A 279,502-nucleotide genomic window follows, 5' to 3' on the forward strand; every position below is an offset into this window, starting at 1 on the left:
GGACTCCGCCCGCTATATTATGAGACATAATATGGCACAGTGGTTCCTGCACGGGGTGCTGGCAGTGGTAACGCCGACACCCATCCCCTCCCAGACAACCACCTCGCCTAGACAGGTAAGTGGAGCGACCAAAAGGGTGTGTGTGGAAGGTGCATATGTGTGGTGTGTGGGTGTATGTGTGCGAGCATGTGTGTATGTGTGTTGGAATGCTTGTGCGTGTGTGTGTGCATGTATGCATATGCAGAGGGGATTGTGTGCATGTATGTGTATGCGGAGAGGGGAGTATGAGGGGAGTGTGAATGAATGTGTGCACGGAGGGGGAGTGCGTGGTTGTATGCCTATGCAGAGGGGGGATTGCGTGAATGAATGCATGTGTGGAGGGGGAGTGTGTGCATGTATGCATATGCACAGGGGGGAATGTGTGCATGCATGCATGTGCTGAGGGGGGAGTGTGTGAATAAATGTGTGCATGTAGGGGGAGTGTGTGCATGTATGCATATGCCGAGGGGGAGAGTGTGAATTAATGCATGTGTGGAGGGGTGGAGGTGTGAATGAATGCGGAGAAGAGTGTGTATGCGTGCGGCCGGGTGGGGGTGTTTGTATGTATCCTTGCAGTCAGGTGGGGTGCTTGTATGGATGTGTGTGGTTGGGTGGGGGGGTGTTTGCAAGTGTGTGGAGGGGTTGGGTGGTGTCTGCACGTGTCTGGACGTGTGGGGGGTGAGTGCCAGTGAACGGAATGGGGATTCCTGTCGTCGGGTGCATTACCGCAAAGGTTTTTGTGGCGGTTTGCTGCCTCTTAATATGGCCGGCGGTCTTAGGCCTGCCGTCGGGCCAGAGGAGCACACCGCCGGCCACGGCGGTCGAACCGGACCGGCGGGACTGGCGGCGTTGTGGCAGTCTGTCTTCGGCCAAACCACACAACTTGTAATGCAGTGGTCTTTACCGCCGGGTCTGCAGCAGTTAAATCGCCATCTCATCGCCAGTGTGAGATCCAAATACTGAAGTTCCATTAAACGGAAGATTCAAGATGAGGTGCTGTGCCTCCTGCTTCAACACTGTGAGGCGAAGCCCTGAGGACCTCCTTGCACAGATGCCATGTGCGTAGCCATGAGCCGCCAAATCTGCTCCATCTGCAGCAGCACTAATCACTTGGTTGGATACTAAACTGCCCTCCTGCAGGATCTCCTGAAAATCTTGCCTATCATCCCTAGGCAATTTATCAACTAACCTGTTCAGAGGTTCCCACAAAGAGCGGTTGTACCTTCCCAAAAACGCAGAAGCACTGGAGACCTTCATGTATGCTGCTGAAGTGCCACCCATTTTCCTGCCCAATGAATCAAAATGTTTACTCTCCTTATCTGGAGGGACCGTAGATGATGACGCCATGGAACGAGTTTTATGGGCAGCAGCCAAAATCTCAGAGTTCGGAGGTGGATCGACTCTAGGGAACAAAGGATCCTGGTCTGGAGCTTTATATTTCTTTAGTATTCGAGCTGGGGCTGGGCGAAGGATAATCGGAATGAGAAATGTATCCATAGCCAGTTGTAACAGACCAGGAACCAGAGGCAATAATTGCCTCCCCTTGAGGAGGCACGCTGATGTAGGGTCTCAGATATCACGGACGATGACGTAGTCAGCTCTGGAATATCTTTGTTCAGTTTTTGGGCCCCTCTGACCAAAACCTCGTTGAAGGAAGTAATATCGTCAATTGGCGACACTTGCTAGAGGGGAGTTAGTCAAGGTAGGTGAGTATTCTCTAATGGAAGACTCCGATGCCGTAGACCATGACTTAGATCTGTGCTGCCTTTGCCGTGATCTAGAGGATCTAGATCTAGATCTTCTCCTGGATCGTGACCTACTACTTGTGGATGCCCTTGACTGACTGCGCTGATGTCTAGCAGTGGGTTGGTCAGCAGCAGGTCTTGCGCTTTCAGAGAGTGTTGTTGGCGAGGGCGTACGGGGCAAAGAAGCCTGAAGGTGAGTAGAGTCTCAAGTATTGAGGATCTGGAAAAGCCGGTGTTTTATTCAGGCTTTCTAAACACCTTAGAGACAGGGTTATGGGTGATATATGTGCTGCTGATGAAGCTCTAAAAGCCCTTGAAGAGTCACTCTGAACCGTGACTACCGGGTCTTGGTGGAGAAGGCCAGTCTCAGGATTCGTAGGTGACTTTTGATGGGGGCTGGTATGCAGAGAAACCCTTTGCGAGATAGATGTTACAGGAGAAGGTTGTCTCGACGTTGATTATGGTTGTGTTGCCGCCGACTTGGATCCATAGGTTCCTGCCATCGAGCGAGACCTTCCTGCCTTCTCAGATCTCGACGTCGACGGCGATTGATTCGATGACGAGCGGTGGTTTGCAGCATGAGTATGCCTTGACGTTGAATGTCTTGACATCAAGCGGTGTGCAGACGGAGACGAGTGCCTCAACGTCGCATGATGAGGGGACCTCGACCTAGCTCTTGAAGTTGGCTTCGACGATGGATGTTCCAACGTCGTCGGATGACGAATATCCTTTGACGGCATGTGAGTACTGATGTACCTGCTCTACGTCAATCGGTGTACAACCGTCGACGGAGAAGTACCCCGATGAGGACGTATTTGACGTATTTTCTTTCTACGTCGCTTGAGTCGCCGTCGACAGCGGTGTGTTTTTCGACACCTGGTGATGCGACAATGGAAAGGATGGCGTCGACGGTGAACAGACAGGAACCTTCCTACCTGGCGACGTCGAGCTGGCTTGCCATTGTGTAGAAGAGTCTTTAGAAATCTTCTCCCTCTCATGCAGACCATGTAGTCGAATCCTTTCTCTGTCCTTGAGAGTTCTTTTGGACAGATTCTGGCAATGTCTGCAGGTGTCAGGACAGTGACTCTGAGGCATACAGACTATATACACATAGTGTGGGTCTGACTGGGCCTTCTTCTTCCCACAAGAAGGACATTTCACTAACAGTTAAGGCATATTTGTGAGAAAAAACTTGTCTCTCCACTCAGGAAATATGAAGGATCGTCAAGTAAATCAGAGAAAAACACAGCCTAGGTAATTTTTCTTGCTAAACAACCAGAAAAATGAGAGCTCAGTGCTCCAGGATCGTCACAAAGAAGCTGGAAAAAAGAACTGACCTAACTGTGAACCAGCTGTCAACTCACTCTCACCCCTGAGGCATGGTGCAATACAGGAGGTGCTCAGGGTCTTAAAGGCACAGTACCAAATTTCTGGTTCTGCTGTGTTAACCTGCATGCATCCTATTGGCTAATAATTCTTCCTTATTTCCAATGTAGTTTTTTTCTATTTTAAAATAGAGTGCTTACATTTTCTATGTCTTCTATTTTGACAGCAGGAAATTTTTACCTTTATTTGAAGTTTTCAATGTATGTTTAAAAAAACAAACTCCAAGAAATATAACATTTTTAGCCTGCTTCTCTAAATAGGCTGCATTGGCTGTTGCACATGTATATATGGTGTTTGTTTTGAAATTCTCTATGTAAATGTTATTTTTTCATAGATATTTCATACAAATACATGTGTATTTTGTATGTGCTCCGGGATCCCCGCACATGGGTGGGAATATTCAGTGTTTATGACTATTGATTAGGATCCCCTGGAAGAGAACCATGTTCATCCAGGACAATGAAAATCAGCTTTAGGGATCCAGACATTATTACAGTTGAGCCACGTGGGGTAGGGGTGCATGTCCATCACCATGGGAGGAACTCTTCTGTCCCAACAAGAGCTTAATATTCTTGAGGAGGAGTTATGTACGAATGAATAAAATAAATATTCCATAACTTCATGATGTCTGTGTCACCAAATAACGCCAAGTTGCATGTCTTTTATTAATTGTGCAAACTTTATTTACTCTGGTATATCATTCTTTAAAGCCTCAGGGACAGATTGAAGTACCCAACCAATATGTAGTTCAGTGGAAACTGCACTAGTTTCTGGCAGTCTCTTGGTAACAACATGCATTATGAATGAATTATCAATGTTTGGACCATAGGCTGCACAGGTAATGTGTCTCATCTTTTTGAAATATATATAAATGATTATCCATCAATCTTTTCTCATCCACCTTACTTATACTTACACCTAAGGGCCTGGCTACAGTCCACCATGACAACAGAGATGTAGTCTGCTAGCCTGGCAAACGACTAAGGGCCTGATTAAGAGTTTGGCGCAGGGGGTACCCCATCACTAACATGATGGCTATCCCTACAACTGTATTATGATTGCATAATAGCCTATGGAGATTGTAATATGGTGGACGGGATATCCATCACGTTTGTGACGGAGTAACCCATCCACTAAACTCTAAATCAGGCCCCAAATGTCATACCTGGAGATCTATGCTAGGCAGCCAGAAATCTTGGTGCCATCTGCAAGGCCTCTGTCGTGTGGCCTCAGCTGAAAGCATTGCATTGTTGTGGAGTAGGTGGCACGTCTAATATGTCTGCTCAGTAAAGTTTTTTTTCTCAAATCTGGAATTTGTTTTTGGAAAACAAAATAGAAATGCTCGTAACACACTGGTTTTTATTTCATCACAGCATGGTAATTTCTTAACTTTCCTGAGGAGGAAAAAAGTATATTGGATTGTCCATTGAAGATATGCATAGGCTGAGCTAGCGTAGGTTCTGCTGTTAAAAACATGGCACCATCCCCAACTCTAAGTAGAATGGGTAAACTGTGTGACAGGAGGACAGGGGATCCACTGTTTTTGACAGAGTACTCTTTGGGCTAACTTCTAAAGGAGGGCCTAAATGTTTAACAAAGCAAAGTGAACTTCTAATGTTCCTACTACTTTGGGCTAAAACATTTTTGAACCAACCAGAAGCACCTTTGTAAAAAAAAACAAAAATCTCTTTTGGACACAGGGCCTGGGCAGGTCCAATTGTGAATTCAGAGAATGGGGGGAGGAAAGCCTGGTCTACAGTAAGGGCAATGAAAATACTGGAGTGGGGAGGCCTGGAAATCTTGTTTTTTACTTTCCTTTATTTTTGTTCAGATTTACTGACTGTGTTGTGGTGACTTATTGTTTGGGGCCTGTTGCACTAGTCTCATTTTTCATCAGCTTGCCAAATTCTCACTTTAGATCTACTGGGGAGTCTGTGGACTTCATGCCAAATTTTGGGCATTTTTGTGCAGTCCTTTGTCTCATCTGCATGTATATTTTTGTGCAGTCCTTTGTCTCATCTGCATGTATTTTTTGCTGTGGGGAATAGGTGACAGTCATTTTCGGTTTGTCTTCCTTGTTTCCTTCTCTGATAAGCCATTTGCTTGTCTGCCATTTTTGTGAAACCAGTTTATGTGAGTATGTGTGTGTCTGTGTGCATGCATACCACACATTGGGCATATATTTGTGCAATCATTACACTGCTGGATGTATTTGCTGTAGTGATTGAGGATCTCTCGTTTATGCCTCCATCTTTCTTGCTGAACCATTTGCCTATTTACCATTTTCTGAAAGCGGCACGTTAGTCTGTTAGGCAGCCATTATATCATTGTTCTCTATACATTCTTCTGCCTCTTCACGTGCTATGAAACCAGTAGTGTGTGTGTGTGTGTGTGTGTTGTGTGTTGTGTGTGTGTTTGTTTGTATGGGCATGTAGAACCCATGCTATGAGGACGGGATTAATTCTCATAGCATGAGTAAATCCTGACAGGCATAGTGTATTTAGGTACTTTTGAGCAAGTGTATCAAAAAATCCATAGTGCAGTTATATCTGCCTTGGTCCACTTTAGAACCTACCTCAGTATTAAAGTGGTGTGTTTGTGCGTGTGTGAGGTAGCGATATTTTATTTGTCCTCCATCTTCCTTACCACTTTCAATGATGCTCTCATAAGGCCCTAGAAGACCGCATATTATTGGTCATTTCACAGTATTTTTCTGAACGTACTGCTATTGTGTTTGGGCCGACTGGGCCATTGTTATTGTTTTCAATGAATTTAATCACTTTTGCCAGTGCCCTTAATGCTCTCATATGGGCCCTTGATAGAACCAAATATTATTGGTTTCTTTAAAACATTTTTGTCAATATGTGAGCAATTATGTTCGGGCCTGATTGGCCATGGTTATTATTTGTAATCAATTTAATTGAGTTTGCTAGCTTTTCTATTGCTTTCGGCCCAGGACAGATCTCAGATATTATTGCTCTGTCTGAATCTTCTACAACAATATTTGGGCTGGTGGTCATGGGTATTATTGTAAATTATTTTATTTTTACGAGTCCCACTTATGGACTGATATGGGGCCCTCGGAATCTGGCAGGACCCTAAAGATTATTTTGCTCATTTAAAAAAAAAAATGGGGATCATTTTTCTTTTTTGGTTTTCAATGCTCGGTAGCTCCCTGTGTGTCGTCTGTTGTTGTCATGACCTCTAATGGGGTGCCCACTTTTCCCCCAGGTGCATAGCTCCCAAGCCTTGAGAGGATACTTTTAAGAGTAACAAAGATTATCTCGGAAAAGGAAGCAAGTGTGCAGTGTATGGGCAAGGAGGTAGTGGCTGGCTAAACATATTCCTGTTGACTGCTAACATTGCAGGGCTAAATTGCCAGTAACCCAGATGATTTAGACCTTGGTGGTCTCACACAACAGTTGAGTCCTGAAGCCTTGGATGAACACTGAATTCTCGATTACCATCTTGAGGCTAGCTGTATCAAAATCAAGCAGTTTTTTCAGTTGCTTTGCAATGTAATCAAGAAGCGGGGTTCAGCCGCAACACTTTTTTTCAGAGTCCACATGTTCACATGTATGTTTCACACTTACCTGGATTCCTGAAGTCTAACCTGCTTCTTTCTGGAACATTCAGAAAATGGTCTATAATTCAAGGTCACACCAAGAGTGAAAAAGGACGAGTCAAAATGTTAATGCACTTGATGTGCATGTGCATATGACAGGCCAATTTAATACCTTACCACTAAAGCACTAATTAGACCTGAGCGAAATTGAAACCATGCAGTATAATTTGGAAATTTCGTGTTACACTTCTTAAGCGAAACTCTCAAAAGTATGCCTCTTCGCTTAATTATGCCCCATTTGTTGAAACAGTTTACCTCAAATGATGGGGAGCTACAGAACGTGAGTGGCCGTTTGCAGTGCTTTTTATTATTTGCACTATAAATTAGCACTACATGTGGCCTGTAGCAAAAATTGACGGAAGGAAGCGTTTTGAGCTAATTTATACTGTGAAATAATGGAGTAGCATTTGGTGTAATTCGATTTATTTTTGTCAAACTTTTACGTGATTTCATGCACCCGTAGCTCTTAATACAAATTACTTCTGGCTCGTATGGTTTAGTAAGAGCTATTCACTAGGCTCAGCTATTATAAATAATGAAGACTGTTTGAGCATTTTTTATATTAATACATTATGGACTTTTTATGAACAACTTGTGTCCAGACAATCTACTTTTTAGAGTACACATTGTATTATTTTTATGTGTTACTTTGTCCTGTATTGTAATCACTACAATGGCCAGGTAGTCTGCCTTCTTATTTATTACTGCCTGCACAAAACTGAGTTGAACAATGGAGAGTGACAAATACTTCCTTCCCTCATAGTGATTTGTGAGACTATGGACTTTTTAGTTCCATATTAACAAGATGGTAGTCAAGAAGAAGACGGCACCTAAGAAAGTGACTTCTGCCAAGACCCTGACCACTAAGAAATCTGAAACAGGTGAAAAGAGCTCAAGCATTGCCCAACTTGGCAACAAACCTATTTTCTTATTTTCCAATGTGTTTGTACCTACTGCACCCTCCTTTTGGTAGGAAGATATAAAAAGCATTTCTAGATCCATGATACCACCACCAAAACAAAAAAACTTGTTCTCAGTGCTGCAGTGATGATAGGCATGGCTGGTACTAGTACTGAATAATAGCTGTAGTCATCCTAGCAAACAGGCAAACTGAAATTTTCCAGCAAAACCAACCAACACTGAGCATGAAAACTGCAACATAAAAGATCAGAACAGCTCACAGCATGCAGGAAAGTAATCATGGCATGCCTTTCTAGGAATTGCAGTACTACAGCAAAAATAGCTAGTGCAAGAATCTATTAGATATCAGACTCCTGAGGTGGAGAAGAGTAGGAGGTTAGTCTTGCTACAGAGCAGAAAATTGTGCTTGCAACAAAGCAGTCTGCTGTGCTTAATTGTTTATCATCATCCTCATCTCCTTTACTTTAAAGAAAGAAAGAAATAAAGCAGGTACCCCCATCTTCTACAAATCCACTTCTGATGTAATTGTCATAGAGTGGACTAATGAGCTTTGCCATTGAAGGCAAGACAAAGGAAAGTTCCAGAAAGCACTGTTTGGAAGTGAGGACAGATGCAACTGCCATTGTTCCTGCTGAGAGTGGCACTAAAGATTTGTAAATCACCTCTTCATGATAACCCTATACAACAGTCACCTGCTTCCATCTTTTGGGAAAAAAACAGAACCCAGCAGCATCCCTCATTGTAATCCTAGTCTACCCTAAGGGATCTGAGACCAGCACCTCTGTGAGTCCTATTAGGCTCATTGATGAACAAAATGCATGCTGCTTTATTTGTGACACACCAGTGTGCCATGAGAAGCTGGTCAGATATCTTGATACCTTTGGCTCATTTGAGAAACAAATATGTAGTCAACTTGGAACAGCGCTTCTAAAAGCTGGGTGTTGCTGATGCAGCTTCAGAAGGAAAGAACTGATAGTGATAAAGAATATGTTGTTATCAGGACTTCAGATCCTGCCACTCTTTGGAAACAGAAAACTGTTTCTTGCACGAGAAAAAAGGGCATATCACAGTCACCACAAAGTGTCCCAAGCATCCTTCCTTTATGGAAGTCACTTCAGGTGGGACTGAAAAATTAAAGAGCTCTCTCATGTGGTCTATACATGAGTTATTCAATTCTATTTTACTTCTGTGTTAAAAATAATTGATGTATTAAGGTCCGATTTATTTTATACTAACCACCTGAACAATAAACACAGCAGAAGAATTGAGAATCAGGACTAAAGAGAGGTAAGGCCACACAGCGAGTTACTCTTAAAAAAAAAGCAGAACAGGAGTTAGTGTCACAGAATCAGAACATAGGACTTAAAGAAATTGCTGGGAGAGGGCCAAATATATTGTTGAAATGGTTATTGACTGCAGTGAAAAAACATTCTCAAACGTGCTGGGGTACATTCTCTTTGGTTATCAATTTAGGCAAGGCACCCATTTCATCTGGGAAGCTACCATAAGAAAATATAAAGGAACTGCCATCTTGAATTGGGATCAAAATACGTTTCTGTTAATTCCCATCATGGAACAAAAACGTGTTTTGTAGAAGACACCATCACTGGGTCCAGGTAAATGATTTTGTGGGCTTCTTTGCCCAACCAGCATGATTCTCTGCATCCTGTTTCCAACTAGCATGCATCTTGAGCAGCTTAGAGGGCATTGTGGAAAATAAGAATTATAGATGGACAGACTTATCTAGAAAATAGAGGAATGAGGAAAGGAACTTAGACAGTCAGGCTCCCGACCTGGGCTGCAGGCCACACAGACACCAATACAGCCTCAGGAAAGTGCCAGCCACATGACAGATGAACCCTGTGGTACAGTGATTAGTCAGTGCCTGTCTACAGGGGCACCTCACGTGGATTAGCAATAGGCTGTTACAAGTGCTACAAGTGCTTTTCATGGCATACATCAGCATGTACCAATTTCAGTGTTCTACATGGAGAAAGCACACACAGCTGTCAACAACCTGGAAATACTCAACACCGACACTAATGAGTGGCTTGAACCTAGTGGCCCCAGTATCAGATTCTTTGCCGTTGACAATGGCGGTAACATTTTCATAGTGATGGCAGATGGTAGATACTTCAGAGGGCTCTGTCCAACCCACTACATCAATCTAATTTTGTTAGAATTCATCAGAAAGGAAGTAGATATTGATAACCATGGCCAACTGTTGCAGTATTTTCATACATTTTACCCTTTGTTTACAGTCTGAAAGAGCAGGAGGGGCCAATCAGCATGCTAATAAAGTAATTGTAAAAGCCCTCATATAGTAGGTTCTGACCTAGCGAATGCCATCTTTCACATTTTGCAATGCTTGTTTAAGCAGTAGAAATCTATAAGTGACTCTGCAATACCAAGATGTGGTGATGCAAAGTTGATCGTCTCCACTGCCAAAGCCAGGTGTTGGAGGTTGGCACAAAGTGGCTAATAGATTGTCTGCTCAAAATGTTTTGATTATTTTAGATTTTAACATGGAACATCAGTAGGGAAGATTGTAGTATGAGCCAAGCCCATACCCCTTTATTGTACTTGTCTGCAGGCAGGGTTGCCTAAGGTGGACAGAGGATTTAACAATGATGATGAAGTTACTAGTTAGGTCAAACTCTTACTTGTTTCTCTGAAGACAAATACCAGTTTTATAAGACGTAATGTCCTCCAAAGAAGATGTCAGTGCCACTGTATTGAGTGCACAGCAGAAACATGGACTATCGAATGTCATTACCTATTCGGGCTTCGATGCCTCTATGTATAGATTTATGGAATTTGGATCACCAAGAACGTGTCTGAACTTGGAGAAGGAAGACTGCAATATCTAGAGCAGTCTCAAGAGCTAACACCACTGGTAAGTTCTAAGTTCTAAGTTACACTCTGGTTAAAATAAAAAACATGAATATCACTAACATAGTCTGCATTGTTTTAGTAGTCGCAGGACTTACACAAATCACACAGATTAAGGAAAATCAAGAGAAGCAAGTCTCATTTACAATAAGAATAGCGAAGATGTTACAGTTATACTTTGAGGACAAAACAAGATTTCGAGCAGCTTATGAGGCATTGATTTATTGGTGTAGGAGAATATAACAGTAGGTAGAACCTCAGAAGGTTCTCATTAAAATGTCAAGTCTTGCAGCCAGTGTACACATTGAGCATGTTTCAGTGTGGTTGCGCCAATTGTCCCTTTCAGTCTCTTTCTTCAAAATATGGAGAGATGCACAGTGATTATAATGTAAAAGAATGTAATTCCTATAAAATACAAGGGTCCACGAGACACGATAGAAGATAAGGAGATTTCTTCATGTATCAGGAGCAATTTTACAGAAGCAGCCACTGCACATGTGTTATTTACTTATTCATTTTATCAGTTGGTAAGGTGAGCTGGCTTATAGCAAGTAACCACTTGCAGCACTGGATCTATCAGAGACCAATAAGCTTCTCAGGTGGGGTCAAAGCTACAGAGGTTCTTTTGGTGTGATTAAGATGAAATGTGATATCTTTTTGGTGGACTAATAACATAATCAAACAGACTACTTCATATAAACAGAACTCAGTGAGTTACACAGTGGATTACATATATATAAAATGCATTTAATCGATGTGCAAGGCAGAGACAGATGGTAAAGGGCTGTGATTTTGATATAGGATGAAAGAAAACAATAATTCACCTAGAGGGTACACCACAGACTCTGCAGTAAACAAAAATCTCTGCGTTTTCCAGAGAGGTAGGATTCCACATGTGGCATCTAACCCTATCCTTGGAATCCAATGCTCATCGATCATTGAAGATTGAGCCTTGGACCACAGTAATGCTTTAGTGTGTTGCTACCATGGAAAAAGAAAAGCTCTCTGGATTTGGAAATTAAATTTGGATTCATTATTTTTGGATTATCTCTCATTCAGGGCACATGCAAGTACTCGTCTGGGAGTGGTACTTGATTGGCCTTACGTTAACTGCATGTCAGCAATTGCTCCCCAGTCTTTTACCTCCTTAGTCCTTCTGAGACCACCTTGACTGTCAAATCTGTGTTCACATTCAGTAGATCTTTTTCCAATAAAACTCCATGGGACTATGTACTCTTTGGTTCAGCCCTACTTTATTATAAATAATTGTGAGCTGGGTTACTGTGTTTCAGTATTCAGCAAGGTATGATAGTATCTTTATGTCACCCCTCAGGGAGGAATCTCCGAACTCTGAGTTCGGAGAGTACACCCCGAGGGCTGAAGTAAACATATGACTTGCATATTACCTTTCTGATTACTGAAAAGTCGTAAAGTCTAAACTTAGACCAAAAGTCAAACTTTACCTTTGTGAACCGGGCCTTGAGTGTCTACCCACACACAACCTCCCTAAATAAACCTTAGACTCCTCTTCATAGCTACCTGCTGGGAGAGTAGCTAAACAGATGCATTTGGTCCTCAGTTTTGAGCGCAATAATGTGGTACATCCCAAGGGATGTTTACACTAGGACTCCTGAAAAAGTTCTCATATGTTTTTTTTTGTTTAAGGCTACCATTGGGCCTTGTGATACTGTTGATATATGGGGGTCAATGCTGGAAGTTCCAAGAGATTTGTTCTGCTTTCTTTGTGGTTGTAGAAAAGAAATCTAATAATGTCTCAATAATAAAAAAAAATGAACAAAATGACATGACTTAACACTTGGTCCAGCAGCCACCTCCTTTCACCTGCTGATGTTGCTGTGGTGTCTCAGAAAAAAACCCACTGGTTACTAGTACCAACAAAGCACACAAATATGTAAGAAAACTATTAATAACTAAACAAACCTGCTAGTTCATTACCACTTATATGGCCAATCTCCCTTATGACATATTCTGTACTTTGGTCTAAGAATAGTTGTATCTTTGTCCTACAAATACGTATTTCTCTCCGATCCGTCATAATTTCTGATCACTATCACACAATGAGTGTTTGGAAGTAATACAACTAGATCCTTCCTTCACAACGATGAAGACATTTTCCTGGCTACTATGCCTGAGTAATATTTAACAGCACACGGTACCTGACACATATTCTTGCAGGTCGAAGTCCCGCAGTGGATTAAAGGGTGCAAGGAATTGTTTTCCCGGCTGTCACCAGGACTGCCGTTTCCTTGTTCCCTGAGTTGCAGGCAGCAAGGAAATCATTTGCCAAAATTAGCCTGTAAACAGCAGCTCACTCCTTGTCCATTGTGCCTAATGCTGTAATCCTGGAATGGTAAAGTAGTATGCCGTATTGGATGGATTAGGTGGTCCCTGCGCAGGGGAATCTGGATGTGCAACTGCTATGCTGCATTTTTGTGGTCCTGAGATGCAATCTCTGTTGAGATTTTTTTAACCTTTGCCTGCTCCACAACTGGCAAGGTTTTGTAAAAAAAAAAAAAACATATGTGAAAGTGTGAAGAGTGTAGCTGCGCAAATTTTATGGCAGAACCACGCTCTAAAAGAAACAGGTGATTATTTCAAGATCAAGAAAGAAACATCAATTCTGAACTCACATTCCTGCCAGCAGCATCTTACGTGTTGCCACCATCAGTGCTTAATTTGTATAAAAATGAGTTCCAGGTCCCTCCCCAGGAGGCCACTGCAGTTTGCACCACAGATTGCCCCTGCCAGCACTGCCAATGATAGTACCAACACAACTACTAACCATCACACTCCTACAAGTGAGTAATTCAGACTATTCCAAGCCCCCAAAGCTATAAGAAGGGCTTGGGTCGCAGGTAATAGTCATTTAAATGCATATTGAATTAATAACAAATGCTGCTATGCTCACTCTACATTAGACAGACTCTGCCACCAGGTGGCAGACTGTCAAAAGTGCCATGTTGACAATTAAATGCTGGTGCGGAGCATCGGGAGCCACAGGCTCAAATTAAGCACCATCTTCCTCATTTGCCACGGTGCCTGAAAACAGAGAAGGAAAAAGACCACTGACTAGTGGTACCAACAGTGAAAAGCAAGCATTTTAATTCAATAACCATAATCCTTTTCCCTATTGTTTTTCTACAAATAGTTCTTTGGCGAACAGATATTCTTCTTCTTCCCCAACCCTTTTCCCACGCCTACTAAAGGTACAAGCAAAGTCATAAAATTGTAATATTCCTGAAGTTGGAGCACATGTGCAGGGGCCAAAGAGATCCATTTCACAGTGAACAAGGCCCACTCACCAACCTTGGGATCCTCTAACGTTCTGCCCACCTCATCAGCCATTGTGCATGCTACAAATAATAACATTTAAAACAAAAACAATACCTTATCCTGCTGCCTCTCTGTTTGTCCTAGTAAACAGCACCACTCCCCTGTCACTTTCCCTATCACTGTCCTAGTAAGCAGTACCTCTCCCAGCCCACATATTGAAAAAGTATACCTAGCATCCTGCCACCATCACTGACCTCACTTCCCCTTCGATCATTCTTTTTTTTAAGTTCCCTTATCTGACATAGTGTAGAGTGATCCTAACACCTTCCCTCACAGGTTTATGGGCCAGCCTTCCTGACTGCCAACACTCTCAATTAGCCAGCAGATACACAGACTCAATGCTGGCAGCAGCACTTACAGAGACTGTACAGGTATATGCTCGCCAGCCAGCCACTCTCATTCCATTGCCTCCCCCAGGTCTGTGGAGAGGGAACGAGAACAGAGGGGCCCGAGCATCATCAGCCTTCCCATTGTTTTGCTTGGGTCTTTGAAGAGGTAGAGAAAGACTCAGGAAGCATGTGCTTTCCTTTTGCTCTAATATGACAGATTAACAGCGAATAAGAGGGTTTATATTTGGTACCTACCTCACCACCATTTCCACATCTTTGTCCATAGATGGCCACCAATAATGAGCTCTCACATATCTCTTCATCATAGTTGAGCCTAAGTGGCCTTCATGTGCATAGTTAACCAACATAGAATGAATGATATCTGGGGAGACACACTTATCATTCTTTATCACCACACCAATAGATAGTTCTTCACATATTTTGGAGTAAGGTTGAATCTCAGTACTTAAACTCCTTTCCTTAGGGTATCCTTAACAATATACTCCTTAACTCTTCCCAGCACAACATCATTGCTCTCTGCTGTTTTGCACACTGTTTCAGTGCAAACTTTGTCTCATCAAGGCCCATGACGGTATAAAACAATCTTCCTTATCCTCTTCCAACTCACTTGCTTCCTGTTCACAAATAGGTAACCTAGACAAAAAGTCTGCCATGATATTTCCCTTTCCTGTGATATATTTCAATTGGAAATTATATTGTAACAATTTCGTGGTGAGATGTGCAATGCGTGGCGTGGTGTAATTGACCTTGTCCGCACTCAAAATGTACACCAGAGGCTTATGATCTGTTTGTATGACATATTTCCTGCCCCATACATAACTCCTGAATTTGTCACTCGGCCAGTAACAAGCTAGCAACTCCTTTGCAATTACTGAGTAATTCAGCTCAGGTTCACATAGTACTCTTGAAGCATAACTGATGACATTCTCATCCTCTCTGGAACCTTGAGTCAGAACTGCACCCAACCCACACTTACTAGCATTCACCGTGATGATGCACATTTTCCCAGGGTCATATGGACTTACTGTTCTAGCACTGATCAATTCCTGTTTAACACTGTCAAATGTGTTTTGACACTCACTATCCCAGACAAAGGGAACCTGTTTTTTTAGCATATTTGACAGAACTTTCATCTTGGTGGCATAATCTGGAATGGTCTAGTATAATATTCGCACATCCCAATAAACAAGCGTAATTCCTCCTTGTTTCTGGGATTAGGAGAGTCTATCACAGCCTTAACCAATCCTGGCCTAGATGCTATTCCTTTGGTTCACACACAATGTCCCAAAAACGCAATTTATTTTTTCCAAAATTCACATTTCTCCTTTTTAACAATCCATCTGAAAAATATAGAAAATAAATCTAATAATCTTGTTGTGGTCTTCTAGACACTTAGCATATGTCAAAACATTGTCTTGAAATGCTAAAACACCCTTAACATTTTCCAACAACTTGTGCATTATGGGCTGAAAAACCGACGCAGCAGATGCCAAGCCAAATGGCATCCTACAAAATTGGAAAGCCTACGTCCCGCAAGGTGGAGTGTGGCTCTGCCTCCATGGAGTCACCCAGGTGAGGGAATGGGAACTGCCACACCCCAGGTGCAGCATCACTGGGCACTATCCCCCTCCAGAACCAGTGGAGAAAAACATCCACTAACACAGTCCTTGGCAGAATGAAGCAATCTGAGCACCAATACCCCTCCAGAACCAGTGGAGAAAAACATCCACTAACACAGTCCTTGGCAGGATGAAGCACTTTGGGCACAAAGCCCCCTCGAGAACCAGTGGAGAAAAGCATCCACTAACACAGTCCTTGGCAAGATGAAGCAATCTGGGCACAAAGCCCCCTCCAGAACCAGTGGAACATGTCACCAACTTGAGAGACTGTGGCTTTGCACTCCCCAGGACCAAACAGTGGGCAAACCACCCACTTGAGACACTGTGGCTTTGCACTCCCAGGACCAAGCAGTGGGCAAACCACCCACTTGAGAGACTGTGGCTTTTCACTCCCCAGGACCAGGCATGGAGCCCCATCGAGGAGCAGTGGCGTTGTCCCATCATCCGGCTGAGGTGCGCCCCTCCCCTCCCCCTGAGGTGCCTGTTTCTTTATCGACCTGATGCCCCTGCGGTGTTCTCTCCATTTCGAGGCAGGTGTCATGTGTGGGATTCGCCCATGCTGTTTGGGACAACTGGTCCACGGACATTTCATGGGACAGTGTACGGACTTGTGTACTTGCTGTAAATATTTTTATATACTGATTATTTACTGTTCTCTTGGGCTATCTGTTTGAATATTACACTAGTTAAACTCATTTAGTTTGGTCCTTCCGTTCTTCCAGGGGGTGATGGGGTGTATCTGTGATGTGATTGGATATGTGTGTGTATGTTGTTGTGGGTAGGGTTGTTGCGTGTGTGTGTCACTCTCTTTTCCCTCCTCCCCTCCCCTATGTGCTAAGTGCAGTACTCACCATGTTCGTCGCTGCCGCCCTTCGTACTCCTGGCAGATGAGAAGATACACCAAACCATGGCGTCCTGGTTCCTCGTATGGTGTCGAGAGGTGAGTAGTTTCCCTTCCAAAGACTGTTTCCACTGTGCTTTTGCTGGCGTTGGTACTGCCCCGGAAAAGCTGGCGGATTGGTGCCTTGTAATAGTGTGGGAGGTACATTGTGTTCGGCCTGTCTGCTGGAGGTTACCGCTGTGGTGTTTGTTTCTACCGCCATGGCGTCGGTGTGTTAAAGTGGCTGTCTGTGTTGGCGGTTTCCGCCATGGTCGTAATTCCTTTTGTTTTTACTGCCGGCCTGTTAGCTGTCTCTGATAATGGAGTCCAGTTTGTCAATCGCAAAAAGGAAGATTACCTGAAGGAATCTGGTGTGAAGCATCTGAAAAGCTTACTCTACCATCCTCAAACCAATGGTAGTAGAAAGGATGAATAGAGTGGTAGTGGAATGTATTAAATGGATAATAGGTATGATGTGGGAGAGGCAGAGAAGTCTATGCTGTGGTTTTATCGTACAACTCCACATTATCCCCGTTTGAACTTCTCAGGGGAAGATATTCCACCTCTAAACTATATTCTGTTTGGTTAACCAAAGCAGTAGAGGGTAAGGTCACATATAAGGTGGACCAGAGAAAAATGTTGGGAGGAGTAAAGGAAGCACAGAATAAAACGAAAAACAGGTACTATAAAAAAAAACCTACCAGAGTTTAAATTTTTCAACCTGGGGGTGTTGGACGCATTAAATGTCAAATATTTGTTAAAAAGGGGATGCCAGTTATGGTCAACCGGATCGACGCAGCTCCTGTTACTTCATCCTATCAGCGCAGGAAATCCATGCACCCTCCCCGGGGCATCTGAAAACCCCGCAACCCGAAGAGGATCCTCGACCGAGCGCCTGAAATCGACACACAGCCGTCCTTGCATGGAAACTAAATGACGCATCGCGGTGTGTAGCCCGAGAAATCGACACACTTCCCTTTGTTTCCACACTTCTCCTCCTCTGCAGTCCTTTGCGGAGATTTTTCACGCAAACCAGTTACTTTGTGCTTGAAAGAGACTTTGTTTGCTTTTAAAAGACTTAAGACACTTTATATCTCTTTTCAGTTATATCTCAACATTTACTTATTGCATCTTTGAACATTTTGACCTGCATCTTATTAGATAAATATTATATATTTTTCTAAACACTGTGGCCCTCATTCTGACCTTGGCGGGAGGCGGAGGCCGCCCGCCAAAGTCCCGCCGTCAGGTTACCGTTCCGCGGTCGAAAGACCGCAGCGGTAATTCTGACTTTCCCGCTGGGCTGGCGGGCGGTCTCCTTCAGACCGCCAGCCAGCCCAGCGGGAAAGAGGCTTCCACGATGAAGCCGGCTCGGAATCGAGCCGGCGGAGTGGAAGCTGTGCGACGGGTGCAGTTGCACCCGTCGCGTATTTCACTGTCTGCGCAGCAGACAGTGAAATACATGTAGGGGCCCTCTTACGGGGGCCCCTGCAATGCCCATGCCAGTGGCATGGGCACTGCAGGGGCCCCCAGGGGCCCCGCGACCCCCCCTACCGCCATCCGGATCTCGGCGGTCCGACCGCCGGGATCTGGATGGCGGTAGGGGGGGTCAGAATCCCCGCGGCGGTGCAGCAAGCTGCGCCGCCGCGGAGGATTCAATGGGGCCGCGGTACACTGGCGGGACCCCGCCAGTGGTGCCGGTCCGACCGCGGCTTTACCGCCGCGGTCGGAATCCCCATTGAAGCACCGCCGGCTTGTCGGCGGTGCTCCCGCGGTCCTCCGCCCTGGCGGTCAAAGACCGCCAGGGTCAGAATGAGGGCCTGTGTGTGTGGTGTATTTTTTTGGTGGTGCTCTATGGTGTTATTGTATGATTTATTGCACAAATACTTTACACATTGTCTTCTAATTTAAGCCTGACTGCTCAGTGCCAAGCTACCAGAGGGTGGGCACAGGAAAATTTGGATTGTGTGTGACTTACCCTGAGTAGAGTGAGGGTCCTTGCTTGGACAGGGGGTAACCTGACTGCCAACCAAAGACCCCATTTCTAAACACTATCTATCTAACTTCTCTTGTGGTGGGTGGGACGTAGCAAACAAGATCACTATACCGTATTACAAGTACATAGCTCTGTTAACAGTGGGGCTAAACAATCAATCCTCTTGCTTACAATTTAGTGACTTTCCAACAAACCGTGCTGTTTTATTTCAAGTTTCCTTCTGAACGAAACCTGAAAGTTCACTCATTACCATCTTCAAAGCACCAAAATGGCAATATTGTGTTGGCAAGCAAATCTTGGCCAAACCTGGTTTAGGTCACATGGCCCCCAGCAATGCAGAAATAACTATTTTGAGTTGGGAAAACAGGCAGGTGTCTCATGAAGCTCTCCAAAACGTGCCTGGAAATGATATCCTTGCTAGGAAAAGACAACACCCGCAAAAGACAACAGGTATATTTTTCTGTATTACACATACCCTTTCCCGAGAGGGACCACTGCCATAATATCAATCAACACAATATTGAAATATAGAAATATCAGAAAACAAATATTGTTAGCAAACATTTTGCCTTCCTATACATAACTAATAAAACCAGAATTATCAAGAAACAAATATTGTTGTAAAAAATATAGATTTATTCTTTTATCAAAAACAAATATAGGAAACAAAAATATAGTTACTTTCAAATAAACATATGATTTGTCAAAAATATCTCCTCACCCAATATCAACTCGAATAATAGTGCCAAAATAATTACATTATCATTAATATACATTAAATAACTACTTTTTACATTAAACAAATTATTAGAATAAACATTAAACAGTATATACCCACATTTGAATGAAACATTATTACATCACCAACATAATTATAATTCACCTCAATAAAATATATAACTAAGTACATACCAATACAAGGAAATGAATATTTATATGAACTACAAACATTTATACAAGGATTTAAATATTAACATACATGTCTATGTATCTGCATATATATATATAGATATATGTAAAATAATATTCAAAGTTATCAAACTACGTATTAAACATTATAAATGAAATCTAAATTAGCAATTAACGTAGAAAGAAGTAACTGCAAAAAAAATTCAAACTAAACTAACCAATAAAATCAAACTATAAATAATTTAACCAATAAAATCGCACAAGTAATTAAATCAACAATATAAAAGGCACACAAATTTCCCCAACTTAATACTGCAACAAAGACAAAAGCTGCAAGACAAGGAAGAAATCTACACATCTGGCCAAATACCTTGCAAAATAAGTAAAATGTATATTTAAACTGAAACTTGTAATTAAAATTACAACTGTAAAGAAGCAGACAATTAACAAAACACTCTCCAACTTCTATCTCGTGACATGCATGTACTGAAACCAATGCTACAATTTTGAAAAGTTCTAACCTGCCGAAAAACAACACCAATGACAAAACAGAAAAAATACCTAAAAAGTAAGTATATGTAAATTCATAAAAAACAGAAATCCACCCCAAAACTGATTAAAATAATACATAATAACCACAACCTTTAAAGCTTACCAACAAATAAGCAAATAAAAAGAAACTGACATTCTTTTTTTCTTCCAACAGAAAAGAAAAAAACCTACTCCTCATAACAACATTCCCAATGGAAAAGCTGTATAAAAGTGGGGAACATCTAAGAATTGGGGGGAATTCAAAGTCTTTGCTTTTCAAGAAACCTGGTCCATCACTTATCACCCTATCATTGGTTTCCTTCAGCATAGCAAGTTTGCCTCTAAAGAGCATAAAGATGGCAAACCCAAAAGAGGCCTCTCACTATAAATTTTAACAAAACTTCAGGTTTTGATTGAATCCACACACATGCATGATAACTGTCTTCAAGGAGTTAAATTGCTAATCTGGTGGCTGAATCGCTCGCTTCTATTAATCAACACTTTCATCAATCCATGTTTGAAGGAAAAAAGGTCAAAACTGAATCATCTTATATCAACTATATGTGGTTTGGGTAAGGATCATCTTTTAACGGACTGCATCATAACAGGCAACTTGAATGTGAACCTTTTCAAGATAATTATGAGGAAGCCCCAGAGCTGGCCCTCAACAGTGCATGGAAGTTAAACCTAAGGGGAGTTCATGAAACCTGCTGTGGGAACTGGTGGTCATGCAGCTCAACAACTTGGGCTTCAAAATCCTAAAAGGAAGGATTCTGCAGGACGTCCTACCCAACTGGACAAGATCAGGAGAAAAAAACACAGTCCTGCCTCAAATACACCAGATGCAATGTGGAAATGGTCAACTTAGTGATAAGTCAAGGTATAGTGCCCCATTCTGAGAGTGATCATTGCCCCCAGCTTATAAGAATAAACACTAGTTTGGCACATCATGCTCTGGCCTGTGTCATCAGCAAAGGAGCCTTCACAGAAAAAAATAGGTAACGTAAATGGAGGTACAACTCTGATGGCAAAATCATGGTTGAATGCATAAAAGCCATCAGTGGGGCTATCACTGAATATTCAACTCCAATCGCTGAATGGACCGATTTTACTACACTGCTGCACACAAAGTTTTCACACACAAGAACAGTTAATTTACAGCCACTGATCCACTCAAAACTAGTCCCTTCCACCGCTTTAATGGTAAGTTTGAAGAAAGCCTTGAACATCACTCTTCGAGCAGCTCACAAAAATCTAGGCACTAAAGAGTTTGTGATTGAACTCAAGCTAGAGCAAAAATGCCTTAAGAAAGTTGTATGGACTCAGAAGTCCAGACGCATTGACCAGGTCTCGACGATAATCCTGTATGAGAGTAAGAAGACAACTCAAACAACTTTTGGGCCTTGATAAACCAGCAGGTGAATAGACCAGGTAGAGCTGGCAGCGCCAACATCTCTGAATAGGAATGGTCATCCTTTCTTTCCAGACACTTCATGCCCAGTGACTCAGCAGAAAGGCCAGATTACTACACCATCCAGCAAGGGAGTGAACTCTGTTCTACTATTACTATGGAGGCCCTTGGTCCTGCTAGTTATCTGGGCTTTGAAGGTTTCACTCCCTTCATAAAAGATGTGCCCCCCTTGAAGCGGCAGCTAAACTGGACCCTGGCAAAGGCCAGATCAGATGGGGCCCCTGGGCTGAAGGCCTCCCTCAGGCACTCTTTAAGCAGGATGACCCCTTCTGGGCCTGTAAACTTACACCATTATTTGACTATTGCCTAAGGTGGTCTACAATCCTGGACCCCTGGTGTGGTGCTATTATTCAACCTGTATTTAAAGATGACTCTGAATCCACCCCAGTAATTATAGACCGATAGCACTCCTGGACAATGAAGCAAACATTTTTGCCAGCTATCTCCTGGAAGACTTACAACAAAGAGCATAGTCAAGGGGCCTTATTCCAAAGAACTAAACAGGGTTTGTTGAAAAATCTGGAACCTTGATAATCTTGCTGGCTATATCCATATTACTTGAAAGGGTGATAACATTGTGGACCTCGCTGCACTGCTGCTTTCTGGATTTCAGGGCAGCATTTGATTGTGTCCCAAGAAGGGCCTTGTGGTCAAAGTTTGTAAACTGGGAATTCCATCCAGTCTCCTCAAGGCAATTATACAATTACACACTGATACCTGGATTTGTGTAATATGGGGCGACAGAACCTGTGTGTCCAGGAAAATGGCGTCCTTGTGGGAGTTAAGCAGGGGTGTTTGTTGGCCATCTTGCATTTTAACTTGTACATCTCTGAGTTGCCCAGCACTCTTGATAACTTTAGTAATCTGCTTTATGTGGATGACTTAGGGCCTGATTATGACTTTGGTGGTCGGGGAATGCCACCAAGCCGGCGGCATCCCGATCGCCGCATAACAACATCCTTGCGGGCTGGCAGTGTAGTCAAGGTGGCAGTATTCTTTAACTCTAGGAGAGAGCCTAAAGCCAATGCCGGCTACACTTCGTGAGCCTCCAGCAAGTTGGATGCAGTGTTTTCAAGCACCATGTTGTGCATGGCAAACACTGCGTGCACCAACATTGCAGTTTTGGGGGGAACAACATGGGCTTATTCACCCTGAGCCCATTTTTGTGGCCCATTACCTGCCTTTCCACCAACCATTTCCTGGTGGTGTCCCCACCATGAAAAGTTCAGCAGAGAGGCAGAACATAATACACACGGTGGTGCTAATGCCGGCACCATCACCATTGACCACTGCTTTCCCTATGACCATCACTGCGATAGGTCTAATGTCGGTGGTGATCTTGTGGCAGTCCGGGAGCACAGATCATAAACGGGCAGTCAGACTGCTGAGGAGGCAGCAATCAGATTGCCAAAGATGGTACAGCGGTCCCAAGACAGCCAAAGTCATAATCAGCCCCAAAGTTCTGTTTAGATATACGAGGGTCAGTTTGCAGTGCTTGTTAAATGTGTTGCACTCAGTCTCCAGTTTCAACCACCTAGAAATTAATCTAAGGAAGACTAAAATTATAACACTGGACAGGTAAATCAACAAGACAGGCTGCTGGTACCTCTTGGCCAAGAAAATCTTGAAGGAACAGTCATATAAAGACCTCAGTGTCATAACTGATGCAAGGTGTTCCAAAGCCCGACACATGGAGGCCCTGGCCCTCCTGTCATCTTTTAAAAAATCGTCAAGCTCACTGGGGGGAGTGAACCTTGACCCACTTCTGAAGGTGATGAGGGCAAAGATCATCCCATTCCTGGCTCATGGCAGTGAAATCTTGCTGGGGAGGGATGGCAAACTTTTAAATAAGTTTGTCACCAAGATTTATAAGGCTGCTTTCTGACTTCTGAGATCTTTATCAGCCACTGCAAGGACAGAGGCATTTTCTAAATCTTTGCCACAAACTCCGGCTTGCCAGGCGAGGAAGTTTAGAGGCTCTACTGTGGGATGAAATTGAATCATGCAACATCAGGATCCCTACTCCTCTCACTTCAAGGCTTGTTGTAGTCTCCTGAATGCAGGAGAGCCCTGGGCTTCACATGTGAGTCAAAATGCCTTTAACATAAGCATTAAAAAGCTAGTGTGCTGCCTCTTGCATCAGGCTGACATGGCTACCCTAGCAAAGTGTAGGCATGCATGACTGTTATCAATTCTTATCAGATGCGGCACCCTCAACCTTATCTGGTTTGCACATATTCAAAATGCGAAAAACTAGAGTTCATGGCCCTGAAGCTCAGGGAGTGGGTGTTTATAAAACATCTAGCCAGGTGGTGTCAGCCCTTGGGATCAAAAATGTGCAGGGGCAGCGGCATGTATGACGCATCCCTCCAGCATGTTTGCTGCAGCTGACCCGCCTTGCTAGAGGAACGGAAAGGACTCTTAAGGCAGGAATAGAACAAATTAGGCACGCACATGTACAAGCAGGCAGCAATCATCAATACTCTCAACCCTTACAATATCACTTTGAACAATTTGCTGGTCAAGTTTGTGGTCCTAGTTGCTCAGAAGTTAAGCCTGGGGGTTACAACAGCGATTAATTTATGCACTTTAATGGTCCCCCCACCAGTTTTACAGCACACTAAGGTCAATTCTTTAAGCATTTGGCTCTAGTCTAAGGGACTGCCCTGACCGCTCCTTGTTTCATTGATGTCTCTTTGTTTTTTGGGTTGTGTGTCGGAACAACGCAGGCATTTATGATGCCTGCCTGAAGAACGTGGCCCAAACCACAAATGCGTCCCTAAAACGCATTTCTTTACCACGCAAAACATTACAACGACTTGCCTTGGGGAAAGCACTGGAGTTTGGAATGGTATAATTTACTATTCCAACTTCAGTGTGCGCCACAGTAGGGAAAGTTTTTGACATAAAGTCCAGGATCAGTCCAAAAACACTTTCCCTAAGGACAGTCGTTGTAATGACTTGCGTTGTTAAGGAATGCATTGTAAAGACATATTCGTGGTTCGGGCCTCGCTTTAAAGGCATAGCGTGGATTGAGCCACGTTGTTAAGGCTGTTTCCCGTTTTTTGGTTTCAAGCAGAGCTTGATTATGAGATCTTTGCTTTCTGTATTGGAGGGACAAAGTGTGAATGCACCCCAAGCCCTATGTAATTATTGAATATGCATTGAGCCTATTTATGTGCCAGTTCTCAAAGAGAGTAATTGATTATGCTGCTTTACTGATGTTTGGGATGCTACGATTTCAGGTAACTTGCTAGGTTAGGCCCTAGCCCCACCAGGGGACATAAAGCATAGCTCCTCTTGATAAAAGTCTGCTGTTATTTTATATTTTACACTCTGCACTTTGCTGTTATCTGCTATCAGAATAGCTGGCAGTACCAGCAGATCACCAGATGCAAAATTAAGCCAGGTGTATGTTCCAGGTGTTAACATTAGGACATCGCACCTAACTTGTGTTAACAAAAATGAGTCACACCTGTATATATTGCACCCTGGACTTTTATTAACTGCTGCAGCAGTTTCCTGCACCAGCAGTATTGACAAATGCAGAATGTTTGAAATACACCTATCCTTTATTTTAGACTGCTCATATTACCATTGGTTTTAATGGTACATTTTTTATGTAACAACACTTTCCAAGCCATCTGATTTGGAATTTTATTAATGGTTATGTTCTTATTGAATGTAATGGTTTTAAAAAAAAAGTATTAAGCTGACTTTCTATATAGTGTACTAAGATGAAGTACACTGTGCATAGTCTAGTGGATCCCCAGAGGTTTGCAGAGGGAGAAATGGATAGGTTTAGTGCTCTTTTTGTGGTAGTGTGGGCAAGTAGTTAGGCTTAACAAGGAGTTGTGTTAAGCATTTGTTGTTCTCACAGAGGCCATAAATGAGAGACTTTCAAAGAATAAATCCTAGACCAATTTAGAAAAATAACAGTTGCTTTTACATCTGCTTTAAACCAAAGAACGTCGTTATTAGGTAAGCAGTTTTTATATATTTTTTTTTTCCTGTTTCAAAACTCGACACAGTGCAATTTTCAGAGTCTTCAATGTTAACATATGAGAGGAAAACAAGGAGGCAGTTTCACAGGTAAGTACACAACTTACAAATCCCAGTCTCAGTGTTTTAGACTAGCACTGGGCAAGGTTAATGTTGGTACCAAGAGTGCACCCACAGCAGCATGGGGGCGGCTTGGTGCAGAGGTCAAAGTCAGAGTCAGTGCACAATGTTAATCAATGGAGACTGCCCGGGTGAAGACGTGCTGCTCCCAGGGAAGTACAAGCGGTGTTAGAGGTTGGTCTCCGGGGGTTGAGGCGAGCACCGGGGAGGGTCACAAGGCAGCACCAAACTTACAGCCTCAGCTGCACAGGGGCAGCTGGGTGCAGAGTGCTAACACAGCTCTGGGTGCCCAATGCTATCCAATGGAGACGGGGCATCTGCTGAAGCGTTGAGTAATGGGAGGTCAGGGGTCGATCTGCTGGTGTTGAGGTAAGTACAATGGGGGCCACAGGGCAGCACCAAATTACACCCTCAGCGGCACAGGGGCAACCGGGTGCAGAGTGCCAACACAGCATCAGATGCACAATGTTATTCAAAGGAGGAGATCAAATTCAGAAACAGGCTGTAGGCTCTGGCCAGGAGACCTGGTATGGTCAACCCACAGCTGGCCAGGTACATATATGCCAGGGGTCTTAGGGACACTGATGGTCCAGCTCCCCAAGTACCAGGGGCTCTGGGTTCAAAGGTGTCTTTTGGCGTTGGAAACAGCTTACCGGGCAGGTTGCGGTCATAGGGAGTCCTTGGATTTAGGCTGCAGGTGTAACAGTGGAGTCTGACAGGGGTCACCCTATTGTGGACTCTTGCTCAGAAGCACTGAGGAACCTTCGCTGGACAGGTGGGCCACTTGGACTCGAGCCGGGGGTGTCAGGTGCAGAGGTGGTTCCAGGCATTGGTTTCGCAGTTCCTCAGGCAGACTTCTTGTTCTTTAGAGATGGTTTCTTTTGGACAGGTCAGCTGTCCACTGAAGTTCTTGGTCTTTATTGAAGGCAGGCAGTCCTCCCAAGGCTTTGGAGGTTGCTGGGCTGCAGAAGAAAATATCTTTGTGCACAGATTCTTTGAAGGCTGCAGACAGGCCGGTAGGACTGAGGCCAAGTCAGTTGGTTTCTTCAGTCTTCTTTGCTTGGCAACTTGTGTTGTCCGGCTCTTCTTAGGTTGAGAGGAATCTGATTCTAGGGGTTAGGGGTACCATCTAAATAGTGAATGTAGTGGTGTTACAGGGAGTGCCAGGTGGTGGCCAATGGGATACTCATCTTTTGGGTGACTATAGCCTTTCTATGACCACTCCTTTGGGAAGTAGTATAGCCCTAACCCTATTGGTATAATGCATTCCAGCAAGATAGAGGAATTAATAAGTGGTGTCCACTTCAGCTTGTCCATCCTAGGGGTGGGATTGGAATGATGTGGGTGACCTCATAATTTACTTAATTTTCCCACCAGTCCTGCTGCCAAAAGTATGGTCAGGATCTGGAGGTTGGTCTGCTCTACTATTTGGAGAGGCCTGGGTTGTATTTCAAGGTGGTAAGGCCTTTAAAGCTCCCAGATTCAGTGAAGGGTTATTAACACAAGATGTTTGATACCAAACATCCCGATTGCCAGTGAAGTCATCATTTAGCTAGGGAACTCATAATGACCAGTGCCCAGCACATGTACTTAAAGTGGCTTCATTGCTCACTTACTATGTCTGAGAATCAACAAGGACATAGCAGGGGCATATCTACTCATGCAGGTATGCCCTCACGGGTAATATAATGCACCCTAATTTTAGGACTGGAAGGCCTGCTAGAGGTGTGACTTACATATATTGCGTGCAGTGTAAACAGAACAGAGCACACAGGCTGTGTAATGTGTCGTGTTTTCATTTTAGTTCTGCACCCAGACACACTGCCTGCGAAAGCAGCATTGTGTGAACTTAGTGAGAGGGTCCCTGAGGGTGGTGCAATTCGTGCTGCATCCCTCAGGGGTCTTCCTTTAGTACTCTATGCACTAAGTACCAGGGATCCCATTTACTAGGGACTTACAGTGGTATCTAAAGGTTTGCCAATTGGGTAAAACGACAGTGCATTTTTGGGGAAAGAGATCTGTCACTGGGGACATGTATATCAGGGACCCAGTGCACTTTCAGTGGGGGATTGACCATCTCAAAAGAGGCACTTTCCTACAAAAAAAAAAAAAACAATAAACATTATTATTATTACATATAAGTACAAATAATAAAAGAGGTTGCAGAACTTTATATATAAATAACAAACGTATTAACATTTTAAAATTGTAATTACCTCTACTATTATACTACTTTCCGATAAAATGACAGAAATAGCACATACATAACACCCTAGAAAGGAAAGCAATTGCTAAGCCACATGGGCTACACCTACAACGAAGAAATTACATCGATGGAAACCGTGAGTTGGTAATGTACCAAAAATTACATATGCTACGAGAGGGCCACTACAAAAGATGATGTTGTAATTAATCTAAGGGAACACAACCACCCTCCTCAAATCATAATGTTATAGAAATAGAAGTAAGGGAGGTAATACAGGGTATAAAAGAGGCAAGCACTAGCTCCCAGGAGCCCACAACCCAAATCTTAAAAGATATAGGGCCATATTTACAAGGACCTTTGCGCTGCTGGAATGTCACTTTTAGTGACGGTCCGGCAGCGCACACTGCAGGGCCATATTTGCATAGTTATGTAAAGCCACTCTGCATGGCTTTTCATGGCCTTGTAAATATGGACTGAGTCAACACAGCGCAAGGCACTGCGTTGACTCACCCTGCGACAGGGAGGCATTCCAAGGATGTTGTGGTGCGTCTTCCCATACAAAACCCATGTATTTTGACAGTTTCCCAGATTTACAAGGGTTTATAAACCTAAGAATGCATCAAAAGCCTACACCTCCCAGGGGAGGCATAAGGGAGGCAGAACGAGGAGAAATACCTTTATTTCTCCTTGTTTTTTGCTTTTTTCTACGGTGCTGTATTCTGTAGCACACGTAGAAAGAGGAAACACCTTTTGCAATTGTTTTTGTGCAAGAAAGTCTTCCTTTCTCCACAAAAACAATCATCCCTGCACCAAAGACACCCTTGCACCGCTGTGCAAGGGTGTCTGCCCTGCAGCATGGCAGCCAATTGTGTTGCAGCACAGGGGAAAAGGACAGTAATGCACAGTAGCTTTTCAATACAGCACATTCCTGCCCTTTTTGTTTCATGCTGGTCAGTGTAGCAAGACGGATTGCAGTGCTGCTGTCTGCCAAAAGCTTGTACATATGCCCCATACTCCCTAAAGTCCCCAAACAAATCACAGGCCAACTACCAGGTATAACCACTTTAAAGCTTTTGATTGCACAAGCTAAAAAGCCATTTTCTGCCCCCAGATGATAGCAAGATGTAGAAATATCTGAACAGTTAAAAAGTACTCACTAATCCTTCCTGTATATGACAACCTAACCAATGATAGACAAATCCAAATATTTTTTATAGTAGATAACTGAACCATTGACATACCTGGATGATGAATGGCACCTTCAAAATGTGTCCCAAACCATTCACTCAAATATGCACCCTCCACGGTGTATATCAAAACACACATATTCCTTTTATACATACCCTCCTACCAACTACACAAAGTAGCACTTGCTACAAACTTAATCCATATTAAGCATACAACAAAAATATTTACAGACTCTGAACAAGCCATGATTCAAGCCATTTAAAAATGTTTGTCCCAGACAGCCATGAAAGACTGTTATTAGCATGTCAGTCAAAGCATATGGAGTCACCTCCAACAATCTGCCCTAAGTGTAAAATATACTACAAGCAGTCATGTTGTCTTCAAAATTAAAAATGATAGCACTAGCCTAAGTCCCTGTCACTGAGGTAACTAACCATTGCAATGTACTAATAGAAAGCCCTTTCTACCAACACAATGAGCACAAACCAAGCCCCTTAATGGATTATTTTGAAGATATTTGGGTTGGCAACCTACATCACTCTGGACATAGACACCAACCTACATTTCAACTGGTGGAATGTCTATGACAGCACCTTGCCAGAGGAAGTGAAAACAAACAATGCAGTGGATCGATGGCAATCCATTTAGGCAGAATGCAACCTATACTCTATACGTTTATAGAAGTATTACAAAATAGTGAAGCTTCCAACAACTACAAAAGGAGCAATCTGTAACCCAAATGACACCTAAACGTAACAAACTAAAAGAATGCACAACATGCTATAATTGAAAGTCGAACTCTTCATTAACTGAGTTTGGCAATCAGACCATCAGAACTCCATTTTGGTGGTCCCAAAAAGACCTCTGCACTGGCGGTCCCCAGACCGCCTTATTAAGATTTATACAGGCAGAACCACTGTCCACCAAGAAAAAAAGGCAGACTGCCAACAGTGCAGTGGCTTCAATCTAGGTGGCAAAACCTCCAGTGCTGCCAGCGCCACGGCCACCCACAAGCCTATAACAAACACACAGTTGCCATGGCAGTCTCCTCGTGGTGGTCAGCCAATAGCAGTCGACCACCATGGTCCCCATCCAGCAAAGTAACAGACAAGTACACATTGAATGAATTAAAAAACAACACAGCTGACACACATTGGCCAAGAGGACACACCTGCAAAGGGCACTATAAAAAACACCCCGCCACAGACTTCAATCCTTTGCATTTTCACTGCAGCACAGCAATACAGACAACACATCATTTTTTTTTTTACATAAGGCAGCCCTTCTTTTCAGCATCCCATTTTGTACCTTTCACACACATTGTCTATTTTTTCCTCATAGCCGCTTGTCTTTTGGAGTTAGTCACTGTCACCCCCTATAATTTTCAGTCATGTCACGGTCCAAACACCAACAATTTTCAGAGGATGAGTTGAGAGACATGGTCGATGAAATCATTAGAGTAGAGGCACAATTGTTTGGAGTCCAAGTCCAGCACACTCCTCTCAGTAGGAAAATGGAAATGTAGGACAGGTTAGCCAATAGAGTGAATGCTGTAGGCACCACCCTGCGCACAAAGGAGGACATTAGGAAGAGGTGGAATAACCCCAGGGGATAGGTCCATTCCCTGTTCTCCAGCCACCAGCTGGAGGCCAAGAAGATTGGTGGTGGCCCTTCCAGTACCCCATTAAGACTCTTTTCCTTGGAGGAGAAGGTATTGGCCATCCAGCATCCTGGGGGCTTGACAGGAATACCTGGGTGGAGTCTGGTAAGTTACAAGACAAAACTGTCACAAAAGTGCCATGTCATGCATTCACACAACTCAGCTTTTGCCACTGTCTTGTTCATGTACCTCACCAACATGCAATACCCAGAGTATCTGAGATTTAACACTGTCAGTGTGTATAACTGGATCCAACATCACAGCTACCAAGGCCTATCACATGCTATATTTCCAAATGGTGCCTGTACATATCACAATACCAAAGACACATTCCAGGATTCAAGGTGTGTCCCAAAATATGAATGTATGCTCAAACCTAAATGCAGCCTGCATACAAATATGTACCAAACATTTGTCGAGTGTTGGGGAGTAGAGAGAGTGACCTGACTGCAACTCCCAGGAGGCCCTGTTTCAGTAAATCCAAACACCAGCCCAGTGTCCACTTGTTCCAATACATCTGTTAGTGAACTCCCACATGAGGTGTACTCACCTGGGAGGATAGCATTTGTATAGTGTATATAGAAGAGGGAGTGATCACACTGCAACTCCCATGAGGCCCTGTGTCTGTAACTCCAAACACCAGCCCAATGGTCACTTGTCCAAATACCTCTGTTTGTGAACTCTCAATTGAAGTGTACTCATTTGTATAGTGTGCATAGTGGAAGGAGTGATCTGACCGCAACACGCTGGAGGCCCTATTTCAGCAACACCAAACACCAGCCCAGTGTTCACTTGTCAAAATACTCCTGTGTCTTGACTCTCACTTACCTGGGAGGATGCCATTTGTATAGTGTGTGTGGTAGAGGGTGTGACTGGACTGCAACTATCAGGAGGCACTGTGTCAGTCACTCCAAATACCAGCCCAGTGTTCACGTCCAAGTACCCCCTGTTTGTGAACTCTCAAATAAAGCGCACTCACCTGGGAGGATACCATTTGTATAGTATATGTAGTAGAGAGTGATCAGACTGCAACTCCCAGGAGACCCTGTTTCAGTAACTCCAAACACCATCCCAGTGTTCACTTGTCCAAATAGCCTTGTACCTTAACTCTCAACAGAAGTGTACTCACTTGGGAGGATACCATTTGTATAGTGTGTGTAGTAGAAAGATTGATTTGACTAAAACTCCCAGGAGCACCTGTTTCAGTAACTCCAAACACCGGCCCAGTGTTCACTTATGCAAATACCCTTGTTTGCTAACTCTCACTTGAAGTTTACTCACCTGGGATTGACCAAGATACAGATCAAGCTCAACTCAGATATGAGTCTGTCAACCTAGCTCCATCTTGACCTGTTAACCCAAGATGAAACTATTGAGGACAGGAATGACATCTTACCCTGTGTGTACAACAAGTATTCCTAAGGCCTCAAGCTGCACCACCAGATTGGTATTGGCAGCAAACACATTAACACAGCACTATGCACATGATGCCTCTGGTCACATTCACTAGAAAGTTCGGGGTTTGCCTTCATCCCACTCAGCTAGGCCTCCAAATAGTCGAAACTATATGTTGCTTCTTCACTGTGTTGGCTACACTAGTGGTAAGATGTAATTTTCAGGCCACCGTCCAAAGTGCAGCTGATCTGCACATCTCATCAACTGCTTGAGTTAATTGGTTTGGCATGCTTCACACATGTCATGTCAAATCACCAAATACCATGGTTACTAGGCACAATTGGATTAGCTACAATATAACTTTGTTCAAGGTCTCTGTTTACTGTAACACCAAAACTTTGGAAGTAGATGTCACAATTCAACCAGTAACAATATACTTTTTTCATCAACAGATGGATCTGCCGCTGGGCACACGGAGGCCACAAAACAGATTACCACTACCCCCCTGGATGAAGCCCTCAGTGACGCAAACACTCCTGGACATGTGGACGTGGAGGGAGGTTCTCGTCCACCTGGCAACCTGGTCAGATGGCAAGAGTGAGTCTCACTTTGCACACAATGTCACCTCCCAGCCCTGTTGCTTCTACATCACAAGAAACTATTTGCCCCCAACCTTTGTACCTAGCACAGTTTTCAACACCTTGTGCCCCCCCCAGTCCTGGATCCTGAATTGCAGCTCAACACTTCGGACACTGAGGCTTCAGGACCCAGTCGGAGAGGGGACCCTGTGCCAAGGATATGGGCTCGTGGGGGTAGAATGCTAAGGAGGGGTGTTGTGGGCCAGTGGGCTGAGGCCACTGGGCTGCCCTAGGCCAGGACACCATCAGCCACATCTTGGAGGTCTATCAGGAGTCCCATGCGTGATGGCCAGGTGTTGACCAAACTCCAGGAAATCAAGCAGCTACAGAGAGATATGTGTGAACAGATGTAGGCCCACAATTCCGACATGGCCTCCCTAACAGGGGTGCTAAGGGACAAATACACAGTCCTGAGTAGGGCTTTTCAAAAACAATCTTCCCCTTCCTTTGGCTCATCAACACCAGGCACATCAACATCAGTGCCAGCTACTGGGAGGCCCCCCCAGAGGAAGAACCCACCCCAGACACCCCTGCCTCTGTAGCAGCAGAACCCTCTATGCCGCCACAACAAGTGGGGACATCCAACAAAGAGTCCAGGAGCTGCAGATGGCAGAGCTGCAGTCCAGCCCGAATTGCCAGGTCAGGTCCTCCGTGGACCAGAAACTAGCATCCTTGGACCGGTTTCGGGGTATCACACCTCTTCAGCCAGGCTAGCTTCAATCTGGTGGCATAGTGAGCACGGGACCCACGTCTGGGCATACCCTTCCCATTTGGGTCAACAACTGCAAAAAGAACAGTTGATGGATCGAATGTAGACTAAATCAAACATTCAGTCACAGATCTGGATTTAATCCATCAGTTTTTTTGCTCACTATGCCATTCCAGTTTGGACAAAGCAATATGCAAATCAGTCTTGACCCTGTTCCCCATGGGAACAGTCCAGCCCGACCTACCAGGTCAGGTCCTTCCTGGACCAGAAGAAAGTATCCTGGGACCAGTTTCGGGGTATGACTCCTTTTCAGCCAAGCTAGCTTGAATATGGTGGCATAGTGAGCACATGACCCAGGTCTGGGAATACCCTTCCCACTTGGGGCGACAAATGCAAAAAGAACAGTTGATGGATGGAATGTGGACCAAATCAATCATTCACTCCTAGTCACAGATCTGAATTTAATCCATCATTTTTTGTACTCACCATGCCATTCCAGTTTGGACCCAGCCATATATAAATCAGTCTTGACTCTGTTCCCCCATGGGAACAGTCCAGCCCGAACTGCCAGGTCAGGTCCTCCCTGGACCAGAAACAAGGATCATGGGACCGTTTTCGGGGTATCACCCCTCTTCAGCCAGGCTAGCTTGAATCTGGTGGCATAGTGAGCACGTGACCCACGTCTGGGCATACCCTTCCCACTTGGGGCGACAAATGCAAAAAGAACAGTTGATCGACAGAATGTAGACCAAATCAAACATTCACCCCAAGTCACATATCTGTGTTTAATCCATCAGTTTTTTTACTCACCATGCTCACTATGTTAAGTTCAGCCACATTGTGTTGAGTGAGGTGTTTGGGTCCTCGATGATATGATGTATTTAACTAGGCAAAGAGACATTACTGCCATCCAATGACATCTCTTTCCTCATGATTGTTGTAAATGTCAGACAACATTTATGTGCATGTCAGCATGAGCTGTGTATCCGTGATGTATGAGTCATTTGAGAATCTTGTAAGCAATGTGTATAGTGCCTCAGTTATTCCAAACCACATATAACCTTGCTAAACTGTTGTGTGGAAGGCATATCCTGACTTACTCTGCCCTTCAGGTTGCCAAACACTACATGCCAAGTTGCTGATGGCCACATGATCTACTGTCATGCATGGATGTAATGGGAATCAAGTGTCAAGTAGGTTCTGTCTGCTCAGCCTGTAGATACCAGGGTCTGTCAAAGGTATCTCCCAGTATGAGACCTAGTCTCGGCTGTGGGAGAGTCACTGTGGCTAAGCAACTGTGGCACTATACCACTCCCTATACCTGAGCAGATCCTGGCATGTGGTCAATATGATGTTCTAGTGGCAAAACCTGCCATGAATGCCTCATTCCTTTGACTAGATTAGGAATGGATACAGAGGTAAATAATTTATCGAGATCCATATGTTCATTTTACATCATTGTCAATGTGTGTCTAAACTCATGACAGGGCCCTTACTCCCACAACTCTGTTGTCACCTTTACACAGGTCATATTTGTCCTGTACAGGCATATTACATAAATGACAGTCCCACAGTGTAGACAGTATGTTGATTCCTGGGAAGCCATGATATGTGACTCAGAACCTTGGTCACACAGCAGAAACTACAATGCATGCCTTTGCATGTTGGATGCCATCTCTGTAGGATGGACATATATGTCCAAAGGAGTGTTCTGTGGTACAGGTACAGGTCTGTATTTGTTATTCCACATGTCCACACATGGACAAGGAAGAGACTTTCTGTACCCACCAGGCCAGCCCCTTGATTGTTACTCATGTGTAATGATGAAGTTTGTACTATGGCAGTTGCCTCTAGGGTCTGTATGCAGTGAGTCATTCTCACAGACTGTGAATATATTGGTCCATTCAGGCCTAAGGAGTTTAGTCTTCAGAAGCCACATAGGTGTGTAGTGTTTCATTGTGGCTCACATCACAGTACAGGTTAATACAGCAAGGGCTTCCTGATGTCAGCAAATTTGCCCAGTCATTGTAGGCCATGAGCAGGGTACTGGGTCCATTTGCAGATGCAAATACATATGTCTGTAGTCATATCCCTATACTTATTGGCTTGTGTGTTTCACACTTGTGGAGTGTGAACAAATTGAAAAGTTCTAGCTTGGTGTTTCTGACATGTATATCACTCAACCATTTGTGACAAACCCTGTGATTGTAATCGCTTGAATTGAATTTTACATCCATGCATGTCAGCGCCCATCAAAAAAAGGAGCTCTGGAGAGCAATCGCCACGGTCCCTGGGTGTCCAAAGCCAGGAGAGTACCCACTGTCGCAAGAGATGTGAGGGCCTGAGATGCTGGGCCCGGAAGATCGCTGATGTCCAGCTGGGGGTATCCTCCCAGCATGGGGGGGGGTGCCCGTCAGACCATGACCCCCTACTGGCTGGCTATCTTGCAGTGGCCTATCCAGACCTTGTTGAGCATTGGCGGACAGCACGGCAGCAACAAAGGGGTTAAGTACAAGGCATATTCCTGCCTGTCACATTGCCAAGTGAATGTGTTAGGTTCTCACTGCTCCCCCTGACCAAAATGGAAACAATAATGTGGCTTCCAATTGGGCAACATGCTGAGGGCCTTCAACAAGTACTTGCAAAACTCTGGGCCTCTCCAATACCCAAGGGACTGATGGTATCTACTGATGCATTCAGAGTATGTCATTGTAAGGGGTGCCAGACATTAGTGGGTGATTTCTCTGGGGATTGCTGATTCATTGTGTTGTGGAGTTTAGAGGCATATCTCCCTGACATATTGTACATGTCTACAGTGTCTACTTATATCTCAAATGTGTGGCCTATCTGAGCAACATTAGTACTACCTCCATGACTCTACTGGGACAAATATCACTTGGTGAAGTGTGCATTGTGGAACAGCTTTCAGTGTGACATGAGTATTTCCATGTTGCCTTTTCCAGGCTATTATACTTTTGTCAGCAACATTGCATGCTGTGAGAGCATCCTTTGATATTGTTAGTTCATTTTGTATGCGACAAATAGATGTGTGTCTGACCTTGTGTGGTGTCTCTGGGAATGGACTTGGCATTGGCCTACTATTGTAGGTTACTGAGGTTTGCTCCAAGGGACAAGCATTGAAGGTGATGAGGTCTCCTACTTGTTCAATGGTTACTGTGATTACACAACTTCAACCATGCAATTTTAGTTGCCTGAGATCCTGATTTTCCTGTTGGCAACTGTTGACAGTTAGTTGGCATGCATGCATCTGGTATGGTACATGCATGTGCCACTTAGGTGGAGTTTGTTGCTGGGGCCTACTTGACATCAAGGTAATGTTTGCTAATCACAACTGTGTGTGATCAGGAACATGTGATGACCCTATTTGTCTTTGTATTTGCAGCATCACCACAGGGAAGCAAAGGAGAACGGGCACAGCCGAGTGGGGAAGTATCTGGCCATGGGACCTTGGGTCAAGACACCACTGACACAGAGGAACCCAGTGGCCTGGAGGGTGAATAGAGTGCCACAGGGGAGATTGGATCTACATCCTTATCATCATCAGATTCTTCCTACAGTGGCCATTCCCTAGTAGTGGTGGACACATTGAGACGTACTTCTATAACATCTTTGTCCGCCACCCCCAGTTCTATCACCACCCTCCCTGTTGCTCCCCACCCAGTTGCCCGTGCTCGCTCACCCAAGAGGGTAGGTGTCGCCTTTGCCGCAGACATCTCTGACCAAGCCCCTGTTACCCCTGCTGCCCTCAGTGAGGAGGCTATTGATCTCTTGAGGAGTATCTCTGTGGGTCAGATAGCCATTGTGAATGCCACCCATGGGTTGTCCAGCCAACTGCAGCAGACAGATGCATTCCTAAAAGGCATTCATAATGTAATGTCTGGCCTACAGAGATCTTTTCAGGCTCTAGGCTCCACACTATTGGCTGCCAGTCCCCCCCACCTTCCGTCCCCTCTCCACCTCCCTCTTTCCAATACAAATCCCTAATGCACACAGGCCGATCTGAACACACACAAGAAAAGAACACATAAACAGACACCACAAAACACACCAGCATGCAAGCACTCAACAGACACCCACACACACATCAGTCACCACATCCCCAGAAACCCCCTCCACCCTCACTGTACCACACACAACATCAAGCATACCCAAAGCACTACTGCAATAGTCAGTGACACACCTACCATAGCGGCAGACACCATCCCAACAGACACACAGACATCCACCTCATCTACCACAGCTCAGGCATTACCCCAACAGACACACACATACACCACTACAAGCATACCCGCAGACACCAACCCAATAGACACACACACATCCACCCCTCCCACCTCACCCAGCACTTCCACCTCCCAGCCCCCCATGACATGCAAACACCCACACTTAGACAACACTCAAAAGAAGCATACCTCATACACACACACACCCAAGACATCCGAAACGACACAGCAGACAACCACCCCTTCTGATGACTATCTCTTTGTTTCTAAGTCAGATTTTTTTGTTTGAGCTTGCCTTTACCCCTGTTCTCTCCACCCCATCCCAAACCCTATAGGCCCCCACCCACCTCCTAACCCATCCTTTCCACCTCAAGGTCCTCCCCTGTCACACCTGCTTCCCTGCAAGTACTCATACCACCCAAGAAGAAATCTACCCCTCCCAAAAACAAACCCTCTCAACCTAAATCCCATCCCCCAAGGATGATCCCTTAGGTGAATGCCTACCCACTTGATGCCCCTTTCTGTAGAGATTCTCTGGCAATAAAGGAGTCAAGTGAGAGCACAATCATTTTCCTGGACAAAACCATATGGACTGGCCAATGGTCTTGGACTTTTCTAGTATGTTTACAAATATGCACAGTTTTTTTCTTTGGCTATACATTTGTACTGCAATTCCTTTTCTACCCTTATGTTGTTCCTGAGAAACTTGTGTGGTCTGCCTACAGTTGTGTGTGTTTCAGCCTGCTTGCTGGTCCTTTTGCTATTGTTTGCAAAATCTGTCTTTGTGTGCAGTGCTGGTGTCCCCCAAGACAATGGTATATGTTGACTGTATGGATATGTGGATATAAATTCAATTGTGGTGTCATAGCATTGTGTTCTGTTTGGTATGGTAATTATTTCATTTTGGGCTGTCAAATGTGAGCATGTATGGTGTTAGACTTGTCCCCCTGATTCGAATTACAGATTCATCTAATATGTGGTAGCTTAAGTTTTGTTTGTGCAATTATTCTACCTTTGGTTGCATTTGACTGTGCATGTACCATTTAGCTGAGTGTACCTTGCAGCTACTTCATGTAGGTGAATGGTCCATGCAGATGCTGTTGTATTTGGTTTCTTGACTTGCACTTCCACATTCTGGAGATAGGCATGTCTCCTGACTCTAGTATTGTTTGTCCCTGAGATACAAATAGGGCCAGTTCCTGGGCAAATGTTGTTTAGGGGCATGTTCAAAGTGATATATGTGTCATCCTTCCATGAGTGCTTCTATGCCCCATCCCTATTGTGCAGATATTGTTTGCATAATGAGCTTTGGATATGGTAGGTGATGTGTATGTTCATACCTGGGATGTTTAATGGGAGTGGTGTTTGTGTTCCATGTCACATCCATACTTAAATCTGTTGAATTGGACAACAGTCCGTGGCATGTGTGCAATGGGAGGGTGTCAGTTGTATTTGTGGATGTCATTTTGCTGTGTTGTTGGTGTGTTGTTGTGTGTTTTAGCGTAGTGTTGCAGTGCAGTGTGAGTGACCTGTCAAAAAGGTTGTTTACTGACTGTGAATGTGTCATTCTTTGTGAATGACTGTGTACACAATGACAAGTGTAGTTGATGCCCATAGCGTGACCCCCATATCAAGTAGATGACACCATGACGATCTGTTGTTGAGTGTAATGACATAGGTAGGTGTGTGTACTGACGGTCAGTTGCATCTACGGCACAGTAGATTTTGTGTACCTCCAATGAGCAGCAGCAGGACATGTGTGATGGGCTCCATGGCGGCACAGGACCTGTAACCCTGTCGGCAGGTGAGTTTCTCCCTTTATACTGTCCATTTCCTCCTGCTGGGACATGATGGTTGGACCACCACAGTCATATTGGCTGTGTGCAACCAGATAATGTGTCTGGCGGAAACACAGGCTCCACAGGCTGTTTGTGCGGCCTTGTCACAGCAGCAGTCTGCGCTGCCTGGCGGTGCTAGAAGGACCATGGGGGCCTTTGCTCCATAGGCCTCCATGGCTCCGAATACAGTGGTCCGACCGCCAAGCTGATGGTGGTTGGACTACCACTGCAACCATCATGGTGCACAGACTGCCAAACATGCAATGAGGCCCTTATTAATGTTATTTTCACAATGGAATTCAATTCTGTGACTATTTCAAGTATAATAAAGGGACCTTCAGTTGTTGCCATTATGGACAAAGCATTTTTGCAGGTCCTGGCTAATTCCAGATCTCCAACAGCAAAATTGAAAGATTCAACATTTTATGACTACGGGAGGAATGACATTGAATTTGTACCCACAGATATCAATCCAACACTTTTGGTGGGAAGGATATTGATATCTGTTAGAAATGGTGTCTTTGGTTGGGAGTCAGAGTACCCCCGTTCAAGCAAGGACCCACACTCTACTCAGGGTAAGTCACACACAATCCAAATGATCCTGTGCCCACCCTCTGGCAGCTTGGTACTGAGCAGTCAGGCTTAACTTAGAAGGCAATCTGTAAAGTATTTGTGCAATAAATCATGCATTAACACAGTAGAACACCAAAAAAATACACCACACAGTGTTTAGAAAAATATATAACATTTATCTGGTAAAATGCAGGTCAAACAGGAATAAGATGCAAGAAGTATATTTTGAAATATCACTGTAAAAAATGATATAAAGTGCCTTTAGTCTCCTAAAAGCAACAAATGTCTCTTGCAAGCACAAAGTACCTGGTTTCTGTTCAAAATCTCCGCAAGGAACCGCATAGGAGGAGATGCATGGAAAACAGGGAGGTGTGCGTCGATTTCTCTGGCCACACACAGCGATGTGTTGTTTATTTTTCACGCAGGGAAGGCTTTGCATCAATTTCCAGAGCTCAGTCTTGGATCCTCTTCAGGTTGTGGGGTTTTCAGACGCTCTGGGGACAATGCATTGAAATCCGGCACTGACAGGACGAAGTCACAGGGGCTACGTCAATCCGGTGAGCGCTGTGTGAAAATTTCGACCGCATGGCAGCCGCTGCATCGATTCCTCTCATGAAGTCAGGCTGCGTCATTCCAGCTTGGCTGTGCGTCGATCCAGTGAGCCGTGCGTCTACTTTACGGTCACTATGCTGGTGCTGCCTCGATCTTCTCCGTGCGAAGTCGGGCTGCACCGTTACAGTTCGGCGTGCAGTTAATTTTTCACCGCGATGGAGGCTGTGCGTTGTTTCCGGCAAGGGGTGCACCAGGAGTTCTTCCTGCAGGAATGAAGTAGTTTTGATCCTGAGAGCAGCAAGGCAGCAGGGCAACAGCAAGGCAGAAGTCCTTCTCAGAAAGCAGTCAGGTGAGTCCTTTTTGGCCAGCCAGGCAGTGCTTCTTGGCAGGTTGCAGGTTGCAGGTTCTGGTTCAGGTTCTTCTCCAAGAAGTGTCTGAGTTGGTAGGGGCAGAGGCCCTGTTTAAATACCCAAATGTGCCTTTGAAGTGGGGAGACTTCAAAGAGTGGCTTAGAAGTGCACAAGGTCCCCTTTCAGTTCCATCTCACCACAAAACTGGGCACCACATTTGTGGGTATACAAACCTTCTTTTCCCCAGCAGGTCCTGCATGTATGCTGCCACCATTACTGCTGGACTCAGACTGTCTTGCCTTGATGTCTAGCTCCTTGAGACTCAGTTCATGAGCTAACAAATGTTTCTTCTCAGCCAAGGGTCTCTCAGCTGCAGCCTCAGCTCTCTTAGCTCCGGCCTGTTTGGCTTCTCTCTCTGCCCTCCTCTCTTCCTGTTGAGCTTCAATTTTTAACCTTGCCATTTGTAATTGGAATTCTCTCTCCTTTCCTCTGCAGGCAGGCCCTGGTCAGAGACACTGCTCCCTGGTTTGGCAGGGGGCAGAATCACAGTGGTAACATCCTCCACTAATCACAAAAAATCCTCTGAAGGTCCCTCCTCTTGCTCCTCATCCTCAACATCCTCCTCTGAATGGGCTTCTGCCCAGGCCCTCAGCTTCATTTGGTACTCCTCCTTCCTGGAGGCACCCTGAATGGGTACTCCCAATCCTTTGCAGAACCCTTTCAGCTGCTTGACAGTGTGGGGGTGATTCTAATTCTGGCGGGCGGCGGAGGCCGCCCGCCAGAATTCCGCCCCCATAATACCGCTCCGCGGTCAGAAGACCGCGGAGGGTATTATGAGTTTTTCCCTGGGCTGGCGGGCGGTCTCCAAAAGACCGCCCGCCAGCCCAGGGAAAAACTCCCTTCCCACGAGGATGCCGGCTCGTAATCGAGCCGGCGGAGTGGGAAGGTGCGACGGGTGCAGTAGCACCCGTCGCGTATTTCAGTGTCTGCAAGGCAGACACTGAAATACCTTGCGGGGCCCTCTTACGGGGGCCCCTGCCGTGCCCATGCCATTGGCATGGGCACGGCAGGGGCCCCCAGGGGCCCCGCAGCACCCCCTACCGCCATCCTGTTCCTGGCGGGCGAACCGCCAGGAACAGGATGGCGGTAGGGGGTGTCAGAATCCCCCATGGCGGCGCAGCAAGCTGCGCCGCCATGGGGGATTCTAAGGGCAGCGGTAAACCGGCGGGAGACCGCCGGTTTACCCTTTCTGACCGCGGCCAAAGCGCCGCGGTCAGAATGCCCTGCGGGGCACCGCCGGCCTGTCGACGGTGCTCCCGCCGACCCTCGCCCCGGCGGTCGAAGACCGCCGGGGTTAGAATCAGGGCCTGTATGTCTCCAGCTAGGTAAAAATCTTGGGCTCCTGCTTGAGACCCAGCCAGAGACATGTTGAACGAGGATATTAACTTAAAATGTCAGGTAGAAAACGAAATTGCAGAAAAAGATAAAAAATCAAGTTGACCTTCAACTGTGGGTAGGTACTGAACACTTAGCTACTGTATGTCACTGCACAAATACAAGTCCTATTCTCAATGTTAGAAATGGGGTCTTTGGTTGGCAGTCAAGTTACCCCCTGTTCAAGCAGGACCCTGACTCTAGTCAGGGTAAGTCACACACAATCCAAATTATCCTGTGCCCACCATCCACGAGGGAATGAAATCCATCGCCGAATGGATGAGAAGCAGCCGCCTGAAACTGAATTTGGACAAGACAGAGGTCCTCATCCTCAGACCCACCCCCTACACCTGGGATGACTCCTGGTGGCCTACCTCACTAGGAACCCCACCAACACCGACCAACCACGCACGCAACCTGGGCTTCGTCCTCGACTCCTCCCTCACCATGTCTAAACAGGTCAACGCAGTTTCCTCCTCCTGCTACAACACACTCTGCATGCTCCGTAGGCTCTACAAGTGGATCCAGACAGAAAGAAGAAGAACGGTGACACAGGCCCTCGTCAGCAGCAGGCTAGACTACAGCAACGCACTCTACACAGTCATCCCAGCAAAACACCTATGACGCCTCCAACGCATCCAAAACACCTCCGCCCGGCTGATCCTCGACGTACCCCGCTGCAGCCACATCTCCCACCACCTGAGAAACCTTCACTGGCTCCCCATGGACAAGAGGGTCACTTTCAAGCTTCTTACCCACGCTCACAAAGCACTCCACGACACCGGACCAGCCTACCTGAACAACAGACTCAGCTTCTACACCCCCACCCGTCAGCTCCGCTCCGCAAACCTCGCCCTCGCCGTCGTTCCCCGCATCCAACGAAAGACCTCCGGCGGCAGATCCTTCTCATATCTCGCTGCCAAGACCTAGAACACCCTCCCTACCAACCTGCGACAGACCCAAGACCTACTCACCTTCATAAGACTCCTCAAGTCCTGGCTCTTTGATCAGTAACAGCAGCTTCCTCCCCCCCAGTGCCTTGAAACCCTCACGGGTACGTAGAGCGCTTTATAAATTCAATAATTGATTGATTGATTGATTGATTGGTAGCTTGGCACTGAGCAGTCAGGCTTAACTTAGGCAATGTGTAAAGTATTTGTGCAATAAATCATGCAATAACAAAGTAGAACACCACAAACACACCACAGTGTTTAGAAAAATATACAACATTTATCTGGTAAAATTCAGGTCAACACGATTAAGATGCAATAAGTATATTTTGAAATATCACTGTAAACAAATGATATAAAGTGTCTTTAGTATCTTAAAAGCAACAAATGTCTCTTGCAAGCACAAAGTACTTGGATTACATTCAAAATCTCTGCAAGGAACTGCAGAGGAGGAGATGTGTGGAAAACAGCAAGGTGTGCATCAATTTCTCAGGCCGCACACAGTGATGCGTCATTTATTTTTCACGCAGGGAAGGCTTTGTGTTGATTTCTGGTGCTCGGTCTTGGATCCTCTTCGGGTTGTGGTGTTTTCAGACGCTCTAGGGAGGATGCGTTGAAATCTGGTGCTGACAGGACGAAGTCACAGGGGCTGCGTTGATCCTGTGGGCGTTGTGTGGAAATTTCTACCTCACAGCAGGCGCTGCGTCGATTCCTCTCTGGAACTTGCGCTGCGTCGTTCCAGCTAGGTTGTGCGTTGATCCAGTGGGCCATGCGTCGAATTTCTGTTCGCTACACTGGCGCTGCATCGATCTTCTCCTTGTGAAGTCGGGCTGCTTCATTCGAGTTTGGCATGTGGTGAATTTTTCACCACAATGCAGGCTATGCGTAGTTTCTGGCAGGCTGTGCATCGATTTTCGCCACACCGGAAGTTCTTCTTGCAGGAATGAAGTATTTTTGGTACTGAGACTTCAGGGAATAGGAGGCAAGCTCTATCCAAGACCTTGGAGATCACTTCTCAGCACAGCCAGAAAGCAGCAAGGCAGCAGGGAAACAGCAAGGCAGCAGTCCTTCTCAGAAAGCAGTCTGGTGAGTCCTTTGGGACTCCAGACAGTTTTTCTTGGCAGGTTGCAGGTTCTGGTTCCAGTTCTTCTCGAAGAGGTGTTTGAGTTGGTAGGGGCAGAGGCCCTGATTAAATACCCAAATGTGCCTTTGAAGTGGGGGAGACTTCAAAGAGTGGCTTAGTAGTGCACAAGGTCACCTTTCAGTTCCATCCCGTCTGCCAGAGTCCCAGTAGGGGGTGTGGCAGTCCTTTGTGTGAGGACAGGCTACTGTCCTTTGACATGTAAGTGTCAGGCCCTCCCAGCCCAGGAAGACCCATTCAATATGCAGATGTATGCAAGTGAGGCTGAGCATCCTGTGTTTGGGGTTTTTCTGAGTGAATGCACAATGGAGCTGTCAACTGAACCTAGCCAGACATGGATTGTAAGGCACAGAAGGATTTAAGTGCAGAGAAATGCTCACTTTCTAAAAGTGGCATTTCTAAAATAGTAATATGAAATCCAACTTCACCAGTCAGCAGGATTTTGTATTATGATTCTGGCCATACTAAATATGACCCCCCTATTTCTTTTAGATCAGCAGCTACCACTCAAACAGTATATGAGGGTGGCCCTAATGTTACCCTATGAAAGGAGTAGGCCTCACAGCAGTGCAAAACTAATTTAGTGGTTTTACACTACCAGGACATGTAAAGTACACAGGTATATATCATGCCTTTTGTCTACACAGCTTCCTGCCCTATGGGTTACCTAGGGCCTATTTTAGGGGTGACTTATATGTAGAAAAAGGGGAGTTTTAGGTTTGGTAAGTACTTTATAAATTGCAAGTCAAAATCGGCAGTGAAACTGCACACACAAGCCTTGCAATGGCAGGCCTGAGACATGGTAAGGGGCTCCTTGAGGGGGTGGCACATGCAGTGCGGCAGGCCCACTAGTAGCATTTAATCTACAGGCCCTGGACACATATAGTACACCTTACTAGGGACTTAAAAGTAAATGAAATAAGCCAATTGGGTATGATCCAATGTCATCATGTTCAAGGGAGAGAGCATATGCACTTTAGCACTGGTTAACAGTGGTAAAGTGTGCAGAGTCCTAAAACCAGCAAAAAGAGTGTCCAAAACGTGGAGGGAGGGAGGCAGGCAAAAAGTTAGGGGTGTCCACCCTAAGGCTGTCAGGTCTAATAGGGCATTTTCTTGCTTAACCATTTTGTGCCTCTGCCTCGCTGTGGAATACACGTCTGGGTCCGATTGACAGTTGGGCTGTTTGTGAATTCACTCTAGACAGTCACACAAAGGGAGCTGACGTGTGTCCTGCATATCCTCTTGGATCTTCCTGGGATAGAGCTGTGGGAGGAGCTGACACGTGCACCTGAATAGGGATGTGTCTGTCATCACACAATACAGTCTACAACCCCCTAGAGTGTGGCGGGGTCAGGATAGGTAGAGGCAGGACCTCGAAATACGAGACTTTTCTTTGAAGTTTGCCTACTTCGGAGGCAGAAATCAGCATGAGTATTTGACTGCTGACCCCCGCAACTTCAGAACACTTCTGGATCAAGAGGAGGCTCTGTCAAGGAGAAGAGCTGAAGAGCTGTGAAGAGGAGTACTGCACCTTTGCTGTGTGTGTTTTGCTGTGTTAGCCTGTGGTTGCTGTTTCTGCTTTGGAGAGGACAAAGACATGATTTTGCTGTCTATCCTGCTGGTGAAGTTTGTGGGAGGCTGGCTCTCTATATAATGTACGAAAATGTTGTGCACTGTGCAGAGACTCCAAACAACCCCACCTTTGTTTACAGAGGTAAAACCTAGACCACCTAATGCTCTAATTTTTAAGTTAGCTTGGTCTAGCAGTTAGGCCAATCTTGGAGAAGTGCAAAGCATTCATTGTATTCACACACTCAAATGAATAACTTGAAACCAATTTACAGAAATAGTATTTTATAAATGTTTTAAGACCAAGATCATCAAAATTGGGTAAAAAATTTTACGTTATGATTTTTCAAAGATTTTTGTCTGGTTTGTCGGTAATTACTCACTATAGGATTCAACGGAAGAAAACTTTAAAATGCATTTAAAATCAGGCAATGCATTTGCCAGTGTCTCCTTTTGTTTTTAGGTTGAGGTCATCAAAAGGTCCCGTAGACCAGCCAGGAAAGTTTGAGTAGTCCCTGGTTTTGGCAGGAGCACCTACTGAACAGTTCTTGGAGCTGGTGCTGGACCACTGCGGGGGACCACTTGGAAAAGCAATGCAAAGGTAAACTACAAGGTGAGTGTGTTGGGTTTCCCTGGAGTGTAGAGGTCACAAGGGATGGGGGACCCTTAGAGCACAGCTGGCTTTTCAGGTGCAGGACCCAGGGCGGTTGGCTGCAGAGCAGTTAGGTGAGCCAAGAGCTGTGTACAAAGGAGCCCTTGGAAGCAGGAGGCAGGTCAATTTGAGGGTGGAATACAGTTTAGTAGGGCCACTCTGGGGGATGCTTCTTACATGTCGTGAAGTCCCTTGACTGGGGCTTGCTCCTGGTCTTTTGGGAGTCCAGAGTGGACTTTCATTCTGGGTGTCTGATGTTGGGGGTCCAGTACCCCTGGCTATTGCATGGTTCAGAAAGTGGAGGTTGCAGCACCACCAAACCTGGCACACCTGCAGGATTTCTCCTCTGGGTCTGTCGGGTGAAATTTGGTCTAGCTGCTTTGTCTGGTTCCTTGGTCAATGCCCAATCAGTGAATTGGACTTCACTGGTCTTTTGCTTCTTTGTTGCAGGGAGTGATGCCTGCATTCTGGAGGGAGATCTTCAATGATTTTCAGAACAGCGGAGGTCCTCTGGGGTTTTGTAGAGTCTATCAAATGTCAAAACAACCCCTCAGTGACGATTGTTGAGTCCTGGGTGCAGCAGGCAGAGTTTGGTGCCTTTTTCTTTGTGCAGCAGGAATGCTGTTCTCGAGACGTGGGTCTTCTTTGTTGCAGGCCTTCTTGTGTCCTTGGTATCTGACCTGCACGTCTTGGTGTACCCACTAAATACTGCATTAAGTGGGAGTTTAGGGGAGTACCTCATAGGGACCGATCGGTCATCTACCATAGAGTGGCTACACCCACTATGTGAACACTCCCTGTGTGTAGAGGTCACTTACCTATCCCTGATTGGCTATCTTTCTACCATGCAAGATGGAGAAAAATGAAATGGATGGGTCACCTCACATGCAACACCTTAGGGGTGGTGCAAGCTGGGGGTGGCATCTCCTCCTGTCCTTTGTGCATTTTACCGCCATTGCTCCCACCAAAAGTGGGGGGTTTGCAATGAGGCAGCCATCTGCTGCTAGCAGCAGGGCTAGGGTTCAAATTTCAGGGGCGGCAAGCCCTTTGAAGCACGCAGTCAGGGCTGTGCACATTCCTGGGGGAGGAGGTGCAACACCTCTGCCCCATAAGGGCTTTGGTTTCTGAACCCAGAGAGCAAAGGCTATCAGCCCAGGGTTCCAGAATCTTTTCTGGTGGTGGCAAGCTGGTTGTGACCAGCCACCAACTATGCCAAAGATAGTTAGCTTTTGCGGGGGTCACCTCTAAACAGTGCCGACTTCAGCGCTGGTGGTGCCCTGAGTGACAGTGTTTTTTGGCACCACTCTCACATTACCACCTCCTCGGATTCACTCACTACCACCCAGCAAATGTGTCCCTCATCTCTACATAGCTCCCCTTTCAGATGTGTTCATTTGTTTTAAAGTGCTTGTAAAATATGGCTTTACTAATCCACTCAGCTATCCTTATAAAATGTAGTTCTGGCTACATTAACCCTCTACGCTACTTTATGGTGAAAGCTGCTGCTAGACAAAACTCCTATCCCTCTCCCTAGCAGGTAATCACAAGAGGTATCTTGACATTTTATCTGTTCCCTAAAGGCTGGATGCAGAAGCAACTTTTCAGCTGGTGCTTTTAAATCTCAAGTTTCGTAAGTCATTGCTTAACACAGTTACCCCGAGGTCAGCACCACCCAGTCCAGGTCAGCACACAGTGCAGCCCCACCACCCGCACCACCCTAAAGCTGGCCCTACCTCTAAGGTGCCCTGGTGTACATTTTGCAATAAATCCAATACTAGTCCCAGTTGGACTTATTGACCTGTGTTGTTTGATAGCAAACAACCCAGGGTTCAGAGTGGCCATCATGTAGCTGTGAAACTCAGACTGACCAGTGCCCACCTTATGCATGTAAAGAGGCTGCTCTGTTCACTTACTATGGCCCAGGTTTGGCAAGGACACAGTAGGGGCATATTGCTCATGCACATAGTAGTAGTACCATTTAGTGTTTAGTTACTTAAAACCATAACAAAGGTTATACCCACCCATGCAGTATAATGCAACCTGCCTTAGGACTGAAAGGCCTACCAGAGGGGTAACTTACCTATATGGCTTGCAGTGTGTAGTGGACAGGGCACACAGGCTGTGTGTCATGTCAGTTTTGCTTTTCAGGATTGCACCAGGACACACAGCCTGCAATGGCAGACCAGTGGTCTGCCCTGCACTGCCCATGCCCTGCCCAGCACCGTCGTAATGTGCACTATCTGCTGTGGAGACAGTGCACATTATGAGAGTGCTGGTGCCCGCTACGGGGAGCAGCACTGCCGCTGGCTCGATTATAAGCCAGCGACAATGCTGCTGCCACATTCCTTCTGGAAAAACCTTGGTTTTCTCCCCTAAGCCCAGCGAGCAAGTTATAATGGGGCTGGTGGGGAGGTCGCCAGAAAGGTGGCAACCTCCCCTTCGGAAGTTTAGCGGACTGGCATTCACATCCGCTGAAATCTTAATCAGCCCCTTGGGCCCAATAATAGTTTGACAGAGGGGAAAGTCTGTTTGTCAAACTCCCGACAGGGTGGCCCCCTTTGTGGCGACTACCCCACCAGACCTATTAGGTGTTTTCTGCTAGACTGGCAGGCGGAAGCCTCACTTTCCACCCGCCAGCCTAGTGGGAAACAGAGCAGACACTGCACATTGCGCTGCGCAGGGGGGCCTGTGCAATGCCCATGCCAAGTGAATGGGCAATGCAGGGATCTACCTGTGCCCCACTGCACCTGTTCGCTGCCAGCCTTTTCATGGAGGTGAACCCATCAAGAAAAGGCTTGCAGAGAACAAGGTTGTAATGTAGCATGCAGCGCTGCGCTGGCAGATTATGATATCCACCTGCCGTCGACCCATCAGGATCTTCGTTCCTGGTGGAGATGGTGGAACCCGGGAGGTCGTAATGTGGTGGTCGGACCAACAGAGCAGTGGTGGTCCTGAGTGCCACTGTGGGGCTGGCTGTCTTAAGACCACCAGCCTCGTAATGAGGCCCTTAGTCTGTGAAAATTAAAATCTTTGTTGTGTATGTTGAATGTTTGTTGTTTTGGTATTGTTTTACTTAGATAAACATTTGATATTTTTCTAAACCGGTCCGGTGTCCATTTGTAGTGTTTTCACTGTGTTACTGTGTGTGTGGTACAAATACCTAACACATTGCCTCTGAGATAAGCCTGACTGCTCATGCCAAGCCACCAAGGGGGTAAGCAAGGGTTACCTTAGTGCTCCCTTACCCTGATTAGAGTGATGGTCCCTACTTGGAGAGGGTGTTAGCTGACTTCCAACTAGAAACCCAATTTCTAACAAATGCCACATCCATACATATTTGTGATGAATGTGATGACAGTCCATGGCATGTGTGCAATATCAGCGTGTGAGTTGTATTTGTAGAAGTGGTATTTCTGTGTTGTTGGTGTTGTGTGACACATTGTTGTGTCCACTTAACTGTCTCTGTGCCTGAGATATATAGATGTGTGTGTTTTGTGCAGTGTGAACGACCTGCCCAAAAGGTGCATTTGGTGACTGTGAATGTGTCCTTCTTTTTGTATGATTTCAACCCAGGACACAATGAAATTTGTACTTGGTGTGCTTAGCATGACCCCCCCATAGAATGTGGCTGATGGTGCAACGATCTGTTGTTGAGAGTAATGGCAAAAGAAGGTGTGTCTACTTATGGTCAGTTGCATCCATGGCAGCTTGGATTTTGTTCACCTTCAATAATCAGCATCAGCGGCAGGACGTGTGATGGGCTCCATGTTGGCACAGGACATGTAAGGCTGTCTGCAGATTAGTGTCTCCCTTCATACTCCCCATTTCTTCTGGCTGAGATGTGGTGGTTGGACCATCACAATCAAATTGGTGATGTGCAACCTCATAATGTGTCCTCCAGAAACACAGGCTCTGCCAGCCTGTTTGTGCAGCCTCGTGACCGTGGCGATCTGTGCTTCCTGGTGGTGCCAGTGGAACCACAGAAGTCTTTGCTCCATAGGCATGCATGACTCGTAATACAGCAGTCCAACCACCAACACCGTCATGGCGGTCCAATTTACTAATGTTCTAAACTTTGAGACATATCATAAAAGATTCACACTTCAAAAATGAAAATCATAAAAGATAAAAAAACATATATAACTAATTTTGAAAGAAAATACATTTTTTTTTAAATTACCAATAAAAGCATTAATCAATTGTAGCATATATTCTCAACAATTGAACTTATTCCAAACATAAATGCATTACAAATGTCATTAGTAAAAGTATGTTTACTACATTTTCATAAACCTAAAACTTATAAATATAACACAAAATATTAGTTTATACATTGTAAATAATACAAATTAATTCTATAATTTAGGCATTTCATTTTTTTTTTAAATAAATGAAAATGTAAAATGTTTTTAAAATTCCAACATGTATTATGTCATTATAATTTTCAACTTTTAAAAAAAAGTTCCTAAACCTTTTTTTTAACTTGCTATTTAAAAACCTATTAAATATAATAATTCATAAAAATAAATGCACAGATATATTAGACTGTTAAATTAAATTTTGATACACTATACAGTTTACCAAATGCTCTATAGTTTAAATAATTATTTGAATATTTACAATAAATTATTTTTTACATTTAATATGATTTATGTATACATTTAAAATAATTATAAACTATTATTAAGAAAATTAATAATGTAACAAAAAATAGTTTATATTTTGTAATATTAATTTGCATGCCCATAAAATAATTAGCATAAAAATATTAACTTTTTTAAAAATTCTGCACTGTTTTCCCCTAGAAAACCAACGTCGCACTACTGAAAGAATTATATATACATTATTTTTACCCATTAATACAACCAGAAATACAAATTTTAAAAATTCCATAATTAATAAATTATTTTACTAAACATACAATTACAAAATAATACTTACGAACAATATTGTATTTAAGATATTCTAAATAGATTTTTACACCAATATTAAAAACAACATTTAAAATGCAATTCTTATCTTTGATATTCCTTTTGATTATATTTTTGACACCCCAATATTATTGACACAATAGTTTTGTATTACAAGATTTTTTATTCAATATTTGTCCACTCACCCCTCAGTCTGTACACACACAATGGGATGGAATCAAAATTATATTTTTACTACTTTAAGTGGTACTGCAGTGGTACTACTTACTTATCATACGCAATCTACTTCTGAAGCTTGCGAGTGTAAATCTCCATCACCAGCTCTCCTATCTTTTCTATGGGCAAATCCTCACACAATTATATTTACTACTTTGTAGAAAATGTGGCAGGAACCAGGGGAGGTGGCTTGATAAAGGGAAATACTTGCTACTAAATGGAAGAGTCAAAAAGAATTTTGGAAAGGCTAAGGAGTAATTTAGGGCCACATGTACAAAGCATTTTTCTAGTCACAAAAAACTAGAAAAATGCTTTTTGGGATGCTCAAAGCCCAATTGTGATGTGGTAACTTGCTACTGAATAGCAATTTGGGTTTTGCGATTCATTATTAGGAAGGGGCGTGTTTAGTGCGTCCCTTCCTAATACCGAATCTGAATGGGATGTATGATTGTTTTGTGACCGTGAATGCAGTCACAAAACAATCGCAGTTAGCACCAATTTCAAACTGGTGTTAACCAATTCACAAGGGGAAGGGGTGCCTTCGGGACCCCTTCCCCTTTGTGAATGCAATGAAAACATTTTTAAGAGCAGGCAGTGGTCCCGCGGACCACTGCCTACTCTTAAAAAATGAAACTGAAATATTTATTTTTTTTCTTTTGAAACGCATCCCATTTTCCTTTAAGGAAAATGGGCAGCGTTTAAAAAAAAAGATTGCTTCATTTAAAAGCAATCACAGACATGGTGGTCTGCTGACCCCAGCAAGCCACCATCCCTCTGGTTTTTGCAATTCCCAGTGGGTTGCAAATTGCGACCTACCACATTAATATTGCTGAGGTAGGTCTATTTGCAACACATCAGGAGTCGCAAATGGTACTCAATGAAGTTTCTTACATTTGGAATTGCGATTTCATAATTACGATTTGCATCGCAATTCCAAATGTTCGTACATGTGGCCCTTAGCGATGGACAGAAACTCACCCAAAAAGAGTAAGCCGTTACTATTCACAAACTGCACTTCTAAAGTGACTAAACCCAAAAAGGACCCTAATGTGTAGTAAGTATACTCCAGCGAACAGATTGAGTAAGTCCATCACCACAATTGGTCAACCACTAATATTGCAACACACAACCATTGAAAATAATGGAACCAAGGATTTACAATAGAACCCCAGACAAAATAATGTTAAAATAAATTTAGTTATTTCGGCTTTTAAAAAATACATATAAATGTAATTTAAGGTTTAGAATAGTATATATAAATGAAAAAATAAATGCTACTTGGCTCTATGTGTATAATTTCATTATAGCCACCTCATGCCCACCTCATTACCCTTCCCCTGCTGGGGTCGAATAGGAGATGTGATTGAGGACAACACTACGGTCAGACATATAAACACATATATCAACATTAAACTATATTTTTGTATATTTGTAAATGTCAAAATAAAGTACTTACTTTAACATTTAATGTAACATTATTCGCTGTGGGGATTCTGTTTTAATTCCCGGCCTTTATTATTTTCTATCAGAGGGTGTTTCAGTAACAATGGTAAGACGTTAGAAGCTGTAAGTCAAAAGCTGCTGTCGATTCGTGTGGTCCCAATGCAAAACGTGCATAAATATACTACAGAAAGGTATGAGATCTTTTCAAAAGTAAAAAGGTAGTTGAAATCGGTGGCTCCAAAGTCACAGACAAACCTTTACCCAGGGCCCCACCAGCATGGAGTTTCACCTCTATATATTGCAAAAGAGGAGTCAACGCTACCACATAATCAAAATCACATCCATAAAGTGTGCTGACGAAATAATGTGTTATAGTTGACCTCAATTGTACAGTAATTACTAAACAGGACACAGAGTAAAGTTTATTTTTATAACAAAATTCACAGTAGACCGGAATAATTCCTGTTTTAAATATTGTATGAACTATGCACTCTCACATTGACCTCTGAGGTTTACATTTTCACTGTTGGTATTGCGCATCACAAATTTATGAACTATATAAACATTGTGAAAAATATTAAATCTAATTTATGCACAGGCTTATCCGGATTCTGTCACAAAAATTCGCAATATATGCAGATACATGTAATGGTTTAGAGTTATTTATATATGTAGATGTCTCCGACAAATTATTTGACATTTCTAATTAAGGCTATGTAACGCTAAAAGTTAAAGTTAAGAACAAATGAAATAAAACAACAGTCGCAAAGGTATATTGTCAATTCAAAAGTTACTAGTAAGTTGTGAAGACAATTTCAATACCGTTGATTAAGGCTTTGTTTTTCCGACTTTGACACTAATACAGAGCTGGTGGTGCCGGTTTGAAATATATATATCTATATTAATGAACACGTTTTCCTTTGATCGTTTCTGCAGAGAATCACAGTGCCACTAAGAGCCATAAAAATGAGAGCTCAGTGAAAGAATTCCATCTCGTGGGGTTTTCCAGCCAACAGGATGTACAGCTTGCCCTTTTTGGAGTCCTCTTGGTTACATATACCGTCACAGTTGCTGGAAATATGGTGATACTGGTGCTGGTGTGGGTGGATGCTAGCCTCCACAAACCTATGTATTTCTTTATCGCAAACCTGTCATCTTTGGAGATCTGCTACACATCAGTGATAGTCCCCAAGACACTGGAAAATCTTGTTAGCCAAAGTAAGGTCATCACTTTTTTCAGCTGCTTGGTCCAGCTGTATTTTTTTGGTGCATTTGGTGGAAGTGAATCTTTGCTGCTGGCTGTGATGGCCTATGATAGGTTTCTCGCCATCTGCAAGCCACTTCACTATAGCAGAGAAATGAGTAACAGATCGAGCTGTGGCCTAGCCGTTACCTCCTGGGTGGGAGGCTTTCTTTCTTCTTTGGTGCCCAACTTGATAATCTCAAGACTCCCCTTCTGTGGACCTACGCGGATCAATCATTTCTTCTGTGATGTGTTTCCTCTGCTAAAACTTTCTTGTGGGAATACTTATGCCAGTGAGATTTCAATTTTTCTCTTCTCGTTGGTGGTTGGATTAGGCTCCTTTCTGTTGATCCTGGTATCCTACGCACAAATCATTCGTACTATTTTGTGTATCCCCTCAAGGATAGGTCGGCAAAAAGCTTTTTCTACCTGTTTCTCACACATCACAGTTGTTGGAATTTACTATGGAACAGTTACCACCATGTACGTTGCAGGCCCCAGAGCTAATAGCTCTGAAGATCTAAGTAAAGTGTTAGCCTTGCAGTACACGGTATTAACACCATTACTCAACCCAGTAATTTATACCTTGAGAAATAAGGAAGTGAAAGATGCATTACACAAAGTAATCTGCAGAAAACATGGTGTGGCAACTGTTCCTACTACAACTGCATGGCATTGATGTCCAACTTAGGGCCTGATTTAGATACTCAGGACGTGTTGCTCTGTCACAACCGTGATGGATATCCCATCCTCCGAAATCTAAATCCCATAGGATATAATGGTATTTATATTTCAGAGGACGGGATACTGGTCAACTTTGCAACGGAGTAACTCAACCATCAATGTCTAAATCAGGCCCTAAGTTACTCTTCTCTTGTAGCTTAGAGCCATATTACAAGTAATCAGATACAAACCCTTGCTGTCCTTGCTGTAAAGAACTTTAGGGATGTAGAGGAAACTAAGGAGGGGAGCAGGGTGAGAGTACAAACAAGTACAAACAAGAACTAAGAGGCTCATGTCTATCACAGCTCATCTGATATTCTGATAACCCATCACACATAAATAGGAGTCCATCGCTTAATTTAGAGGATTACAGATGGAGTGCAATCTATCAGGATGGTGGAGGACATTGACTCCACCACCCAGACAGATTTATAATGATCTCTGCACCTTGACAGAAACCACAGTCATGGTGGTTCTTGTAAAGGTACAAAATATTTGGTGGTCGAAAGATTCCTAGATTGTTTTGACAAACATTCACCAAAGTTTTTGTTTTTCAAAAACAACCTATCACAGTGTGTATTATTGAAAAACGAAATAACCAATTAACCTCAATCTGGGGAGTTTTTCCCTATGTTTGGGGGTCATTATTTGTTCCTTTTTTTACCCAACTGTGAGGGACAGAAAAAAAATAAGTTATCAAACCCGGCACCTAAATCAGGCATATTAGAAATGGAGTCTCTAGTTGGCAATGGTGTGCACCCCTCCCAAGAAGGAACCCTCACTCTAGTCAGGGTAAGGGAGTCACACAGCTAGGATAACCCCTGCTCAGCCCCTTGGTAGTTTGGCTCAAGCAGTTAGGCTTATCTCAGAGGCAATATGTGTAGTATTTGTATACACACAAACAGTAACACAGTGAACACATCAGAAAAGTACTCCACACCAGTTTAGAAAATTAGCCAATATTTATCTGAGTAAAACAAGACCAAAACGACAAAAATCCAACATACACAAATAAAGATATGAACATCCAAAGATGACCTCCTAGTATAGCCATTACAAACGCAATAGATCCAACTTGGGCTATCATAGCGTATTGACGGAGTCACTTCCCACAGTCCGACGCCACTCGCGAGGTAGTGCAGGCCTGTCATGGAGTTGCTCAGACCAGGGGTAAAGTACCTCAGAAAATGATGAGGAAACAAAGACAATGCACGGAGTTGGGGAGGTGAGACATTGCTGGGCTGGTGCCGCATTGGTTCCTTACTGCTACCGGGGAGGTGAGGCATCAGTTCCTTACTCCTAGGCCGGGGAGCTGAGGGGCTGGTTCCTTATGGTTGCAGGGGAGGTGATGCTGCATCAGTGGCGAGGTGTTGGTTCCTTACAACAAGGTGTGGTCGATGAAACCAGCAGGTCAAGATGCAAGGAGTCGACTTAGCAGTATAGTGATCACACCACGGGTCCACAGGTGCTGAAGTGGAGTCCAAGTTGGGTGTTACAGTCATCGGTGACACAGCACTTGGGACTCAAGCTGTGGCAGGACTTCAGAGGTGCTGCCACAGTGCTAGGCCTGTGTTGCAGGTCGTTGTTGTTGCACTCAGCAAAGACCACAGCTCCGGTGCAGACAGCAGCACGGAGCCGGAGAGCAGCACTGGTTCCAAAGTTGATGTGCTTAGTTTCTTCTTGGTTGCACTAGAGCTCAATTCCAAGGGCCCAGGAATTGGATTTGGCACCACTTGGCAAGTCAGGACTCTAAGCAAAAGAGCCCAGGTGCTAGCAGGTAAAGTCTTTTATGTCCCTGAGACTTCTTAACAGGAGGCAAGTTCAGTCCAAACCCATGGAGAACCTTTGGAAGCAGGATGTAGTAAGCAAAGTCCAGTTCTTTCACTTCCAGGACAGAAGCAACAAGCAGCAGGCCAGCACAACAAAGCAACAGGCAGAGTGGCAGCCCCTCTTACAGCATCCAGCTCTTCTTCCTGGCAGAATGTCCTCAGTCCAGAAGTGTTCTAACTGTGGTTTCAGAGGTCCTGTACATATGCCCATTTCTGTCTTTGAATTAGGCAAACTTCAAAATGAAGACTTTGTAGTGCACAAAACCCTGCCTTTTTCTGCCCTGGCCCCAGACACACTCAGCGAGGCTGGCACTGCTTTAAATGAGGACAGGTACAGCCCTATTCAGGTGCAAGTGTCTGCTCCTTTCACCACTCTAGCTCAGGAAGACCCATTAACCTGGTGATGGGCCATCAGGATATGATATGCACACCTCACCTCTCTTTGTGTGACTGTCTAGAGTGAATGCAGAAACAGCCCAACTGTCATCTTGACCCAGACGTGTATTCCACAGACTGTCAGAGGCACAGAATGGTTATGCAAAAAAATGCCCAATTTATAAAAGTGGCATATTCAAACTTACAGTTCAAAAACTCTCTTCACCAAAAGATATATTTTAAAATTGTGAGTTCAAAGACCTTAAACTCCATATTTCTATCTGCTCTCAATTGGAAATTACACTTAAAATATATTTCATGGAAATCCCCATGTTACCTTAGGGAAGGATAGTCCTCGCAATAGTGAAAAACAAATGCAGCAGTATTTCATTATCAGGACTCTGAGAGAACAGAGCTGATTGCAGAGGCCCCCCTAACTTTTTGCCCACATTTTCCACTTTTTGCTGGTGTTTTCCTGACTCTAATGGTGCTCTGAGTACAGCTAACCAGTCCCAGGGCCCGTGCTCTGTGTAAAATCAGTATGCAAATTAGGCTAATTATAATTGGCTAAGTCAACCTACCTATAAGTCCCTAGTATATGGTAGGGAATGGAGGTTTAGGGACCCTAGCTTAGGTAGTGCCCCCATAGGTGCACTGCTGAGGTGCCCAGTGTCATTTTAAAGGCAGGCTTGCCTTGATGGCTGCTTTTAAATTAAAGTTACATGCAAATTCGACTTTGGAATTAAAAGTAGTTCCAAAGTCTTAAACTACTTTATTTTAACATATAAGTCACCCCTAAGGCCCCTAGGGCTGGGTGCCATGTAACTATAAGCAGGGACCTTATAAACATAGTTTTATAAGCCCTGGTGAGGTAAAACAGCCACATTTGTTTTTCCCTCATTGTAGTGAATGGCCTCCATAGGCTAGAATGGGGAGACTTTATTTTAATTTTAAAACTCCCCTGAAATAACAGATACCAGAAGTTTGGCATCAAATTAATTGTTATAATAAATCCCACAACTTCTAGTTGTGGGATTTAATATAACTTGTTCAGTTAAAGAGTTTTAAACTTTACCTGAAAAGCTGCCAACTTGAGCCTTGCAGTGTTTTTGCTGCTGTGCTCTGATTGGCCAGCCTCTGGCAGCCTGGCCAGGCTGCCTTGATGAGGTGTGAAGTGGCCTGGCTCCACACAGAGATGTGCCTGGGGGAGGAGATCTCCCCTCAGCAGATGGTGAAGCAGAAAGGGGGAGGGCTGACAAACTGGTCTTCAAAGGCAGAGAAGGACATTTGGAGCAACCCAGCAACACCCTCACATCCTGCAAACCCAGACAATTAGGTGCCCCCTTGATTAGATGAGAAGAGGGCAGGAGAGGGGTGTGTTTAGAATTTTTAGCCACACCAGTGGGTGGGTTCAGCCAGATGTAATCTCCAAAAATCACTTTCAGCCATGATGGATTTTTGAGGAATGCTGCTCCCTGGGATTGATTTTTGCCACACTTCCCAGGAAGTGATCATCACAGGGGGAAGGACCCTGCACCTGATTGGAGAACCAGGACCCCCCTGTTTTTCACCCAGGAGCAGGGATAAAACTGGCAGACATTCACCCACACCTCAGATCCCTATCAGATTCCAACAAGGAAGAACTGCAGGAGAAGAAGTACTGCCCTGGTGGACCCCAGACCTGCACCTGGACACTGCACTCTGGAGGACTGCACCAGCTGCACACTTGGGCTTCACCACTAAAAGGACTTTACCTGTCTTCTTCTGCTTCAAGAAGGGACTCCCTGTTTGCTACAGGTACAAAGGAGCTGCCCAGAGTCCCCTGCATCAAGTCCTGCAAGCAGTGCCCAGCTGACCAGCGTCCAGTGGCCATTTGAGGATTCTGACCAGGTGCATTCTGGGAATTGTAGTCCCAACTCCTAAGGTGCAACTCAGAGCTTCTGGAACCTTGGATCAAGTTGTGGACACTTCAAGGACACGAAAAGGACCTCTGGAAGAAGATCCAGAAGTTTGGAGACGTTTGGAGCAACTCCATAAGTTGAAGAGGTGCATTGTGGGAGTTGTAGTCTCAGGCTCCAAGAGGCCCACCAGAGCCTCTGAACCCTTGGCTTCTGAAAGTAAGTGTGACAGTGTTACCTCGTGGGTGGTCTGAACTCTGGACTTTGTTCCTTTCAAGTGTGACTTTTTTTTATTAACCCTTTGAGCGTTCGTTGCTTCTATGCGCTAGAAAGCATTAATTCTTTAAAAATGCGTATCGCCGGTTCCCCTTATCCGATTTTATTTGTTTTGGTGTCATCTTAAAGATAACAATATAACCTATTTTTATAAATTGATTTTGGATTTTTAAACTGTTTCCTGTGTTTTATTTAATTACTGTTTTGTGATATTTGAATGCTTTACGCTTTGTCTCTTAAGTTAAGCCTTGTCGCTCGTTGCCAAGCTACCAAGGGTTGAGCTAGGGTTAATTTACTGAGACCTGACTGGACCTAAGTGGAGGTTAGTGGCCTATTGCTAAGTGTAGGTACCTACCTGCCCTTACCAATAACCCATTTTCCAACAAGGACATATACATGTCCAACCTTTTAAACACACTGCACCCTGCCTATCGAGCTGCCTTCGGCCTACTGTAGGTGTGGCTTACATGTAAAGAAAGGGAAGGTCTGAGCTTGGCAGGTGCGTGCATTTGCCAGGTTGAAATGGCAGTTTAAAACTGCACAAACAGACACTGCAGTGGCAGGTCTAAGACATGTTTACTGGGCTACTCATGTGGGTGAATCAATCAGTGCTTTGGGCCCACTAAGTAGCATTTGATTTACAGGCCTTGGGCACACATATTGCACTTTGCTAGGGACTTACTAGTACATCAAATATGCCAATCATGAATAAACCAATCACCAATACAATATACACAGGGAGCACATGCACTTTAACACTGGTTAGCAGTGATAAACTGCCCAGGGTCCTAAGACCAGCAACAACTAAATGCGGCACGTAGACAGAAACAGAAGGTCAGAAGCAAAAAAGGCAGGAAATTACGCAATCTAATGCGGGGAGAACAGGAGCTCCTCTCACAGAAAACTGGTGGCCTTTGTGACACTACATAGATGTTACAGACCATCAGTTGGGTGAACAGAGTCCTCCATCACATTTGTGATGGAGTACTCTGTCCACCAAACACTAAATCTACTTCATAATATTTCATTTTGATAAAGCCACTAGTTCTAAAAAATATTAGAGCTTTGGTGGATTAAGAGGTACTGGATTAACCCATTTATGAATACGTGAAGTACAAAGCAAAGTGACTATGCTACAGGTTCGCACCTCCTATATGTAGAAATAGTAAATTGGGAAAAACAATGTCCATCCGTCACAGATAGTACTGCCGAGGGTGCCAAACTGGTATAGCACCCAACCACTTTGTTTACAGTTGTGTCGATTGAAAAATCAAACAACACGTAAGAGTTCAATATTGTTTTACCAAGGCACACCACAATAGCTCTTAAAGTCCATTCCTTAGTACGCTGTATCAATCAAAGTTCAAAAAACACATATGTATATGGTGGAAGTTTTATTCATCCAATGCACCATGAATCCAATGAAACAACAGCCGACAGGTGTTTCGTCAACTAGAGTTTCTCACGGCTGTAAGTTGGACATACAAAAAGAGGAATACAATCAAAAATCTGTATGATAAACAGGGAATCTAGTTATCGTAAGGATCCAAAACAAGACCTGTGTACATATACTCTTATTATAGGACCACAATGTGACTGTGGGGGAAAAGCAAAAGAGGGGGTCCTAAGTCTCTCCAAGTCATGCAGGTAAAGATATCATACAAGGGTGGACCAAACTAAATGTGTCAGGTATACTCCCAGTGGTGTGTTATATGACTATTGGAAGCCACTGGCCAATAAATTAATAAAGACATAGATACAGGAACAATCAGTGAAACATTTCCCAAGTGGATGAGCCCAGAAACCATCTCTCACTGAGCAGCCACCAGAAGGTGATGTGAAACATGCAGTGGAATATGCAATTTATATACGCCTGGAGTGAGGCCCTCATAGAAGAGGCGAAACAAGGTAAAAAGGAGTAATAAATGAAATTGATAACATAGCACAAGTATGAGTACAGTCTAATGTCCCAGAAATTATGCGAGGTTCCCAGCACCGAGAAAGAGCGAAAATAATGGATTTGTGGTTGCCAAAACCTGAAATATCATGTAATACAGCTGGTGGACATGGCCATTATAAGTCTGGATAGAGAAAAGTAACCACAATCAAAAAGAAGGCAGGTGTATATATATGGGTATAATAACATCCCTTACTCTCATGAAAACCAGGAAAGATAGTATGGTAAGCTACATAAGGTGTAAGTATACTGCAGTATGTGAATCCAGAATAAAAAGTAGTTATAAAAAAGGCCAGGGCACCCGTCAACAATTATTGAAAACAAAAATATCAGAAATAAGAAAAGGTGCCATATGGGTACAATACATGGTATACACGTGGCACAACCCTGCGTCTACAAGAGACTAATCGAATACGTACATAATGCTGGATTAGGTGGAGGAACACTAAAGAAATGGAATGAATGTGTACACGAACAGTGATTCAAAAATTCCAGAGAGGTACCATGGCCTAGGGTGACAGGTTTCCTATGGGACAGGAGGGCAACCAATGGTATCGTGAATATCGTGGATATCGACAACATAAAGGGGAGGTCTGAAAATAAAGTGATTGCACAATATAGCCATGAATGGATAGAAACTCAGAGTAAAGTTCTGTTGGAACAGCGGGATAGACACATAAAAAATGTCTTACCGTATTGAGTCGTCCCACGTTATGAAAGCAAGTAAGAAAACGGTTCATACGGGTGCCGCTATTTTGGCCTATATTAAGCAAACATCATGGTGGTAGAAAAGGACTGTAGTCAGCGGAAAATGTATGAGATAGAGGGTAAAGGCACCATATTAGAGTGTATCATAAAACATGCAAGATTACAGAAAAGTGTTCAGTATTTGCAAAATAAGCAGGAGTAAAACCACTGCAACATATATAACTACGAAATGCAAAGAAAGCGATGCCATGTTGGACAGGAAATTTGCCAGAAGGAGAAAATAGACTACATACATGGTAAATAATCCACTTTAAGATCCCCAACAATAGGAAGCACAATATGGACAACAGATATGACATATAATACAGTTGATTAATTGCATACTGAGAATAAATTGCGTTAGCCTAAAAGGTGAAACAGAAAATCCCATCTACATTTTATGGGAAATATTTTATGTCACAGAGAGAGTATAAAGGTAACATGATCATAACCATAATTACGATGAGCATACATCCTGAAACACGTCAAAAGAAAAATAGAGGCAAATTGTGAAGAGCATTACTGCGGTAATACTGTTTCTAAAAATAACATCAGATCCATCCATAACGAGTCATCTGTCATGAAAAAGTAAAAGCAAAAGGCTAGTATATGAACATAGTGCATCAATTGTTGTACACCGTACATGGCAAAATGGCACAATAATGCAAAAGCTCGAGAAGGAAGTAAAAGAGTAATGAAGCATATACATGGCCACTGAAAACAGTATGGAAGCTTCATAAGAAGACATGTAGATATTTCTCTATATTAAGTCCCTCCTCAACCGCTCTGAGGTTAACAATCTGCTTACTCTCCATGCGTCTTAACATTAGGGTCTTGTCTCCGCCTCGTGGACAGGCACCCAGTGTATCAATGCCATGAGCGGTGATCCCCAGAACTACTTTGTCTATGTGGAGTTATAGGGGGTTGAAAAGGGAAAATCTGTATTGCTATGCCTAATAGCCCTGATATGCTATTAGAATTAGACGCAATTGCTGTCAAGACGAGGTATTCACAATTGAACTACAAAGAATGGAACAGCACCTCCTAACACTGGGCTGTCCTAAGAACCTCTCAAAAGATAGAAACAGGAGAATCAGAAAGACAATCCGGCAAGATCTTCTCACTGCCCCCATCAAAGGCTAACGCAAGGAACATAACAACTTGTCCTTTATCATCTGTAGGAGGCTGGACTGGCTTGTAGTGAGTACCAAGGGGTACTTACACCTTGCACCAGGCCCAGGTATCCCTTATTAGTGTATAGGGGTGTCTAGCAGCTTAGGCTGATAGATAATGGTAGCTTCGCAGAGCAGCTTAGGCTGAACTAGGAGACGAGTGAAGCTCCTACAGTACCACTAGTGTCACTTGCACAATATCATAAGAAAACACAACACACAGATATACTAAAAATAAAGGTACTTTATTTTTATGACAATATGCCAAAGTATCTCAGTGAGTACCCTCAGTATGAGGATAGCAAATATACACAAGATATATGTACACAATACCAAAAATATGCAGTATAGCAATAGAAAACAGTGCAAACAATGTATAGTTGCAATGGGGACACATAGGGATAGGGGCAACACAAACCATATACTCCAAAAGTGGAATGCGAACCACGAATGGACCCCAAACCTATGTGACCTTGTAGAGGGTCGCTGGGACTGTAAGAAAACAGTGATGGTTAGAAAAATAGCCCACCCCAAGACCCTGAAAAGTGAGTGCAAAGTGCACTAAAGTTCCCCAAAGAGCACAGAAGTCGTGATAGGGGAATTCTGCAGGAAAGACCAAAACCAGCAATGCAACAACAATAGATTTCCAGACGAGGGTACCTGTGCAACAAGGGGACCAAGTCCAAAAGTCACGATCAAGTCGAGAGTGGGCAGATGCCCAGGAAATGCCAGCTGTGGGTGCAAAGAAGCTGCTACTGGACAGTAGAAGCTGAGGATTCTGCAAGAACGACAAGGGCTAGAAACTTCCCCTTTGGAGGATGGATGTCCCACGCCGTGGAGAGTTGTACAGATGTATGTTCCTGCGGAAAGACCGCAAACAAGCCTTGCTAGATGCAAAGATTGCGGTTAGGGTTTTTGGATGCTGCTGTGGCTGAGGAGGGACCAGGATGTCACCAATTGCGTGAGGGGACAGAGTAGGCATCCAGCAAGACGAGAAGCCCTCTCAGAAGCAGGCAGCACCCGCAGAAGTGCCAGAACAGGCACTACAAAGTGGAGTGAAACAGTGCTCACCCGAAGTTGCACAAGAGAGTCCCACGCCACCGGAGGACAACTCAAGAGGTCGTGCAATGCAGGTTAGAGTGCCGTGGACCCAGGCTTGGCTGTGCACAAAGGAAATCCTGGAAAAGTGCACAGGAGCCAGAGTAGCTGCAAAACACGCGGTTCCCAGCAATGCAGTCTGGCGTGGGGAGGCAAGGACTTACCTCCACCAAACTTGGACTGAAGAGTCACTGGACTGTGGGAGTCACTTGGACAGAGTTGCTGAGTTCAAGGGACCTCGCTCGTCATGCTAAGAGGAGACCCAGAGGACCGGTGATGCAGTTCTTTGGTGCCTGCGGTTGCAGGGGGACGATTCCGTCGACCCACGGGAGATTTCTTCGGAGCTTCTAGTGCAGAGAGGAGGCAGATTACCCCCACAGCATGCACCACCAGGAAAACAGTCGAGAAGGCGGCAGGATCAGCATTACAGTGTCGCAGTAGTCGTCTTTGCTACTTTGTTGCAGTTTTGCAGGCTTCCAGCGCGGTCAGCAGTCGATTCCTTGGCAGAAGATGAAGAGAGAGATGCAGAGGAACTTGGATGAGCTCTTGCATTCGTTATCTAAGGAATTCCCCAAAGCAGAGACCCTAAATAGCCAGAAAAGAGGGTTTGGCTACTTAGGAGAGAATATAGGCTAGCAACACCTGAAGGAGCCTATCAGAAGGAGTCTCTGACATCACCTGCTGGCCCTGGCCACTCAGAGCAGTCCAGTGTGCCAGCAGCACCTCTGTTTCCAAGATGGCAGAGGTCTGGAGCACACTGGAGGAGCTCTGGGCACCTCCCAGGGGAGGTGCAGGTCAGGGGAGTGGTCACTCCCCTTTCCTTTGTCCAGTTTCGCGCCAGAGCAGGGCTGAGGGGTCCCTGAACCGGTGTAGACTGGCTTATGCTGAAATGGGCACCATCTGTGCCCATGAAAGCATTTCCAGAGGCTGGGGAGGCTACTCCTCCCCTGCCTTAACACCTTTTTCCAAAGGGAGAGGGTGTAACACCCTCTCTCTGAGGAAGTCCTTTGTTCTGCCTTCCTGGGCCAAGCCTGGCTGGACCCCAGGAGGGCAGAAACCTGTCTGGCAGCAGCAGCAGCTGCAGTGAAACCCCTGAAAAGGCAGTTTGGCAGTACCCGGGTCTGTGCTGGAGACCCGTGGGATCATGGGATTGTGCCAACAATGCAGGATGGCATTGAGGGGGCAATTCCATGATCAGAGACATGTTACATGGCCATATTCGGAGTTACCAATGTGAAGCTACACATAGGTAGTGACCTATGTGTAGTGCACGCGTGTAATGGTGTCCCCGCACTCACAAAGTCCGGGGAATTTGCCCTGAACAATGTGGGAGCACCAGGGTGCCCACACACTAAGTAACTTTGCACCTAACCTTTACCAAGCAAAGGTTAGACATATAGGTGACTTATAAATTACTTAAGTGCAGTGGTAAATGGCTGTGAAATAACGTGGACGTTATTTCACTTAGGCTGCAGTGGCAGGCCTGTGTAAGAATTGTCAGAGCTCCCTATGGGTGGCAAAAGAAATGCTGCAGCCCATAGGGATCTCCTGGAAACCCAATACCCTGGGTACCTCAGTACCATATACTAGGGAATTATAAGGGTGTTCGAGTATGCCAATGTAAATTGGTGAAATTGGTCACTAGCCTGTTAGTGACAATTTGGAAAGAAATGAGAGAGCATAACCACTGAGGTTCTGGATAGCAGAGCCTCAGTGAGACAGTTAGTCATAACACAGGTAACACATACAGGGCACACTTATGAGCACTGGGGCCCTGGCTGGCAGGGTCCCAGTGACACATACAACTAAAACAACATATATACAGTGAAATATGGGGGTAACATGCCAGGCACGATGGCACTTTCCTACATCATCCCCAAGAGTACCCTCAGCCCTCAGATCTATAAGATTTTTCAACAAAATTGGTCCTATCTACTAGCTGATAATACCAAAATTGGCCCTATCTACTAGCTGATAATGCCTTTATAAAAGGGATTACCAATAGACCAAGTATCACACATAGCAGGGGGCGCACATTACGCAGCCGGCTACGCCACAGTTTTATGCCCTCTGCAACGAATGAAACATGGCTACCCAAACCACCCAGTGGCTTCCAGAAATGTGGGCATTGCAACATTTGTTGTTACATCAAGGCTAAAATAGCTACTTTCAGTATAACACTAAGACATCCTACAGGATCTCTAAGTTTATGAATTGCCATACCAGATATGTAGTATATTGTTTAATATGTGTTTGTGAATGTATGTATGTGGGTAGCACCATCAGGCCTTTCAAAAAGAGAATTTAAGAGCATATCAGTGCTATTAGACATAACAATACAGATTATCCCTTCGGAACCCACTATAACTCCCAACTTGGACAAAGAGAAGTTCTGGGCAACACCGCTCATGGCATTGATACACTGGGTGCCTGTCCACGAGGCAGAGACAGGACCCTAATGTTAAGACACATGGAGAGTAAGTGGATTGTTAAACTCAGATCGGTTGAGGAGGGGCTTAATAGAGAGAAAGATTTACATGTCTGTAGTCATGTATATGCTTCATTCCTCTTTTACTTCCTTCTCAAGCTTTTTCATTATTGTGCCATTTTGCCATGTACGGTGTACAACAATTGATGCACTATGTTCACATACTAGCCTCTTGCTTTTACTTTTTCATGACAGATGACTCGTTATGGATGGATCTGATGTTATTTTTAGCAACAGTATTACCGCAGTAATGCTCTTAACAACTTGCTTCTATTTTTCTTTTGACGTGTTTCAGGATGTTTGTTCATCATAATTATGGTTATGGTCATGTTACCTTTATACTCTCTCTGTGCCATAACATATTTCCCATAAAAAGTACATGGGATTTTCTGTTTCACCTTTTAGGCTAATGCAATTTATTCTCAGTATGCAATTAATCAATTTTATTATATGTCATATCTGTTGTCCATATTATGCTTCTGATTGTTGTTGACCCTACACTATATAATTTTCAGTGTATGTAGTCTATTTTCTCCTTCTGACAAATTTCCTGTACAACTTGGTATCACGTTCTTTGCATTTCGTAGTTTTATATGTTCAATGGGTTTTACACCTGCTTATTTTGCAAATACTGAACACTTTTCTGTAATGTTGCATGTTTTATGATACACTCCAATATGGTGCCTTTACCCTCTATCTCATAAGTTTTCCGCTGCCTCCAGTCATCTTTTTACCACCATGAGATTTGCTTAATATAGGCCAAAATGGCGGCACCTGTACAAGCCGTTTTCTTACTTGCTTTCATTAAGCGGGATGACACAATACGGTAAGACTTTTTTATGTGTCTATCCCGCTGTTCCAACTGAACTTTACTCTGGGTCTCTATACATTCACGACTATATTGAGCAATCACATTATTGCCTCCCCCTTATGTTGTTGACATCCACAATATCCACTATGCCATCCCGTCCCGTAGGAAACCTGTCACCCTCGGCCATAGTATATCTCGGGAACTTTCGAATCACTGTTCACGTACGCATTGATTACGTTTCTCAAGTGTTCCTCAATCTCGTCCAGCATTGTTTACGTATTCGATTAGTCTCTTGTAGACGCAGGGTTGTGCCACGTGTATGCCATGTATTGTACCCATACAGCAGCATTTCTTATTTCTGATATTTTCATTTTCAGTAATTGTTAACAGGCGCCCTGGCCTTTTTTATAACTACTTTTTATTCTGGATTCACATACTGCAGTATACTTACACCTTATGTAGTTTACCATACTATCTTTCCTTGTTTTCATGACAGTAAGGGATGTATTATTCCCATATATCTTCACCTGCCTTCTTTTTGATTGTGGTTACTTTTCTCTATTCAGACTTATCATGGCCGTGTCCACCAGCTGTATTACATGATATTTCAGGTTTTGGCAACCACAAATCCATTATTTGAGCACTTTCTCGATGCGGGGAACCTTGCATCATTTCTGGGACATTAGACTATACTCATACTTGTGGTATGTCGTGAGTTTTATTTATTACTCCTTTTTACCTTGTTTCGCCTCTTCTAAGAGGGCCTCACTCCAGGTGTATATAAATTGCATGTTGCATCGCATGTTTCACATCACCTTCTGGTGGCAGCTCAGTGAGAGATGGTTTCTGGGCTCAGCCTCTAGGGACATATTTCACTTATTGATCTATGTCTTTATTAATTTATTGGTCAGCGGCTTCCATTTGTGAATACTGTCTAGTGATTACCCACCATTGAAATACTTTCTCTTTTCCTATAGGGTTTCAATTTCTGTTCCCTGACAAGTTATCGCTCTGACCACATAAGGGCAGTGCAATAGGAGGCTAGACATGTATCAGATGGAGCAAGAAAGTGCTCTTGAAGGAACCATTTTGAATTTTAATTATGTAGCATAGTCGAGTTTTTTATAACAAAAAACAATCAAGGCATTCCATTTGCAGGGAGATAATGTCTAAAAAAGTCCTTGCAAGTAATATCGGTAGGCGATCGGTAATCTTTCCCAGCAATGGTGGAAAATGATAAGGCTTGCTCTCCAGTCCTGGCTCCTTGCATTTCATTTAACTACATCAAATGTTGCTGATATTGGGTTGTTGGTTCAATAGGGGTTGACACATGTTCAAGCAACAGCCACAATCCCTGTCAGGGTGAGAAACAAAAATCACTAGGTTAACCTGTGCTTAACCCTCTGGTAGCTTTGCTTATCTTAGTATTAATACAGCACAGAAACAGTAATAATGTGAAAACACAACACAGGAAAAATCCCACACCAATTTATGAAAATAGCATAAGTTTTTATAAATTATTTGACACCAAAATGACAAAAATCCAATAAGTAGAACCAGTTATGATTTTTTAAATCTTAAGGTAAAAACTAGCACCTAAACTATAAACGCACCAACTGCAGACATCTAGTTGCGTGAGACCGGGTCAAAGTAAAGAAATATGTCAGACTGCAGTACAGCGTGAGACAGATACAGAAAATGGAACGGGCCCCGTCAGCGCTTGTCTTCCGACTTACAACAAATTTTGAAGAAAGTGTTTAGCTGGGCAAGGGTGCAGGTGTTGTCCGGGGAGTGAGCATCATCGGTGGGAAGCCACTGGATGAATTCACTGAAGATTTGTAAGCTTAGACTTATGCTGTAATTATGAGTCTGGTGGTTTGACCGTCATATTATGACCCTGGCTGGCGGACCCATCAGGGGACTGGCGTCCCCACCAGGAATATAGTTCCTGACGTGGTGACGCCGGTTGAAGTTGTAACCAGTCAGGGAGACACTGGACTCAGTGCTGCATGGCTGATTACAACCTCACTTTCCGCCAGCCTTTTCATGGATGGGACCCTGCCATGAAAAGGCTTGTGGAAAACCAGTGCCAGGAGCCCCCGTGGCCAGCATCCTCGGAATGCGCATTGTCTGCTTTGCAGACAGTGGGCATTCTGAGGTTGCTGGTGTGCTAGGATGCTGTTGTCGGCTCCCTTAAATGAACCAAGGCTAATGTCCTAGGACTGTTCCCATCGGTCAGCCCGGCAGGAACACGAATTACATTGTAATATGCTCAGGAAGGATGCCACCAATTTGATGGTGGGGTCCTCCCCATGGCTTTGGTGGTCCACTTATAGGGCCGCTAAAGTCATAACGAGGCCCTTAGTTACTTTTTTCAAGTTGAAAATTACCATCAGGATGAAGCTTGAGGCTGTAGTCGAGGAGAGTTCCATGAGGCCGGATACCCCTTTTTCCAAAGGGCAGCTGAAGAGCATTTGATGCCACAGAGTAGAACAGAAAGGGAGATCGCACAAAGCCACCCTGACCTGCGATGTACCTTGGGCAGATAGTCGAACAGTTCGGTCCCAGTCTTCTCTTGGTGCTAAGAGCAGTATTAGTATTAGCCAAAAAAGTAAGTACCAAGTTTTTGATTTGGGCTATCTGAGCACCTTTAACATCACAACCAAGGGGTCAGAACTGGAGAGTCAATCAATAATAACTTTATTTTGGCTAAAAGCCATAAAAGTGAGCAATAAAGCACCATATCATAGTTCTACAGTGAATCAATTATAAAAGGAAATAAACGAGAAGTGCCATGTTATACATTAAGAAGCTCTGAATAAGGTATAAAATCACATAAATGTTCAAACAGTACAGAACAAACATTGATCTTAAAATCTTAAAATCCTAGAGTATTAAATATTAGGATATAAAAATATAGTTGGCCATTATATCTTAACTCCAATCAATTATCAGCTGCTGTATTAAATAAATCAAATCTAAAGTCAATTTGTTAAAGTACACAATTATAACAATTCTCTGGTTCTTATAGCCCATGCACTTTGCAGCTATCTCGCAACTGAAAAAACTATCTTGTCAGTTGTATCAGCTGTCAGAACGCATAATGATATGTTACATTCCCTTATCTCCATTGACCTGCATAACGGGACAATCCACTTCTTCCTAGGGGCCAGATATCTAGGACAAAAAAACATAAAGGGGGTCATTACAACCCTGGCGGATGGTGTTAAAGCGGCGGTAAGACCACCAATAGGCTGGCCGTCTTTTTTTTAGTATTATGACCATGGCGGTTACCGCCATGGTCATCCGCCGCTTCCCCGATCCGCCCGCCAGGGCTGAGACGACCGCTGGGCTGGAGACCTGGGTCTCCAGCCCGGCGGTCGTGACAATACCGCCGCCGGTATTGTGACCCGGCTTACCGCCGTGGATTTCCAGCAGTAGGAACCGCCATGAAATCCATTGCGGTAAGCACTATCAGTGCCAGGGAATTCCTTCCCTGGCACTGATAGGGGTATCCCCCACCCCCACCCAACTCCCTCCCCTACACCCCCCACCACCCCTGCCACCCCCCAAAGGTGGCAGGGCACCCCTCCCCACCCTGACCCCCGACATTACCTTACACATACATACCCGACACGCACGCAGGCACCACCAACACACATACATGCACACACACCGGCATACATGCCAACATCCACACACACACTCAGACACGTACACCCACATTCACACATTCACGTACACATCCATACAGACAGACACGCACACATTTCCAAAACACGCAACACCCCCGCACGCATACACGCACTCACACACCCCCTCTACATACACAGACGCACACCCCCATGCACCTACACAACACACAACCACCCCCCCAACGGTCGATCGACTTACCTGTTCCGTCGATCCTCCAGGAGGGGACGGGAGCCATGGGGGCAGCTCCGCTAACACCACACCGCCAACAGAACACCGCTGCGCTGAATCACAGGACGTGATTAGCTCGGCGGTGTTCTGTTGGCGTGGCGGTGGAGGTGGAGCAACCTCCACTTCCCCGCCGCCCGCAAGTATGGCTGTTGGCGGCTCTCCATCGGAAAAACGACGGAGGGCACCCAACGGTCATAATACGTTGAGCGGCAAACCGCCACTACTGGCGGTCTTCAGCACGGCGGTCCCTCTGCGGTCTTCTTAAAAGACCGCCGAGGTTGTAATGACCCCTAAAGTGTGCGAGTGACTCTGGTATCTCTTGACAATAATGACAAAAAGTAAGGTTATAGTCCTCCACTCTCCTCTCTCGCTGTAAATGTCTTGAGCGGAAGGATCCCTAACCTGAACTTAATAAAAAGGGTTTTGGTGTAGGGAGGATTTACATTGTCCATATAGACCTCAAATTTGGGGCTACATTTATGGTCCAAAAACTGTAGGGTCCGGCTACCTTGGTTTTTAGACCAAATTTGCACCAGAATGTTCTCCCAATAGCACCTATTTATGCGCTCTTTTACTTCCTTAGTCAAGTTATGAGGATCTCTCCACACCTCCTCCATTTTAAGGAGTTTACACATGTCTCTAATGTGTCTGAACCAGGGGATTTTTAATGCACTGTCACCCACAAGAAACTCATCTATTGCTATATGAAAGGTGGACAGATACTCAGAAGTCCAGAGATGGACCCAGTACATGAGTGGTCTTAGAGCAATTTTATTATGGATCTCATTTAAGGCTAGATCAAATCTAAGAAGTGTGAGGGGGGTACTCATCAGCAGCCGCAAAAAATTATGTAGAAAACGGTTTTCTACCGTCGTCAAACACCTTGAATTAGTGTGCCCCCAAAGCTCAGCACCATAAGTTGAAGCTGCCACTGCTGCTGCTTTATAGACAGTAATGGCGGGTGAGATCTCCCCTTCCGAAATATTAGCAATTTCCCTCCCTATCACTGTTGACCTCTGTCTAAGAACTGACAAACTCTTCCCAATCTGCGCCGACCACTGTTGATCATCACTTAGCCTAAGCCCCAGATAATCGAATTGACTGACTCTCTCTACCGGATGGCCTGCTATGGTCATTTTCCCCCTGAACAATTTATGTGGATTAAAAGCCATGAACTTTGATTTGGTTGGATTTATTTCAAGTCCTCTACTGGAGCAAAAATTATAGAAAGCATCCAGTTCATTTTGTAGGCCCATTGGCGTTCTCGAAATTAATAAAGTATCATCGGTGAACATTAAAATGGGGACAGAGGCTCCAGCTAACTTTGGGGCATCATGGTTGCAATGTAACAGCTGTTCCGCCGCACCATTGATGAAGAGATTAAACAATGTTGGGGCCAGAACACACCCCTGCCTGACCCCCCTATTGACAGGCATAGCTTCTGAGCGTAAGTCCCCTCATGTAAGTACTTAATCAGTCTTAATAATTCTCCGTCAAGTTGGTAACTCTCCAAAACATTCTACAATAAATCCCGTGGTGCGATGTCAAAGGCAGCTTTTAGATCAATAAAAGCTACATACAAGTGGCTCTTATTAAGTGACAGGTATTTCCAACCTAGAAGATTGAACCTGAACGCCTGATCTCTTGTGCTCATTCCTTTCCTAAATCCTGCCTGGAAGTCGGAAAGGATGTGAGAATCCTCTATACATGCCTGTAATCTATTCAGTACCTGCTTGCAGAATATTCTTTAGCTGACATCAATTAGGCTTATTGGCCTATAGTTAGTAGGTTCTTCCCTTGGCCCTTTCTTGTAGATAGGGACTATAATTGCTCCTTGCCACGTGGGGGGAAGTCCTCCACCCCTCAGTATCTCATTGCTGAGCGCATTTAAATATAGGGACCAAGTTGTCGGTTGTGACAGATATAGATCGCCTGGGATACCATCTAACCCAGGGGCCTTCCCTTTACGTACTGATTGGAGAGCCAAAGTTGTTTCTTTTAGAGAAAAAAGATCCAGGGCAAATTTAGGTAGTATAGCTGTCCCAACAGTTGATATATTGGCAATAAAAGGCCCATTAGATTTTAATAGAGGGGCAGTAATGCTACTAATTTGAGGTTCTCTATATACATTTTTAAAATGTGACACACAAATTTCTGTCTGGGTTACGGGATAATTCTCCACGACTTGGGAGCTGCCTTTGCCTGATACTAGTTTCCAAAATAGTTTAAGATCCTTCTCATGGAGTGCATCTACCAGCCCATTCCAATATTTGTTTTCCTACTCTTTTTTAGCATTTTTTAGTACTGCTTTGTACGCAGCCCTGGATTCTCTTATCTCTTGACAGTTCCCTGCCTTCAGTGCTCCCAATAACTGTGTTTTGGCCTGACAACAGGAGTTAGAAAACCACCTCAATGTTCTAGCCCCAATCTCTGTCTGCCTCCTTACTACCTGGAAGTGTGATTTTAACCGATTGGTCAAAATACTATTCAAATTAATAAGATCCACTGATGCAAAATCAGTGTACTTCAAGGGTAAAAGCGTTGTTGTGACTATTCTATAAATTAATAACTGAAAATTTACATCATCTTCCAACCGTTCCCATTTCACATTTTTGTAATCGTTCGTCATAGCTAGGGCATTGCCTTTGACCCACTTTGTCAGTGTGTTACAACTAAATAGAATAGTAGAAAAGGAGGTACTCAGAGCTTGGTGGTCACTATCATTACGAGGGAGAACAACCATATCAATAAGAGATTTCCAGAGGACGTCGTCTACTAAAACGTAATCTAAACGACTTGAACATGGACCTCTCCTGTATATAGGCGACGCCGGGATGTCTGACTATGTATTCCCATTTAATATTCTTAACTCCTTTGTTTTTATTAGATCTTCTAATGGATCTAGTGCTCCCCCTGCTTTCTTAGTTGTAACTCGGACCGGCCCAGATCTGTCCCATGGATCTGCAAACTGGATTCCTCTTTGCTGATTGTCATCTCTGCAATTCAGTTGCATATTAAAATCTCCTGCAGCGATTAAACCCTGTCCCCCCAGTAAACAGTTCAGGAGGTCTATTAGCATACTTATCAGAGCGGTCTGAGACCTTTGGGTGCCAGGTCTAACATATATGTTTGCAATTACTATACGAACGGGCCCCCTTAAACTGCTGAGTTCGACCTCGACAGCTAATATATCCCTTGTAGGGGTTGTTAGCTCCTTCACCTTTGGGAACAAATCATGTTTTAGCCAGATTATCAAACCCCCTGATGCCCTGCCAGATGGTGATGGAAGCGCGATCTTCTGAAAGGTCCAATAGCCTACTCTATTAATCGCAGATGAGGCCCATGTCTCCTGCAATAAGATAATATGGAGTTGATCTATAAGACTGCACCAATCAGGGTTAGCTATTTTCTGAAGCAGACCTGCCACAGTCCAAGATAGAAGCTTGATCAGTAAGTCAGATCCATCCCCCATGTCTTGCTGCTTCTCTCTGTTCTCATTTAAGTGAGGCATTACTCCACAGTCCGTCTCCTCTGGTAGGTCACTACAATGTGCTCTTGGCTCCACCCCCAGGGTGCACAATATCTAGTTGCTTGGCATAAAGGGGTCCAAAACCATTTTACTGGGTATGCCATCGCTCCCAACCTTCGCTATGGGGGCTTCACGTGAATCTATGGTTGAAGTTGGGCTCCTCTTATGATACCTTCTTGGAATACATGTGTTCAGGGGCGTTGGAATATTATATCTCTCTTTAAAAAACAGATTTGCCAATGATTGAGGGATTTTTTGGGCAAGTGACACTTGGGATGAAGTGCTGGATCTCAATCTTAGATCAAGTGCCAGAAGGCCCTTTATTAGGCTCTGGCTGCTCAATTTCAGCCCTATGAGGTCTGTTGCTGAGCATTCTCTTGAATGTCTCTGGACAGTGACTATGTCATCCCTTATAATAGAACTGCACTTCTTTACCCCCCTTATCCAATGGATTACTTTGTTCTTAAGGGAATCCCCTTGCTCTTTTTGGCCATAGCTTAGCTTGGGGACGTTTGTCATGTATGTGTCATAATGACTATGCTTGATCAGGCTTAGTGGGGCACTTCCCGGAGGGCCTATAAAACTTTTATCTAAAAATTCATTTCTATGCACCTTGCAATTAGCCCCTTTATTCCGGTTTATATCGCATTTGTTAGAGGCGACCACAGCAGGAAGTACGCTTTTTTCCCCATGAAAGTTCTGTGTTGCCACTTCAGCCCTCTTTCCCCTCTGTGTTCCTGTCGTAAATGTTTCAGCTTGTTGGGTTTGCCTAGCTAAAGAGTTAGGATCAGGTTTAAATGAAGATTTCCTTATGCTCCCAATTACGGCAGATATGTCGTCCAGCTTCTCGTGTATCATATGGCTAAAGGATGTAAGGTACTCTCTGAGGCTCAGAATTTCAGCTCTTATTTGTACTAGCTGTGTCTCAACAGGGTGTTCCCTCTGAGTAGCTGAAAGTATTAGTGGCTCCTCTGTCTCCCTTGACACACTCCTCTCTGAATCAGAGGGCGCCAAGGAGGCAAGAGGTAAAAAACGGTTGTCGCAATTTATAAGGGGGAACGCACTACCCTGCTGGCTAGGCAGGCTCAGTTTAGGGCTCTCTATTAAATTAGTTGAAGCTTCTAGCATAATAAATCCTAAAGTATATCCTTGTGATGTAGGTAACGGCAGTTCTCTATTCACAGGGGCGAAGAAGGATTTTATATCATTAGTAGTGGCATTAATCCCTTTCTGAGGGGGCTTTGAGGGCTTCGTAACTAACAAACTTTCTACTTCCTCTATAAGATCAACAATTTGGGTCAGTGTGCAGTTTTTGGCGGCATGTCGAGATACTTTCTTTGCCACTCCCTGCCCAGTGGGGTTACCACTGGCTTTCTTTTTCCCCATCCTGATAAGTTATTGAAATTCCTCAGGTTGGTTGGCGTAAAGAAAGAAAGAAAAAGAAGAGAAGTGTAAGCACCTCAGCAAGTATGTGGAGATTTAAACCTGTCCCAGTAACAATAGCTAAATGCTGCTATTTTAATTTTACTTTGCATAGGCTAAAAGTTAGGCTCAGTCGTGGGGCAGCAGAAAAAGAAGAGGAAAACATCAAGAAAGTACCTCCTGGCGGCCACGTGCCTGTGTGCTACCAAATCCAGAAGTCTTTGGAGGAATGTCGGGGGGGCCAAGCCCTGCCTCTTCCTGGCAATGACGGACAAGGACAGGCCCTGGAGAGTCATAACTTGGGGGTTCATATCTCACTCATGCTGGGTCCTGGTGGGTTTAAGATGGTTGAAGCCTTATTCTGTTGCTGTGGCCCTGATCAGGAGGCCAACCAACTAGCTCCCGGAGTCACTATGATAGTCCAGGCTTCAAGTGATAAAACAGAGTTCAAACAGCAGGGCAGGCCTCTGAGGGTTCAAGGCAGTCTCCAGACAGCCAAGCAGTCCTTCCATTTGCAGCGAAGCTGTCATCTGAAGTACACAGCAGCAGGCAGACCTCTGAAAGTCATTCTGTAGGTCCAGAAAGTGAATTGAAGAGTGGGTGCCTTGTTTGAAGTAGGATGTGTTTCTAGAGAATTTTCATTTAATTGCTCAAGGTTTGCTCACTTCCTTGCCTTGGATCCAAGCTGACTGCATGAACAATACAGAGGTAAGAAGATTTTTGTGAGGGCAGAGCGCCGATCCTGCCAGTTGATGGCCCATCCAGGCACAGCAAGTCACTCCCATTCAATTCAATTCAATTCAGTTTTATTTCAGCAAAAATACCATAAAAGCATATTAATAAAGATTCTTACATTTCAAAACGCTTGAAAAAATCTGTGAAATTCAGATGCATCTTAGTAAAACTCAGATAGAAAGCTCGCCTGAAGCCATGTGATACAAATATGCAAGATGTCAATAGTATAAATAGACTAAAAAATACACGATACACATCACCATAAAAATATTAATACATAGCTATCAATACAAATCTTTGTGTAAAGAGCAATAAGGACCTATCGATTCACACGATGGATATAATACTTTGTGTCCTTCACCCATTTGCACAAATAAGATTCCCATTCTATTTTCTCACTGTTGATTACAAATGATCACATCTAGCAGATATGTTCTCTTGTTCGCTTGAACTGTATGTGTGCAAAAATAATATCCATGATCAAAAAATAAAATTTATACTTTGTACTTAAGCATTTGCCTTTGACATACCAGATTGCCTCTAAAAACATATCACAGTCACACACAGGCTTGTTTTGCAGATTCTAAAAGCCGAGTGGCGATCCCTGGTACCCAGTGATTTGCATAATGGTCTAATCCAGCAAGCCCTTTGTTTTTTGTGCGCCTGGCAAAAAAATAAAACATGTGCAATACTCTTTCTGGTTATACATCCCATTGGACAGAGATCAATTGGGTTTTCTATTTGTTCCCATCTTGAAGTAAAACCCGCAGAGGTAGTGATCCAAGTCTAAATCTGATATGAAGTGCATAGGCTAAAGGTGAAGTTATTATAACTAAATAGTGCTCAAACTCGTAATGTGACTTGGTTAATAGGAAACTGTCTGTCAGGCTGGAAGACAGGACTAATGCCAACTTATCTGCTTGCTGTTAGACCTGACAGCCTTAGGGTGGTCATCCCTAACGTTTTGCCTGCCTCCCTCCACTTTTTAGATACTGTTTTGCTGGTTTTTAGACTCTGCACACTTTACCACTGCTAACCAGTGCTAAAGTGCATATGCTCTCTCCATTTAAACATGGTGACATTGGATCATACCTAACTGGATTAATTAATTTACTTATAAGTCCCTAGTAAAGTGCACTATAGGAGCCCAGGACCTGTAGATTAAAAGCTACAAGTGGTCTTGCAGCACTGGTTGTGCCATCCACTGAAATAGTGTCATGACCACACAAACTTGCCAAGTCAAATCAAAGAAGTGCATGAGAAAAGCAAAGAGATATCCTCAGTGGAGACAGCAAAGCCCAAACTGGAAGAAGGTTTGCAGAGTAATGAAGATGGCTGCTGTGAGTCCTGAAGGTTAGTTACAGTTCTAGTCTTGCAATCGGTTGGTTGCTAGGTTACGAGCTCTCCAGCTGGAAGCCTTGCACTTCAACTGAGGTCTGACAGGAATCAGTTGTGTGGAGAGAGAGCGCGCCTCAGAACAGAAACTCCTGTGAGGTAAAATTACATTTGAAGATTATATTACAGACAACAGATAAATATTGTCAAGGTTTATTCGAAGAGTTTGATAGTAAACCGTTCCCGTGGGAGTCGGCAAGGCTACAGAGTTAATGTATGAATTAACCTTATGTTTACAAGGTTCTTGTTTAAGATATTAAAGTCAAAGAAAAAACGAACTTTAAAAGAGCAAGTATTTACAAATGTCAAGGTGATAAACGAAGGCCAAGTTTAAAGGAGAAAAGAACTGTTAACAAATAAGCATTTACAAATTCAATGGTAATAAACCAAAATAGAGTTTAAAAGAGAAACGAACTTAAATAAACAAGTATTTACAACTACAAGTTATCGACAGATGTCGAAGTAAGGAAGGAGAAACTAACTGTAATAAACAAGCATTTACAAATACAAGTTATCAACAAATGTCGAAGTAAGAAAGGAGAAACAAACTTTAATAAACAAGCATTTACAAATACAAGTATTGACAGAAGTCACAATAAGACAGGAGAAATTAAATAACATCAGCTGATTTGAAGAACGCATTATCACCAACTATATCTATATATATATAGCAACATAAAACCAATCTCTAACAAAGGTTGAGAAGTTCTTCCAGAATCAGTAATAAGCATTTTTTTAAGAAGAGCTATCATTTAGAGAGAGAAGCAAGGCTACAGAGAACTCAGGGTGAGTGAAGAAATAATAGAATTAAAGAGAATTAAGTGTTGAGAGTAGAAAGTGAAAAACTGATGTTGTATGTCCCTAGTAATTGCGACTGTGACTCTTGCAGGTGCTGTATCCAATCTTAGATGTGAAGAGGCAGACTGAGTACTGGCGTTCATCATCTCTGTGGCAGTCTCTCTACCATCCCATTCCCCTTTACCCCTCCGGGGTACTCAGCACGAAGGATTAATATTTGTTGTGAGTAGCTCGGGTCGGGACTGAGGAGTTATCTTCTGCTTCTGAGGAAATCGAATTGAAGTATCCTGACAAATAGCTCCTTAACACTGTCTCAGGCCTGCCATTGGAAGCCTGTGTGTGGAGTTTCACTGCCAATTCGACTTGCCATTTAAAAGTACTTGCCAAGCTTAAAACTCCCCCTTTTCTACCTATACGTCACCCCTAAGGTATGCCCTAGGTAACCCATAGGGCAGGGTGCTGTGTAGGCAAAAGGCAGGACATGTACCTATGTAGTTTACATGTCCTGCTAGTGTAAAACTCCTAAATTTGTTTTTTCACTGCTGTGAGGCCTGCTCCCTTCATAGGCTAACATTGTGGCTACCCTCATATATTGTTTGAGTGGTAGCTGCTGATCTAAAAGGAGTAGGAAGGTCATATATAGTATGGCCAGAATGGTGATACAAAATCCTGCTGACTGGTGAAGTTGGATTTAATATTACTATTTTAGAAATGTCACTTTTAGAAAGTGAGCAGTTCTCTGCACTTAAATCCTTCTGTGCCTTACAATCCACATCTGGCTGGGTTTAGTTTACAGCTCCCTTGTGCATTCACTCAGACACACCCAAAACACAGGATGCTCAGCCTCACTTGCATACATCTGCATATTGAATAGGTCTTTCTGGGCTGGGAGGATGAAGGGCCTGACACTTGCATGTCAAAGGACAGTAGCCGGCCCTCACACAAAGGACTGCCACACCCCTTACTGGGACCCTGGCATGGAACTGAAAGGGGACCTTGTGCACTTCTAAGCCACTCTTTGAAGTCTCCCCCACTTCAAAGGCACATCTGGGTATTTAAACAGGGCCTCTGCCCCTACCAACTCAGACACTTCCAGGAGAAGAACCTGAACCAGAACCTGCAACCTGCCAAGAAGCACTGCCTGGCTGCCCAAAAAGGACTCATCTGATTGCTTTCTGAGAAGGACTGCTGCCTTGCTGTTGCCCTGCTGCCTTGCTGCTCTATGGCTGTGTTGAGAAGTGCTCTCCAAAAATTCACCACATGCCAAACCGGAACGACGCAGCCCGACTTCGCAACGAGAAGATCGATGCAGCGCCAGCGTAGCAACGAGAAATTTGACGCACGGCCCACGTGATCGACGTACAGCCGAGCCAGAATGATGCAGCACGACTTCCAGAGGGGGATCGACGCAGCGCCTGCTGTGCAGTAGAAATTTCCACACAGTGCCCACCGGATCGACACAGCCCCTGTGACTTTGTACTGTATGCACTGGAAATCCACGCAATGTCCCTGGGGCGTCCAAAAACCCCACAACCCGAAGAGGTTTCACAACTGTGTGCCGGAAATCGACGCACAGCCGTCCCTGAGTAAAAACTAAATGACGCATTGCCCAAGAAATCAACGCACACCCCCTTTGTTTCCATGCATCTCCTCCTCTGTGGTTCTTTGCAGAGATTTTGAAAGCAAACCAGGTACTTTGTGCTCGAAAGAGACATATATTGCTTTTTAAAGACTAAAGACACTTTATATAACTTTTACAGTGATATCTCAACATATACTTATTGCATTTTAATCGTTTTGACCTGCATCTCATCAGATAAATATTATATATTTTTCTAAACACTGTGTGGTGTGTTTTTGTGGTGCTATACTGTGTTATTGCATGATTTATTGCCCAAATACTTTACACATTGCCTTCTAAGTTAATTCCTGACTGCTCAGTGCCAAGGTACCAGAGGGTGGGCACAGGATAATTTGGATTGTGTATGATTTACCCTGACTAGAGTGAGGGTCCTTGCTTGGACAGGGGGTAACCTGACTGCCAACCTAAGACCCCATTTCTAACACTTGCCAACTCATCCAATAAACATCCTTCAGAGTCTGACTAGCATTCTTTGGAAGATGGGTAAGGTCAGACCAGTACTGGCCTAAGCCAAGTTTGTAAAAGGCTTTTTTCACATATTTACACCATGGGATTTTCTCTATTTGGGGGGCTGCTAGCACCACTCTAAGCAAAGCTCTGGTCTAAAGTATCTATGGACCACAGTCTAATCCAGTATTGGAGTGGCCTTAGGGCAGCTATCTTTGCTATGGAGCATAATTTTAAGTCCATTCGAATGGACAATGTGGGAGAGCTCGAAGGGACTTTTAACAATACTTTTAAATACAGATGTTCTGCTCTCTCTAGATCTTGCAAATTGCTATACCCTCATAGCTCTGCACCATATATGGCTCCTCCTATGACTTGGCTTTTGTATATTTCCATTGCTGGCGTGATGGAGTATCTAGATGATCTAACAGCGAATCTCAATATGCCACCTGCTTTTTGTTTCAACAATATGATTAACTTTAGCAGGTGAGCTGGCCATTTATGTGAATCCTCCATCCGGATTCCTAAATAGTCAAAATATGTTACTCTTTCTAGAATTTTTCCATGAAGCATTATCGTTTTCCTCATTCTATGATTTGTGTCCCCACCACCATATATTTAGTCTTGGTGGCATTCATTTGGAGACCGTGGTCCCTACAAAACCCCCAGTATTTCTCGAGGAGCCTGGCTAATCCTGAAGCAGTTTGTGAGAGCAGTAAGGCATCGTCCGCAAATAAGAGACATGGGCCCTCATTATGACATTGGCGGTAAGTACCGCTTACTGCCATGCTGACTGCTGCCAACATACCGCTGCTTCATCGGATTACCACTACCCTTATTATGACACACACATAGCAATCTGTCACTATACAGCCACACACACAAGTCCGCCAGCCCAAAGGTGGGTGATAAACTGGAGGTAGCAAAACCCACACCGTTACGCCAACAGAACTATGCCCAAAACATTATGACCCACGAATCACAGCAGCGGACATTCAATGGCGGTAAACCATTGGCGCTACATACCGCTGCGCTCAAAATACACACACATACAAAACAACACTACATTGGACAATTCAAAAAACACACCTGACACCCATACACACACCACGCCCACACACCCACACCACTATAAAACACACACCCACATTACCCACAACCCATTATGACTACAAACAAGTGCCACAAGAGAGATAGCAAGACCACAGACAAGACCACAGCCACACACCACCATCACCTATACACCATCCACGCACCTTACATCACACACCACAACACATCACCCCACACACCCTCACCCACACCACTCACACTACACCCATGGCACCACGACACCCCAGGTTCTCAGAGGAGGCGCTAAGGGTCATGGTGGAGGAAATTATCTGGGTAGAGCCACTGCCATTCGGATCACAGGTGCAGCAGGCATCCATTGCTAGAAAGATGGAGCTATGGCGGAGAATCGTGGACAAGGTCAATGCCGTGGGACAGCACCCCAGAACAAGGGATGACATCAGGAAGAGGTGGAACGACCTACGGGGGAAGGTGTGTTCCGTGGCAGCAAGGCACCAAATAGCTGTACAGAGGACTGGGATGGATCCCCACCTCCTCCCCCACAAGTGACAACATGGAAGGAGCAAGTCTTGGCAATCATGCATCCTGAGGGCCTGGCAAGAGTAGGAGGAGGACTGGACTCTGGTAAGTCAAATCTCTATTACTATCACCCCCCTACCTGCATGCCATCCAATACCCCCACCCTTACCCTCAATCCCATCACTCTACCACCTCCCACACACCGCACCATCACAACCCACCCCTCCCAATACCAAGCCCTGCATGCTCTACCAATGCATGGACCCCCATCACAGACCTGCATGAACACCCATCACTAAAGCATGCACACTAGAGGGAAACAGCAAGGCTACCAAATAACTACTCACACAAGGCAAAGCTGGCAGGGCAATAACAACCATAGAGGGCAATACACCCATGCACAAGATGTGACACGCAGAAACAATAACACTGCATTTAAATCCACACAGGTCCCCTAGCCGTCACTGGAGAGGAGATTCTAGCAACATCCAGCATCCCCCACCCCAGAAGAGGCCCACAGTGATCACAGCAGCTCTGGACGCCTGGATCAGGATGACCAACCTGGCCCACCAGGGATCTCCAGACAGGCACAGTCCCATACCACCACGGAGCCTCCCCCCTCAGGAAACACCACCACAGCACCCACCCAGCAGGCCCATACCTCTGTCCCCAGGATACGTCAAACAGCAGTGTGTCCACCACTACAGGGACACCAGGCCACCCCACAAACACAGGACGATCAGGGACCTGGAGTCAGTGGCAGTGGGCACACGGTTCAGGGGACAGAGGCACAGGACAACAGGGAAACTGGGAGGACTGCTGTGCGAAAGGGGGAGGACAGGCCCAGGGAACCGACTCTCTAGGAGGCACTCACCAAGATACTAGGAGCATACCACCATTCACAGGAGACGTTAGGCCAGATACTGGACAAAATGCAGGAGAACCAGCAGCTGCAGGAGGGACAGTACTGGGGGATATGGGAGAACTTGAAGTCCATTAACATCACCCTGGTCTCCATTGCTGGGGTGGTGGCAGACATGGCCAACAGTATGAGGGAGGCAGTGGCACACCACCAGGCCCCTACCTCTAGCCAAACCGATGAAACTATTGCCAAGACCCCGCCAGAAAATAAGACTCTCCTGATTGTCACCCTTGTGTCCCACCCTGTCGCTCTGTCCACCTTGAACTGCCAGTGCTCCACTTCCTATGCCACCTTGGATAATGCACCTGTGATCCACATAGACTGGACTCTGCCCTGGGATTCCTCACAGGGGTCAGTAGCCATAAGATGTTGGGAAAACCAGAGTCACCTACAAATATCAAGGGACAACTGTTAGACACACACTAACCCTTAGGACCCTTAGGGCCCACACCATATCCATACATCAACATCCACTGGGTGGGAACCATGGCTCACCTATTGGCCACACCCAGTGCCTCTGGAGTTGAGACATCACATATGGGATGCTGCTATTCCTCAGGATAAAGGCATCATGCACAGACCCAGGATACTTTGCATTGACATGGGAGATGTACTGGTCCGCGAGGCACACTATCTGCACATTCATTGAGTGAACACTCTTTCGATTTCTGAACACCTGTTCATTTCTCTGGGAGGGGACAAATGCAATATGTGCACCATCAATATGGGATATGTCCAATTGCATAGAAATCAGCTTTCACTGAGGCCAAATCCTCCACCTGGGGGAAAACGAGGTAGCTGCGCATGTGTCAGGGCAGACAACACACTGGTCAGCACTATTGAGAACACTGGCTGTGACATTCCTGCTGCCAAGCTCACTGTCACTTGGAAGGAGCCAGTTGCCAGGAAATGGAGCACAGATAGGACTTGCAGAAGAGGGTGGATCCTGGTGGGGTGACAGATAGCAGATATCAGGTCAGGCTCCAATTGGGCACACAGCTCTGTGATTGTGGCCCTGTCCTGTCTATAGGTCAGGATAATGTGCCTGTCCTCCATTGTTGCCAAGTCCACCAGGGGCCTGTACACGGGGGATGTCTCCATCTCCTACTCATCCGCATCGGTTGCAATCTAGGGAGCAAAACAGAGAGCAGCTGGTCAGTATCCCATATTTCCAAACACTTGCATGTTGTGACTGTAACAGTATATTGTTGGATAGCCCCAAATGGTGCTTATGTGTATTGTGATGCAGTTAGGTTCCATGGCCTGCCTGCCACTGAAATGGCATCAGCCTGTCCTGTTAGGAGGGACATGTGGAAGTGAGGTAATTCCACAGACGTTGTGCGCCGTTACAGGAGGTGGTCGAGAACTGCTGTGCAACTCCTCATTGGTTACCATTGGCCCCTATGGGTTACAGTGGCCAATGGTGATGTATGCCAGCATTGACGGTATGCACTGCCGTGGACATGCCCGCCATTTTCTATCTGTTCACTCACTTGCTACCTGACTTTCAACAGGAGAGGACCTACACTGCATGTGCTGCTGTGACCTGTGTCTGGAACCGACCATGGCTCGTGTCACTGTGGAAAGTGCCCCGGCCTTCATCGCGGCAGAGTTGGAGAGACTGGTGGATGGGGTCCGACCCCAGTACCGAGAGCTGTATGGGCCTCCAGACCAACAGGTGAGTACATTGTGAGCAAGATGCATGGGGCATGAATGCATGGAGTTTTGTGTGTGAAGGCCTCATGTGGGGGGGTTGGTGGATGGGCTCTAGGCAGCGTGATGCATGTATTCTGGGCCATGTCTGTGCATAAGGGGATGGGAGGGATATGGTGGGCCATGAGTGTAAGAGGCAGGACGGTCTAACTAATACCTTTTCCTGTGTGTATTTTCCTGCAGGTCAGCGCCCATCAGACAAAAGGTATATGGCGTGCCATTGCCAAGGGCGTGCGGACCCTGAGGGTCTACGGCAGGCGGAGCACCCAGTGTTAGAAATGGTGGGAGGACCTGAGACACTGGGTATGGAAAATCGCAGAGGCACAGCTGGGGATGGCCTCCCAACAAGAAAGGGGTGTCCGTCGAACCCTGACCCTGTGATAGGTTGCATACTGGCGGTGGCCTATCCGGACCTGGATGGGCGCTTGGGGGCATCACAGCAGCCACTAGGGGGTGAGTACAGTGCCCCATTATATTACTTGAGCGTGGTAGGGTGGCATCTGGGTGGGAAAGTGGGCCTGTGGCTGCCCCTAGGCCAGGCAGGTCATTGCAGGGTAAATCCCATGTTGGAGCGGGGCCTGATGTAAACTTCCTCCAACTAAGCTAGTAGGCATCCACTACTGGGCAGGGGTCTGGGATCTCAGGTATACTGCCATTGGCATTAGGTGTCCCTGTCCATGGGCTGGTGACTAGCATTGTGACTGTTAGTGCATTGCCTAGTGCTAAGGGCTGTTCCCTGTGTGTGTGTGTCGTGTACGCCAACAGTGGTGTTGTTGCCGCCACTGACCAAGTGTATCCTTTGTCTCTCCCCCCCTTTTTGTTTTGTCACCCTGTCATTATGTGCATTAGCATCATCTGGTAGAGGAGCTGAGGCACCGGCGATAGGAGAGCTGCATCCCATAGGGCCCAGGAGGCTGAAACCACCGACGGTGAGGGCACCACTGGGATGGAGGATGAGGGGACAGTTCGGAGAGTGATATCTCCTCCGATAGAAGCTCCCTGGTAGTGGCGGACACCTCTGTGTCCGCCCCAACTACAGGTACAGCCGCCACCTCCCCTACCAGCACAGCCCTCCCAGCAGCCCCTCAGCGTGTTTCCTGTGCCCGCTCACCCAGGAGGGTAGGCATCTCCTTCGCCCCAGGCACCTCAGGCCCTGCCCCAGTTAGCCCTGCTGCCCTGAGTGAGGAGGCTATTGACCTCCTGCGATCCATCTCTGTTGGGTAGTCAACCATTGTGAATGCCATCCAGGGGCTGGCAGCCCATTTGCAACAGACAAATGCATTCCTGGAGGGCATTCACTCTGGCATGGTTGCCCAACAGAGATCAATCCAGGCTCTGGCCTCCTCCCTGATGGCAGCCATTGTCCCTGTTTCTAGTCTCCTCCCTCCAACTTCCTCTACCCAATCCCATTCCCCTCAACCCCAACCTATCCCAAGCACACAGGCAGACCAGCATGCACACAGGACAACACACAGGAGTGGTTTGGGCAAACACAAGCACCACACATCATCCCACAGGCACTCACACAAACACCCTCCAGATGCAGACATACCAACATCCACTGCCTCCACTGTGTCCCCCTCCTCCTCGTCCACCTCCCTCCCAGTAGCGTCTACACTCACACCTGCCTGCACTAAATCCTCATCCACTACCACCATCACGCCTATCACTACACGGCCCTCACTGGCAGTCACCACCCCTACATCCATGCACACGTCCCCTGTGTCCTCTCCCACTGTGTCTGTGCCCCCTCCTCCCAAAGTACACAAACACAAGCACTCAACCTCACAACAGCATCCAGCCCATGCACCTGCACCCAAAATCAGCAGACAGACACCTCCTACAACCACTTCCTCTTCCTCCACTCCCAAACCTTCACTCTCTTCCCATCCCAATGTCCCTAAGAAGCTTTTCCTCTCCACCGTTAACCTCTTCCCTACCACTCACCTACCTCGTCCTTCACGTCATGCCAGGGTAGTCAGAACCCAGGAGAGCACCTCAGCCACCCAGCCCACGGCCACAGTAGTGTCGACACTTACTCCAGGTGGGAGAGCATCCCGGGCACCAGGGAGCCACACTGAAAGGGGAAGAAGGGGAAGAACAAGGAGGCACCACCAGCTGCATCTAGAAAGGCCAAGGAGGCACCACCAGCTGCGTCTAGGAAGTGCAAGGAGGCACCCCCAGCTGCTACAGGGAAGGGCAAGGAGGCACCCCCAGCTCCTACAGGGAAGGGCAAGGGGCAATCCCGAGCTGCAAGACAGGAAGGGCAAGGGGCCTGCACCAGCAGGCAGGAAGAACAGGAGGCCGGGTGCTGGGACTCATTCGGAGCCCCCACCACCAACCATAGTGATTCACCCGTCCGAGGCTGCAAGGGAAGGGCTAAAGCTTTCCCCACCACTGGCAGCACCGCCGCCACCAGCACTGCCACCAGCAGCAGCAGACCCAATGGGCAGCCATCCGTGGATGCAGGGAAAGAGCTGGAGCCTCCTCGCACCACTGCCAGCACCGCCACCAGCACCGCCGGCAGCAGCAGCAGCCCCAGTGGGCAGCCATCCGAGGCTGCAGGGGAAGGGCTGAAGCCTCCCCCCACCACTGCCAGCACCACGAGCAGCAGCAACCCCAGTGGGCAGCTGTCCAAGGCTGCAAGAGAAGGGCTGGAGCCTCCCCCCACCACTGCCAGCACCGCCACCAGCACCGCAGCCAGCAGCAGCAGCCCCAGTGGGCAGACGTCCGAAGCTGCAGGGGAAGAGCTGGAGCCTCCCCCCACCACTGCCAGTATCAACACCTGCACCGCCACTGCCACCACTGAGCAGCCGTCACTGCCGGCGGGCAGTATGTAGTCCTGCATCCATCAGCTGCTGTGCAGCCTGGGCCCTGCACATCCTGTGGGTCTGACACCCAGGTGAAGGACTGTGACCTTGCACTCCCCAAGATCTGCATCACAGGGCACAATGCCTCCGGAACCAGTGGAAGAAGCCATCTACTAGAGAGACTGTGGCCTAGCACTCCCCAGGACCAAGCCATGGGAAAACCACCCACTTGAGAGACTGTGGCCTTGCACTCCCCAGGATCAAGCAGTGGGCAAACCACCCACTAGAGAGACTGTGGCCTGGCACTCCCCAGGACCAAGCAGTGGGCATGTAGCCCGATCCAGGACCAGTTGCGTTGTACCATCTTCTGGCTGAGATGCCCCCCCATTCCCCATCCCCCTGAGGTGCCTGTGTACTTTTGACCTGATGCCTCTGCAGTGTTCTCTCTGTGTTGTTGCAGGAGTGAGGTGGGGCCTTGGCCTATGTGATGTGGCCCTGTGGTCCACGGACATTGAGGACTGGGCAGTGTCCCTACCTTTGTAAATATGTATATACTTCTGGATTTTGATGCACTTATTCATAGTATTTTGTCGTATTACACTCACTTTCTTCAAATCATTTTGTCCTTGCATTATTCCTGAGGGGTACGGGGTGACTATGTAATATTGCTGTATCTGGTTGTGTGTATGGTGTTGGGGGTGGGGGTGCTCCGTGTTGCATGTGTGTGTCACTCTTTTTTTCCTCCCCCCTCCCTTGTGTGCTAGGCGGAAGTACTCACCGTGGTCGTCTTCGCCGGCGTTGATGTTCATAGTGCAGCAGAAGTTAGACGAGCATGGGGAATATATGCAGCTCGGGCTCCATGGCGTCGTGGTTGTTCCCTGAGTCTCCACAGGTGAGTCTTTTGACTTCTGGGATCTGTTTCTGTCAGGCTTTTGATGCCATTGGTACTGCCCCGGAAAAGGTGGCGGATAGGCCGGTCATAATAGTGTGGGTGGTACATTGTCTTCCGCCTAGCTGTTGGCGTTTACCGTCGTGGTGCCTGTTGATTCCACCGTGCCGGTCGGTGTGTTAAAGTGGCTGTCTGTCTGAGCAGTTTCCACCGTGGTCATAATTCCATTTTTGTTACCACCGGCTTATTGTCGGTATTACCGCCACTTTATCACCGACCGCCAGGATTGTAATGAAGGGTCAAGTAAATAGGATATACAAGCATTTATAAAGAGTAAAAAAAGTGTGAGGGCCAATATGCCGCCCTGTCTCACACCTTTCTGTAATAGGACTTTCTTTGTGAGTTCGGCATGTGTTCCCCACTTTATTCTAGCAAAGCTTCCAGAGTATAAATCTTGAATCAATTTTGGCAAGGGCCCCGGAACTCCGACCATACCCATGATTTCCCATAGTTTATCTCGGGGGACCAGGTCGAAAGCAGTCTTAAGGTCCACAAAGAGTCTCCCTGCCTCCAAATCAACAATTTTCTATTTTGTAGTTAGAAAACAAAAAATCTGGTCTATTGTACTTGTTTTCTGCCTAAATCCTGCCTGCAAATGGCTTAAGGCATTGTTGTTTTTAATCCAGTCCCTCAGCCTACACAGGACCTGGTAGGAAAAAATCTTCAGTAGGTTGTCAAGGAGGCTTATGGGTCTATAATTACCTGGGATTGACCTATCCCCTTTCTTATGGATTGGGACGACTATCCTGCCTCTCCATGTTTGGGGAAGTTAGCACCCTTCCAAAATTGCATTGGACATACTGTTGATATAAGGACCCCAAAATTTAAGATCGGATTTAAACACATCAGGAGATATTCCGTCTAGACCTGGTGCCTTTCCTGGTCTTTGTACTAAAATTGCTCTCTCTATGTCCCTTAGGGTAAATGGTATAAGCGCACCTGTGTCCAAAATATCTATCTCTATTGTGCTCCCATTGCCTGCAGAAAGAGCTATTTCCTGTCTGTAAAGTTCTGAAAAGTATTGCATCCAGTTTTCGGCAGAGATATGACATTCAGATCTAAGATTTCCATTGCGCTCTCTAGTAGCAATCAGAGACCAAGATCGTTTGGAATTACTGTCTTTTGCTGCTTGTAACAGATCTTGCCAGGTCGCCTCCTCCTAATTGGACTTACAGATCTTTATTGTGTGGGCATACTTGCGTCTTGCTAAAATTATTTTCTCTGTTATTTGTCCTTACTGCTTCCAAGAGTCTACTCTTGGCCTGCCTGCACTCTTTGTTGAACCACCTACAGTTACTCCCTGTACACTGTTTATTCCCCTTAAAAGCTCTGAAGAATAAATCCCTCATAGAGGAAAAGAACACTGAATGTTCAGCCACGAACTGGGTAGGTGAACATATAGACGGTGCAACCACAGTTAAATACTTAAGGATTAGATCATGCATTTTGGCCAGTGACCCATTGGAATTTGCGAACGTCTCCCATTTTATGGAGCGTTTGTTATTTGCCACAATAATAGGGAGCATGCCCTCACATTCACGCTGAATATTAGCTTTAGTCGAGAACCACCTCTTGCACTGTACTAGAATGGGTGAGTGGTCACTGCTGCGTTGTTCTCCCACCTTAAGATCTTTAAATTCTTCCAGATCCTAACGTCAATAAACACAAAATCAATAGGGCTATTATAACTCCCTCTAAGAATAGTCGGTTTGGCTTGCATGTCAGAGGGAAAGCGCCCGTTCCCAGAGCGAAGACCATGCATTACCATAAAATCAATAACCTGTAAAGGCCTAGTACTGAGTTTAGGCTGATTTTCTGTCGATAAAAAAGGGGGAATTCCCCAAATGGAGTCATCTATTTGAATTAGTTCAGAAAAAAGGGAGTTGGGCTTCATAGGTACATTCAACCCTCCAACTAAAAGGACATAGTGAGAAGGATGAAATTCTGAGACCAGTGCACTCATCGTACTTATGGTGGTAGTAGTTTGGCTCGGTGGGCCTGGTCTGTTATATACGTTGACACACAGAAGCCTGGGGCCTTGGTTTAGCTTGATTGAAATTGCCAGTACATCACATGAATAAACGTATATTTCCTTTGTTTCACCCACATGAAGAATATTTATCCATGTAATAAGGCCTCCCACTGCCCGCCCAAACACAGATGGTCTCGCCCTCTTACAATATGAAATAAACCCCTGCCTATGGATATTCGAAGTAGACCAAGTTTCCTGAAAAAAACAGACATTGAAGGTGTCAATAAACTGCCCCCACCCAGCATCGATGATCTACTTAAGAATGTCAGCTACATTCCATGAAATTAATGCAGTGTCAAAAGGGCCTGGCCCCATGGATTTACCCATTGTGAGCCCATAAATAGGTATTATACTTAACTGCTTGTCAATGTCTGCCATGTTTACAGTCTCTGCTTGGTCTATGCTTCTAGATGTTATCAGTTCCAATATTGGTTGGGGTCCAATCTCAGGGAATGGATGGATAGTCGAGGGGGCATGGGGTGGGCACAGTCAAATAATGTCAGAGAGATTGTCAAGTTGCAATGAGGACTGAGTCCCAGAAAAGCAAATCAAGCGAATTGGAACATTCACCGAGAGTCGTGGATGGCTCCTTCGCAGATACCACTACAGGCGAATGACCCATAGGGTCCAACACGTTGTTCAGAGCAAGAAGACCCCCCAAGCCACCTGAGCATCGCGCCGGGCGGGAAGGACTAAAAACGATATTTGAGCCATTCCTAAAAGAATTCTGTAACTCCAGAGATGACAACCCTTCCACTAATTTTGGGGAAGGCAAGTGTTATTTCTTTAGTGTCCCAGCACCCTGGCTTTTGTGTATAATGCTTAACAGAGATGATGTCAGTATATGTTATAGAACCGTACTGCCTAACATACCTAATCCAATAACTTTATTCTTTAATGACAAGCTACTTTTGTGTATAGTAGAGGGTATTGGCGGTACTTTGCACATATAAATTTGATGGCCCTTGTCATAGATTTAGGGGGGAGGTGGCACTAGAGACAATTTGCGTGATCTACTCGCTCAGGGCAAGGCGCTGGAATATATCTCTTCTGAACACTGGATTCATAGTTTGACGCAGTAGCCAAGGGTGATCTAATTTTAACATCCGGCTTTAGATGGCTTTCAATTGTTGTGGCCCTCTGCTTTTCATAAATGGGCAGCACAGGGGCTGGACGGTCTTTTTGAGTGCCTTGTTCTCTCTTGACCCTTTCTGGCTGTCGTAGGAGACTAAGCACCTCCTTCATCACTTGTCTAAGTTCATTAATTTCTTCTCTTAAGCTTAAGATATCATTGCCCATTTCTTCCTGATGGGGCACTCGAATGGGCTGATGGCTTGATGTTTCCACGCCTTGTTCCAGCTTGTCAATGCCCAGTAGATCATGGAGGGCCCCCAAGGGTAAAAAACGATTTGTGCAAGGAATGTCATAGATGGTTGGGCTGCGTGAAGAACCAATTGACATTCCCGGTTTCAATATTGGAATTATCACATTCCCCCAGGGTCGGCACCACAATCGCAGTTGTTACTTTAGAACCAAATTCTCCCTTTTTCTTTGACTTAAGTTTAAAAAAGAAGAGAGTGGGACACTTTTTTGCCTCTCCTATGCGTGCTGGTCTTTCCCCTTTAACATAGTCTCGACTTCTTCAATTAATGTATCAATCTGGTTGGCAACACAGTTTTGGTGACTGCGAGAAGTTGTGGGAAGTTTGGGAACATTAGTTAAAGCTGTGCCCCTTGCAGGGCTCCCTTTAGCCTTGTGCTTACCCATACCTCAGTTTAGTGATGAAAGTCAAAGAAGATCCTAATAGGCTGAGGCAATCTGAGGATCAATATCCTGTTCTTACCTTGAGTCAAGATGGGTGGCCAGTCCGGCATCCTTCGGTCTCTGATGGGTGCGGACGGGCCTGCCCTTAGCCTGGGCATCGCATTGTGGGGCAGCCTGGACGCTATAAGTGCTGCTGGTCCTGACTCCGCCCCCCTCGCATAAGTAGCATCCTGGGATAGGAAGTCCCCAACAGAATGATGATGTTCCGCGTTGCAGGGCGGCCTGGTGTGCTACAAGCGCTGCTGGTCCTGGCTCCGCCTCCCTCACAAGAGCAGCCTCCTGCAACAGGAAGTCCCCAACAGAATGATGATGTCCCACCTTCAAATCAAACATAAACCAACTTCTTCTTTGAGCAGTGGGTATCACCAAATGGAAGCACAGCAAAACACCCTCCTTTACTACATGGTTCAGAGGGTGGGGGAGGCGGGGGTTACAGTAATTCCTAGTGTCCGGAGAAGGGCGAGAGGTGGCCCAAGGCTTGCGGGATAGGGTCCTGTGCTGGTGTAAACTGTGGGATCTGGCACTGGTGTGGGGCGCTCCTGGAATGGGTGTAAACACTGGTGGGTGCTGCGCTGGGTGTAAACACTGCCAGGTCCTGGACTGGTGTGTGGATGGTGAGGGCTTCTCTCCTTTGACCTCAAGATGGCTCTCAGTCTCCAGACTATGCGGATGTGTGAGTCCGGGTCATGAGCACACATGGGCTGACAGTAACCCGGCCCACCGCTGGGTAGTGTTAGAGCAGGGTGCAGGCAGCTCGTCTCTGCTGGGGCTCCCCTGCTGCCTGTCACATACCAGGCCTGAAGGTGGCACTGGGAGCACTGCTGGTGCCAAGACCAAGGCAGCGCCTGGCAGGAGGCTCTGGGCAGGCTAGCGGTGACCTTCTGCTGGTGTCTGCTGAGCCCCACTTACCGGAGCCAAACTGCTTACCGCCTTGTATCCTGCTGCAGTATTAATGGTGTGGACTGCAGCTCAGGGAAGGGAGCGGCACTGAGGAGGGGTAGGCTGGGACCCGGGGTTGATGTGAAGGGTGCAGCTCCGCACTCTCCCAGGCCTCCTCTTTCCGCTGCCGCTAGTAGTGTGGGTTCTCCTTCAGCCTCCTCCAGCCTCCCCTAGTCACTAAATTGTGTGGCTGTCTGGGAGGAATAAACAAAGTCCAACTGCCAACTACACCCTGTCATGTTACCTAGGACAAACTGCCAGCATCAAATAGCTGGGCAGAAAAATGACAACTTTCTAAAGGTGGCATTTTTAAAACTGTAACTTAAAATCCAATTTACCATTAAAGAGGATTTTAATTGCAATTTCTCAGACACCAAACACAAAGGGGCTGATTATGAGTTTGACGGACGGGTAGGCCAGTCGTCAAACTCCTGATAGGGTGGCCACCGCCTTCATGGCAACCACCCTGCCGGACCTATTAGGAGTTTTCTACTAGGCCGGTAGGCAGAAACCAAGGTTTCCTTAAGGCAGACAGTGAACATTGGTACGGTGCCTGGCAGGGAAACCCCTGCACTGCTCATGCCAAGTGCATGGGCAGTGCAGGAGGCCCCTTGTGGCCCCCCTGCACCTGATTTCCATCAGAATTTTCATGGTGGGGAAACCACCATGAAAAGACTGGGGGAGAACGAGGTCGTAATCCGCAGGGCAGAGCTGCATGCAGCGCTGCCCTGGCAGATCACCATCTCTGCCACTGTCAGTCCGTCAGGATCACCGATCCCAGCGGAGATGGTGGAACCCTGGCGGTCTGAGCGTCAGGGTCCTAATGTGGCGGTCAGACCGCCACAGTAGCGGAGGTCCTGACCACCACCACGGGCTGGCGGTCTCAAGTCTCGTAATCAGGCCCAAAATGTTTACCTGTTACCTGTTCCCAATGAAAAGTTTGCACTTACTAAATGTAATAGGGCACCCCAATGTTATCTTATAAGAGAGGTAGGCCTCACATTAGTGAATAACAACCTTAAGATATATAAAACTTGTACATGTCCAACCTTTTAATTACAATGCACCCTCCCCTATGGGCCACCTAGGGCCTACCTTAGGGGCGACTTGTATGCAATAAAAAGGTAGTTTAAGTTTTGGGAAGGAGATTATATTGGTAAGTCAACTTTTCATTTTAAAACTGCATTCAGGTATGTTTTAAGGGGCTACTTAAGCGGGTGACACAATAAGTGACACAAGTGCTGCAGGCCCACTAGTACCAGTTAATCTACAAGTCCTGGGTACATGGTACATCACTCAACAAAGGTCTTATAAGTAATTTAAATATGTCAAGAAGGTGCAAGCCAATCTTACCATGTTTTAGGCAGTAACCACCTAAGCGCTGACAGGACTAATAAACAAATTCTATGACAAGCATTTGCAATGCAATGAATCTTGTGTTTGCTCTAGTTAGAGCTATTGGTGTTGTAAATTCCTAACTGGACTTTCCTTGCCACATAAATTGAAAATGAAAAGTAATTCAGTTGACATAAGCAAGCCGTTTCAAAACGTAATGGCCGCCACGAGCGTGAAGGAGAAATATAAAAGGAAAAAGAAGTTCGCTCATAGTCAAACCTATCGGCAACTGTGCAATTATCCATGTAACAGGGTCGATGGCCAAGGCGGTAACAAAACTGCCCCAAGAAGGGACAAATGTAAACTATTTACCAATATTAACAAAGGATTTTTGAAAGGCAAGCCCAGAAATGAGTGATAGTGATGGGCGTGCGGTGGGCATGGTTAAAAGCCCACAGATAGATTTCAACAGGCCAGAGCGCTTGCACGCTCGATCTAAAAATGTGCTACTGTGTCCTCACTTTCGGGGGAGCCAATAGCGCTAGGGCTGGAATTTCAATACAAAAATCTATATGTGATTTTTTTAAACACAGTTTTGCCTAATTTGTTTTTTTTCGCTATCACAAATTTCAGAAAGTGTGTATGACGGTTGTTATTTGCTTTTCAAGGGCACTAATCGATGGAATAAAGGTCTAACAATAAATCAAAAAGCCAAACATGCTCCATACAATAGTTTGTTTGGTTAAGATTAATAATATAGGGCCTGATTACAACTTTGAAGGAGGTGTTAATCCGTCCCAAAAGGGACGGTAAAGTGACGGATATACCACCAGCCGTATTACTAGTCCATTATATCCTATGGAACTCGTAATACGGCTGGTGGTATATCCGTCACATTTGGGATGGATTAACACCTCCTCCAAAGTTGTAATCAGTCCCATAGTCTCCTTGCATTCTGGTTTGGAAAGTTAGCAGTCAAGTATCCAAGATTTGTAGCACTGATGATGAACTACCAAGAATGCTGCTCTAAAAATCGTAGTGACCCCTGCATGTCAGAGTAATGACTTCATAAGTAGCTGTGATTCATTTGAATCTCAAGTGCTGGTTACATTCAGTTAATAGCGCAAAATATTTTTGTTAGTGGAACTATCTTGGTGTTTTCCTAACGAAAAGAGAACATTTGGGATACAGAAAGGAAGAATACACAACTAACAATGGTTGCAGTTGAGGAAAATTACTGCCAAGCAAGAACTATCATTTTGTATATAAGCATTAGCCTGGTAGTTAGGCAGATATATGATGTTTATTTTAATTAGGAATATTTTAACAAAGCATAAACATACAGATTGTGTGTAAATGTGAAACGCTGCAGAGTTTTCTCTGTTTGGTATGTGCGCCTCTACACTGTGGGCAAATACATGGTACATATGTCCACAGGCTACAGCGGTTTGCCCCCGAGCATACAATTTGGACAAATGGAAAAACTATTGCTTGAAAACTTGCATTCTGGCTTGGTAGGCTGACACTATATAAGTAGACCTCTTAGCCTTTCTTATTTGTAAAATCACTTGTCCATTTCCAGAATATATTTCAAGCATGTCTCCACAATCTGAGAGTGATCGGCCTGGTCAGCTACCACAAAAACACTCAGATAACACCACTGTATTCTTAACTGTGAAAGGTAATGTTGTGCATGTTCTAAAAAGCAAAGGTGGTCATTACAACCCTGGCGGTCGGTGTTAAAGCGGCGGTAAAAACGCCAACAGGCCGGCGGTAAACAATTTGGAATTATGACCGTGGCGGAAACCGCCAACAGAGACAGCCACTGTAACACTCCGACCGCCACGGTGGTACAGACAAACAGCGCGGCGGTCACTGCCAACAGACAGGTGGAGGACAATGTACCGCCCACAGTATCACAACCTACCAATCCGCCACCTTTTCCGTGGCGGATTCACCACAGATAAAAACATGGCGGAAACAGACATTTCAAAGGGAAAATGCTCACCTCTACACACTCCACGAGGAACGACGACACCATGGAGCCGGAACTCCCTATTCTGCCAGCGATAGTCTTCCTGCTCCTATATGAAGATCAACAACGCCGGCGGCGAAGACCACGGTGAGTACTGCACCTACGACATAGGGGAGGGGGAGGGAAAAACACAGGGACACACACAACCAACATCCCAACCCCCACCGACCCTCACCCACTACAACACACACACCAATGCATATCCAAACATTACAGTGACAACCCCCAACCCCCCCGGAAGAATGCAAAGACAAAAGGAAATGAGTTCAACCATAGTAATATATCAAAATACAGTAACCAAATATATGCATATATATATATATATATATATATATATATATATATATACACATTAAACAAAATATACACCACGATTAGTAGTGCAGGTAATGCACCATTCATTTTCCGTGGACCACTGGGCCCAAAATGCATGGGCGAGGCCCACACTAGATACCTGATCAAAACGGAGAGAACACTGCAGGGGCATCAGATAGAAATACAACAGGCACCTCAGGGGGAAGGGAAGGGGGGGCACCTCAGCCGTATGAGTGCACCACGCTAGATCCACTAGGGGGCTCCATGCCCATTGATGTATCTGGGGAGTGCAAAGCCACAGTCTCTCAAGTCTCTACAGTGGGTGGTTTGCCCACTGTACCATCCTGGGGAGTGTAAAGTCACAGTCTTTCAAGTTTCTACAGTGGGTGGTTTGCCCACTGTACCAACCTGGGGAGTGCAACGCCACAGTCTCTCAACTCACTACAGTGGGTGGGTTGCCCACTGTACCATCCTGGGGAGTGCAAAGCCACAGTCTCTCAAGTCTCTACAGTGGGTGGTTTGCCTACTGTACCACCCTGGGGAGTGCAAAGCCACAGTCTCTCAAGTCTCTACAGTGGGTGGTTTGCCCACTGTTCAATCCTGGGGAGTGCAAAGCCACAGTCTCTCAAGTCTCTACAGTGGGTGGTTTGCCCACTGTACCATCCTGGGGAGTGCAAAGCCACAGTCTCTCAAGTGGATGCATGTCTCCACTGGTTCTGGACGGGGACTGGTGCCCAGAGTGCTTCATCCTGTGCAGGACAGATGGAGTGGATGCATGTCTCCACTGGTTCTGGAGGAGGACTGGTGCCCAGAGTGCTTCATCCTGTGCAGCACAGATGGAGTGGATGCATGTCTCCACTGGTTCTGGATGGGGACTGGTGCCCAGAGTGCAGCACTCACCCGTGACGGTCCCAGTTGCGTCACTGCCCCTGCCGCTAATGGGCTAGCGGTGCTCGCCTTGGCGGTCTTTGCCCTGTTCGGCGGTGCTTGAGTTGGCAGTTTCTGACCTGTTCAGCTGTGCTTGCCCTATTCAGCAGTGCTTGCCATGGCGGTCTTTGCCCTGTTCAGCGGTGCTTGAGTTGGCAGTTACTGACCTGTTCAGCAGTGCTTGCCATGGTGGTCTTTGCCCCGTTCAGCGGTGCTTGAGTTGGCAGTTACTGACCTGTTCAGCGGTGCTTGCCCTGTTCAGCAGTGCTTGCCATGGTGGCCTTTGCCCTGTTCAGCGGTGCTTCAGTTGGCAGTTTCTGACCTGTTCAGCGGTGCTTGCCATGGCGGTCTTTGCCCTGTTCAGTGGTGCTGGAGTTGGCAGTTTCTGACCTGTTCAGCGGTGCTTGCCATGTTCAGCAGTGCTTGCCATGGCGGTCTTTGCCTTGTTCAGTGGTCCCTGGCCTGTTCAGCGGTGCTTGCCATGGCGGTCTTTGCCTTGTTCAGCGGTCTCTGGCCTGTTCAGCGGTGCTTGCCAAGGCGGTCCTTCATTGCCCAGCAGGCCTGTGGCTGGCGGTCCTTCATGGGTCAGCTGGACTGTGGCTTGCGGGGCCCTCCTGGCCAGTGACTCTGGGGCTGGCGGTGGCCTCCTGGCCAGTGACGTTGGGGCTGGCCTCCTGGGCAGTGACGATGGGGCTGGCCTCCTGGGCAGTGACGATGGGGCTGGCCTCCTGGGCAGTGACGATTGGGCTGGCCTCCTGGGCAGTGACTCTGGCAGTGACCTCCTGGCCAGTGACGATTGGGCTGGCCTCCTGGGCAGTGACTCTGGCGGTGGCCTCCTGGCCAGTGACGATTGGGCTGGCCTCCTGGGCAGTGACTCTGGCGGTGGCCTCCTGGCCAGTGACGATTGGGCTGGCCTCCTGGGCAGTGACTCTGGCGGTGGCGTCCTGGCCAGTGACGATTGGGCTGGTGGTGACCTCCTGGGCAGCGGGGATGATGGCGGTCTTCTCCGCCGTGCTGCTCCTCCCAGACTTTGGAGATTTCTTCTGCCCCTTCCCCACCTTGGGAGGAGTCACAGCTGAGTCGACACTACCCCCGGGACCCTTGTGAGCGGCTTTGCTGGCTGGAGTCTTCCCCCTCTCCCGCCGGGCACTGTCCAACTTCTGGTGCTTCACACGGGGGGACTGGCTGTGCTGTGGCTCCGTGCCACACTGGCTGGCCTGGTGGCCGGTGCACTCCACGTACCTGTAACAGACACCACCGGTCCAGGCGATTTTTTGGCTGAGGTGCTAGTACGGGACCAATGAGTTGGAGGGGGGAGGGGTGGTGGGAAAGAGGTCAAGGTTGGCCAGGAAAAGTTTCTTAGGAACACTGGGATGGGTAGCTGGAGGGGGTTTGGGAGTGGAGGAAGAGGTAGTGGTTGTAGGAGATATACGTTTGGTGACTTTGGGTGAAGGTGCATGGGCTGGAGGCTGTCGTGAGGTGGATGGCTGTTGGGTGGGTGTGTGCCTGCGTTTGTGTATCTTCGGAGGGGGCGTCACAGACACACTGGGAGAGGATACAGGGGACATGGAAATGGGAGTGGGGGTGGTGACTGCACATGAGCGGGGTGTGGTGGTGGGTGTGCTGGTGCGGGACGTAGTGGCTGTAGTGGTAGTGCATGCAGGTGAGAGTGTAGACGAGACTGGGAGGGAGGAGGGAGACGACGAGGAGGGGGACACAGCGGAGGCAGTGGCTGTTGATGTGTCTGTATGTGTATGATGCTTGCGTGAGTGCCTGTGGGATGTATGGTGCCTATGTTTGCCTGAGCTTCCCTTGTGTGGTGAGGTGTGTGCAGGCTGGTCTGATGGTGTGCTTGGGATAGGCTGGGGTACAGGGGACTGGGTCTGGGTGGAGGAAGTTGGAGGGGGGAGGCTAGAGACAGGGACAATGGCTGCCATCAGTGCTGAGGGCAGACTTTGCAGGGTTCGATGAAGGGCAGCCTGACCAGAATGAATGCCCTCCAGGAATGCATTTGTGTGTTGCAATTCCATTTCTAAACCCTGGATGGCATTCAAAACGGTAGACTGCCCAACAGGGACCTGAGGAGGTCAATGGCCTCCTCACTGAGGGCAACAGAGGTGACAGGGGCAGGGGCTGAGGTGCCTGGGGCGAAGGGGATGCCCACCCTCCTGGGTGAGCGGGCACGGGCGAAGGCTGAGGGGCTGCTGGGAGGGCGGTGTTGGTAGGGGGGGTGGTGGCTGTACCTGTAGAAGTGGGGGTCACAGATTTTGCCGCCACCACAAAGGAGCTCCCATTGGAGGACGAGTCCGTGTCGCTGGTTGCTGGTCCTGTGACCGCCGTGTTGCTCCCCTCGCCCTCCATCCCGCTGGTGTATTCTGAGTCCGTGGTGTGGCCCTCCATGGCCATGTGGGATGCAGCTTCCTCGTACTCCGGTGCCACTGTACCTCCGCCTGATGATGCTAATGCACACAAGAACAGGGAAACCACAAAAGGGGGGGGCGACAGAAGAAAGACAGGTTGAGTGCATGACTTCCAGCTACCATTGGAGGACAACACAGACACAGCAGCCCCCTGCACTATGTCTTGCTACAGATGCAATTCCTGGGATATGTCCTACATGGCTATGGTCGACATCTGCACACATAGATGACACAGGGGCATGTATACCTGTACTTGGCACTCTACAGAGGTTGGGGTGGGGTGCCACATGGCATGCATTACGGAGGGGCCTAGCCTATGGAACTCGCCCTGGCCTAGGGAAACCCACAGCCCTCCTCCCCCACCCAGACACCTTCACTGCGCGCAAAGTCCGCTGAATGATGTTGTACTCACCCTCTTGTGTCTGCTGTGATGCCCTCAAGCGCCCATCCAACTCAGGGTAGGCCACCGCCAGGATCCGGAACATCAGGGGGGTCATGGTTCGATGGGCACCCCTCCCACGTTGGGAGGCCATCCCCAGCTAAGCCTCCGCCGTCTTCTTGCTCCAGCGGCGAATGTCCTCCCATCTTTTCCGGCAGTGGGTGCTCGGTCTGTGGTGGACCCCCAGGGTCCGGACGTCCTTGGCGATGGCACGCCAAATACCCTTCTGGTGGGCGCTGACCTACATGACATGTACAGGGGGAAGAATAGAAGTCATTACCAACTGCACCGTCGAAGTGAGTGGCCCACATCCCTACCCTTGCCATGTGGCACATGCATTCACAGTCCTTTATGCATGCAGAACTGTGCCCCCTTCATTCTTACAACCAGCCCTCTCCACACAGGCATAGCCCATACAACGTGCTCCCTGTGTACTTACCTGTTGGTCTGGAGGACCGTAGAGTAGCGTGTACTGGGAGAGGACCCCGTCCACGAGCTTCTCCAACTCCTCTGCAGTGAAGGCAGGGGCCCTTTCCCCAGACGCACAAGCCATTGTCTCTTCCAGACCGAGGTCACAGCAGCACTTGCAATGTAGGTCCTCTCCTGTCGAAGATCAGGTATCGAGTGATTGAACAGATAGAAAATGGCGGTCACGTCCACAGCAGTCACGTCCACGGCGGTGCGCACCATCACCTCCAGCGTACATCGTCATTGGCTCCTGGGACCCATAGGGTCCAATGTTAACCAATGCAGCATTGCCAGCGCAGTTACCTCACATCCCATTGTCCCACTTTAGAGGTCAGGCAGCCACCATTTCAGGGGCCCACATGGCCTAATTATAAACTGCGTCACACAGACCTAGGCCTTGTCGCGCAACACAAATACAGGCCTGATTTTGTGTATGAATGGTGTTCTGTGTAGACTGTGGGTACATACCTCTGAGTTGTTTGACTCTGTGGTCGCTGTTGTCATTCCTAGGCACCGTCCGCTGGGACATGTGAGGAGATGGTGGAATCCTCCGGTGTACCGACCACTGGTGGACCTGTCGACAATGGAGGAAAGACATTTGATCATCACCTACAGGTTTGACCGTGCCACAAACCAGGAACTGTGTGCCCAGTTGGAGCCAGACCTGATGTCAGCAATCTGCCATCCCACAGGTATCCCCCCTCAAGTGCAGGTGCTATCAGTGCTCCATTTCCTTGCAAGTGGGTCATTTCAAACAACAGTGGCCATTGCATCAGGGATGTCCCAGCCTATGTTTTCCAACGTGTTGTCCAGAGTGTTGTCTGCCCTGCTGAAACACATGCGGAGCTACATCGTTTTCCCTCAGGTGGAGGATTTGCCTACAGTTAAAGGTGACTTCTATGCCCTTGGACATATCCCCAACATCATAGGTGCCATTGATGGGACCCATGTAGCTCTGGTCCCCCCCCACAGGAGTGAACAGGTGTACAGGAACCGGAAGAGTTATCATTCGATGAATGTACAGATGGCATGTTTGGCAGACCAGTACATCTCCCAGGTAAATGCTATGTTCCCTGGCTCTGTGCATGATGCCTACATCCTGCGGAATAGCAGCATCCCTTATGTGATGGGTCAACTCCAGAGGCACCGGGTGTGGCTATTAGGGGACTCTGGTTACCCCAACCTCTCATGGCTACTGACCCCAGTGAGGAATCCCAGGACCAGGGCAGAGGAACGCTACAATGAGGCCCATGGGCGGACTAGGAGGGTGATCGAACGCACCTTCGGCCTCCTGAAGGCCAGGTTCAGGTGCCTCCATATGACGGGTGGTTCCCTGTTCTACTCACCAAGGAAGGTGTGCCAGATCATTGTGGCCTGCTGTATGCTTCACAACTTGGCTTTGCGACAACAGGTACCTTTTCTGCAGGAGGATGGTCCAGATGAGGGTGTTGTGGCAGCTGTGGAGCCTGTGGACAGTGATGAGGAGGAAGCAGAGGAAGAAGACATTGACAACAGGGACTCAGTTATCCAGCAATATTTCCAGTGACACACAGGTGAGAACACATTCCTACCTACTACAAGTACTTTAACACTTCTACCTCTAGCCTGTCTGTTGATTTCAACCAGTATATGGTAACTGAGTTGTACATTTCCCTTACGGTTTCACAGGTGTGGTTTCCAACGTGTGTCATCTGCTTAGATTCCTCATGGACTTGAGATGTGTGACATAGGTATGTTCACATTACATTTGAAAATGCATTTTGTCACTGTCATTGCTAATACACAAATTCAAAATCACAGACTGACTCCAGATTGTTTTGTGCTTCAATGGTGTTTATTGAAGTGCTCAATATTGGAAGGGGTTGTAAAATGGTGAAGGGTGATAGTCGAGGAATGTCCATGGCAGAGTCCAGTCTATTAGTCTCACAGGTGCATTGCCCATATAGGCATAGGAAGTGGAGCTGGGGCAATTCCAATATGGACAGGGTTACAAAGTGGGACAGTAGGATGACAATCAGGGTGGTCTCATTTCTTGCGGGGGTCTTGGCATTGTGCTCTGTCTTGTTCCTGGATCTCAGGGACCGTTTGCAGGGTGGTTCTCGTCTGCAGGGGGTGGGGTGCTGGTGTGGTGGTCCTGTGGCGGGGCGTCCTTTCCACTAGCGCCGGCAGAGGTGGTGGGCAGTTCATCGTCCATACTAGTGTCAGGGGCCCCTTGGAGTGCCACAGTGTCCCTCCTGGTGTTAAGTATCTCCTTCAGCACCCCTACGATGGTGCCCAGGGTGGAGCTGATGGTTCTGAGTTCCTCACTGAACCCCAAATACTGTTCCTCCTGCAGCCGCTGGGTCTCCTGAAACTTGGCCAGTACCGTTGCCATCGTCTCCTGGGATTGGTGGTATGCTCCCATGATGGAGGAGAGGGCCTCGCGGAGAGTGGGTTCCCTTGGCCTGTCCGCCCTCTGTCGCACAGCAGCCCTCCCAGTTCCCCTGTGTTCCTGGGCCTCCGTCCCCTGGACCGTGTGCCCACTACCACTGCCCCCAGGTCCCTGTTGTTGTTGGGGTGGTGGGTTATCCTGGGTTCCCTGTAGTGGTGGACACACAGCTGATTGACGTGTCCTGTGGACGGAGGTATGGGCCCGCTGGGTGGGTGCTGTGCTGGTGTTACCAGAGGGTGGAAGGTCTGTGGTGGCCTGTGACTGGGTGTGGGGAACTGACTGTCCCGGGGCCCACGATGGTCCTGGCTGGTCATCTGGATCTAGTTGGACAGAGCTGCTGACATCACTGTGGGCCTCTTCTGTGGGTGGGGTGGAGATGTCTGGACCCTCCTGTCTGGTGACGTTGGGTAGTGGTCCTGCAGGGGTGTAAAAGCATGATTATTGCATCTGTGTGTGTCATGTTGGGCAATGGGTGGGTGAGCGTGTACCCCAGTGCTAGCATTCCTGTGTGGGGGCTTGTGTGATGATGGTTGAAGGGGGTGTTATGGGTATGTGCAGTGGGCATGCTTTAGTGATGGGTGTCAATGCTTTGTTGTGTTATGCAGGGCTTGGTGTTGGGATGGGTGGTTTGTGTTATTAGTACATTTGTGAGGAGTTGGAGTGATAGGGGAGGGGGCGAGGGTGGGGGTCTGTGATAGCATGCAGGTAGGGTGGGGGATATGATAGTTAAGATTTGACTTACCAGAGTCCATTCCTCCACCGACTCCTGCGAGGCCCTCAGGATGCAGAATAGTCAAGACCTGCTCCTCTCATGTTGTTAGTTGTGGGGGAGGAGGTGGGGGTCTGCCACACAACACAGGGGAACTGGGAGGGCTTCTGTGCGACAGGGGGCGGACAGGCCAAGGGAACCCACTCTCCACGAGGCCCTCTCCTCCATCATGGGAGCATACCACCACTCCCAGGAGACAATGGCTACGGTCCTGGCCAAGTTATAGGAGACCCAGCGCCTGCAGGACAAACAGTATTTGGGCTTCAGGGAGGAGCTCAGAACCATCAGCTCCGCCCTGGGCACCATCGTAGGGGTGCTGAAGGACATACAAAAGACCATGAGGGATGCCGTGGCACTCCAAGGGGCCCCTGACACTAGCCTGGACGATGAACTGCCCACCACCTCCACCGGTGCTAGTGGACGGGACAACCCGCCACAGGACCACCACACCAGCACCCCACCCCCTGCAGACGGAGAAACACCCCGCAGGCGGTCCCTGAGATCCAGGAACAGGACAGAGCAAGATGGCAAGACCCCCGCCAGGAAATGAGACCACCCTGATTGTCATCCCACTGTCCCACTTTGTTACCCTGTCCAGATTGGAACTGCCCCAGCTCCACTTCCTATGCCCATATGGGCAGTGCACCTGTGAGACTAATAGACTGGACTCTGCCATGGACATTCCTCCACCATCACCCATCACCATTTTGCCACCCCCTCTAATAATTAGCACTTCAATAAACACCCTTGAACCACAAAACAATCTGGAGTCAGTCTGTGATTTTGAAAATGTGTATTAGCTATGACAGTGAGAAAATCCATTCTCAATAGTAATGTCAACATACCTATGTCACACATCACAAGTCCATGAAGGATGCAAGCAGATGACACACGTTGGTAACCACACCGGTGAAACCGTAATGGAAATGTACAACTCAGTTACCAAATACTGCTTCAAATTGACAGACAGGATAGAGGTAGAAGTGTGAAAGTGAATGTAATAGTAAAAAAATAATTCTCACCTGTGTGTCACTGGAAATATTGCTGTATGACTGACTCGCTGTTGTCTATGTCTTCTTCCTCAGCTTCCTCCTCATCACTGTCCACAGGCTCCACAGCTGCCACAACACCGTCATCTGGACCATCCTCCTGCAGAAAAGGCACCTGGCGTCGCAAAGCAAGATTGTGGAGCATCGAGCAGGCGATGATGATCTGGCACACCTTCCTTGGTGAGGAGAATAGGGAACCACCTGTCATATGGAGGCACCTGAACCTGGCCTTCAGGAGGCCGAAGGTGCGTTAGATCACCCTCCTAGTCCACCCATGGGCCTCATTGTAGCGTTCCTCTGCCCTGGTCCTGGGATTCCTCACTGGGGTCAATAGCCATGACAGGTTGGGGTAACCAGAGTCCCCTAATAGCCACACCCGGTGCCTCTGGAGTTGACCCATCACATACAGGATGCTGCTATCCCACAGGATGTAGGCATCATGCAGAGAGCCAGGGAACATAGCATTTATCTGGGAGATGTACTGGTCTGTCAAACATACCATCTGTACATTCATCGAATGATAACTCTTCCGGTTCCTGTACACCTGTTCACTCCTGCGGGGGGGACCAGAGCTACATGGGTGCCATCAATAGCACCTATGATGTTGGGGATATGTCCCAGGGCATAGAAGTCAGCCTTTAACTGTAGGCAAATCCTCCACCTGAGGGAACACGATGTAGCTCCGCATGTGTTTCAGCAGGGCAGACAACACTCTGGACAACACGTTGGAAAACATAGGCTGGGACATCCCTGATGCCATGGCCACTGTTGTTTGAAATGACCCACTTGCAAGGAAATGGAGCACTGATAGCACCTGCACTTCAGGGGGGATTCCTGTGGGATGGCGGATTGGTGAGATCAGGTCTGGCTCCAACTGGGTACACAGTTCCTGGATTGTGGCACGGTCAAACCTGTAGGTGATAATCAAATGTCGCTCCTCCATTGTTAACAGGTCCACCAGCGGTCAGTACACCGGAGGATTCCGTTATCTCCTCAAATGTCCCAACTGACTGTGCCTAAGAAGGCCAACAGCGACCACAGAGTCAACAAATTCTCGGATATTTACCCACAGCTACACAGAACACGACACCAAATACAAAACTCTTCCTGTATGTGTGTTGATTTTAGGCCTAGATATGTGTGACGCAGTAGTAAATGAAGCCATGTGGGCCCCTGAAATGGCAGCTGCCTGACCTCTAAACAGGGACAATGGGATGTGAGGTAACTGCGCTAGCGTTATACACCGTCGCGGTAGGCGGTCGTAGACCGCGGAGCAATGCTGCATTGGTTAACATTGGACCCTGTGGGTCCCAGGAGCCAATGATGAAGTGCGCCAGCGGTGATGATACGCACCACCGCGGACATCACCGCCGCGGATGTGACCGCCATTTTCTATCTGTTTAATCACTCGATACCTGATCTTCGACAGGAGAGGGCCTACACTGCAAGTGCTGCTGTGACCTCGGTCTGGAAGAGACAATGGCTGCTGCGTCTGGGGAAAGGGCCCCTGCCTTCACTGTTCAGGAGTTGGAGAAGCTCGTGGATGGGGTCCTCCCCCAGTACCCGCTACTCTACGGTCCTCCAGACCAACAGGTAAGTACACAGGGAGCACGTTGTATGGGCTATGCTGGGTGGAGAGGGATGGATGTCAGTAGGAAGGGGGCAGAGTTCTGCGACCATGAAGGACTGTGAATGCATGTGCCACATGGCAAGGGTAGGGATGGGGGCCACTCAGTTCGACGGTGCAGTTGGTAATGACTTCTCTTCTTCCCCTGTACATGTCATGTAGGTCAGCGCCCACCAGAAGAAGGGTATTTGGCGTGCCATCGCCAAAGACGTCCGGACCCTGGGGGTCCACCAGAGACGGGGCACCCACTGCCGTAAAAGATGGGAGGACATTCGCCGCTGGAGCAAGAAGACGGCGGAGGCTCAGCTGGGGATGGCCTCCCAACGTGGGAGGGGTGCCCGTCGCACCATGACCCCCCTGATGTTCCGGATCCTGGTGGTGGCCTACCCTGAGTTGGATGGGCGCTTGAGGGCATCACAGAAGACACAAGGGGGTGAGTACACACTCATTCTGCGGACTTTGCGCGCAGCGGAGGGATCTGAGTGGGGGAGGAGGACTGTGGGTTTCCCTAGGCCAGGGCGAGTTACGTAGGCTAGGCCCCTTCGTAAGGCATGGCCTGTGCCCCCCCCACCCCACCTCTGTAGAGTGCCAAGTACATGTATACATGCCCCTGTGTCATCTATGTGGAAAGATGACACTCATAGCCATGTAGGCCATATCCCAGGAATTTGCATCTGTAGAGGCCAAGAGCACGGCGTAGTGCAGGGGACTGCTGTGTCTGTATTGTCCGCCAACGGTAGCGGTAAGCCATGCACTCAACCTGTCTTTCTTCTGTCATCCCCCCCCTTGTTGTGCTCTCCCTGTCCTTTTGTGCATCAGCATCATCAGGCGGAGGTACAGTGGCACCGGAGCACAAGGGAGCTGCATCCCCCATGGCCATGGAGGGCCACACCACAGACTCTGAATACACCAGTGGGACGGAGGGCGAGGGGAGCTTCACGTCAGTCACCGGATCAGCAAACATCGACACGGACTCGTCCGCCGATGGGAGCTCCCTTGTGGTGGTGGCACCATCTGTGCCCCCCACTTCTACAGGTACAGCCACCACCCCCCCTACCAGCACCGCCCTCCCAGAAGCCCCTCAGCCTTCGCTCCGTGCCCGCTCACCCAGGAGGGTGGGCATCACCTTCGCCCCAGGCACCTCAGCCCCTGCCCCTTTCACCCCAGCTGCCCTCAGTGAGGAGGCCATTGACCTCCTCAGGTCACTCACTGTTGGGCAGTCTACAATTGTGAATGCCATCCAGGGTGTAGAAAGGGAGTTGCAACACACTAATGCATTCCTGGAGGGCATTCATTCTGGTCAGGCTGCACATCATCGAACCCTGCAATCTCTGGCCTCAGCACTGATGGCAGCCATTGTCCCTGTGTCTAGCCTCCCCCCTCCAACTTCCTCCACCCAGACCCAACCCCCTGTACCCCAGCCTATCCCAACCACACCATCAGACAAGAATGCACACACCTCAACACACTAAAGTAGCTCAGGCAAACATAGGCACCACACATCCCACAGGCACTCAAACAAGCTTCACCCACATACAGACACAGCAACATCCACTGCCTCCACTGTGTCCCCCTCCTCGTCGTCTCCCTCCTCCCTCCCAGTGTCGTCTACACTCTCACCTGCATGCACTACATCTACAGGCACTAGGACTCGCACAAGAACACCCAGCACCACACCCCGCTCACCTGCACTCACCACCCCCACTACCATTTACACGTCCCCTGTGTCCACTCCCAGTGTGTCTGTGATGCCCCCTCCCAAAGTACACTGAGGGACCGTCATGCCACACACCGCTGCACAGGTCAGAGACAGCAAAGGCAAGCACCGTTGAACAGGGCAAAGACCGCCATGGCAAAGCACCGCTGAACAGGTCATAGTCAGCAAAGGCAAGCACCACTGAACAGGGCAAAGACCGCCATGGTGAAGACCGCTGCACAGGGCAAAGACCGCCATGGCAAAGCACCACTGAACAGGTCAGAGACAGCAAAGGCAAGCACCGCTGAACAGGGTAAAGACCGCCATGGCAAAGCACCACTGAACAGGTCAGAGACAGCAAAGGCAAGCACAGCTGAACAGGGCAAAGACTGCCATGGTGAAAACCGCTGAACAGGGCAAAGACCGCCAATTCAAGCATCGTTAGCCCGTGTGCAGCTGGGACAGTGACGGAACTGGGAACGTCACGGGGAGCGTGATGCACTCTGGGCACCATTCCCCCTCCAGAACCAGGGGAGACCTGCATCCACTCCTTCTGTCATGCACAGGATGAAGCACTCTGGGCACCAGTCCCCCTCCAGAACCAGTGGAGACTGTTATCCACTTGAGAGACTGTGTCTTTGCACTCCCCAGGATGGTACAGTGGGCAAACCACCCACCTGAGAGACTTGAGAGACTGTGGCTTTGCACTCCCCAGGAAGGTACAGTGGGCAAACCACCCACTTGAGAGACTTGAGAGACTGTGGCTTTGCACTCCCCAGGATGGTACAGTGGGCAAACCACCCACTTGAGGGACTTGAGAGACTTTGGCTTTGCACTCCCCAGGATGGTACAGTGGGCAAACCACCCACTTGAGAGACTTGAGAGACTGTGGCTTTGCACTCACCAGGATGGTACAGTGGGCAAACCACCCACTGTAGAGACTTGAGTGACTGTGGCTTTGCACTCCCCAGGATGGTACAGTGGGCAAACCACCCACTTGAGAGACTGTGGCTTTGCACTCCCCAGGATGGTACAGTGGGCAAACCACCCACTTGAGAGACTTGAGAGACTGTGGCTTTGCACTCCCCAGAATAAAGCAGTGGGCAAACCACCCACTTGAGAGACTTGAGAGACTGTGGCTTTGCACTCCCCAGGATGGTACAGTGGGCAAACCACCCACTTGAGAGACTTGAGAGACTGTTGCTTTGCACTCCCCAGGATAAAGCAGTGGGCAAACCACCCACTTGAGAGACTTGTCAGACTGTGGCTTTGCACTCCCCAGGATGGTACAGTGGGCAAACCACCCACTGTAGAGACTTGAGAGACTGTGGCTTTGCACTCCCCAGGATAAAGCAGTGGGCAAACCACCCACTTGAGAGACTTGTGAGACTGTGGCTTTGCACTCCCCAGGATGGTACAGTGGGCAAACCACCCACTGTAGAGACTTGAGAGACTGTGGCTTTGCACTCCCCAGGATAAAGCAGTGGGCAAACCACCCATTTGAGAGACTTGAAAGACTGTGGCTTTGCACTCCCCAGGATACATCAATGGGCATGGAGCCCCGTCGTGGATCTGGTGTGGTGCTCTAATCTGGCTGAGGTGCCCCCCCTTCCCTTACCCCTGAGGTGCCTGTTGTATTTCTATCTGATGCCCCTGCAGTGTTCTCTCCGTTTGTGGACAGGTATCTAGTGTGGCCTCGCCCATGCATTGTGGGCCCAGTGGTCCACGGACATTGATATGTGCATACCTGCAGTACTAATCGTGATGTATGATTTTTAGAATGTTTATATATATCTGTATATATTTGGTTACTGTATTTTGATACATTACAAAGTTTGAACTGATTTCCTTTTGTCTTTGCATTCTTCCGGGGGGGTTGTGGGTTGTAACTGTGCTGTTTGGAAATTCATTGGTGTGTGTGTTGTAGTGGGTGAGGGTCGGGGTCGGGGTGGGGGTGTTGCGTGTGTGTGTCCCTCCCCCCCCCCATGTCGTAGGTGCAGTACTCACCGTTGTCTTCGGCGCCTATGTTGCTGGTGTTCGTAGAGGAGCAGGAACACAAGCGCAGGGAGTATTTGTAGTTTCGGCTCCATGGTGGCCTCCTTCCTCGTGGAGTGTGTTGAGCTGAGCGTTTTCCCATTGTAAGAGCTGTTTCCGCCGTGTTTTTATCCACGGTGAATCCGCCCCGAAAAGGTGGCGGATTGGCGGGTTGTGATACTGTGGGCAGTACATTGTCTTCCGCCTGTCTGTTGGCGGTGACCGCCGCGCTGCTTGTCTGTACCGCCGTGGCGGTCGGAGTGTTAAAGTGGCTGTCTATGTTGGCAATTTCCGCCACGGTCATATTTCCCTTTTTTTTGTCCGCCGTCCTGTTTGCGGTATTACCGCAGCTTTAACACCGTCCGCCAGGGTTGTAATGACTACCTGTGTCCCTTTTTAAAAAGCAGCTATATTCTTCTATAATTAACTTTTTGGATTAGTATCATAATAACCTAATCAGAAAGACTTAAATTCCCTAGAGTACCCGCGAGTGTTCTATTAAAAATGTCCAGGGCCAAATGGCCGAATGTATATCTGCCCTCTTCATCTGACATTCCTTCACATAAACGAGGGCAGAGGTTTTTTTTCTAGCTTGCTCTGCTCCAAAGCTATTTATGAGGCCAACAGGGTCTGCACCTCCATGGGGGTGGAGGAGCATCGTCCCCCTCCCCCGCCAGCAGTGACAGCTACAAAACATTTACCAAACAACGACAATAAACTTTGTTTATTATCGTTGTTTGGTAAAAGGGGCATCAGTGATGTTCTTGCAAAATAAAACAAAATGTATAAATCAGTCCTAAGAGTAAGTTTCTGGCTCGTCTACAAATCTTGCACAATACAACATATTATGCCCGCTGTAGGAACGCAAGTTGCACCATGTGGCACACTGTAGCATCCTGATCATGTTTGTTTTTAATTTCCCTGTGATTTCCCCCTGTGGATGTGTGAGCCCAGTAAAGGTGGGACACATTTTGTGTTGCTCCACAGAAGAACACAGAGATCTGCGTTTCGCACACTCAAACTGATTCTGAATGCTGAATGCTGGCCCATTAGAAGGAGGTTGGAGAGTGACGGAGCGAAACGGTTCATGGTGGTTTGTCGTTAATGCAGGGGTCAGCGCCTTTCTACCTGTAACTTTGGGAGCTGTGCAAGTAAAAAGACGTGTCATAAAACATGAACAGCACAAACTCTTCATCACTCAAGCCTAACCATGTAATCTAACCTCCTAAACTCCCTCTAAACATTGCCTAGTAAAAATCCTCTGCAAGGTTGCTGTGCGCCAAATATAATTCTTAGACATTTCCAAACCACACTCTGTACTTGTGCATCTCCCTGATTTCAATCATTCAGTCAGTATGGACTATGCTCTTCATGTTAAGTTGCAGGCAATGTCCTTATTTCTGCCTGAAGACTAGATAATCCAACCAAAACTGCCCTGAGCTTTGCTTGCACACTACGGTATGTGGAATATGTAGCGGAACGTGTGAATGTAATGCGTTCTGCTGTTAAATATGGCATGCCAGCGAGCTGCTAACACCAGAACACTCCAGCTTCTGTCACATCCAATATCTTCTTTTATACAGGCTTTGCATTTGCCTTTTACAAGAGTGAGATGTTGAAACTGTGGTTGTTGAAAGAAAGCAAGCTTCCAATTTCTCTTCATATAATTCTTGCTTCTTCCATCAGGTAATGATAGTGATAATTAAAGGATGAGGTGGGTGAAAGCCTTCATACCCACTTCACCCGGCCTGTCAGGGTACAGGAGCAAAGCAACAGACTACAGGCAGACACTGGCTTCACCCTACCTCCTTTTTAAATGTGTGAGGAATTTCATAGAAAACGGTGGTCTTGAAGAATATATATTAAAAAAATATGTGCTTACGACCAACCAGCTCAAAGTCCAAGCAGTAACCTGAAAATTCCTATTGCTGCCAGAACAAGAGCCCACTGGTCTGTTCCAGAATGCGAGGATTCACTCAAAGGAAAAGACTGTAAGTAAAGCTCTACATAAAACACAGTTTGAAAACATGAGGGCGAACACAGTTTAAAACCCAATACAAAACACCTTTCCCTTTAAGGCAAACAAAATTAAACGAATCCCAAACAAATAAAGGTATGTTATTATTACATAAAATAATCATTGAATTTACTTGATGCTTTAATCACGCGAGAACTGACTTTCTTCTGACCAGTACAAGGTGTCACAGATTCTCTGTCAGAAGAGGATACTGACACTTGCTCAGGAACATATGGGTCCTGGAAAATGTCCTCAGCTGAGTGGTTATGAACAACAACACCTGGATCTGGCCAAGCTAAAAATCAGTCTTACAACATGCATTTTCCTTCCCCTTAATCACTTCAATTTGCTGTTGAAAAATCTTAACCAGACTTCTCTTATTCCATCACCTCTTTCCCTGAAGAAGGACGGCACCTTTAGAGACTCGTAAGTCACGAACTGATAACGTTAGCTTTGATTCACCTTTGCTGACCTTACAAGACTTTTTTATGTAATCTTTTTATTTAAATTCTGCTCAGTACACCAACTTAACATCATCATGTACCAATATGTCGACACAGTCAAAAGAGAAAACCATACACCTTTCCTCATCTTATTCCAATATTGTCTTACAATGATTGACAGAAATACTGACCATCCCTAGGCGTCAACCCCACCTCCCCCACCCCTACTCTCCTTTTATGGACATTATCCAAGAGTTCCAAATCATTTCATATTTTTGTAAACATCCTCAGCTTTTATAAATTACTTGCTCCACTCTTTGGCACCAATCCATGTCTCTCTTCCACTTCTGTATCCCAGGGGGCTAATTTATTCCCCACGACCTTGCTATGTTTCGCTTTGCCACCCCCACTGCCAACTTTAACCATGCCTTCTTATGTCTGGGCCACCCCTCCTCCCCTGTTACGTGTAGGATGAGCCAGCGGGCTTCCAGGAGAACAGTGTTCCCAGTGACCCTAGTCATTATGTTCGTCACCTTTCACTTGTATTCCTCAATTGTGGGACAGGCCTACAAGATGTGAAAAAAGTACCCTACCCCTCCGCAGTCTCTATCACAACTAGGGGAATCACAGCACCCCAGTCGATATAGTAGTGTACCGGAGTAATACGCCCTGTACAATATCCGGAGTTGTATTAATCAGAACCGTACTCTTATTGCAGTCTCTCTTGGGCTCTGGGTTGCCTCTGCCCAGTCATCCTCCCCGAGCGGGCCCACATCACCCTTCCAGGCTTCCTTCAGCATGCAGAGAGTCTGGGGAGTTGTTCATGATATTTTTGTATATCAGTAAAATAGCTTTGTCCAGCATGGGATCTAACAATAAGCAATCTTCCAGTGGGGATGATTCTGGGAGTGCGTCCCCATCCATCATATGGCAACACAAGTATTCCGACTATCTCATATCTTATTCAGTGTGCAGGTCCTTAAAGAAAATAAACTTCCCCACTTTCCAAATGTCTCTGTGGTGTTCAATTCCCAACAGGCTCCATTTGCGGTATCCCTTCAAATGCCCACCTGTCCCAGAGTGGGGTCATATCTGTACACCTATGCTCCCAACCCAGGAATCTGGTGGCTTCTCTCCATATCCTCACCACTGATTGTGTATGCCTCGGGAGGCAATTCTCCCAATTCCTGACATAAAGGATTGAGGGGTATCCCCTGCTGCCCATAGCTTCCCTGTCGACTCAGTATGCAGGTTCCTCAGTATCTGCTAAAACCCACTCATTAATTATGGCCAGTTGCGCTGCCCAGTATTATAGCTGCACATTAGGGACTCCCAACCTATCCTAGAACACCCCTCTCTGGAGCTTAGTAAGTTCAATGCAGGAGCTGCCTCCATTCCCGGGGAGCCACCCCAACTCACCATTGATCTTACGGAAGTAGTCTGTCCACACCCGATACAGGGTATTCTGCAAAACATTTAAGAGCTGGGGGAGCGTCTTCATTTTAAAGAGCAGCCGTCAGCGAACCAAAGACACAGGGTGGGTTCTCCAATGGTCCACATCCCCGTGCAACCGCTCCAACTATGGAGTCAGGTTTTTCACCAAGAATGATTCTGTACTAGGTATTATATAAATACACAAATATCAGAAACAATCCCTCACCACTGGAGCCTCGCATCTGGGTGGGAGGGTAGACTTTCTCCTTGCTAGGGTGAAAATAAGAGATTTGTCCCAGTTGATGTGATATCCAGAGTAGCTCTTGAATACCTGAAAAACATGAAGTATCTTATGTACTGTTTTTTGGGGGTGGGTCCCATATATTAGTATGTTGTCCATAGATAGAGAGATGCTCTCTTTCCAGCCTCCGTTCCCTGAGATTTCCCATATAAGGGGATCCTTCCTCACCCATGTTGCCAATGGCTCTAATGCCAATGCAAAAATCATTGGGGACAGAGGGTAGTCTTCTCCGGTGCCCTTGTGGAGAGAGAATGGCCGGGACAGTGCTCCATTTACCTTTGCCTTTACCAGGTTATCCTGATATAGTAGCCTCACTGAGGCACAGAATCGTTGACCAAAGCCCAGCTTGTCGAGGACTGCAAATAAGTTTGGCCACTCGATAATGTTGAATGCCTTCTATGTATCCAACAAGAGTAGCATCGCATAGCAGTCATAAGGTGGCCTGGCCATGTGCATGACTCCAAAGATTCAACGGAGATTCAGTCTTGTGCCCCTGTGTGGCATAAACCCAGATTGGTCTGGGTGGATCACCGTAGTGTAATCTATTGGCCAGAATCTTTGCTAGTACCTTGACTTCCGCATTGAGGAGTGAGATCTGTCTGTATGATCTACATTCAGCCGGGGGCTTGCCCTGCTTAGGGATTACAATGACAGTAGCCATTCTTTGGTCCACTGGAAGGCGGCCTTCTTGTTTAGCAGTTTGAAACATTGCTAACGTGTTTAGCAGCTTTGGTGGATACACAATTTTACAGCTCCACAGGGAGGCCAGTGGGCCCGGTGCATTTCCGGGCTTGAGCTCCCTGATAACTCTCCCAACCTCATCCACTGTCAAGTCCTAATATAGAGCCACCCTATCCTCTTTGAACAAAGAAGGGGGAGTGAAGTCTCCATGAAGCTCAGTGCATTCTTCTGTCTGATAGGTGGTTGTAGTTGTGAAGGTGTCTTTGTATAATCTTGCAATGGACTCGTCTATGGCCTCCCCTGTAACCTGCATCTCCCCTGTTGCGTCTCTTATTTCAACTACCCAGTTCCTGCCTCTATCCCGCTTCTCCAGCCGGGCCAAATGTTTGCCGACTTTGTCGCCAGTGTCATAGAACCTGAACCGCTAGAGCGTGAGTCCTGGCAGCAACCCCAGGTCTTTGAGCTCCCGCTGCCAGAGTCAGAGCTTATGAGTTAGGGCGGGATCGGCTTCTCATCCCGGTAACCTGCATCTCCCCTGTTGCATCTCGTATCTCAACTACCCAGTTCTTGTCTCTATCCCACTTCTCCAGCAGGACCAAAAGTTTGCCAGCTTTGTCGCCAGTGTCATAGAACCTGAACCGCTGGAGCGTGAATCATGGCAGCAACCCCAGGTCATTGAGCACCCGCTGCCAGAGTGGGAGCTTATGAGTTAGGGCGGGATCAGCTTCTCACCACGGATAATTCTGCCTCTACCTTTTGAATATCCTTCTCCAGAGGCCTGCATTACATGAGTCTTTCTTTGTGTGCACTGCCTATCAGCGTCTGGGCGTGACCCATCAGAGCTCTCTTGGAGGCTTCCCACAATGTGGTGGCCAATCCACTATGCCTTTGTTTTCCTGGAAATATTGTTCTGTGCACTCTTGGAGCTTGTGTTGTATTCTCCTATCCTTTAGTAGCCACAGGCTTATCCTGGGGGGCAGGGTCCAGGACCTAGTCCTTACAAGAATTTTTAATCATTAACCAACCACCAGTACAAAAAGTTTTATCTTGTGAAATGTTTGTTGTATCAAAATAATCCTTCCTCAGAGTATGTTGTAAAGCTACAGTGGATGCTATTTCATCATTACCCATTCCATGTTCATTACTGCCACCTTTGTTATCCAAGCACACAGGAAATAAATTAATATGAACCTTACATCCATGATTAAAGGAAAAGGGTGATTCCCCGATAGTACGTTGAGATATTGTATTGTATCCCCATATCTGGAACTTCAGAAATTTATGAACATTATGTCCTGATGCTAAAGTTGTTTGAATCCTTTCCTTGACTATCCTATTTGGTCTCTCTCCTCTAAACCACTAGAAGACGATGAATAGAGAGCAGTTTTCAAATGTTGACTTCATGTTATTTAAAAAATGAGCAAATGTGATCTACCAGGAAATGAGTACCATTGTCAGTGACATTGTGTTTCTGTGTACCTTTCATGATAAACACACTCTCTAGAAATGTGATAGAACCAGTACTAGATGGATCAACAAAAGATCAATATTTCCATTTTGAATGATAATCAACAAACAAAATAAAATACCTAGTGCTGCTTGGCAAGACAGAATAGGAGCCAGAAAAATCTAATGCTGCCTTGTCCCAGGCAGTGTCAGGATGAGGAACAGGATGCAATGACGATTCACTAGTTTTCTGATGTTTGCCTAAAAGAAGACATTCAAAACACTTATTGACGGGGGACCAATAAAATTGCTTCAGAATTTACATGTTTTGGTAATTCCAAAATGACCTTGATGCAGCAATAAATTCAGACCATTTCTCAGACTACTTTCAAGAGGTAAAAAGATGACACTTCTCATGATCATGTTCTTGACAATAGACAATTCCTCTGAAATTTGAAGAAACATTTTAAAATCACCTGACAAGTATCTACTTTCAGGCGAACCATTCATATTAAACTGTCTCACTTTCTGCAACTTTTTCTCAGACAGATACCTATCAATCAATCGATAAATCAATCAATCACAACATTTGTAGAGCGCACTACGTACCCGTTAGGGTTTCAAGGCGCTGAAGGGGGGGGATGCTGCTACTGGTCGAAGAGCCAGGTCTTAAGAAGTCTCCTGAAGGTGAGAAGGTCCTGGGTCTGTCGCAGGGAGGTCGGGAGTGTGTTCCAGGTCTTGGCGGCAAGGTAGGAGAAGGATCGGCCACCGGAGGTCTTGTGCTGGATGCGGGGGACGATGGCGAGGGCGAAGTTGGCAGAGCGGAGTTGGCGGGTGGGGGCGTAGAAGTTGAGTCTGTTGTTCAGGTAGGCTGGTCCGGCGTTGTGGAGTGCCTTGTGAGCGTGGGTGAGGAGCTTGAAGGTGATCCTCTTGTCCACGGGGAGCCAGTGGAGGTCTCTCAGGTGGTGGGAGATGTGGCAGCGGTGGGGTACGTCGAGGACCAGCCGGGCGGAGGCGTTTTGGATGCGTTGGAGGCGTCAGATGTCTTTTGCTGGGATGCCTGTGTAGAGTGCGTTGCCGTAGTCTAGTCTGCTGCTGACGAGGGCCTGGGTCACCGTTCTTCTGGTTTCCGTCGGGATCCATTTGTAGATTCTACAGAGCATGCGGAGGGTGTTGTAGCAGGAGGAGGCAACTGCGTTGACCTGCTTGGACATGGTGAGGGCGGAGTCGAGGATGAAACCCAGGTTGCGTGCGTGGTTGGCTGGCATTGGCGGGGCTCCCAGCGAGGTGGGCCACCAGGAGTCGTCCCAGGCGGAGGGGGTGCGTCCGAGGATGAGGACCTCCGTCTTGTCAGAGTTCAGCTTCAGGCGGCTGTATCTCATCCACTCGGCGATGGACTTCATTCCCTCGTGGAGGTTGGCTTTGGCGATGTGTGGGTCTTTGGTGAGGGAGAGGATGAGCTGGGTGTCGTCGGCGTAAGAGAGAATGTTGAGGTTGTGCTGACGGGCCAGTTGTGCGAGGGGGGCAATGTAGATGTTGAACAGCGTAGGGCTCAGTGAGGAGCCTTGGGGTACGCCGCAAATGATGTTGGTGGCTTCGGAGCGGAAGGGTGGGAGGCAGACTCTCTGGGTTCTGCCGCAGAGGAATGAGGAGATCCAGTTGAGGGCTTTTTCTTGTATTCCGGCTTCATGGAGGCGTGTTAGCAGGGTGCGATGGCAGACCGTGTCGAAGGCTGCGGATAGGTGCAGGAGGATGAGGGCTGATGTTTCGCCGTTGTCCATTTGCTGTCTGATGTCGTCTGTGGCGGCGAAAAGTGCAGTCTCGGTGCTGTGGTTGCGTCTGAAACCGGACTGGGAGGAGTCCAGGATGGAGTTGTCCTCGAGGTGGTGGGTAAGCTGAGCGTTGACGATCTTCTCGATGACCGTCGCCGGGAAGGGGAGCAGGGAGATCGGTCTGCAGTTTTTGAGGTCGTTGGGGTCTGCCTTGGGCTTCTTAAGGAGGGCGTGGATTTCGGCGTGCTTCCAGCTTTCCGGGAAAGTTGCGGTTTCTAAGGATAAGTTGATGACCTTTCGAAGTTGGGGGGCGATGGTAGAGTCAGCTTTGTTGTAAACGTGGTGGGGGCATGGGTCTGAAGGGGATCCTGAGTGAATGGAGTTCATGATCTTGCGTGTTTCAGTGTTGTCTACGTAGGTCCAGGCGGTCAAGCGGTTGGTGCAGGTGGAGTTTTTTGGGGTGGGGTCTGCCGGAGGCGTGGTGTTGAGGCTGTTGTGGATGTCGGCGATCTTCTGATAGAAAAAGGTGGACAGGGCGTCGCAGAGTCTCTTTCTGATACCATACCAACACATTCACTAACCTTATCCAATACTCCTTCCATACATTCAGTGTCATCCAACATATCATCATTATCACAATATTCTAGTGACATGTGTGCCAAACAATCAGCGTGGAAGTTCTTCCCGCAAGGAAGATGTTTAACTCGGAAAATGTACTCTGAAGTTATGACACCAATCTAACCTATCTCGCAGACATGTTGCTAGTACAGCCTCCACTATGACTGTGAACCAATGGTTTGAGATCGGTGTATAGCTCAAATTCACTACCTCAAATGTACATTCTGAATTTTTTCCCTGTCCATATGCATGGTAATGCACTATTATCCATGGTGCTGTAGAGCTTCTCAGAGTGCTCCAATGTCCTGAAGGCAAACGGTACCGTCCACACTTTCCTAGCTACCAGTTGACTGAGTACATCCCCGAGCCCAGTAAACTAGCAGTCTCAGAGATCAAGCACCTGTTCCTAGTCCTAAAAACTTTAAGGCTGGTGCATCTTTAATTAACTTTTTGACTCTTCCAAAGGCTTTGTCCAAAATGCTTGACACAAAACTTCACCCCTTTTCAACAGATTTCTCAATGGTTGAACAACTTGAGCGTAGCCTTGAACGAAAAAAGCATAATACTAAGCAAAACCTAGAAATGATCGAAGGGCATCTCTATCCTTGGGAGGAGCAGCATCCCTAATAGCCTTGATTAGACAAAACCTGGGTTTAATGCCTGTGGAAGAAATTGTGTGCCCTAAGTGTTCCTATTCTTGCACACCAAACTTACACTTACTACTTCTGATGGGCATTTCTGTTTTCAACAACACATTCAAGACTTTACTTAAAATAACATTATGTGACTCAAGACTCTGCAAAAATAAGTACATCATTTTGAAAGGCTTGTACACCTTACATATCCCTAAATAAATTGTCTTTAACTTCTGGAATACACAAGCTGCCGAGGATATACCAAAAGTCAACCGGAGATGTTTATACACACCAAACAGTCATAAAAGTCATGACTTCTTGTGACTCTGGTGTGAGTGGAACTGGTGATATGCCAAACAAAGCTCAATTATGGAAAATAAATTCTCCTTCCTCCCCAGGTTAGCTAACAGCTCATGTATCTCAGGAAGGCGATGACAATCAATGAAAATGTTTCATTAAAAGTGTGTAAATTGGCATACAATCTTTTCTCTCTCAATCTTTTCCTTGCCCCAACTATGGGAGAAACCCATTCACGTAATTTAGTGGGTTTAATAATACGGTCAGAACATAACCCTCTTAAAACCTGTTTAATTTCTTCTTTAATACTGAGCGGCACTGGACTAACTTTGTGAACCACAGGTGGTGCTTGTGGTTTGAGTTTGATACAATGCTCAAAGCCTTTGACGAATCCCACTTGTTCATGAAACACATCAGCAAATTCATGTGGAATACTGTCAAGTATGGAACCACGATTAACATTCTCAACCCAGGATATGAGCAACTCACCAAAAACTAAAGGATTCTCAGCACCTGGTTTAAGATATACCCCATTTTTGCCAAGTCCTGCCAACCAGTAATGTTTTTACCCTTCACAGTGTTATACATTTTAGTGGTTGTGGTTCTTCCTAAACACTCAATACTCGACATAAATTGACCAAGCATATCAATATCCTTCCCAAAAAAAAGCTTTGGATTGATATCTGTGGGTACGCATTCCGTTGCAGTGGACCGCAGCGCGATCTGAGTGTTTGGCTCGGGGCGTGCCGCGGTTCCTGGCGGCCAGGTGTGCCGTACCACGCCCCTTCTGTTCTCTATTTCCTTACACGAGGACCCAAAGTGGGCATGGGGCCTCGGTGAGTTTTGGCCGAGGCACGCCCTCGATATTTGCCATGAGCACCCTCCCCGCAACCCCTCACTTACCTACTGCAGCGTGTTCCTTTCTTATTTTTTCCCTTCTTTCTCCTTTTCCTCTTTTCCTTATTTTTATACTCAGCAGCCATGTTCTTCTTTCTCCCAGCATGCCTTTCTTTTTCCTGCATGCCTTAGGACCCTTTCCCAAAATGGCATCTTTTCTCTATGTTCTCCTATGATTTTTTCCCAATCCAATGTGGTGCCTTTCTTCTTCCTGTTGGTCGTTTCCTGTTTTAGGGTATATAAGGTGTGTGATTCTTGTTCTCCTTGCGCTGCAACACTTCCTTTTGTGGTGATCTTCGCTCCTGGTGTTTTTTCTCCAGTTTTTTCCCTCACTTGTTCCAGTTTCTTCCAGTATTGTTTTCTTGTTGAAAGACTTACCTTTTTGCTTCTTTTTTGTTCCAGGGAGTTCCTGCTATAGAGGTTTTTGCCTTTGCGTTTTTTTCCTCTGGGACTCCTCCTGGAGGGCACGGACTGCCTTTTGGCATTCCTTCGTCAGCAGCACCGTGGCTACCAGAAAGGGTCACTGTTTGACCTGGCCCTTTTTGCAGGGTCATCCCCAATCTTTTTGCCTCCTTCCTCCTATTTTTCCTGGCCTGTTTTTGTTGGCTTTTGAACTCTGAGCACTTTACCACTGCTAACCAGTGCTACAGTGCATATGCTCTCAGTGTAAATTGTACTGTTAATTGCTTTTTCCATGATTGGCATATTTGATTTACTACTAAGTCCCTAGTAAAATGCACTAGAGGTGCCCAGGGCCTGCAAATCAACTGCTACTAGTGGACCTGCAGCACTGATTGTGCCACCCACATAAGTAGCCCTGTAATCATGTCTCAGACTTGCCACTGCAGTGTCTGAGTGTGCAGTTTTAAACTGTAAATTCAACTTGGCAAGTGTCCCCACTTGCCAGGCCTAACCCTTCCCTTTTCCTACATATAAGACACCCCTAAGGTAAGCCCTAGGTAGCCCCATGGGCAGGGTGCAGTGTATGGTTAAGGTAGGAAATATACTATTGTGTTTTATATGTCCTGACAGTGAAATACTGCCAAATTTGGTTTTCACTGTTGCACAGCCTATCTCTCTCATAGGTTAACCTGGGGGCTGCATTTAAACATGATCAAAGCTTGGCTTCTCTTTGGGAGCAAATAGACATGTGGAGTTTGGGACCTCTGAACTTACAATTTAAAAATACAGTAAAGTTGGTTTTAAGATTGTGGGGGTGATTCTGACCCCGGCGGTCCTTGACCGCCGGGGCCAGGGTCGGCGGGAGCACCGCCAACAGGCTGGCGGTGCCCCGCAGGGCATTCTGACCGCGGCGGTTTGGCCGCGGTCAGAAGAGGAAAACCGGCGGTCTCCCGCTGGTTTTCCGCTGCCCTGCTGAATCAAGCTGCGCCGCCATGGGGATTCAGACACCCCATACCGCCATCCTGTTCCTGGCGGTTCGCCCGCCAGGAACAGGATGGCGGTATGGGGTGTCGTGGGGCCCCTGGGGGCCCCTGCAGTGCCCATGCCAATGGCATGGGCACTGCAGGGGCCCCCGTAAGGGGGCCCCACAAAGAATTTCAGTGTCTGCTTAGCAGACGCTGAAATTCACGACGGGTGCAACTGCACCCGTCGCACCTTCCCACTCCGCCGGCTCCATTCGGAGCCGGCTTCCTCGTGGAAAGGGGGTTTCTCGCTGGGATGGCGGGCGGCCTTCTGGCGGTCGCCCGCCAGCCCAGCGGGAAACACAAAATAACCGCAGCGGTCTACTGACCGCGGTGCGGTATTCTGGAGGGGGGAACTCTGGCGGGCGGCCTCCGCCGCCCGCCAGAGTTAGAATGACCCCTTGTGTGTTTGAAAATGCCACTTTTAGAAAGTGGGCATTTTCTTGCTTGAACCATTTTTGTGACTCTGTCTTTTTGCGGATTTCCTGTCTGGGTTAGTTTGACATTTGGGCTTTTGGCATCTCTCTACAGACAGTGACACAAAGGGGGCTGGGGTGTAGCCTGCATATTCTGATGAGCCATTGTGCTAGGAGGGAGGGAAGGAGTGGGCACTCGCACCTGAATGGGCTGTGCCTGCCCTCACACAATGCAGACTCCAACCCCCTGGTGTGTGTCTGAGGCAATGCCTGGGCAAGGCAGGATTTCACAAACAAGTGAGACTTTTCCTTTGAAGTAAGCCTACTACAATGGCCAAAATGGGTATAAGAAGAGGACCCAAAACCACATACTTTAGACACTTCTTGGGGTAGAGACTCTACCTCACAGACACTTCCTGGAGAAGAAAACTGGAACCAGAATCTGCATCCTGCCAAAAAGAACTGCCTGGCTGCCCAAAGGACTCACCTGACTGCTTTCTGTGAAGGACTGCTGCCTTGCTGTTGCCCTGCTGCCTTGCTGCTCTCTGGCTGTGGTGAAGAAGTGCTATTCAAGGGCTTAGATAGAGCTTGCCTCCTGTTCCCTGAAGTCTCAGGACCAAAAAGACTTCACTCTTGCAACTGGACTCCTTGTGCGGTGAAAATTCAATGCACAGCTTGCTAAAAACGACATACAGCCTGCCATGTGGTGAGAAATTCACTGCACGCCGAACTGGAACAACGCAGCATGACTTCACAAGGAGAAGATCGACGCGGCACCTGCGTTGTGACCGGAACTTCGAGACATTGCCCACCGGATTGACGCACTGCCGACCTGGGATGATGCAGCCCGACTTCCAGAGGGGAATCGACGCAGCGCCTGCTGTGTGGGAGAAAATTCCCTACAACGCAGACCAGATCGACGCAGCACTTGGGACTTCGCTCCGCAAGCCCAGGATTCCACTCACGGATCCTAGGGCGTCTGAAAACCGCGCAAACCGAAGAGGATCCACGATCGAGCACTGGAAATCGCCGCACAGCCATCCCTGCATGGAAACTAAACGACACATCGCTGTGTGCAGCCCGAGAAATCGACGCACACCCCTTTGTTTCCACGCTTCTCCTCCTCTGCGGCCCTTTGTGGAGGTTTTTCATGCGAACCAGGTACTTTGTGCTTGAAAGAGACTTTGTTTGCTTTAAAAAGACTTAAGACACTTTATATCACTTTTCAGTGATCTCTACATTTACTTATTGCATCTTTGATCGTGTTGACCTGCAAATATCCAGATAAATATTATATATTTTTCTAAACACTGTGTGGTGTATTTTTGTGGTGCTATTGTGGTGTTATTGTATGATTTATTGCACAAATACTTTACACATTGCCTTCTAAGTTAAGCCTAACTGCTCAGTGCCAAGCTACCAGAGGGTGGGCACAGGATAATTTGGATTGTGTGTGACTTACCCTGACTAGAGTGAGAGTCCTTGCTTGGACAGGGGGTAACCTGACTGCCAAACGAATACTCAATTTCTAACAGTTGCCCTTAACTTGGTCAAGGCAGAACCTACAAGGATCAAGTTCACTCTGCAGTTCAAGTTGGCCAGAGACAGAAATGACAAGTAGCCCATGACAGATTGCAGCGCAAAACCAACCAGACTTCATCGAACAGTATGGAAAGTACCTCAACGGCTGCTGCAGAACCCAACCAGTCGTTACTCTTAACCATTCAACAGCAAGCCCAGGAACTGCAGCAATAACGAAATGAAAATGCGGGTTTACGACAAGCCCTGGTATCCCGAACCACAGATGTTCCCACTGTCTCTGCTACCACGCCACGTTTTTCAGGAGATCCAAATAAGCTACAAGAATTCCTCAATGCTCTGGCAGTCTATTTTGCCTTTCGACTAACGCAATTTGCGCAAGAGAAAACTAAAGTGGGTTACCTCATCAGTGCCTTGTCTGGTCCTGCCTTGGCCTGGGCACCTCCGTTAGTAGCCTCCAATGACCTGTGCTGTCTGACTATTCAGTTTGTGTCACTGCATTTAAACAAATCTTTGAACACCCGGGATTGGAGGCATCAGCGGAGGAAGCTTTATGTGATATTCAGCAAGGTACCCAAGATGTTCTCCAATATAGAACGTGCTTTAGACAACTGGCAGCAGAGAGGACATGGGTAGAACGTACCCTGGTGACTCTGTTCCGTAGAGGTCTACGAGATGAAATAAAAGATGAACTAGTACATTCAGCTAGAGTGGAATTTACGAGGATTGATGGATTTAGCGCTTTCCATAGAGTATCGTCTACAGGAACGCCGCCTGGAAAAGTGGAAAACTTGTGAAACTTCTCATGCAGGAAACCCGCATACAATGGTCCATCGTTCCAAAGAGTCTTGACCAGAACTAAGAGAAGCAATAGAAGGGGGACCAATGCAAATAGACGCCGCTTGTGGCCCTCTCATGGCTAGTGAGTGTGAAAATAAATGAGGAAGAGAATTATGCCTGTACTGTGGATCTGCTGGCCACTTGCTTCATGGTTGCCCAGTCCATTCTGTGAAGTCCTTGTGAAACGCCAATTACCGTCCTCTTTGAGAAGGGAGGAGACGGGATTCTCTGAGATACCTCCAATCTGTTCTTCTAAAGAAGATGCAACTGCCCTGTTTTTGTTACCAGTTACCCTGCAGTTACCTGAAGTAGCAAAGAAAGAGATTTGGCATTATTAGACTATGGAGCCAGTGGAATTTATCTGGATGCGACCTGGGCCAAGAAACAAAAAATTCCCCGACTACTGAAGGACGTTCCAGAACAGGTCAATACTGTAGATGGATCCTTCTTAGCATCCGGTCCTGTCATCAGTACTATTCCTACCCTACGTCTACACTTTGGAAAGCAACAGGAACATGTCTCTTTTGACTTAATCTCCTTTCCTAATCATACAATAAACTGAGGAATGCCCTGGTTTACATGGTACAATCCTTATACCAATTGGGAAACCAGAACTATTTCTCTGTCTTCCAAATTCTGTCAAGACCATTGTTATGTCTCTGAAACCTATTGGTCCCCAAAGAAGATGTTATCTACAGAACCTGAATTAGGGTGTTCCATAAACTCTATTTCATGGGTACCTAGCCATTATCTGGATTATATAGGCGTGTACCATTCTCCTGGAACCTGAAGCGGTTGTACCCTTTGGTAGAATGTACTCTCTTACGGAACCTGAAAAGAAGATACTCTAGCACTACCTGCAAGAAAATCTACAGAGAGGTATCATTGCACCATCTTCTTCTCCCGCTGGAGCTCCCCTCTTCTTCGTGCCCAAAAAGACAATGAATCTACATTCCTGTTAGACTTTCGTGGAATAAATAAAATCACTATAAAAGACCAATATCAACTACCTCTCATCAAAGACATATTGGAGCAGTTAGGGGGGCACAGATCTTTTCAGAATTAGACCTTCGGGGAGCGTCCCATCTTTTAAGAATTAAGGAAGGTGATGAATGAAAGACCGCTTTTGGTACACCTTTTGGTCACTACGAATATAGGGTAATGCCCCTTTGGTTTAACAAACGCCCCATCTATTTTTCAAAGATTCATCAACTCTACTGAACCCGAGAAATGTGAATTTGACAAGACAAAGGTAAAATATTTAGGATATCACATTAGTCAGATCGGTATCTCCATGGATCCAGAGAAAGTTCAGGCCATTTTAGAGTGGTCATCCCCCTCGTCCATCAAAGAAACTCAGTGTTTTTAGGACTGGCCAACTTTTATCGCCAAGTTATTGCAGACTTTTCTCAACAAACTAGGCAAATCACCAAGACTCTTAAAAAAGATAGTTTGCAAAACGGTTTCATCTGGACGGATGTGGCTGAAAACGCTTTCCAAAACCTAAAACAAGCTTTCACCCAAGCACCTATACTATGGCATCTGGACACCAGCAAAACAATTTATTGTAGTCATTGATGCTTCAGAATGAGCTATTGGGGCACCATTATTACAAAGACAGGACGATGACGGATTAGAACTTCCAATATTTTATGTCTCATGTACTCTCTGAGTCTGAGCAAAATTATTCGGTGTTGTAAAGAAAACTTTTAGCACTAAAAACAGCAGCCATGTTCTTCTTTCTCCCAGCATGCCTTTCTTTTTCCTGCATGCCTTAGGACCCTTTCCCAAAATGGCATATTTTCTCTATGTTCTCCTATGATTCTTTCCCAGTCCAATATGGAGTCTTCCTTCTTCCTGTTGGTCATTTCCTGTTTTAGGGTATAATAGGTGTGTGATTCTTGTTCTCCTTGCGCTGCAATACTTCCTTTGGTGGTGGTCTTCGCTGCTGGTGTTTTTTCTCCATTTTTTTCTGTTGCTTGTTTCAGTTTCTTCCAGTGTTGTTTTCTTGTTGGAATACCTACCTTTTTGGTCCTTTTATGTTCCAGGGAGTTCCTGCTATAGAGGTTTTTCCCTTTGGGGTTTTTTCCTCTGGGACTCCTGGAGGGCATGGACTGTCTTTTGGTGTTCTTTCGTCAGCAGCACTGTGGCTACCAGAAAGGGCTGCCCTTACCTTGGTCAAGGCAGAACCTACAAGGATCAGGTCCACTCTGCAGTTCCAGTGGGCCAGAGACAGAAACGACGAGTAGCCCGTGACACAGTCAATGCCATTCCTCCCATAGTAATAAAATGTTGAATCTTTCAATATTGTTATTGGAGATTCTGAATTAGCCAAGACCTTCAAAGAAGCTTTGTTCATAATGGCATTAACTGAAGGTCCCTTTACTATACTTGAAATAGTCACAGAATTGCATTCCATTGTGAAAATAACATTACTAAGGGCCTCGTTAGGAGTTTGGCGGGTGTGCACTGTGATGGTGGTGGTGGCGGCTACGGTCCCACTACCATCGGCTTGGCGGTCGGACCACTGTATTACAAATCATGAAATCCTATGGAGCAAAGGCCACTGTGGTCCCACTGGTACCACCAGACAGCGTAGACTGCCGCTGTGATAAGGCAGCACAAGTTTCCTCCAGACACAATATGAGGTTGCACACTGCCAATGTGACTGTGGCAGTCCAACCATCAAGTCCCAGCAGGTGGAAACGGAGAGTATAAAGGGAGCAACTCACCTGCAGGCAGTGTTACACGTTCTATGCCACCATGGAGCCCATCACACACTTCCTGTCGCTGCTGATTGAAGGTGCACAAAATCCACTCAGCTGTGGATGCAACTGACCACACCTACCTATGTCATTACACTCAACAATAGATCGTCGCACCATCCACATGATATGGGGGTCACGCTGTGGGCATCAAGTGCACTTATCATTGTGTACACAGTCAGAGTCATTCACAAAGAATGACACATTCACAGCCAGTATATGCCCCCTTTGAGCAGGTCACTCACACTGCACTGTAACACTACACAAAAACTCACATCTGCAAATCTTAGACACAAGGACAATGAAGTGTACATAACATTGTGTCACACAACACCAACAACACAGAAACATCACATCCACAAATACAACTGACATCCTCGCATTGCACACATGCCATGGACTGTTGTCAGACTCAACACACATAAGTATGGATGTGTCATGGAACACAAACACCACTCCCATTAAACATCCCTGGTGTGAACCTACACATCACCCACACTGCAACACAATGGAAGCACAATGGGATGCATAATAGCCACAGAGACAAATAAACAAAGCTCACTATGCAAACAATATCTGCACATTAGGGATAGGGGCATCAGGAGCACTCAGGGAAGGATGCTGCACCAGGACATATATCACTTTGCACATGCCACTAAAACAACATTTGCACAGGAACTGACCGTATTTGTATCTCAGGGACAAACAATACTAGAGCCAAGTGACATGCCTATCTCCAGAATGTAGAAGTGCAAGTCAAGAAAGCAAATACAAGAGCAGCTACATGGACCATACATCTAAATGAAGTAGCTGCAAGGTACACACAGCAAAATAGACACATGCACAGTCAAATTCGAACAAAGTTAGCACAATCACACACCGTCCATGTCTGCACAAAGAAAACTCAAGCTGCCACACATGAGACCAATATACAATCCATATCAGGGGGACAATTTTAACACAATACATTCTGATATTAGACAACACAAGATGAAATACTTACCGTACCAAGCAGAACACAATGAAGTGACACCCCAATTGCATCATCAAATACATATCCATACAGTCAACATCTGCTTTTATCCTGGGTGACACCAGCACTGCTCACAAAGTCATATTTTCATAACAACAGCAAATAGATAAGCAATCAGGCTGAAACACACACAACTGTAGGCAGACAACACAAATCACTATGAAACAACGTAAAGGTAGAAAAGTAATTGTAGCACAAATGTGTACCCAAAAAAACAACAATTTCGGTTTATTTGAAACAAAACGATTATGAACAAAGGCCATTGGCCAGTTTATCATAAAATCATTGCACAGTACTGTGCCTAAACTTCACTCCTATAACTGCAAGGGAACCTCCACAAGAAGGGGCATCAAGTGGGCAGACAGGCACCTCAGAGATCATGCTTGGGGGATCAGATCTAGGATGGGTGGGTTTGGATTTGGGAGGAATGGAGTCTTTCTTAGGAGGGATGGGCTTCTTCTTGAGAGGGAGGGATATGGGTGCTTGCAGGGGGGCAGGTGGGACAGGGGAGGGCTTGGATTCAGAACAGATGGGTTAGGATGTGGGTTGAGCCTCTTAGGTTTGGCACAGGTGGAGGGAACAGGGGAAAGGGCAAGTTTCAGAGGTTGAGGGAGTGGACAACTGGTTTGTGGGTGTAGATGTGTGTGCGTGTGTGAGGTATACTTTTGTTTGGGTGGTGTCTATGGTGTGTGTGAATATGGGTGTTTGTGCGTCTTGAGAGACTTGGAGATGGAGGTAGTGGGTGATGGAGCAGTGGCTGTGTGTGTCTGTTGGGGTGGTGTCTGCAGGTATGATTGTAGTGGTGGATGTTTGTGTGTCTGTCAGGGTGGTGTCTGCAGGTATGGTGGATCTCTGTGTGTCTTTTGGGGTGGTGTCTGCAAGTATGATGAATGTGGTGGATGTCTGTGTGTCTATTGGACTGGTGTTTGCAAGTATGGTGGGTGAGGTGGATGTGTTACTGTTGGAAATGGGGTCTCTGGTTGGCAGTCAGTTTGCACTCTGTCCAAGCAGAGACCCTCGCTCTAGTTAGGGCAATGGCAATACACACTTAGATAGCCCCTGCCCACCCCCTTGGTCGCTTGGCACAAGCAGTCAGGCATATCTCTAAGGCCATGTGTAAAGTATTTGTACCAACACAAACAGTAATACAGTGTAAACACTACAAAATGGACACCACCAGTTTAGAAAAATAGCCAACATTTATCTAAATCAAACAAGACCAAAATGACAAAAATCCAACATACAGAAGTCAAGATATGATTTTTTTTTAACTAAAAAGAGTCTTACTCCATAGAAAACTTTGGAAATGTTTTTACACAAAGTACCTGCTTTGTATCAGAAATAAAGCCACACTGGCGAGCCTGCATCAGAAAAGTCAGCGATGCATTGTTTCCATACTCGCAAGTGAGGCCATGCGATGTTTCTTCCCCAGTCGGGTAGGCAATGCATCATTTTTCTCTCCCACAAGAGGGAGATGCATCGATTTCTGGTTGGGACACCACGGATCTGTGCAAGTTCACACTGATTTTGATGCCCAGCGATGATGCATGTGAAATCCATCCGCACAGTGCTGTAAAACTGTGCTGCGTAGGGTTGTGTCGCTTTTACTGCTACAATGCAGTTGGTGCTTCAAAGTTTTCCTTGCACGGCATCCTGTGCGTGGATTTCAGGTCTTTTTCTACCACCTTCATCTTTCAAGGGCTCAGGCACTGGTTAGGGCACCACTTGGCACGGCAGTTGTCTCGGCAGAGAGTCAGGTGCTGGCAAAGGACGTTTTTGATGGCCGTGAGAATTCAAAACAGGAGGCAAGCTCAACCCAAGTCCTTGGAGATTCTTCAAAAGCAGGAATATACCACAAAGTCCAGTCTTTGTCCTCTTTCAGGCAATAGCAGAAACTGCAGGCCAACACAGCAAAGCACAGTCACAGTCAAAAGGGCAGTACTCCTCCTTCAGCTCTTAAGCTCATCTCCTTGCAGAGGTTCCTCTTGGTTCCAGAAGTAATCTGAAAATCTGGGTTTTTGGGTCCACTACTTATACCCCTTACTGCTTTTGAAGTAGGCAAACTTCAAAGGAAAGTCTCTGTTGCTCACAAGATCCTTCCTGCCCAGGCCGGCTCCAGACTCACACCAAGGTGTTGGAGACTGCATTGTGTGAGGGCAGGCACAGCCCATTCAGGTATAAGTGACCACTCTTCCTTCCACTCTAGCCCAGATAGCCCATCAGGATATGCAGGCTACCTCCTAGCTCCCTTTGTGTCACTGTCTAGTGGTGATTCACAAACAGTCCAATTGTCAGGCTGACCCAGACAGGGAATATACCAGCAGGTAAAGTCACAGAATGGTTTAAGCAAGAAAATGCCCACTTTTTAAAAGTGGCATTTCCAAACAGACAATGTACAAAACAACTCTACCAAAAGATGTATTTTTAGATTGTGAGTTCAGAGACCCCAAACTCCACATCTCTATCTGTTCCCAAAGGGAAACTACACCTAAAAGTTATTTAAAGGCAGCCCCCATGTTAACCTATGAAAGATATTTGCCTTGCAACAGTGAAAAACAAATTTGGCAGTATTTCACTTTTAGGCCATGTAAAACACACCAATGTGCCACCTTTAACATACACTGCACCCTGCCCATGGGGTTATCTAGGGCCTACCTTAGGGGTGCCTTACATGTACAAAAAGGGAAGGTTTGGGCCTGGCAAGAGGGTACACTAGCAAGGTCAAATTTTCAGTTTAAAACTGCACACACAGACACTGCAGTGGCAGGTCTGATCCATGTTTACAGGGCTACTCATGTGGGTGGCACAATCAGTACTGCAGGGCCTCTAGTGGCATTTGATTTACAGGCCCTGGGCACTTGTAATACATTTTATTAGGGACTTACTAGTAAACAAAATATGCCAATCAAGGATAAACCAATCACCAAAACAGGTTACACAGAGAGCACATGCACTTTAGCACTGGTTAGCAGTGGTAAAGTGCTCAGTGTCCTAAAGCCAACAAAAACTGGTCAGAAACATTAGGAGGAAGAAGGCAAAAAGTTTGGGGACGACCCTGCAAAAAGGGCCAGGTCCAACAGTCACTGCCTGTTGTGGTGGTACCTGTGGGTATGTGGGTTAGTGGGGGTGGTGGGGTCTGCTGAAGTGGTGACTGATGTATGTGTGGATTTATGTTGAGTGCCTGTATGCCAGTGGGTCTTGTGGTGTTTGTGTTTATGTGTGCTGCTTGTGTGTGTTGAGATGGGTGCGTGCAGATGCATCTGTGTTCTTGGGATAGGTAGGGGAATGGGGGATTTGGACTGGGAAGAGGGAGGTGGAGAGGGACAGAATATGGGGGTTGGCTAGCTGTCATCAGTGAGGAGGCGGGAACCTGAAAAGATCTTTGTAGGCCAGGCACTATGAATGCCTTCTGGGAAAACATTGGTCTGCTGAAGTTGGCCAAACATTGGATGGCATTCTTAATCGCAGCCTGACCCACAGAGATGTTCGTCAGGAGGTCAATAGTCTCCTCACTCAGGGTAGCAGGGATAACAGGGGCTGGGGTGGAGGTGCCTATGCTGAGGAGAAGCCCACCCTCTTCGCTGAGTGGGCATGGCCAACTGGGTAGGGAGCAACAGGAAGGGTGGCAATAGAACTAGGGGTGGCAGACAAAGATGGTACAGGAGTACATCCTGATGGGTCAGCCACCACTAGGGAGTCGCCACTGGTGGTAGAATCAGAAGATGAGGATGTAGACCTGGTCTCCTGCATAGCACTTTTCCTCACTCTCGGGCCACAGGGTCCCTCTGTGTCAGTGGTGTCTTGACCTGAGACACCATGGCCAGATGCTTCCCCACTTGGCTGTGCCCTGTCTCCTTCACTTACATAGGATGGTGCTGAAAATACAAAGAAGAAAAGGATCACCACATGTTTCTGATCACACTGGAACAACAGCTGTGATTAGCAAACATTAACATGATGTCAAGTAGGCCCCAGGAACACACTCCACTTAAGTGGCCCCTACATGTACCCCACACAAGGCCATGCAGACATTTATTTTTCACAAACAAAATAACACAACAATGTGAAATGATGCTCCCAGAACATGCCATGGTGCTGACAACAGTACAATAGCCTGAAGAAGGTGACATGGAATTACATGTGTCACACTGGAAACAATGCATACTTCACCAAAATACATTTTTCCCTATGGAGTCATGGAGGTAGTACCAATGTTGCTCTGATATGCCACACATTTGGCATGGAAATGTACACTGTAGACACCATGGGCAAATTGACAAGGAGATATGTCCCTAAAATCCATAACACAATGAATCAGCAAGCCCCAGGGAACTACCCACTAATATCTGGCACCCCTTAGAGTTACAAACTCTGATTGCATCATTAGAAGCCATTAGTCCTTTGTACGTTGGAGGGACACAGAGATTTGCAAGTACCTGTAGTAGGCCCTCAACATGGTGCCCAATGGGAAGCTACACCACTGTCTCTATTTTGGTCGTGCAAACCCAGGCATCTGTGGATGAATGGTTGTACCCAACTACATGGGATTTCAACATAACTGCAAGTCACTCCATTGACGTATGACAATAGTCAGGTTACAAACCTTCCCCATTACACAAGAGCAGCACACTTTACTACATGATGCCACATCAATGGCCTGGAAGTGCACATTGTGGCTAAAACATCTAGTCATACACATCTTGTCCCTCATTGCTAATGTAGTTGTAAATGCCAAATGACATGCAATGATGGTTGAGAGTATATGTCAGCCAACAATCAATGGTGACACACTAGTTTCTGTGACACTACATAAAATGTACTCCCATTGCAAATGCCCTATGCCACACACAGGTTGGCATGCACATATGTGTGAGGGAATGCATTACTCATCCCATGAATACAGGTAGACCATGCATGAAACAACAGTGTACACATTTTTTTAAAAGAGAAATGGATACATGCTAACATGTAGGCACAAGGAATGTTGGCAACGGTGATGGCACACAAATCATGTCCATGGACATTCCCCACTTACCAAGGCAAAGTATTGACCTGAAGTTGGCCCTAAGAACTATGCATGCTCTGTCACAAGCATGATGGCTATCTTCACATCACAGACAGTAGTGAGGAACACAAAACCCTCACACACTAAAGACAAGTAGCCTCTGAGTGGCAGATGCCAATATACTCATTTGACCAGACACATGGCTGAGGACAGTGCTCCATCACTTCCTTACATTTGGCCTGTAACACTGAGGTGTAGTGGTCTGTTGCATAGAATTTACACCCTTTATAACAACAAACAATATTTGATTAATCAATGTACACAGTCATGTGCTGTTCCTGGGGAGCAAATTGTTTGTGGATTGTAGATAGTTGTGTCCTAGGTCCCTGGGACAATAGGCAAAGCACATCAGTATGCACCACATGACATATCTACACAAACAGTCCCTCATCTATTGTGTCACACATGACACAACCCTAATCGTCAGGGGGATATGTCAGAACCTAACACATGAACTTGGCAATGTGACAGGCAGGGTTATGCCCTGTACTCTCCCCCTTGTGGCTGATGTTCTCCCATCAAACGCTCATCAAGGTCCATGTAGGCCGCCACCAGAATGTGGGCCATTAGGGAGGTTGTCGTCCAACATGCGCTTGCTGTGCTGGGAGGAGAGCCCCAGCTTGACCTCAGCGATCTTTTGAAACAAGCTTCTCAGGTCCTCCCACCTCTTACGACAGTGGGCGCTTTTCTGGCTATGGACCCCCAGGGTCTGAACCTTCTGTGCGATGGCTCTCCATATCTCCTTTTTCTGATGTGCGTTGACCTGCATGGATGTAAAAGACAAATAAAGAGTTTGCAATCACAAGATATTACACAAATGGTTGAGCCACACATGTTCGAAACACCAAGGTAGAAATCTTCAATTGGTTAACACATGACAAATGTAAAGCGTACAAGCCCAAACGTACAGAGACATGGCTACAGACTTATATATCCATCTGCAGACTAACCCACTACCCTGCTCAGGGCCTACAATGACTAAGCAGGCCTACTGACATCAAGTAGTCCATGCTCCAGCAACATGTACTGATATGTGAGCCACAATGAAACACTACACACTTATGTGGCTTCTGAAGGGTAAACGCCTTAGGCCTGAATGGACCAACACTTTCACATTCTGTGAGATTGACTCACTGCACACAGTCCCTACAGGCAACTGCCATAGTACATACTTCACCCTTACACTTAAGTGACAATGAAGAGGCTGGCAGGGTGGACATGCCTTGTGCATGTGTGGACAAGTGGCCTACTAAATGCAGCCTTATGCCACTATAGGTGATGGGTTCTGTTGTATGTGCGTGTGCCACAGAACACTCCCTTGGACATATGTGTCTATCGTACAGAGATGGCATCAAACATACAAAGGTATGTATTGTACAATTTCTGTTATGTGACTAAGGTACTGACTTCCATATCATGGCCTCCCAGGAATTAACACACAGTCGGCGCTGCAGGACTGGCATTAGTGCAATAAGCCTGTACAGGACAATTATGACTTATGTGAATGTGGCAACAGAGCTGTGTGAGTAAGGGATCTGTCATGTGTCAAAGACACACAATGACAATGATGTATAATGCACATATGGACTACTTCTGGGATGCACCTCAGTATTCATTCCTAATTTAATCAATGGACTGGGACATTCAAGGCAGGTTTTGCCACTAGAGCATCATGTTGTCCACATGCCAGGATCTGCTGGTGTAGAGAGTGGGCACAGTGCCACAAATACATAGCCAAAGTGACTCTACTCCAGCCCGGACTATATCCCATTCTGGGAGTAGGCAGAACCTACATGTCATTCTCATTTCCATCTGTTCCATGCATGACAGTACATGATGTGGCCATCAGCAATTTGGCTTGTGGTGTGTGTGGCAACTTGAAGGGCAGAGTGAGTCAGGATATGGATTTCAGACTACAGTTTGGCAAGGAGAGATGTACGTTGAAAGATCTGTGTTACTATACACATTGCTTACAACATCCTCAGATGTCAGTGGATGGCAGTAAAGAATCCGTACTTAGTTATGTGGGTCCAAAACAATGAGGATCTAGGACCCCAAAAACCTCACACAACACACTGTGACTGAACGTAACACATATTACTGGCCACCAGTACCTGCACAATGTACATCCCATTGATGCCACACAGACTGCAACAACAGACACACAAGAAGTCTAAATGGCAGACCTATGGCAGTTGACAGCAGTACACGGTCCACCACCGGCAGTGGTCATTTTGACGGTCAGAATAAAAAGTCACATTTAGAGGAGCAATTGTGTAGCACATCTTTAAGTTTCGTCCAAATCCATGTTGTAGACATGTGTTGACAACCATGGGGGTCACATGTGACCGTGGTGTGTTTTTGGAATGCATCATATATGTTGCTATGGACACACGGACTAATTTTACAAATCATGTCTTGTCACACATAGATACCCTGGGAGAGGTCGGATGTAACAACCTCTCACCTACTGTCCTTTGCCAGACCTTCAGACAATGGTGCAACAGCATATTGTTATGTTATACTGCTTGGATAGGCAAACAGTAGTGGATCTTATGCCATCAGCTGGAGACAGATCTGATGTCAGCTATTAGTTATCCAACCTGCAACCTACCTATTGCTCAAGTCATGTCAGTATTGGACTTCTTGGCCACAGGGTAATTCCAACATGTAGTGGCCCTATCTACTTGTATTTCCCAACCTATGTTCAGTCTGGTGTTGAAGGATTTTCTCTCAGCAATGTTGAAACACATTGACAGCTATATCAGGTTCCCTCGATGTGAGGAGTTAGCCAGTGTGAAGGCTGAACTCTATCACAAAAGAAAGAACTTCCATTCAATCAATGTGCAAGTTGTCTGTTTTGTGGGGCTCTGCATCTCATACGACTGTGTTCGTTATCCAGGATAAGCCCATGATTCATTCAGAATTCGGAACATCACTGTATCCCAGCTGATGTAACAACTGTACCCAGAGAGGGCCTGGCTGGTTGGTAAGTCATGTATGTCCTGATTGTGTGTGCAATGTCAGGTGCTATGATCATGAAGTGAGTGACTCATTGTTGCACTTATATCCCATTCCTTGACAGGAGACTCTGCATATCCAAACCGTCCTTGGTTGTTGATGCCGCTGAGAAATCCAACTACTCCAGGGAAAGCTTGCCTCAATGAGACCCACGGAAGAACATGGCAGCCAGTGGAGTGGGCTTTTGGCCTCCTAAAGGCAAGGTTTTGCTGTCTGGACCGGGCTGGTGAATCCTTCCTCTGCTCACCAGGGAAAATGTGCTAGATCACTGTGGCATGCTGCATGCTCCACAACATTGCCCCTCGGAGGAATATCCCGTACATCCCAAAGGAGGGGGAACCTGCAGTGCCACCAGGTGAGATTCCTGAAATGCTAAGTGAGGATGACAGTGGTAAAGAGGAAGGAGTTGACTTGTGGGTAGATCTTAACAACAGCTTCTATTCATGAGTGTATGTCATGTGATGTAATGACTGACTGTACAATGATCTGTAGTTGTGAGAATGTGTAGTGTTTTAGAAACGGCTAAGGAGCTGATACTCTGCAATATTCAGCCAAAGGCTGCTTGATAAGATATTTTTTGACACATCCCCACCTGGATGATGTTGCTTTGTTTGTGTCAGTTTCTTTATTTTCCAGTTGCTTGCTATGTGACTTGTGTCATAGGTATGGTTTCAAGCCTATACTCATTGTTTTGTCCGTTGTACAGGTACCTTCACCATGGTATCTTCATGTGGACTTTTCAGAGTTGCGACATTGGCAGGTATTTGATGCTGGTCTGACACAGAAAGTGGGCATGGATTGCTCCAGGTAATGTAGGTCCCGGAGTTTGGATGTATGAGACAATGAGTGTTTGGTTGGATGTTCATAAATGCATGTTGCACTTGTTTTGTGTCTTGTGGTGGGGCTGATGCATCATGTGTGTCATCATGTGGTCAAAAAATATGTAGTCCCAGCTTCTGACCTAGTCATTTTTCCTTCACATTGGCTAAACACTCTTTTTGTATGATCTGTATATAGCTCTAGATGTGGTTTATCCTTGCAGGCCACAGTGCCTGTGCCACATAAACTGACATATGTTTATGTCATAGCACCAGATGCATGAGCATTGGATTCTGATGTCCCTGTGTACTGCCATATGTCTATATCTCTGATTATGTGATGTTGGATTATTTATATGTGGCTTATGATGAGGCTCAAGCTGCTGACATCAGCCACTTAAATGTTTGCCTTCTCTATAGGACAATGTCCGACAAATCCCTCCATTCCATAGTCTGGGGGTCTTTACCTTGAAATATGTTCATTTAATCAGTGTGAGCCACTCATTCTTGTTTCTAAGAGTTCAGGCATATTGACAGCCTATGTGCTGAACACTGTGATAAAATGTTTGGTTTAACCTGACACTTGTACTAATGTGTTGGTGTATAATAATTGTAATCCTAAGCTGGACACTGTGTCTCTTTAGCATATCACTGCTTGCACAAGTAGCTTGTATCTTCATCATATGGTTCACATGGCCTCACACCTTTACATAGCTAAATGTGACAATTAAGCAAACAGGCAATGAGTTTGTGATGGGTGAATTCTTCCAATGTTAATACAAAAAGTACATTTAGGACAGAAAGTAACAAAAATGTAAAGTGAAGGGGTCAGTCATGGTGAATGAAATCATTGGAGTAGATGCCACACAATTGAGAGTCCGGAGTACTCCTCCCATTGGAACTGGTAGGTGGTTGAGGATCAGTAAACAGAGTGCATGTGTGACACACAAGGGAGGTCCTTTAGGAAGAGGTCACTTACTGGCAGTGGTGGGTGTCTTGTCATCTGAACCTACTAAATTCTTAACTGGACATCCCCGCTTGCATGTGGGGGATTTGTTACTACAGAGATAGGGGTATCTGGGGCTGGTTCTTACTCTGGCAGGGCCTCCCTTACAGCGGCTGACACCAATGTTGATGTGCCTGGTGTTGATGAGCCAAAGGAAGGGGTAGACTGTTGTTGATAAGCCCTGCTCAGGTTAGTGTGTATTTCCCTCAGCACCTCTGTTAGAAAGGACATGTTGGTAGTGTGGACCTCCATCTGTTCCTGCATGTCTCTGTGCATGTCCCTCTGTATCTGCTTGATTTCCTGGAATTTGGTCAACAACTGGCCCATCATTCCTTGGGACTCCTGATAGACCCCCAAGAAGTGGCTACGGTGTCCTGGCATCAGCAGCCCCTGTGGCCTTACCCTGCTGGCCCACAGCATCCATTCCACACACCGTACCCCCACAGGCCTGTACCCTTGCCACAAGGTGCCCTCTCCAACTTGGTCCTGGAACCTCACTGTCTGAAGTGTTAGGCTGCAACTCAGGATCCAGGAATGGGGGGCACAAGATGGTAGACACTGTGGTAGGTACACAGGTTGGGGGCGAATGGTTGCCTGTGATGTTGAGGCAAGCAGGCTGGGAGGTGTTGATGTGAGCACAGTGAGACTCACTGTTGCTGTCTGACAAGGTTACCCAGATGGGCTAGAACAGTCCTCCACGTCCAGATGTCCAGGAGTGTATTCTTCATGGAGGGCTTCATCCAGGAGGGCAGTGGAAGTCTGTTTTGTGGCCTCTGTGTGCCCAGTGGCAACTCAACCTGTTGATGTAAAACATGCAATGTTACTGGTTGTATTGTGACGTCTACCTCCAACAGTTTAGAGTTACAGTAAGCAGAGACCCTGTACAAAGTTAAGTTGCAGTTAATCCTTTTGTGACAAGTAACCACGGTATTACGGTATTGGGTAAATTGACAAGACGTGTGAAGCATGCCAATTCATTTTGACGTATGCAACTGCTGAAATGTGCAGATCATTAGCATTTGGGAGTATGGCTTGAAAATGACATTTTGCCACCAGTGCAGGCAAACCAGAGGCTAAGCAAGATCCGGCTTTTCCCATTTGGAGGCCTAGTTTTGTGTGTATTTCAGGCAAACCCTGAACTTTGTTGTATATGTGATTGGAGTCATCATGTGTACAGTGGAGTGTGAATGTGTCTGCTGCAAATACCAATCTGGTGAGGTATCTTGAGGCCTTATGTATACTCGTTATACCCACTGGGTAAGGTGTCATTCCCGTCCTCAAATATTTTATCTTGGGTTAGCAAGTCAAGATGGAGTTGTGTTGACAGATAAGTCTCTGATTTGGGCATGATCTGTGCTTGATCACTCCAAGGTGAGTATACTTCATTTGAGAGTTGACAAACAAGGTTTTTAAGGACATGTGGTTGGAGTTAGAGTAACAGGGTCCATTGGGCTTTGCAATCATATTTCTACCTCTTCTACCAACACTTAGCAAATGGTATCTTCCCAGGTGAGTAGTCTTCAATTGAAAGTTGCCAAACAGGTGTCTCTGGTTAAGTGAACACTGGTCTGGTGTTTGGAGTTAAGGAAACAGTGCCAACCGGGAGTTGCAGTCAGGTTATTCCCTTTACTTCACACACTTGACAAATAGTATGCTCCCAGGTGAGTAAACTTCAATTGGGAGTTACCAAACAGGGGTTTGGACAAGTGTACCCTGGTCTGGTGTTTGGAGTTAGTGACACGAGGCCTCCTGGGTCTTATCACTCTCTCTACTACACACAATATACACATTGTATCCTTCCAGGTGATTACACTTCAATTGAGAATTGAGGGACAGGGGTATTAACGCTGAGCTGGTTGTTGGAATTATAGATACAGGGCCTCCTGGCCTTAGCTGTCATGTCACTCCCTGTACTACACAGACTATACAAATGTTATCTTCCCAGGTGAGTACACCTCATTTATGAGTTACCAAACAATGGTATTTGGACAAAAGAACACTGGGTTGGTGTGGAAAGTTACAGTAACAGACCTCCTAGCCTTAGCAGTCATGTCACTCCCTGTACTACACACACTATACAAATGTTATCCTCCCATATTAGTTTACTTCAACTGAGAGTTACCAAACATATGTATTGGGGCATGCAACCACTGTACTGGTGGTTGGAGATACAGTAAACAGGGTCTGCTGGGAGTTAGTCATTTCACTCCATGTAGTTCACACACTATACAAATGTTATCTCCCCAGGTGAGTACACTTTGTGAATTACCAAACAGCGGTATCTCAGCAAGTGTACACTGGGCTGGTGGTTGGAGTTAGAGAAACAGTGCCTCCTGGCCATAGACATTAGGCCACCCTCTATACTCCCACACTTGACAAATGGTATCTATAGAAAGCTGCTCTGTATATATTATACCAAAATGAGGCATAATGTTCACAGAGTCCAGGGATTCCCCAGAGGCTTAGCAGAGGCTAAAGTAAATACTACTAATACTCTCTTTTGTGGTAGTGTGGTCGAGCAGTTAGGCATATCAGCGGTAGTGCAAAGCATTTGTTGTACACACACAGCCAAGAAATGAGGCACACACTCAATGACTAAATCCAGACCGATTGTTACTTTAAAGCAAAAATATATGTAGTTACTTTATTACTAGAACCAGCTGAACTTTGTTGAAGGTAAGTACAGTTGTCAATAGGTATCAAGCATATGTATCAAATGTACTTTGTTTGGTTTTTGCAAATAAAGTAGTTTACAGGTAAGTAACACTTTTCTATTTCAAAAGTTGACACTGCAATTTTTCACAGGAGTCAATAGAGTCCTGAGGGGGGAAGTGTTAGCACACTTAACAGGTAAGTATATGACTTACGATTCCAGTCTTCGGGGGTTAGGATGTCAACAGATCAAAGTTTAGCCTGACACCAAAAGTGCACCACCAGCAACATGGGGCTGGCTGGGTACAGATGTCAAAGTTGGCATCTGGTTTGCCATGGAATCCTATGAGGTGCTCAGTAAAAAACAGATTGCAGGTAAGTACCTGTGGTTCCAGGACACAGACCTGGGGGACTTAGGTCAGCACTGGGGAGGGGGGTGGGGTGGGGCACAGGATCACATCAAACACACACCCTCAGCGGCACAGGGGAGGCCGGGTGCAGGGTGCAAACACAGACCTGGAAGCCCAATGCTTTTCAATGGGGGGACTGAGCGGGTCACAAAGGATGCTGCAGGCTGGGTCAAGGAGGTGGGTTCTGGGAAACCAAAAGGCTGGACAGGCAGGAGAGGTGCCCCCTAGACATTGTTGGACAATCAGTCAGATTCCCTAAGGCCAGGGGGCTCCGGTGCAGGGGTCTCCTTGGGCATCAGGAAACTTTGTTGGATCTGTTCGTGGTCAGGGGGGTCCTCGGGATTCAAGCTGCAAGCGTCATTGTGTTGGTCAAGAGGGGTCAACTCAGGGTGAACTCAAGGTCCCAATCGCCTTGGCCCCCTGTCTGGACCAATAGGCCACCTGGACTTAGGTCATGGGTGTCCGGTGCAGAATGGGATGGGCTCGTGGATCAGGGGCGGTTCTTGAGTCCTTTATGGTGGTTTCTTCTGGAAAGGGCCACAGTCATCTGGAGTTCTTGGTTCTCTGCTGGGCAGGCAGTCCTCTGGGGGTTTTCAGATGTCTCTGGTCCTGCAGGATGCATCGCCTTCTTGAAGCAGGGGTCTTTAAAGCTGCAGGCAGACCTGAAGGGCTGGAGACAAGTTAGTTGTTGTATGTAGTCTTCACTGCTGGGGTTGGCTTAGCAGTCCTTCTTCTTTCTTCTTCTTCCTGAGGTTCCCAGGAATCTGTTGAGAAAGGTTCAAGGGTGTCCCTAAATACTAGATTTAGGGGCAAAACAGGGGTCATAGGGCAGTAGCCAATGGCTACTGTCTCTGAGGGTGGCTACACCCTTCCTGGGCACATTCCTAACCCTATTGGCGTCTCCCTCCAAAGCAGGGTGGAGGATTCTGCCTGGAGGTGGTCATTTCAGTTCTGGGCACCCATGGTTGGTCCCAGCTAAAGTGGCCATTCCTCCTTGTTTTTTCTAATTTTCACACCGGACTTGCTGCTAAAAATGGGGCTTGATCTAGGGGACAGGCACCTCCACTAGCTGGAGTGCCCTGGGGCAGTGTAACACAAGGAAGGAGTCTTTGAGGCTCACCGCCAAGTGTTGCAATTCCTGCTTGGGGGAGGTATGAAATACCTCCACCCAGAGCAGGCTTTGTTTCTGACCCCAGAGAGCACAAAGGCTCTCACCCCATGGGGTCAGAAACTTACCTGTTAGTGGCAGGCTGGTACAGACTGGTCAGCCCTGCACTAAACGATTTGATAATATACAGGGGCCATCTCTAAGATGCCCTCTGTGTGCATTGTACAATAAATCCAACACTGGCATCAGTGTGGGTTTATTGTGTTGAGAAGTTTGATACCAAACTTCTCAGTCTTCAGTGAAACCATCATGGAGCTGTGGAGTTCGTAATGACAAACTCCCAGCACATGTACTCAATATGGCCGCACTGCACTCACAATGTCTAAGAATGGACTTAGACACTGTAGGGGCATATTGCTCATGCAGCTATGCCCTCACCTGTGGTATAGTGCATCCTGCCTTAAGGCTGTAAGTCCTGCTAGAGCGGTGACTTACCTATGCCACAGGCAATGGTTTGTAGTCATGGCACCCTGAAAGGGATGCCATGTGGACTTTACCTTTTTCTCTCTACTATCACACACAATCTGCAACATACATTTGTTTGGTGAGGGATCCCTTAGGGTGGCACAATACATGTTGCAGCCCTTAGGGACCTTCCCTGGTCACAGAGCCCTTGGTACCACTGGTACCTTTTACAAGGGACTTAGCTGTGTGCCAAGGGTGTGCCGATTGTGGACCAGTGGTACAGTTTAGGGAAAGAACACTGGTGCTGGGGCCTGGTTAGAAGGATCCCACCACACCCTCAGTCAAGTTAGCATCAGATATCAGGCAAAAAGTGGGTGGGGGTACTTCAAACAAGGGGCTAATTTCATACAGTATCCTCCCAGGTCAATAAAATTCGATTGAGAGCTACCAAACAGGCATCTTTGGACAAGTGAACACTGGTCCGGTGTTTGGAGTTAGAGAAATAGTGCCTCCTGGGAGCTGTAGTCAGGTAACTAGCTGTACTACACACACTGTACAAATGGTGGTTATTACATATGTGTATGCAGACTGCATTTAGGTTTGGGCATGCATTTACCTGTTGAGACATACCATGAGACCTGGGATTATTATTGTATATTGAATGACTTACAGGCCCCATTTTGACCAATGGCATGTGATGGACATTAGTAGCTGTGTTGTTAGGCTCAGCAAAATAGATCAACCGTGTTTAAACTCAGATACTCTGGGTATTGAATGTTGGTGGTGTACATGAACAAGACAGTGGCAAAACGTGAGCATGCATGACATTGTATTTTGGTGACAGTTTTTGTGTTGTGACTTACCAGACTCCACTCCTCCAGGTATTCCTGTCAAGCCCTCAGGATGCAGGATGGCCAAGACCTTCTCCTTCCAGGGAAAGAGATGTAATGGGGTACTGGGAGGGCCACCACCAGTCTTCTTGGGCTGCAGATCAGATGGTGCCTGGAGACCAGCGAATGGACCTTGGCCCATAGGTCATTCCACCTCTTCCTAATGTCCTCCTTTGTGCGCAGGGTGGTGCCTGTAGCATTCACTTTTCAACGATCTTGTCCCACATTTTGATTTTCCTACTGAGAGGAGTATGCTGCACTTGAGCTCCAAACAATTGTGGCTCTACTCTTATGAATTCACCCACCATGACTCTTAACTCATCTTCTGAAAATGGTATTTTTAGAATGTGTCATGGTGGAACAAAAAAAAAGGGTGGCAGTGTCAAACAGGGAAAGTGCAAAATGGTGTGCAGGGTGTTTTATGAGATGGCGGAAAAAGGGGCGCCTAGTATATTACTCTTTGGAAAAAAGGCGTTCTGGCATCTGTGTTCTGCAGTGGAAATGCAAAGGATTGTGGTCTCTGCAGGGGTGTGTTTTATAATGTCCTTTGCAAGTGCATCCACTGTGGGAATGTGTGTCAGCTGTGTTCTTTTCAAATTCATCCAATGTGCAATTGTCTATTACTTTGCTGACCGCGATCCTCCGTATTTTGAACCGCCATTGGCTGACTGCTATGAAGGGTCTGCCATGGCGACTCTGTGCTTGTAATATGCTCCGTGGTTTGTTTTGGTGCTGGAGGTCGGACTGGCTATTTCCAGGCCTCCCTGCCGCTGACAATCTGCCATTTTTGATTGGCAGTCAGTGGTCCTGTTTGTATAACTCGTAGTAACCTGGACTGGAAGACTGCCAACATGGCAGTCTTTGCAGGACCCCCAATATGGCAGAATGGCGGTCCAACCCCCAAACTTGTAATGAGGCCCTAAGTTTCTCAATTTAAACATTTTCTGCAAAATCTATACTGCTCATTTTCAATGAGTTTTTTATACTTCTGAGCTTTTGATACTTCTACATGTAGTCTCAAAATTACCATTCTTTTTCCATGACACGCCAAGTTTTTCAATAACTAGGCAAGTAGGATTGTTGCTCAGAAGATTTGTAGATCCACAGCTATAAAAAGTATAAGTAAACATTTTCAAAAAATTGACATTTTCCCACTTTTGCCCTTGTTTTATTGAACAAATTGAGACCCTTGTTATGTGATTGGTGGTAAAAACCGCCTACCGCCACGGCGACTGCCGCCAAAAGACTGTCGACGTGGCTAACATCTGTCTGCCATAATATGACCCAGCCAGATTTCCACCACAGGAAGGGCGGAACTCCGGCTGGGGTCATGCTGCCGGACAGTGTTAAGGTGGTGCTGCTACCACCAGCAGCGCCATGCCAGTAGATCGCTGCCAGCCGTATTATGAGAAATATTATGGCTTGATGGTGTTCTGATGGCGGGTGCTGCTGGCGATAGCAGCGTCCCGTCCCTTCCCCTGCCGGAAGACCCCTGGATTCAGGTAAGTCAGGTTTCCGACAGGGGAGGGGAGTGGGGGGTATTGTGTGTGTGTGTGTATGAGTGTGTGAGTGTATGCGTGAATGAGAGTGTATGTGTAGTGTTTGCGTGTTTGTATGCATGTGTGAGAATGCGTGTACATATGGATATGTGAATGCGTGTCTGTGTGTCAGTGTGATTGTGGTGTGGATGTGTCCATGAATGAATGGACGCATGCGCGTATGAATGTGTGTATGCCTGTGTGAGTGGATATGTGTATGCGTGGTGCGTGTCTTTGTGTGTGTGTGTGTGTGTAGGGGTGTGGGAGATTTGAAGGGGGAGTGTGGATGGAGGGTGGGTGGGGGGCATCTCAGGAGTTGTTGGGGGCCTCCTATCAGTGACAGGGAAGGAACACAAAACCATGGCGGTAGGCAGGGTCAAAATGCCTGAGGTGGTACAATAGCGGCCGCTGGGCTGGAGATTCTTATCTCCAGCCTGGCAGCTGCTACCACCACGGTGGTCGGAGTGGTACATTGGCAGCTTGGCTTCAGCCAACCCACCAATGTCACAATATGGCGGTATGTACCGCCAGGCTATTGGCGGTACTACCGTCACATTACCACCGACCGCCGGGGTCATAATGACCCCCTGAGTCATTGTCACTGACAGGGGCAGTGGTAGTTAACATGGTCACCAGAACTTCTGCATTCAATGCTTTGGAGGAAACCACGGAATGTTCAATTGCTTTGGAGGAGCCAATAGCTTCCAGAAGAGTGGGACTACAACAACACAACAATCATTCCTGAACTTACCTTGAAAACCAGTTGAAAAATAATTGTTCCAGAATATATCTCTCAGTGTGACCACCAAATTTATAGGTTGAAGCAAACACTCTTAAGACTGATACATATTCATGTGCATGAAAGCACACCGTCCATCTTAGAATGAGTTTCATTTTGCTTTAACAAAAGTCACTCAAAGATGGCCACAGCACATGAGTGTGTGTGCATGGCAGCATTTGGGAGAAAATAAGCATTACCAAAGCCAATAGGGCTAATCTGGTGCGCAGATGACTCCCACTGGCTTTCCAATAAATGTTTATATGTGAAATAAAACTTGTTCATTGATCGACAGTTTTAGTGGGTCTGGTTCTGTGGTTGTTAGACTCAAGTGTGAGAATGAATCACTGGGTGAATAAATGAGTAGGTGAGTGAGTGCTTAGATGGATTTATGAGTGCCACTAAGCCATTGAGCAATTGATGGTGTATAGATGGATGAAGTAAGGAGAAATTCAGATTCCTACCACTAACAGGACCACTGACAACTCTGCCACTCTCATCTTGACCACTCATTAACTCATTCATTACCCTACCCAGTCACCCACCCACTAAGAACTATTTTATCCAAACATAAAAACTATTTTATCCATATATGCACTCAAAACTGTTTTATTCAGCTGTGTACTCAAAATTCTCTTATCCACCCACACACTCACTTTGCATTTCATCCATCTATCTTGTTAATCTTCCTTTCAATTATTTTTTCATCTACCATACCATTCTTTTATTGACTCATCCATTTATCCACGCATTCCCCTTTCCAAGCATTCATTCACTCATTGATTTATCTATGCACTTGGTTTCTCACCCATTGATTCATTCATGCACTCATCATTCTTTGAGTCATTCTCTCATCCACCTGCTCACCAATATGCACAACCACTCAACCAAATTGTCAAACAATGATAAAATGTTTTCATTAAAAAACAATATATATTGACTATACCAATCCTTGTTTTTGCTATAGTCTTGATTGTTTAGATACGTTCAATCACAGCTTTATGTAGATGTTGTAGAAGGGCACAGAGGGGAAGTGCCACAGGTCAAAGGGCAGAAGCAAGACTATCCTCAGGGGTTGAAAATGCACTGTCCACACTGTGCCCCCCACCCGGTCCCACATTTGAATAGGCAGGCAAGGATAAATAGGGCAACTTATACTCAAGCAGCAGTCCTATAAACGTCCCACCCACAATGATACAGCTATGTATTTGCACAAAATACCTTGTTTTATTGGAATGTTTTTAATAATGCTGTTAAATATACCATGGTAAAAAATATTGTTGTTAGTAACGTGTATTTTTTTACATATTTAAAAGGTGTTTTAAATATATTATTTAATAATATGCAATTTATTTTACTTTTGCATTCATGTTAAAACAAAAGTAAAAATACAAAAATAATAAAAAATATGGCAATAGTAGCAGGATCTGGATTTATAGTGCTAAGGTGGGGAGAATCTTTTTTATGTAATGAATATTTTTAAATACAAAATTACATTATAAAAATAGTTATACATTTTATATGTGTTAATATTGTATTTCAAATTGGTATATTTTACAGCATTAGTCATGTTTTCATAGATGTATTTTTTAATTTATATGGGCTGTTTTTGCATATCATTTTGTAATTATGTTTTGAATATAAAATATAACATATTCCATATATATATATATATATATATATATATAAAAATCCCAATTACTTGCTTGGTTCCAGTCGCTTTCTCGTGGCTCCTTGGAGCCCTTCACACGTGCAGTAGCTGCAGAAACTACAGTGGCCGTGGACTGTATGGCTGAGGTGCTGGCCTGGGTTCTGCCCACCCTGGCCCGAAGTGAAGGACTGGGGGGGAGCAGGGAATAGGTCAAGGATGGAGAGGAAAAGCCTTTTAGGGACACTGTGGCTGGAAGAGGGTAAAGGTTTGGGAGTGGAGGAAGAGCGAGGGGTTGTAGGAGGCTGTGTTAGGGTGCAGGTGCATGGGCTGGATGCTGTCATGAGGTGGATGGCTGTTGGGTGTCTGTGAACTTTGGGAGGAGGGGGCACAGACACAGTGGAAGAGGACACAGGCGACATGTGCATGGATGTGGGGGTGGTGACTGCTGTGAGGGGCGTGTAGTGATAAGCGTGATGGTGGTAGTGGGTGAGGATGTAGTGCATGCAGGTGTGAGTGGAGACGCTACTGGGAGGGAGGTGGACAACGAGGAGGAGGGGGACACAGTGGAGGCAGTGGATGTTGGTGTGTCTGCATCTGGGTGGTGCTTGTGTGAGTGCCTGTGCGATGAAGTGTAGTGCTTGTGTTTGCCTGAGCCACTTCTGTGTGTTGATTTGGGTGCATGCTGGTCTGAAGGTGTGCTTGGGATAGGCTGGGGTTGAGGGGAATGGGACTGGTTAGAGGGAGTTGGAGGTAGGAGACTAGAGACAGAGACAATTGCTGCCATCAGTGATTTGGCCAGAGCCTGGAATGATCTCTGTTGGGCCGCCACGGCAGAGTGAATTCCCTCCAGGAATGCATTTGTTTGTTGCAAATGCCTTGCTAGACCCTGGATGGCATTCAGTATGGTTGACTGCCCAACAGATAGGCATCTCAGGAGGTCAATAGCCTCCTCACTGAGGGCAGCAGGGCTGACTAGGGCAGGGCCTGAGGTGCCTAGGGCGAAGGAGATGCCCACCCTCCTGGGTGAGCGGGCACGGGAAACTCAACGAGGGGCTGCTGGGAGGGCGGTGCTGGTACGGGGGTGCAGCTGTACCTGTAGTTGGGTTGCCACAGAGGTGTCCGCCACCACCAGGGAGCTTCCCTTGGAGGAGGTGTCGCTGTCAGAATTGTCCCCTCCTGTCTCCGTCGTGGTGCTCCCCTTGCCCTCCATTCCACTGGTGCCCTCACCGTCGGTGGATTCGGCCTCCAGGCCCATGTTGAATGCAACTCCCTCAGTTGCCTGTGCTCCTCTGCCAGATGATGCTAATGCACACAAGGACAGGGTGACAAAACATAAACGGTGGGGAAGAGACAGAGGATACACTTGGTCAATACCAGCAACAACACTACAGTTGGCGTACACAACTCGAAGGGAACAGCCCTATGCACTAGGCCATGCACTACCAGTTACAATGCTATTCACCAGGCCATGGAGCACAATGCCTAACACAATTAGCTGCACACCTGAAACCCACAGGACCCTGTCCAGTAGTAGATGCCCACTAGCATATTTGAGGTTGGAGTACATCTGAGCCTGCCCATCATGGAACTTACCTTGCAATATTCGTCTTGGCCTAGGGGCACCCAGAGACCCACATCCCCCACCCAGGTAACACCTCAACGTGCGCTACTTCATGATTCTGAATCTGTACTCACCCTCTTGTGGCTGCTGTGATGCCTTCAAGTGCCCATCCAACTCTGGGTAGGCCACAGCCAGGATGGCGAACATCCGGGGGGTCAGGGTACAACGGGCACCCCTTCCTCTTTAGGAGGCCATCCCCAGCTGGGGCTCTGCCGTCTTCCTTGCCCAGCGGTGCAGGTCCTCCCACCGTTTGCGACAGTGGGTGCTCCGCCTGTCAAAGACCCCCGAGGTCCGCACCTCCTTGGTGATGGCACACCCAATACCCTTTTTCTGATGGGCGCTGACCTGCATAAAAAGATGCATAAGAAAAGGTATTAGTCATACCCTCCGAACTGTTACACTCATGGCCCACCATTTCCCTCTCATCCCCTTACTCACAGACATTGCCCACCAAACATGCAGCACTCTGCCCAGGACCCCTCAGCCCCCCCTACATGAGTCTTACACACACAGCACTCCATATATTCATGCCCCACGCATCGTGCTCACAGTGTACTCATCTGTTTGTCTGGAGGACCATAAAGTAAAGGGTACTGGGGTAGGACCCCATCCACTGGTCTCTCCAAACTCCTCAGAAGTGAAGGCAGGGGCCCTTTCCCCAAACACTGGAGCCATGGTCGCTTCCAGACACAGGTCATAGCAGCACTTGCAGTGTAGGTCCTCTCCTGTTGAAGGTCAGGTAGCAAGTGAGTGAACAGATAGAAAATGGCGGTCACGTCCTCGGCGGTGCGTACCGTCACTGCCGGCGTACATCACCATTGGCTTCTGAAACCCTTAGGCCCCAATGATAACCAATGATAACCCATGATGTGTTGCACGGCGGTCGTCGACCACCTCGCGCAACGGCGAACAACGTTAGCAAAATTACCTCATTTCCACTTGTCCCTCCTCACAGGTCAGACGGCCACCATTTCAGGGGGGAACAGGCCATGGTACCTAACTGCGTCACAGCAGACATAGGCACTTCAATTGACCTACACGTTCACCTATTGTTTCTGTAAAAAAATGCAAGGCATATTAATCTGAGGATATGCTTGAATATGACCATCTGCCCACTGTTTTTCACTCTAGAGTTCAACCGGTGAGGATGAATAGGAGATGGAGACATACCCCCGTGTATAGACCCCTGGTGGACCTGGCAACAACGGAGGACAGGCACATTATCCTAACCTACAGACTTGATAGGGCCACAATCCAAGAGCTGTGTGCCCAATTGGAGCCAGACCTGATCTCAGCTACCGCCACCCGATTGGTATCCCCCCTCTTGTGCAGGTCCTGTCAGTGCTCTATTTCTTGGAAAGTGGGTCCTTCCAAGCGACAGTGGCCATGGCAGCAGGGATGTCACAGCCTATGTTCTCAAACGTGCTGACCAGAGTGTTGTCTGCCCTGATGAAACACATGCGCAGCTACATCATATTCCCCCAGGTGGAGGATTTGGCCACAGTGAAGGCTGACTTCTATGCACTGTGACATATCCCCAACATAATTGGTGCTACTGATGGTACACATATTGCCTTTGTCCCCCCACCCGGAGAAATGAACAGGTGTTCAGAAATCGAAAGAGCTTTCACTCTCTGAATGTGCAGATAGTGTGCCTGGCAAACCAGTACATCTCCCATGTCAATGCAAAGTATCCTGGCTCTGTGCATGATGCATTTACTTTTAGGAATAACAGCATTCCATATGTGATGTCTCAACTCCAGAGGCACAGGGTATGGCTAATAGGTGAGCCCATGGTCCCCACCCAGTGTCTGTTGGTATATGGGTTGGGTTTGGCCCTAAGGGTGATTGTCTGGCTAACAGGTATCTCTCGATAGTTGCAGGTGACTCTAGTTACCCCAACCTCTCATGGCTACTGATCCCAGTGAGGAATGCCAGGACAAGGGCAGAGGAACGTTACAATGAGGCACATGGGTGAACAAGGAGGATCTTTGAGTGCACCTTTGGCCTCCTGAAGGCCAGATTCCGGTGCCTCCATCTGACAGGTGGATCCCAGTGCTACTCAAACAAGAAGGTTTGCCAGATCATCATTGCATGTTGCATGTTGCACAACCTGGCCTTGAGACGCAGGTGCCTTTTCTGCAGGAGGATGAGGCTGGAGATGGCCGTGTGGCAGCGGTGGAGCCTGTGGACAGTGATGAAGAGGAGGCAGCGGAAGAGGATGTGGACAACAGAACAACTATAATTCAACAGTACTTCCAGTGACACACAGGTAGACACTGTAACTTCACCTTTCATTGCAGTTTTGTGTTGCACATTGTACATGGCAGCCTGATTTTCCAAAATCTATAGCCACTTACTGTAGCCTTTGGCATCTCCTTTTTCAGATATCTGTGCCCCACTCTGGCTCCTGGTGTGTTTACTGCTGCCACTACAGGTTATACCTATGTATATATAACTGTACAGTTGAATTGCAATGTTTACAGCATGTTACACGACTGCATTTTTCAATCAATTGACAGAGTCCATACTTGTATTAGTTCCAAGGGTGTTTATTTATGTGCTAATAAGTGTAGGGGGTATTGCAATGGGCTGGGTTGCTGATGGAGGAAATTCCACGATAGAGTCCACTCTATTAGTATCACAGGTGCAGTGTCCAAGGGAGCATAGGGAGTGGGGCAATGATAGTTCAAGGTGGACAGGGTGACTGAGTGGGACACAAAGGTGACATTCAAGGGAGTCCTATTTCCTTGGAAATGTTCTCTGGCTTCTGCCTGGATCGCAGGGACCTTTTGAGCGGTGGTTCTCTTTCTGCAGGGGTAGGGGTGCTGGTGGCCTGTTGTTCCTGTGGCGGGCCTCCTGTCCACTAGCGTCAGTGGAGGTGGAGGGCTGTTTATTGGTGTGGCTAGTGTCAGGGGCCCGTTGGTGTGCCACTGCCTCCCTCATGGTGTTGGCCATGTCTGCCAGCACCCCTGCAATGGTGACCAGGGTGGTGTGAATGTCCCTCAGGTCCTCCCTGATCCCCAGGTCCTGTCCCTCCTGCAGCCGCTGGGTCTCCTGCAACTTAGCCAGTATCTGGCCCATGGTCTCCTGGGAATGGTTGTATGCTCCCAGGATGTTGGTGAGTGCCTTGTGGAGAGTGGGTTCCCTGGGCCTGTCCTCCCTGTGTCGCATAGCAGTCCTCCCTGCTTCCCTGTTGTCCTGTGCCTCTGTCCCCTGAACCGTGTGCCCACTGCCACTGACCCCAGGACCCTAATCGTCCTGTGTTTGTGTGGTTGCCTGGGGGCCCTGTAGTGGTGGACACACTGCTGTTTGAAGTGTCCTGGTGCCAGAGGTATGGGCCCGCTGGGTGGGTGATGTGGTGGTGTTTCCTGAGGGGGGAGGCTCTGTGGTGGTATGGGACTGTGCCTGGGTCACCGACTGTCCAGAGGTCCCTGATGGGCCAGGTTGGTCATCCTGATCCAGGCGTGCAGAGCTGCTGTCATCACTGTGGGCCTCTTCAGGGGGGTGGGGGAGCTGGATGTTGCTGGCACCTCCTCTCCTTTGACGTTGTGTGGGGGTCCTGTGGGTATGTAAAAGCACTGTTATTGTATCTGCATGTGCCATCTTGTGCATGGGTGTGTTTCCCTATATGGTTGTGATTGTCCTGTCAGCTTTGCCTTGTGTGCGTGGTGATTTTGTGGGCTAGGTGATTCTCTCTAATGGGCATGCTGTTGTGATGGGTGTCCATGCAGTTCTGTGATGGAGGCCCATGCATTGGTGTTGCATGCAGGCTTGGTCTTGGGATGGGTGGGTTCTGATGGTGGGGTATATGTGAGGTGGTGGAGTGATGGGGTGAAGGTAGGGGTGGGAGTTTGTGATGGCATGCAGGTAGGGGGGTGGTGAAAGTAGTACAGCTTTGACTTACGAGAGTCCAGTCCTCCTGCTACTCCTGCCAGGCCCTCAGGATGCATGATTGCCAAGACTTGCTCCTCCCATGTTGTTAGTTGTTGGGGAGGAGGTGGGGGTCCACCACCAGTCCTCTGTACAGATATCTGGTGTCTTGCAACCCAGTAGGTCGTTCCACCTCTTCCTGATGTCATCCCTTGTTCTGGGGTGCTGTCCCACGGCGTTGACCCTGTCCACAACTCTCTGCCATAGCTCCATCTTCCTAACAATCGTCGTCTGCTGCACCTGTGATCCGAATAGCTGTGACTCTACCCGGATGATTTCCTCCACCATGACCATTAGCTCCTCCTCTGAGAACCTGGGGTGTCTTTGTGGTGCCATGGGTGTAGTGTGCGTGGTGTGTGTGAGGGTGTGTGGGGTGATGTGTTGGGGTGTGTGCTGTGAGGTGCGTGGATGGTGGTTGGGTGATGGTGTTTCTGTGGCTCTGGGTGTGGTGTGTGTATGTGTGTCAGGTGTGTGTAGTTTGAATTGTCGAATATGGTGTTGTTTTTTTAGGTTTTGTGTATTTTGCGCTCGGCTGTATGTACCGCCAATGGTTTACCGTGGTTCAATGTCCACCACTGTGATTCGTGGGTCATAATGCTGTCGGCGTATTTCCGTTGGTGTAACGGTGTGGGTTTTGGTACCGCCATTTTATCAATGACCTTTGGGTAGGCGGACTTGTGTGTGTGTCTGTATAGTGGCGGATTTCTATGTGTGGCTCATAATACGCGTAGCGGTATACTGCCGCGGTCATGGTATGTAGGCGGCAGTCAGCATGGCGGTAAGCGGCACTTACCGCCAATGTCATAATGAGGGCCATTGTGTTTGCAAGACTTCAGCCATGCAATTGCAGTTGTATGGAATCCTAATTAGTCTGTGAATAACTTTGGTAAGTCCAGATGGCATGCATGCATATGTTATGGCACATGAAGTTGCCACTTTGGTGAAAGATTTTGATGAAGCCTACTGGACATGATGTAATTTTTTGTCAATCAGAGTTGGGATTTAATTGTTATCATGTATATGTTATGACCATATTTCTCATTCTTCTTGCAGCATCAGCATAGGCAGGTGAAGGAGACAGGGCACAGCCACGTAGGGACTCATCGGGCTTTGGGAACTCGGGTCAAGATTCCGTAGACACAGAGGGTCCCAGGGGCTTTGAGGGTGAAGGCAGTGCCACAGGAGATGGTATCTACATCCTCATCATCTCAAATTGTTGGTACATAATGTAAGTGCAAAATAGATGTGTGCATAAACTTGTGTGTGAAATATGAAAAGCTACTTTTCAAAGTGATAGGATTGTAGGCTACATGTTACCTGTGGTCTGCTGCATGTGGCACAGCTGTGAGGATGGAGTGGTCACGTAGTTGTTGTATGGTTTTGTGTTTGGAAGACTTCAGCCATGCAATTGTAGCTGTCTGGTATCCTGATTAGCCTGTGAGTAACTTTGGTAAGTCCAGTTGGCATGCATGCATATGTTATGGCACATGAAGTTGCCACTTGGTGAAAGTTTTTGATGAAGCCTACTTGACATGATGCTATTGTTTGTCAATCAGAGTTGGGGTTTAAGTTTTATCATGTACATGTTATGACCCTATTTCTTATTCTTCTTGCAGCATCAGCACAGGCAGGCGAAGGAGACAGGGCACAGCAAAGTGGAGAAGCATTTGGCCATGGGAGCTTGGGTCAAGATTCCATAGACAGAGGGACCGAGTGGCCTGGAGGGCCAAGGCAGTGCCACAGGGGAGATGGGATCCACATCCTCATCATCAGATTCCTTCTCCAGTATCCACTCCTTAGTGATGGCGGACCCACCAGAGACCTCCCCAGTACCATCCTTGTCTGCCACCCCGGTCCTATCACGGCCCTCCCTCTTCCTCCCCATCTAGTTGGCTGTGACCGCTCACCCAAGAGGGTGGGTGTCTCCTTTTCTGCAGGCACCTCCACCCTAGCCCCTGTTACCCCTGCTGCCCTCAGTGAGGAGTCTACTGACCTCTTGAGAACAATCTCTGTGGGTCAGACTGCCATTGTGAATGCCATCCAGGGATTGACAAGTCAGCTACAAAACACTAATACATTCTTGGAAGGCATTCATGGTGCAATGTCTGGCCTACAGAGATCTTTTCAGGCTCTGGCCTCCACACTGATGGCAACCAGTCACCCCGCCAGCTTCTGTCTTTCCTCCAGCTCCCTCTTCCCAGTGCAAATCCCCTCGTCCCCTATCTATCCAAAGCACACAAACAGATCCTCATGCATCCATCTCAACAGGGAAATGTAGTGCACACAAACATATGCACCAGAAGACACATTGGCAAGCACACAAACAACATCCACCCACAAACACAGCAACATTTTCAACTTTCCCTGATACCCCCATTACCCCAGCATCACACACACATCATTAAGCATACCCACAGACTCCAGCCCAATAGTCACTGACACAGCCACCACACCCATCCTACCCGCAGACATCACCCCAGCAGACCCTCAGACATCCACAAGCACCATGTCTGCAGACAACACAACTACAGACATCCTACAATCACCACATCCACCAGACCTGCAGTCACCACCCCCCACCTACCACGCACCCCCAGCACCTCCCCCCGTAAGTCAAAGACAGATAAACACCCTGTTGGACATGACCCTTTTTGCAGGGTCGTCCTCAAACTTTTTTCCTCCTTCCTCCTATTTTTTCTGACCATTTTTTATTGGCTTTAGGAATCTAGGCACTTTCCTACTGCTAACCAGTGCTAAAATGCATATGCTCTCTGTGCAAATTGTATTGGTGATTGATTTATCCCTGAATGGCATATTTAATTTACTAGTAAGACCCTAGTACAGTGCACTAGAGGTTCCCAGGGCTTGTAAATCAAATGCTACTAGTGGGCCTGCAGCACTGGTTGTGCCACCCACAAGAGTAGCCCTGTAAACATGTCTTAGACCTGCAACTGCAGTATCTGTGTGTGCAGTCTTTCACTGCCCATTTGACCTCGTAAGTGTATCCACTTGCCAGGCCCAAACCTTCCCTTTTTATACATGTAAGGCACCCCTAAGCTAGGCCCTAGGTCGCCCCATGGACAGGGTGCTGTGTATGTTAAAGGTGGGACATGTGCTTGTGGGTTTTTACATGTCCTAACAGTTAAATACTGCCTAATTTGGTTTTCACTGTTGCAAGGTCTATCTGTCTCATAGGTTAACATGAGGGCTGCCTTTAAATAAAGTTTAAGTGCAGTTTCCCTTTGAGAGCAGATAGAGTTTTGGAGTTTGGGGTCTCTGAACTCACAATTTAAAAATACATCTTTTGGTAAAGTTGTTTTTTAAAATGTTTGAAAATGTCACTTTTAGAAAGTGGACGTTTTGTTACTTAAACCATTCTGTGACCCTGCCTGCTTGTGTATTCCCTGTCTGGGTCAAACTTGCATTTGGGATGTTTGTGAATCCCCTCTAGACAGTGACAGAAATGGAGCTGGGGTAGAGTTGAGGGAGGAGTGGTCACTTACACCTGAATGGGCTGTGCCTGCCCTCACACAATGCAGTCTCCAACCCCTGGTGTGAGTCTGAAGCCAGGCCTGGGCAAGGCAGGGTCTTGGGAACAACAGAGACTTTCCTTTGAAGTTTGCCTACTTCAAAGGCAGAAAGTGACATGAGTAGTGGACCCAAACCCCCAGATTTTTAGATTCACTGTGCTTTGTTAGGCTATCCTGCAGTTGCTGCTTCTGCCTGAGGAAGGGGATACAGACTGGACTTTGTGGTATATTCCTGCTTGTTAAGAATCTCCAAGGGCTTGGACTGAGCTTGCCTCCTGTTTAGAAGTCTCAGGGCCATCAAAGACTTCCTCTGCCAGCACTTGGACTCTCTGCTGAGACTCCTGCCCTGCCCAGTCCTGCTCTATCCAGTCCCTGGGATCTTGAGAGGTGAAGCTGGTAGAACAAGGACTGAAATCTGCGCACTGGAAGCCGTGCAGGGGACATTTTGATGCACCACCTGCAATGCAGCTGTAAAAATGATGCGCCACCCGCCTCATGGCTGATTTCAACGCATCACCTGCATCGTGGCTGGAGAAATGATGCAACACCCACTTGCGGCTGCTTAAAACAACACAAACCTCATGCAGCATGGTTTTCCATCACTGTGCGGCCGGATTTCTCACTCTGTGAACCTGCACTGATCTCAGGTGCCATGTCCGGAAATCGATGCATCGCTCTCTTGTGGGAGCGAAAAACAATGCATTTCCTACCCGGCCAGAGAAGAAAATGTGCACTGCCTCACTTGCGAGTAAGAAATTGACACATCGCTGAGTTTTACAACGCACGCTCGCTTGTGTTTTCTATGGAGTAAGACTCTATTATTTAAAAATGTATAACTGTACTTGTGAATGTTGGATTTTTGTTGTTTTGGTTTTGTTTGATTTAGATAAATATTGCCTATTTTTCTAAACTGGTGTGGTGTCCATTTTGTAGTGTTTTGACTGTGTTACTGTGTGTGTTGGTACAAATAACTTACACATTGCCTTTGAGATAAACCTGACTGCTTGTGCCAAGCTACCAAGGGTGTGAGCAGGGGTTAACTTCCTTACCCTGACTAGAGTGAGGTTCCCTGCTTGACAGAGTGCAAACTGACTGCCATCCAGAGACCCCATTTGTTTCTAACATGCACTCACCCACCCAACCGACACCCGCCACACACAAGCACATCTCGCATAATCATGCACCTGAGACATTCACACCTACGCAGCCTTCAACCACTTCCTAAACCTGCACATCCCTTCCTCCTTCTGAAGACCGTCCCCATGAATCCCAGATTTTTTTTTTATTTAGACTTAACATTTGCCCTGTCCCCCCCATCCCAGACCCCGAAGAGCCCCACCCAGCTCCCAGCCCATCCCTTCTACCTCCATGGCCTCCCCTGCCTCCCCCCTGAAGAAGCTCACCACTTCTAAAAAAGAAACCCACCCCTCCCAAGAAGAAGACTACCCCTCCCCAGCCCAAACCCCCATCCTAAATCCGATCACCCACCCCTCCGGAAAATCCCTGAGGTGCCTGTCTGCTCTCTTGATGTCCCTTCCTGTGGAGGCTACATGGCAGTGAGGAGTCAAGTTTGGGCACAACAGTGTGACATTATTGCCACTTTTCATGGACAGGCCAATGGCCTTTGGAAAATCATAGTTGTTCCAGTTAATAAACCCAACAGTTGTTTTGTTTTGGGTAGACCTATGTTCGGCAGTTCCTTTTGTAGTTTTCTGTTGTCCATGAGTAGCTTTGAATGTGTGCCTGCAGTTATGAGGGTTGAGCCTGCTTGCTGCTCCAGTTGCTGTTGTTAGCAGTATGTCAGTTTTTATGCAGTGCTGTTGTGTGTATAGTTATGTGGGTGTAAATGCAATGGTGGTGTCATGGTACTGTGCACTGTTTGGTACGGTTGTCCCTCTGACTTGGCTTATGTTTAGATGTGATGTGTGTCAACTTGAGTTTTGAATGTGAGTGCATGAGTGTGAGTGCATGAGTGTGAGTGCATGCGTGTGTTGAATTGTGCTAACTTTGTTTACATTTGGCTGTGCATGTGTCCATTTAGGTGTGTGTCACTTGCAGATGGTTCCTGTAGAGGTATGCCCCATGCAGTAGGAGTTATATGTGCTTGGTTGACTTTCCCTTCCCCACTGTTTAGATGTGTATGACAATTGGTTTTGGTATTGCTTGTCCCTGAGACCAATGTAGTGCCATTTCCTGTAGACATGTTGTTTGAGGGTCCTGTTCAAAGTGTTATATGTCCCAATGCAGTCTCCTTCCCTTTGTGTCCCAGATGGCCCCATCCAAAATGTGTAGGTATAGTTGTTATGTTGTTCTTCGTGTATTTGTCTCTCTGTCTTTTATGCATGCCATTGTGATTCCAGTGTGCTATGATGTGTGTAATGTATGCCCACTGCAGGGCTGTTTACTGGTAGTGTTGTTTGTGTTCCATGCCACATCAATAGATAAGTGTGCTGTGTGTGTGGACAGTCCCTGGCCACTGTGGAATGTGAGTGTGTCAGTTGTATTTGTATATGTGCTGTAGGAGTGTTGCTTTTGCTGTGTGTGATAATGTTGTTTAGCTTTTAGTGTCCCTTTTCCTGAGCTCTGTGGCTGTGTGTATTTCTGTAGTGTTGCATTGCAGTGTGAGTGTTCTTGCCAGAGTGTGTGTATCGTGTGTGTACGTGTCTGTGTTGATCAGTGAATGTGTGTTGTATGAGACGTGTGCCTGCTGCCCATGGCATACCCCCCATGATCTGTTTGCCGGCACTACCAGCTGTTTTGAAAGGTTGATGATACAGGTAGGTGTGTGTACTTACGGTTGATGGCATCCACGTCGATGATGATTTTGTTGTCTTACGACAAGCAGCAGCAGTGGCATGATGTTTGTGGATGGCTCCATGGCAGTCCTGGATGGGTAAAGCTGCCTGCAGGTGAGTGTCTCCCTTTATACTGTCCATTTCTGCCAGCTTGTACATGGTGGTTGGACCATCACGGTCACATTGGCTGTGTGCAGCCTCGTAATGGGTCCGGCCTGTTTGTGCTTCCTCTGTACCGTGGCGGTCTGTGTTGCCTGGTGGTGCCGGCGGACAGCTGGCAGTCTTCTGTTTGTAAGACTTCCAAACTCGTAACATGGCAGTCCGCTCCGCCAGACCGTTGGCGGCCAGACATCCACCACCAACATGGCAGTCACGGGACCACCAAACTTGTTATGTTTTATTTTTTATTTTACTAACACATTTTTTAATATTTGTTGCATACACCTTTTCATTGTTTGTCTTATGCATATACATTTATTACAGCAGACAAAAATTACATTTTACTTTTGGATATATATATATATATATATATATATATATATATATATATACATTTTTATTCATATATTTTATAAGATATATTTGTCATTTTTAACATGTTACATATTTATATCCTCATATATATGCATTTTTTAAAGTTCATTGCATGTAAACATTTTTGTAACAGTATTTACATACTTTGTTCCATTTTTATTACTTGGTACTATTGTTTTATAATGTGCATTTCATAGTGTGTATTTTTTGTGTATGTTTATTTTTATAGAACTTTTTAATATGTAAGTTACATATTCATTAGGGTTGGTTTATGTTTTATTATTTTTATATTGTATCTTTCCGTTTGCTTGATAGGAAAATAACCTTTTTTAAATGTTTTTTCGGCTGCAAGTTTTTCACTATGTATAGATTGTACTCTATTTACGTGAATGTTCGGTGTTTTAGTTTCAGTTAGTCATGGTTCCCAGCTTAACAATTAAGGTATGACTCATTTTTATTTTATTGTTTAGTCTATTAGCATTCTAGTAAAATCTAGTGTAATGTGTTAGGGCTTGCTATCACTTTTTCAGTGTAGTTAGCCCTAATAGCAATTATAGTTTCATTGATAATGCTTGATATGTAATGTTGTAATGTTTGTAATGTGTTTTGGGTGTATCTTTTGAGGGTGGGTATGTTATTTTTAAAATAGGCTGTTGAGTCACAGCTCAGATTTTTTGCGATTTTGGATGCATTTTTATCAAATATTTTTTGCTGTCTATATGTCACAGGACAAAATGTGAAAATGTAACTACATTTTTTGGCTTTCCTGGAGTGTTTCTTTATTTCGTTTTTGGGAGGTTTTATAATACCCTAGGATATGGACAATTTCTTTGGATTTATTTTTACAACTTTAAGTTTTGCATTCTTTAATGTGGACTTAGTTAGATCATGGGCATCAACTACACAACCATAAGTGTAATTGTTTTATTATATTTTATGTGGGTAATGTCATTGTTGCAATACTTTATTTACATGCAAATTAAAATGTCATGTATTATTTTGTTTGTATGTGATGTGGAGTTTTCAATGCATTGTGATTGAATACTAAGTTGCTATCATATGTTTTGAGAAATATTTTTAATAATTTTCTATATTGGTTTAATTTGTTTATTTACATTTATTTTATAGACCAATGAATGAAGATATCAAATATTAGTATGTTGTAGGTGGTTTGTGTTGAGTTCTACTGCTAGTGAGCTACATAGTTTGGTTAGAGTATTGTTTTAACTGTCACTTCAAGGTACTGTAGACCTTTGTTATTTTCAAAGAGTTATACTTTGAGTTGTAATATTTTGTATAACTCTTTGGTCGTTTTAGACATTTAAGTTTTGATATGGCTTACTGGCTCTTCTATTCTTAGTTTTTGGTTGTTTTTTTCTTTTTGCATTATTTCTAGGATTTTTTATTGGACAGGGTGGCTTTGCCCTAATGTTGTTTGGATGGCACTGTTCCAACTTTCCACTTTCTTGTAGGTTTTTGATTGTTGAGCGATGGCACTGTCGTATATATTCCATCATGGTAGCTCAAACATGGGTTGGTGTCTGTGGCCTGAAGGATTCAGCCTGTCAGCCCAACTGTCTTTAAAGTAGACCATGAGGGGACTTAGGGCCTGATTAAGAGTTTGGCGGTCATTCGAGCTGACTGTCAAACTCATGGGGATGAGACCACCATCAACTTGGCGGTCTCACCCCACCAGGCTGAATGGAGGGAACATGTACTACGGAACAGTGCTACGGTATTGGCTGTAGGGAGCCGAGGTCATTACTGTAGCACAACAGCACCTTCTGCAAAGCGGACAGTGCGCTATCCGAGGGTGCTGGGCAGGGGGCCCCTGCTCTGCCCACAACATGGTTGAAGGCACTGCAGGGTTCCCCCTGTGGCCACAGCTCTTCTTTTCTGCCAGCCTTTTCTGGCAGTTAAACCACCATGAAAAGCCTGGCAGAAACGGAACTTGTGATCTGCATGGCGTTACTGAACTCAGCAATGCAGTGGCTGACCATGAGTCTGACCACCGTCAGCCCGTCGGGAACCATGGCGGGGACGTTGGTCCCCTGGTGGTCTGACTGCCAGGGCTGCAATGTGGCATTCAAAGCGTCAGGAGTGCTGCAGTCCAACTGCCACTGTGATGCTGGTGGTCTCAAGACCGCCAGCCTCATTATATGGCCCTTAGTTTTGGTTTACTCTTCAGTAGTATGGGGATTCTATTAGCATGCTATAGTTTGAGCTATTTCTGTGACTATTACATAGGCTAGGGCTATTAATTATTTCAGGTGGATTTATTATGAATTTTCAATAAGGCTAACTATAACAAATGTAAACTCAACACATTGTTTAGTTTGAACAATTTGAAAACAAAAACAGTGATCTCCATATTTTTAAACTCTATTACTTTAAGATGCATCACATTTGTGTGTGGCCACATACTAAAATCCATTCATTCTAAAATGGGTTTTGCCTACAATTCTATTTATGTGCTGTGCAGAGCTGCAGCATCTACTAGTTTCATTTTGCCTCAGATGGACATCATGCTCACTCAGAGAAGAGGTTTCCTGATTCTCACCTTCCCAGCTTCCAGGTCTGCCCTCATTTTGTGGTCCCTTTCCCCTGGTTCCATAGACCACAGTTGTTTCCTGGACCGCCCTTTCCTTGCACTGCTTCACTCTGTGGCCTGCTCCATGTCCCACCTCGATCCCCCTCCTAGCCTCTGTTCATGGAGGGGAGCAGTAGGTGCAGCTTCGGCACAGGGGGAAGCCAAAGTTGGGCTGTTGTGGTATTATGGCCAGTAAGAGGGTGGAGAAGCAAAGGTTCAGGGGGAGCTTTTCAGATTGGAGCTGCAGTTGGCTATAGCCAGAAAGCATCTGGCCAGAAAGCTTCTGGTGTGTCTTGTGGGCAGAGGGCATGGAGATAAAAAAACAAGCATTTGCAATGCAATAGGTCTCGCATTTGAGAGAGTTAGAGCTATTGGCGTGGTAAATGCATAACTGGACTTTTCTTGCCACATACATTGGCCAGCCCTGCGTCATAATTTGGTCCTCTCTGCCACATAATTCCAGTAGCCCTGCAAATAACTTAAGCACTTCCATTTACCTTCTTCCTCTATCTTCAGCAAAAAATACAAATATTGACATTTAGCATCCTAATTTAAATCTGCTAGGCTGATTAGAATAGAATACTACTTTCACTGCCCCAAAATGTACAAAAATATTAAAATAACCAAATTGTAGGCCTTGAAATTTCAGGATTTATGAAACACTTGTAAAATAAAAAGTAAAAAACGCAGCATTTACTGGTTTCGTATGATGATGTGTCTTGGTGATTTTTATTTTTTTTATTTTGTATTGTGTTGTTTTTATGCATTAATAGTGCTTACCAATAACTTTTTGTTCCTTTCTGTTGTGATTTCTGGTACAGGGCTACCGCGCCTTGCGCTGACGTGACACTAATGAAAGTATTTATATTAAAAGAAACCATGCACCTTGTCACCTCTGCAGAACTACCATTCACTGCAGACTGCATATAGTATTATCCATGCCCTGCACATGGTCTCCTGGTTCTGCATATATTAAAGAAGAAAGGAGATCACAAATAACACACACGCACACTCTTTGGAAGACAAGACACCAGCTATGAAGAACGAGTTGGAATTCACAGAGATGGCCTCATTTCCATCGGAAGTGAAAGTAAGAAGGCTTGAAACACAGTCACACATGGCGTAGCTTTCGTGTCATGTGCCCTAATCATGGAGCTCCTCCAGAGAACTTGCACGTTATTAGTACACTGAGGTAAAATTGTGAAGCAGGCCAGCAAACAGGGAGGACCTAGAACATCTTTTCCAACTTATGCTAAGATTTTATCTCCCCACACCTTTCCATAGGGCACAACCTTCTGTATGACAACCTTTTGGATAAAAAAAGGAAACATTCCTCTGGCATGCAGCCCTTATAGAAAGGGCAGGGCAGCATGCCATGGCCCCAGAAATTCAGGGAGCTGAAGGTGAATGCGCATAATACCTCTATGTGCTCTCACATCCCTGCATGCTGCCTCTGGGACCAGGACAGTTGACAATATTTAAGGAGTCCACCCTTCCTACGAACCCTGGGTTAGAGAACTCGGCTGTGCATCTTCTGTTAGGTCTGTTGTCTCTTTTCATAACTTCTGCCACCTTATTGTAACAACTCTTTAAACGCTATCACTCGTTGACACTTGGGATTAATGACAGTTCAGTACGTGTGGCATACAGAGTTAGAAAAGGGACTACTGGTGATCAACCACGCAGAAGAGAGGTAGTGCAAGCAGTAGAAGCATAAACATTCGAAGGCACATATGACACATGTACAGCTCCGTCTTCTCTTGCATCTTGGGCGTTCAGCAGCAATGCCGATTTGCTCACATACATTGGATTCATATCAGTGGCAGCAGCAATGTACACTGCTTAGAATGGTGTGCTGTAGTCTAAAAAGCAAGCCAGTCCTGTAGCTGCCATTAGCATGGTACTGAAACGTAGAAAATGAAAGGGTGTGAAAATATTGTAAAGCCAAATGCGATTTCTTAAAGTGTCTCTCACAGCTGCTTTCTTTGCAATCTGCTGCCTAAGTAGCTTTCTGGTGAATGGCGATGCATTGAAGCACCATTTCTCCCCTCCAGGACACAATCAGGTCAGGTCAGCAGTCCCCGGCACCAAACCTGCTGCCCGTTACAAATGCCACCACCTCGGTACCACTGCCTGGCCGTCTTACTCATTGCAACTTTGCACAGATTCCCATCAGTAAAACATGGTGGCAAATGTTTACAGAGCATCTGTTCCCATGCAGTATTAAAGCACTACAAAAAAAGTGTTGATACATTACCACACAGCTCTAAAAGAGCGGAGAAAGTTGGGCCTCCGCTGCTCACAAATCTAATCAAGAAATTGAAGAATGTTCCCCACAACACCAGTAGAAACTGCAACAGATAAATAAAGCAATACACCAACTGTACGCTGTTGAAAAAAAAATACCATACATGAGTGGTACGAAATCGGAACAGAAAACACAAGTTTATTGAAGCAGTTTTCTTACTAAACAAGCATATCAAATGTCCACATACAAATGGCAAATCCATTAAATCTCCCCCACTAGGAATGAAACCTTAAGCTACTTAGAAAACATGCATCTGACTGCTTCACTTTTTGCTTACCTTTTTTCTTACCTTGATAACAAATGTTTTTCCCTTGGCTCTAAAAGTTTAAAGCTGTCTACAAGCAGATCCGCTGTCTGCAGCCAGCATTCCTGCAAATTGTCAACCCGATAAAATAGCTCTAATTGTTTTGATTACGTTCGGGGTGTGCCCGAACAAATCCATTTACAAGATACCCATCATTTCACTAACACTTCCTCTAGAGCTAGTCCTTTCTCTTTCTATCAAATGTACCTGCCTCCTGCGCGAACAATGATGTCACTGACTTGATTTGTATATCCATGACCTCTGGGATTTTTATAAACTGAGACACCAATTTTATTCTACAGCATTTTTTTCTTTGTGATACAAAGAAACTACGTTGTGAAGAGTAACAAAGGAGAAGTGTATCAACTGCAATTTTTTTTATATTCCAAAAGCACTCTAACTTTAGAATCATCTGATATTCAGCCTTTTTATACCAGTATGCTACCATTTTAAGTTGTGCTTGCTTCAGCAGCACATATACTAAAATTGGAGCAATAAAGTAAATTGACAAAGCAATCCACGCCATTCCACCTGCTATAATTCTAAAAGCAGGAAGAGCAACTCTACAAATAAGAGCAAACAGGAACCTAGGGAGGAAGCAATTAAAACAAGCATTTGGAATGCAATGATCTTGTGTTTGCTCCAGTTAGAGCTCTTTGCATTGTAAATAACTGACTGGACTTCTTGCCACACAAACTGAAAACAACAAGAGAAAGAGAGCAAGGGCATGCTGGCCCTGGAAAAGCCCCCTCTGATGTTGGTTTATTTTTACAGAGGGAGCTGGTGGGGAGGAGGGACTGAACACACACCCACAGTGTAAGAAAAACAGGCAAATACTAAAAAAGAAGTCCCCTACAGAAGAGATAAACAGGACATAGCGTAATTAAACAGTACTTTGTGCTGCTCCCAAATAGGAAAAGGCAGGACAAAGAGGCAGAACAGACCACTAGCAAGCAAGGATTTTTAAAGGACACTGGAACCAACAAATGAAATCGCTTGAATTTGCTTGAACCCATATTATTATATGTATACTTAAAAGTATACAACACATCGAACGCTACGCTCGACCTCAAAACCAAAACTTCAGGGCTGGAGTGAGTTGGTTTTGACAGAATCAAAGGTAGGCTGCAGTGTCTGCTGTTGATATTGTTGGTATCGATGCGACTGGAAATTGATTATCTCACCTGTCCTTCCTCCTTTCCTTTACCCAAATTGACAAAGTGTTGAATCAGTCCGTCAAATAGTAAACCAGATTCCTGCCTGTTACCCGCCCTGACACCATTCCTGGGACCTTGTACAGCTCTTGTTTAGAGTAATATTAGCATAACAATACCACTGTGCTATTATCTCTATTCTCTTGTCTCCGCTGTAGACAATAAGGTGTGACAGCCACTATAGGAACAGTGCACAAAAACGTGCAAAAAAAAAAAAAAACAGCAGCAAAATGCTAGAACACACAGCTCAAGTTCAACATCTCCAGTTCATATCTCAAGCAAAGACTGAAATACTTACAAGACCAACAAGGACCCCCAGTTAGAAGGGATAGTAGCAGAGGCAAAAATGAGTTCGTCATCAAGCCTTTCAAATGCTGACCCTGCTCCTGACACTGTCTCCGACACATCTAATGCTATAAAACACAGTGCAGAGAATTCCTTGTCTCTCCCCTCTGTTTCTTTGTCTTTGCCAGTGACCTCGTCCTCACACAACAACCAGCCTGGCTCTTAGGCCTCTCGTGTATCTCTGGGATCTCCAGGAGTCAGTAACAATGCTAAGTCGAATGATCTATTAAAGCTTGGCTTGAACATCACCAGTCTGCTGTAAGAAACCAACCTCTTAGCACCCTCTCCGTATCAGAGGTCCTCTCCGGAGGAAGGGGGGCTCTGCACCTCAAGCCAAATCTGTTTTAGTGGCTAAGCTAGTTAATTTATCAACTCAATTGGCAGGTTCGCATATATCCCAACACACATCCCAACCAGCATTAACTTTGACTTTGTCATTGAAAGAGCCCATCAGCTAACACCATTTGTGATTTTCAATATCTCTAAGTCCACGTCTGAAAGTGATCCCATTGACAGCAGAGAATACCAGGATGACCAGATGAGGCTCTGGATGTGGCTGAAGAGCCTCTACAGAGCTTCCTCCTAATCCATCTAAGGGGATTATCTTGCATAGATGTTCATATTACAGCAAAAACAGCTGAAGCCAACTCGGAACAACTTGCCAGCTCATTGGACAACATGGGCCCCATGTTGATATGGAGGCTTTAGCTCTGAATGCTACCATTCACCCTCTCTGGCAGGCTGAGAAAGAAGAGGTAACAGAAAACAATGGGCCCAATCCATGCATCCTTAACTCCATTGAGGAGCTAACTCAACCAATGTATCCGCTGCTTTCAGCAATGGGTGTCATAAAGTCAACTATCACGAAAAGAGCAGATACACTAGTGGCTCACTCACCTATACTGGAACGGTCTCTGTATTGAAAACTGTCCTGGTAATTCTAAACAACACTTACAAAGCATTTGAAAGTTTCGAAGAGAAAGTTTGCATTAAAATATTTGCCATTCAAGAAAACACTTCCAGTGTGACCAGAATGGATTACATAATTAGCCTCCTGCAACTACTCACGATGAAAATATGCGCAACGTGAAACACAGATACTTCTCCCAACCCCTGTGAAAATTATTTCCTTTTGTCCACACTCAGCATCAACTTCACAAAGGCCCAGTCGATTAGTCCCTGTGCACAAGGCAGGTCAGGCACTAATTAACATGACTTGCCTCCACCCAAGCCTTCTCTGGCCATATCAAGTGGAAATCAAATAGAAGCATCTTCAAATGAGTCAGAGAAACGATGATGATGGTGAGATTTCCACCTGAAGCTCAACAGACCTGGCATCCTTTGAAACGTACACCAGGTAGCAGTGATTAAAACGACTGAAAAACTATATAAATCAAAGGAGGCTCTTTCCACTGGCATCTTTAACCTTCCATTGAGTCACATATTCTATCCCATTTTCAAGGCTAAGGGGCATGCTCCCATTGCCCCATTCACACTGGACAATGCACCTGCAATGCTCATTAATGTTCCTGTATTAGGTATTTTTCAATGATAGACCATTGCATCAAGTAGGAAATGGATTCTCTCTGCTAGTCAATCGCTTATGCAGCCAGGGCACTGAAGACTGTCCACATTTGACTACAATCATACTATCATGAACACCACCTCCAGCAAACCAAGTGTAATTGAGATGTGGCCCAGCTTTTCCTGGGAATTCTACAGCTACACTAGATCCGGTTCTGAAACACTCTACTGAAATAAACTATTCGGACCTAAAAGCGGCCCTGGACATGAACACTGGTGCTATCAGTGGTCAAGCTCTTCCTGACACCACCACAAAACGTAACACACCCACAGAAAGCTGATGCTTAGTTTTCCTGCCCCTCTGTCACACTAGAGGGCGTCAAGATGTTTTGCACTGAAAGAACATTTTAAAACTAATAATTACCTGAACTCAATACAGTGATTTCCACAGTGAGTCTATTCCCTGACAAGAATTATGGACAACTTGGATCTCAGAGCGTTTAAAAAATCTGGACAAGGAGTGAGATGCTAACAGAGTATGGATCATCTGTCCACCAACCTGTAAAAGCAAAGTATAAAATGTAAACCATCAATTCAGGTGTTCTATTAGGCACCTGACCTACCCAAACAACATCGGTTACAGTAACCAGCATACCTGGCTCCAGTAGGTAGGTCTTTGAGTATGGACAGCCAAAAATGGCAATCTGTTCATGGAATGTCACTAGCGTCGCTTGCCAACTCACTGACTCCAACAATGCCCTGACTTCCTTTTAAACAGTCATCATATACTATTCTTGCTTGGAAACCACAAGTTTCAACATACCTAACTTCACAACTTTTGGGAAGAATGAAAAATAGGTATGAACATCCAGCAGACTGATCACACTGATAAATTTGTCTTTTAATATGGTCAAAATCACCTCCAACTTCACCTTGGTGGTTCTAGTAAGCGATCCCCAAAAGGAACGACTACTCACTATCAAGATTTATTTACCTATTGCTCTAACTGACTACGCAGCTCTTGCCCCAATTCTGGCTGAGCTCGAATTTCTCATTGATGCTCCACAACAACTGTCTATGCAATGTCAATAAAGTGGGACCCAAAGGATATCTGAACATTCCACCACCTGTTATGCATAGAAGCCTCTGGAGACTAAGAAATCTAAACTCCATTCAATATACTACAAGCTAAATTTCACTATGTTCTAAACTACAGCTGTTAGACAATAACTGTCACATTTAAACATGATTTCATTAATTGATTAATGAGGTGTGTAGACAGGTCACAGTTGCATCTGGGCTCAGTATTAGCGTCTGTCGTATACTTCACACCGATGTAGTCTTTCCGACTAGCCATGTAAATATATGTGTTAAAATAACATTAAATCTGAGGCAGAAGCGGTAAAATCAAGGGCTGTATTTTACATTCGGTGTTTTAGGCATTCAGGCCCAGTTAGTAAACTATTGTGGTGCACTCTGTAGAAATGTTACCAACCAACTGCAGGCTGCTGAGCAGCGCTTCCTGTGCCACTAGTTGGCTGCTATCAAGATAACATCTAGAACCTCTCAGCTCGGATCAGCAACTAGAACAAGCATTTGCAATACAATGGGTCTCATGTTTGCTCGTAATCACAGTACTGGTAACCCCAGCAGTGGTAACCCCTGCAGGGGTAATCTCTGAGGGAGTAATCACAGTAGTGGTAATATCAGCAGTGGTAACCCCTGCAGTGGTAATCTCAGAGGTAGTAATCACAGTAGTGGAAATGTCAGCAGTGGTAATCTCAGAGTTAGTAATCACAGTAGTGGTAATCTCAGCAGTGGTAATCCCTGCAGTGGTACTCTCAGAGGTAGTAATCACAGTAGTGGTAAGCACTGCAGTGGTAATCTCAGTGGTAGTAATCTTAGTGGTAGTAATCTCAGTGGTATTAATCACATCATTGGTAATCTCAGCAGTGGTAAATGCTGCAGTGGTAATCTCGGCAGTAGTAATCCCTGCAGTGATAATTTCAACGGTGGTAACCTCAGAAGAGGTAATTACTGCACTGGTAATCTCAGAGGTAATAATCACAGTAGTGGTAACCTCAGCAATGGTAACCCCTGCAGGGGTAATCTCTGAGGGAGTAATCACAGTAGTGGTAATATCAGCAGTGGTAACCCCTGCAGGGGTAATTTCAGAGGTAGTAATCACAGTAGTGGTAATATCATCAGTGGTAATCCCAGAGATAGTAATCACAGTAGTGGTAATCTCAGCAGTTGTAATCACTGCAGAGATCAATTTAACTGTGGTAATCTCAGAAGAGGTAATTACTGCCCTGGTAATCTCAGAGGTAATAATCGCAGTAGTGGTAACCTCAGCAGTGGTAACCCCTGCAGGGTAATCTCAGACATAGTAATCACAGTAGTGGTAATATCAGCAATGGTAATCTCAGAGATAGTAATCACAGTAGTGGTAATCTCAGCAATGGCAATCCTTGCAGTGGTACTCTAAGTGGTAATAATCACAGTAGTAGTAGTCCCTGCAGTGGTAATCTCAGAGGTAGTAATCAAATCAGTGATAATCTCAGCAGAGGTAAAGCCTGCAGTGGTAATCACAGTAGTAATAATCCCTGCAGTGATAAATTCAACTGTGATAATCTCAGCAGGGGTAATCCCTGCACTGGTTATCACAGAGATAATAATCACAGTAGTGGTAACCTCAGCAGTTGTGACCCCTGCAGGGGTAATCTCAGAGGTAGTAATCACAGTAGTGGTAATCTCAGCAATGCTAATCTTGCAGTGGTGCTCTCAGAGGTAATAATCACAGTAGTGGTAATTCAGCAGTGGTAATCCCTGCAGTGGTAACCTCAGTGGTAGTAATCCCTGCAGGGATAATTTCAACGGTGGTAATCTCAGCAGAAGTAATCCCTGCACTGGTTAACTCAGAGGTAATAATCACAGTAGTGGTAACTTCAGCAGTGGTAACCCCTGCAGGGGTAATCACAGAGGAAGTAATCACAATAGTAGTAATATCAACAGTGGTTATCTCAGAGGTAGTAATCACAGTAGTGGTAATCCCTGCAGTGGTAATCTCAGGGGTAGTAATCTCAGTGGTAGTAATCACATCAGTGGTAATCTCAGCAGTGGCAAACCTTGCAGTGGTAATCTCAGTAGTAGTAATCCCTGCAGTGATAATTTCAACTGTGGTAATCTCAGCAGAGGTAATCCCTGCACTGGTTAACTCAGGGGTAATAATGACAGTAGTGGTAACCTCAGCAGTGGTAACCTCTACAGGGGTAGTCCAAGAGGTAGTAATCACAGTAGTGGTAATATCAGCAGTGGTAATATCAGAGGTAGTAATCACAGCAGTGGTAATCTAAACAATGGTAATCCTTGCAGTGGTGCTCTCAGTGGTAGTAATCACAATAGTGGTAATCTCAGCAGTGGTAATCCCTGCAGTGGTAATCTCAGTGGTAGTATTCACAGTAGTGGTAATCTCAGCAGTGGTAATCCTTGCAGTGGTACTCTCAGAGGTGGTAATCCTTGCAATGGTAATCCCTGCAGTTGTAATCTCAGCGGTAGTAATCACAGTAGTGGTAATATCAGTAGTGGTAACCCCTGGAGGGGTAATCTTAGAGGTAGTAGTCACAGTAGTGGTAATCTCTGAGTCAGTAATCACAGTAGTGGTAATCTCAGCAGTAGTAATCCCTGCAGTGGTACTCTCAGAGGTAGTAATCAGAATAGTGGTAATTCAGCAGTGGTAATCCCTGCGGGTTATCTCAGCAGTAGTAATCCCTGCAGTGATAATTTCAACTGTGGTAACCTCAGAAGAGGTAATTACTACACTGGTAATCTCAGAGGTAATAATCACAGTAGTGGTAACCTCAGCAGTGGTAACCCCTACAGGGGTAATCTATGAGGGAGTAATCACAGTAGTGGTAATGTCAGCATTGATAATCTCAGAGTTAGTAATCACAGTAGTGGTAATCTCAGCAGTGGTAATCTATGCAGTGGTACTCTTAGAGGTAGTGATCACAGTAGTGGTAATCATTGCAGTGGTAATCTCAGTGGTAGTAATCTTGGCAGTAGTAATCTCAGTGGTAGTAATCACATCAGTGGTAATCTCAGCAGTGGTAAACCCAGCAGAGGTAATCCCTGCACTGGTTAACTCAGGGGCAATAAAGACAGTAGTGGTAACCTCAGCAGTGGTAACCTCTACAGGGGTAGTCCAAGAGGTAGTAATCACAGTAGTGGTAATATCAGCAGTGGTAATATCAGAGGTAGTAATCACAGCAGTGGTAATCTAAACAATGGTAATCCTTGCAGTGGTGCTCTCAGTGGTAGTAATCACAATAGTGGTAATTCAGCAGTGGTAATCCCTGCAGTGGTAATCTCAGTGGTAGTAATCACAGTAGTGGTAATCTCAGCAGTGGTAATCCTTGCAGTGGTACTCTCAGAGGTGGTAATCCTTGCAATGGTAATCCCTGCAGTTTTAATCTCAGCGGTAGTATTCACAGTAGTGGTAATCTCAGCAGTGGTAATCCTTGCAGTGGTACTCTCAGGGGTGGTAATCCTTGCAATGGTAATCCCTGCAGTTGTAATCTCAGCGGTAGTAATCACAGTAGTGGTAATATCAGTAGTGGTAAACCCTGGAGGGGTAATCTTAGAGGTAGTAGTCACAGTAGTGGTAATCTCTGAGTCAGTAATCACAGTAGTGGTAATCTCAGCAGTAGTAATCCCTGCAGTGGTACTCTCAGAGGTAGTAATCAGAATAGTGGTAATTCAGCAGTGGTAATCCCTGCAGGTTATTTTAGCAGTAGTAATCCCTGCAGTGATCATTTCAACTGTGGTAACCTCAGAAGAGGTAATTACTACACTGGCAATCTCAGAGGTAATAATCACAGTAGTGGTAACCTCAGCAGTGGTAACCCCTGCAGGGGTAATCTATGAGGGAGTAATCACAGTAGTGGTAATGTCAGCATTGGTAATCTCAGAGTTAGTAATCACAGTAGTGGTGATTTCAGCAGTGGTAATCTATGCAGTGGTACTCTTAGAGGTAGTGATCACAGTAGTGGTAATCATTGCAGTGGTAATCTCAGTGGTAGTAATCTTGGCGGTAGTAATCTCAGTGATAGTAATCACATCAGTGGTAATCTCAGCAGTGGTAAACCCTGCAGTGGTAATCTCAGCAGTAATAATCCCTGCAGTGATAATTTCAGCGGGGGTAATCTCAGAAGAGGTAATTACTGCACTGGTAATCTCAGAGGTAATAATCACAGTAGTGGTAACCTCAGCAGTGGTAACCCCTGCAGGGGTAATCTCAGAGATAGTAATCACAGTAGTAGTACTATCAGGAGTGGTAATCTCAGAGATAGTAATCACAGTAGTGGTAATCTCAGCAGTGGTAATACTTGCAGTGGAACTCTCAGAGGTAATAATCACAGTAGTGGTAATCCCTGCAGTGGTAATCTCATCAGTAGTTATCACAGTAGTGGTAATCTCAGCAGTGGTAATCCTTGCAGTGGTAATCTCAGAAGGAGTAATCGGAGTAGTGGTAATATCAGTAGCGGTCATTTCAGTGGTAGTACTCACATCAGTGGTAATCTCAGCAGTGGTAATCCCTGCAGTGATAATCTCAGGTAGTAATCCCAGTAGTGGTAATCTCAGCAGTGGTAATCCCTGCAGTGATCATTTCAACTGTGGTAATCTCAGCAGAGGTAATTCCTGCACTGGTAACCTCAGAGGTAGTAACCACAGTAGTGGTAACCTCAGCAGTGGTAACCCCTGAAGCAGTAATCTCAGAGGTAGTACTCACAGTAGTGCTAATATCAGTAGTGGTAATCTCAGAGGCAGTAATCCCAGTAGTGGTAACCTCAGCAGTTGTAACCCCTGCAGGGGTAATCTCAGACATAGTAATCACAGTAGTGGTAATATCAGCAATGGTAATCTCAGAGATAGTAATCACAGTAGTGGTAATCTCAGAAATGGTAATCCTTGCAGTGGTGCTCTCAGAAGTAATAATCACATTAGTGGTAGTTCAGAAGTGGTAATCTCAGTGGTAGCAATCACAGTAGAGGTAATCTCAGCAGTGGTAATCCTTGCAGTGGTACTCTCAGAGGTGGTAATCCTTGCAATGGTAATCCCTGCAGTTTTAATCTCAGCGGTAGTATTCACAGTAGTGGTAATCTCAGCAGTGGTAATCCTTGCAGTGGTACTCTCAGGGGTGGTAATCCTTGCAATGGTAATCCCTGCAGTTGTAATCTCAGCGGTAGTAATCACAGTAGTGGTAATATCAGTAGTGGAAACCCCTGGAGGGGTAATCTTAGAGGTAGTAGTCACAGTAGTGGTAATCTCTGAGTCAGTAATCACAGTAGTGGTAATCTCAGCAGTAGTAATCCCTGCAGTGGTACTCTCAGAGGTAGTAATCAGAATAGTGGTAATTCAGCAGTGGTAATCCCTGCAGGTTATTTTAGCAGTAGTAATCCCTGCAGTGATGATTTCAACTGTGGTAATCTCAGATGTGGTAATCCCTGCACTGGTAATCTCAGAGGTAATAATCACCATAGTGGTAACCTCAGGAGTGGTAACCCCTGCAGGGGTAATCTCAGAGGAAGTACTTACAGTAGCGGTAATAGCAGTGTTAATCCCAGAGTTAGTAATCACAGTAGTGGTAATATCAGCAGTGGTAATCCTTGCAGTGGCACTCTCGGAGGTGGTAATCCCTGCAGTGGTAATCTCAGCGGTAGTAATCAAAGTAGTGTTAATCACAATAGTGGTAATCTCATCAATGGTAATCCCTGCAGTGGGAATCTCAGAGGTAGTAATCTCAGTTGTTGTAATGTCACTAGTGGTAATATCAGTGGTAGTAATCACATCACTGGTAATCTCAGCAGAGGTAATCCCTGCAGTGGTAATCTCACAGGCAGTAATCCCAGTAGTGGGAACCTCAGCAGCGGTATCTCCTGCAGGGGTAATCTCAGAGGTAGTAATCACAGTAGTGGTAATATCAGCAATGGTAATCTCAGAGTTAGTTATCACGGTAATTTCAAAGGTGGTAATCTCAGCAGAGATAATCCCTGCTCTGGTAATCTCGGAGGTAGTAATCACAGTAGTGGTAACCTCAGGAGTGTTAATCACTGCAGTGGGAATCTCAGAGGTAGTAATTACAGTTGTTGTAATATCAGTCGTTTTTAATATCAGTGGTGGTAATCACATCACTGGTAATCGCAGCAGTGGTAATCCCTGCAGTGGTAATCTCAAAGGCAGTAATCCCAGTAGTGGTAACCTCAGCAGCGGTATCCCCATGCAGGGGTAATCTCAGAGGTAGTAATCACAGTAGTGGTAATATCAGCAGTGTCAATCTCAGAGTTAGTAATCACAGTAGTGGTAATTTTAGCAGTGGTAATCCCTGCAGTGGTACTCTCAGAGGTAGTAATCACAATAGTGGTAATTCAGCAGTGGTAATCCCTGCAGTGGTAATCTCATAGATTGTAATGACAGTAGTGGTAATCTCAGCAGTGGTAATTTCAAAGGTGGTAGTCTCAGTAGAGGTAATCCCTGCACTGGTAATCTCGGAGGTAGTAATCACAGTAGTGGTAACCTCAGGAGTGTTAATCCCTGCAATGGTACTCTCAGGGGTAGTAATCACAATAGTGATAATAGTGGTAATTCAGCAGTGGTAATCCCTGCAATGGTAATCTCAGAGATAGTAATCAGAGGTAGTAATCACAGTAGTGGTAACCTCAGGAGTGGTCCTCTCTCCAGTGGTCATTTCAGAGGGGCTCATTTCAATGTAGTAGAGTCTATGTAGCGGTATATGGACTCCGTTGTATTTTAGGTGGTGACATACAATCCTTCATGCTGGGTCCTCGGTCTGATATGTTCGTTGCATTTGTGTGTGAATAATGCTCGCAGTGAAACTTATTGGCAAAAGTGCAATTATCCATTTAACCACAAAAGCGCAATTATCCATGTAACCGGCCATGTAACCGGCAAAAGTGAAAATATCCATGTAACAGAGTCAATGTCATGCAAAGCACACTATTACTGCCCTGCGAGATTGCGCTACCTACGCAAGAAAGAGGAAAAATAGTGCAGAAACCACACGAAAAACATGGAGCCTCGAATGTTTTCAGTAGTTGGCCGGTGCGCTCGGGTGGGCTAAACACCGGAAGAGGCATGACGTATTCATGACTTCCACTAATGAAATCAATCAAATTTTAAAAGGCAATCCCATGAACTAACCAAACGGATGGGCTTGACATGGGCGTGGTTAAAAGCTAGGGCAAAAGAGATAACATGGAGGGAGCGCAGTGAAAAAAAGCACTGACACAATTTTCTAGTTCTGTTTTGTTACCGATCTGAGAGTTGGTTGGATAACTGAAAAGAAAAAACACACAAAAGTATTTTTTTTTTTAAACGGAATCGAAGCAAAACACGGGGCAGGATCAACATGGGGGGCACAGGGGAGTGGAACAGAAGCAATGTGCAAAAGCGAAATGTAGAGTGGGTGAGGGAGAAACATGGGCTAACAGGCAGCAGGGGAGTATGGGGTTTGCAGAGGAGAGGAAGGCGCAGGTGGGGGAAACAACAGGGAAGGTGGGGGATGTGTTGAGAGGAGAAGCAATGGACAAGAGAGCAATGTATAGCAAGAGGAAGAAAAGCACATGAGCGTGAAAGCAACAGCAGAGGTACGTAAGTGTGAGCACAACATGGAGGGGTGGAGAGAAGCACATGGATGACAGAGTGCAACCTGGAGAGCAGGAGAGAAAAGTGCATTTCCTCATGTGCTAATTAACCTACCAATTCTTTGCCATATTTCCTGGATTGTACGGAGAACATTTTTATATTCCATCCTCGACAAGAGACTCGACCTTCACATTTGCATAAAACACATGCCTAAGTGTACTTTTCCATACAGTGCTTCGACTAGATGTGAAATGATATATCCAGGAAAAGGCCCTCTAGGTACTAGTTCAGTCACTAGTACTGTCAAGACTAACTATGGAACCTTCCTTCTCACTTTGAGTCTGAAGTCGCACATTGCAGCTCTGAAAGTGGTTTTAGATGCTGTTAGAGCATACCACGTCGCTGTGAGTCAACATTTTGAGCATATCACTACTTTCCCTATCCTGCCCCAGTGGTTACCAAAAGATGCATGACGATTGCTTGATGTAAAATTAAATACTCACTGCTGCCCCTCCACGTAGCGCAGAAATAGCCGTTTTTCCGGAGCTCTGCTTCCTAGAAGCTACAATCTCCCAGATATAAAATACAGGAGACCATGTGGGTCATTATGAACATGGTGGCAAAGACCGACATGCCGGCGATGGCGTAAATTACCGCACCGGCATGGCATTCTGGACTACCATATTAAGAACACTGGGGGACCGCCACAGGTGGCCCTCTGCCACCGGCAGGTTACCGCCACCAGGCATCCTGACGATGGCGGAGTTCTCTATCTGACAGGGCAGCGCTGCCTCCGTGGTCCTCCAGCCTTTCCCTGATGGTTTCCCTGCCAGGGAAGGGCTGGCGGAAGGGGTGCTGTGGGGCCCCCATGCACAGCCCCGTCGCGCAGGTCACTGACCGATTTACAGGCAGTGACATGCGTGACGGGTATTGCTGCACCTGCTGCATTGCAGCATTGACGACGGCTCCATGTGGAGCTGTCAGCATTGTCCAGGCCCAGCATTTCGCTGGCCAGCTGGTGGAAACACTGTTTCCGCCCGCCGGCCCTGCAGAATGTTCTTTATTGGGCCAGCAGGGTCCTCAGCAGGCTGGCGGTGTGTTTAGAGGGCTAGCATGAACATGGCGGAAAATACCGCCGTGTTCATAATGAGGGCCCATTTAACAGATTCTCTCAGGTTGTGCTCTGAATGCGTGGAACTCCCTCGGACTCCAGAAAACTGCCTGTCACAACACATTCAACAAAGATCTGAAACACCCTCTCTTTGAAGAGCATTTGCAACAAGGATATCTTAAATACTATGGCCTTCATTTAGGTTTAGACAAGGTGTAACAACTTTCTAAATGCATGTTCACGATGGTACATGTTGGGCAGTTGAAGCTATTAAGAAAGGTATAATTTAGATCCATTAATGATGACATCAAGTAGTTTCATGGGAAATCACGAGCACCATGCCCTGTTTGCTTCTTTACAGAGAAGAATAAACGTAATGTATATATGTGTTCGTTATTAATAATTCCAAAATAGCTTCTGTTTCCTAGTGTGTGCTGCAGTGTAACTATAAGCAGGGACATTATAAAAGATGTTTCATAAACTGGTAAAGGAAAAATAGCTACATTTGTTTTCCCTCATTATAGTGAATGGGCTCCATGGGCTAACATGGGGAGAATTTATTTTAAATACAGTATCAGAAGGAGCTACATATTTCAAGTTTGGTATCAAACTTATTGTTATAATAAATCCAACAACCTACCATTGTTGAATTTAATATAACTAACTCAGGGAAAACGTTTTAGAACTCTACCTGAAAATTACCAGTTTCAGCTCTGTAGTGTCCTTCTCTGATTGGCCAGCCTCTGGCAGCCTGGCCTGGTTGCCTTGATGAGGTGTGGCGTGGCCTGGGTTGAAGCAAAGGAAGTGCCTGGGGGAGGAGAACTGCCTCAGCAGATAGTGAAACAAGATGGGGGGGTGAGCAGCCAAACTGTACTTCAAAGGAGGTAAGGACATTTGGACCTGCAAGTGGACCTCCCCCTTTTCCTGCCAAACCAGACAGCCAGGTGCTTTTGGGAGAATGTTGCTCCCTGGGATTTGTTTTTTCCACACTTCCTAGGAAGTGGTCACTCGAGGATGATGGCCTGCACACTTCTTACCGCTGTAGTCTGCCAGTCTCGGGGCACCACCTAGTTTCTTGCTTGCTCTGGATTGACCAAGGTAAGGGCGACCCTTTCCAGTAGCCACAGTGCTGCTGGCAATACAACACCTAGCAGGCCGTAAACTCCAGAAGGAGTCCAAGAGGAAAACCCAAAATTGGGAAAAAACCTCAGATCACAGGAACTCCTGAAAAGAGGCAAAAAGAAAAGCTGACAAGAATTAAGAATTAGGAACAACAAAACTGCAGGCAAAAACAGGATAGGTCCAAAAAAACGGGAAGCAGGAACGAGAAGCACCACCAGGACAGAAGTGTTTGCAACGCAAGGAAAAGTAGACCTTCTGTGCTTTTATACTGACAAACAGAAAGTGACATGCGAGAAGAACTAAAGATACCATCTTGGATTGGTAAAGCCACATACAGGTGTATGGGAAAATTGCCATTGTAGAAAAGGTAGTAAGCAATGCATGCAGGGAAGGAAACACAGACACCAGAGAAGAAGAAAATATGGCCACAAGAAGAGAAAGGAAAAAGAAGAAAAGAAAAAAGAAAAAGAAGTCCAGCAAGCAGGTAGGAAAAATTACAGGGACCGCAAGCGAATGCAGTGTGACCAAGAGCCCAAGAGAGGACTCCTGAGTCACACCGCAGTCGACAAAACAAGTTGAGGTCCAAAAAGCCACCCATGGCAGGACCGGCCCCCCGAAATGCGGACCGTCAATGCAACAGCAGCCCGTGAGGGGGACACCGCGGATCCCTGCAGCATCACAATGATTGGTCAAGAGGCCCATCCTGCTTCCCACCCCAGGAGCAAGGATAAAATTGGCAGAGCTGCATCCCCATCTCAGATCCCTCCAAGGAACAAGACAAAGAAGAAGAAGGACTGCCCTACTGGACCCCTGACCTGCACCTGGACACTGCACTCTGAAGGACTACACTAGCTGCACACTTGGGCTTCACCATTAAAAGGACTTTGCATATTGAAAACTGCTTCAAGAAGTGACTCCCTGTTTGCTACCAGTAGAAAATAGCTGACCAGGGTCCCCTGCATCAAGCCCTGAACAAAACTACCAGCTGACCAGTGGCATTTTTGGATTAGAACCAGGTGCATTCTGGGAGTTGAAGTCCTAACAATCAAGGAGCAACTCAGAGCTTCTGGAACCTTGGGGTGAGTTGTGGACTTCAAAGACCTTCTGGAGATCCAGAACTTTGGAGCAACTTTGAAAATAAGCTCCATAAGTGGACCAACGCGACGTCGTGAGTCAAGCCAGCCTACGTCGACCGCAGCCCAGCCTGACTTGAAGGTTCATCCTGCTGGAAAGCTCCAGAGCCCCAAACTTCCAGAATTTCACCGGGGCTCATGGAAAGGCAATCCGACGATGGTGACTCGAAATCGGCTTGCTGTGAATGGTTATCCGACGCCAAAGAGAGAAAGCTCCAAAAGTATTTTTAAGTTAGAACGTAAAAGTTGACTGAGGTTTCCTGCGCAGCGTATTTGAAGAAGGCTCCAGGGAGTTCGGCTTCAATTTCAAGTTTGGCCTGGAAGAAGATTTCCATCCCAAAAATCGTCTAAGACCGTAGGTAGATTTCTTCACAGAGGTCTCCTGCAACGGGTATCTGAAGAGGGCTCCAAGGAGGTCATATCCGACTTGCGACTTTGTCCCGGTGAACAAAATATTAAAGGAAAAGACTAAGGCCCTCATTACAATATTGGTGGGAAAAGCCACTTACCGCCGTGCAGAAGACCGCCAACACACTGCAACGGCCGCGGAATTCTGCTACAGCTATTACGACCCACTGCTCAGAAAGCGCCAAAATCTAGACACCCACACAAGTCCGCCACACCAAAGGTCAGTGATAAACTGGTGATAACAAAACCTCCACCGTCACGCCAACAGGAATATGCCCACACTATCACGACCCACGAATCCACGCGGCGGTCGTTCAACCGCGGTATTCCATTGGCAGTAAACACCGCCGCGCTCAAAATACACACACTCTTACAAAACACTACCACATTGGACAAATTGAAATATACACACACCTGATACACATACACACACCACTCCCACACACCCAATACAATATAAACACACACCCACATTACCCACAAACCCTTACAACCCAAAATTTTGAAGAAGGCTAGAGAGACAGCAAAGACAACACCAGCATACAGAGGCACACAACACCATTACACATACACATCTACGAACAAAACACCACACACCCCTAAACATCACCCCACACATCACAACACACACCACCTCACACATCACCCACTGCACCCCATGGCACGGCAAAGACACCCCAGGTTTTCTGAGGAGGAGCTCAGGGTCATGGTGGAGGAAATCATCCGGGTAGAGCCACAGCTATTCGGATCACAGGTGCAGCACACCACCATAGCTAGGAAAACGGAGCTATGGCGCAGAATCGTGGGACAGCACCCAAGAACACAGGATGACATCAGGAAGAGGTGGAACGACCTACGGAGGAAGGTGCATTCCGTGGTCTCAAGACACCACATTGCGGTTCAGAGGACTGGCGGCAGACCCTCCCCTCCTCCCCGACAACTAACAACATGGGAGGAGCAGGTCTTGGCTATACTGCATCCTGAGGGCCTCACAGGAGTAGCTGGAGGAATGGACTCTGGTAAGTCAAATCTTAACTACTTCATCCCCCACCCTACCTGCATGCTATCACATACCCCCACCCTCGCCCTCACCCCCATCATTCCAACTCCTCACATATGTCCCACTATCACAAACCACACATCCCAACACCAAGCCCTGCATGCAACAACAAAGCATGGACACCCATCACCAATGCATGTCCACTACACATACCCACACAGACCCCTAAACAATTATCACACAAGGTCCTACACAAGAACGGAAGCACTGGGGTACAGGGTCACCCACCCATTGCACACCATGGCACACACAGATGAAATAATCATGCCTTTACACCCCTGCAGGACCCCTACCCAACGTCCCCGGACAGGAGGTTCCAGACATGTCAACTCCACCCACAGAAGAGGCCCACAGTGATGACAGCAGACTGGATCTAGATGACCAGCCCGGCCCATCTAGGAACTCGGGACAGTCGGTTCCCCTGGCACAGTCACAGGCCACCACAGAGCCTCCCCCCTAGGAAACACCAGCACAGCACCCACCCAGCAGGCCCATACCTCTGTCCCCAGGACACGTCAAGCAGCAGTGTGTCCACCACTACAGGGAACCCAGGCTAACCCACCACCCCAAGAACAGCAGGGACCTGGAGGCAGTGGTAGTTGGCACACGGTTCAGGGGACAGAGGCCCAAGAAAACCGGGGAACTGGGAGGGCTGCTGTGCGACAGGGGGAGGACAGGCCCAGGGAACCACCTCTCCACGAGGCCCTCTCTAACATTATGGGAGCGTACCATCATTCCCAGGAGACTATGGCAACGGTACTAGCCAAGTTTCAGGAGACCCAGCGGTTGCAGGAGGAACAGTATTTGGGGTTCAGGGAGGAACTCAAATCCATCAAAACCACCCTGTGCACCATTAGAGAGGTGCTGAAGGACCTCGTAAACACCAGGAGGGACACTGTGGCACAACAAGGGGCCCCTGACACTAGCCTGGACGATGAACTGCCCACCACCTCTGCCGGCGCTAGTGGACAGGAGGCACCGCCACGGGACCACAACACCAGTACCCCACCCCCTGCAGATGGAGAACCACCCCACAAGCAGTCCCTGAGATCCAGGACAAAGACAGAGCACCCAAGAACTAGGGATGACATCAGGAAGAGGTGGAACGACGTACGGGGGAAGGTGCGTTCTGTGGTATCAAGACACCACCTTGCGGTTCAGAGGACTGGCGGCGGACCCTCACCTCCTCCCCCAGAACTAACAACATGGGAGGAGCAGGTCTTGGCTATACTGCATCCTGAGGGCCTCGCTGGAGTAGCAGGAGGAATGGACTCTGGTAAGTCAAACCTTTAACTACTTCATCCCCCACCCACCTGCATGCATTCACATACAACCACCCTCGCCCTCACCCCCATCACTCCAACTCCTCACGTATGTCCCAATATCACAAACCACACATCCCAAACTCAAGCCCTGCACGTAACACCAAAGCATGGACACCCATCACCAAAGCATGGCCACTACACATACCCATACACCCCCCCTAAACCATTATCACACAAGGTCCTACACAGGAATGCAAGCACTGGGGTACACAGTCACCCACCCATTGCACACCATGGCACACACATATGCAATAATCATGCCTTTACACCCTGCAGGACCCCTACCCAACGTCACCGGACAGGAGGGTCCAGATATGTCCACTCCACCCACAGAAGAGGCCCACAGTGATGACAGCAGCTCTGTCCAACTGGATCAAGATGACCAGCCCGGCCCACCTGGGACCTCGGGACAGTCGGTTCCCCTCACACTGGCACAGGCCACTACAGAGCTTGCCCCCTCTGGAACCACCAGCACAGCATCCACCCAGCGGGCCATACCTCTGTCCCCAGGACACGTCAATCAGCAGTGTGTCCACCACTACAGGAAACCCACCAGGCTAACCCACCACCCCAACAACACCAGGGACCTGGGGGCAGTTGTAGTGGGCACACGGTTCAGGGGACAGAGGCCCAGGAACACAGGGAGGGCTGCTGTGCGACAGGGGGAGGACAGCCCAGCGAACCCACTCTCCACGAGGCCCTCTCCAACATCATGGGAGCGTACCACCATTCCCAGGAGACAATGGCAACGGTACTGGCCAAGTTTCAGGAGACCCAGCGGCTGCAGGAGGAACAGTATTTGGGGTTCAGGGAGGAACTCAAAGCCATCAATTCCACCCTGGGAACCATTGTAGGGGTGCTGAAGGAACTTGTGAACACCAGGAGGGTCACTGTGGCACAACAAGGGGCCCCTGACACTAGCCTGGACGATGAACTGCCCACCACCTCCACTGGCGCTAGTGGACAGGAGGCACCGCCACAGGACCACCACACCAGCACCCCACCCATTGCAGAAGGAGAACCACGACGCAAGAGGTCCCTGAGGTCCAGGAACAAGACAGAGAACAATGCCAAGACCCCCGCCAAGAAATGAGACCACCCTGATTGTCATCCTTCTGTCCCCCTTTGTCACCCTGTCCATCCTTAAATTGCCCTAGCTCCACTTCCTATGCTCCTTTGGACAATGCACCTGTGAGACTAATAGACTGGTCATCACCCCTGACCCTTTTCCAACTCCCTCCACTATTTAGCACTTAAATAAACACCCTTGAATCACAAAACAATCTGGAGTCATTCTGTGCTTTCACAAAAGTGTATTTGCAATAACTGAGGGAAATAGCAATGTCCATTGTATTGTCAACATACCTATGTCACACAGCTCTAGTCCATGAGGTAACATAGCAGAGGTCACACAGTGGGACCCACATCTGTGGAAATCGAAAGGGAAAGTGACAAATCAGGGTCCATACACTGGGTGAAAGTGACAGACAGATGAGAGGTCGAACAATTTTATCAGATGTAGGAGGCAGTGATGTCTTCTTACCTGTGTCTCACTGGAATTATTGCTGGATCACGGTGTTTCCGTTGTCTATGTCCTCTTCTTCTGCCTCCTCTTCTTCACTGTCCACAGGCTCCACAGCTGCCACAAAACCTCCTTCAGGACCATCCACCTGCAGAAAAGGCACCTGTCGTCGCAAAGCCAAGTTGTGCAGCATACAGCAGGCCACGATGATCTGGCACACCTTCTTTGGTGAGTAGTACAGGGAACCACCTGTCATATGGAGGCATCGGAACCTGGCCTTCAGGAGGCCGAAGGTCCTCTCTATAACCCTCCTAGTTCGCCCATGGGCCTCATTGTAGCGTTCCTCTGCCCTTGTCCTGGGATTCCTCACTGGGGTCAGTAGCCATGACAGGTTGGGGTAGCCAGAGGGCACCTGCAAATGTCGAGGGACAACTGTTAGGCACACACTAACCTTTAGGGACAACCCCAGACCCAGAAAACTATTCACACTGGATAGGGTCCATGTACTCACCTAATAGCCACACACGGTGCCTCTGGAGTTGCCCCATCACATAAGGGATGCTGCTATTCCTCAGAATGTAAGCGTCATGCACTGAGCCAGGAAACTTGGCGTTCACATGGGAGATGTACTGGTCGGCCAAACACACCATCTGCACATTCATAGAATGGTAACTCTTCTGGTTTCTGTACACCTGTTCACTACTGCGGGGGTACCAAGGCCACATGTGTCCCATCAATGGCACCTATGATGTTGGAGATATGTCCCAGGGCATAGAAGTCACCTTTCACTGTAGGCAAATCCTCCACCTGAGGGAAAATGATGTAGCTGCGCATGTGTTTCAGCAGGGCAGACAACACTCTGGACAACAGGTTAGAGAACATTGGCTGGGACATCCCTAATGCAATGGCCACTGTTGTTTGAAAAGACCCACTTGCCAGGAAATGGAGTACTGACAGGACCTCCACTAGAGGGGGAATTCCTGTGGGATGGCGGATAGCTGACATCAGGTCTGGCTCCATCTGGGCTCACAGTTTCTGGATTGTGGCATGATCAAGTCTGTAGGTGACTATTACATGTCGCTCTTCCATTGTCAACAAGTCCACCAGCGGTCTGTACACCGGAGGATGCCGCCATCTCCTAAGGTACGAAAAAAACTACTTTAATGCACACATTTGTCAATCCGCTATGTGCCTGTCTTAGTGTTTATGCAAGGCCTATATATGTGTGACACATTTAAAATTAATGCCTTGTGCCCCCCTGAAATGGTGGCTGCCTGACATGTAATGTGGGACAAGGGGATATGAGGTAACTGCGCTGGCGTTGTACACCGTTGCGGTAGGCGGTCGAAGACTGCTGCGCAATCCTCCATGGGTCCCAGGAGCCAATGACGATGTACGCCGTCGGTGACGGTATGCACCGCCGCGGAGGTGACCGCCATTTTCTTTCTGTTCACTCACTTGATACCTGATCTTCGACAGAAGAGGACCTACACTGCAAGTGCTGCTGTGACCTCAGTCTGGAAGTGACAATGGCTCAAGAGGCTGGGGAAAGGGCCCCTTCAGTTCGAGAAACTAGTGGAAGGGGTCCTCCCCCAGTACATGCTACTCTACTGTCTTCCAGACAAACCGGTGAGTACACTGTGAGTATGCTGTATGGGCAAGGCCTGTTTGGAGTGGTGTGTATGGGAGATGGGGGGGATGAGGCATGCATGATACAACGGTGAGTGTATGTGCCTCAGGGTAAGGGTGGGAATGTGGGCCAATGACTGTGACGGTCCGGACGGTTAATGTTGTACCTTTTCCCCTGTACTCTTCCTGTAGCTCAGCGCCCACCAGAAGAAGGATATTTGGCGTGCCATCACCAAGAACTTCTGGGTCCTGGGGGTCCACCACAGACGGAGCGCCCACTGCCGTAAAAGATGGGAGGACATTCGCCGCTGGAGCAAGAAGACGGCGGAGGCCCAGCTGGGGATGGCCTCCCAATGTGGGAGGGGTGCCCGTCGCACCATGACCTCCTGATGTTCTGGATCATGGCGGTGGCAGATCCGTAGATGGATGGGCGCTTGAGAGCATCACAGCAGCCACAAGGGAGTGAGTACACTCACATCCATCTGATTCAGCATGCATTGGAGGTGTCTGGGTGGGGAGGTGGGCTGTGGGTTCCCCTAGGCTAGGTCGAGCCTTGTAGGCAAGGACCCTTTGTGAGGCAGGCTAAGTGGCACCCCAACTCCACCAGTAGTAAGAGCCATCTACACCTAGTCGGGCTCCTGTGACTTCCATGTGTGCAGCAAACGGGCATAGGCCTTGTACCCCATGTCCCTGTGATCAATTAGGGAACTCTAAGTGCATGACGTAGTGCGGAAGGCTGCTGTGTCTGTAGTGTCCACCAACGGTAGCGGTTTGCATGCACTGAACATGACTTTCTACTTTCTTCCCCCCCCCTTCTTGTGCTCTCCCTGTTCTTGTGTGCATTATCATCATCAGGCGGAGGAGCTGTGCCACCGGAGCAGGAGGGAGCTGCATCCCACATGGCCCTGGAGGGCGATACTACGGAGTCAGAATTCACCAGTGGGACAGAGGGCGAGGGGAGCTCCACGGTGGGGAGAGGAGCAGAGACCAGCGACACCGACTCCTCCTCTGATGGGAGCTCCCTTGCGGTGGCGGGCCCCTCTGTGCCCCCCGCATCTACAGGTACAGCCACCACCCCCCCTACCAGCACCGCCCTCCCAGCAGCCCCTCAGTGTGTTCCCTGTGGCCACTCACCCAGGGGGTGGGCATCTCCTTCGCCCCAGGCACCTCAGGCCCTGCTGCAGTCAGCCCTGCTGCCCTCAGTGAGGAGGCCATTGACCTCCTCAGATCCCCCACTATTGGGCAGTCTACCATTCTGAATGCCATCCAGGGTGTAGAGAGGCAGTTGCAATGGAAAAATGCATACCTGGAGGGCATTCATTCTGGCCAGGCAGCCCAACAGCAAGCATTTCAGACTCTGGCCTCAGAACTGATGGCATCCATTTTTCCTGTGTCCAACCTCCCCCCTCCAACTTCCTCCACCCAGACCCAATCCCCAGTACCTCAGCCTATCCCAAGCACACCATCAGACCAGCATGCACACACCTCAACACACAAGGGTAGCTCTGGCAAACATAAGCACCACACATTCCACAGGCACTCACACAAGCATCATACCCATGCACACATACCAACATCCACTGCCTCCACTGTGTCCCCCTCCTCCACGTCTCCCTCCTCCCTCTCTGTCACGTCTCCACTCACACCTGCATGCACTACATCTTCAGCCACTACCTCCATCACCAGCACACCCATCACCACACACCGCTCACGTGCACTTACCCCCCCACTACCATTCACATATCCCCTGTGTCCTCTCCCAGTGTGTCTGTGAGCCCTCCTCCCAAAGTACACAAACGCAGTCATACACCCACCCAACAGCCATCCACCTCACGACAGCCTCCAGCCCATGCACCTTCACCCAAAGTCAGCAAACGAACACCTTCTACAACCACTACCACTTCCTCCACTCCCAAACCCCCTCCATCTACCCATCCCAGTGTGTCTAAAAAACTTTTCCTGTCAAACCTTGACCTCTTCCATTTACCTCCCCCACCCCTTCCGTCCCCAAGGGCCCACCTTTCCAAGTCCCAACCCAGCACCTCATCCACCACATCACCGGGCACAGTGGTGCCAGCAGTAACCGGCTTCCGGAGTGCGCCAAGCAGCAGGGCTGCCAGTGTCCCAAGAAGCGAGGCCAAGGACATTCCCCCACCTCCAAAACAAAAGATGTTGCCCACATCCTGGAGGGAGAAGGCCAAAACACCTGCCCTCAAGGGCTCAGCCAAGACAACAGTTGGGAGTGGCAAGACAGCTGCACCCCCATCCAAGGTGGGGAAGGGCCAGAGAAAGAAAGGCAAGTCACCGCCAACCTGCACGGCGGACAAGACCGCCACCGGCACCGCCACATAAACCGCCGCCACCAGCACTGACACTCATGAGCCCCCCACGAGCACCGCCGCTCATGAGACCGCCACCAGCACCGAGGTCAGTGAGCCCCCCCACCAGCACTGCCACTCATGAGACCAGCACCAAGGTCAGTGAACCCCACACCAGCACCGCCGCTCATGAGACCGCTGCCAGCACAGAGGTCAGTGAGCCCCCCACCAGCACCGCCGCTCATGAGACCACTGCCAGCACCGAGGTCAGTGAGCCCCCCACCAGCACTGCCGCTCATGAGACCGCCGCCAGCACCGAGGTCAGTGAGCCCCACACCAGCATCGCTGACCAATGACCGCTGCAAGCACCGCCGCTACTGAGCCCACCGCCATCGGCTACGCCACATCCTGAGCCAGTGGCAGCACCGCAGACATGGCTGCCATCCCCAGTGGTCATTTGTACGAGGCTGGTGGTCACTTCCAGGGGCATGGGCAGCTTCCATGTTGCCACTACCTCAGTCCTTGGCAGGATGAAGCACTCTGGGCACAAAGCCCCCTCCAGAACCAGTGGAGAAAGGCATCCACTACCTCAGTCCTTAGCAGGATGAACCACTCTGGGCACAAAGCCCCCTCCAGAACCAGTGGAGTATCACATCCACTACCTCAGTCCTTGGCAGGATAAAGCACTCTGGGCACAAAGCCCCCTCCAGAACCAGTGGAGAAAGGCATCCACTACCTCAGTCCTTGGCAGGATGAAGCACTCTGGGCACAAAGCCCCCTCAGAACCAGTGGAGACTGTTATCCACTTGAGAGACTGTGGCTTTGCACTCCCCAGGATAAAGCAGTGGGCAAACCACCCACTGGAGAGACTTTTGAGACTGTGGCTTTGCACTCCCCAGGATAAAGCAGTGGGCAAACCACCCACTGGAGAGACTTGTGAGACTGTGGCTTTGCACTCCCCAGGATAATGCAGTGGGCAAACCACCCACTGGAGAGACTTGTGAGACTGTGGCTTTGCACTCCCCAGGATAAAGCAGTGGGCAAACCACCCACTGGCGAGACTTGTGAGACTGTGGCTTTGCACTCCCCAGGATACATCAATGGGCAGGGAGCCCCCTCGTGGAGCTGGCTTCGTGCACTCATCCGGCTGAGGTACCCCCTGTTCCCTTCACCCTGAGGTGCCTGTTTTATTTCGATCTGATGCCCCTGCAGTGTTCTCTCCATTTGGATCAGGTATCTTGTGTGGGCCTCGCCCATGCATTTTGGGCCTAGTGGTCCACGGACGATATAGGTGCAGTACATTGACTTGAATTCTTGGTGTGCAAATTTGTTAATAGTGTATCTATGTTTTTGAGTAATGGATTTTTCTTGATTACATTCGTTCAAATCATTTCCTTTTGTCCTGGCATTCTTCCAGTGAGGTTTGGGGGGGGAATGTAACGTTTCAGCATGTATTTGTGTGTCTGTTGTTGTGGGTGAAGGTGGGGGTGCTCCTGGTAGAGGAGCAGGAAGACAATGGCAGGGAGTATGTGGAGTTCCGGCGTCCTAGCATCCTGGTTCCTCATGAGGTGTGTAGAGTGTTTCCCCTTTCAAGTCCTGTTTCCGCCGTGTTTTAGTTTGCGTTGAATCCGCACCGGAAAAGGTGGAGGATTGGTCTGTCATAATAGTGTGGGTGGTACATTGTCTTCCGCCTGTCTGTTGGCAGTGACCGCCATGCTGTTTGTTTGTACCGCCGTGGCGGTCAGAGTGTTAAAGAGGCTGTCTATGTTGGCGGTTTCCACCACGGTCATGGTTCCATTTTTTCCGCCAGCCTGTTGGCGGTCTTACTGCCGCTTTAACACCGACCGCCAGGGTTGCAATGAGGGCCTAAGTCGGAAGGTAAGTTTTTGACCGAGGCCTCACGCTCACTGTAGCAGGGCTTCATCATGGTCGGCCTCAAATTTTAACTTTGCCCATGTTGAGTGAGTCTAGATGTCCAGATTGGCACTTTTAGTTTCTATGCGCTAAAAAAAATTTAGACCGTCATTATGACATTGGCAGTAAGTCCCACTTACCGCCAGGCTGACGCCCGCCAATTTACCGCCACCATGGAGGATATCCGTTCACCATGCTATGACACACACACACCAATCCGTCAGTATTCAGCCACATACACAAATCCGCCACACCAAAAGTCAGTGATAAACTGGCGGTATCAAAACCCACACCATTACGCCAACAGAACTACACCCACCACATTATGACCCACGAATACTACAACGGACATGCAACGGCGGTAAACCATTGGCGGTACATACTGCCGTGCTCACAATGGACACCCATATACAAAACAATACCACATTAGACAATTCAAACAACACACAGGTGGCACCCACACACCACCACCACTGTAAAACACACACCCACATCACCCAAAACCCTTTACAAACAACAATTACTGGCAGAAGATTGACACTAAAACCACTGACACAACTAGAGCCACACACTATTTACACCAATACACCACTCACACACTACACATCACACACCCCAACACATTACCAAACACACCCTCACCAACACACCTCACATAGCACCCATGGCACCACAAAGACAACCCCATTTCACAGAGGAGGAGCTAAGGGTCTTGATGGAGGAAATTGTCAGGGTAGAGCCACAGCTGTTTGGAGCACAGGTGCAGCAGATATCTATAGCTAGGAAGATGGAGCTATGGTGGAGAATTGTGGACAGGGCAAACTCCGTGGGACAACACCCAAGAACTAGGGATGACATCAGGAAGAGGTGGAACGACCTACGGGGGAAGGTACATTCCATTGCAGCAAGAAACCAGCTCGCGATCCAGAGGACTGGCGGTGGACCCTCACCTCCTCCCCCACAACTCACAACATAGGAGGAGCAAGTCTTGGCAAGACTGCATCGTGAGGGCCTGGTCAGAGTCAGAGGAGGACTGGACTCTGGTAAGTCAACTCTACTAGTATCACCCCCTTACCTGTATGCCATCACAAACCCTCACAATCACTTCCATCACTCCACTACTTCCCACACACCCCACACTCACATCCCACTCATCCCAATGCCAAGCCCTGCATGCTGTACCAATGCATGGCCCCTCACAGCCCTCCATGGACACTCATCAATAAAGCATGCACACCATAGAGAACTAACAATCCCACCATACACTAACATACACAAGTGAAAGCTGCCAGGGCAAATCCAACCAAAGAGGGGAAGCCACGGATGTCGGACACAGAAACCATAACGCATCATTTACATCCCCACAGGTACCCCAGCCAATGTCAGTGGAGAGAAGGTGCCAGCAATATCCAGTGCCCCAGCTGAAGAGGCCCCCAGTGATGACAGCAATTCTGGTCTTCAGGATCTGGATGACCTACCGGGCCCATCAGGGACCATTGGACAGCTGGTTACCCAGGCCCAGTCACACACCACCACAGAGCCTCTCCCATTAGGAAACAGCACTGCAGCACCCACTCAGCGTACCCATACCTCTGTCCCCAGGACACGTCAATCAGCAGTGTGTCCACCTCTACAGGGACCTCGCCCACAAGACAATCAGGGACCTGGAGTCAGTGGCATTGGGCACACGGTTCAAGGGACAGAGGCACAGGCCACCAGGGACACTGGGAGGACTGCTGTGCACCAGGGGAGGACAGGCCCAGGGAACTGACTCTCCAGGAGGCTCTCGCAGAGATCCTGGGAGCTTATCTACATTCCCAGGACACAATGGGCCAGATCCTGGACAATGTGCAGGAGAACAGGCTGCTGTAGGAGGGACAGTACCAGGAGATCAGGGAGGACTTGCAGGCCATTAACAACACCCTGATCTCCATTGCAGGGGTGCTGGCAGACATGGCCAATATTATGAGGGAGGCAGTCTCACACCAGCAGGCCCCTGCCACTAGCCAGACATCTGAACAGCCTTCCACTTCCGCTGCCGCTAGTGGCCATGATGTCCCGCCACAGGACTCACAGGCCACCAGCACCCCTCTCCCTGCAGAAGGCAAACTACGCCGCAAACGTTCCCTGCAATCCAGACAGAAGCTAGAGACACTTGCCAAGACCCCACCAAGAAATGAGACTCTCCTGATTGTCACCCTTGTGTCCCACTCTGTCACCCTGTCCGCCTTGAACTGCAATTGCTCCCCTTCCTATGTCCCCATGGACAATGCACCTGTGCTACAAACAGACTGGAACAGTACCCTGGACTTTGCTCCATCATCACCCCCATCCCATTGTACTTGCCCTTCCACAAATTAGCACTTTAATAAACACCTTTGAAAAATGTAAATATGTATTCATTGTAACAGGTATAAACATTGCAAATCAACTGTACAGAGAATGAGCATAGATTAATGACCTGTAGCTGGCTGTAGTGATCACACCAGGAGTATATGTCAGGTCACCAACATCTGCAAAATGAATTGCCAGAGGGAACAGTAAGTGGGAATAGAAGTTGAAAATATCAGCATGCCAATGCCACACAATTTCAAACAAATGTCATTGAAATGTGAAGTAACACTGTCCTACCTGTGTGTCATTGGAAGTATTGCCAGATTACATATGTTCTGTTGTCCTCATTCTCATCCTCTGCCTCCTCATCTTCACTGTCCACAGGGTCTACTGCTGCCACATGGGCATCTCCAGCCTCCTCCCCTTGCAGGAAAGGAACATGGCATCTGAGGGCCAGGTTATGCACCATGCAGCATGCCACAACTATCTGGCAGACCTTCTTGGGTGAGTAGCATGGGGATCCACCTGTCAGATGAAGGCACCAGAACCTGGCCTTCAGGAGTCCAAAGGTCCTTTCAATGATCCTTCTGGTTCGCCAATGTTCCTCATTATAACATTCTTCTGCCCTTGTCCTGCCATTCCTCACAGGGCTCAGCAGCAATGACAGGTTTGGGTAACCTGAGTCACCTGCAAATATCGAGGGACAATATTTAGCCACACATTATCCTATATGGGCCACACCATACCCAACATATACTGGGTGGGAACCAGGGCTCATCTATTAACCACAGCCTGTGCCTCGTTAGTTGGGACATTGCATTTGGCATGCTGCTATTCCTCAGGACAAAGGCATCATGCACTGACCCTAGATACATAGCATTGACGTGGGAGATGTACTGGTCTGCCAAGCACACCATCTGAACATTCATAGAGTGGAAACTCTTCAATTCCTGAACACCTGTTCATTCTTGCGGGGGACGGACAAATGCATTATGTGTTCCATCAATCGCCCCAATTATGTTAGGGATATGTCCCATTGCATAAAACTCAACCTTCACTGTATCCAAATCTTCAACCTGGGGGAAAACAATGTAGCTGCACATGTGTTCGATCCGGGCAGACAACACTCTTGTCAGCACTATTGAGAACATTGGCTGTGACGTTCCTGCTGCCAAGCCCACTGTCACTTGGAAAGAACCAGTTGCCAGGAAATGCAGTACAGATAGAACTTGCACAAAAGGGGGGTTCCCAGTGGGGTGATGGACAGCAGATATAAGGTCAGGCTCCAATTGGGCAGACAGCTCTGTGACTGTGGCCCTGTCAAGTCTATAGGTGAGGATAACGTGAGGATAAGGTGTCTGTCCTCCAGTGTTGCCAAGTCCACCAGGGGTCTGTACATGGGGGTACATCTCCATCTCCTATTCATCTGCAGCAGTAGGTTTCTAAGTGACAAAAAAGTGAGGATCTGGTCACAAACTGAACAATGGAATTACAAAAGAACTTTGCATCCTCTATACATGAAATGGGTCATTGTGATTTGTCCAGTATGTGCTAATATCAACTGTGATGCAGCATTATTCCAGGGCCTGCCCCCCCACCCTGAAATGGAGTCCACCTGTCCTGTGTGGAGGGACAGGTGGAATTGAGGTAATTTGGCTGACGTTGTGCGCCGTTGCGGGAGGTGGTCGGAAACCGCCCTGTAACTTCTCATTGGCTAACATTGAGCCCTATAGGGTACAGTGCCCAATGGTGATCTACGCCGGCGGTGACAGTATGCACCGCCGCGGACGTGACCGGCATTTTCTATCTGATTCCTCACTTGTAACCTGACCTTCCATAGGAGAGGACCTACACTGCATGTGCTGCTTTGACCTGTGTCCGGAACCTACCATGCCGTGTGACCAAGGAAGGGCCCCAGCCTTTACTTCGGAGGAGTTGGAGAGACTGGTGGATGGGGTCCTACCCCAGTACGGACTGCTGTATGGGCCTCCAGACCAACAGGTGAGTACACTGTTAGCACAATGCATGTGGCATGAATGCATGGAGTTGTGTGTGTGAAGGCCTCATGTAAGGGGGGTGGATGGATGTCCTCTTGGTGGCATACAGGTTGTGTGATGGGCCATGTGTGGGTAAATGGTGATGTGAAGGGGTATGATGGGCCATATGTGTAACAGGCAGGACTGTTTGTCTAATTCTATTTTCCTGTGTGTATTGCCTTTGCAGGTCAGCGCCCATCAAAAAAGGGTATATGGCCTGCCATCGCCAGGACATGCAGACACTGGGGGTTTAAGGAAGGTGGAGCACCCACTGTTGCAAACGGTGGGAGGACCTGAGACGCTGGGCACGGAAGACGGCAGAGGCCCAGCTGGGGATGGCCTCCCAACGAGGAAGGGGTGCCCGTCGAACGCTGACACCCCTGATGGCCCGCATACTGACGGTGGCCTATCCAGAGCCGGACGGGCACTTGAGGGCATCACAGCAGCCACAAGGGGGTGAGTACAGTGCCCATCATTACAACTTACGCATGGTAGGGTTGTATCCGGATGGGAGATGTGGGTCAGTGCGTGCCCCTAGGCGAGGCCTGACATTGCAGCGTGGATCCTCTGGTGGCTAGGGTTCAGAAGGGAACATTTTGCTACCTAGGCATCAACTACTGGTCAGGGCTGCATGGGTCCCAGGTGTGCAGCATTTGGCGGTCTGTGCCCATCCCCATGCCTCGGTGGCTAACTATTTCTCTGGTAGTGCAATGCAAATTGCGTAGGCATGTTCCGTGTGTGTGAGGGTGATGTGTACGCCAACTGTGGTGTTGGTGCAGCCATTGACCTAGTGTATCCTTTGTCTCTTCCCCCCCTTTCTTGTTTTGTCATCCTGTCCTTATGTGCATTAGCATCATCTGGCGAAGAAGCAGAGGTACCGGTGACGGAGGGAGCTGCATCCCACAGGACCCAGGAGGCAGGTCCACCAACACTGAAGGCACCAGTGGGACAGAGGGTGAGGGGAGCACATCGGAGGCCGGAGGGGGCAGTTCGGACACAGATACCTCCTCTGATCGAAGTTCCCTGGTGGTGGCAGACACTTCTGTGACCACCCCAGCTACAGGCGCCACCCCCGTACCAGCACCGCCCTCCCAGCAGCCCCTCAGCGAGTTGCCCGGAGGGTGGGCATCTCCTTCGCCCCAGGCACCTCAGACCCTGCCCCAGTGAGCCCTGCCGCCTTAAGCGAGGAGGTTATTGACCTCCTGAGATCCATCTCTATAGGGCAGTCAACCATTGTGAATGCCATCCAGGGGCTGGCAGCCCAGATGCAGCAATCTAATGCATTCTTGGAGGGCATTCACACTGGATTGGCAGCCTAACAGAGATCAATTCAGGCTCTGGCCTCTTCTCTGATGGCAGCCATTGTGCTTGTTTCTACTAACCCCCTCCAACTACCACTGCCCAGTCCCATTCCCCTCAACCCCAACATATCCCAAGCACACATACAGACGAGCATGCACCCAAGAGTGTCACAGGCAAACACAAGCACCACACTTCATCCCACAAGCACTCACACAAACACCATCCAGTTGCAGACACAACAACATCAACTATTTCCACTGTCTCCCCCTCCACCACCTCCCTCCCAGCCACGTCTACACTCACACCTGCATGCACTACATCATCATCCACTACCAGCATCATCACCACACCAAGCAAAACACACACCTCACTAGCAGACACCTCCACAACAGCCAAGCACACGTCCTCTGTGTCCTCTCCCACTGTGTCTGTTCCCCCCTCCTAAAGTACACAAGCACTCAGACACCCAACAGCCATCCACCTCACAACAGCATACAGCCCCTGCACCTGCACCCAAAAGCAGCAGACACCTCCAACAACCACTCCCTCATCCTCCACTCCCATTCCTTCTCCCTCTTCCCACCCCAATGTCCCTAAAAAAACGTTTCTATCCACCATTGACCTCTTCCCTACCCCTCCCCCCAGCCTGCACATATGGGCAGGGTATCACAAACTCAGCCAAGCACCTCAGCCACACAGTCCACAGGCCCAGTCCTAACCGCACCCCCTCATGGTGGAAAGGGATCCAGGCCACATGTACTGGAAGGGAAGGAGCCTGCACCAGCTAGCCTAAAGGGGAGGGAGACTGCCCCAGCTGGCAAGAAGGGCAAGGAGCCTGCACCTACCACCCGAAAGGCCAAGGAGTCTGCCCCAGCAGGCAGGAAGAGCAAGGAGCCTGCACCAGCAGGCAGGAAGGGAAAGAAGCCTTCACTTGGAACTGTGATGCAGCCCCCACCACCAACCATGGTTGTGCATCTGTCTGAGGATGCAGGGAATGGGCAGGAGCCTCCCCCTACCAGCAGCACCACCACTGTGCAGCCATCCGAGGTTGCAGGTGATGGGCATGAGCTTCCCCCCACCAGCAGCACCACCACTGTGCAGCCATCACCGCCGGCGGACGGTATGTAATCCTGCCTCCATGGGCTGCTGTGTGGCCTGTCCACTCCAGAACCAGTAGGTAACACACCACCTAAGAGACTGTGATCTTGCACTCCCCAGGATCAAGCACAGGGCATGCTGCCCCCTCCAAAACCAGTGGGTAAGATACCAACCTAAGAGACTGTGGCCCATCACTCTCCAGGATCAAGCACAGGGCACATTTCCCCCTCCAGAACCAGTGGGTAAGACACCCAGCTGAGAGACTGTGGCCCATCACTCCCCAGGATCAAGCACAGGACAGGTTGCCCCTGCCAGAACCAGTGGGTAAGACATCCACCTGAGAGACTATGACCTTGCACTCCCCAGGATCAAGCACAGGGCACACTGCTCCCTCCAGAACCAGTGTGTTTTATGTTTTACTTTTGACTGTTTTATGATTTTTAAATGCTTTACACACCAATCTCCTAAATTAAGCCTAACTGCTTGTTGCCAAGCTACCAAGAGTTGAGCTGGGATTAATTTATTGAGACCCTGACTGGACCTAGTTGGGGTTGGTGGCCTATTGCTACGTGTAGGTACTTACCTGCCCTTACCAATAATCCAGTTTACAACACCAGTCCTTTTGGTGCAGATGCTCATGATCATATTTTCATTGTACCCAAGTCTGAAACATGAACAGTTTCATAAGTGCTTACTTGCCATGTAAGCAGGAATAGGGCCTATATTACCTACTCACATTTGTGATGGAGCATCACACCTAAAGCACTCTTAAAGTGGGGCATGTTTGGTACAAATGTCCCTCATAACTTGGAGAAAATACAGGTACCCCTTTTTCACATACAGTTGTGTCAGCTGAAAACAGTTCTTGGCTTGTGATGAGGAATCTAGTGACAGCTTTTAGCCCAAAACAATGCACTAAACACAGCATCAGACACCGTCTGAGAAAGTTATACCTCCAGAAATCATTGTCTGCATTGGATGTATGTCAACTGTCATGTTGATTCCAAACAACATTGCTAGAAATAAAACTGATTAAAGAACAAGGTTAGCTACATACAATAACTCATCCACTTGATCCTGATGTTGGGCCCTCAACTGCCCATCAAGCTCCGGGTGGGTCACCACAAGGATAAGGGCCGTTAGGGAGGTCAGGCTGCGCGCATGTGCTTTCTTCTTTGGGAGGCCTGCCCACGCTGGACTTCTGCTGACTTCCTGGTCCAGCAAAGGAGGTCCTCCCGCATCACTTAATGACTCCTAGGATCCACTCCTTCTTTGCAATGGCCTTCCACAATTCCCGCTTTTGATGGGCGTTGACTTGTATGGATGAGAACAAAATACAACAAAAGATGTTTTGAGTGATTTTGTTTGTCTGTCGTGCAGTGACACAACTTTGTTGCATCTCTCACAAACATTTCAAAGTTCCTAAGAAACACTAATTTGCAGTGAACTGTAGAGCAGCCTCACACTTTCTTTCTCCTCATTTTACCAATCCAAGACACAAACATCATCTAAGCCAGAGATAGGAAACGTTTCATGTAGTGAGACACACTGCAGGCTCATTGTGAGCTACTAAAGGCTAAATAACCTCTAGATTATTTGTACATAACCACATGCACAGCTACATTGTTTCTATGCCTATCCTTCTAAGAGTCAAATACTATGGTTTGTGCCACATACAGTGAATAAGGGCAGTATGGGAGGGCTGTTATGTGTCAGTGAGACTATGGCTTCGGGTGATGTCTGGAAACGTGTGTGTAGTAATGGGGCATACTTGTCTGGCTGACTGAGAGCTTGTATAATTTAGCCTTGCAGCACAGGAAATACCTTTCCCCATATGTGGGACCATGACATGGTAGAAATATACTGATACTCTTATTTTAAAATAAGGGATGCAACTGTACTTGACAGAACAGCATCAGACAGCTCCACAACTTTGAAGAATCTTCTTGCACTTTACATTTCACTCATTTTGACATGGACTGTATGTTTTTACTTATACTATTAGTACAGTGTCTATTGGCCACTTGAAGTAAGGGCCTGCAGTTTGCCTAATGAAATCTGGGATTTTGAGCAACATGAACTGAAAATTGAGCTTATTCCTTCAGGTGACTTTATTTCAATGTACAGATATTTCTAATATTGCCAAACAACATTCTGTACCCAGCTAAATCATTCTGTTCACTACACTCCAATGACAACACTCCACACATGAACAAAAGGGGAAAAATTAGCCTGTGTACAAAAGAAAAACAAGTTAATTTGTGAAACATTTCCCATTCAAACATGTACCTGTTCCTCTGGGTTCTCATACAGCTGTCTGTACAGGGATGGAACGTTTCTGGTGAGGATCTCCAACTCCTCCAAGGAGAAGGTAGGGGCCCTGTCACCTGCTTTGCCTGGCATACTGGCTCACAGAGATCGGTAACAGAAGCAAAAGTTGAGGAGTTGTTGTTGACTGCAGTGTTAGGCGACAAGTGAGCTGTTTCCAGATGCTGTGTACAAGTACACAGCGGTAGTGTCCTGCAGTGGAGACGGACACAGCCATTGGCTTTCATGCATAGCCATCACACGTTAGCCTATGGGAGTATTCTTCGTGGAGTGTTCTACCTACTATGCAGTTAATGGCTGTTGGATAGCTAATGTCCTGAAGGCAAGGTCAGGAACCTGTCATTTTAGGACGTGTAGCTGTGTATTTTTAAATTGTTTGTGAGTCACTAACACTCATAAAAGTGTCAACATTCTTTACAACACTGTTTTTGGCAAAAGATGACACAAAAAAAAGTGAACCGTCACTGTTTTTGACATCAGTAGTGCTGCGGTGTATGGAATTCTTCAGTTGACAGAAAAACAATGTAAAAAAATAATGTGTCATAATAAATTTCAAATGTATTATTCACACATTATTTGTAAAAAAGTGTCAGACATATTTTAAAAATATATTGATTTGTAGTAGCAAACATGTTTGAAAACTATGGTAACATATATGACACAATAAGATCACTTCTCTAACCGAGTCATGAGGATTGTGTGGATTTTGAAAGCCTTGTGTGACAATTTTTATTGATAGTCTATTATCCTTATATGCAAACATATGAGCCCAAGGATGAGTAGAAGAAGACGTCCTCAAGACTTAAGACCGTTTCCAGACTTTGCCACCTTGGAGGAAAGGGACATGCTCAAAAGCTTCTTATTAAATAGGCAATAGGCAAACTATACTGGATTGGTGTCAGCAGGTGGATCCTGATTCATACCTCACAATAGGAATACAAAAGCAATAACACCAATAGTGAAACTCATGGCAGTACTTCATTTTGTGGCCAATGGCTCTTTTCAGTACACTGTGCCAGTATCTGGAGGCATGTCACAGCCAATTTTCAGTGGCGTGCTACAAGAAGTCCTTGCTGCAGTGATGAGAGACATCAACAGCTTCATCCAGTTTTCAAGAGCTCAGGATTTGGCCAATGTGAAGGAAGAACTTTATGGTTTGGGTGGCCTACCACATGAGGTTGGAGCAATTGATGACACACATATTGTCCTGGTGCCACCAAATGCAAGGGAACAGGTCTACCACAATCAGAAGAACTTCCATTCCATCAATATGCAAGTTGACTGCTTACCAGATTCATGCATCTCACGTGTGTGTACCCGCTTTCCTGGGTCAACACATAATTCCTTTGTACTACGGAACAGCACCATACCCCTGCAAATATCACCACTGGGACATGAGAGGACCTAGCTTGTTGGTAAATACAAAATGACTTGAGAATAATTTCCTTTAATCCTAGTTTAGGAATGTACAATGGCTTGATAGGATTTTAAACTATCAATTTATTGCTTCCATGTAGGAGATACAGCATATCCTAACCGACCATGGTTGTTGGCACCACTGAGGATTCCAACAACGCTAGGGGAAGTCCAGAATACAGAACCCAGTGGAGCAGGCTTTTAGGCTCCTGAAAGCCAGATTTAGGTCTCTGAACAAGACTAGTGGAGCCCTTCTCTACTCACCCAATAAGATGTGCCACGTCACAGTTGTCTGCTGCATGTTGCACAGCATTGCCCTGCGACAGAACATCCCAATTATCGCAGAGGATAGAGACCGTGAAGAGCCACCAGGTGAGGATGTTGAAATGCCTCATGAAGATGACAGTGGTGAAGAGGCAAGAACTGAACTATGTCAAGATGTCATTGACCACTTCTTCACCTCAGGGTGAGTGTATCCTTACATATTGTGACATACAGTGTCAGCAAAACTTGTGACATACTAAACATATCAGTTTGCAATGGTAACCTGGCAAGAATGGTCAGTTCAGGAAAGTCCAAGGCAATGCTGTTTGTGGATCAGAGTCTTCCTACATTGACTACTGTTTTTATTGGCATATATGTGTCCTCCTATTGTATCATTTGAGTGAAATTATATTAGTGAAATCATTAACTTTCCTTTGTTTTTCTGTTTCAGGGTCCTTCACCATCTCATCTTCATTTGGATATTTCAAGGTTGTGACATTTGCAATGATATGTTGCTGTTGGGAAGTACAAAGTGAACATGTATTGATCCTGGGACAGACACCCGTGTGGGATGTACAGATTTTGTACAGAGACAACTTGCACTGTGATTGAATGGAAGTTCTTGAGATTGTATCAGACCTGTTTTCTGTGGGGTTTTGCCACTAAGGCAATATGTGCAGCTTAACTTACTCTAAGCATGTGTATTTCAAGCCATAGGTCTCTCTTTGTAGTGAATCCTATTTAGTTTTATTGGGGCTCAGGATATTAGCTTAGGCTTTGGGTTGCAGGCCTGTGACCCCGTCACCTAGTGACTGTTAACCTACTTAGCTTGCTCTGTCTTAGTACATTTATTTTATTATTTCTTTTAAGATGGCTGCTATTGTTTATAGTTAGAGAAATGTTTTGATTTGCGTTATCAGTGCCACTCTATGAAGGCATCACTATTGGCGTCATACTCAAGTGATGTACGCAGATATTCACATCATGTCCCTTTCTCACTTACGTGTGACAGAAACATAAAGGACACTTTTTGGGGTTTGGTTACATAATTGCCACCACAAGTCTACCTCCTTATGAATTGTTTGAGAACATACCTACGACAGGGGTCCTACATGATCTGTATAAATACATCTGACACAGACAAGGTTATCAGAGGGATTCCTTGCAGATGCCATCTAAGCCATCTATGCTGCATGTTACCTGGCAGCACAACTCAACTTTCATCTCACCGTGAAGTATGACATAGAGACCTCATTCCAAGGAAACAAGGGTTGGGGGGCACTTTTCATGGACAGGGTACTTACAGATTCGGTTTATCACACCTAGCTGTCATTAGGTTAGATATTGGGTTTTCTATGCTAGGGATTTTACATTTCGTGCTTTTTGCAAAATGGTGTTTTTTTTATATTCACAACTCTCATCTTCACAATTATGCTACTTTTATTGCACCTCATCCATTTTACAGTAGATTGCAGTATTTTCAATACATCTATTAAAAACTTCCTGCATCTCCTTCATTGCCTGTGTGTGACTGAGACTTATTGCTAACGAGAGAAAAAGGGTAACTTCCATTCCACCTCAACTCTACTGAGATGTTGCACTCTAGAGTCCATGCGTAAGGCTGTTCGAAACTACCTTTTACTGTTTGGGTTTTTGGTGAGTTACTGCTTGTGAGCCTGGAGGGTTGGGCCTACAGTTGCAACTTGTTGTAGGAGTGACTCCGTCACCTACAAACAAAAGTGCTGTCATCCCTAAAGCAGCAGTCTCACCTAGGAGCGAGAGTCCAACTACGACACCTTCACATTGCCTAAATGTTCAATTTGTATTCAGTGTAGGAAGCTGTTTTTTTAGGACACCATGGTGGTTGTAACATTGTACCACATACTGCCTCAGTGTCCTGAAAAGGTCATGTGGCCTCCAATTTTGTTACTGCTGTGATGTAGATTACTGGTGTTATTGATCTAGGATTCCTAATGTGAGAGCAAGATGTTTGGCTCCAGTTGAGGTCATGAATCAATAATAGTTGACCTATGTAATTTGATTTCATGAAGTATTACCTTTCTTCCATAGTGTCATGGATCTGGATTGTCAACTTCTAAACGGTCCAGACTGTTTGGGTTCCGTGTGGTTTGCGAAAAGCATATTTGATTGTGTCACAAACTTGTTACCTAAGAATGCAGGACATCAATACATTCAGATTTCATTGTTTCCTTTTACATTTTGTTTACATGGGAAACACATTACCAAGTTGGTATCACTTATTTGTTTTAGTATCATATTGTTTGACACAATTAAAAAATGATGGGGTACGGAAGACATAGAAAAGGAACTACAATAAATATTTCACCAGTTTTGACTTTGTTTCCGTGCATTTATTTTGAACAAAAATATCAGTGAAATACCTTTGAAATCAGAATGAAAAACAAAAGTCCATCATTGTGGATAAAACTATCTTTATGGAGCACAAATTGTTTGAAGACCAGTGTATAATCTGCACATCTCCTAAAATCCATGAAATAGTCCACAGAGTGAATGGTAGACACACACTGGAGGGAATTAGGTTCTGTGTCTATTGGAGGTGGTGGTGGAGGTCATGCCATCCTCTCCTGGTGGTCCGGATGAACATCCCCTCCTGGGTAAGGGAGGGGGCACAGAGACTGGGGTTGGTGGATTGGTTTCCTGTGGTGGCAGGGCCTCCCTTTCTGTAGCTAAGGAAGGTTTATTTTGTCCCAGTGTAGAAGGACCATAGACAGGGGTAGATGGGACAGCTGCACAAGTAGTGATAAATGTCAAACATCACCTCTGTCAAGGAGCACATATTAGAGTTGATATTCTGCATCTCAACATCGTGCTCCCTCTGAACCTGCTTAATGTCCCGTAGCACTGTTAGGACATGGCCCATGTCTTGGGAATCTTGTATTGAACCCAAGACTCGGTCAATCGTGGTCTGGGTGACAAATATGCCAGTGGTCTCAATTTCCTGGCCACAGATTCCCACCCATTACACCTACCCCCACTACTCTATGTCCTTGAGGCAGTGTGCCCTATCCCACTGGGTCCTGGCACAACTGAAGTTGATGATGGTGGTTGCTCAACAGTAGCTGGGACTGGGAGGCACAAGATGGGAGTTGTGTTCTTCTGGACAAATGAAGTAGAGGTATCCATAGGTGTAGTTGTTGTGGCAGCTTGGATGGGAGATATAGGTGTGGGCCTAGTGTGACTCACTGGGGCTATCTGTCCCGTCAGACCGGATGGACCAGGCATCCTTTCATTATCCAGGACTTGTAGGAGTGGTGTCCTCACTAAAGGTTTCCCCCTTGCCTGGAGTGTAGGTGCCTTCAGTTGCAGACAGTGGTCCACTGGCCCTGGGTGTTCTTCCTAATCTGGATTACAGAATACATTAAAGGTCTGTATTGTACCTCAAATGTTTTTTCGGCTACAATTGACACAACCTAAAAAGGAGTCATTATGATTAATGTGATGTTAAGGCCTTTGTGTGATTTTAAACTTTTTACTCATGAAGGTTAATGGAAACAGAGGCACACTTCAGTATCAATAATGGAGACATGTCCTAAAATGTAAAATGTTCTTAAGTGTCTGGTACTTTACATGTACCAGACATGCAGCTCAACACAGTAGAGAGCATATTTGAAAGCTGAGCCATTTCAAGGCCTAGAAGCTTCAAAAAACAAACCATTGTATGACTTATTGGATTGAATGGCATTGGTCACTGCTACGTAAATTGTGTATCAATTCTACTTTTAATTGGCATGCTATAGAATTTGTTTGGAAACCTTTGGATGTATGCACTATGATTTATGCAAGCAAGTAGATCAGTTCAATGGAGGAGCAAGAAGGTGACAACATACTAAATCAACAAAGCAGATGAAATGTTGCATACAGACATAAAATGGTGAATGACAACTACGTAAAGCTTTGACTTTTGTGCAAATGTGTAAGGAAAGGGAGGTTGTGCAACATCACATTGCACTATTGTTTTACAAAGACAAAAACAGGGCATCATGGTAGGTGTAGTCATTTGTAAACACTATTGTCAAAACGTGTGAAAACAGTGGTTAACACAAACCTATATAATTGTATGCAGTGAAAAGTAAACACACATTTACAATAGGTACACACGTATGTGTATAATGTGAATAGGCTAAAATGCCACTTACAAGCACTATACCTTCATGTGCATATACATAGAGTTTAGAATCTGTTTTTTGAAGTAAAATAACCTACGTTGAGATACAGCAAAGGGCTGGGAAAATGCATGAGGTAATCCATGGAGGACAACACACAATCTGACAATACATATTGGTCATTGTTTAATATATTGTAAAAACCATTATGCTGCTGATTTGGATTGCACAATGTAGTTTGGTAACTGAAGTTTCAATATATACGTTTTGATAGGTGTCTAGAAACATTTTGAAGAGCTAAAATTAAGAGTAAGGGCTTCACTTGTGATTAGTGAGACCTACAGAGGTGTAACTTACTAGTCTCTACTCCCCCAAGGTTTCCTGTCAAGCCCTCAGGATGGATGATCTGCAAGACCTTCTCCCCCCAGGGAAAGAGTTGTAATGGGGAAATGGGAGGACTGCCACCAGTCCTCTGGACCTCCAAGTGATGAATGGAGGCCAGGGAATGGACTCTAACCTGCACGTTCTTCCACCCACCTCTTCCTAATTTCCTTCTTTGTGTGCAGATTCTTAGGTACAGCATTCACTCTGTTGACTATTTTGTCTAACATTTGCCTTTTTGGAGAAATGGTAGTATATTGCACTAGTGCTTCAAACAATTGTGGCTCTACTCTAATAATTTCATTCACCATGACTGTCAATTCTCCCTCTGTAAACAGTGGGTTCCTCCACCCTGCCATAGTGATAAAAAAATATATACTAGTGTCCCTGCAGTTATGTGAAAAATAACGAGAAAGTGAAAAAACAGAGGGAGAATGGAAAAACAAAAACTAACCAGGCTGTTCAGTGGTAAGGTCATCCTCAGAACGGTGGTTAGTAGTGAAATGGCAAAGGATCTGGTCTGGAATGGAGTGTGTTTTATAGTGTGTTTTACAGCAGTTCACAATTGTACAATATATATTAGGTGTGGGCTGCAAGCATCCATTCAATAGCCACAGCCATAGTCCAATGCTAAACAGGTCCCTCGATGGACTCCCGCTGTCATTGGACCCCCCGCTGGTACACCGCCAGCTTGACAGTGTTACCTAAATATGTTTGCCACAATGTCACTGTCCCGATGGGGATGAAATGCTACTTGCCAGCATTGGAGTCTGCATGTTGGCAGCGAGTTATAGCTGGCATGCTGGCACGACGGAGTACAATCTGTTGATGCCGATGGCTGCTAAACCACCATAGATCTAAATACAGTAGCCGGAACACCATCAGCTTGATGGTGTACTTAGGACTGCCGCGGATTGGCGGTAATACCGTCAAGATTTAAATCAGGCTTCTAGTCTTTAAACCAGGATACTTTACACACATCTCTGTTATACCATTCAGGGTAGGTAGAGCCTCAAGAGTATTCCTAATTTGGCTAAATATGTAAGGTGCAAGAGCTTCATCTTGATGCTGCTCTTGACAATGCCTACAGCCTCCAGATACAGCTACATGGTAATAATAAACATTTATACCTGTAGTGTTCGGGCAACAAATGAATCCTCTATATGGCATTCACTTGTGGTACTACTGGACCAAATTGACACAAAATCCCTAGTAAACAAATTAAGTGATTTGTACATGACCTCTGAGCCCCTACATACCATGAAGGTCCTAACAGACAAGGAAGATGAGGAGTGGGGCATTCCATTATTGGCGGCTCCACTTTTTAGACTGCGCCCAGTAGTAGGACAGCAACTACTGTCCCTGACCTAACATATGGTTTTCCTTCTGATTGGAAGCAAAACTATGCTTTTAGGAGAGGCCTAAGCAACAGTAAAAGTGACCACAAATCTCCAACTGTGATCCTTCATGGCAGCAATGACCACTACGCCCTTCATTTAACAATGCAGAGGACTGAACTAGGATTTCTGGATTGTGAACACTATGAAAACACAACACTTCCATTAGTCACAAATAATCACAGATGCTTCAAATGGGCAAGAATTGTAAATGATCATAAGACACTCACAAGACTCTAGTCAACAGTCCTAGCTGCCTTAGTGCCCTATGAGAACATTCAGATTGGCTAGATTGCAGTCTCCACAATCCATTCAGAATTGTTTGAGTGCCCAAAAGAACATTTCCTCACACATATAGATTAGTTTTCAATCATGAAAAACAGACGTAATGGTACACTAAGGATTGTAGGAGGACAAAATCTAAACTAGTATTGGTGATAAAAATGCATAACTAATTTATTGATAGGACTCGAAGAATCAGGGAGGATGATAACTGGTCCGGTATGTTAGACGCACTGAAAAGAAATGGCACAAGATACTTCTGGCATATCGTCGCCCATTGTATCTTAAAAACTAATATTTTAGTGGAAGCAAATGTCCCTCTAAGCTCCTGGGAAAATCATATCACTGCCTTCTCTACAGAGTTTAACAAAATAACTGTTAGAAAATGAGGAGATGGGAGCTGAAGCGCATAAAGATGGACGCTGGGCTTTAGTTCTCCTGCCTCCTCCAGAATCTTCGGTCATCTTTCAGAGGCTGAATGGCCTTTTCCATTCAGTAGATTAATAGTGGAGGGCCCATATCAGATGAGGAGTGGCTGGGTATGTTTTTAGACCCTCAAAATGGTTTCCTTCTTCACTTAACAGTTTATGACACCGCTAATCACTCAGGGCTGCCACAGTCACCATTTTCTTTATTCCTTTCTTAATTTGCTCTGCCTCTTCTCCTTCTAGCATCTCACATGAGGATCCCTCTTGAATTACTAAGAAGGGGTCAACGATATTATCTAGAGTGCCTATTATACACCAATAAGTGATTGTGGAGGATTTTGGGGTCATTCGGAAGGTATTAAGTCTTCATGGAAGGACAGTGGCTTAAGATCATTAAAACACACATTTAATTCATCAGCTTACAAGCTATTACGCCCACAGAGAACACTCCTAACTGGTAACAAAGAATTACCTAATGGAACAGGCAGGAAAAGAAAATTACACCTAGTCTCACTGAGATCATTTCTGTTTGCTGGTGATTTTACTCACCTTTCAAGATATACTTGATTGCTTAATTGAATAGTTTTCCTGGTTTGAGCAATCATTATACACTATGGATTATCTGCAGCCTTGAACATCGAAGTATTTTGCCACTCATGTGTTCTCAGTAATCACCAAGAAAGAACAAACTGGCAATGTTAATCTCCTTTACCACTAACTGAGGAAGTCATAAGGGATGAAATAAAAAAAGTTAAACCTTTTATAATTGGAACAAATGCCAAACTTCAAAGAATTGAGGAGAAATTGTCTAACATTGACTATAGGGTTTCATACATTAAACAGCATATCAGTGATGCACAAGAAGTTATGACTTAAGTGGACTTGATGCCTAAGAAAATTCTTAAATTAAAAAAACATACCAAAGTCTTGGAAAATCGCAACAGATCTTATAATCTCAGAATTTATGGACTTCTGGAAGGATCAGAGGGCTCAGACATGATAGCCTTCCATTAGGTTCATATTGCTAAAATTGCTGGGCTATGGGACCTTATTATCCTCAGCTTTCAGAGAGCACACTGGGTTGTCTCATCATCTCATTCCAAACTAATCCAGCATCCCCATGAAGAATCATCACTTACTTACTTCAATACTCAGACTTAATGAGTGTGCTCTCAGCTTCTAGGCAACAGAAACAAATGTGTTGGCAGGTCACAAGTTTTCTTCACACAGGATGTTGCACGTTGCATGTTCTATGGCTTTCAGACAGAAAGAATTCCTGTATCTTCGACTTGCTTTGAGATCTATGAATGCTTGTTATGCCTCAGCCATCCATGTCTTTTTAAAGTTGTTTATGAAAACCCAGAATATTTTTAAAAAATCATGAATTCCAACAAGAGTGTCATAAATGACTTTAAATTAATGCTGTTTAGATATAAACTGTGATATGACATTTTCTATATTTCTCCATAGTTCCCTTGCTTGTCACAGACATTGGAGTGATGTGTCCTGTGAACCTGTATTTTGTTGTTTCCCCACCTCAATACACATCATTGGTTGTTTACCCCTTTAATGTTATGAGTTTTTTATTGTTCTGCACATGAATATATTGTGTTTTTTCATTTTTTCTTTACTGTATACTAGTAATACTCCTAGTTTACTTCTGAATGTTTGCCCTATATATTAATCTTTGTTATTCTTTGCAGTGCCCTTTTTCTGTTGCAGGGGTGGATTCCTGGATGGTCTCTGTCCTTGTGCTCCACCATCTTCTTAACTGATTGTTATTGTTACTACTTAAGGTCCAAGTCTTGGAGCTTGTTTCCATCTTTGTTTCAATCAACAATGGGAGTTTGTTGATTTCCCAACCATTTTCATCCCTTAGCTTTTCCCCTTCCTCTTCAACCTTCTGTGTTATTTTTTATTTTTATTCTCAATTTATTTTTCCATAGCCTATTCATATGATATTTTTATGTTTCCTCGTGTCAAATTTATGGATGATCTCTCCTTTTATTTCAGAAAATGAATTTTATACCATTGTATGTTCCCTATGAATCACTTACGAATTATTCCATAGGAGTTTAAGGGCCTTCGCAACCCTATAAAAAAACAAAGAGTTCTGATACTCTTACCTAGATTAAAGTGTAACATTGCTCTATTGCAAGACACCCATCTTTTAGAAAATGATATGACCTCTCTAGAGAAAAAGTGGGTAGGATATGTTTTCTGCTCTCCTGTAATGAACAGGTAAATGGTGTCATAATTTTAATTCTCTGGTCTTTGATATTGATACTGAAGTCAAGGATGAAGAAGGTAGATAGCTTCTTCTGACTTTAAAAAGTATCTCTTTTTATATACAATGTTTATGGTCATACTAGTGTTGATTTTTAATTCTGTTACAAGTTGTCCTCTCTATTACACGCATGTCCACTATACAAACTGATTGTAGGAAGGAACTGCAATCAACTCATGGACCCTTTCATAGACCAACACCCTCATTCAAAATATATTCCTAACAAAATGCAAACATCTTTTACAAAAGCAATTCACTTTTGTGGTTTAGTTGATGCTTGGAGGCCTCTTCAAACTCAGAGCTAACTATTTAAGTCAAAACCCAAAAATCTAAATTCAATGTCATAAAAGACAAACATTTTGTCGATAGAAACACTACCTATAATTTGTAATGATGGTCTGCTATTTAGATGTAGTACACATTCTTGCTTGAACTGCATAGCTTTATGTTTGTTCTTTGTTATGTTTAAAAATGATAAATGAAATTTAAAAACAAATAAAAGGCAAACATAAAACCACCCATCATACCAACCCCTGACATTTTAAAATTCTTCCTTGACGTCTACACAAATCTGTGTAGATCAGCAATTTCCTCTTCAGAAGAAGGATTAGATATATTTTTTACTTCTGTTTCTAGAAATAACCATGTCGGTAGATTAGTCTTTACTAGAAAAGGGCATCACAGGCATGGAGCTTGCTGAGGCCCTATCTAAATTACCTAAAAACAAGGCCCCTAGTCCTGAAGGATTTTCAGTAGAAGTGTACAGTGGATTTTCATGAATTCTTATTCTCAGACTCCTAACATTTTTTACAAATTTCTTTCCATTAACAAAACATAAGGTACATACCTAGAGGCTATGCTTTTTTGAGCCTTAAAAAAGATAAATATTTAACACAGTGTGAGAACTATAAACCAACTCGCCCATTAACACTGTAAGATCCTTGCAAACATTATGGACCTGTACCAACCTTATCAGCATGGAACAATCTGGCTTTGTCAAAGGCTGTAACATTACTTACAATTCTAGAACCTTCTTGAATATTATTCAATTACCCTAGATGCAGAGAAAGCATTTGACAGACTTAACTGATAACTGAAACATTATGTTTAGAGTTTGAGATTGCATGGAAATGGGCCAGAAATCTTAAAATATAGAAGATCACTTCACTCCTCACCAATAACTAACATCTTTGTTAATAGTCAATTGTCTCCTTACATTCAATTACATAGAGATACGTGCCAAGGACATCCTCTCTCTCCCTTATTATTTGATTTATCTCTGGAGTCATTTTTAGAGAAATTAAGAAGCTCAAATAAGTTTGTACAGTAGACTTCAAGCAAAAGGATATGGAAGTTAAATTCACCACCTATGCTGATGATGTCCTTCTGTTGGAACAGACTCATGCAAACTATTCTGGAATGTTTTACCTTAATGAGGAAGCATTTGTCAGTATCTGGTTATAAATTAAATATAGATACGTCAGAAGTGCTTCCTTTAAAAAACATTGTCATAAAGAAATGTTTGCAGATTCAAGCTTTACATGGAGTACTACAAATATCAAATGTTTAGGAATTAGACACTCCTAATTTATATAGGATACCTTTCAGGTCAACATGGCTACAGTTTTTTAAAAAATGTATGAGAATTTCAGCAAATACATAAGAGTAGACAACATAACAATGACACTCATGGACATAGAAAATCATTACGGCACAGATTTATACTTGCTTTGTGCCAAATCATGCGGAAGGGGGCCTTAAATAATGGCGCTAAGCTTGCTTAGCGCCATATTTAATGCTTGGGTCACGGAAGGCATTAGGAGACCTGTAGACCTGTGGGCCTATTTCCATGGTCCAAGCCCATGTAATAGGCCCATAGGTGCTCTTCCCTGGCCCCAGGAATACCCCCACCCACACCAGAGGCACACCAAAGGATGGGGAGACCCCATCCATGAAAGTAAGGTAAGTACAGATGAGTATTTTTTATTTTATTTAAAAGCGCCATGGGGAGGCCTACCTTGGGCCCCCCTTACAGGGGCATATGTCCCCTCGGCATGGTCCCTGGGGTGGTGGGCATGACTCCTGTCTTTACTAAGACAGGAATCAAGTACATGGGGTTTTACATAAAATAATTATGCTGCTCTGGTTAGAGACATTTTTATGCCTCTTACCATACTAGCGTCATCCTTTGACACAAAATCTCCTGTTCCCCCTATGCCTCCTCCAACCTGGCTAGCGCCCTTTTCCATGACGCTAGCCAGGCCTTACCACTGGCTACAGTCATTCCATAAATATGACGCCTGGCTGGCGTCTTGGAATGGTGCTAGCCGGCGGTATACTTTTTAACGTAAAACTGAATTAGTGCAGTTTTGCGTGAAAAAGTATAAATATGGGCCTACATGTTTTATTTGAGAGATAGCAGTACATAAGAAGACATTATGCATCAGTTTTTGGGGGCTGCAGCATTTCGCACAGTGAGCATGAAGATATGGTATCAGCGGTGGGAAAGGAGAGAGCGGAGGCAGGTTGCATGGGTCGGTAGCATCCTAGTCAAAGGTGAGCAGCTATACCTATGAAGGTGACCATTTATCCTTAGGGCGAGAGGTGAGGGGTTGTAACTGGGCAAAATCTTCACTAATTGCAACATACTCTTCAGCCAGACAGACTCGACTTGGCAGCAACTGCTACCCCAGTAGATTGCTATCTCCTGCTTCGCAAGTAGGAGAGTGATGGAGGCAAATCTGTGATTGCCCACTGGGACATGATGAGTGTATCTCAGAGGTGCCATCAAAGGGGTGGGTGAGAGCACAATGCATATCATAGTGGATATCAGAGAAAAGATAGTGGACTGGTATTGAATAATTTGCAGGCAGGTCCAGGTAAGATAAGCAAAATCTGCATTGGGCATGACATTTAGGGCATTGGGATGAATGTGTGGAGTCTATGAGTGCCAGAGCCTTGGAGATGGAGTAGGCCCAGTGAAGGAATTTAAAATGTAGTAGCTTGTGTTTCTGATTGATGGAGATGAGTATAATCTGTGGACAGCTATAAAAGCATATTTAGTCCGAGAGTGGGTGCCCCAAATCGGCCTCCCAGCCCACCCGGGCACGTACCGTGGTGTCAGGCTTGATGGCTAAGCAGGTATGGTAAAGTCTAGAGATCCGTCACCTGCCATCATTGTCTGTAATAAGCAAAGTAAAGGGGGGAGTCATCCGGGGCCAAGGGGTAGGAGGGAAACTTAGAACATAGCGTATTATGGAGGCAACAACGTAGGAAATGATCCAGATGGGTGGCATTGTGAAATTTGGTATCGTCTGCATGGGAAACAAGAAGGCCATAAGGAAAAAGGTCACCCAAGATATGTAGGTCATGACGAAGGAGGAAGTGTTGAACCAATTTTTCTCTAGTGATGTGGGAGCCAAAGGTTATCGCTCAGTGGTACATTCGGGGAGTATGGAACACCTCCTCCCAGGATCCGATTAAGTCAACGGCAGGCTCAGCTAGCTGTGGACAGTGTTTATACATCAGATGGGCCCAGTGGATCCCATCCGGAAGTATAGAAGGGTTGGGTAGGTCATCGGCCTGGTCTCGCTTCGATTTGAGGCACAAGCTACTACATGCTTGTGTATCTGTGTATCTGGGTAGTACCAGTGATGCATGTTTTGGCAGCCAGGTAGTTAGGCTGGACATCAGGAAGCCCTAAGCCACAGTATTTTTAAGAGGGGGTCAATGTGCCCCAGTGGATACGAGGTTGGGGATCTCGAGAGAAGGCTGCGCCTCGGGGCAAAGAAACACTGCGCCAGGGTCAATGGAATATTAAGGAATATGTAGATAAAATAGGGGAGGACCATCATCTTGATAATGGCTCTTCCATGGAGTGTGGGAGTTTAATCAATTATTCCACCTGAGCGGTGAGTCTATCAACGGCTGGAACATAGTTATGTCAGAGGACGTGTTTTTTACCCTTCTGGATGTGCACGCCCAGGTATTTGGTAGAGTTTGGACACCAGGCTAAAGGGTATTCGATGGTCACCGGCCAGGTACAGTTGGTTAGCGGAAATAACTCAGACTTAGTCCAGTTAATTGGGAAGCCGGGGTAGGTCCCAAAGTGTGCTATCTTACGGATTAGTGGTAGGAGATTATCAGAAGGGTAGCGAACAAATAGTAGTATGTCATCGGCATATAGTGAGTGTAAGAGCGGGCTGTGAATGAGCTGTAGACCACAGTACGTATGCCACTCCTGAAGGTGATGGGCCCAAGGGTCCATCGCACTGATAAAGAGGAGGGAGGAAAGGGGGCAGCCCTGCTTGGACCCTCTGGCTATGGGAAAGGGATTAACATGGATACAGTTAAACAAATTACTCAGGGGGTCATTACAACCCTGGCGGTAGGTGTTAAAGTGGCGGTAATACCGCAAACAGGCCGGCGGACAAAAAAAGGGAATTATGACCATGGCGGAAACCGCCAACACAGACAGACACTTTAACACTCCGACTGCCACGGCGGTACAGACAAGCAGCGCGGCGGTCACCGCCAACAGACAGGCGGAAGACAATGTACCACCCACAGTATCACAACCCGCCAATCGGCCACCTTTTCCGGGGTGGATTCTCCGTGGATAAAAACACGGTGGAAACAGTAACTGCAATGGGAAAACGCTCACCTGAACACATCCCACGAGGAAGGAGGATAGCATGGAGCCGGAACTCCAAATCCTACCGGCCCTTGTATTCCTACTCATCTACGAAGGCCAACGCCTGCGCCGGCGACGACAACGGTGAGTACTGCACCTATGACATAGGGGAGGGGGGAGGCAAAAGTTAGGGGGACACACAGGCAACACCCCCACCCCCACCCTTGCATATTACAACACACACCAATGCATTCACAAAAATCACAGGAACAACCCACAATCCCCCGGAAGATTGCAAAGACAAAACAAAATCAGTCCAAACATTGTAATGTATCAATATACATGTCTCAAAAATATACAGATATATTAGAAAATCATACAAAAGTATATACAATCCGAGAAGTAGTTCAGATATGCACATAGAAATGTCCGTGCACCACTAGTCCAAAAATGCATGGGCGAGGCCCACAATAGATACCTGTCCACACACAGAGAGAACACTGCCGGGGCATCAGATAGAAATACTACAGGCACCTCAGGGGTAAGGGAAGGGGGGGCACCTCAGCCTGAGGACTGCAAAGCCAGATCCACGACGGGGCTCCATGCCCATTGATGTATCCTGGGGAGTGCAAAGCCACAGTCTCACAAGTCTCTACAGTGGGTGGGTTGCCCACTGGACCATCCTGGGGAGTGCAAAGCCACAGTCTCTCAAGTCTCTACAGTGGGTGGTTTGCCCACTGTATCATTCAGGGGAGTGCAAAGCCACAGTCTCTCAAGTCTCTACAGTGGGTGGTTTGCCCACTGTACCATCCTGGGGAGTGCAAAGCCACAGTCTCTCAAGTCTCTACAGTGGGTGGTTTGCCCACTGTACCATCCTGGGGAGTGCAAAGCCACAGTCTCTCAAGTCTCTACAGTGGGTGGTTTGCCCACTGTATCATCCTGGCGAGTGCAAAGCCACAGTCTCTCAAGTCTCTATAGTGGGTGGGTTGCCCACTATTCCATCCTGGGGAGTGCAAAGCCACAGTTTCCAAAGTAGATAACAGCCTCCACTGGTTCTGGATGGGGACTGGTGCCCAGAGTGGATTAGTCTCCCCGTGGAAGTTCCTGTCCCGTCACTGTCCCACCTGCACATGGGATAACGATGCTTGATGTGGCGGCCTTTTCATTCTTACCCGGTGCATGCCCTGTTCAGCGGTGCTTTGCCATGGCGGTGCATGCCCTGTTCAGAGGTGCTTTGCCATGGCAGTTCTGGACTGTTCAGCGGTGCTTTGCCATGGCGGTGCATGCATTGTTCAGAGGTGCTTTTAAATGGCGGTTCTGGACTCTTCAGCAGTGCTTTGCCATGGCGGTTCTGGACTCTTCAGCGGTGATTTGCCATGGCGGTTCTGGACTGTTCAGCAGTGCTTTGCCATGGCGGTTCAGGACTCTTCAGCGGTGCTTTGCCATGGCGGTGCATGCATTGTTCAGAGGTGCTTTGCCATGGCAGTTCTGGACTCTTCAGAGGTGCTTTGCCATGGCGGTTCTGGACTGTTCAGCGGTGCTTTGCCATGGCGGTTCAGGACTCTTCAGCAGTGCTTTGCCATGGCGGTGTCTGGACTGGGCATTGGTGTGTGGCATGACGTTCTCTGGACTGGGCATTGGTGTGTGGCATCCCTCATGTGTTCCCTCATTGTCCAGCGGGGCTGTGGCAGCCGGGGCCCTCCTGGGCAATGACTCTGGCGGTGGTCTCCTGACCAGTGACGATACTTGGGCCCTCCTGGGCAATGACTCCGGCGGTGGTCTCCTGACCAGTGACGATACTTGGGCCCTCCTGGGCAATGACTCCGGCGGTGGTCTCCTGACCAGTGACGATACTTGGGCCCTCCTGGGCAATGACTCCGGCGGTGGTCTCCTGACCAGTGACAATACTTGGGCCCTCCTGGGCAATGACTCCGGCGGTGGCGGTGGTCTCCTGACCAGTGACGATACTTGGGCCCCCCTGGGCAATGACTCCGGCGGTGGCGGTGATCTCCTGACCAGTGACGATATTTGGGCCCTCCTGGGCAATGACTCCGGTGGTGGCGGTGGTCTCCTGACCAGTGACAATACTTGGGCCCTCCTGGGCAATGACTCTGGCCGTGGTCTCCTGACCAGTGACGACGGTGCTGGCGGTGGCGTCCCGACCGCCGGGAAGAATGCAGCCCTTCTCCGCCGTGCTGCTCACACTAGGCTGTGCAGACATCCTCTGGCCCTTCCCCACCTTTGGAGGAGTCACAGCTGACTCTGCAATCCCCCTGGAACCCCTGTGAGTTGTTTTGCCTCCAGGAGTCTTCACAGGGTCCCGTTGGCCACTTTCCAATTTCAGAGCCTTTACAGGGGGTGGGCTGCCAGTGCCTTGGCTCCAGGTCACACTGCCTGCCCTGGTGGCCGGTGCACTCCACACACCTTGAACAGGCACCATTGGTTTTGGAGGCTTTTTGGCTGAGGCGCTACGACGGGACTGATGAATTTGAGGGGGGGCAAAAAGGTCAACTTTACACAGGGACAGTTTCTGACGAACACTGGGGTGGGTAGTTGGAGGGGGTCTGGGAGTGGAGGAAGAGGAGGTGGTTGTAGGAGGTGTCACTTTAGGTGTTTTGGGTGCAGGTACTGGAGGGTGTCGTGAGGTGGATGGCTGTTCGGTGTGTGGGTGCCCGCGTTTGTGTACTTTGGGAGGGGGCGTCACAGACACACTGGGAGAGGACACAGGGGAAGTGTAAATGGGAGTGGAGGTGGTGAGTGCAGGTGAGCGGGTGTGGTGCTGGGTGTACTGCTGCGAGTCCTAGTGCCTGTAGATGTAGTGCATGCAGGTGAGAGTGAAGACGACACTGGGAGGGAGGAGGGAGACGACGAGGAGGGGGACACAGTAGAGGCAGTGGATGTTGCAGTGTGTGTATGTGGGTGATGCTTGCGTGTGTGCATGTGGGTTCTGTGGTGCCTATGTTTGCCTGAGCTACTTTTGTGTGTGGAGGTGTGTGCATGCTGGTCTGTAGGTGTGCTTGGGAAAGGCTGGGGTACAGGGGATTGGGTCTGGGTGGAGGAAGTTGGAGGGGGGAGGCTAGACACAGGGACAATGGCTGCCATCAGTGCTGAGGCCAGAGATTGCAGGGTTCGCTGAAGGACAGCCTGACCAGAATGAATGCCCTCCAGGAATGCATTACCGTGTTGCAACTCCCTTTCTACAACCTGGATGGCATTCACAATGGTAGACTGCCCTACAGTGAGTGACCTGAGGAGGTCAATGGCCTCGTCACTGAGCGCAGCAGGGGTGACTGGGGCAGGGCCTGAGGTGCCTGGGGCGAAGGTGATGCCCACCCTCCTGGGTGAGCGGGCACGGGGCGAATGCTGAGGGGCTGCTGGGAGGGCGGTGCTGGTAGGGGAGGTGGCGGCTGTACCTGTAGAAGTGGGGCACACAGATGGTGCCGTCACCACAAGGGAGATCCCATCGTCGGACGAGTCCGTGTCGCTGGTTGCTGATCCGGTGGCCGACGTGCAGCTCCCCTCGCCCTCCGTCCCACTGGTGCATTCTGAGTCCGTGGTGTGGCCCTCCATGGCCATGTGGGATGCAGCTCCCTCGTGCTCCGGTGCCACTGTACCCCCGCCTGATGATGCTGATGAACAAAAGAGGGAGTACAAAAAGGGAGGGGGGAGACAGAAGAAAGACAGGTTGTGTGCATGGCATACTGCAACCGTTGGCGGACAATACAGACACAGCAGCCCCCTGCACTACGCCGTGCTCCTGGCCTCTACAGATGCAATTCCTGGGATCTGGCCTACATGGCTATGGTGGACATCTGCACACATGGATGCCACAGGGGCATCTATATCTGTACTTGCAACTCTACTGAGGTGGGGTAGGGTGCCACATGGCCTGCATTAAGGAGGGGCCTAGTCTACCTATTTCTGCCTGGCCTAGGTACACCCACAGGCCTCCTCCCCCACCCAGACCCCTCCACTGCGCGCAAAGTCAGCAGAATGAGAGTGTACTCACCCCCTTGTGTCTGCTGTGATGCCCTCAAGCGCCCATCCAACTCAGGGTAGGCCACCGCCAGGATCCTGAACATCAGGGGGGGTCATGGGGCGACGGCACCTCTCCTACGTTGAGAGGCCATCCCCAGCTGAGCCTCCGCCGTCTTCTTGCTCCAGCGGCGAATGTCCTCCCATCGTTTACGGCAGTGGGTGCCCCGTCTCTGGTGGACCCCTAGGGTCCGGACGTCCTTGGCGATGGCACGCCAAATGTCCTTCTTCTGTTGGGCGCTGACCTACATGACATGCACAAGGGAAGAAGAGAAGTCATTACCAACCGCACCGTCAATGTGTGTGGCCCCCCTCCCTATCCTAGCCATGTGGCACATACATTAACATGCATTGATGTTGCCTGAACTCTGCCCCCTTCCCTCTTCCAACCAGCCCTCTCCACCCAGGCCTAACCCATACAAAGTGCTCCCTGTGTACTAACCTGTTGGTCTGGAGGACCGTAGAGTAGCGTGTACTGGGGGAGGGCCCCGTCTACCAGTTTCTCCAACTCCTGAGCAGTGAAGGCAGGGGCCCTTTCCCCAGACGCAGCAGCCATCGTCGTTTCCAGACCGAGGTCACAGCAGCACTTGCAGTGTAGGTCCTCTCCAGTCGAAGGTCAGGTATCTAGTGATTGAACAGATAGAAAATGGCGGTGACGTCCGCGGGGGTGCGTATCATCACCGCCGGCGTACTTCCTCATTGGCTCCTGGGACCCCCAGGGTCCAATGTTAACCAATGCAGCATTGCGCCGCGGTCTACGACCGCCTACCGCGACGGTGTGCAACGCCAACGCAGTTACCCCACAATCCCATTGTCCCAGTTTAGAGGTCAGGCAGCCGCCATTTCAGGGGTCCACATGGCTCCATTTACTTCTGCGTCACACATAGCTAGGCCTACACTCAACCCACATACAGGAAGGGTTTTGTGTTTGGTGTCGTGTTCTGTGTAACTGTGGGTACATACCTGGAAAAAAGTTGACTCGATCCTCGCTGTTGTCCTTCCTAGGCGCCGTCAGCTGGGACATTTGAGACGATGGCGGAATCCTCCGGTGTACTGACCGCTGGTGGACCTGTTGACAATGGAAGAGCGACATTTAATCGTCACCTACAGGTTTGACCATGCCACAATCCAGGAACTATGTACCCAGTTGGAGCCAGACCTGATGTCACCAATCCGCCATCCCACTGGAATCCCCCCTGACATGCAGGTGCTGTCAGTGCTCCATTTCCTTGCTAGTGGGTCTTTTCAGACAACAGTGGGCATGGCATCAGGGATGTCCCAGCCTATGTTTTCCAACGTGCTCTCCAGAGTGTTGTCTGCCCTGCTGAAACACGTAAGGAGATACATCATTTTCCCTGAGGTTGAAGATTTGGCTACAGTGTAAGGTGAATTCTATGCCCTTGGACATATCCCCAACATCAAAGGTGCTATTGATGGGACCCATGTAGCTCTGGTTCCCCCCCCACAGGAGTGAACAGGTGTACAGGAACAGGAAGAGTTATCATTCCATGAATGTACAGATGGTATGTTTGGCAGACCAGTACATCTCCCAGGTAAATGCTATGTTCCCTGGCTCAGTGCATGACGCCTACATCCTGCGGAATAGCAGCATCCCTGATATGATGGGTGAACTCCAGAGGCACAGTGTGTGGCTATTAGGAGACTCTGGTTACCCCAACCTTTCCTGGCTATTGACCCCAGTGAGGAATCCCAGGACCAGGGCAGAGGAACGCTACAATGAGGCCCATGGGCGGACTAGGAGGGTGATCGAACACACCTTCGGCCTCCTGAAGGCCAGGTTCAGGTGCCTCCATATGACAGCTGGATCCCTATTCTACTCACCGAAGAAGGTGTGCCAGATCATCATCGCCTGCTCAATGCTTCACAATCTTGCTTTGCGACGCCAGGTGCCTTTTCTGCAGGAGGATGGTCCAGATGACGGTGTTGTGGCAGCTGTGGAGCCTGTGGAGCCTGTGGACAGTGATGAGGAGGAAGCTGAGGAAGAAGACAACGACAACAGGGAGTCAGTCATACAGCAATAATTCCAGTGACACACAGGTGAGAACATTTTCATTTTTAACATTACATTCACTGTCACACGTCCTACTCTATCCTGTGTGTAATTTACTGGGATTATTTGGTAACTGAGTTGTTCCTTTCCATTACGGTTTCACAGGTGTGGTTACCAACGTCATCTGCAAGCATCCTTCAAGGACTTGTGATGTGTGACATGTGTGATGTGTGACATTGATATTTTGCCTTAACAACTATAAACAAAAACATTTTGACACTGTCATTGATAATACATTTTACAAAAACATAGACTGACTCCAGAATGTTTTGTGGTTCAAGGGTGTTTATTTAAGTGCTCAATATTGGAGGGGGGTTATAAAATGGTGAGGGGTGATGGTGGAGGAATGTCCATGGCAGAGTCCAGTCTATTAGTCTCACAGGTGCACTGCCCATCTGGGCATAGGAAGTGGAGCAGGGGCAGTTAAAGTATGGACAAGGTAACAAAGTGGGACGGTGGGGGGACAATCAGGGTGGTCTCATTTCCTGGCGGGGGTCTTGCCATCTTGCTCTGTCCTGTTCTTGAATCTCAGGGACCGCTTGCGTGGTGGTTGTCCGTCTGCAGGGGGTGGGATGCTGGTGTGGTGGTCCTGTGGCGGGGCGTCCTGTCCACTAGCGCCGGCGGAGGTGCTGGGCAGTTCATCGTCCTGGCTAGTGTCAAGGGCCCCTTGGAGTGCCACGGTGTCCCTCAAGGTCTGCTGTATGTCCTTCAGCACCCCTACGTTGGTGCCCAAGGCTAGGCTGATGGTCCTGAGCTCCTCCCTGAATCCCAAATACTGTTCCTCCTGCAGGCGCTGGGTCTCCAGAAACTTGACCAGGACCGTCGCCATCGTCTCCTGGGAGTGGTGGTATGCTCCCATGATGGAGGAGAGGGCCTCGTGGAGAGTGGGTTCCCTTGGCCTGTCCGCCCCCTGTCGCACAGCAGCCCTCCCAGTTCCCCTGTGTTCCTGTGCCTCTGTCCCCTGGACGGTGTGCCCACTACCACTGCTCCCAGGTCCCTGTTGTTGTTGGGGTGGTGGGTTATCCTGGGTTCCCTGTAGTGGTGGACACACAGCTGATTGACCTGTCCTGGGTACGGAGGTTTGGGCCCGCTGGGTGGGTGCTGTGCTGGTGTTACCAGAGGGTGGAAGGTCAGTGTTGGGCTTTGCCTGTGCAAGGGGAACCGACTGTCCTGAGGCCCACGATGGTCCGGGCTGGTCATCAGGCTCCAGTAGGGCAGAGTTGCTATCGTCACTGTGGGCCTCTTCTGTGGGTGGAGTGGAGATGTCTGGACCCTCCGGTGTGGTGACGGTCCTTCGTGATCCTGCAGGGGCATAAGAGCATGATTATTGCATGTGTGTGTGTCATGGTGTGCAATGGGTGGGTGTTTGTGTACCCCAGTGCTAGCATTCCTGTGTGGGGGCTTGTGTGATGATGGTTAGGGGGTTGTTCTGGGTATGTGCAGTGGGCATGCTTTGGTGAGTGGTGACCATGCTTAGTTGTGTCATGCAGGGCTTGGTGTTGGGATGTGTGGTTTGTGTTCTTAGTACATTAGTGAGGAGTTTGAGTGATGGGTGAGGGGGTGAGGGTGGGGTGTGTGATAGCATGCAGGTAGGGTGGGGAATATGATAGTTAAGATTTGACTTACCAGTGTCCATTCCTCCGCCAACTCCTCCGAGGCCCTCTGGATGCATGATGGTCAAGACTTGCTCCTCCCATGTTGTTGTTGTTGTTAGTTGTGGGGGAGGAGGTGGGGGTCCGCCTCCAGTCCGCTGTACTGCGATGTTATGCCTGGAGACCGCTGAACGCACCTTCCCCCGTAGGTCGTTCCACCTCTTCCTGATGTCCTCCCGATTTCTTGGGTGTTGTCCCACAGCGTTGACCCTGTCGACTATTCTGCGCCATAGCTCCATCTTCCTGGCTATGAATGTGTGCTGCACCTGTGATCCAAATAGCTGTGGCGCTACCCGTACGATTTCCTCCACCATGACCCTGAGCTCCTCTACGGAAAAGCGGGGGTGTCTTTGGCGTGCCATGGGGTGGTGTGTGTGATGTGTGAGGTGGAGTATGTGGTGATGAGTGTAGTGATGTGTAGTGATGTGTGGTGTTTTGTGCGTGGATGTTGTGTGGGTGATGGTGTTGTGTGCCTCTGTGTGGTGGGATTGTCTAATCAGTGCTGTCTCTCTGGCCTTCTTTCAGAATTGTTGTCGTAGGGGTTTGTGGGCGATGTGGGTGTGTGTTTTATATTGTATTGGGTGTGTGGGAGTGGTGTGTGTATGTGTTTCAGGTGTGTGTATTTTGAATTGTCCAATGTGGCGGTGTTTTGGAGATGTGTTTGTATATTGAGCGCGGTGGTGTGTACCGCCAATGGAATACCGCGGTTGAAAGACCGCCGCGTGGATTCGTGGGTAGTAATAGCATGGGCGTGTTTCTGTTGGCGTGGAGGTGGAGGTTTTGTTTTCGCCAGTTTATCACTGACCTTTGGTATGGTGGACTTGTGTGGGTGACTGAATTTCGGCGGATTCCGAAATGTGGGTCATAATAGCTGTGACGGAATTCCGCGGTCGCGGCGGTGTATTGGCGGTCTTCTGCACAGCGGTAAGCGCCTTTTACCGCCAATGTTGTAATGACCCCCATAGTCTCTCAGAATAATGGTCCTCTCTATTTTAATCCTGGTGGGGACGGGTGGACACCATAAAAATTATGTTGTTACCTATAATTGATTTACTTATTCATGCTGCCGGTGAAACTCCCTTTTTTCAATTACTGAGTCATTCCACAATAAAGTTTTTGTGGAAAAACAAAGAAAGACCATGGGCCTGATTACAACTTTGGAGGAGGTGTTAATCCGTCCCAAATGTGACGGATATACCACCAGCCGTATTACGAGTTCCATAGGATATAATGGACACGTATTACGGCTGGTGGTATATCCGTCACTTTACCGTCACTTTTGAGACGGATTAACACCTCCTCCAAAGTTGTAATCAGGCCCTATATTTCTTCGCATAAGCTTCAACAGTTCAAAGTTTCTGGTGGGGTAAGCTTTCCCTGTTTCCAAAAATATAACTCTGCTTTTATTCTTATCAGATCTGGACTTCTCAATCTGAGGATTTTGAAGACGATCTCTGTACACTCCATTTTCCTTTCACAATCTAGTTTGCATCTCACAATCTCATAAATGCGTTTCTTGACCTCTTATTACCTTTTCAATATCTTTAGCAAAACCTCTTATCTTACACTTATACTCATTTAAGTATTTTTTTTTAATTCACACTTTGGTATAATTAGCATTTTACAATACAAAATAGAGTGCTATCCTAAAAGGAATGGGCACAACAGGGAATTGACAGTAAGTCAGGTTTATTCAGATTCTGATCTTATTCTTACTTCTTCTGTAGTTCAGAATAATTATGGCCTTCCATTATCCTCTTTTCCTAAGTATCAACAAATTAAAGCCCATTTCCCTCATTCTATGTCATTATCACACATTACAGATCACGCCCACCATACTAATTTACCTCTTCTTAACTGTTCAACAAAAGCCTCATGCATATATGATACACATTATTAATAATTACCTTAGCAACCCCCCAAAATCTAAAACTGAGTCCCGTTGGAAAGATGATTTCCAACAGGTCTTCTCCATACAATTATGGAATCATATTTGGACTAAAATTAATTCCATTTCTCAAGCCAGATACAGTTTTCAAGCCTAGACCTCTTTCCAGTACTCAGGAGGTTCTACAGCTTCCTCCGGACAGCTTGCCTCATGTTTTAGTTCTAGCTAATGTGCCCACTCTTGATCATACCCAGAAGGAAGATACTCATGCTCTAATAAGGAAATGTGCACATTGGATAAGCCGAAAATTTAGATATCAAGACGATCTAAATAATAGAATAATTATGGCAAGAAGGGTGAAGTGGGTAGGTTTTTCTAAAAAAGTTCACGAAGGTGATTGTATAGTGATCAATTTTGCAAATTCTCACTTTGTTAACTATCTGCTGGCAACTCTACCATTGTGTGCGAAAGGGGACGGTGGGATCAAAATGTATTAATTAAGGTTTTTTTTTATGGGCTGACCACTCTATCACTTCCTCCTATGAAGGTTCCCCATGGACAAAGTACCGTTCTGCCAAAGGTACCTTCTTGTAACCCCACCGTCGATCCTGAGGGCAACAAAAACCAGTCCTCTCTTGATGCAATCGATTGACAAATGGAGGGGCTGGGGCTTCTAAATGATACTATACAGGTAATCGAGTTGGCTGGAGGGCATACACTTTTGGAACCATCTACAGGGCCTGATGAGCCAGTTAGATTACCACAGAATATAACAGACATAACTAAGGGGCCTGGGACAATGTCCCAGCAAAGTAATGAATTTCTATCCTTAATTAGTTGGAACATTGCTGGTCTCCGTTCCAAAGTTGAAAATTTAGAATGGTTGGAGTTTGTATCCACTTTTGATATCATCTGTCTTCAAGAAATTTGGCATACTGCACCTTTTTATTTAGATGGCTATTATTCTGTGTCCCAGGCAGCTCTTCCATCCAGAGCTGGCAGAGCAAGTGGCGGGCTCCTGGTACTTGTGTTATTATTACTCCCAAAAATTAAGATTTCTTTGATCTGGTCCTCTTCCTTTTTCTTGGTGGTTTTATTATCAATGACTGGGAGGAAAGACATTTTACTTTAAAAATTTTATAACAATATTCCGAGTACTGCCCTCCCAGGAACCCTTGAAGAGCTTACAGATTACTTAGACTCTGCTGGAAAACTCCAGGACAGGGAATTTGATATGATTTGGGTTGGAGATTTTAATGTTCAATTGTGCAATCATGAATTACCCCATCTGTGCGGTGCTTCCACAGAAGGCAGAGAGCTACTCACCCATTTTATCCACTCTAATTTAGGTAATGCCTTGAATACCCTTATTTACAAATTTGATCTTACCTTTGCAAGGGATATGACAAATAGTCGGTCAAGGCAAATACCCACCTATACAGAGAGCACGAATGGCAGTACTATTGATTTTATCCTTATTTGTCCTTCACTTTCGCGTTCAATGGTGGATTTTAAAATTAAACCTCATTGTGCCAGCGATCATAATCCTTTGACCATAAAATTAGCTCTTAAAACTAGGGAAATTTTACCTAGAATAGTATATAAAGGTAAAGAGGTTTTTAAAAGAAATTCCGGCCCCCGCATGAGATGGGAGAGAGTAAACCCAAATACTTTTCACAAGGCCCTCATAACTCAAAACAAGGCCACATTAATACTTGTTTGTCCCTGCAATCCACTTGTGACCATCTTATAATTGCTTTTGAGTCTTTAATCTGTGCTATTTCTGAGGCACTGAAGTGCTCCCAACATTCCAAAGGCGTACAACCCCAGCGGTGGTTTAATTCGGCCTGTACGGCTGCCCATAGAGATTTAAAGACAGCTATCAAAACTATTCCATTCAGCCGCGATTTAGTTAAACAGGCTAGGAGCCGATACAAGTTAGTTCTTGAGGAAAGAAAGAATGAAATACGCACTGGTGCTTGGGAAGATCTCATGGCAGCCACAGAATTGCGGGATCCCTCCCAATTTTGGAAGGTGGTTAATCACCCATATTTTTCAGGGCAGGCAAATAGGGAGGATGACTGTCTGATACCAGAAGGGGTCTGGGTAGAACATTTCTCAGCCGTATTTCAGTCTGTAAATAACTCTAACCATGGTATGGAGGTATGCGTCCTCCCACGCTCGCCCACTTCCATTCCAATTAAGAGTAGTATTTTATTTGAGGCATATGAGATCAGTGCAACAATAAATAAAATGAAAATAAGGAAAGCTCCCGGCCCCGATGGGATTCCAGTGGACTTATTTAAATCTTTACCTGATTTGTGGGTTCCACTAATTACAAACGTTTTGAACAGTGCTATTCAAAGCGCTATCCCTCCCTCATGGTTAACGGCAATACTCATCCCGATATTTAAAAAGGGTAATAGGCTTGACCCCTTCTGCTATAGACCCATCTCTCTCATTGACTCCACGGCTAAGATTCTGGAGAGTATTATTTTGACTCGCCTGGAGGAGTGGGCTGCAGGGAAAAACATTCTATGGCCAATTCAATATGGGTTTAGGCCTGGATTAGGCACAGTGGATCAGGCCCTAAATTTACATCTCATTCTTAGCAAATATGTTATTGCAAAAAGGGAATCTATCCACCTAGCCTTCATAGACCTGTCCAGTGCATTTGACATGGTGAACAGAGCAAAATTGTGGGAAATAATGGACACAATGGGGATCGAGCATGATTTGTTGGATTTGATTAAACGCCTATATTCTGACCTTACTATTATAATTCAGTTTGGACAACATGGCGAAAGATCCCATCCTCTTGCATCCAACCGGTGTGTCAGACAGGGCTGCACTTTGGCACCTTTTTTATTTCTGCTGTACATAAATGGTTTGTATAGTTATTTAGCCCAAAATGGCAAGGATTTCCCAAGGATGAGTTTTAGACAATTGCCGATTTTATTATACGCCGACGATGCCGTTTTAATTGCCCGCACGGCTAATGGCCTACAGCCCCTCTTGGATCTTTTCCTAACACACATACAAGAGCTTGATCTGAAAGTTAATTTTAAAAAATCACATGTTATGATTTGCGACCCTAAAAACACACGCACTAAATGTTTTATAATGGGGGGAAATGTTTTAACAAAGGTAAAAGATTTCTGTTATCTAGGTCTGTATTTTAGTACCACTTTGTCATGGAAATTTCATCTGAATTTTAAGCTCCAACAACTGGAAAGGAATGTTGAAGCAATTTTTCGCTTTGCCCGTAGATTAGGGCATAGACCGGTTCATCAGATCATCACGCTCTATAAGTCTAAATGTGTTTCGGTGGCGATTTATGGGAGTGGCCTCTGGGGATATACCAACTCAAGTGTATTACAACTGGCAGAGAATACATTTCTCCATCGGTTACTTATGGTGCCCAAGAACGTAGCAAATATTATATGCCATGAGGAGTTGAGAATCCGTCACATTACAGACCTGATAGATATTGCCCCACTTTTGTTATGGATAAATGTATGGTCAAATCCGGCGGCCATTTTAACACATGACTGTATAAAAGATTGCATCTTGTTAGCAAATTTTAATAAAATTCCATGTTTAAATTCTGTTCGTAATGGCTTTCGAAACTTGGATTTGGAGTATATGTATCTCAAACCAGAGCTTTTGTTTGCCAATGCGAAAGAAATTGTTAAACTCTGACATAAAGAGCATGTTATGAACCTTAGATATCAAGTGGCAGAGAGTTCTTTTAATCTGTATGTACAAATTTCATCTTTAGATTCGTTAGAACCTTATTTTGTTTGGTTCCCGATCCCCTCCTTATACTCTTTACTTGTACTTTTTAGATTTAACCTGATCCATTTTAGAGTGGCGTTTCCGACAAAATGTGCGTGGGAAAAAAAACTACCACCATGTCCTTGTGATAATTTTTCAAAACAAAGCACATGCCATTTTACTTTATTTTGTACACTTTATTCAGCTCCTAGGAAACAAATTTTACTACCTATTTTGCGTAACTTGCATACCCTTTCCTATAAAGAAGGACTAATTGGCATTCAAAGCCTTTCATCCAAACAAATGTGCAGCTCTATTTTAAGTTTTATCAAATCCGCTTTCACCATTAGGAACCGATATGAATCAGTAATGTGATTATCAATTAAGGAAATTTAGATATTGTTTTACTGTTGTATACAATTTTTAAGTATTTATTATTTTATATTGACTAGTAGGCTTAAGTGGTAAACTTAGATTTTATAGATTTGCAGATCTAATATATTTGTCTTTGAATTATACAAATAAGTACTGTATATTATGATGATTTATATGTATGTATGTGTACTTTTATGGCAGCATGCCGAATAAAGTTACTTTGACTGACTGACTGAATTCCACTTCTCACTCTGTGAGTACCACACAGACTCTATTTTAATTATACAATATGTTATTTCTTATTCCCTCTTTCCTTTATTGATTTAAATTATACAGAGATAGCATGTTTGTCCTGTACAGAAATTAACTAATTTTTCTTCTATGTTTTTAGATTGTCACCTTGATTTGGGTATTGAATGCAGTATGGCCTCTACATTCAGGACAAGGAAGATACGGTTGTAAAAGCAGCAAAGGGGGTGGGAGGTGTTGAGGTAAAGGTTTATAGTGATAATGTCACAATGCTGTTTTTTCCTTCTGATGTATTGATAATGCTGACACTTGGACCTGCAAATCATCAAATGTTTACTGATAATAAAAAACGGTATTAAAAAATGCTTTTTTGATTGTCCTCCTGTCAGTAGAATCTTGTCACAAGTATGGGTCAAACTCATGGGTATATGTTTGCTTTCAATTCAATTTTTTAACCGTTATATCTTCATGGGTGGTTCCTCTCCACTGTGGAACAAATCTGTAATGATGGGTAAGTTTCTCAATTTGTCACTATTAACCGCAATACACATTATTACATTTATTTGAAAAATGCTTATGAAATTACATTTCTTAAATGGTGGACTGTGCTTTGTCATCATCACAAACGGACACTGGCAATGTCAAATCTACACAACGATTAATCAAATGTGATTTTTTTTATGGTTACATTTTTCTTCCTTCAGACTGCTCCGTCTGATGTACAAGTATTATATAAACCCCCTTAAGCAATATTTCCATGATCATTATTACCTATATCAGGGCTCCATCTCTTTTTATTCCTTAGAATAGGCTGTCCTACTTTTTACTCTTTTCTCCCTCTTCTTTCCTCCCTAAATACAAAATCTTACAAATGATACGTTTTATCATTTTATTACTCATAAGAGTTCTATTTTTTACACTTATAATTTCTATTAGGTTACAATCATATTCTTAACCTGTTTGGTGCTGAGGACATAACGGTTACGTCATCAGCCACGGTGGTCATGTACTGAGGACAAAACCATTATGTCCTCTGAACATGACCACCAAATCCCTCTGCTTTTCGCAGCAGAGGGATTTCCTTTTTCTAAAAACAGCTTTGGGAGCTGTTTTTAGTTTTCACCAAAATGATGATCAGAGTGCATGACGCACTGACATCCTTTCAGTGAAAACGAAAGTGAAAAGAAACAATTGGCTCATTTCACTTCCACTGCCTCAGTAATCATGGGGCTATCACAGCCCTCCGAACAGCAAGGCAGATGGGAGAGGTACCACTGGAAAGGAGAGAATCTCCTGTTTCCAATGATAATCTTCCCTAGTTTATCCATGATTGGGGAGCACCGCAGGATGGGGATCTCCAAGCAGGGATCCATCCACTAGATATCAGGGAAGGGGAGTGTCCCCTTGGACAGGGGCTTTTGCTCCTCTTGTTTTTTTTTTTGCCATATTCATCCCCCCCCCCCAGGAGGTAGATGGGGGCAATAGCCCCTGATCAATAGGCCTCAGGGATTAAAAGTTTTTATACATCCAGGGGTGGGCGCTGTCAAGAATGGGCATTGTAATGCGCCCCACCCTTCCAAAAAATCAGCACAGTCTTCCTGCCCCCCCTGGGGAGCAGATGGGAACAATAGCCACAGATCTTTTTTTATTCATGTAGGATTGGGGGCTGCCTACCATGGACATGGGCATGCCCCCACCACAAATAAATGGGGACAAAGGCATTCCGCCCCCTGCGGGGCAGATGGAGATAATTAGCACAAATACACCACCTGGGGGGCAGACAGTACACTAGACTCCAGGGAATAAAATAAATAGAGGGCTGGGTATATCTCCCCTCCAACCGAAGGGGACAACAGTCTTCCATGTCAGCCTGCAGACTAAAGCATCTCATCCCAATGGCAAGCAAGTGGTCATTTGACTGTTTGGGGTGTTGATTTTACATATGTGCCAGGGGAGCTTGGATAACTCCCAATATTGTCCCACTTACAATGATGAATAGCTGCACCTTTTGGGCTTGGGTAGGCTGGCACCTGGAAACATCTACAAGACCTAGACACTTCTGAAAAGTACACAACTGGGGGAGTTCAGAGTGGTGTGCTTTACATGCACCCTACACCATTTGCTTACCCACAATGTCCTGAAAACCTTCATACATTTTCCCTACATCGAGGGCCAGCCATATGAGAGGGGCAGCAATTTTATTGCCACAGGTGGGGGACTGCTGGGTGGTAGGAATTTTGTGTATTCCTGAAGATTACAGAAGTTTCCATCACAGAAATTTAAGGAAAATGTGTGACTTCAGGCAATGTTTGAGGTTTGCAGGGCATTGTGGGTACAAAAAAACCCTAATGGGATCCAACCAAGTCATACCATCCGGGATTCCTGTAGGAATCTGACTTTCTAAAATGTACAGGTTGGCTAAGTTTCCCTAGGTGCAGACTGAGCTAGTGTCCAAAATCTAGAGCTACTCACATCGGAAAAGAGGGTCAGTTTTTGGTGAAAAAATGTGCTGTATCCATGTTGTATTTTTTGGTATTAGGTCTACTTACACAAGTGAAGTACCATTTTCATAGAGAGACTTAGAGGAATGCCAGGTGGAAGTAAGTTTGTGGTGCCCTGCAGATTCTAGAACTTTTGTCAAAGCAATGTGAGGAAAATGTGTTTTTTGGTCAATGTTTGAGGTTTGCAGGGGATTCTGGGTAAAACAATGTGGTGAGAGCCATGCAAGTCTGTCCACTCTGAATTCCCCTCGGTGTATAGTTTTACAAAATGCACAGCTTGGTTAGGTTTCCCTACATACCGGCTGAGCAAGGGTCCAAAATCTACAGCTACCCACACCGGAAAAAGGTCAGTTTTTGGTGGAAAAACGGGCTGCGTCCATGTTGCGTTTTGGACCTTTTCCTGATGCGGGCACCAGATCAGCCCACACAAGTGAGGTTACATTTTTATCAGGAGACTTAGGGAATGCCGAGTAGAAGGCAGCTTTTGGCTCCACGTAGATTTCAGAACTTTCCATCACAGAAATGTGAGGAAATGTGTTTTTTGTATTCAAGATTTGAGGTTTGCAAGGGATTGTGGGTAAAAAACATGCTTCAAGCGATGCAAGCCAGCCCGCCCTGAACACCTCTATGTGTCTAGTTTTCTGAGATGCACAGCTTGGCTAGGTTTCATTCGGTGAGGGCTTAGCTAGTGTTCAAAATCTACAGCTACCCACATCGAAAAAAGAAGGTACATTTTTGGTGGAAAAATGGGTTGTGTCCATGTTGCGTTTTGGACCATTTCTTGTTGAGGGTGCAAAGTACCTGATTAGGAGATCGGCAGATGGGACAACCCGTCTGCTGAACTTCAGACGAGGAGGTTGCTGCCATACAGGCTACTTCCCCGCCGGACCCATTACGTCTTTCCTGTTGAGCTGACAGACAGAAACATTGGCCCAGCAAGAAAGGGGTGGCATCATTGAGTCTGGCTCACAAATGAGCAAGCAGAAATGCTGCTACTGCTGCAGGGGGCACCAGCACCCTCGCAATGCTCACTGTCTGCACAGCAGATGTGAGCATTGCAAGGGCGCTTGGCAGGGGGAGCCCTTGCACCTGTTCCCCACCAGCCTTTTCATGACGGTGATATCGCCATGATAAGGCTGGCGGAAAACCAGGCCGTAATCTGACCTCCCCCACCACCAGCCTGTCGGGACCATCGATCCCGGCAGAGATGGTGGTACCCTGGCAGACTGACTGTCAAGGTCAAAATGTCAAGGTCGGACTGCCACAGCAGCGGCGGTCCTGACCACCACCGCAAGGCTGGCGGTCTGTAGACCTCTAGAATAGTAATGAGACTCTAGAACTGCCCACACAAGTGAAGTACCGTTTTTATCAGGAGACTTGGGAGAATGCAGGGTGGAAGGGAGTTTGTGGCTCCCCGTAGATTTCAGAACTTTCCATCACAGAAATAGGAGGAAATGTGTTTTTAAGTCAAGGTTTGAGGTTTGCAATGGATTGTGCATAAAAACATGGTGACAGCCACGCATGTCAGTCCACCCTGGATAGGAGTCTAGTTTTCAAAAATGTACATGTTGGCTAGGTTTTCCTAGGTGCCGGCTGAGCTAGGGTCCAAATTCTAGAGCTACCCACATTGGAAAAAGAGGGTCAGTTTTCAGTTGAACAATTTGCTGCATCCATGTAGGCAGTTATTTGTTGCAGGCACTAGGCCTACCCACACCAGTGAGGTACCATTTTTATCAGGAGACTTGGAGGAATGCCGGGTGAAAGGAAGTTTGTGACTCCTCACAGATTCCAGAGCTTTCCATAACAGAAATTTGAGAAAATATTGTTTTTTTGTCACAGTTAGAGGTTTGCAATGGATTCGGGGTAAATAAATGTGGTGTGAGCCATGTAAGTCAGCCCACCCTGGATACCGCTAAGTATATATTTTAAAAAAATGTTCCATTTGCCTAGCTTTCCATAAGTGCTGGCTGAGCTAGGTTTCAAAATCTAGAGCTACCCACATTGGAAAAAGAGCATCAGTTTTTGGTGGAAAATTGTGATGCATCTATGTTGCATTTTGGACCATTTCTTGTCACAGGTGTTAGGCCTACCCACACAAGTAAGGTACCATTTTTATTGGGAGACTTGTAGAGGCATAGAATAGTAGAAAATGTATTAATACCAATTGGATTTGCTGCATGTGTATAAGAAAGATGACATTTTGAAAAATACCTTCCAAATCATACGCTAGTACGGGTACCCACAAATTCAGAGATGTAGATGTAACCGCTGATTTAGAACGCTATATCTTGTGCCCATTTCAGATATACATACATAATACCCATTTTTCACTCTGCCTATTTCGATATAGGAATTGGTCAATACTCGGTACTCATTGAAAACCCTTGGGTGGTGCAGCTAAGTTGTTTGTTCTGATTACCTTGGGTTTTTTGAGAGCCTACAAACCTTATATATCCCCGCAACCAGAAAGGTCAGAGTGGATGTAATGGTATAGTGCTTTTGCCAATCTGTCATTTTGACAATAAGTTACAGTTGAAAATGCCCCAAATGCCTGTTTTCCCTACTCATTTTCAATCTTTCTTTTTTTAACAATTATTTTCCTTTAGAAAACCTTGAGGAAACTACACATATGACCTTTACTGAATTCGGAATTTTGTCCACTTTTCAATAATATATAGCTTTTCCTGATCACCCATAGGTTTCACACTGGTTTCCACCACAAACTGGAAGTTGGTTGGGAGCATCAAAATTACAGAAAAACCTCTTAGAAAAATGCTAAAGCTGTGGTACAAAATTTGGTGTTTTGATTCAGCTCTGCACGTTCGTAAAAGAAGGGAAGATGGTGACTTTAGTTCAGCAAACTGATTGTGGGTGCAGAAAAAACAGACACTTTTACCTGAAATACTTTTTCCCTATTTTTCCAAAAATCTCAAAATGTTGCTAAATTAGTCCTAATTTCTTAGTCTCCTCCTGGGAACTCCACAAACCCTGACACTCTTTTGAATTCTCAGGATATTTGAAAAAAAAGACACAAAGTTTGCGTGGATAGTTTATGTGCACAAAAGGTTAGGGAGGCCTAAGCACAAACCACCTCAAATAGCCAAAAAAGGGCTCAGCACTAAGGGTGGGAGGACTAACAGCGAAGAGGGTAAGTGTTAATGTTTATATCCATGGATTTGCTGAACAACTTGTGTTGTGGTTCTCCTTGTACTATACCTTTTCATAATAAAGAATTTTTAAGCATTAAAAAAGAAAATGAGGAGATGGGCTACTGTACCACTACAATAGTGTCTAATAATTCCATAGATTACCTGGTCTTCTCTCTACAGAACACTGAGGATGCTATTAGACCCATGAAAAAGGAGAAAACCCCAGGACCTGATAAAATTACATAGACCTATACTTATAAGAACCCCTGATCTTGGACCCTACATCGACATTTTGTCTAATGCTTTCACTGCAGGAGATGAAATCCCAGACACTGGAAAGGGAGAAGAAATCATTCCTATATGTGAAAAAGAGAGGAAGTAAAAACTAGCAAATTACAGCCCCTTATATTTAATAGATAATTTTCCAATATATATTTATCAAACAGTTGCTATCCAAATTAGAGGATTGGATAGATGAACAATGCATCCTGACTGATTTACTAGCTGGCTTTAGAGCAAGGGTAAGCACCATTGACCAGATTTTTAAATTGCTATCCCTATCCAAAAATGTTATTTCCCTATAGAAAGATATCCTTTATATAGTCTTTGATGACACTAGGGTGGACTTTGACTAGTACCAAGAAACTGATTTTGTGAGACGTTCTGAAAAGAATACAGCATACCAAATCCACTTCTAACATTACTGTATTATTACGCTTATACTCTGACACCTATGCACAAATGAGATGGTGTACTCACAGTGAACTCTCCAAATGGATTCCCACTGCAAGAGGCTTTCAGCAGGGCTGTTTGGCTCACTCCTACTAGGTTTAACTTGTACATTAATGGTGTCATCAATTTCCTACAGGATTGCCAGAATGATGTACTAACATCAGCTGAAGTAAAAATCCAATCATTAATGTTTGCATTTGAAAAATTATTTTTCTCAAGATCGCTGATCAGTCTGCCAGAATTCCTAATTCAGTTTTCCCTCTTTTTCTCTTTGTGGACTGGAGATCAACTAAAAAAATACCAAATATATGGGTGTAAATGGCCATTGAACTCTACAGAGTAGTATGGAAATATGTAGCATAGATAGGAATAAAAACTACCAAATATAATCGCTGAAGTATATACCGCTGAGGATCAAGATATTCTGGGTAGTCGAGCCACTAAGCCACATTTAAAACCTAAAAATGTAAGGTTGATGAGGGTTCTGTTAAAGAGAAATCTGCAACAGAATAGAAGTAGAAACAGAGGGGGAGAGAGCGAGTGAGAGAGAGAGAGAGAGGGAGAGAGAGAGAGAGAAAAGACAGACTGGATCACCCGCATCCCGGGAATCTAGTAGGGGTGGTTACAATTTAAGGGACCACATTAGTATTGAAAAATCTCAACTATGTCAGTATTCTGATAGTTGCTCTTCATGTTCTATTCAGGACATTGACGATAAATGAACAGAGAGAGGGGGATGATCTGAGTACCAAAGAAAGGAAGAATATATCAGAAAAAGTGAAGCAGGACATAAGACGGACGTCGCGTAAAGAGGGAGGATTGGACTCGAAAACTTCATTAAAGAAGAAAAACGTAGCAAGACTGTCTAAGAAAACATGCTGTTACAACTACGAGTCCTCCTGCGAAACAGTGCGCCAGAAGTCACAATAGTGTGTCAGTTTCTGGATGCAAATGCAACTGATGATTTTATACAAATTGAAACTGCCTGATGGACTTTATAATTTAAATATACCAATCGAAAGGGATATACCACATACCACTAAAGCAGCCTTCTCCTCCCACCCCAGGACCTGTACCTGTCCCCCCACCCTCCCTTTTCCCTGGAGGGGACGGTCATCCAGGCCACCAGGAAAAGATGGCAAGACCTCCACCACCACCTCCAAGAAATGCAGTTCCCAATTTTCTCCTGTATGTGCCTAGCATTCACTCTTTGGATTATTATTTGAGGGGCACATTTACCTTTTTTGAGAACAGTTGTATTTTGTTTATTGGACTACAACATTTTTTGCCTCTATAGCTATACTTTCATTCACTATCATAGACTTATTTTGGTTTTGTTCATTATTTTGTTGTTTGAAACACTTTTTAGTTGCTTTGTGTCACATGACTGTTGCTGTGTTTACTGTGGCATTTCATCTTTCATGTCTGTCATCCACCACCATTTTGTCAAATCTATTGAACAATTAATTGCAAAGGAAAATTAGATATGACAAACAGGTGTGTTACCCATTTCATTCAAACAAAGCAAATCTAAATCCCAATGTATTGGTGTCATGCATTTGTAGGTAATAACTCTTTGACAAAATCAGAGCTAAGATTCACAAACCATGCATAACCTCAATAGTCTGTGTCATTTAGAGGTTGACACTCCATGACCTTGACACAATGGAAGAAAGGGAATATTACATAGGGTCAAATTAAATAGGCAAACTATTACTGATGCATGACCTCAGCTGGAGCCAGATATCCGACCGTCACAAGAGGAACCAACAACAATAGTCTACATCATGGCAGTAACACAATTTGAGGCCATAACAGGACACTGTGGCAGTATCTGGTGCAGTACTAAAATCACCTTTTAGTGGTGTGCTAAAATGGTTCTTTCAACTATGAGGAGACACACCAACATCTTCCTATACTGAACACACATTGAAGATTTAGCCAATGTGAAGGAAGACCAGTATGCTATGGCTTGACATACACATGTGGTTAGAGCAAGTTAAGTAGCACGTATTGCCTTGATGGCGCCATCCCAGAGAAAACAGGTCAGATACAATCTCAAGAACTTCCATTCAATCACAGTGCAAGCTGTCTCTGTACAAGATCTGTCTATCCCAACTGGGTGTCTGTCCCAAGACCAACACGTGTCCACTCTGTACTTTCCAACAGTAACATATCACTCCAAATGTCACAACGTTGAAATGTCCAAATTAAGTTGCCATGGCGGAGGGTCCTGAAACAGAAAAACAATAAAGTTGACATGGTGGAGGATCCTGAAACAGAATAATAAGGGGAAATTAATGATTTCACATATACAATTTGACTGTAATGATTAGTAAGGAGGACACATATACTTAGCACAATCAAAGTTAATCTATGTCAATAAACACAGTAGTCAAGGCAGGGAACCTCTGATCCACAAACATCTTTGCCTTGGACTTTCCTGAACTGACCATTCCTACCACATTACCATCACAGACTGATACGTTCACTATGTCACAAGTTGTTCTGACATTACAGGTTACAATATGTAAAGGTACACTTGCACTCAGGTGAAGAAGTGGTCTATAACATCTTGATGTCAGCCCATTCCTTCTTCTTCACCACTGTCAAATTCATTGGGCAGTTCAACATCCTCACCTGGTGGATCTTCCTGGTCTTCATCCTCAGAGTTGATTGGGATTTTTTATTGCAGGGTGACGTTGTGCAACATGCAGCAGGTAACTGTGATTTGGCACACCTTATCAGATGAGTAGAGGAAGGCCCCATCAGTCTTGGCCAGGCACCTATACTTGTACAGAGCCTTCAGGAGCCCAAACGTAGGCTCCGCTGGCCTCCATGTTCGTCCATGGGCCTCATTGAAGCAGACTTCCCCGGGCGTTATTAGATTCTTCAACGGTGCTAACAACCATGGTCTGTTAGGATAAGCTGAGTCTCCTATATGGAAGAAATATATCAATAAGTTAATATAATATCAAACCATTGTTCCTTCCTAAACTAGGATTAAAGCAAATGATCATCTAGTCATATGGAATTTACGAATAATCTAGGCCATATCAGCTCCAAGATATGACATTTGCAGGGGTACGGTGCTGTTCTTTAATACAAAGGAATCACCTTTTGATCCAGAAAACTAGGCACACCCTTGAAATGTACAAATCCGCTAAGCAGATAACTTGCACATTGATGGAATGGAAGCTCTTTCGATTGAGGTAGACCTGTTGCGTGTGGTGGCACCAAGTCAATATGCGTGCCATCTATTGCTCCAACAACATGTGGTAATCCATCCAAAGCATGAAATTCTCCGATCACAGTGGCCAAATCCTGTTGTCGTGGGAACTGGATGTAGCTGTTGATGTGTCTCAGCACTGAAGAAAGGACTTCTTGTAGCAAATCACTGAAAGTTGGTTGGGACATGACTCCAGATACTGCCACAGTGTAATGAAAAGAGCCAGTGGCCACAAAATGAAGTAATGCCATTAGTTTTACTATTGGCAGTATTGCTGTTGTATTCTTATTGTGAGGCAGGAGATCAGGCTTCAGCTGGTGACACAAATCCAGGATAGTTTGCCTATTTAACCAAAACGTCTGAATAACAGCCCTTTCCTCCATGGTGGCAAGGTCTGGAAATGGCCTGAAGACTTGAGGCCATCGTCGTCTACCTATGCCTGGGTTCAAATGTCTGCATCTATGGAAAAGAAAATATCAGCTTAAATGGTCACACAATACTTTGATAATCAACACACATCTTATGTCCTGGTAATATTAGGAATCCCACTGTGTCATATATGCACACATATTGTTATCAAATTATTGTTCACTTTAAAAATCACTTTTCTACATGCCTTTTTTATTATGTGCAAATAACACATTTAAAATGTATTATTTGCACATAATTCTTTTTTTTTTTCAAAATACCTTTAACAAAGGTATTACTTCCCGCCACAGCACTATCGATGTCAAACACAGTCATGGTTCACTTTTTAATGTTTCATATCTTGCCAAAACAGTGTTCTTCATATCCAACATTTGTACATACACTAGCCTCCGTTTTGAGTGCTGGTGATGCACTAGCAATTAAAAAATACACAGCTTCATATCCTAAAATGGTGGCTGTCTGAACTTGCTGTAAGGACATGGGCTATCTGACAGTGGTTGACAGAAGTTGCCACTGCAGGACGTGGAACACTCCACAATGGACCCTGCGATAGGCTAACAAGAGTGAAGGCTGCGCACACAAGCCAATGGCCATGTCTGTCTCCATCACAAATTGCATCCACTATGTAGTTGTGCGTGGCGTATTGAAAAAAAACTCACTTGCCTCCTAACTCTGCAGCCAACAAGATCTCCATATTTTTGGCTGCTGTTACCAAACTCTGGGAGCCAGGATGTAGAGAGAAGCAGGTGACAGGGCCCCTGTCTTCTCCCCTGATGAGCTGAAGCACCTCACCAGGGAGGTCCTGTCCCTGTACAATCAGCTGTATGGGAACCCAGAGGAACAGGTACATGGTTGAGTGGGAAATGTTTGCAAAGTAACTTGTTCACTCTTTGTCCACACGCTATTTGGTCCCTTTTTGTTCATGATTGAAGTGATGAGTTGTGATTGGAGGATAGTGAATAGAATGATTTATCTAGGTGCAGGGTGTTGTTTGAGGATGTTAGAAATGTCTGTGCATTGAGACGAATAGTCGCATGTAAGAATTAGCTGAGTTTTCAATGCATGTTACTCATAATTCCAGGTATAATGAGGCAAAATACAACCGACTTACTTCAAATGGCTAGTAGGCACTGTACTACTAGTGTAGGTAGAACCATACAGCCCAGGTTGAAATGGTAGCTATCTAAATTCCAAGTGAATTGTCAGGTTCCAAAAATGAGGAGCTTACCTGGGGATCCACACTGTTTTGGTTCTCAGGGACGTTATGGTCCCAGCTCCTTGCACCCTACATGTCTGCCGGTGTTTTTTGCTATTATCACTGGGAAGTGTGGTAGGGCCTAAGGAGGAGGGCCGGGATGAAGGATGTCATAGTTGATGCCCAATGCAGTTTTCGGCCTTAAGAAATGAGAGGTAGAACTGTTATTCTATTTAAGAAGATTACCTGTTTTCCCTTTTTTGTTTTACACCCTAGAATTTCTCAACTTTAATCCTTTCTACCTGCAAGTCAACTGCATTAGTTTTGGATGTCCTGGGTGCATCAGTGTGGCATGTGTTCTCTGGTGGTTGTCTTTCTTATGTCTCCAGATTTGTCTCTGGGCTGCAGGCAAGACAGACTCATGCAAATGTCTACAAACAAACAACAGCTTCAATTTGTCATAGCCTTTCACTTGAAAACCCTTCTGTACATTGGTAACAACTTCAACAACAGTGACAATACATACTATTGTTCCTTGTGCCACACCAGCGCTTTAATCTTGAGTTTGTAAACGTTTTCAATCAGGCACTAGTTGTGTGCACTAGCACCTCTTTGTCCTTTACCAAATACTACAGCGATTAAAATGTTCCAAGCTCTTGGGGCTTTAACTCTATTACAGGTGAGTAGCTTCAGTAGTAAATGTTCTTTGACTTTTGGTAAGTTAGAAGGTTTAGTCAGTAGTCTTTACTGACAAATAAAAGAAATAAGTATTGTAGGAGGCTGACCTGGTTTGTAGTGGGTACCTTGGGTACTTACACCTTACACAAAGTCCAGTTATCCCAATTAATGTAGTAGTGTTTTAGAATCTTAGGCTGATAGAGGTAGCTATAGCAGAGCAGCTTAGGCTGAACTAGGAGACATGCAAAGCTCATGCAATAACACTTATAGTTACACAGTACTTATACACAAGTAAAGACAATACTCAGTGTTACCAAAAATAAAGGTATTTATTTGGGTGACACCGTACCAAAAATATCTTAGAGACAATACTCCTTCTGGAGGTACAGTATTATACACAATATATACACTTGACACCAAAAGTAGACAAGTAAATAGTCATAGAACAATGCAAACACTAGGAATACCTGTATAATGCAATGGGAGAAAATAGGTCTAGGGGCAACACAAACCATATACTAAAAAAGTGGAATGTGAATCACAAATTCCCCCCTAGACAAGTGTAGTGTGCGTAGAATCACTGGGAGAGTAAGAATACAGTAAATGTAAGTAAATTACCCCACACCAGAGCCCAGAAAAGCAGGAGTAAAGTGCTGCAAGTTTCCTTAGGACACACTACACCTTGTTTTGGGGATTTTGCAGCAGCCAACCAAGTCTGCAAAAAACAACTGCTGGATTATTGGACCTGAAGACCTGAAAAGGAAGGGGACCAAGTCCAGAAGTCGAAAGAAGTTCCAGGAAGGATAGGAGCCTCTGCAACCCAGAAGAGGGTGCAAAAGAAGAGTCCCCTGTTAGTCAAAGACTGCAGAAATGCACCCTAGGAAGATGCCAGCGGGTTCCTGCATGATGCAAAAGATGTCCTACAGCGTGAAGATCGTTGCAGATGAGATTTCATGTTGGAAGGTGCCAACAAGCCTTGGCTATGACAAAAGTGCATTTTTCATCACAATGGCGCTGGATGGACTCAGGAGGGACCTGGGGGCCTCAACTCTGTGTGAGGAGGAAGAGGGGGCTCACAGAACTTTAGATAGCCCTCGGGATGCCAGCCAGCACCCCCCAGAAGCCACAGGATCTGGGTTCAAAGCAGGTGCAAAACACAGTTGATGCAGCACAACAAAAAAGGTCCCACGCCGCCGGAGAACAACTCAGCTATTTGAGCGTTATAGGGTGGAGTGCTGGGGACCTGGGCCAGGCTGTGCACAAAGGAATTTTGCATAGATTGCACACAGGCCTCAGGAGGTGAAGAAGACACAGTACACAGGGGTACCATCTTTCTCGGGGAAGGCAAGGTCTTACATCCTCCAAATTGCATCAGTAGGACCTCAGGGCAGTCTTTGTCGATGATGTCCACCCTCTGTGTCCTTAGGAGCACGCTTGTCATTGTGAGAGGAGTCCCAGGGTACCTGTCGTCATCTTGGAAGGTGCCTGCTTGGAGCAGGGGAGTGATTCCATCACTCCACAGGAGATTTCTTTGGTTCTTCTGGTGCAGGATGAATACAGGGAGTCCCCAGAGCGTTCACACTGTGGAAACTGTTGCAGTTGCTCACTTGGAGCTGAGGTTGCTTAAGAAAAGTAGAAACTTTGTTGCAGTTACAGTGTTTCTTGGAGCAGGCTGCGGTTGATACGAGGCCAGAAGAGTCTGAAGTTGTTGCAGAAGATCCCTGAAGGAAACTTGCAAGCAGAATCTGAAGAGAACCCACAGGAGAGACCCTAAATAGCCCTGAGAGGGGATTGGCTACCTTATCAGGTATGGATCTATCAGGAGGGGCCTCTGGCGTCACCTGCTGGCACTGGCCACTCAGAGGCCTCCAGAGTGCCCCCACACCTTGCAAAGCAAGATGGCTGAAGTCTGGGACATACCGGAGAAGCTCTGGGCACTCCCCTTTCCTTTGTCCAGTTTCCCACCAGAGCAGGGGAGAAGGGATCCCTGAACTGGTATACGCTGGTTTACACACAGGAGGGCACCATCTGTGCCCTTCAAAGCATTTCCAGAGGCTGGGGGAGGCTACCCCTCCCCAGCCTGTAAAACCAATTTCCAAAGGGAGAGGGTGTAACACCCTGCTCTCAGAGGAAATACTTTGTTCTGCCTTCCTGGGACTGGGCTGTCCAGACCCCAGGAGGGCAGAACCCTGTCTGTGAGGTGGCAGCAGCTGTAGCTGCAGTGCAAGCCTCAGAGAGCTGGTTAGACAGTAGTGGGGGTCCATGGTGGAGCCCCCAGGATGCATGGAATTGGCTCCCCAATACCAGATTTAGAATGGGGGGACAATTCAATGATCTTAGACATGTTACATGGCCATATTCGGAGTTACCATTGTGAAGCTACATATAGGTATTGACCTATGTGTAGTGCACGCATGTAACGGCAATCACAAAGTCCGGGGAAATAGCCCTGAACTCTTTGGGGGCACCTTTGATAGTGCAAGGGTGCCCTCACACTTAGTAACTTTGCACCTAACCTTCAGCAAGTGAATGTTAGACATATAGGTGACTTATAAGTTACTTAAGTGCAGTGAAAATGGCTGTGAAATATTGTGTGCACTATTTCACGCAGGCTGCAATGGCAGTCCTGTGTAAGGGTTTGTCTGAGCTCCCTATGGGTGGCAACAGAAATGCTGCAGACCACATGGATCTCCTGGAATCCCAATGCCCTGGGTACTTAGGTACCATGTACTAGGGGCTTATAAGGAGGGTCCAATATGCCAATTGAAATTGGTAAATGACGTCACTGGCCTACAGTGACAAATTTAAAAGCAGAGAGAGCATAAGCACTGAGGTTCTGGTTAGTACAGCCTCAGAGACACAGTTAGGCACTACACAGGCATGCACATTAGGCCACAAACTATGAGCACTGGGGTCCTGGCTAGCAGGGTCCCAGTGAGACAGGCAAAACACACTGACATATAGGTTTTTATCTATGAACACTGGGATCCTGGCTAGCAGGATCTGAGTGACACAGTAAAAACATACTGACACACACTCACAAACAGGTCAAAAGTGGGGGTAACCATGCTAGAAAGAGGCTACTTTCCTACAATTATCAAATGAAAATGTAGCTTACTTGCACTGGGTACCTTGATGTCTTCCTCTTGAAAGGGTTAATATGTGATGGATACTTACAAGTGTTTTTTATTCTCTTTCTTGCAAGGAAAACAGTTGCTAAGAAGTGAAGTGGAAGTGGAGCCGAAAAGTCAGAGCCAGCAGAGAACAAGAGCTTCAAGGATATCCAGTTGTCATGCTGGAATTTATATGAGTGTTGCCTTCTCAGGAGGAGCAGGTTGGAGATTCCAGAGATGCAATGCTGCTCTGAGTAGTCCATTGAGGCAAAGCAGAGCTATGGTATTGGGTAGTGGCTTAAATACCAAGCTGTGCTTCTGTTGGAATGGCGATACGTGTACAGAAGTCTGCAGTGTCTACGCAGGGCAGTGACCACAGAGGCTTTTACACCTGTACAGAGGCCAGAGCATGTGTGTTCATATGAGTTTTAGAAGATGCATAGATGATATCAAAACCAACAATTAGTATACGGTAAAGCATAACACCAGTGATTCATGGTTTCAAACTTCACAACATTAATGATTCATGGTTTCAACCATCACAAGTTAGAGAACCTACTAATGTACTAACACATCATATATATGTGTGCTGGTTGCGCAGGTCAGTGTGTGGGTTTTTATGAAACCGATGGGTCTCTGGACTGGTTCCTGGGAGTCGTGACATGAATGCACCGACCAGATTTTGCAATTGGAGTATCTTTATATTTTAAACATGTCATGGTGCAATAAATGGGGAAAAGTACTTCCTGTGCTGCCAGTCTAAATTACAAAGGCTCTCATTCAGTCATACAAGTATACCCCATTACTACACATATTTGTTCATACATCACCCAAAACCATGCTCTCACTGACATATTGCAGCCCTCCCATACTACCCATAGTCACTGTATGTGGTCCAAACCATAGTAGGCATGAAGAAAATATAGCTGTGTGCATAGTTATGTGTAAATATAGATAGTTTAGCATTCAGTACCTCACAATGAGTTGGCCTAATCTAGAGTGGGTCTCACTATATGAAAAGTTTCCTATCCCTGGATTAGATGGTGTTTGTGTCCTGTACTGGTAATATGAGGAAAATAAATTTCAAGGCTACTCCACAGTTCTGGGAATGCCAGTGAGAGCTGCTATTAAATTGTGTCAATGCAATACAGACCAAATCACTCAAAACCTCTTTTGTTGTTATTTGTTCTCTTCCATAAAGGTCAATGCCCATCTGAAGCGTAATTTGTGGAAGGCGATCACGAAGAAGGTGCAGACCCTGGGGGTCTTTAAGCAGGGCAGCCTGCATTGTAAGAAGAGGTAGGAGGACCTCCATCCCTGGACCAGGAAGTCAGCAGACGTCCAGTCCGGCCAGGCCTTTCAACAAGTCAATTGCATACACCGCAGCCTGACCGCCTCAACGGCTGGCATACATGCAGTGGCCTACCTGGAGCTTAATGGGCCCAACAGCAGCATCAAGGGGGTAAGTTATTGTATAAAGCTACTCTTGTTTAACCTTTTTCATTTACATCAATGTTGCTGTACATCAACTTGATGGTTGACACACATCCAACACACTTGAGAATTTCTGGAAGTGTACGTTTTTCAGATGGTGTCTGATGCTGTGTTTGGTATATAGTATTGTGCTAAGGTTTGTCACTAGATTTCTCATCACAAGCAAAGTACTGCTTTGAGCAGACACATGGCAGCATGCAAAAAAGGGGTATCTGAATTTTCTCAATGATATGAGGGACATTTATACCAAACATGACCCATTTGAGGATTATGTGATGCTCCAAAACAAATGTGAGTAGGTAATGTAGACCCTATTACTGCTAACAGGACATAGTAAGAACTTATGAGATAGTTGCTGTTTCAGACTTTCCATTGGTTAGGTGGGACAATAAAAATATGACCATGAGCATCTGCACCAAAAGGAATGGAAACGTGTACAATGGCATCATTCCTTATCTGAAATCTGTTAGAAATATGTTTCAATACCAAAATTCAATTCATTTCATGTAGACAGTAGCAGATTGTCATGAAGCCTCATTCCTTCCCAAATTTGCATGTAAGCCAGTCTGTGTCAAACAACGTGAATTTTCATGCCAGAACGCACTGATTGAAACAGACAGAAATGCGCCCATATGGGTGACACAAAGTATCCCAAATAACATTAAGTGACTTAGTTATGTCTAGCTGAGAAAGCAATGATAGAGAGCAAACTGATTTTTGAAATGACAATTGCAGATAGAAGGTTCCATCACACAGATGTTGGAGTATCCCGACTGGATGATTCAATATAAGACCCAAAACATGTCTCTTTTGGATATGTGGAAATGTTTTTGCTCTGTACTGAGTAGTTTAGGGATGTATCTAGGCCTATGTATTTACTAATGCTGTAAAAGCCATTTGTCGCCCAAGAAATAAAATGGGATAAGGACAAAAGGCATTTATGTTATGGGAGCTAGCTTGTGGAATTTCTAAACTGTGAGCAAATGGTTTGTGGAATTTTTCCCTACAGGCATGAGATACTGATGTTTAAGAAACCAAGTATCTTGAAGCTAGTTTAATATGTAGACTTTGCAAATGTTTTATGAGCAAATTTCATGTTCAAATAGATTTACCCAGATACCATCAAACTGTTGTATCTTTCTTTACAGCATCATCTGAGCAAGGCAAAAGTGACAGTGACCACGTCAGCAAGGAAGAAGCTGGGCACTGTGGTCTTGGTGCGGACACCATCGACACTGAGGGACCCGGTCCCATGGAGGGTGAGGGGACAGGTTCAGAGGCTACGAGTAAATCAACATATTCTTCGGAGGCCTCCACAGACAACCAGTCCTTAGTGGTGGTAGATCCTACTGATAAGGTTCCACCTGCATTTCGTCCCCATCCCGTTTCCATTCCCACTGTCCCTCTTACTTCCCACCTAAGTTGGCTGTAGCTGTTTCCCTAAAAGGGGTGGCATCAATGCTGTAGGCACCTCCCATCTGCCCCTGTCTCCCAGGCTGCGCTTAATGAGGAGGTTATTGATCTATTACGGTTTCTCGCTGTAGGGCAGACATCACTACTGAATGCCATCTAAGGGCTTAGTGGTCAGATCGCCTAGACACTCACTGTGCCATGTCGGGCCTACAGCGGTCATTCAGGGGCTGGCCTCCTCATTGACTGCAGACGCCCACCCACCCCTACCCCAAGAAACACAACCACACTCACCACTAGCACACCCGCAGACATCACACCAACCACAACATAAACACACACACCCATAACCAGCACATCTGCAGACACCACACCCATCACATTACACACATGAATCAGCACATCCACAGGTACCACAACAACACACAGCACCTCCACAGCAGACCCATCCACACATACTGTACATAAACACCCACACCCACCCACACCCACCCACACAACAGACACCCAATAAAAAACACAAACCAAAACATACACCACTTACACCTAAACCTCAGGCACCCCCGCCATTAACAGACACAGGCACAACAGACATTGCCACTCCCTCCAAAGCCCAAATCCCTCCTAAACACCTTACTTGTTTCCCCAGGGAGGACTTAATGTTTCTCTGGCCCTGTCCCCTTCCTCATTTTAGACCACTCAACCCAAATATCTACGTACCCCTTCCACACCCCAACCCACTCCTTCCGCTCCCCAACCCACGCCTCCACACCCCAACTCACACATTCCACATCACAGCCCACCCCTTCCAAATCCAAACCCACCTCTTCCACATTCCAACACATCCCTTCCAAATCCAAACCCACCCCTTCTAATCACAACCTGCCCCTCCTAAATCCAAACCCACCTCTCCCAACTCCAAACACACCCTCCCAGATCCAAACCCACTCCTCCCAAATCCAAGGACCTCCACATAAGATAATTGAGGTCACCTTCCAGAGGAGGTTTATTCTGGCAGTCCATATAGGAGGAAAGATATGGGCATGCAACCCATACTGTCAAGTAATGTCCTAGGGCCTTTGCTTTTTCTTTGTACAAATATGTATTTTACTTATGAGAGAGTTATCTCATTTATATAAAATATTTGTATTTTGCGAATGCCCTTGCCCAGGCCTTATTGTTTTGATTGTTACAAATGTTTTGCTGATGATGCTTTTTCTGCTAATGTGTGTGCCATGCACTTACTTTCATGTGTGCCAGTGACAAGCATTTGTTGTATATTTCATTTATTTTTTAAATGCATACATTAGTGTTGTACATTTGTGATGGACATGTTAATTTTGGTGTAGCATTCATCATGTTACTGGACAATTACACCAATATCTTGTGTTTCTAATGTTGTGACTGCATGTGTGTTTATTTTATCATGATGTGTCAATAATATGCAATTATGGATTGCACAGGGAACATAACACTTTACATTTATATGCCATTTAATGTGTGTCATAAATTGCACAACCCAATGGGATATGTGACATTCATAAATCTCTGTCATGTTGGCAGTTTAGAGGTAAGATTGGTTACACATTCTGTGTATAACCACTCGTAGCATTCTGTAGTACAATCACTACATTCTCATGGATTTGAATGGGTCATACTGGGTATCTATATATGGAAGTTTCGGGAATAATATTGCATATGCCTGTATGGACACATTTCTATACTGTATATGTTTGCTGTGACTTATTGTGTCTGTGTCTATTGCCGTGAGGCAGTTAATACCGGATTAGTGGGTGTTATTAATATCTTGAGGTGTTCTTTAAAAACATTTTTCTAACTACAACATTACACACACATATGCACTGCATATCATTGTACTATTGCTTTGAAGCATTTTTAAACATGCACGAGTCCAGTGCTAATGTACTCCAACAATTCTGAGGACAACAGATAATAAAGTGACTTACCTTCTGTTCCGGAGACAACAGAGTTGATTTTTGTCTTGGTCCAGGAGCAGCAGCAATGGCAGGACTTGTATGACTGGGTTCATGGTGGCAGTAAATGTGAAAACTTACAAAAAAGTGAGTTTTGTCCTTTTACCCCTGCAATCCACCAACTCCTGTGTGGTTTAGCTGCCATAGTTGTGTTGGCGCAAGGCACTTCGTGATTGGCTCGATGGTAAAAGTGCCTGGTATCTCGAACCAGCCGCTTTTGCTTATGGTGCCGGCAACGCAGATGGAGATTCAGGGCGGTGACTGCAGTTTGTCAGCAATCTTGTGTCTGTGTACCCACTGACATCTAAATAGAGGGGGAGGAGCACCTAGTAAGCGGACACGAAATCTGATGGAAAATTGACCGCAGGACTGTTACCACCAAGATCTCAATCAGGCCTAAATATTTACAAACCAGAGATAATAAGACCAATCTGGTTACCAGAGTCAAGCCAAGTAACTCAGATTATACCTATGTAACCTACAATGAGGGATAGACTGTTTCTATTGCATACAAGTCTCACTTGTATTCCTCAGTCGAAGCATGGTTTGCTTCCACTGAAAAGATTCTTGCAGTTGTGCAAACAGCTATTTTGAAGGAGCACCCTTTGGAGCAGGGAAAACTAATGATAGTTGTTTCTCTCATACGGGCACTTAGGTCAGCCACAAAGGCAAGTATTCCTAATGCTCACACCTACACCTGAGATGGGTGCAGTGGGCCTCTTCTTTACGTGCAGTGGATGTAAAGTTTCAGTATGAAAGCTTTTCTCCAAATTGGACAAAATGTTGCTCCAACTCGGATTACCTTGCTCTTTGAGCCTTTTCACAGCATATTCGATATGGATGGATCTGCACAACCAGCAGTAGGAAAGTAATTTAGGTACTCCACAGCCTGTGAAACAAGGCCGGACTGACTGTACCAGGCATTGGGCATTTTCCGCCGGAGGTTGGAAGAGCGGGGGGGGGTACTTTTGTTACTGAGGGGCCAGAGTTGTAGCAGTGCAGCAGTTTTAAAAGCACTGCAGACCTCCTTGTATATCCAAACAGTTTTCAGATAACAATAAAAGTGGCAAAAAAACTCTGGCCATTAATTAATGTGCCCGGTTGGAGAGAGATGGAGTTTTGTCTAGTGGCAGTCATTTGATTCATCTAAGGTAGCACAGAGGGTTAATGCGCCTGCTTGAAAGAATGTCTACTATGCAGATCACAGAACAGTATTTTATGTGCATACCTCAGTGGGATACTGCTTTTGTCATGGATATCCTTTTGTTACTGTGCATAAGTTACAATCAAATTCTAGGACAGTGAGCTATGAACTGCCATGAAAGAAATGCATGCAAACAGCATGGTACAGGTTAGAATTTTATGTTTTTTTCCCGGTCTTTGATAATCTTAATTTTGCTAAAAAGGCTTTTTTTGGGTAGAAATAAATTGTTATTAGTAAAGTCAATTCTGACCACTGTGTTACATTCTGAATCCTGAGATTGTGCTTCCCTAGACCAAGCACTCTTAAAAAGTGCCTACCTTGTAGTCCTCTTTGTTTTATGGTACATTTTCTATACACTGATTTACACATGTATGATTCATTGTCTCTGTGTGTGATATAAAATGCTCCAACTTCCTACGCTGGTAAAAGAGGTGTTATAAAACAAATGAAATACATTCAGGGGGAGAGGGGCTACAGAGAGAGGAGAGGCTGTTAAAAAGTAGACCCAAACCCCCCTACTTACCTCATTTGGAGTCACAGGTCTACTCTATGGGCTCCCTATCCTATTGACACTCCGACAACAGAGAGAGAGAAAAGATTAAAACAGGATGCACCAAACAACGACAAACACCAACAAAGGAATACCATATTCTCGGACAGAAGGATAGGGTTACTGGGAATCTGGACCAATCATGAGAGAGAGAGGGGGAGGTGAAAAGGACATTGCAGCAACCCGGAAGGGAGACGAGGAGGAGATCTGGAAGAGAGGAGCTAGGCAGCAAGACACGAAGTGGAGAAGATCTGTATGAAACAGACATGCAGGAAGAGACTGCCAGCCCACATGAAGCGCTGATGTGTGGAGTGAAGAGTGGTATACTGCCCCGGAGGACAATGGAGAGCATAATGGGTGAGTCTTGGAGGGAAGGGTCTGCGTATGATTGGGGAGGTGGGGTGGTCACAGAGTGAGTTGCTGTCACTGAAGTCTTTGGGATGATACTTTTTTTTTTTTTACGATATTTTATTATCATTTTATTTCCGTACATTGATAATATAACTCTAACTTGTACATTAGACAGCATCAATCATTACCAACAGATGTTGTATTGTTCCAATCTGTGGACAGTGTCTGCACGAGCGTATTCATGGTCTATGTAACTTCTTAACAGACATTCTCTAGAACTATTTACATGATGATGGTTACTTTGAGGTGAATGTTCATAGTAGGGTGGATTAAAGACTAGTCATCTGGTATTACAGTTCTCCTGTTAAGTTTAAACTCTGTCTACTCGGGGTTATTTGGTCAGGTGGGTGGGTCCACGGTGTGGCTCCTGATCAGTCTTGTACAGTGTCTATTACCCCCAGGTGGTTGCTGCCCTCCTCGGCTACATTACACTTGGAGCTAGGTCCTTCGTACTTCCCCTCCAGGCCATAGTGTGTGTTTATGTGTTCTTGTCCGCTTAATTATTCCTGTCAGGATGTGGTCCCAGCTAATCTCTGTGTGCTTCCTCGTCACTATCTCGAGATTCCCATCTTTCTAATATTCCCTCCCACAAGGGGGCACTGGGTTTCTGGCGCAGTCCACTAATTTATTCGCGCTCCAGGACCTGGAGTTCTGCTCTGGCCCATTTTGTGACTTCACGCCGCCACACCTCCAGTGGGGGGGGGGGGCTAGAAGTCTTCCAGTTTAGTGTTATTTGCCTCCTATAGAGTGCCAGTTACTGTACCCAGCGCCAGTCCTGAGTGCAGGCCCAGCAGGCACAGCGATGGGGTCTGTGCCAGTCTGACAACCAGTGGTTTCTCAAGTTCGCCCAGAATCTGCTCCCAGGACCGCCGGACGCCCGGACGGTGCCACAGCATATGGTCCAAGTCTGCATCCAGCAAGTTACATCTGGGGCATGATCTGGGGTCGCCCCCATAGATGATGTTTAGTCTATGCGGCGTGAGATATGTTCTGTGCAAATAGTTAAATTGTATATATCTCAAACGTGTGTTCCTAGATACTGTCCTAGGGTATGCCATGGCTTTCTTCCACTCCGCCTCTGTCAGGGTACTGTCTAGTGCCTTTTCCCATCTCTCACGTAGCACTTGGAGGGGGGTCAGAGTGCACTCGTTTTGGGCCCTGTACAGTTTAGCGACCAGGTGGGTATCCTCGACCATGGTCAGGAGGGTATGTAGAATATTATGTGTTTCTGGTTCTGCATTGATCGTTCCCCAGTGTATTTTAATACGGTGTGTCAGGTGCTGGTAAGTTAAGAACTGCCCAGTCGGTACTTCATTCCTTTCAACTAGGTCCGTGAATGACCTTAGTACTCCGCCCTGAAAGAAATCTCCGAGAGTCCTAACCCCTTTACTCGCCCAGGTCCCTAGGCCACTGCTAGTCTTTGACCCGTCTGATGGGTTAGACACCAGCCACTCTAATGGAAGAGCCGGGGAACTTGCAGTCCCTATTCCCACTCTGCGTGAGCATCGCTTCCAGCATTCTAACGCAGTTTTCAGTAATGTACTCTCTACCTTGCGTTTCCCTGCCCGGGTGAGCATGAGTGCAAGCATCCAGTTTCCGCCTCTCCCCCGCTAGCAGTGAATCCCTCCATGCAACCTCTCCCCGCAAGCCATCCAGCAACCCACTGCAACTGACAGGCCAAATAATAGGATTTGAAATCTGGTACCCCGAGGCCCCCCATGATCGCTGGCCTGCAAAGGACAGGGAGAGAGGCACGTCCGTGGCCTCCATCCCATATAAGATCTCTGAGTAGGGTGTTTAACTCATGGAACCAAGTTGAGGGAACCACTACTGGTAGGTTAGTGAAGAAATAAAGGAGGTGTGGGAGCATTATCATTTTTGACAGGGATATCCTAGCCGGGATGGTCAGTTTCAGGGATCTCCAAAATCCCACTGAAGAGCGGAGCGCTCGGAGTGCCTTACCTATATTACCCTCGCGTAAGTCTCTTAGGTCGTGGAACACCTGAATGCCCAGATATTTAAAGGTGTGTGGAGCCCACACAACATCCAGAGGGCATGTCGATGGGCGCGCTCCGCCCACTTCCAGTGGGAAGACAAAGGTCTTACTTCTATTTGTCCAACGCCTCTAATGCCCAGGGCAGGCCTGTCTCACCCTCCCTCAAGTATATTAGGACATCGTCTGCGTAGAGTGAGATGATATTTTCAGTCTGTCCTAGCACTATCCCTCTGCCCAATCCGGCGGAACGGAATCAGGCGGCCAGGGGCTCAATAGCCAGGGCAAATAATAGAGGGGACAAAAGACATCCCTGTCTAGTGCCCCTGTAAACTGGGTATGCCTCAGAGATCGACTTTCCGGTCTTCACTCTCGCCAGGGGGGATGCATATAACAGATCCACCCAGCGCACCCAGTTTGTTCCCAGCCCCATTCAGAGCATCAACTGTCCGTAGAAAATCCCATCTTAGGGAGTCAAATGCCTTCTCGAAGTCTATTGCCAGGAGGGTTGCCCCTGGGGGCTTCTCAGTGTGTGGCATGTGCAAAATGGAAAACAGGCGCCTCAGATTCAAGGATGTTTTCCGTGCTGGGATCAGCCCATTTTGATCTTGGTGTATCAAATTAGGGATCTGATGAAGAATCCGATTGGCCATAAGTTTACTGAGGATTTTGAAGTCACAGTTTAGCATTGACAACGGGCGGAAGTCGGTCACCGAGAGCTCACCTGTGTCTCGCTTAGGCAGGGGGATTACCAGGGCCTCCCTCATAGAGCCGGGAAGCATACCCTGTTGGAATGCCTCTGGATATTTCTACCAGTCTGGGAGCTAGCAATGTAGAGTACTTTTTGTAGAAGTCTATCGGTAGCCCATCGGTACCTGGGGTTTTCCCGGCCGCTAACTGTGATTCCAGGTCTCACCAGCCAGGCCAGCATTCTCCCAGATCTACCCTCTTCTGCTTGCACTGAGGCCCAATATCTTCGTGCGCTATGTAATATCAGCTGTTCTTCAATTCGGGAATGCGAGGACCTTGCCTCCTTTAATCTGTCACCTCTTGTTTCTGTACCATTACTGTTCATTTCTACTTCATGGATGGCCTTTTCTAACTCAACCAGTTCCCTTTCTAGTGTGCGTTGGATTCCAGTCGTCTGGCTCATGCAATGGCCTCTCACTGCCACCTCAAGGGTTTCCCATTCGATGCCTCTAGATGATGCTGATCTAGCATTAAGAGTGACATGTTCTGTGATATGGGAGCAGAGTGACTCTCTGTATGCCTGGTCCTCCAGGGCAGACGGTCGTAGTCTCCACAGTGGGATGGGGGCCTATCCTCAGTTGCCTTCCATACCAGTAATAGGGGGTTATGATCGGACAGGGTGCGTCCTAAGTATTCCGTGTGAGTTACATTTTGTGCAGCCTGTGCAGAGCATAGGATCCTGTCTATCCTAGTGTGTAGGCGGTGTAGGCTAGAGTAGTATGAATAGTCTCTGTCTGTCGGGTGTTGGGCGCGCCAAGCATCTGTCAGTCCCCAACTCTGCATCCATTCTCTGGAATGGCTGGCTATTTTATATGTTATCGCCCCCATAAGTGGCGGGTGGAGCGGTCCATGACCACGTCCACCACACTGTTGAAATCTCCTCCGATGAATAACTCCTCCCCAGTTCTACGTGTAAGCTGTCCAGACAATTGCTGTAAAAAGGGGATTTGGTCCTGATTAGGGGCGTAAATACTACATAGGGTGGTTGGGACTCCGTGAAGGAGGCCCCCCACTATCACAAATCTGCCCTCATGGTCAATATTGGTGGACGTAACCTCAAAAGGAACCCCCGCTCTTATGCACACTAGTGCTCCCCTGGCATAGGCTGAATATTTGGTAGCGAAGATCTGACACCTCCATCTGCGCTTTAGTTTATCTGTCTCAGTAGCTGTAAGATGGGTTTCTTGCAATAGGCCGACATGCACCCCCCTCTGTTTCAAGTACGAGAGCACACGGTGTCTCGTAGAGGGTGAACCCAGTCCCCTAACGTTCCAGGTCAGGAATTAATAACTAGCCATGTCGGTGTGTGGTGAGCCGCCTTATTCTCCCCTTCCTTCCTGTGTCTGAATTCCTCACCCACCTCCTTAAGCTTAATGTGGGTAAATCGTAACCCCAGTGTCACCATCAATAAACTAAGTTGTAAACACCAACGCCCCAACACCGGGGCACCTCTCAAACTACAGGTTGCCCAGTTAACATTGCAACAGTGCAGTAATAATAACAAGTGGGTTTGAGTTCTCGCCATTCCAATTGAATGGCCGAGAAACCGGTTGAGGGGGTGGCTGGGAGGTCGTCGAGGCCTCTTCAACAATGCATCCTTATCCTCCGGGGGCAGCCGGGAGGATACCTAGGCCAGTTAATCCGATGTTTGAGGAGTCATACTAGGGGCGTCACCGGGATAGCTGGAGCCTCCCTCTGAAGAGACAGACGCTACGTCCGAGTCTTTTTCAGTATTGACTAGCGAGGGCTCGCTCCCGCACACTGAGGCCGCCGCATCCAGGGCCTCCATCTTTGCTAACTCTCTCTGAGCCCTGGTTGGCCCCATGGGTAGCCGATCTCTATTGCGCTGTCTCTTCCTTCCTCTGTGGGTGGCTCGTCCGGGCTGGCCATGTCGGCCCGGCGTTAGGCCCTTCGACTCCAACCATTCCCATGCTTCCTCTGGCGATTGTAGGAACACCGTTTTGCCATCCAGGACCACTCGTAGTTTGGCCGGGAAGAGGAGCAAGTACTGGATCCCCGCCTTGCGGAGGGCTTTTTTCACAGTTAAGAACGAAGCACGTTTCAACTGGACTTCCAAGGTGAAGTCTGGGAATAGCGTCACCGCGCCATTTTCAACCTCAAAGGATCCAGCTTCTCTGGCTCTGCGGAGCAGACAGTCCCTGTCTCTATAATGCATTAACTTCGCTACCACCACACGTGGTAGTCTCCCCGGTGCCAAAGGTCTCGAGGGGACTCGGTGTGCTCCCTCCAGGGAAAAAAAGGCCGTAAGGCTGTCCGGCACCACGACTGTGCGTAGCTATCCTTCAAGGAATTCCACCATGTCGGAACCCTCCACTCCCTCCGGAAGGCCCACCACCCGGATGTTGTTCCTGCGGTTCCTGCCTTCTACATCTTCCACGCGGCGTTCTAGGCGGTGTACACGGTCTGTCAGCTGTAGGACTGACGCTTTGAGGTTTTTCGTGCTTCGGAGTGAGTTCTGATATTGTTGCTTCTGTAGCTTTCACTCTGTCTGCCAGCTTGGTGTGATCTGCCCTCAGTAACCCCAGCTCCACTGCCACTTGGTTGATGTCCTGTCGTAAAGTTATTTTTGTGTCTTCAATGGCCCCTAGGATCTTCTGTAGAGTTGCCTGAACCGTTGGTTGCCCGAAATCTCCCATGGTCTTTTTCTGTTGTGTACTTATAGGATTACGATGCAATGTCTTGCTTCTGGTCTTACCCTTGGAAGAAATTTGGGACTCGTGTTACTGAGAGCTAGATGTCGAACAGGGCGGTGACCCACTCACCGACTGGGAATGGGTGTATTCAATCTCCCGTCAGGCCCAGTTTATCGGTTGCCAGGATGTGCAAGCCTGGTTCCAGTTGGTGTGCTCAGCAGGTAGGGTCCATATTAGGATATAGATTGCGGGTATTCTCTACATTAGCTTCTGGCAACTAGATTCACTACAGTTCTCCTCGTGGACTTGCCCCTCCTAGCATCCGTGGGCCCTCAGTGTGTCCGACACCAACCGAATCATCTGCATCCCCACTCCGGTCCAAGAGCGTCTGGCGACCAACTCCCATCCGAGTCCCGCAAACTGGTCCTCCCTCGATCGCCCTGGCCCAGTTCGTCCTGCCTGTTACCTCAGTGTATTTGAGAGCTGAAGCGATCTCTCGTTCCGATGCCGCAATAGTGTAGTTTTTCCTCCAGGATGCTGTCTATCCCCTTGGATAAGTTTGCGCTGTGTCCCTCCTTCGGGCAGGGGAACAGCCTTCCAGCCTCCAATTGTCAGGACCACCGCCGGCCGGTCTCGAAGGGGCGGGCCTTCAAGGCCCAGGCCATCGGGGCTCTACAGCGTCGGGTCCGCATCGGAGCCCGTTCATGGCGCCATGCCAGCACACCTCCTCCTCCTGCGGCCCTCATATTAGAACCCACCGGGGCCTTCCCGGCAGGCTTCCTTCCGGCGGTCACGGCAGCCGGGTCGTCGCTCCCCCGGGAGCAACCAGGGGAGCTCCACGTCTCCACTGCAGCAGGCAGCACGTAGCCTCAGCCTCACCCGGAGTCATTCACTGGCGCCCGGCTCTCTTCACCTCTGCCCAACGCTGCTTGCGCATCGTATCTCCGGCCCGGCCTAGCCCGGGTCCTCGCACGCGCCGGGTCTCGGGCGCCTGGATTCGTCCCTGCCGATTCTCCTCTTGATCCGGTGATCCCGGCGGTAAACCCAGCTCCGCAGCTTCAAGATCGCACCCCCGTCTCCCGGGAGGATGTCGATTTTCGCAGGATTAATTAAGGCCTCGGAGAAGCTCTAAAACTAAGCGTCCACCATGTTGGCCCGATCAGCCACGCCCCCGTCTTTGGGATGATACTTCACGATTATTGTTTTCTATTTTTGTTTGGTGTTTGTTTTTGTGTGTGGAAAGGACTACTTCCCCAATAAACAGCCAATGGGCTGGATGTAAGGTTTATAAACCGGTTCATGTGGAATGTGGAAGCATGGTAGTTCTGGCCTTGGAGAGGGGCTAGTTCCTAAAATGATCCAGTGAAGTTAACCAGACATATATATCGGAAACCCTGTAAACCGGCCTAAAAAAAAGAAAAGTGGGAACAGAGAGTGATCCCATGAAGAAAGAACATGACCCCAAGACATTAGTTTAGCTTCTTCCCGATATTTATTATTTGCATGCTGGCTTCAGCTCTGCCTCATGAAAGGGCCCCTACCCTACCCTACAGAAAATATAACCGTTTTGGGGACGGATAAATGTAGTACTATATCTAGTGCCATCCTGACGGAAGACCCTGTGAAACCAAAAGAAGAAGGATTATTATCAGTGGAACCAACATCAACCCTCCTACCATACTTGACTCCTTACTAATAAATATCACCATTCTAAATCCTATCCAGTCCCTGCATTTATATATCTGCCCAGCCCTCCCACACAAGCACTGTTAGAAGGTAGTGGTGAGGGAATCACTGAAGCGCTCCAATAAGGGTTGCCATTTCAGTCAACATTTACTATGCTTTAAAAACTGATACAATTGAATATATAATGCAAACTGTGCTGCAGAATGCACAGTTTCTGGAATTTTTCTCAAACTTCTTGGAAGGGAGACACTCTAGCCCCCATTGTAGTGGTCAAGCTTGCTCGCTAAGCACCCTATGGGGGCTGGTCTGACAACATTTGCCAGGGCTGCTTTGGGTTCCTAGTTCAGCCCTGCTGTGCAAAGGTGCAAGGTATAGTGAAAGATGGTGAATTCCATCAAAAATGCATCCACACTAAAATACTAAGTGACAACACTGCAAAAAGCAGAACTTCATGCCATTACTTTCATTACAGAAAGCTGATCTGTCAGATCCCACACTCATTGTGTCTGCCTCATCCTCCATGTGTGCAAGGTTAAAATGCTGACCTGCAACACTGATGTTTGAATTGATTTAAGAATTCAAAGGGAAAATCTATAAGGAAAAACAGCTTTGGGGGAAGGTAACTAGCTTACAAAATGAGCTTTCATTGGTCAGTGTTTGGCACAGTTTAGGCCATCAGCGTGATGATGTTCAAGCCAAAGAAAACGGTGTGGCCGACTTAGGTGCAAAGGCTGCAATTCAGTATGCTAAAGTAGCAATCCTAACTAGATCTCAAATGAGGATTGAAACAGATATCTTAACAGCCATACATTCAACCAAACAAGGTAGAAAGCCTCCAGCAGGCTTTCCTCCTAAGTACTCTTACACCCTCAATTCGGACTATCCTCCTGTAGTCATACTACCAGAAGTGGGAAAAAGAAAAAGCTAATAAGCTGTCCAGATTGGATTTAATCGAAGAATATCATGAGGTGTTGGCATCTGCCCATCCAGGGGTCAGTGCAACAATAGCAATGCTACAACAACACTTCTGGTAGCCTGGTTTACATAAACAGACTAGAGATTATGATAGACAGGGTAGGGTGACATTCGGTTAAACGATTAAACCTTCCACTGTCATGAGACTATTCCCCAACTCCTCACACAGTCACTAACATCCATTTCATAGTGATGTGTCTGGACTATATTATTCCAATAAATTCTGTTAACTGATATAAGTATCTATTGGTGGCAATCTATTCATGTTATCGATTGTTATAGATTTGGCTAAAGAGAAGTGTAAGTACTTCAGCAGTCGCAAATGATTTGCAGTGTCTGGTAGTGATAAGGGCAGTACATTCATTTCACTCAGATGACGGTCCTACATTCACCTCTATGGCTTACAGGGACTCAATATCTGCTCTGGGAGTTTGTTTGCAATTCAGCAATCTGTTTAAGGCTGAGTCGAATTCTTTAGTTGAAAGTGCTAACTGCTGATTAAACACGCTTTGACTGTAAGGGTACTATGTTCAGGTCTTAGTTAGTACCATAATCTGTATAGAGTCCAGACAGTATAAAGTAACTTGCCTAGATGAGTATTGGAAGTTCACAAGATGAGTATGGGGAGACTGCACTCCATACAACATTCTCTTCAGAGTTCGACTTGGAGAAATGTTTGAATGTTTTGAGGAGTATCTAAGAAGTCAGAGACAAGCTGTCTAATGTCAACCACACGGACACAGCCATCTGTGAATAGAAGGCTGCTGAGAGCTAGTTTACCTAAGTTGGGGACCTAGTTTGTGAAAATATACACAACAAACAAGCTTTTGAACCATCATACAGGCCGCCTGTTTCAGTTCTGGGGGTAAAAGACAACAGAACTGTCACCCGTCCTCCTCTGTCTGGTTTAAGAAGAAACAGACAGATGCCGATCAGTCATATGAAAAAGCACTACGTGGCTGGCCCTCTACACTAGACCATCATAGAAACCAAAAACGATTCAGGTTAGAGTCTTTAAGCTTCTTTCTACTCTGAATTAAGTACCCCTGAACAAAACAGTAACATTACTGCCTTGAGTTCTGAGCCAGGTATATTAGAGAACGATACGTCTCCAATCTTGAGGAGAAAATTACGTTCTACAGATGAATCTGGTGCTGCCATCACCACAGTTGTTACTGTTCAAGGTAACTCCATAGTTGCCTATGAACTACCACCTGACTCAATGTTATTTTGAGAGCTAATTATGAGAACAATATTGATATTGCACAAAGGAAGTTTCTTCACCCTCTACAGTCACTTCATGCAAAAGATTGTTCATGTTTATCATTGGTTTTATGACAGCCACTTAATTCTCCCTTAGTCCTACACCTGGAACGCTTCAGGAACTTTTATTTTCATTATGTGGCTATCAACTACGATCATTGTTCTACTACTACTGAATAGACACTTCATCCTTGCAAAAACAAGCGTACCACCTGTGGTTCATGAACTGAAGCTGCATTCTTTATCCCACAGAGCTCAAAGCAATATATGCCAAAAACACCTCAGTTTATCATGTGCCTGAAGACGTAGTATGGGAAAAGGTCACATGTCAAATAATGGGATCTACTGAAACATTGCAATTATCTTATGCAGTAACATTTTCAATGAATGTTATTCCAGGTTTTATTTCATTTGACTGGGACACAGAGGGGGTCATTATGACGTTGGCGGACATAGCTAATGTGGCGGTAGTACTGCCAACAGGCTGGTGGTACTTACCGCCACATTATGACATTGGCGGTTTGGCTGAAGCCAATCCACCAATGTACCATTCTGACCGCCATGGGGGTAGCAGCCCCTGGGCTGGAGATAACCATCTCCAGACCGGCGGCCGTCATTGTGCCGCCGGCAGTATAATGACCATGCCTACTGCCATGGTTTTCATGGTGTTTGTATCGCCAAGAAAACCATGGTGGTAGGCCCTATCAGTGACAAGGAATTCCTTCCCTGTCACTGATAGGAGGCCTCCTCCCCCTACCTCTCCAAACACCCCTACCCCCCCTACATCCATGCCCCCATTCACACACACACAGACACACACTCATCCACACATACATACATGCATCCATTCATCCATTCACGCACACATGCTCACACACATCATAACATATACACAGACACACATTCACATTTCAATACATACACGCACTCACACACATTCATACACGCACTCACACACATTCATACATGCATGCACACAACACTAAACACACACTCGCATTCACGCACACACTCACACATACATGCACACACACACACACACACACACACACTCTCTCACACACACACACACACACACACACACACCACACCTCCTACCCCAGTCCCCTGTCGGAGGCCCGACTTACCTGGATCCAGGGGGTCTTCCAGCATGGGATGGGACAGGGCACTGCTACCGCCAGCAGTGCACACCAGCAGAACACCACCAGGCGTATTATTTGTCATAATACAGCTGGCGGCGGTCTACTGGCGTGGCGCTGCTGGTGGTAGCAGCGCCACCTTACCGCAATCCTCCAGTATGGCCACAGCCGGAGTTATGCCCTTCTTGTGGCGGAAATCCAGCTGTGGTCATATTATGGCTGACAGATAGTAGATGCGGCAACGGTGTTTTGGCAGCCGTCGCCACGGTGGTAGGCAGTTTTTTACCGCTATTGTCAAAATGAGGGCCAGAAACTGTTAAATTAATGATGTCTAGCTTACAAGCATATACCGTTTTAAATATTTATTTATTTGAATTCAGCAAATTACAAAAAAATGTATTGTTATCATCACTATGTACACTATTACATACATAGCACCAGTTACTCAAGCAATACATACAATTACACTCAATGGGAATATTATGAGGCTCCACCTCCTAATGGTAATCCTAATTTCTTTATTTCCAGAGTGACAACAGATTAAATTCTTCAGATTTTTATTTCTGATAGAAGCCACAACTGCTCCTGAGAAATGTGATCACTGCGAACCAGCTGTGTTTAGTCAGAATCTGGCTACCCAGGGATAGTATAGGAAAGCAAATGTTGATGAGAAAAATGTTTAAGGAACCAACGTTTGGAGAATTCAAGGCAGACACAAAAAAAAGTACACTGTTCCTAGACTTACACTTTTTTTTTGTGTACTTTTTTCCGTACTTTTTTTTTTGTGTCGGTTAATCGCATTGGGAGTACGTACACTGGACCTTCAATTCTCCCGATCCCTCTCTTTGTTTAGAATTCAAGGCAGAGACAGCTTATTTTGAGCCTGCATAATACCTAAAGAAATGCTTTTTTTCCTGAACAAAACTATTCAGCAGACTACCTGTCAGGGATGTGGTATTATGAAAGTTCCATAGAAACCTTCTATACCATAAATCAATTTGACTTTTTTTAATGATTGGTACATGCAAATAATTCTGCCTGATTCAGAAATAAATTAAATGATTGAAAAGAGAACTTATAACTCTACTCAGCTCCCTCTTGAACGTTTAGCTTCATGATCATATGATTCAGACATTCTTGGACCTCAAGACAATCATCCCAATCCATGTTTTAATACACAGAAGCCTGTAATAATCACTACATATGGTGTAGGTAAATTCTGCCAATGGTGGTTAGAACATTCCAGTATTTCAGGTGTAAAAGAACATTCTTCCTTAATTGAAGAACATGTGGATGTTTCTGATTTCTACTAGGACCATGTCCAAATAGAAATAAAAGGTTCCTGGCAACAGGAATATATGCCATTTATAATGAGCTAAACAAATACTCAGAAAGAAAAGCTGAAGAAAGAATTAGGCAATTAAATCAAGAACATTTGCATGCAGTCTTTAAAGTTATCAACACTGGAACGCTTTCATAAAGAGTGTTCTCATTAAACCACATTCTGTCCTCAGCCTTAAACCTAAGGAAGGGGGATTTGGGGGCATTGTAACAAGCTCAGGTAAGAACCATAATAAAGTTCAATTGGGCCCTACAAACACTTAGGTCAGGTTTTGTTCCTTGGCAGCTTTCAAACAGAATAGCTCATTTTAAAGCTTATAATTTTACATTAACACCAAAAATAATGGTAACAAAAGAATCTGCGTGCACACTATTGCGTGTAGAACAAATAGAGGAAGCACTTTTCTCAGTTAGTGGCACACCACCTGTTACATGGTTGATACACACTATCATTTCCTTACCGATTGCAGTGTTTCATTTTCATGACTGCCAAAATTATGAATCTGTAGGGTAGTATGAAACCATACACAATTCACAATTGTTCTATTCATGGAAGCTTCCTTTTTCTTACATGTGTTAAAATGAAAATGGAGGAAGATGATCTTGTATAGAACATTACAGCAGATTGCAGAAACTCCCTGGGTCCCTCCCTTCTATGTGTCACTGTATTACTACATGAAATGTGTAGTGTTTTGGTGCCAGGGTTAAGTTGTGTTTTATCTGTGACTCCCATTTCACCCATCCCTACACAACATGAACTGTTGAATAATGGTTCTTTTTATTTTTAATAACTGTTGCTTGATGTGGGATGGTATCTGGCCAGCCATATGTGATTATAGTTTTGAAAACAATTCAATGTTGTGGAAGGACCTTGTACCCTCCACCTTAAAACATAATTAGAAATATAATTTGACATAGTATTGATAGAAAGGACATGCATTTTGATGACTTAAACAAATTATTCAAAATCAAAGAGGGAGGAGCAGGTTGTGGGGCTGGGTCTGTTCTCCTTATAGCCTACACACCATTACTAAAGAGGCCCAGCTAAAAGAACTACAACAGGACGGACAGGAAAAACTCTCACCCCCCAGGGTTACCCCTTGGTGGCATGCTTCATCATTGGGTTTCTTCCTGTTCCGCTATGGAGTGATTTGTGCTATGACCTACGAGATATGTGGGAGCACTGATGTAGTCTCGACAATGTGAATCACAGGAGGGATAGGAGTGTTAGGGTCTTGGGTGAGTTAAATATACCTGTCTCCTAGTAATTCCAATGATTTAATAGATCTCTTGGAGGTGGTATGATTAAAAAGGGGCTGCAGAAGTGGAGGATGTAATGTACCTCACTTCCTAATCTACATGTTTAAGAGCCTTACCCCTAGGCTCCTCTTCAGGACCCAGGTGGAGTTCCTGGTGCCACTCCTTGTTTGACTACCTCTAAGGAAAGCATAAATAATACATGCTCTGTGATATGGTGCAATTCACCTTACTAATAAGGTGTCATAAGATGATACCTAGCATTTGTGGTGTCCGTCATTGATACTCAGCAGTATTTGAATTCTCATATCATAGCTCCTGCGGGAGGGGGGTGTGCTTGTAATCACACTTTCCTCAAAGCGACATTCCTGCTCTGTACCTAATGCTCACCTCCCTGGGGTCTAAAACTCCTGTCCGTCCTGTTGTAGTTGTTTTAGCTGGGCCTCTTTTGTAATGTTAAACAAATAATTGTCACTTTTGCTTCAAAAAGAAGTCACTTTGACTTCTGTGGCTTGCTTCAGAGAGTCAAAGGCTGTTACAGTTGCAGTTTTGCTGATGTCTTGCAAACGATATTCAACTCCCCTTTCAAAACTGGTGCGGTGCATCTTTCCACAACCAATGGATCAGGTCTTGTGACTGGATTTAAAGCAGTACTTGGAATCATACCATACATTTTCTACTCTTTATTCTTAAGTCTATTTGGATGTTTTTCAACCATCCTACTGCTAATCGTCTGTAGCATGGTCATCTTTCTTCTGTTCCAAAATGGAAATCAACAACATGGAGTACACATATCCAATTGAACAAAGATGCAGATAGACTCTAGCACATTATTTAGGACATGGTTGGCCATCCAAAGTCAGTGAAAACTGCACACTATTGTTTAAAAAAATTGACGCTGAGCAAGTGAATCCTGTGTTCTGGTGCATTAACTGTCCAATGAAAAATATGTTGGGCCTACATCTGGAACAGTCCTCTGTTTCTTATCTTGATATAAGTGATATGAATGTCATTACAAGAGCACCAGAGACAACGGCGAGCAATACATCTGTCCCTTCTACAGAATGCTGACTATGATAGATCAGTCTTGTCAGTGGCACTTTTCAACACAACACTTGATGAGTGGCTTGATTCACTGATAATATTCAAACCTTCAATAGAAGAATTTTCAACATTACTGAGTGTCTCAGATGAGCAATCAATTGCTGATCCATCGAATGCACGCACTAATGACAATTTATGCATATTATTTGGACCACAAGTATAATACATGTGCATTCAATGACATTGGCATGTCGTCCGATTAGGGTTGAAATCAACATCTGAATCACCCAGTAACCACATCAACTTTATATACCCCAAAGGCTATATTATGAACTGGGAGAAAGGTTTTTGAACAGACTCTTTTTAGTTTCCGCTTTTCCTTTTTTGTGTAGCATTTTTTAATCTGGCCTGTTCTTATCAGCACTGGTATATTTAATCACCAACATGCATCTCTATATAGGGCACACTTTAGACATAATGCATTTTACAAGTAATCATGTACTGCTTGAACCAATGCAAACCTTAAAAGTAGCCCCAGGGACCACCACCTCCCTGTGGCTTTAAACTAATTGGATGCGGGGGATGGTGGTCACCTCAGACACTACCATCTCCCCAGGCCTTTAAACAAATATGATGCTGGGGTGTGCAGTCTCCCCACAGCCTCAGGGACCACCATCTCCCTGGGGCTACAATAACAAAAGTGAAGGGGGTCTGTTGTGGACCCCCAAGCACTGAGGACATGACCTTCCCAGTGCAAAGGTCATTGGAGGGGGGCCGTGTGGCCCCCCTTTTAGGAGCCAATGCAAGCCCTGGGGAGTGCAACCCCCCCAGAGCCAGCTCCTGCTATGTCCCGGGGTACCCACCCCCAGAACATAGTTGTTTGCCTTTGCATGGTGGGAGCTGACAGCTCCCACCAAGCAAAAGCAAACATAGGCCCTCATTATGACAATGGTGGTTGGTGATAAAGTGGTGGTAATACCGCCAACAGGCTGGCGGTAACTACCGCCAAAGTATAACCATGGCGGTGATATCTCCGAAAGACAGCCAATGTAATACATTGACCGCCAGGGTGGAAACGACAGTCACCATGGTGGTAGCCACCTACAGCCAGGCAGAAGACAAAGTTCTGGCCACCATATTATGACAACACAATCTGCCACCTTTTCTGGAGCGGTACCAACGCCATCAAAAGCCTGGCGGAAACAGAGCACAGAAGTCAAAGGACTCACCACTGGAGACACAGGAATGAACCACACCGCCAAGGAACCAGAACTTCAAGTCTTTCCGATGATCTTCTACGTCATGCTCCACCACAAACACCAACACCGGCGAAGATGACGACGGTGAGTACAGCCGCCTAGCACACAAGGGAGGGAGGGAGGAAAACGACAGTGACACACACACATACACACACACCATACACACAACCAGCTGCACAAGAAAACAATTTGTCCTGAAAATAATCGGCTCAATAATGCAAGGACAACAGTAATTGACTAAAGTGATTGTAATAAGATCAGCATCAAAATAATAAGTCGATGTGGCAATGCAACAGATATGTACAAATGTACAAAAAAGGGACACTGTCCAGTCCATAGTTCACAGGGGCCACATGACCACAGGGCGAAGTCAAAGGCCCCACTCGATTCCTGCACCAATACAGAGAGAACACTGCAGGGGCATCAGTTGGCAAATAGGCAGGCACCTCAGGAGGAGAGGGGCACCTCAGCTGGATGCGGAAACAAGACCACTGGTTCTGGAGGGGGCAACATGCCCTGTGTTTTGTCCACTGGTTCTGGAGGAGGCAACATGCCCTGTGCTTTGTCCTGGGGAGTGCAAGGCCGCAGTCTCTCGAGAAGGTGTCTTGACCACTGGTTCTGGAGGGGGCATCATACCCTGTGCTTTGTCCTGGGGAGTGCAAGGCAGCAGTCTCTTGAGTGGGGGTCTTTCCCACTGGTTCTAGAGGGGCCAACGTGCCCTGTGCTTTGTCCTGGGGAGTGCAAGGCCACAGTCGCTCGAGTGGGCGTCTTTCACACTGGTTCTGGAGGGGGCAACATGCTTTGTCCTGGGGAGTGTAAGGCCGCAGTCTCTCGAGGGGGTGTCTTGACCAATGGTTCTGGAGCGGGCAACATGTCCTGTGCTTTGTCCTGGGGAGTGCAAGGCAGCAGCCTCTCGAGTAGGGGTCTTTCCCACTGGTTCTAGAGGGGCCAACATGCCCTGTGCTTTGTCCTGGGAAGTGCAAGGCCACAGTCTCTGGAGTGGGTGATAACCCCACTGGTTCTGGAGGGGGCAACATGCCCTGTGTTTTGTTCTGAGGAGTGCAAGGCCACAGTCTCTGGAGTGGGTGATTTGACCACTGGTTCTGCTGGGGGCAGGCCGCACAGCAGTCCATGGAGGCTGGACTATATGGTGTCCACCGGCGTTGATGGCTGCATTGTAGTGGTGGTTGTGGGAGGCTCCTGCTCAGCCCCTGAACCCTCCCATGGCTGCACTGTGGCGGTTGTAGTGGGAGGCTCCTGCTCAGCCCCTGCACCCTCCGATGGCTGCACTGTTGTAGTGGTTGTGAGAGGCTTCTGCTCAGCCCCTGCACCCTCCGATGGCTCCACTCTGGCTGTGGTTGTGGGAGGCTCCTGCTCAGCCCCTACATTCTCTTATGGCTGCACAACCACCGCTGGCAGTGGGGGCTCTGTGACAGCTGCTGCTGCATGCTCCTTCCCCTTCTTGGTGGCTGTTTCAGGCTCCTTCCCCTTCAGTATTTGTGGCCTGAAATCCCTTCCACAAGTAGGTGCTGCTGAAAATGGGCCTGTGGACTGTTTGGCTGAGGTGCTTGGTTGGGTCCTTGATACCCTGGTCATACATGCAGGAGGGGGGGAAGGGGTAGGGAGGTGGTCAATCGTGGAAAGGAAAAGCTTTTTAGGGACATTGGGGCGCAAAGAGGGAGGAGTATTGGAGTGGAGGATGAGGGAGTGGTTGTTGGAGGTGTATGTCTGCTGGATTTGGGTGCAGGTGCATGGTTTGTATGCTGTTGTGAGGTGGATGGCTGTTGGGTGTCTGAGTGCTTGCGTTTGTGTACTTTAGAAGGGGGGGGCAGGCACGATGAGAGAGGACACAGGGGATGTGTGCATGGGCGTTGTGGAGGTACCCGACAGTGAGGTGTGTGTTCTGCTTGGTGTGGTGATGATGCAGGTAGTGGATGATGATGTAGTGCATGCAGGTGTGAGTGTGGACGTAACTGGGTGGGAGGTGGAGGAGGAGGAGGGGGAGACAGTGTAAATAGTGGATGTTGTTGTGTCTGCAACTGTATGGTGTTTGTGTGAGTGCCTGTGGGATGAAGAGTGGTGCTTGTGTTTGCCTGTGACACTCTTGGGTGTTGTCTTGTGTGCATGCTCGTCTGGCTGTGTGCTTGAGATAGGTTGGGGTTGAGGAGAATGGGACTGGGAAGTGGTAGTTGGAGGAGGGACGGTATAAACAGGGACAATGGCTGCCATCAGAGAGGAGGCCAGAGCCTGGATTGATCTCTGTTGGGCCGCCAATCCACTGTGAATGCCCTCCAGGAGTACACTGGATTGCTGCATCTGGGCTGCCATTTGTTTGTTGCAAATGCCTCTTGACACCCTGGATGGCATTCACAATGGTTGACTGCCCTACCGAGATGGATCTCAGGTTGTCAATAGCCTCCTCACTGAGGGTAGCAGGACTGACTGGGGCAGGGCCTGAGGTGAAGGAGATGCCCAACCTCCTGTGTGAGCAAACACGGGAAACTCGCTGAAGGATTGCTGGGAGGGCGGTGCTCGTACAGAGGTTGGCGGCTGTACCTGTAGCTGTGGTGGTCACAGAAATGTCCACCACCACCAGGGAGCTCCCATCGGAGGAGGTATCAGAGTCTGTGTTGTCCCCTCCAGTCTCCGCCGTGGTGCTCCCCTCGCCTTCCGTCCCACTGGTGCCCTCAGCGTTTGTGGACTCTGCTTCCGGGGTCCTGTGGGATGGTGCTCCCTCTGTCGCCTGATAAAACACATGTGCAGATACATTGCATTCCCCCAGGTTGAGGATTTGGCCACTGTAAAGGCCGGGTTTTATGCAATGGGGCATATCCCCAATATAATTGGGGCGACTGATGGAACACATTGCATTTGTCCCACCCGCCAGAATGAACAGGTGTTCAGGAATCGTAAGAGTTTCCACTCATTGAATGTGCAGATGGTGTGCTTGACGGACCAGTACATCTCCCACATCAATGCTAAGTATCCTGGGTTGGTGCATGATGCATTTGTCCTGTGGAATAGCAGTATCCCAAATGTGATGGCCCAACTACAGAGGCACAGGGTGTGGCTAATAGGTGAGCCCTGGTTCCCACCCAGTACATGTTGGTGTATGGGTATGGTGTGGGCATATAGGATAGTGTGTGGCTAAATGTTGTCCCTCAATATTTGCAGGTGACACTGGTTACCCAAACCTATCATGGCTGCTGACCCCTGTGAGGAATGCCAGAACAAGGGCAGAAGAACGATATAATGAGGCACATGGGCGAACCAGAAGGATCATTGGAAGGACCTTTGGCCTACTGATGGCCAGGTTCTGATGCCTCCATCTGGCAGGTGGATCCCTGTGCTACTCACCCAAGAAGGTCTGCCAGATAGTCGTGGCATGCTGAATGTTGCACAACCTAGCCCTCAGACACCATGTTCCTTTTCTGCAAGAAAAGGAGACTGGAGATGTCCCTTTGACAGCAATGGACAATGTGAACAGGAGGATGAGGATGTGGACAACAGAACATCTGTGATCCGTCAGTACTTCCAATGACACACAGGTGAGACAGTCCATCTCTACATTTCAATGATTTTGGTTGTATTCTGTGTGGCATTGGCATGCTGGTATTTCCAACTTCGATGCACACTTTCGACCTCTGGCTATTCATTTTGCAGATGTTGGTGATTTACAAATACCCCTGTGTGATCACAACAGCCAGCTACAGGTCATTCATTCTATGTACAATTCATTTGCAATGGTTGTACCTGTTTCAATCAATGACATACTCAAAATCGATTTATATCAAAGGGTGTTTATTGTAGTACTAATATTTAGAGGGGAAGTGCAATGGGATGGGGTGATGATGGAGGAAAGTCCAGCGTATTGTTCAGTCTATTCGTAGCTCAGGTGCAGTTTCCAAGGGGACATAGTAAGAGGAGCAATAACAATTCAAGGTGGACAGGGTGACTGTGTGGGATACAAGGGGGACAATCAGGAGAGTCTCATTTCCTGGCGGGGTCTTGGCAAGTGTCTCTGGCTTCTGTCTCGATCACAGGGAATGCTTGCTGGGTGGTTCACCTTCTGCAGGGGGAGGGGTGCTGGTTGCCTGTGGGTCCTGTGGTGGGGCCTCCTGCACACTAGCGGCAGCAGAAGTGGAAGGCTGTTCAGATGACTGGCTAGTGGCAGGGGCCCGCTGGTGTGACACTGCCTCCCTCATAATGTTGGCCATGTCTGCCAGCACCCCTGCTATGGAGATCAAGGTGTTGTTGATGGCCTGCAAGTCCTCCCTGATCCCCTGATACTGTCCCTCCTGCAGCCACCTGTTCTCCGGCACATTGTCTAGGATCTGGCCCATCGTGTCCTGGGAATGTTGATATGCTCCCAAGATCTCAGAAAGCGCCTCCTGGAGAGTCTGTTACCTGCTCCTGTCCTCCCCCTGGCGCACTGCAGTCCTCCCAGTGTCCCTGTTGGCCTGTGCCTCTGTACCCTCAATGGTGTGACTACTGCCACTGACCCCAGGTCCCTGATTGTTTTGGGGGTGAAGTGTGGCCTGGGGTCCCTGCAGAGGTGGGCACACTGCTGATTGAGGTGTCCTGGGGACAGAGGTTTGGGTACACTGGATGGGTGCTGTGGTATTGTTTCCAGATGGGGGAGGCTCTGTGTTGGTCTGTGACTGGGCTTGGGTAACTGGCTGTCCAGTGGTCCCTTATGGGCCAGGTAGATCGTCCAGATCCTCAAGACCAGAGTTACTGTCATCACTGTGGGCCTCTTCTGTTGGGGGACTGGATAGTGCTGGCACATCCTCTCCAGTGACATTGGCTGGGGTACTTGTGGGGTTGTAAATGATATATTATGCTTCATGTGTATGACATAGTATACATCCCTGGCTTCCCCTCTATGGGTGGTGTTGCCTTGCCAGCTTTTACTTGTGTCTGTTGATGTATGGTGGGATTGTTAGTTTTCCCTATGCTGTGCATGCTTCAATGATGAGTGTCCATGAAGGACTGTGAGAGGTGTCCATGCATTAGTACAGCATGCAGGGATTGGCATTGGGATTCGTGTGATGTGATGGTGGAGTGTGTGGGATGGAGTGCAGTGATGATGGTTAGGGTGAGGTTATTTGAAGGCATGCAGGTAGGGGGTGATAATTGTTGAAAGTTGACTTATTGGAGTCCAGTCCTCCTCTGACTCCGGCCAGGCCCTCAGGATGCAGTATTGCCAAGACTTGCTCCTCTCATGCTGTGAGTTGTAGGGGAGGAGGTCGTGGTCCACTGCCAGTCCTCTGGATAGCGAGCTGGTGTCTTGCTGCAATGGAACGTACCTTTCCCCGTAGGTCGTTTCACCTCTTCCTAATGTCGTCTCTTGTTCTGGGGTGCTGCCCCACGGCGTTGACCCTGTCCATGATTCTCCGCCATAGCTCCATCTTCCTGGCTATTGATATTTGCTGCACCTGTGCTCCAAACAGCTGTGGATCTACCCTGACGATTTCCTCCACCATGACCCTTAACTCCTTCTCAGTGTAACGGGGGTGCCTTTGTGGTGCCATGGGTGTTATGTGATGTGTGTTGGTGAGGGTGTATTGGGTAATGTGTTGGGGTGTGTGAATTAGGGTGCTTAAGGGATGTATGGGTGTATGTGATGTGTGTATGTAGTTGTCGCAGTGGTCTTGGTGCCAGTCTTGTACCAATTATTTGTATACATAAGGGGTTTTAGATAATGTGTGTGTGTGTTTTGTAACAGTGGGGGCATGTGGGTGTGGTGTGTGTATGGGTGTTAGGTGTGTGTTATTTAAATTGGCCAATGTGTTGTTGTTTTGTCTGTGGGTGTCTATTGTGAGCGCGGCAGTATGTACCGCCAATGGTTTACTACCGTTGAATGTCCACTGTGGTGATTCGTGGGTCAAAATGTGATGGGCATTGTTCTGTTGGTGTAACGGTGTGGGTTTTGATACCGCCAGTTTATCACTGACCTTTCGGCTGGCGTTTTGTGACTGTGGCAGTATTCTGTCAGATTGGTGTATGTGTGTGTCATAATATGATGAACAGATATCTGCTGCGGTAAGTTGGCGGCCGTCAGAGTCGCGTTAAGCGGGATTTACCGCCAGCGTCATAATGAGGGCCAAACTCTGCTTTCTGAAAGCAAGAGCTGTCCAACAGCTCCAGCTGCCAGAAAGCGGAGTTTTTATCTGTCTTCCCCGCACACAAATATGCGTGCAGGAAAGACAGATGAGAACATTGCTACCGCAAGCAGGGAGCTGCCATTAAAAGCAGGTCCCTGCTTGTGGGAGCAATGCCAGCTCCCACTAAATGTGGGGAGCCGTCTAGGATCGTGGGGGCCTTGAGGCTCTCCCCATGGTCCTTTCACTCTCTCTGTTTCATCCCATAATGGGATACAAGAGAGAAAGAGTAATTGGAATAGTCTCTCCATGCAATGACTTCTAAATAAATCACAGCAAGGACTCACCTGTTGGGTAATTGTCACGGTCAAAGATAAGGGCTCTAGTCCAGGTGTGTCTGTGGTCATTTTCCCTATTTTAATTTATTTTCTACTTCAAAAGCTTAAGGTTCATAATAAAAGGTTATCTCATTCTGTTAATTGACCAAACATTTTTCTTTTTAATTTGTCCAGAAATACCTCAATCTAAATATATCATTCAGCAAAGTCTAAAAAACTCTCTCTCTACCTCTCACTCTTTCTCTCTGTCTCTCTCTTTCAATCTCTTTCTCCCACTCACACACCCACTCAGACCCTTATGCATCCACTCAAAGACCCACTCGGACCCTCTTGCACCCACCCTCAGCTGCACTCAGACCCTCATGCAGCCACTCACAGACCGACTCAGACTCTCACACACCCACTTACAGACCCACTGAAACTCTTGTGCACCCACTCACAGACAAACAGAGGCACACCTACTCACAGACCCACTTATACACCTATACACTGATACACCCACTCTCACACCCAGAGAGACACTGTCACATCTACTTTCAAACCCAGATACGCCCTGTCACACCTATTCTCACACCCAGAGAAACAGGCTGCGGCTAACTCCTGCAGCGCACATCCAAAGGGCTTGGCGCAGGGTGAAGCTGGATGGTTAAGGGGGTTTGGCTGCAGGGTCTGGCCACAGGCCAGGCCCTGCAGCCAACCGCCACCAAGCACGGCCAAAGGCAGTGCAAGCTGGATTAACGTACAGTAATGAAAATTACGTTACGTTAAAAATACATAGAAATTTACTGAAAACACCAAATCCTGGATCGGGAAAGTCTTTGTTTTAAGGTCACCTAACTATGGTGTATATTTTCTATGGGAAACAGGGCATTGTATTATGGCACAGGCTTTGAGGAAGACCGCGTAGGTCTAAACACATTAGCCAAGTCAAATAAAGATTCTTGAGATCATACCGCCTGGAGTACCAGCTATTCTTTTCTTGATAATAAGGAGAGAGGTCTGCTGTACACACACACACACACACACACACACACACACACACACACACACACACACACACACACACACACATATATATATATATATATATATATATATATATATATATATATATATATATATATATATATATATATATATATATATATATATATATATATATATATATTTTTTGAGATGTACAAACCGGGGATGACGGAAAGCTCCTAAGGTTCTGACTCCATCTTAGGTGAAGGGAGTCACCATTTTCTCCAATTTAGGTAACAGAAGTTGCCATTTTTACCGCAATATATGCTGAATCATTGCATGTCTGCCATTGACGCAGATGTTGTCTGACCTTATCATATCATATTAAGAACTGTGAAAGCATGAGGTCATTCAGACAAATGACAATAGATATAACACTTGATGCAACATAAGTCTAGGACTTGTGTCTAGTTATCACATGATCAAGATCAAAGAAGAACAAACACAGACACATATACAGAACAGTGTAGTCTGAATTGACATCCATTTACCTTAAATGTTCATAATGAGGTGTCTGGGACCCACACCTTGATGCACATATTCTATGTCTGGCATTCCTACACTTTAAAAGAAATTTCAATCTCTGATACGATTTAGTATATCAGGTCTGCTCTTTGACCACTTGTAAGAAGTCCTTCTCCCAGAATATCGCACAAGATACTGCTGGAGATGGTCTTGACTGCTACCAGTCTAGTACTACATCGTACCTAATGCAGATAATGAGCTGAGGCCAGGACAAATGATGCGCTATGTTGTGTGTTTTACTTTCATAGGGAACACAGCCTTCACGTCTCACTGATAACCACAGCTTTTGCTGTCAACAAAGTATTCAGTATGTTGTTTGTCCCTAAGAAAGTCTAGGTTGCAAGTCCTACTTTCCAAGACATTTTAACTATGTTGCTTTTTGGATGTGCTGTGAAACACATTCACTGTGTTGAAATAAATGCTTTGAGCTCCAAGTGTCTATTCTTCTTAGTACCATTTGTGTTTGTAATATATTGTAAGGATCAAAGTAGGTTTGTTTCTTGTACCACAGTGCCCCAAATCATTCTTTAGAGATTATTAGTAACCCAAAAGTTACTAAAGTTCAGAAATGCATTGGATGGGATTCTGTGGGTCTAGAACAACCTGCCTTTTGTATTCACTGCTGGTGCACTGTATCAAGTTTACTTGTGTTATCTGCAGGTGGGAAAGCAAATCTTGTAGAACTACTCTAGTCATAGCTTATGCAACAGGGTGATAAGACCAGGAAAAGGAGAATAATTGGAATCTTTCTGAATTATAAATGTGCTCCAAAAGGTGAGCAACATATGGACAAAATATTGCCATATTTGGTAAAAATATTTTTAAATTGGTATATTATCAGTAAATTTGTTTACTTTTAAATGGGTTAAAGGTGTTGATGGAAATGACTAGTGCCCTGTCTGCAGGACATTTGTGGAATCAGAAGAGCATTTTTTGTTTTTCTGGCCTGCATAACAGTACTCCAAGGAGGAAATTGGTTATTCCCTTATGCCGTACAAATGGAGTCAAACATTATTGTCATGCACTAAGGATTTTCAAGAATAACATGGCTCAATTGATTGTTTTTGGACAGTCTGGATTCCTCCTATGGGCATGGTCCATACAGAAACACCTTAGTAAAGGCATCTAGATACAACCTATGTATGCTTGTATATTTTACACCAAGCAAACTCAATAAGAATATTGGACATTCATGATTCTTCTATTGTTTTTATTTTTAAACTGAGTATTATTGTATAATTGTTTAATGATTATCCCTTGTTGTACGTTTTATGGGGGAAATACCCCCAAATTAACTATTATACCACTATCTAACTTTTAAAATGAAATCACAAAAATAAATCTTTAAAATGTTAGAAAGAAAACATAACTTAAAAATTTGACTTGCAGGGGTCAAAATTAGCTCCTCCAATTCCAAAGGAAGCAACCGTAGGAAACATTTCAGACTTTAAAGGGGTAAGATTTACTAGTTCCACTCCAACCAAAACAATGATAGGGAAAGTGTTGGGCTTTGGAAGGCGCCAGATTTACTATTCCTGCTCCAGCATTGGCAATAGAAAGAAATGTGTTGGAATTTGAAGGGGTGAGATTTACTACTCCCACTCCAATCTAAACAACAGTACAGAAAGTGTTGGACTTTGGAGGTTTGAGATTTACTTTTCCCTCTCCAAACTGAGCTACTGTTGGTCAGTTGCACTGCCTCACCTGCGTGTCATTGGAAGTATTGACGTATAACTGATGTTCTGTTGTCCACATTCTCATCCTCTGCCTCCTCAATCTAACTGTCCTCAGGGTCCACTGCTGCCACAGGGTCATCTCCAGTCCCCTCCTCCTGCAGAAAAGGCACATGTCGTCTGAGGGCCAGGTTGTGCAACATGCAGTATGCCACTACTATCTGGCAGACCTTCTCAGGTGAGTAGCATAGGGATCCACCTGTCAGATAAAGGCATCTGAACCTGGCCTTCAGGATGCCAAAGGTCCTCTCGATTATTCTGGTTTGCCCATGTTCATCATTATAATGGTTCTTAGCCCCTGTCCTGGCATTCCTCACAGGGGTCAGGAGCCAGGATAGGTTTGGGTAGCCACAGTCACCTGCAAATATTGAAGTACAAAATTTTGCCTTCCACAATCCTATGGGGATAACACTTGAAGGCATACACTGACATACAGTGGTTGAGGACTCTGGCTCACCTATCAGCCACAAATGTGCCTCTGTAGTTGGGCCATCAGATTTGGGATGCTGCTATTCCTTAGAACGAAGGCGTCATGCACCGACACAGGATACTTGACAGTGACATGGAAGATATACTGGTCCGCCAGGCACACCATTTGCACATTCAGTGAGTGATAACTCTTCCAATTCCTGAACACCTGTTCATTCTGGCGAGGGGGACAAATGCAATATGTGTACCGTCAATGGCCCCAATAATATTGGGTATATGTCCCTTTGCATAGA

At 46.3% G+C, this 279,502-nt stretch overlaps 1 protein-coding gene across 1 annotated transcript; it reads left to right on the forward strand.

The window, feature by feature from the left end:
* Nucleotides 1–2,478: 2,478 nt before the first annotated feature.
* LOC138301661 (olfactory receptor 6F1-like) lies at nucleotides 2,479–170,082 on the forward strand. The gene is made up of 5 exons (XM_069242175.1): nucleotides 2,479–2,524; nucleotides 21,431–21,619; nucleotides 54,466–55,413; nucleotides 113,946–114,048; nucleotides 169,881–170,082. The coding sequence occupies exons 1-5, from the start codon at nucleotides 2,479–2,481 to the stop codon at nucleotides 170,080–170,082; spliced, it is 1,488 nt and encodes a 495-aa protein (XP_069098276.1).
* Nucleotides 170,083–279,502: the final 109,420 nt, after the last annotated feature.

The sequence above is a fragment of the Pleurodeles waltl genome, chromosome 6 (genome assembly GCF_031143425.1).
Source record: "Pleurodeles waltl isolate 20211129_DDA chromosome 6, aPleWal1.hap1.20221129, whole genome shotgun sequence".
Taxonomy (NCBI): Eukaryota; Metazoa; Chordata; class Amphibia; order Caudata; family Salamandridae; genus Pleurodeles; species Pleurodeles waltl.

Coding starts and splice junctions, on each gene's coding strand:
- LOC138301661 (XM_069242175.1), top strand. CDS start 2,479: ATGGATGTTCCAACGTCGTCGGATGACGAATATCCTTTGACGGCAT. Junction 55,414..113,945: donor AGTAATCTGCAGAAAACATG/GTGTGGCAACTG, acceptor TCTTTTATACAG/GCTTTGCATTTGCCTTTTAC. Junction 114,049..169,880: donor ATTCTTGCTTCTTCCATCAG/GTAATGATAGTG, acceptor CTCAATTGGCAG/GTTCGCATATATCCCAACAC.